Source organism: Erithacus rubecula, assembly GCF_903797595.1.
Source record: "Erithacus rubecula genome assembly, chromosome: 6".
Taxonomy (NCBI): Eukaryota; Metazoa; Chordata; class Aves; order Passeriformes; family Muscicapidae; genus Erithacus; species Erithacus rubecula.
Window position 1 is genome coordinate 24,465,331 of NC_136688.1, and position 281,190 is coordinate 24,746,520.

The 281,190-nt window shown below is 40.9% G+C and overlaps 4 protein-coding genes across 9 annotated transcripts in view; 2 read left to right on the forward strand and 2 right to left on the reverse strand.

The window, feature by feature from the left end:
* The first annotated feature begins 22,781 nt into the window (after positions 1-22,781).
* On the forward strand, positions 22,782-41,633 carry LOC306803738 (carbohydrate sulfotransferase 9-like). 2 transcript variants are annotated; one of them, XM_079309515.1, is made up of 5 exons: positions 22,782-22,845; positions 34,035-34,123; positions 35,372-35,479; positions 37,224-37,371; positions 37,797-41,633. In XM_079309515.1, the coding sequence occupies exons 4-5, from the start codon at positions 37,278-37,280 to the stop codon at positions 38,645-38,647; spliced, it is 945 nt and encodes a 314-aa protein (XP_079165641.1). In that variant the 5' UTR covers positions 22,782-22,845; positions 34,035-34,123; positions 35,372-35,479; positions 37,224-37,277; the 3' UTR covers positions 38,648-41,633. The 2 variants fall into 2 exon arrangements, with proteins under 2 accessions (XP_079165641.1, XP_079165642.1); XM_079309516.1 differs by lacking the exon at positions 22,782-22,845 and adding an exon at positions 27,402-27,598.
* An 11,658-nt stretch (positions 41,634-53,291) lies between these two features.
* Positions 53,292-94,721, forward strand: ITPKA (inositol-trisphosphate 3-kinase A). 2 transcript variants are annotated; one of them, XM_079309043.1, is made up of 8 exons: positions 53,292-54,086; positions 54,412-54,462; positions 76,686-76,782; positions 78,898-79,111; positions 80,651-80,855; positions 85,852-85,953; positions 86,968-87,039; positions 87,923-94,721. In XM_079309043.1, the coding sequence occupies exons 1-8, from the start codon at positions 53,583-53,585 to the stop codon at positions 88,124-88,126; spliced, it is 1,449 nt and encodes a 482-aa protein (XP_079165169.1). In that variant the 5' UTR covers positions 53,292-53,582; the 3' UTR covers positions 88,127-94,721. The 2 variants fall into 2 exon arrangements, with proteins under 2 accessions (XP_079165169.1, XP_079165170.1); XM_079309044.1 differs by lacking the exon at positions 54,412-54,462 and having other exon boundaries at positions 53,299-54,086.
* A 528-nt stretch (positions 94,722-95,249) lies between these two features.
* LTK (leukocyte receptor tyrosine kinase) lies at positions 95,250-184,449 on the reverse strand. The gene is made up of 29 exons (XM_079309042.1): positions 184,378-184,449; positions 145,644-145,757; positions 141,806-141,961; positions 140,952-141,174; positions 134,019-134,158; positions 132,162-132,299; positions 131,158-131,310; positions 130,014-130,114; positions 128,263-128,429; positions 123,220-123,314; positions 118,444-118,545; positions 116,707-116,884; positions 116,051-116,201; positions 113,817-113,948; positions 113,132-113,288; positions 112,075-112,257; positions 111,467-111,565; positions 110,811-110,963; positions 109,955-110,065; positions 109,136-109,322; positions 108,371-108,461; positions 107,214-107,278; positions 105,117-105,246; positions 103,857-103,954; positions 101,796-101,888; positions 101,099-101,200; positions 99,207-99,341; positions 98,767-98,857; positions 95,250-98,139 (listed from the first exon to the last, which is right to left on the reverse strand). Exons 1-29 carry the CDS (start codon positions 184,418-184,420, stop codon positions 97,366-97,368), a joined length of 4,362 nt encoding a protein of 1,453 aa, XP_079165168.1. The 5' UTR covers positions 184,421-184,449; the 3' UTR covers positions 95,250-97,365.
* A 59,368-nt stretch (positions 184,450-243,817) lies between these two features.
* Positions 243,818-281,190, reverse strand: part of RPAP1 (RNA polymerase II associated protein 1) — a 47,897-nt gene continuing 10,524 nt past the window's right edge. For 2 of the 4 annotated variants that reach the window (XM_079309164.1, XM_079309163.1), the window contains exons 2-25: positions 279,116-279,380; positions 278,093-278,241; positions 277,486-277,578; positions 275,992-276,169; positions 273,745-273,921; positions 270,746-270,952; positions 267,131-267,246; positions 266,619-266,717; positions 266,054-266,155; positions 265,135-265,302; positions 262,669-262,851; positions 260,817-260,951; positions 260,468-260,647; positions 258,348-258,505; positions 256,891-257,061; positions 255,953-256,154; positions 253,935-254,044; positions 251,986-252,181; positions 250,891-251,040; positions 250,336-250,478; positions 248,343-249,147; positions 247,439-247,615; positions 246,724-246,780; positions 243,818-245,979 (exon numbers count right to left, since the gene is read on the reverse strand). In XM_079309164.1, coding sequence (XP_079165290.1) covers positions 245,824-245,979; positions 246,724-246,780; positions 247,439-247,615; positions 248,343-249,147; positions 250,336-250,478; positions 250,891-251,040; positions 251,986-252,181; positions 253,935-254,044; positions 255,953-256,154; positions 256,891-257,061; positions 258,348-258,505; positions 260,468-260,647; positions 260,817-260,951; positions 262,669-262,851; positions 265,135-265,302; positions 266,054-266,155; positions 266,619-266,717; positions 267,131-267,246; positions 270,746-270,952; positions 273,745-273,921; positions 275,992-276,169; positions 277,486-277,578; positions 278,093-278,241; positions 279,116-279,314 — 4,311 coding nt within the window. In that variant the 5' untranslated portion in view covers positions 279,315-279,380 and the 3' untranslated portion in view covers positions 243,818-245,823. Of the gene's footprint in view, positions 245,980-246,723; positions 246,781-247,438; positions 247,616-248,342; positions 249,148-250,335; positions 250,479-250,890; positions 251,041-251,985; positions 252,182-253,934; positions 254,045-255,952; positions 256,155-256,890; positions 257,062-258,347; positions 258,506-260,467; positions 260,648-260,816; positions 260,952-262,668; positions 262,852-265,134; positions 265,303-266,053; positions 266,156-266,618; positions 266,718-267,130; positions 267,247-270,745; positions 270,953-273,744; positions 273,922-275,991; positions 276,170-277,485; positions 277,579-278,092; positions 278,242-279,115; positions 279,402-281,190 lie in introns of all 4 variants that reach the window. The other 2 variants (XM_079309162.1, XM_079309161.1) reach the window with 1 other exon arrangement.

Sequence of the window (281,190 nt, forward strand, 5' to 3'; positions counted from 1 at the left end):
AAGAAACACTGCACCCTAAGGAGGGTAAGAAAAAAGCATTCATAGCCTGAAAACACTGGGAGCCTCTGGTCCATGAGGAGAAATACTGTGCAAACTTAGACACAATATGTTGCTTTCTGATGGCTAGCCTTCCACTTCTGACAAATGTGGCACCAGGTTGCCACCAGGAATGAAGCACATTGTTTCCACCCACATTACAGAAAATTATCATGCAGAAAGTAATTTTCTAAAATTATTTTAAGAAACATTTAAGTTTCAAAATTGGTCAATTGGGTAATTAGTGGTTACTCATCCAAATGCTTGCAAGCAACATCCCTGACTTAACTGAATCTACATAAGTGATTGTGAATTCTGCACAAGTTTGTTTAGTTTTAGTAAATATATACAATTTTGCTCTCTGAGAGCTATGGTTTTTGAGTACTATTCTGGAGAAATTAGAGTAGGTCAGTACAGATACCCATGATCACAAAAAAAGAGAAAGGGAAGAAAGCTATTGAAAAAAACTTGCTGGAAGTCTCAGGTTCATGCCCTAAATCTCACATTAACATTCGAGTAAAAACTTTGTTTCCTCAGTCAGTTTTTATTGTTATTAAACCTCTGACAGCTTGTTCTGCAGAAAATAGGAGGGTGGATAGGGTAATAAATTACACAGATGAGTAGCTTTGTCAACTCATTAAAGACCATGTTAGACAAGATTCATAAATACAGCTTAATGCTAAGTGAGCATTGGAATGGAAGCAAACAATACAGGTTATTTTCTGGCATGACTATATATGTATGATGACCAAAAGACATCAAGTCTTTGGGGAGATTGAATTTGTGATTCAGTGGGCTGAAGGAGGGGGCAGTAGAGTAGAACATCAGATGTTGGGAGTGATCTGTCTTTGTAAATGGCATATACAAGATCACAATGCCTTGTTTCGCTGTGCCTGCTTCAGGAAAGAAATTCAAAATATCTTCACTTTAAGGCAGGAAGTGGAATATTTCAACCGCTGTAAAATGTGCCTTTAAATCAAACAAATAAATTTTTATTTGAAACTCGAGATGATTTGGACTTTGGGCTTTATTGAGAAACCGTTCTTCAATAATTTGTTGGTTTCCCTTCAAGATAAACCTGCAATTGTCTGATACTCTACCTGGCATGCAGGAATATTTGCATTGAGTGCAACAGTGTATGTGGCACCTACTTCAACCCTTTGTAATTCTTCCTGGTGGTGTATCTGTAACTTGAATCCCTTATTTTTCAAAGTGAAATTGCTGTGTGAAAGCTCAACTCCTGAAAGAAGCCACGTGGCAATTTTATTTTAATTTGCTGGAAGTGGTGGTGGAGTCCAGGCTGATGTGAGGAAGCAATTTGAGCACTGGTGGCTTGGCAGCTCTTGTGTGGCTGTTTTCAGATAGGCCAGTTCTAGTGAAGCCCTTGTTGCCTAACTGACTTTTTGAACTGATTATTACAGCAATTCGAGCAAAATTGTTGCTCATATCCCATGTGCTGTAGAAGGTTACTGTGTCAAATTACAGCTTTTCCCAAGGATGGTGCTAATGCAATGCTTTTTCTGGCTGCAGTTGGTGCAAGCACACGGTCAACAGTCAGTTTAATGTAATCTCTCTTGACTGGGGGGAAAAAACTGACCTGTGACTAGAAAAAGCAGATCATATACAGCATATATATTTAAAAGGGAAAAAATATAAACACTTGTTTCATGCTTTGCTCTTAAAGACTTTCAAGTTGTCGAAAAAACTAGAGTAAAACCAGCTGTCAAAAACTAATAGAGTAATTGTAAAAAACCACTAGAATAGCTACTTTTCCTGTAATAAAGCTCTCCCCCTGGAAATATAATGGACTATGGAGGCAAACTGGTTTTCCACTGTTGAAGTAAAATTAAACGTTTGCTCTCTTCATCTGAGAAAAAATAGAGGAATCTCAAACACAAAGCAGTTCCTTTCAATTTTGAACCAGGGATAGTTAATTATTAAATTCATTATTGATTTTTATTTCCATTGCAAGCTTTGGCAGTATTTTCTGAAATGATCAAAGATGGGAAGTTGAAGATAGCAGTAGTAAGATGGGCAAACTTCAGGTGAAATATAAGCTGAGTACCATTTTAGCATTTTGTAAAATTCCCTTCTAAGCTCTACTCCTGTTGAAGGATTTGCTATGAAGAGTTCTGCAATTTAGCTTAGCAACCAAAGTCTGGAAATGGGAATGAACTATTGTAACTGTATGAAGTATATGATCTTTAACAAAAACCTTCATTTTAGGCTAACATCCCTTTACTGATTAACAATGAAGAGTTTTTAATTTTAGAGCATTAATATTACAGAGTGTACTCTTGGGTTTCCTGTCACTGTGTTGCCTGTTTCAGCCAGCACAATCTGTTCACAGCAGCTAGTGCTCTTCCAGAGGCAGATAAAAGTACAGAGGGGAAAAAATATGTTCATAAATTATATCTTGAAACACTTTGGGGCTGAATGTTCAGAAGCCTGAAGATATACAATCCCAAATATTATATTATGGTCTATTTAGTCAGTGTTACAATGAAAGGGAAGACTCTGTGGGAGGCAGTGGGAACTGGATAGAGTCCTCATGGGGGATATTTTCACTCACACGTGACCCAAATTGCAAAGTCACAGGCAGGACTGTTCCTGTGGTGATTATTTTGTGTTATTTACTAAAAGTGAAGGCAGAGCTTGTTGTGGACTGCCACACACTAAAGTTTTGCCTTCTGGGCAGAAAAAGTCTAGGTAGTTCCTCAGGTCCTGTTGTCTTCAAAAAGTGATGCATAAAGAGATCCACTGTAATCTACCATAAAGTGACTCATCACTCATGACAAGTTTGTTGATGCCTGGTTACTAGTAATAACTACTAAAAATAGGAAACAATTAAATTCTGAAGGATTATTGCCCCTTTGTTTTTCTCCATTCCAGCTTATGAACTTCCACCTTGAATAAATTCTTCATTTTATCACACCTTGCATATTTATATGGTATATTAGTTCATTTGCTGCAGTCTCTTTTCAAAGGGAATAATAATGCTAACTTACCCTTGGAGGTAGAAGCTAAGTTGCATTCATTCCTGTAAGTTTTTAAGATAACCCATTTGCTGGGCTGTTTTAACCTTATGTCTCAGCTAACACTGTTCTTCAAAGTCCCTGGGTATTTTTGGCCTGGCTTCTTGGGGATGGAAGCAGATGGCCACAGCAGAGCAACAGATGTTTTTTCAGATGTTAAAGTAGGGCTGAATTCAAGTGGGAGTTTGGCAAAAATACAACACATGTGATCTGAACCCCAGCCTTGAGAGGAGGGGATGGCCAAGTGGGCTGTCACAGAGTGAGTGGTCCAGGCTGCATGAAAGTATTTCTAACTCTTGGTCTCTCAGCATGGCCCTTCTCAAACACCAAAGAAGTGATGCTGGAGCTGCAGTGCCTGGGAAGCAAAGAGAATGAAAGGCAGTGCCTCAAAGGCTGGCCAGTTCAAACCTGAGAACTGTGTTTCTGAAGCAGGGCCTGGCTCCATTTGTAGTTTCTTGGCTTGTCTTTCCAGTCCCTGAGCTCAGGGAGAAGGGAGGTGAGGTTGCTCCTGACCATGCTGAACAGCTCAGCAGCACCTCCTAAGCACCCTTCTCCAAATGCCTGCCCTGGCTTTTTGCCACAAGCTTGAAATAACACAGCTGTACCTGATTAGGTTCTGGAAAAAAACGTGTCTGTAGTTTGCTATTGCCTTTGGTTTCTTTATAAACTTCTATTCTAACTTATTACCAAGACTGGAAATAGATCCTGTGGAAAAACCAACATGGTATTGTAGAAAGTCATTCAGTATTAAAAAAAATTGACTTGTCAAGTTCAGGGAGGCAAAGCACCATTCAGCCATGGCAGGGAGCTATGGTAACAATCCATTTGGGCAAGCACATTCAGAAATTATACTTTTTGCAAGTGGAATGAGTGATAAGATTTGATCTATTTCCTTTTAATGGGTTAGGAGCCAGCTGTGTTACAATTCTAGGTGATTTTTTAGCTCTAGCATTGGGCAAGCACAGCAGAAGGTGAGTTTCCTGAGGGGTTTTTCTTGATGTGGAGACCTAAGACTGCAGTTTTTGAATGTCAATAAAATTATTTGGTTTGCAAGCCTGGTTGTGAAAGGAGCTAGTGCCTCACTGGCTGAACAGGCTGAGATGGTGCTCCAGCTTGCACCTGTCAAAATGTTTACAGGCTCTTTTTTGTCTCATTTATCCCAGACTTTATCTTCAGACATGAACAAAGCTAAGAGAAAATGCAGCTTGCTCAAGAAGTGGTACTTGCATTATAAAGAAAAAAGGAAGGAGTTCTTACTTGTCATGATAGAATACTTAGGTGAAATTTCTTGTTCCAGGTGATAGCAGCTCATGAGGCTGCAGAGCTACCTTGCATCAGATGTGAACACTGATGTTTCCAAGAATCAAAGAACACTCCTGAAGCTGGGAATCAGGCTGGAGAGAAAAGGGTTTTGCAGAATCTTTGTTGGTCTCTTTGTGGTCTTGAAATTGATTTGGGATTCATTTTAGAGCAGCAGAAACAGAATCACAGAATATGCTGATTTGGAAGGGACCCAAGATAATAATTGAATCTGACTCCTGGCCCTGCACTGGATCATCCCTTGTGAGGATCTCTCTGAAAAAGTAAAGACACCCTGCACAGGACAAGTATACAACTATAATAAGCTTTACTTTCTTGCTTATTTGACCAGGCTGTAAAAGATTGATTTCTCTCTTTTCTGTCAGGGGACTGAAAGCTTCACGATAAAATTGTGTGGTGAGGGAGAAATATAGTAGGTTTTCTGACAGGTTCCCAACAGAATGGTCTTATAAATACTGCAAACCTGTCCAGTGGAGAAACAAAAATGTGCTGGATGGGGAAGGGCTCCCACAAGGAGGCAGGTAGATTGTCACAAGTTTTGCCAGGGAATACTCCATTGCTTTTTCAGAGGGAGAAGCAGCATTCCTCTTCTGGGTGGGGAAGGGGCTGCCAGGCTGTCTGATCAAATGTCTCTTTGAGCCATTATCCTGTCTCAGACAACAGCCAGTGTGGGATGATTAGCACATGAACATAAGAAGCAGATCACAAAGAAACTGTTCTTTGAGAACATCTTAACATCCACAGTTCAGGGACATCCGAGCCAGAGGCAGTTTCGAAACTCTTACACTTGCTGGTAGCCATCAGAAGACCTACACTCTTTTCATTTGTTCACAATCTCTTTTGGAAACACAAGAAGACTAAAGTGCCAGAAAACACGACAATTTTACAGCCAATAGAAACTAAGAAACATGACGAGCCTCTGAGATTCACTGATCAAGAGATCTCTGGAGGAGGAACAAGGGTCAGGGAGAAGCTGTGATGGTTTTTTATGGAACCAAAATTTGCAGGGGAGTTGCAAACTGTGGGTGTGATTGTAGACTTTAAAAGTAGCTGCCTTGTTGCTAATGATCTTGGTTTTTTTTCTTATTTCAAGCAATGAATAGATGAAGAGGAGCTAAAAGAAAATGGAGGAAACAGTATTGTGGTGAGCAGGTGTCAGTGACATTTTTCTGTGACAAATGTGACAAATAAAAAGCCTCTGCTTTTTATTTGGATTCAGAGAACAAACTGCAACATGAGCAGTGTTAGGAGCAGAGTTCCTGCCCAACCATCATGCTTTTCAGCTGGCTGGCTTGCTGAGGTGTAAGCAGAACCAGTACAGGAGTTTTGCTGGTGTGGGGCAACAAGCATCATTCCCCTGGCAGGTACCTGTGTTCTCAATCTCCTTTGCTGTCAGGATTCAGATGTCTGAGCTGTGCTGCCCTGAGAAAAGGGAGAAATTGCTCTAGTGCTGTCACATGCCATCCACATGACTTTGCCATCTTTATAATTTGATGATGGGATCACCCTGCTTGGGACTTGTCCTAAGGTCTTACTTGATTGACAATATATAATCCACTCTCTTTATTTTATATGTAATTTCTGGGATATACTTTTCTAATTACATTGGACATTGGCTGGATGCCTTCATTTTTAAGGCTCTCTTCTATTTATCCCCACCCTACTAATTCTCTTTCATTGTTAATGAGGCACTGTCTCCTGTCTCTGATCTCTGTGGCTGACTTAAATACCTTGCAGACAAGTTCCTCCATGCTTCCTTACCATGCTGCCTCTCCAGTTTTGAGGCACTTTATGTAAATACTCTAAGGAGTATCCATTCATCCTTCTGTTTCCTTTACATACAGAGCCCCAGTTCCCCACCCTGGCTCCTCCAGCCATACCACCTTCTTTTGTATTTGCTTTCCAACCTTCTCCCCCAGCTCTTCCTTGGGCAGAGTACTACAGCCATCCAGCAGGGCAGCAGAGAACTTTTTCCCCCATTTTGTTTCTAATCTCACATTTAGTAGGAGGTGCCAGTGCAGCACCAGCTCCTGCAGTCTTATTGTGGGCTGCAAGTCACTGACAGAATTTTCCAACAGGTTGTTAAAAGGGAAATCATGTTCCAGGCTGAGGCCAGGCTACAGACTCACTGCCATTTGGTTTTTCATCCTGCCAGCTGGCAAAGCACTGCTGCTGAGCTGTCACTCCTGTTTGTTAATATCTGGTGCAGCTTTCCTTTAGTTTTCTGTTTTAGGTAAGCTCAGAAGAAGAGATTTTGCTGGGTGAATTTGCTAGGTGCACATTGCTCAAGTTCAGAAGAGAAGGTAAAAGTGAATAAAGCACAGACCTGTTTTAAAGAGCAGATCTGGGAGGAAAAGCAGAAAATGTAATCCTCTGTGACAAACCATGGTGTGTGTAAGGCAGAGAAGATTTTTTTTCAAACTTCTCAGTATCTTTTGATCCTTTAGAACCTATGGCACCACCATCACAACTATATGTAAAGGACTGAAAATTGAAAGAAAGCAGTTTTGACATCTCAAGAGTTTGTTTGCTAGAAGCTCATGTTCCCTTTCTGTGATCACTGTAACATTCACTACCATGTCAGAGGACTTGGGACAAGATGCCAAACAAGCTTTAGGCATGATGTGTGGAGTTCAAGGGTTACATCTCAAAGGAGAGAATATGGAATTAGTTACCCATGACTGACAACTTACAGCAGCTAAGTTCTGTGCAAATGCAGCAGGGTAAGAGAATCACAGACCACCTAGTTTGGAAAAGACCTCCAAGACAGAGTCCAACTCTTAACCCAGCACTGACATGTTCAGCACTAAACCATGTCCCTAAATGCCACATCCACATATTTGAATGTTCCCAGGGATGGTGATTTCAGCACTTCCCTAGCTATGCTGTTCCAATGATAGCCACCCTTTCAGTGAAGAAACTTCTGCTACTAGCCTGATCTCCCTTGGCACAACTTAAGAGCATTTCCACTGTTCTATCACTTTTACCTCCTTTCAGGAAGTTATAGAGAGTGATAAGGTCACTCCTGATCCTCCTTTACTCGAGGCTAAACACTCCCAGCTTCCTCAGCCACTGATGTAAGGATGTCTGAAAATTTAATTTTTTAATGAGAAGTAGGATAAATAAATATTTCCCCCCACCCTTTTTTTTTTTTTTTTTTTTAGATAGCATTTAAATAGTCTTGTCCTCTCTCCATATCACACATTTTTCCACTTCAGAATTATATGCAGCACCATTCTCTTTTCCCTTAGGAGTAAATAAATACTGAGATTAACTGATTAGAATGTTCTTTTTTTTCCCCCGAATCTCCGGATATTTTTAAAGGGAATACAAGGAAGTATAATCTCTAGATCTTATGATGATAAACTGAATTCATTTTTTAAATACCTCTCCAATAGGTAATGAACACACAGGTTAATTTTGAAGATACTGATCTCTTGTCTGCTAGTGACAATCCAGTTTGAAGCAAACAAATATTTACAATGTTGCTGACATTTTACCAGTACCACCAAGCCCACAGAGGAACTCTTGTAAAAAGTGTCAGATCAGTCACAGAAAGGGCAAAATGACTCGATTCCCTTACTCTGTTCAGCACTCAAGAATTTTTCCTGAGGTCTTTATCATCTGAATCAACAAAGCAAATGTCTTGTGTGACTGTATTTCATGCAACTCCAATGAATGAGTTGTTTGCTCTCATTAAAAATATTCATTCCAGTACTTCCTTGCATTAATCAGAGGACTTGAATGAAAACTTGTCTCTCAAAACATTGCATTTTTGGTGTTTGTGCCCACTTCCAGCATCCTGAACAGGCATTTTTGTGTGGGCAGAGGACACTGTCCAATGCAGTAACTTGCATTCTGTGGCCTTGGAAGACAATGCAGTCTGTTCAAACTCCAGGTGCTGTTTTTCATTATGAAAGAGTTAGGTCATCATGAAGTTATGATTAGAATTCAGAGATTGCTCCTGTAATGAAGAATGTGCTCATTGCTGGTTGTAGCTCCAGACTTTGTAGAGTGGTGGTTTGAAAAGACTCATACCAACAGAATTTGTAATTTACCTATTTTGACTGTTTTATTAAGCCAAAACCAAAACTCCTTTTGGATTAGCCAGACAATACTTGTCTTCAGTCTTTGTATGATCACAAAATCATAGAATGGTTGAGGTTAGAAGAAATGTCAGCCCCCATGCTCGAGCAGTGTCACTCGTTGCCCAAGACCACGTTCAGGTGCCTTTTTAATATATTAGTTTTTGATATAGAGATTCCACAACCTCTCTTTGACAACCTCTTCCAGTGCTCAGTAAAACATTTCATTATGCATTTTTTCTGGTTCCCCTACTCAGGACTATGGAGCACATCCTAGGCTCTCATTGGCTCACCATCCATCCACAGGCACAGCTCCATGCACACAAGCTCTTTTGTCACAAAGGACAACTCTTTCCTCTTCTTCTAAACCCGTCCTTCCTAAGAGCTTGCATCCCTCTGTTGGAGCTCTCCAGCCATGAGAGCCATTCCACCACGTCTCTGTGACTCCAAAAGATCATGGCCTGTGATGGCAGGCAGATCTCCTTGTGGTTATTCCTGATGCTGCATGCACGTGTGCAGGCACTCTGGTGTGCTGCTGGGTTTTCCCATCACAGTGCCCAGCAGGCACTCCTTGGTTCCTTGCAATTGCTTGCAAGCAATTAAGGTGACCTTCCTTAACCCTGTTTAGCTGATTTTGTGTTCCTCTTCACACACATTATCCTGAGTCTCTTGCTTGTAATGGTGTCTGTCATGTCCTCACAGGACTGCTGGTAACTCTCTTCTTTCCCCACCATAGTGCACATAACTTTCTGTTCCATCTAGATTAGTTCTGCAGAATTGCTTGTGCCTCCTGGAAAAACATGAACAAAACCAAGTCAGGATTATTTTAAGAATGTATGATAGGGACAGAAAATTCTAATCTGTCCTCAAATATTTATGCTCACTGGAGTTGCTGTTTCTTTTCATGCTCTATAGAAAAAACCTCACAATGTGTGCACTGGAGCTGAGTAAAGGTAGCTAGGAGGAATTGTCCTTTATCTCTGACAAAAACAAATGTTACAAAAGTCTCTTCCAAAAACCTGAACACACAATAAGCTTTCAGAGAAGAGAAATTGCTCACTATGTTCACAAGTTTATTCATATTTCTCAGTAAACTCAAAGGTCATACAGTTCTCAAGTGGTCAAACAATGGGTATACCACAATCACTGTTTCATCATATCTTTCCCTCTCTCTCTCCAAGCCTGAACATGCTTTCAGATTTACTTCATGGCCTAAATGAAGACATTAGTGTTAGAATTGAATAGTTCTGACACACAGAACTTTCACAGAAAACTGAGGAATGAAGAAAAATATTACTGTCCTCTACAGAAACCCATCCTTTTGGATTAAAAAAAGGCAGTTGTCCAGGCTCATGACAATAGAATTAAACCAGTGCATTTGATGCAGAATGAAGGACAACAGTACTACAGAAAGATTAAAATTTCACTCAAGAGGAGATGAAATCTCAGTATTATAATGCTACCACAATCTGATTTATTAATTTTTTGATCTGCAATACCTTAGCCCTTGTTTACTCTGGACAAACATGGTGCTGGTGAACACTGCTCATCTTGGAACCCTGCAGAGGAAAGTGCTTTGTCTATTCAGGGAGCACATGCTGTGCTCACACTGTTACTTCATCACCCTGCCACCATTGCACCACTGCCAGGCCCTCCAGCCTGCCCTGCCAAGAGGAAACCTTGGGAAAAGAGGCACAGAGACACTGGAGTGCCCAGCTGGGGAAGCTGAAAAAGGGCTGCTGATTCAGAGGCTAGATATCTGTCAAAAATAAGTTAAGAAAAGCCATTTGGGTACTGAAGAACATAGAATTTGCAGAAAGCAATAAAGTCCTTACAATAAAAATGAGTAAAAAGATGTTGGGAAGAGGCTACCTGATCCAAGGCCATCTTGCTATAAGATGTCAATACCCACAATTGAGGAAAATATAGTTAGAATTGCCCAATTTATACTTATTAAACAACAATCAAATGCACCAGGAAGCAATAGAAAACAAAAAATGCTTGAAGTGTTGGAAAGCAAAAAGCCTGTACTACTCTGGATGACATTAAACAAACTTCTGAAACAGCAACAATGCAAACAAGCATAGAAGAATGAAGGTTAAAAGATCCAAGGAGTCTGCAAAAGGCAGCACACACTGACAGGGAGCAGCATGCAGGACTGCACAAGGAAGGAACAGAGGCTGAAGTGACTCTCAGCATTTCTAAAATGACAATACAACTGTCATAGCAAAACTATTTCACAAAGCCCAAACACAAGGAGTGAAAATGCTTACCACGACTCCTAGTAAATGGATTTTGTGCAACATAAAATAATTATTTTGAAAACATTAAAGGAAGATTTATGTCAAGAGACTGGAACGTCTACCCAAAGGCTGAAATCTTAATACATATTTATCAGTCAGTGAGGTATTAATGTACATTAAGAAAAAAAATGAGAAAAATTTATTCTTGTTAAACATGACTCAGAATATACTGCACAGAAATAATTTCACAGGCATAAATAATTTAGGTGTAAAGATGGAAATGAATGAATGAATGTCCTGGAAATGAATAGCTTTCAATTGTTTTAGAAAAGAAAATATTTATTTCTTGCTTGTTAGGAGAATATGTACATTAGGTAGACATATATTCACAGGCAGGATGATCAATGTAGAAATGTCTTAGAATGTATTAGAAGGAAACTGCTGTAATACAAGATGTAGCTGTATTGCCAAAAACCTACATCACACCTACAAATGTTTCTTGAGTGCACCAGCAGAAAATAGAGAGGAACTTAATAAATAGAACAGTAAAGAAAAGTCAATCAAATTGCTTAATTCTGTGGTAATTATGGAAAATGAGGGTGTAAAAGTTTGTTTAGGTTTAGCTCCAGGGACTAATGCAAACATAAAAATGCCTAAAATTGTATGCTGATAATCTCAAAGGAATGAAGATTTAGAAATAAATCAAAGAATGGAAAATGTGAAAAAACTCAGGAATACCCAAGAAAATATTTGCAGAGATAACAGCAGAAACTTCAGATCTGCAGTTGAAAAATGGCCTCAATTTTCTTGCACATGCTAGAAATTCTCTTCCAGTCTGAATTATTTTCTCAATTTAGAGAAACAGTTCAAGTACTAAATATCTAATGTAATTTTCAAAAAAGCTATAATAAAATATCTAGTGTATCCAATGCCATGCTAAATGCAATAATTGCTTATAAATAGTACCCAATGTGATTAGCATATGTTCAAATGTTTTGCAAAATGATTCAACTGTACCCATTTTCCATTGAGTGTAGAATACCCACGATCCAATATTCCCATGGAAGAAAAAGTACAGATATTTTAAAACTAGCAAGTTAAACCCAAATTCTTAATTGGCATAGCTAAAAATATCAGGTAGTTTTCAATAAAAAATTGAGAACTGAACTTCTTTGAAATATAATTGATAAAATTCAAAATGTAAAGATTGTGATCTGTTACTTGCACAAACAAAAAATAAAACTGAACAAGTTCTAGAAAAAAGCAGACTTGAGACAGCAGCAAACAAGCTGGAAAAACTAGAGGCCTTTCTAAATTTTCATCAGGTAGGTGCAAAATTGTTATTGAACAATATTAGGTGCTTATAAGCAACAGTGAAAATATGAATTATTGCACAAAAGGAGGAAAGGGGAGAAAAGAGAAGCACCAGTTTTTAAATTAAAATACAGAACAGGCTGTTAAATTTTGACATCTTTGAGGAACAGGAGTCAGCCAATCACTGTAGAGATCAAATGGTGGGAGCTGTTCTGGAAATCATCAAATGACATTTGAAAATGCCTCATATGATCTTTTTTCTTATGGAAGAGAGGGTTGCTAAGATAATTGTTCCTTTCTGAAAGTGGCATGATCAACCCAGATCAGCTGTTGATGTGTGGAAGTGCAAGATGTACCAGATTTCTGCCAATTCTTCATTCTGTCCTTAGCTCCATGTTTACCCCTACAGTCTTTTAACTCTGTTAAAAATGCACCCTTCCTGTAAGTTTTGGATTCAGAGCAGAAGTTTTGGTGTGATAGATTAAAAAGTACAGTGTTTTATACAGAAAAATGAGGAAAACTAGAGTTTAAAATTGGACTGTAGTCCAATAAATCTAACTGGTGGATTAATTGTAGCAGCTTGGTGCATGTGTTATTTCTGGCTTAGTTACTCACACTCACCCATTTTTCAGCAGAACAGTGGGAGTGAGGAACTGAGCAAACAAGACCAGGAACAAAAAATAAAGATTTTAAACTTGAATTGCAAACTGAACATTTCAGAGGGCTGAGAGTCTGTTAGAAGCTAAATGTAAAGAAAATATGCAGTTATGGCACAGCAGTTTGATTATATCCATTCACTATTTATCTTACTTTCTCCAGCAAATGAGATTAAAGCTCCAGCAGCAGATATGAAATTTTGTGGGAAGGTTGCTTTTCAAAAATCATTAACTACCTGCACACAGGAGAGCAAGGACTCATGGGCATTCCATGGGAAACCAAAGCCCTGTGAGCCCCATCTGTGCAGTTGTGAAGGGGGAGCTGGCATGGAGAGCCATGGCATGGAGAGGAGAGGAGGCTGCTGCAGCCCCAGGGAAGAGTTCACCTGGGCTTGGAGGGGATTGTCCCAACAGAAGTGAGAAAATGCCCCAAGGATTCTTTTCAGCCACAGATTTATGGAAGCTGTGGCTCCCACAGTTGTGTGAAATCCTCCTGATGAGGGCAATCAGCTCAATCAAAGGAGTGAGTTTATGGAAATCTGCTGAAGAGTGTTTTTCTTTAGTCTCTAGTCACTGGTGCAAAGCCATGCTGTGACCAACATGCCAGCAGGTGAGCAGTGCATTAAGGAAACTCTGCTTCTCTCCCAGCCAGCTCACACCTTTGCCTTATGGTTGTGTTTTGTGGCACTTGAACCACCCTTGTGCTCTGCCTCTGGAAGGTAAAATCACAGAATATGCCAAACTGGAAGGGACCCACAAGGATCACTGGCTGCAGCTCCTGGCCCTGAGCAGGATCATCCCCAAGAGTCACACTATATGCCCAAGGGTATTGTCCAACAATACTCCTGAACTCTGTCAGGTTGGTGCTGACCACTTCCCTGGGGAGCCTGTTTCAGTGCCCACTCACCCTCTGGATGAAAAACCTTTTCCTAATATCTAATCTGAACTTCCTGACACAAATTCAGGCCATTCCCTTGGTCCTGCCACTGGTCATCACAGACAAGAGATAAATGTCTGCTCCTTCTTCTAATGTGGCTGTCTCTTAACTCCCTCCCTTCCCCTAGCTCTTTTTTGGCCCAGCCTAAAGAGATTGGTAAAATTAGTACATATACTGTATTATAAAGATGTAGATATTTTTCTCCTACTTCTTTTTTAACTGATGGGTTATTGATTTCCAAGACATTGCAGATAGATTCCTTTACCTGAAATTCTTCTCTTCCTTCTGTTAACAAGACATTTCTGCTCAGGTTATTTCTTGAAAACCATGGGGAAATGTCTGATAGCAGTGATCAGCAATACAAAGGCCCATTTAGAGTACAACAACTGCTTTTCTGATTCACTCTCCTGAAAATTCAGTGCCAAGCTCTGCATGATGAGAAAAACACACAAGAGTCACCATCCATTAGTCAGTTCCTACCCATATTTGTCCACCTGTTCAAATGTTTTATTTACAGTACAAAACCTTTTTAAATTAGGTATCTGTTTTCTTTATTGCAGATAATATGCAATTTTATGGAATAGCTAGACCAGGAGAAGTCAAAAACCTGCAGTTTCTGAATATGCATCACATTCAGAAGACAAGATGCCTGAAATTCCCACTTTTTATCTCCAGGCAGATACCAGAGTTAAGAGTCATGTAGGAGGAAGAAAAACTGGCAGAAGATCTAGGTATGAAGATTGCCTAGTTCTGTGAGTGAAGTGCATTCCTGAGTACAGGAAGATTCTCAGGTAACTTTCCACAGCTGATACTTTCTCAATAGGCACTTACAGTGTTTTGCTGCTTTAGGATTTTCCCTGGAGTGTGGAGGGCCAATGTTTAGTGCAGCTTCTTCTCTCATTGTTTCTGCATTTTTCATCTGCCTTCCCGAATCAATATTCAGCCAAATCCCTGCAAAGAGAGTCTGAAATCTTAATCAGACTCCCTGTAATTTTTTTTTCTGATTGAAAAATTTTAGGTGACTTAAGGAGGTAACTTTAAAAAGAAGGCAGGGATTAAAATCAGCAATGTCTAGCATAATTTACCTTTATTGTTGCTTTTGCAAAAAATGTTTGCAAAAATAGGATAAAGGAAGAAAGAACCAGCAGTTCTTGAAGACAAGTCTCTCTAATGCTTTCTTGCAAGCTGTAGGCAAAAGCCCAGGCTATTCTGTTTTATTATGAGATACTCAATTATTGGTGTTGAAAGACAATCTTTAAACAAGATCATTAAAAAATAATTTCTTCTTCCCCAATTAACTGTTGCTTATGTATTAGACTAGACAGTGCTTGCTCACTTTTTCCAATCATCTGCAAAGGCTGGAGTCTATTGTGTGGCAGAGAAAAAAATACTACTTTTGTAAAACTTTAGCTCATAGGAAGAAGAACTATTCTCTGCACTTCTTAGAAGGGATTCTTGTAGTCCTTTATCTCTAAAATATTCTGGCCTCTAGGGCAGTTCTGAGATGATACTCCAAAATATATTAGTCTTCCTTTTCCTTAAGACTAGCTTTCCCAGAGCCCTTCCATTTCTCCTCAGAAACTGTGAATTTTCAGTGCTGCTTAAGCACTGCTTAACATTATAAAATCACATCACTGCTGGCAGGATGTAGTTAAGACAAATAACTTCATCCAAATTTCTTTCCAAGTTATCACAAATCTGAGTAAATGTAAAAAATCTGTAAATGTATAGTGGAATCTGAGAACAAGTTGCACAATGACTGTATTTTGTGTCATTGTACTGAGATACCATCAGAAAGCTGGTGGTAAATTTACTCTTACCACAAAGAAAGGAATCAAGACACACTCTATGAAAGCCAGTCAGCACAGCTGGCTGTAAGTGCTGGCATTGCACAATGTAAATACAGTTTTATTTAACCCATCAGTTTGTTCTCAGCTGTACAGCAAGAGGTTATGGAAAGGGTCCCAGGAGAGTCAGATATGCAGATACTCTCCTGCCCCTGAAATGGACATCACCATGCTGATGCTAAGAAGATTGCAGAGACTTTCTGAGGAGATATCTCTAGAAAAATTCTGTGCTCTCATATGGGGGCAGGTGGAGGTGGTCAGGAGCCAAGGCGTTATCAGACATGGTATGGGTGCACTGCTTTCCCTGTGTATTAGGGTTATAAGAAAGACTTCATTTGATCAGATTCTGACCAGTCTGATCTAGTTGAACATGTTCTTGTTCATGGCATGAGGGCTGGGCCTGATGACTTTTAAAGATCTCTTCCAACCCAAAATATTTTATGGTTCATTAGGCACAATTCCTTCCTGAACTTGCCTGAGTTTAGTGAGTATGCATTTCTCAATAGGACAATTTATTCAGAGTGTCAGGGAAAACTTCCTGATAGCAGTTTCCAGATGCTCCAGTTGACAGCCAAACCTTTGATTTCACTCCCAACCCTACTATCCTATTTTCACAGCTAACACTTCTACTAGCAGTGAGACATCAGCAGTGACTCTTCATGAGACCTTAGCTCTTAATTTGGAGCATTTGTTTGGATGAAAACTTCACTGTGGAACAGAGAAAAAGAGCCATTTTTTAGTGTTGCTTAACTTAATACACCTTGTTGTTCATGTCAGATTTGTGTTAACTGATCCACGCTGCTCTGGGATTTTGTCAAAGCAATCATAAACATACCAATAATGGAAACTGTCACTCAGTCTGTATTGCAAAAGATAAACAAAGAGATTGTTTGCCTCAGATGTCTTCTTGCCCTTATATTATATTACAAGGCCTAGAGCATGGAAATGTGTGTGTTCAGAACAGTGTCCAAAGGGTTTTTTCTCCTCACTGTTGCTGTATCTCTGGGAAGTGCTTCCCAAGAGTGAGCACTGACAACCTGCAAGCTGTGGAAGGACCCTCCTACAGGACCTTCTACCTTCTTATGCTCCAGTTTCCCAATTCTTGACAAGTCTGTGGGTGATGTGGTTTGGTATTAGGGATTGTCCCACTTTGAGTGGGGGGTTGGACCAGGTGACTTTCAGAGAACCCTTCTGACATTTTTTTAAATTAAGCAGTCCTTGGCTTATTACCTATCAGCACAATGGCAGCACTTGAGCAGAGAATGTGATATTCCAAATAAAGCACACAGACTGTCAGGCAACTTTGGTCTCTGATTAGGAGATAAAAAATGTGGATGGAGTTGAGACAATGGGGAGACTAGTTTTTAAAAGAATGAACCAATTTGTGGGTAGATAAAGAATTGTGGTATGAAGTCTAGGATCCAAGAACTGCCACCTACACTATATCAGTACTGAATAAGAAAAATGAAGGAACAAAAGATTGCACTAACTTCTGACAGCCCCATTCTTGATTACTGCATTTCTGTTACAGTTAGACGAGCACTGTCAGATGCGTTCTAGAATTATTTTACTGACTGGTGCCAGCACTGTTTTAATTATTGCAGTTGAGTCACAGATGATTGAATTTTAAGAATTGAACTGCATCCATGCTTTTCTATAACAACTCTTCCTTTGCTCTGGTGGCTAGAAAATTTCAGACTGGTCTGATGTATTAGAACAAGAGAAACCACATTGTTCCATTTTATAACCTCACTGCAATGGACTCAGTCTTAAGCCTTCTGTGGAGTCTGACGGCAATTGCAGAATTTCTGTCCTTTTTTCCCTTGGCATTCATAACCTGTACATCCAAATTTTTCTGCCTAGCTGACAAATGCATTTTCTTCACCTCTTGCATAATACACACCTGGAGGTGTGTATTATGTAAGAGGTGAAGAAAATGTATTTGTCAACTAGAAAATTACATCCACATCTGTAGTGGTATGTGACAAGATAATCATCTTAGCATGCAAATAGGTGATCTTTGATGAAATCATGACCCTGACTTGACTGAGAAATGCTCATAAAACCAGGGAAATACTAAACCTTTCTTTTTCTGGGACCCTAATGTGTATGCTTTGGGCTTTTGGGAACACTCTTCCAGCAGTTGTTTCCATCAAGGAAGAAAGTCATTGTTCTTGTCTGTCTGTGGCCACTGATGTGCTCATTGTGTGGTACTAAGCAAGCATGAAAAGGCAGCAACCCCAGCATGTGTGTGGGTGTGTGCATACACTTTCCACAACAGAACAGAATTTTGGTCTCTGTTTTAGGTTACCAGGGCAGAACAAATCTTTAAGGGAGAAGGTAATGGTGGTGCTGCAGAGGCAGCTCTGCAGCTGCTGTACTGTGTGGCTGCACAGGCTGGGGCTAAGAACACCAAAAAAAGCCCTCTTTCTCCCTCATGAAAATGAAAACCAGGGCTGACCCTCTCATGCAGAGGGCTGGGTCTCATTATCTGTTGTCTTTCAGGAGGGGAAGCTTTGAGTACCAAGAAAACCATGTTGTGAGAATGACAGAGCAGTAGAGAAGGGAGGCATGTAGATCAGCCAGAAAAGCCCCAGCTGGCAGAGACTGCAGCCTATAGACAGCCTCTTGCTGGAGTTTAGCAACATTATCACTAAATATTTATTTCTAATATCTGACTGAACTTTCTCACTGTTGTACACACACATTATTTCTCATTCATTCCAAAGACAAGATATTATTTCCTTTTCTTTGCAAAGGTATTTTTACTTGAAGACTGTTACTGCACTTCTGACAAACACAGCAAAGGCATACAGGGTCTTCAGAGCACAGAAAAGCAATTGCTGTGTGATTGATTGAAATTAAGGATTGAAAGGAGATGTAGACAATGGATGTAAATGTCAGACTTCTGAATATAGTGATTACAGCAAGATAAGACTGCAGTTATTAGGGTCTGAGAAGAGCACTGTGAATAACTGGTGTGTAAATGGCAACAGTCTAATTATGAGTTTTATTTTTCTGAGCCATATTAACTGAGGGGCCATGGAGGTTTCTAGGCAAATTCTCCTTTCCTTTTTGTGTTCCTTATTGAATATGACTTTTTTTATGTGTAGCAAGTATATGTTACTCTCCTTTCTTTCTCCCACCAGGAGAGGAAAAAATTTGTCTTCCAAATTCAGATCACAGCATCAACAGTTTTGTTTTGGGGTTGTGTGAGTGTGTGTGTGTGTGTGGCTTCTTGGGTTGGTGATTCGGGTTCTTTTCAAGACTTTTGAAGAAGTTTGATTATAAAATAATGAGAAAACCTAAACCTAATTTTGCACTGGTTATTTAAGCAATCAAATTTAAACAGTTCTGAATTACAGAAAAGCCAGCTGGCATATCAACCATCCAAAGATTAAGAGAGCTTATGCAGAGAGTGCAGCCCAATCACTATTCCTGCTATCTGCTTCCAGAGGTCTGGCTGGTCTTTTATTAGGAAACCCTATCATCCAACTATTTGCCACCACACTCAAACATATCAGTAACATGTATGGGTATTATTGTAATTTTAATTTTTACATGGAAAATCTTATCCTTAAATCAAGTGCTGAAGATCACCCTGTTTGACTGTGACCAAGATCTTTCCCCACCAAGTGTTTGTTTGAGACACACCTGCACTTAGAAATTTATCTTCAGGAGATTTAAATATGTATCACCCATTTTCATCAGTTTACTTGGGACAAATAATACAGTGGTTTGCATGTAAGTGATATTACTATGTGGCTGAACAATCATGTAGGTATGTTAATATTTATCCATGTATGGAGGTAAAGGGCATATAGCTGCTCCTACATTAAACTTGTACAACTTTTTAATATTTTAACAATTTCTTTCTTATAATCTTTCCCAAATTTTGTTGTTCAGATTGAAAAAGTTCAAGTTTGATTTTCCCTTGTTACTTTTTTTGCAAAAACTAAAAAACCCCTAAGTTTATTTTATATTTTCAAAGCAAGACCAAGAGTAATATGTTGCAGGTCACTGTTTTAGAAGATGAAGGATAAGACTGTAAAGACTAATGCCTGATACAAGCCATCATATGACAAGAGAGCCTGCACCCAGCCCTCTAGGCTCCAGTGCATTATATTCTGGGAAAATACTGCATTTCAAATACTGACTTAATGAAACTGAAACTTTTCTCTGTGATACTGATACATGCTCTTTCCTGGCACCAGCTCCTGTACTTCTACTTGTACTTTATGGATGATATTGAAGATTGGGGAGGGTCATAAGAAAAACCAAAATAACTGAATAGTGTTTAACTAGAGTACATTTCAGAGTTACCAGCTGCTCTTTATTCTCCTTTATTCCTGTCTGTGTTCTACTTTGCAGAGCAAAGCTTGATGACAGAAGTTGGTTCAATCTGGCTGGAGAAATGTTTAACAAGAGTCCTGGGCTGGTGACTGAGTTTTCACAAATTCAAGCTGGGGAAAATGTGACAATTTTTATTAGGAAAGACTCAAGTGATGGTGAGTTAAGATGGAAGAACAGAGGATGGATTCCTTACCATTAAAAACATTTTAATCAGGATTGGGTGCTTTCTGGAGAAGTGTGTTTCAATCAAAATGAATGCATCTAGTTTCAAGTGGTAAGTAAATCAGATATGAGTTCTGCAAGAAACTAACCTGGAAAAGCAGAGTCCCTTGCCCCATTAGATCTAGGAATGTTTTCCCCAAACTAAAGCTTTCAATAATTCCTCTGAGAAGCTCTTACAAGTCTGTGATGTGAACCAGGAGGTAAAAATATTGTTCTGGGCACAGGTCTTATGATACTACATCTCTATTGGGTGCTTTATATCTCTCTAAAAGTCTACAAGTCAATGACAAGCAGGATTTTCTAAATTTGCTGAAGCTGTGTTCCCCTTTGCTATACCTTCTTTTCTCACCACAAGTAAACAGAAGTAAATTAAAAAAACCTCCACCAGAGAGTTGTTTTAAAAGACTGAGATAGAAAGAGTCTCTTCAGTTTGCACCATGTTATTCTGTAAAAATATCAACATTTGCTTATTTCCCCCACATCTGCAACATGATCTGCTTATTCTTTTCCTGTACCACAAACATGCTGCCCCATTCTTATAAAAATATGAGAGTAAGAACATCCCCCTTATTTCTCTAATACCAAAGTCACTTTTGCTGAAATGTTGGAAGCTTTTGCTTAGCCTCCCTAATAATGAGCACACTCCATCAAGGTTACTTTGTTCTGTCAGCAGCACTCCTTTGTAATTTAGGCCTTCTGCATAGAAATTGTGTTTCTGTTAGACAAGCAAAGGAGAAAAGTTGTATTCTGACTCTTCTCTAAGTCTTGCTCTGCTAAAAACAGCCATAACTGAAAATTATTGCCTGTATATCATACTTCTGTCACAGCTGCTTTTGTTGGTAGTTTGACTTCTAAAGACAATGTGTGACTGATGCACTTGTGATTTTATTTGATTTGGTGTTGTTCTGCCTCATGGTACAGTACAAAGATTATTTGCAAATTATTAAATCTTATTAATCTTATTAATTGTGATTAGCCAATATAATCAATAAAGTTCATCATTCACCAGAGGATTCATAAGCCACTGAAAACAAAGAAACACGCTGGGAGGCAACTTCCAGTGAACTTCTGTTGGTTTTCTTCTATTTTGCTTAAATGTACAGTAGATAGCATGGTGCTATACCTGCAGAAAGCATAAAATCAGCAAATTTATCAAGAAAGTAACTTGCACTTTCTTGTTTTTTAATTGCAACCATACCACTTTTAGGGTCTACAGAAATTGAAGAAATCAGGCTCATGCTGTGCACCTGGTTAGAGTGTTTCTCTTCTCTTTGGACAGGTGAGTACTAGTGATATATGTCCTTAGGCAGTCACTGTGGCCTCGTGATGTGGCCTGATTTTCTTCTTCCAAAACAAACACCTAACTCTATTGCAGACTCCAGAGTTCCAATTTTGAGGTACAAACAAGGGTGTGAAATGAACTGAATGATAAGCCTAGGCAAAGCTACAGATGCAGAGCTACAGGGCACTATTGTGACTCAAATTAGACTTAAAATTTAATGAGGTCAAGTTCCTGTTTGTTTCAGTTTACTGTTATTACTGTTAGGCTCAAAGTCCACCTTAGCTCTTGCAATCCCCTTCCTCACATGACAAAGGCACTGTCACCATTCATGGGTTGCTGTGCATAGCATAGGCCCATCTTCTGTTTATGTATTTGTTAGAGTTGAACTCCATATTTTCATAGAAACATAGAATGGTTTGGGTTGGAAGGGACCTCAGAGATCATCTAGTTCCAACCACCCTGCTATGGGCAGGGACACCTTCCATTAGACCAGGTTGCTCAAAGCCTCATCCAACCTGGTCTTGACCACATCCAGAGACAAGGTATCCACAAATTTTCTGGGCATCCTTTTCTAGTGTCTCACTACCCTCATAATAAAAATCACCTTCCTTATATCTAATCTGAATATGCCTTCTTTCAGTTAAAAGACATTGCCCCTTGTCCTTTTACTACAGGTCCTGTTGAAAAGTATGTCCTCATCTTTCTTATAAATCCTTTTTCCAGTGCCCCTTTAGTTACTGGAAAGTTGCAATTCAGTCTCCCTGTGGCCTTCTCTCCACACTGAACAAAGCCAACCCTCTCAGCCTGTCTGCACAGGAGAGATGCTCCAGCCCTCTGGTCATCTTTGTGGCCCTCCCCTGGTCCAATGGGTCCATGTCCATTGTGTGTTGGGGTGCCCAGTGTTGAACACAGCACTGCAGGTGGGCTATCACCAGAGCAGAGCAGAGCAGAGCAGAGCAGAGCAGAGCAGAGGGGCTGAGTCCCCTCCCTCACCCCTCTGGCCATGCTGCTTTTGATGCAGCCCAGGATGCCACTGGCTTTCTGGGCTGCAAACATACATTGCCAGCTCATGCCCAACTTCTCATCCACCAACAGCCCCAAGTCCTCCTCAGGGCTGCTCTCAGTCATTCCATATCAGGACTGAAATGTCTCAGACAGACTTCCCTGAGCTTTGAGTCAGATATTTTTTGAAGTAGAAATTGAAAAGTTGCATAGTGCAGGGGCAGGGCATGAATGAAGAGTGTTGTTTAAAATCGAGGACATTTTAAAAATAAAGGTAAAGATCACTCAGCCTAAATATTCTCTTTTTTAAAAAGTCAAATATTGCTAATAAAAAATTCAAACTTCCTTGCAAAAGAAAGACCAGAATGTGCCATGCTGAATGTATAGTATTCATGGATACACCTTCTTTTTATTTGAGCTAAGGCATTATGTAAACAGAAAGTGGTAAACTCAGCCAGAGTTGCACAAAGCTGTATCCAGCAGGAAGCTCCAGAGACAGAAAATGTTATAGAGGTACTTCTTTTATCTTTTTTTTTTTTTAGAAGAGTAGAAGGATTTTTTTTTTTTAAATCTTCTCACTAGTAAATTTAAACTTTTGTGTTTAGAAGATACTGAGTTCTGATTTAGGTTTAGTGATCTCAAGGGCAATTGGCTTTTCAACTGATTTATTCAGATGCAGAAATAATTTTGCTAACACTTTCATGTGGTTTGTTAGTTTTTTGTTATGTTGCCTTAGTTGCAGGGTTGGGGGGGTGTTGGAGGGAAATATATGAAGAATTTAGGCCAGATATCCAGGATTAAGTGGTATTACCTGGGAAATATTATGTAACTATCCATATAAAGGAGATAGACAAATCACATAAAAAGCTAAATGTTTTTTAGATAATATATTTAAAGTAGTAGCTTAAAGAAGGAATGTTGTTATTGTTTATAGACTGATTTGAACTTCACAGCTTATTACATTCTACATTTTCTGTATTTTTGTTCTATCTGCTTTGATCAAAAGCCAGAACACAATCTTATTTAACTTCTTCAGCTTCTTCTTTGATATTTAAAATTCTTAGCCTCAAAACCTTACAAAAGAGATTTCCTGCCCTTTAAAATCTCTGAATTTTTTATCTATCAATGTGATGTACAAACCTATTTTTTAACTAGTGTGAGGACTCCTATTCACAAAAGCATACAGAAAATACAAAAGTGCTCATGAGTTTCTTTTACTGTTATTTTATTTTTGAGATTATTTCTAGATTCTTACTTTTGAAACAAAAACAATTCCAAATTGTCAAAAAAGTCTATGCCACCTTCAAAAATGTCATTGATATCTTTAAGGGAACAGGATTTTCTCCTCATGCTAACCCATGCTTTGTGTACTGGAACTTGGCCCTTGGGACTCTGTTTATAAGTTTAACAGACTTTTCACTACATCTTAATTTCAATGGAACATGGGCTCAGAAGCACAGCTATTGGCACTTCCTTTATGACTCAGTCACTCATGCTTTTTGAGTTTAGATGGATGCTGTCATAGTTACTCAAACAAGAAACAGACATTGTTTTTAGATGTAAAATTTCCCCCAGATTTATAAAGTTTTTAAACTCTGATAGTATAAATGATTTAGTTCATTTGTTCTTTTCTTCTCAGCCTTATTTCAGGTGAAATACCTAGCCATCACCACAAGTTTACTTCAGCAAAATCTGAAAAGTTTACCTAGAGAAAAATCACAGGATAATGAATTCATGGAAAAAAAAATTGTTGTATGACTCCTCCAGTATTTTATTATAGGGCAATTATGAATTTCATGCTGTACTGGATATTACTCTGAGTTGAAAAGTATGTTTTGCAAAAACAGATTATCTTGTGTATTTTAGACAAATACAGAGTTCAATAGAAGTTCAGAAGGCCAGGAAGGAGTATCAAATGGATTTTTCCTGATTCAAATAGTTTATAAAATGTGAGGAATGCAATTTTTCTGCAAGATTAAAACTGCTTGAAGGAGATCTTTTTTTTCACCTGAACATGTGTCTATAAGTGAATTGCAGAGGCAATACAGGTACTGACCAACACTGTTATTTGCTGGAAATGGAGCCACATGTCCTTGGAGCTTCTGTAATACTGCAACAAACATCCCTCCATTGGAACTCCTTTGAGCTGGTCATCCATATGATACAGTCTTTGGCCAGGAATGTCTGTACTTTGGCAGAATTGGATCTTTGGTGGAAGGAAGGCAAAAGGAATTTCATCTTTTCTGCCAAGTGAGGATACTTTATTAAACTTGTGTGATCTGGAATTTTGATTGATACAAAGAATGAGCACATGAAAAAATTCTCATTTGAAGCAATCTGATTCTGCAGCCCACTAACAAAGTGTGTCTCCATATCTTCAGCCCACATTTCACTCAGTTATGTGTCTTTCATCTCTCATCATAGCAAGTGGCCCCTGAGGCAAACGAGTTCTGTGTCTTGTTAGAGTAGCTCACTACAAGGGCAGGCTTCAGCAGATAAGAAGACTTCTCTAGCAGACTCCATTGGAATCCTGAGGAAAGAATACATTTTTGCAGTTGAAATAGCAGTGTACAACCATCAAATATCAGGTACACTCCTTTCTGGAAGATAGCAGTCCTTTTGCCAAAACTATTCTACATTTCTTATGGGAACTAATGGGATTCACATTAGAGGAAAAATTGTGCCAGTCTGGGCCATGTTAAGCCCCATAGTGGCTTCATTCAGAGTCACTGTATTGAAATAACAATCTAGATTTGTATAATTTAGCATGAAAACTTTGATTAATGTGGTTTTTGTAGGGAGGTAAGATGGGGCATCCAAATTATACAACAGGATGAACCACAGACTTAAAAGAGACTGGAAAAGACCTCAAGACTCTATCTTGTGGGTTCTGAAGCTCCAAAAGAGAATCAACTGTACCCCAGAAATTATAAAGGATCTTACTGTCTTTATTGTTAATAAGATTTTCTTAAAATATAGCATAACCTTCAGTGACATTGTCATAGTTATCACTTTGTCCACTACAGATAAAAAATATAATCCCTCCTTACCTCCCTAGAGGTAACTTATGTACATGATAATTTTCATGTGTTTGCTTGTCCCTCTGTTCTTTAAACTGTGTAACCCCAGTTCTTTCAACCTCTCTTTCTTGTGGCTTTTCTTTTTTCCCAAGAGGACTGAGCACTTTCTCTGCTTTTCCCTGGACTCTTTCCAGCTGGTCTGCCTTCTCTTGGAAGAATTTTGCTTGAATAGGACACAGCTACTGGTTGCTGTGCTAGACAGAAATATAACAGGAGGTATTTCTTAATGTATCAACCAAACATACAATCAAAGCAGTTTCTGTTCCTAATGTGCAGTTTGCATTCCTGATATGATGGAAGACTACTTATTTGTGAATAAGTTGTGATTGACTGGTAGCCCTCATCCCTTTTTTGGCAGAATGGCTGCCACATTTTTGTGAACTATTATTCTCCCTTAGAACCTGACACTTGTAAACACAAGTGCATTGCAATTTGTTTTCTCCTACAGATAGTTTATCTTATTTGCCAAAAGAATTCTGAGTTTAATGTATCATGCAATGAGTTTACTGTTCACATGAGTTTATTGTTATCCAAATTACTAATAACCTGCACCATTACTCAGCCCAGAATGGACTCAGCTAGAATCTCTTTATGTTTTCTGAGTTTGATAGTGAATTATTAAAAACTAATCTTGGTTTGTGGTTTTGGGTTTTTTGCTTGATTTTGTTTTCCTTTTTTATTCTCTACACCCAGGTACTTTTTCACTCTTCCAGAAAAATTTTATGAGTCAATACTATAATACCAGTAACATTATTAAAACAAAAAAATACTGTGTGACCTACTGCTTTTCTATTTGTAGGACTTCTTGCCATGTTGCAGAAATTTATAGTTAACATGCCAAAAAATACAAAGCAACCAACCTTCTATGAATAATCAATATTTTCATTTTTTCTAGTATTTTCCACAATTTATCTCTTCTTCATTTCTTGACTTTATAAAGATGAGCATTGTGTTTATCACTTCACACATTTCTCACACAAGTTCTGAGAATTTTCTGACACAGGTAACAGATCTGACCTTGTTTCTCTCTGTTGCCAAAGGATTTTAACCTGCACTTCCTCAGGCTCAGGTGCCAGTAGGTATAGCATTAATTTCATCTCTTTAGCAGCCTATGAAGGAGCTATCTGTATCTGTGCAGGGATGTAAGTTCATATCAATTCAGGGACACTTGAGGTATTGACAACAATTAGAGAGCTCTCCTGGAGATATGCTGTAGTAGTATACTTGAGGATTATGTGAACTACAGTATATTAAAATTACTTTTGGTCTGTTCTTTTCCTATGTTAGATATATTATTTTTAAGTTTAATTATTATTCAGGTAATTACAGTTCACCCTTTTATGAAGAATGATGGAAAATGTATATCAGCCTTCTACAAGTAAACTATCACTAGGTTTTTCTTTTCCTTCCAGATTTTTCTTGTTATCTCCTATATCTGTTGCTTTTTGCAGTTAAATTTGTGCTTTATCCTTTATGACTTTGTTTCAGCATCTAGTGCTATTCTTTCTTGTCCTTAGAAGTTTGACCTGCTTTCCACTTTCTGTACATTTTCTTCTAGTGTTTCAGGTCATTGAAGCCCGTGCTGTTTAGCCAAGTAGCCAAGTTGATCTCTGGCTATACTTCCTATCCTCCTACAGTGTAGGACTGTTTGTGTTTGTACCCTAAAGATAGTTTCTTTAATGAGTGCCAACTTCACTGAATTCCTACTGCTTTAATCATATTTCCAGAGTTCATTGGAGTCTTCTTGTACAGAGTTCATTTGGTTTGAATTGATCTCGCCTCTTGTCCTCCATCTAAAAATAATACATATTATCCCAACGCAATTACTCTCGACCTAATTAATTACCTTTTCCCTCGTATTCCTGACCATCCCCTTTCTTGGTTGCTTAGCAGGCAGCCTCTTGGCAGGCTGCTTTGAAGCTGTTGGCAGCTCCAGCAGCTGCTGTAGACCCTGCAGGGGAGTGGTTAAACGCTGCTCATTGCACCTAGAGACAGAGACAGCACAGAGCTCTGTAATGTGCAACTGGGGATGCTCACCTAAACACACTCAGGGAAACACTGGCAACATTCAGCTGGGCAGTTAATCTAAACAGAGGCAAATACTGCCTGCACAGAGTGTTTCAAATGCTCTCCTATTAAAGCACCTGTGTGGATACAGAAGCACTTTGCCCAGCCTTAAAGATCAGGTAAGGAGAACACAAAATCTTTCCCCTGTTTCCTTTCCCTCCGTAGGGATGAAATTAAATCTCTCTGCACTGATCTTTCTTTGCATCTTTGTTGTTTGTTTAGCATTACTCAGAGGCATGGGAAATCTTTAGTGAGGCTGTCTGATTGGTGACTAAAATTGGATTGTCAGTGGCTTTTCATGTCCCCATGATTTTGTAAGTGTAGGCAAATCTCTGTGAGGAGAGATTTCTTTTTTCAGCGTTGGTTGGGTTTTTTATTTGTTTATATATTTAGAAATTGACATAAAATATTTTAAGGCATAAACTGAGACATTGTTTAGCTTTTGAAATCACACTGTGGTGAAATGTATCTACAGAGGAGGTTTTTTTTTTTTTGGCAGCCTATTGTTCATTGCTGTGGCTTTCCTCAGTAAAGAAGTTGATGTTACAGGGATTCTGGCGCCTGAAATGAAATGACAATGGCTTTCATTCACTTCTTGACTTTATTAAGGGTTGTATGAATCTTGACTCTTCTAATTTCAACTCAGTTTGCATCTAGATAGGATTTTGTCACATTTCAAGCATTTCAGCAGAAGTTTTTCAGGCTAGATATCCACTTCAGGATATTTCTTTAAACCCTTTGAGCAAAAATAATTTATTGATTTTTATAAGGGTGAATTGTGCTCTTTTTTCTTCTCTTTAATGATTCCAGGGACCTTTCCTCTAAGAAGTTCAGTGACATTGCAGATTTTGAAATAAGCATTTGGAAAATGAGTTTAAGAGGTTCCCCTTGTACATTCTCAGTGGAACCTCTTCTGCACAGGAGGGTTCATCCATTTTAAAGAACAAGGGAAGCATGAGCAAGGCTTCTAGGGAGAAATTGTTGGGGATTGCTGGCAAAATACATTCATGGAACAAAATCAGCAGGAAAATGTGCCTTGATGACTAGTGTGAAAATTGACGTGGGAGGGAAAGAAAAGTAAAATGTGTCAGTTTAGTTTGGGAGATACTAAAATAACTGTAGAAGCTGAAGTGTAGAGCCTGGAACTAGCTGAGAACAGAACTGAGAGTGAGAAGCAGTGGGACTGCGTGGGAATCTTGGAAGTAGAAGGAGAGACAGTTCTGATGAGCTGGGCTGGGAAGTGTGGTGGTTGGAGGGGGGGCTGTGAGGCTGACTGAGGAGACAAAGGGAGGAGTCTGGCAGGGGGAGCCAGAAAAGAGCAGGCTTGTGCATGAGGAAGGCTGAACAGCAGAATCAGAGTGAGACCTGATGGTGTTTGGGAAGCTGGAAAACTGAATTTGCTGAGTGACTGCCTGGGGATGACATGAGGAAAGCTTTTGGAGGTGAGAATTTGCTGGAGACTGGGTTAAAGTTTTGCTTGAGGAGTAGAAGCAGGGGCTGGGAAAGATGGGGTCATACCTGGGATGGGGGCTAAGGGAAAAACTGTGGTGCCCATGCAAATATGTGTTGAGCAGGAGTGTTGGAGTGTTGTTGGAGAGTGGAGTGCAAAGAGGTGAGGGCACCAGGAGGGGAAGACTCTGGGCAGGCCATGCTAAAGGTGGGAGCAGGAGAAGCAGGGACAAGCTGTGCTGTGGACCATTTTCCTTCAGTGCCAGGATGGCATCCCATATGGCCAAGCCTCACCATTTTGTTGCTGCCAGCAGGTGAGACTGATGAGTTTGGGACTTGTCACTCTTGATGCTGGGCTTGTTCAGAAGATAGCAATCTGCTGCCAGCAAGAGTATCCTGACACTGGTCAAGGGAGCTGATTCACCACTGACAATGATTTTTTTGCATGTTGTCATGATACTTCATGAGTACATTTTTCGGTACCTCTTCAATAGCTGGGTTTTAAAGAAACAAGATAATTCACACAGCATGTAGTTCATGTTGACTTGTTGACATGTTTGGTTCACAGGATGAACATTTTCTTGAGACACTCGAGGGCTCAGTAGGATCCCCACTATCTATGGCAGAGGAAGGAAGGTGTGCAGTGAACCAGGCAAGAATTTTTAGGAGGAGAGTTTTTGTTCTTTGTCTGCTATGATAATCCCATATGGTGTGGGGCACCCACCTTTTCAGAGACTCATTGACTGCCCATTCTCCATTTTCTGGATACTTGAACAAGTCTGGAAACCAGATTTGTGGATTCTTCTAGCATTTGTATCTGCAACTGAATCCACAGGACTATTTTGCACTTAAAGTACTGTAATGTCAAATGCTCTGAAATGACAAGTCTAGTTTCAAGACTGTTCTGCCAAAAACCAGCAGACACTTCATTTTATGCTTTCTATGATTTAACTTATCACTTTAATCCTACTGTCTCCAAACTTCTTAATTTTTGATACTGCATGTGTCATAGTATGCCATAAAATTATGTTTCATAGAAACAGACTTCACACATGACATTTCTGCTTAACAGCTTGCCCTGCAACACAGAGGAGAGCAGAAGGGAAAGAAAGAATAGGCCTAGATTCGTGTAGGAAAAGGGAAAGAGGTGTACATGCAGTTTGTCAGTAAGTGTCAGGGTGTTTCAGGCAAAGAGGTTATTTCTGTAAAAGAGCAGACACCAAATCACTGGTGTAAGGACTTGTACACAATTCCTGTAAACGAGTCTTTGAAGGAGTATAAAAAGAAAGAGTGGAGGGGAATGAGAGTAGAGGTGTGGTTTCAGACAAAATTAGTTTTGGATCCTGAAAATAAGTTCAAAATCTGGGCTAGAATGACAGGAGAAACTGGAGGAGAGAGGAGCAAAAAGAAAAACCATTTAAGCAGAAATGCTTTGTATTCACTGGAGTGTAAAGAGGGAAAGAGAGGTCATAGCTGTCATCAATTATGGTTAAGGGGTACTGGGGGTGGGGACACAAGGGTATAACAAGGTTAACAGCAAACAGGAGTTTGCCTGGGGGCAGTGTGCTAAATAACTGGGACTTCTGCAAACAGTTTTGACTGTGCTATTTGGTGTGCAATGGCAGGAATAAATGAATCAAGCTTGCACAGGGAGGTGAAAAACAGGAGGAGACAAGGTAGATCTGGGTCTGAAAAAAGGTGGGGAGACCCAAATGGCAAGGAAGCATTGCTATTAATGAAATTAATGAGAAGAGAAACATGGGAGTGGACAGTAAGACATATGCAAAGGCAGAGAGTTATATAAGTGACAAAGCAAAGGGATTTTGTGAGCCCATCTCCTATGAAACAAGCTTGGAAGGAGGCCATTCATTGCTACCCTGGCCAGGGTGCATTGTTCTAAACTTTTCTTCTGTACTTCCTTTTTTCTCCTTTTTCCTTCTTTCCAAGTTTTTTGGGCTTATCTAGATGCCCTAAAAGAAAGTAGTGACATTTGTTCTCCTGTGATTTGGTTTGCAGTGATTTAAATGGCAGTTGACAAGTGCATGGAATTTTGAATTAGGGTTTAGATAAAAGGCCCCACAGCCCATCACCAGATGTCAGACACCAAAAGCAGTAACAGGGCACTGTCCAGTCCCCAGGGGCTGCTCCCACTGCCCAGAGCCCAGGATCCCATGTCAGCCTCCTGAGGCCACCAGTCCCTGCCCCAGTGATGCTGCAGCAGAACTGGTCTCCAGCTTCTTGCAGCCAAGCTGAGCCCACCCACGAGCCAGGTGTCCCACTGAAACTATCTCTTCTTAGGAAATCAAAAGTCCTTGGCCTTTCTGGCTGCAGCTCCAGGAGGGAAAAGAGATACAAGTTTGAAAAAATAGCAAGGGTTCCAATGCAAGAGTGATTGCAGTGCATAGTCTCATTCCTTTTTAAACGTCTGTGGTAGTTTATTGGATAATTAACATACTGCTTTCTAAAACAATTTCCTTGAATTTGTTCTTCATCTTCACTGACTTGTACTTTGTGTCTTTTTCAGTCCAGTTCTCAGCCTCCCTTTTCCACAACATTGTTAGAGCAGGCTACAGGACCTTTCTATTTCCTTGGCCCTCATCTTGGCCATTTTTCCTTGGGTTTCTGCTTCCTGCCTCTCTCTGGGAGCTTTTCAGACTTGCTGCTGCCTTTCCCCATGTACCCTTTTTTTTCCTCTTCACTTTGGTCCTTTTCATCCCCAAATCTGCTCTTCCTTTCACTTGCTTTTTTGTGAGCTGGCTGGTAACACTTTTAGCACACTCATGTCATAATTGGTGTTGGCATCCCTGAAACAGAAAACTTTTAGGAATGATTTTAGGTGGAAATGTAATGGCTCCATAGGTGCTTCATAAATTCCATCCAAAAGCAGGGGCAGCAGAGGAGCAAGCAGGAACTGCTTCTTGTTATCAAGGGCTAATGGTGACAGGGGCTAACAATAGGATGGATCAGAAAGTGAAGCTGAGCTTTTAATACAGCACAAGAAATGATAGACAACAAAAAACTTTGGAAGATAAGACAAGTAGATGACATGGAATTAAGGAGAAGGAAAGAAATGGTGTAATGAGAATAATGAATGGATTAATGATGGCAGCAAGGAAGGGATCACTACAGCTGCTGAGACCAGAAAGAGCTCTGATGCAGTAATGGAGGGCTGAGGTGAGCATTGCACTGAACAAGGGTTTTAGATTGTGCTCATAATGGAAAATGTTGCTTTGTACCCATCTCAGTGCTGTGAAGTGTGTTGTTCTGTGGGACACCTTGCCAGCCTTTTCCTCAGTAGCTCCCAACCTAACCCCTATGTTGTGTCCCCCTGAGCTTCTACCCATTCTCACCTAACACCACTCAACCCTTGCTGCCAATGAGAAGGTGTCAGATGCTGTTTCTTGTTGGCAAAATGACCCAGATCAGACACTTTTCCCAGCCCTTGGCTGTCTGGAAATTGTGTGAGTTTCCTAACCCATTACTGATTTTCCACTCCATGGACAGGCCAGCCTGCCTGCTAAGGCTCTGTTTTCTGGAGTCTTTCTCCCTCCTGTCCACACATCACAAACTGTACAGAAGCACGGGTGCTGCAGATTGGGCTAACAAGGGTCTTGCTCTTGCAATTCACTGATAGAACAGCACATACAGAACTGCACCCAGAGCTTGGTTTTCCTGTCCAGGCTGTTCTTGGAGGTTTTCCCATCATTCCCTCCTCACCTTCTATGTACCCATGCACATATCAGTATGTATGTATTTGCAGTTGTCTTTTTGAAGGGATTAACAGGGCTTAAGTACAGAATGGGGTTCAGCAACTGAGAATGTTATCTGTTTTCAGAGATTTTTCCCTACCTTCCACTGAGCTGCCATACTGGTGCTTTCTTCTGGTTTCAAATGTATCAGGAACACAAATAAGTATTGTTGTAATTTCATTCTTTTAATCTGGAAAGTTCCACTTATCAAGTGGGTGCAGAGGATCACCCCACATGCTCGGCTCTGACCAAGGTCTGTATGTAAAAACTAGCTGGAGACATGCCTTTGTAAGTTTATTATCAGAAGACTTTAAATCATTATCAGCCTACTTTCTTAGCTTACTTGGAACAAATAACATGCCAGTGTAACTGATACTAATGTATTTTGGAACTATTCATGTGTGTACACATGTTTCTGTACTTGGGTAATAGGGGCCACACAAAAAGGCTTAACATTATTCATTATTTCCAGCCATAGTGCTTCTTATTGTTTGTGAAAGTATAAAAGTATTTTTAAGGGTTTTTTGGTTTGGTTTGGTTTTTTTGGGGTTTTTTGCTATATTTCTTTAAATACTGAAGATTTTTCAATTGCAATGGGTCAGAAGTTTTGGGAGAAGGATTAGGAAATACTGTATTAGGAATGATTGTTTCATCAGTTCAAGGACAGAGCAGTGTAAAGTGATACCTATGCCAGGCAGTGCAGCCTTTGGTGCTTGTTGTAGAAATAAATCTGCATGGCAGGAGGAAGAACTTCCATCCAAGTTCAATGTGTTAGGTTGTGTACTTGTGTGACTTCCACTAAAACATCTTTGACTGAGTTTTTCCTAATTGAAAGAGTGCTAAAGATTTTTGATCAGACTTTTTTTTGGTCAGGGGGAAAGTAACTCATTATAAACCCAAAGCTGGTGGTTGGATAAGTGTGAGTGCTTGTAGCTACACAAGCTCAGTTAAAGTCCAGACAGACCTAGGGGAAGATTGCAGAAGGTCTATTCCCACAAAACATAAAGCAAGCATGAGGCAAATGAACCAAAAAGAAGCAATTTAACAGAAAAAAAAAAATCTAATAACTCCAGCTTATGCCAACTTTTTAATGCCCCTGGAAAAGCACAATACAGAGATAGAGAGCTCTTCTGGGTCAGTCTTGCCTGCCATGCAGGGGATGTGCAAGTAGGCTGCCAGACACCTGCACACCCAGTGTACCCTGTAAAAGGGAGATGTTCAAAGTAATTAAAAGCAGGCAATTGTCAGAAATTTCTTGGAGTGAACAGAAGGATGGGAAGGACATTTTATGGTCAGCAAACATGACAGCAAAGACATGAACACCATGATACAATGTTTTTGGTTTTGTCATTTGCAGTGTGTTTATCAGGAAGAAAAGAGTCTTTAAAATGGAATTGTAGAGGGCCATGGGAGAATTATCAGCAGTGCAAAGAAGGATTGAATTCAGTAAGTATTTTTAATTTTGTGAGAGCTTCAGACCTTTTTTGCCATTTTGCATGCACATGAATCTCATGGCACAGTTTTCTTGAGTAATCTATTCCCCATTTGTTGCCACTCTTGGCTTGAACAATTGCTCTGGTTATTCTCATATAGAAACTTTGGCTTATGTTACAGAAAACAGATGCCACAAGACTGACTTACTGTTTTTGCTTGGCTTTGTTTGATTAAGGCAATAGCATTGATGTAGTGGATTAAGAACTGTATAAAGCATTTGATTTGAAAAGACAGCATGTTTTGGCTTAGAAACTAGAAAGACACCAAAACAACTGGACACACACTGAAGAAATTAAACACCAATTAATTGACAGGCCTCAAAAATCTCCTGACAGCAATCCTTCTGAAAGACTCCTGCAAGAAAGGATTCTATGAGGATAACTCTTGCTATTTAGTAATGACTGAAAGAGAGTCAGAAAATTGTTTTTGATGTAATTTTCAGAATCCAATAAGACATGCAGGTAATGAAAATATCAAGCCATTGCTATGTATAGTTAACTTATAATTACGTGATGTGAAGAACAAGGAAAAACCAACAGTGCACTGTAAGGCTGTTATCTGGAAGATTTTATGCTTCATTCAAAATAAAAAATAAAAAAAAATCCATCTCCTCTTCCCCTCCTGCTTCCCCCACTAAGTACAACAAGAACAGTGCAGATTAATGCCTTATATTTAATTTTTAGGATCTTCTTTTCTGGGAATATATAAGATCCAAAGAGACATTTAGATCCTTGTGTCCCTGCTTCCTGTTTTGTTACTTTTCAGTTGAAGAGGTTTCTGCTTTTTTTTTTTTTTTTTCCATGAGCCTTATGATGATATCTTTCCATCTTGCCTGGAGAGCCCTTTTCTGCCCTTTGGTTACAGTAGGACTAGTCTATTCAGTATGGACTTGTTAATACACTCACCACTCCTTGACTGAGGGATGCCTTGCAGTTATCTAAAATTACACCTAATTCCACATAGGATGAGGGGAAATGCAAAGAGAAGTATTAACTCATTACATCTTAAATAGCAAACACAATTGCAAGTACATGGAAAAGCCATAATAAATATGAGGAAAAGTGAATCTGATTTACTGACACTGACACCTACTGACAAAGGTGCTTCTCATTTTGTAATTTTTCACTCCATTTTAATTTCCAGGTGACCTATCTATCTTTGACAAAGTGGCCCTCAATTTGCTTTCCTCCTCTTCCTCAGGTTTCCCTTAGATGATTTTCATCACTGGAAGCCTTGCATTACACAGAACTCAGTACTGGGGTCTCACTGGAAAGGTCTTCTGAAGAAGGCTTTGGACTTCACCTTAAGGTAGCTTCATGCCATGTTGACCTCATTTGGTGAGGGCAGTGTCAACACTTACTGCCAGTCTGCTCTGTGAAGTTTTCTAAGGAGTCTAAAAGGATTTCATCTGTCATCATGGAGATTGTTCTATCCCTTCTTACAGTTTGATTGTTCTCCTGAATTTAATTAAAGATTCTTTTGCTTCCACAACTATGCATAAGTCTTAGAAGAGGAGTTGTCTCCTGTGTTTAACTAGCTGCTAAAGGGTTTCTTTCCCCCAGGGAAGCAAGCTCTTTTATTTCATTGTGATGACTCACTGACATGTTTCCACACAAAATACATCTTATAGCAGCCTTTATATTCTCTAGTGATAGTGTGATCAGTAAATATGCATGAAACAAGTACCTAAATAGGGTAAAATTCATCTAGTTAATTTTCTGATTTCTGAGACAGTATGACAAAAGTAGTTCTCTAAAGTGAATGAAGCCCAAAATCTTTCTACTAAGTATACTCTAACAAGGAGTCCTTGTACAGAATTACTTAGAGTAATATTGATTTCAATTAATACAGAGTGAAGTTGTGTCTCCAAACTGCTTCTGAAAAAGAATTAAAAGGGAACACTCAGCCTTGGCTCTCATGGGATCAGTGAGCAACCTGACTGACTTTAGCTGGCCTTGAAACATCCTCAGATGCATTAGGACTCAGGGATCACATAATAAAAAAACAAAACAGAGTAAGACAAATTGAAAAAAGAAAAAAAAAAATTTACATCCTCAAGTAATCCAGGCAATGATGTGCTTATTGCCAGCAGGTTCAGATTGAAAACTGGAGGAGTGGGAAGGGAAGACAGTGCTATTTGACTTTTTTGTTTGTGCAGACCTTATGGAAGAGGAAGAAAATGTTGTGTTTGCCAGAAGTTATTGTTTTATGCTTAATTTTGCAACTTCCAATAAAAGCATGCTGATGAGGAACTCTCTACTGGGGGAAACAGACTAAGATTGCACAGAGTATTTAGATAGGTCTCTCTCCATGAAGTGCAAGGAAACAATGAGTGAGCACAAGAGAAAAAATATGTTGTGTTAGACTGCCTTTTTTCCTTTTATCTGGGAACATGGAACAACTCCTTTTCTGTTGTTTCCTCTACCATTTCCGTACATTTCCTGTCCTACATTTTCAATTTGGGACTCTTCTGCTGCAGCAGCAAAGGTAGCAAACATATACCATGCAGTATCTTTGGAGAGGGAGAATGGGAGAATTCAAATTAGTGGTGTGGATTCCTTGAAGGAAGAGGGAACAGTTTCTCCTGCAGTGATTTATTTGTCCAAAGTGCAAAGCTTCAGGGCAATAAATAGAAATAAATTAATCCTGAATGTCTCATGGTCTTTGCAGATACATCCGTTACAGGTTATAGAGATCTTTGTGTTCCCAGATTCTAAAGGTTATAAAAAAATACAACTTTGTAATCCTAAATGAAGTTATTGTTCCCCAACAGCTATAAAAGACAAGGGGGGTGTATTTGCTCATAAGGAGTTAATTGTTCTGAGAAAAGGAGGAATTTTGGAATGGACATATATTATTTATCTATTTGGTTTAACAATACAATTGTGGTGAGTCTTTTCCAAAGAGAATTTTTACTTATTAGTAAAGCCTATTTTTATAGGGCTTGAAAGGTCTTTCTGCTGTCTAAATTAATGTTGGAGATTCATATATTATCTTTGTTATATCAGTCATACAAAATCTAACCTGAGTTATCTTTCCTTTCTGTTCACAGAAAGACAGATTTCCACTTTAGAGACCACATCATTTTCCTTCCTGTGAGAATAACATGAACCAGAAGCTGTTAGTTTTCCTTCTCCCAAATTTTTTATTTGGGATATTTCTTTTTGGGTTTTTCTATAAGAGGCAAGAAAACCTAACAGGTAAGTAAAAAAAAATTACAAACAAGATTTACTGTTTTATAGAAAGAGAGACACTTTCCCCAAGTGTTAGAAAGTAACTATGGAGCCCAAGATATAAACAATACCATGAAAATCTCTAAGGACTTGTTACTATGGTAGTTATCTCAGCAATATTTAAAAGGAGAGCACTATAAAAACATAATGTTGGAACATTGAACTTGCTTAGACTAATACTGCTAACATATTGAAAGTTTTCAACTTAATAAACGTTTCACAAGGCAGGGTAGTTTACTGCATGTTTGCCATAGTCTAGTCTGGTTACAGTAAAGAAAATTTATTTTAGCATCTTCATTAGATTTTGTATGCAGGGTGATAGATCAAGTGCCATGATTGTCACAGATAAAGATATTTCATTTTAATGGTTCAAATTTCTTCCTTGCTTACAGATGTTTTTCCCACTCCTACTGAAAATTGGCTGGCAATTCAAAACAGTCGGAAAAACACACTGGCTTCTGTCTGCCTGAAGAATAACCTTAACAAACCAAGAAGCAAATTGGATTCTCTTGTTGCAAACCAGCTCTTTGTGGAGCACAAGCACAAATTTATCTACTGTGAGGTGCCCAAGGTAGGCTGCTCCAACTGGAAGAGAACCATTTTTCTTCTTCAATCAGACTTCAATGCAGAGGCTTCTGATATTGGGCATGACAGCATCCACCATACATCACTAATCAAAAGGCTGGTGTCTTACCCCCCTGCCTTACAAAAGGAGTTTCTAAGCAATTACACCAAAGTGATGTTCACCAGGCATCCCTTGGAACGGCTGGTTTCAGCTTACAGAGACAAACTCCTGCACTCTGAGCCATTCTACAGCACCACTATTGCTAATGAGATTAAGGCAATGTTCAGGAAAAATAAAGGTTCTTCTGAAAAAGTGAGTTTCCAGGAGTTTGTCAGCTTCATTATAGCAAAACCACCACATACCCTTGACATCCACTGGAAACCAATGTTTCTGCTCTGTGATCCTTGCAACATTCACTATGATATTGTGGGTAAGTACGAAACTCTTGGGTTGGACTCTGAGCATGTTCTGAAGGACATTGGTGCCCCAGAGAGCCTGCAATACCCCAGCTTGAAGAGATACAGCTCAGAGAAAAGAACTGATGGTGACATCACCTTGGAGTATCTCAGACATTTGACCTCAGAACAAATTGAGAAGATAAAAAAATTGTATGAAATGGATTTTTTTTTATTCAACTATACTATGAAATATGAGGATTATTTTTCCCTGAATGACTAATGTAGGTTAAACAAAGAACAGTTTCCTTTGTACAAAATGGGAAGAACTTGTCCTTACAGGTCCTTGACAGGGAGTTTGATGACTGCTGCTGAGATTGTCCTCAAGTTTGTATATATGGTTTATTATCTTAAACACTCTTTTAAAAAATCCCTGCCATGACCTCTTGTACCATGCAGACCTTTACCTATTAAAATGATTGTCTTCCTACTGATCTTTAAGGGCATATGTTTGTTTTGTGAAAACTGTTCATAAATGATAGATTTTGGTTCATTGGTAAGACACGTGGGAAGAATGAAGAATGTTGTTTTTCACAATGAATATTTTAGAACACTATATTTATGTCATCTTTTAAAATAGTGAAAGACATAAGAAGCAATAAATAATCTGTGAGATTATTTATTATTATTATCATTATCTGTGAGAGTTAAACCACCCTGCAAGAGCCTTGATCATGAATACTGTAGGAAAGAGGCAAATAACTTCAGATTCTTGAAGCTGCATTACACAGAATGTAATGCCAGAACATCTTCCTCTCTAGCAATGCTCTCATCACAGCCCATCAGCCTCATGCCTCAAGCAGCACAGCTGCCAGCAATCAGACAAAGTTTCCATTATAGCTTTTAAAAATCTTCTGATGAACAGATCTGGTATTCATGGTGACTTTACAAACTCTTTTCACCACTTTAAAAAGTGTTACGGTCTGATTTTAGCAGAAGGTCTGAAAAATGCATTGGATTGTTTTAGAGAAGTAGTTAGAGGTACCTTCTAAACTATGCATCTGGGGTGGTGCATGAACTAAAGCCTCAGTGAAAAGGTGATTCTTATTTATTCCCAAAAGCACTTAACACCCAGCCAGTGGACAGGCCAGTCAGTACAGTGGGGACAATGCTGGGGCTTTCCCATTTGTACTGCTGGAATCCACAAGCCCCTGGGACTTACCTGATCCTGGCAGGTAAGGCTTGGGAGGAGCTGGGTAACCTTAGATAATACATTTGTTTTACCTGTTGCTTTCTCACCTTACAGGAGAATGAGTGCAAATAAATTGTGGAGTTATGGTGAAGGGAACAATGAAACATGGGAGAAGTAACTCAAACCATTGTCCACTTCTTATATTCCTAGGTGACTTTGGGTTTAGATCACTGAGGGGTCTATATCTGCTGGTATACTAAGCATGAGATTTGTCCTCTTTTTTAAAAAGAATCTATTATCTACTCACATTCAAATGTTAATTTATGACCATATTAATTGTAACAAGCTTTAGCAGCTGTGACTACTGGCACCACCTCTAGAGGATGTCAGTCTCTCAGCAGCTAACTTGAAAATCTCTCAAATGCACTTATTCCTCTCAGCTAAATCTGCAAATGTATAAAGGCTGGCAAGCTAGTCTTGGACTCAAAGTTGGCTCTCAGCTTCTCATCATACAGAAAAGGACAGATACAAAATAAGTCAGTCACAGAGTAGCCAGCAATCTGTACAGCCTTTGCTGCCAGCAGCATGGCCAAGGGAGAGGGAGAAGCAGGCTGTGAAAAATGGATACCATGGGGTTTAAGTTATGAGGGTTTGGAGTAGCCCTCCCAGTGCAGGAAGTGGGTTGCAGGAATTATCTGCTCCAGTGGGAAGATGCAGTGACATATGACATGGGGACAGTGATCAGGCCATAGTGACAGGACAGGGCCCAGAAAGGAGTGCTCTCCTTGACAAGAGATTGTACAGCCTGGACAGGCATTTGGTATGTCTGGCAGGTCATGCCTGGCTGACTATCTCATAAATGGGGCAGCTTTGGAACAAGGAGGATCCAAAGTGAGAACGCCAAGCAAGAACAGCAATACAATTTGGAGGGAAAAAAAAAGTTATTATTTAATGCAGAAGTTTTCATATTTCATATTCATATTTCTGGATGTTATCCTCATGGGTGTCCCCATAAGCCTACTCTCTCCTGACACTGGATTGTTCATACTGCCCTGGCAACTCTGTAATTCATGTACATTTTTCTTTTTTTTTATTTGTTAGTTTTCTTTGGTCAGAGGAAGCTGGAAATTACTCCCATGAAAGTTAAGGCTGTTCAGAAGGATGCAGTCTCTCTTTTTTTCCTGAATCAGAGCTACATGTTTCTCCAACATTCTTTGACAGATCATGAAGAGGCAGAAGAGAATAAATTTGCTTCATAACTCACTTCTACATGAAAGAACCCTCCAGAGCTATATCTGAAGCTGTAAGTGTATCTAAAAATACATGAGTACTCTGGCACCCTCATCCAGCCCAGGAAAGCTCTGAAGAAATGATCCTGACAGAGTTTGAGAGGTGTCTTTGCTGCCAGCACTCAGTGTTAACGCCCCCCTCCTGTTCCTCGCTGTTAGATGTGAGTGGCTTTCTATTCTTATTTCCTCTTTCACAGGGGTTCACATATTGTTCCTACAGTGGTGGCAGAAAAGTGATGGCTAATTCATCCATCACAAGCATTAGTCAGTAGCAGAAGGGTATCTATGAAAGCAGAAAAATCTCTAACTATTCACAGTAGAATTTGAGTTTTGCCACTTGCCTAGAGGGAACTGTATCACGTTGCCTCAATCTGTGGCTGCTGTGATGCTGTTTAGCTGGTGTGGTTCTGAGGAAAAAGAGCTGCAGAGGACACACGTGTGTATATGTGCCCAGATAACAACAGGAGTACTGTCTTCCCTACAAGTGCACTGTCCAGAACAAGGCTCTAAGCTGTGCTGGGCTCCCTCCTGATTTTTGCCCAGAAAATAATCCTCAGTGGAGTTCTTTCCTTTGGATGCCAACCCTTGGTGATATGTTCTTGGGAGGAAAATGGGTTCTTGCAATTGGGAGCAAAGGTGGAGGCAGTGTGGTGAGGCTCAGGCCCTGAGGAGGATTTGAATGAGGGAATGCCATAATTGACCTTCTGATTTGTTGTTTTATGCCTGTCATATAATTATTGAAATGTTCATTTGTGATTACCTTAATAAACTTAGAGAGTTAATACATTATTCTATTTATTCATCCTTCTCAATAACATCTGTTTACAAAACAAAACCACTTCAAAGTTGTTCTGTCAAATCAAAACAAAGGCCTCATGCTATCAGACAACAACCAATTCAAAGCTGCTTGCCTCTGCTTTTCTACATTATTTTGTCTGACTCACAGAAGTTTTAAAGAATTGAATGAATTAGCAAATACTAATGTGTGCTCCAGTTTGAATAAAAAATGCAAGTAAGTGGAAAAAGTAAGAGAAAGAAAAAAATCTTGCAAAGTCAAGCTTGCATCTTTCCCACACATCTATCCATCAGCAGTGAAAAAATAAGAGGTTTTTCCCATTCTCATGGAAATCCTCACACACATTCAGGATCAGTATCCACAAATCTGACATCATACTTCATGGAAGCATAACAGATAATCAGTGTATGTCAGCAATGGAGACCACACAACCAGTTGTTTCTTGAAGATGTTTTCTCCACTTTAAAAACAATTATTCTGCCTGCAAACATTCCTAATTTTTTACACAGTTTTGAACTTGAGTCTTGAAAGGTAAACTATGATTAGTGGTCTCTTGCTCAGAGAGCTTCTAAGAGCAGGAGAGCTGTGAACAGAATAAAAGGTGTGAGCAAGGAAACTTTAAGTGTTTGATGTTCCACAGAAGTGTCTCTGACTAACAGGAAGAAGAGGAAACACCATGCATTCAAGTGATTGCACATCAGACAAACTGCAGTGCTCACTGCTCACAGCTACAAGGAGATTCCATTTCTGTGTTTAGAGTGTTAATAAGTCATTAGCTTGATGATAACGAAGCTTTTTGGCTTGTCTGTCATAGAAGTAGAAAAAGAAAAGGAAACAGGAAAATAAAAAAGCACCTTTGGCTTGACATGATTTCTCTCTGTCACAGTAGTTCTTATCTCCCTTCCTTCCAGAATTATAATTTAGGGCATGCTTTAGTGTAAAACAAAAAGTTATTGAATCAGGTGATATACATAAATCGATGTAAACCAGATAAAATCAAAACAGACAGAGAACTTACCTTGTAGAAATGTCTGAAATTTCAGGAACTCCCTCTTGCAAGTTCTGAACATGTAGCAAATGTACAGAGGGGGCAGTTACAACACTGTTTCTAATAAGAACTATTTTTATAGAAAAAGCTCAATTGATCATAAATCTCAGCCAGTATACAGAGGCTGAAATTCCAAGTGAATCAGCAGAGCAAAAATGAGGGAAGCATAACAAGATCGGGTCTGTGAAAAGGAAATGGCTCCAGCATTCAGCACTACCCATGTACACCTCACCTTTGCTCACCACTACAATAACATTTCCTTTACATCTTCTTTTGGACAAGCTTAGCAAGATGAAAAGGCTTTCTCAGAAAGTCCCATTCCACCCTGTAAAGCCATAGTTAATAAGATCATGCAGCATTTATAGAGTCCCACCAAAGATGCAAAAATCCAGCCACAAGTGGGGCTCAGAGCAGAACTTAGCATGAGTACCCAAATCCATGTAGGCATACTCCAGCTTCTATTTCTATGTAGCAGAACTAGGGTAAAAGCTTTTTATGTACAAATCTACAGCTAATATTCAGACTCCTACCTCACTGCTCCATTTTTTGCCAGATCCCTTTTTCAGGATTCACCTGAACTACATGTATGGATTCCTGATGAATTCCCACTGTTGGGGGCCTCCAAACAGGTGCTGCAGATGGTGACTTATTTAGGCTGTTTGCAGGTGAATGTTGCTGGATGTACTGCAACTATTTGCAGAAGGCTTCTTGTGTGAGAAGGTTCTTCAAGCACCTGCTCCACCAGTGAGATATTATCTACTGCATGCTGAGAGGTAAATATAAAGTGAAGGGTGTTTTGAAGGCATTCCCCCTCATCTCACTTAAAAAGAAACTCATCTTCTAATCAGATAGGTTTAGTGGTTAAGGAAGAGACCTCTTTTTGGGATTCACATCAGGTCTCAGAGGCCTCTCTTAAACAGAACACTAAAAGCACCAGGAAACCCTCTGCCATGAGGGGTCATCATTCTCTGCAGGGTTAAGTTTTGTTTACCCTCAGAGATCTCTTAAGATTGTTCCTCAGGGATGCCTGCAGGGTTAAAGAGCCTTTTAAGATTTTTAGCTTGTAATAAGCATGAAAGAGAGTGATGAATTTAAAAGAGAATCCACCTGACACCTAAACATTAAAACATTGATTTTAGGCCATACTATCTCAGAAAGACAGCACAGGTAAGAAACAAACTTAAGGAAAAGGCAAACAAATTAATAAAAGCAGATTATTATCCTGAAGAAAACTTCTGGCTAGGAACTTTAACTGAGGACCCTGCCCACAATGCCAACTGCTGCCTGCAACTGGACAATAAAGCTTTTTGTCAGTTTAGCAAGCCCATTTTCAGGCTTTGCACGCTGGTAATGTTTAACTTCTGTTCATCTGTGCTGGCCTTTGAATTCTCTACAGTTCCAGGTGGCTTCCAGCTCTCCTGGAGCACCCAAAGGTGGATACAAACCTGTGACTTTACAAAGGCCACACAGATTGAAAATATGAAGCCAGGTATGTCACCTATTATTAAGTTCCTATTTGTACTGTCAGTTCAGTGTTAATTCAATGCTGATCCTTGTAGGAACAAGTCACTAACTGTGATTTAAAAATGGAACATGATACTCCATGAAAAACATCCCAGCACTTGAGACGTGTATCCTAATCCAAGCTCTTGTACCTGGACTGTTAAAACTCTCCAGCCTCATGAGGCCAGACTTTTGGACGTTTGGGTTTGTTTCTGTATCATTTTGTTTCCCTGTAGACAGCAAGGATCCTTGGAAATTAGGCACTGAAAGGCTCGAAATCCTTGAATCAATAATCAGTTTTCCTTTTACTTCCATATGGGGCCATCTGGTGGCGAAACGGGCTCAGCAGGGGAAGCTCGCCGGAGAGAGGTCCGTGATGGGTGATGTGTTTCAATTCTATATTTTTTCCTGAAGTCTTGTATCTCAAGACTGTCATGCCTGTTCTTTCTCTCCCTCTTCTCCCCCCTTCTCCCTTTGATTATCTCTGTCTTTCCCTGAAACAAGAAAATGTGGCACTATGGATTTGATTTATAATTAAGCTCTAACTGAACTTTATGGTTCAATTTTATATAAAATTATTTATTAAGACAGTAATCACTTAACTATAATTGTCTTGTACGTGCTGTGATTCACCTCTGTTATTGTTTCAGGAAGATGTTTATCCATTCAGACTCTCTGAATATCTCTTTAAGAGTTATATCCTCATTTGACAATCTGAAAAACAGGTATGGTATATGGTTATATATGAATATGTAACCTGTCCTTAGGCATTTTCTGTGTAAAGTGCAACTCAATACCTCCATTCTTGATTTCAGCCAAAGTTATGATGAACATGATGAAAGCTGAAATAACATTGTTTTCCAGGAATCCATGTGCATGTGTATCAAAGTGAAAATGTTTTCATGACAATTACAGAAAACTCTATGAGGGAAATGCAGTTTCTGGAATGAAATTGCAGTAAGTGTCCCTGTATCATCTCAGCCCAGTCTTTCCATTTCTGAAGGTGCTTATGCTCTCTGAAGCAATTTCTCAAGCTTTTTTGCAGGAACCTTGTTAACATTATATATATATTAATATTGATAGCCACATGTATTAGCTTTGTAAAGCAAAACCCAAAAACCGCTTCTTCAGTTTGTTAACAACCCCATTAGGGAAGCAGAGGCCTTCTGCTTGAATTTTTGAAGAGGATGTGTGTTTTTATTTGCTTCCTGTCTAGTCATCAGGGAGTCCTGCAAAATTGTACTTACCTGAGGCAATGATGCATTGGATGCATGAATAAAACACCTCTGACAATTTTTCTTCATTTTGCTGTATTTTTTCCCTTGATGTTAAATGCCATGTTAGTATCTTTTTATGTCAGTAAAAGCATAGAATATTTTTCCCCTGGTACTTTTGCAGAGCTACTTCGTTTATCACTGTTGACAAATTGTGCTACTAGTGGAAAAGAAAATACAGTGGAAAATACCTGTACTTCAGGAGGCTGGAGGAATGCTGTGCCATTTACTCTGTCAAAGGAATTAAAATAATTTGGTGAAAAATTGACCACTCCTGACTTTAGTAATGTAGCTCCTTACAAAGAAGAATCGTTGGTTTATCTGTATGGTCTTCAAAGTCTCTTTTCTTGCAATCTGTTCTCTGGGAAGGAGAAACAGATGGAAACTCAATCTAATGATCTACAATCCCAGTTTAGTTACTGAAGAGAACTCTGTGTGCTCTTAGCAATGGTGGAAGCAGCAGAGACAAAGACACCTTCTGACCAATTCTCCCAGTTTATCTATGGGGTATGATGTTCTGTGGGATGGAATATCTCTGATCAGTGTGGGTCAGCTGTCCTGGCAGTGTTTCACCCCTTCCCAGCTGCTTGTGCACCTCCTCACTGGGAGAACCTTGGAAATTGAGGAGTCCTTGGCTTAGCACAGCCAAAACAACAGTGTGTTGTCAACATTATCCTCATACTAAATCCAAAAACTCAGCACTGTACCAGGAAGAAAATCAACTCTGTCCCAGCCCAAACCAGGACACTGTTCAAGAACCTTATCAGACACTTCATAAAGGCATTATTAGCAGCAGCAGCGCTGGGGATTTCGAACGGGTGACAAACCGTGGGTTCCCTGTTTTGAAGACAGAACTGCTACCATAACTGAGCACGGACATAGGTTTGGGCTGGTTTCCAGCTCGGCCGTGGCTGTAAGCCCCGGCGCTGTCCGCGGTGCTGAACGGCCCGCACGGCGCCGGTGCTGCGGCGGGGCTGGCCATCCGCCTCCCTGCCCATCCCATTCTGGCGAATTTCATAGGCCACTCTTTTCCCTGGCATGTTTATGATCGATTAAGCCGTTACGGAATGCACTCCTTTGCAACGCTCTCTGCCTAAACAATTTCCAATACCTGTAGTGAACACCTTGAGGACAGTGATAACACGGACATACTAGTGCAAAATCAGTTCCTATGACTTCAAGTGAAGAAGGTACTTCTCACAGGCAAATAAGCATAAAGCATGCGGTATTTGATTTTATGAAACAGAAATGTCAAAAACCCCAGAGAAAAAGTTTCAAATTATTTTAATTTTTTATTCTCTCTTGCATTACTATTTTTATTCTATACTTTAGTTGATTCCAGAGACAAACAGCAAGTCTTGTGAATAAAAATATCTGTCAAGTTCTGTGTCATACTGTGGTCTAGTTCACAAAGCTGGGTAAATATGTGTGCCAACAGATGCTGAGAATACAGGGGGAAAAGTGATCTTTGTAAGAGACACATTGGCACTAATTTGGAATTAGGTCATGCCAAAGAGCACTTTTATATCATAAAAAACTCTCTACAAACCATATGGAGTCATTTTGCACAAGCATAGACCAGAACCTTACAATAAAAAAAGAACAAACCTGCTTGCTTGTTGCTTATAGTTACTCCTGCTTAGTTTTTCTTAAATACACACTCATGAGGCATCATTAATCTCACCAGGGTGTGTCTATGACTTTTCAAGAGTATTAGTGTACTAAGCTCCCCCATCCCTAGATTCCAGGAAGTCAAATGCCCAGTAAGAAGTTTCAAGAGTTTTCCAGAGATTTCCCTCTTACAAAGAGCAATAAAAGCTTGTGACTGTTGAGATACAAATTTTTTCACCGCATTTGTGTAGTAACGCCATTAAAAAGACTATTCAACTCAACTACCATGCCAGATTGTTGCAATAAATAATAGTAGTGATGATTTATGTGGAAAATATTATATTTAGCTTTAATCTTCATCAAAATCTAGTTATTTCAGAATTTCAAGGTTTGGTGGGGGCTTTTTTCCGTAATACTGAGGTTTTTATAACTGTATTAGGTTTGCATATGTGGGGGCTACAGGAGCAGCTTTCTTTGAGAAGGAAAAAAACGTTATTGTTCAAAAAGTACTCATGGACACAGTGAGAGAAACAAGTGCACAGACACCAAGGTCAGTGCAGAAGGAGGGGCAGGAGAGGAAGGAGTCTTTTCTTTGAGGAGGAAACAGCAGCAGAAACCACTTAAGGAACTGACCATAACCTCCATTCCTGTCTCCTTGCATCTCTGAAGGGGAGGAGTTATTGAGAATTCCGAATAAAATAAAGCCCAGGGAGAAGGAAGGGGTGAGAGAAAGTGTTTTTTAAGTTTTGTTTTACTTCTCATTGTCATAGTCCAATATTGATTAATAACAAAGTCAATTAATTTCTCCAAGTTGAGTCTGTTTTGCTTGTGATAATAATCAGTGAATGATCTCTCCCCATCTTTATCTCAACTCTTGAGTTTTCATTATATTTTCTCTTCCCCGTATAGCTGAGGAGGGGAGTGATAGAGTGGCCTTGGTGGGCACCTGGCATCCAGCCAGACCCAAATCACCACAACAGTTTATTCCTTTAAATGTCTCCAAAGTGGAACAGTGTTCAGCTAAAGATGTATTTTAATGATAGGGAAGAACCATTATTTGTTCTTTAAACATACCCACAGATTGCGGGACAAACAGCTGAAATTAAACTTCTTGAAATAGTCTATCTTTATTCACAATTATCCCTTTCTTCTTTACATCATTATAAAACAAGAGTAAGTCCATGAAAGTTGATGCAACTATCACCATAAATATAGGCAAATACTTCCCAATGTTACAAATGGCTAGTCAAAAATAACAACTATGCTTACTTGAAGTATCAAGCTAAGAACTGGCTTCACAGGAGTAATTATCTTTAAGTCAAGCCTTCATTTTGTAGTTCTCACCATCAGCTTACAGGGAACTAAGAGGAATATGTTTGTTAGGGAGTGTTACCTTTAATCATCTCAAACACAACATCAAGAATTCCTTTTATTTTGTTACAAAAATTTTGTGTGGATTTTCTGCTAAAATGCCAGCTATGGAAGATAAATCCCTTACTTAAGGCAAGAACAGGGAAAACATCAGCAGAAACCATGAAAGCATCCCAGATGCTCTTCTGTGGAGCTTCAGAAACTTTGAGGAGGGAGCGCTCAACTCACATGCCAGACCAACAAGCTGCAGCCAGTGATGCTGCTACCTGGTTGCTCCTTTCAGCACACTTCTGTCATGGAATACTATACCTGGGGCTCTTTCTCCTCACCCATTTCATTTTGTTCTCTGGATACTGTTGGCTCCCCAGGCCAGCCGTAAGACTATGAGGGATACAAGTAGTGAGAGGGAATAATGAAGAACAGCAATTGCCTGCAGCATGAAATGGTGCAGATGGGGGAGAAAAATGCGTTTTCTCCCAGGTTTTTCCTTCTCTGTCATGATCTTCACCTGCTCTTTCTTTCCAGAGTACTTCCCTACTCTTCCTTAGAGTAACCCTGTGCTCTATACAGCAGCATACATTTTGTTAGCAGGGGTGCTGTGCACACTCCTTCCTCCCCTGTGGCCTTATCCTTTGTGTCCTTTCTCACTGTCATAGCTATCACCTCATGATTCCAAACACTTGCACCCATTTTTCCAAGGGGGCAGTGGCATCTGACTGTGCCTGAGGTGTGCTGTCTCCCTCTCTCCATTTAAGTATGTGAGGCAGCTGAATAGTCAGAGCTACTTTGTGTAGTCGTGACTTGGAAATGTAATTTTTATTCCAGCCACGAGAGGACCTTCATAGTTTATTGTCTCTTTCCTGCAGGTTCGCCTGATTCATACTCTTAGACCAGTTACAGTTTTGCTTCTTCTTATGTAAAAAGACATTCTCGGGGTTTTTTTTCCCTTTTTAATATAGGTTTCATTTAAGCATCCAGAGTTTATATCAAGAATATATAAAATGTCTTGCATACAGAAATTTGGCGAGTAGCTTACAAAAATGAATCCCAAAAATGAAGAGCTCCCACTTATTGCAGCAAATGTTTTCACGTCATATGTCCTGTGTTTGGAGTCTCATTCTCCTCTTGCATGCAGCAGCTGTGCACTTGCATAATTTGGTCTGGCAGTGTTTGTATGACAAAACCAGGATGTGACTGTGACATGCACTAACTTGTTCACTTTGAGCAGCAAAGACAGAGCAATGAAACACGCTGGGGGCCAGGGGTCCCCAGCCCCTTTGGAGCTGGTGAGGAGCCACTGAGGCTGCCTGCTGTCCCTGCAGCTGCTCCTCTGCCAGCGCCACCGGGCTGGCCGTGCCACCCGCTGCTCTGCTCCCGCCTCCTCTGCACAGAGGAGCATCTCCCCCTGGCAGAGCTGCTCCTGACACCACTCCTGAGAGGCAGGCAGCCCACCCACTGCTTTCCCCCTTGGCTTCCCAGGAAGAGATCTCTCCTACCCACAGAGGGGAAACTCTGCCTCAGGCATGAATGGTTGTGGGAAAGTTGAGATCTTCCCTTAGGCACGGCCAGCATTTGGGCCGGTTCTGGAAAAAGGGCCTTTTTATATAAAAACACACTCAACTCCTTTTATCTCCAGCTATATCCTGAAAGAGATATGGTAACTACCAATAAATGCTTGTGTTCGTTGCATCCAAGAGAGCCTTGTGAATCACAGCTCTGAAGAACTTCTCAGGCGTTCCGAGGGAATGCCCAGCACAGAATTAAAGAAGGTGGCGTTTCTCAGACGTCATGCTCTAAGGTCTCTAAGAAATCTCATGTGGGCAGTGAAAAAATATGTATGTACCACAAATGATAAGTTAAACCCAAAGCTCCTCTCTAGATCATATTTAAACTGTTGTCTTCATGAAATCTTTCTAATCTACTTAGAAATGTCTGTCACATCTTTGCCTCTGTATGGTCGAGGCTTAGACACCCTATGGGAACACAAACTGAAAGGAAGTAGAAATAAGCAATATGTTAATGATAACAGTGTTTAGAAAGGGATTTCATGGGAATGAAATAGACTTTTATTTTTGCCAATATAAATAAAGGCAGAAAGCTGTTTTTGCAGCAGGCGTGTGTGAAATGTGAAACCCTGGCAGTGTGCAGCAGCTCCGATATGAGCCAGAATGACTGTGATAAGCAAAATGTTTCACCCCTGGAGGTGGGAATGTGATCTGGCAGTTAGAGCAGCACAGAGCTGTGACGCTCCCTGCTCCTGCCCTGACTAGCTGTATGTATATACAGTCACTACCTGTACATAGCCAACTCATGTACTGTCTATCAGTCCACCCATCTGTACAACAGGGACATTTTTATCTGTCTCTCATCAGAGCCAACTCTTGGCAAGCATCACCAGTGGATGCGGGCAGCCCTGTCCTGTCAGGAATGCGGGGTTCCAGAAGTGAAAAGTACAAGCCACTAGCACTTTGTCAGGACACAGAGTACCATTCCATTTGTTAAAACAGCTGTACACTTGCTACAAAATGTGGTGATACTGACTGAAGAATTTCTTTATTTTCTGGGTAGCTTTGAAACATTTTGAGTTAAATCTTATGCAAACTTCAGAGATCAATAGCTCTCTAGAACAGATGTGCTATAAATGGAGTCAAACCTACCTAACCTGATCCAAGCAATCATCACTAATCAATATTATAAAAGGACAATTTTTATACCTGTATTTATTAAAATAATAATGTATTGCATGTTTTTGTTTCCATCTTCATTAGCTGAAAGTAAAAACCTTTAAATTTTATTCTATAACTGAACTGAGCTGGTAGTGCCAGAACCGTTGCCAAGGTTAAGGTTTCCTAAATAAGGTTTCCTAATCATAGACCACACACAATCTTGTAATTGCAGAATCAGCAGACAGAGCAACTGCTAAAAGAGACTGGAAACTGAAATGTCCTTCCATATGTAGCAGGGCTTGCCTGAAGGGTTCCTGTTTGCCCTGTGAAAGCTCACACGTAACCCCTCTCCTGTGAATAAATATATTTTTCCAGCTTGCTTATCTACAGACAGAAGCTGCCACAGTGACATAAAAGAGTTACATGGGTCCAACGTGTGTGTGTGCACAATCTTGAATATCCATTTAAAACCACCCTCTGCATTTTCTGCTTTATCTATAAATTTATTACTGTATTCTTATAAAACTGTCAATTATAAAACCATGCTTTTGATTGAACTGTTATGACTCTAGGTATATATTAAGTCTAATCAATTTTCATGTTTTGAGACTGCCTTTCTGCTATGTGAAATTTGAAACTAATTGCAAAATTAATAATAAAAGCAGGGACTATCTTCTTTTAGGAAGAACGTAAAACCATCACAATCTACCATGAAGAAATACCCTTCTACAGGTGCTTTGGTGTTCTCACTGCTTGTTGCAAAAAAGTTGCACTGCCAACCATTTTACACTTTAAAAAGCACTTTACAGGTTGTGCTTTCACATAATTTGGTGGCAGCTGTCAGCCCTGCCTCCCCTGCCATATACACTTTAGGAGAACTCCCACAATGGCTTCTACACAAAACTAAGTCCACCACAAGGCTTCACCATTTAAGCTGAAAATTTGGACTGCCCAAATTCTGGATTCTAGGAACCAGTTAGTTCCAGAAAAGTGTCCAAAGATTGATTATTTATGAAGTTTCCCAGCTGCCCTTCTGTCTGCTCCTGAGTATTCACAAGCTGTGGGCCCTGTGAGAAGCACAGCAGCCTCCTCAGGAGAAGGCAGGCATGTTGTGTGCTGCCTTTTGGAGCAGGCTTTTTCAAAGGTAACCTGCAAGATCAAACTGTAAAATAAACAACTGCGGCCATATAATCTGACCGAATTACAAGACAAGTTAACAAACCATTTATAGCATCACCGGGGGGGAGGAGTCCTTGCCGTGGCCCGGGCTGGGACTGCGCTGAGTGTGGAGCTCCCAGCCCAAGCACCAGGCAAGAGAGAGCAGATGGTGAGAGACAGATGGGAGAGTACAAGGAAACAATGAGATAAATGAGCAAAAACTCAGCTGAAGACTTTAGCATTTGGTTCCAAAATTATTAATTTTAGTAATCATCTCAGCTGATGTAACCCTACGGGTAGAACGCCTTTTCTGCTCCAAAGGTCTTAATAGCTACAATTCCAACACATGCCGCATCCCAGCACGGGTTACATTTTAGGTAAAGAGTGGGAGTTAAGCAGGCAAGAAGTACCAAGGCAGGGGGTGTCGAACGCTGAAATTTGTTCGTAAAGGGGGCTGGGGTATCGCAGCAACCGGCGGCTTAAGGCAACCTGATGGAGCACTGCTCGGCAGGGAACGCGCTGACTGACAGACGGTTCGGGTTTCCCGGGAGGCCGGCGCTGCCCCACGCCCCCGCCCCAGGGCGCCCGCAGCCCGCCGAGGGGAGCGCCCCAGCCGCGGGCACCGCGCGGCCCCCCTCGCCCCGCCAGCCGGTCCCCGCGGGCTGGTGACAGCCCAGCCGCCCCGCCGCCCCCGCGGGGAGCGCCGAGCCACCCCGGGATGCCGAGGAGGCCCGGAGGTGCCCGAGGGGATGGTCACCACGGACCCCAGACCGCCGCGCACAGCCCTGAGCGGGCGGAGATGCCGGGGAGGGTCAAAGGGCAGCTCCCGCGTCCCCGGCGGGCCGGGCTGTGGGGCCGCGCTGCGCAGCCGCCGTGCCCGGGAGCCGCGGCCCGGCCGGGGGCGGCGGGCGGAGGTAAGGCGGGCACCGGGACACCCCCGGGCCGCTCCCCGGGGGCCGCCGCAGGGAAAGCGAAACCAAAAGGGGGTGGGGGTGGCGGCGGGAAGGGGCGGGCAGGGGCTCCCGCGGCGCGGCTGGGCTCGGCTCGCTCCTCCCCTCAGCGCCGAGGCGGAGCGGGGCGGCGGCGGCGGGCGGGCGATCGGGCGGGCTCGGCGCGCCCCCATGGCCCTGGCGCCGGGTCAGCGGGCACGGTAGCAGCCTCCGGCTGTCGCCGTGGGTGACTCAGAGCTGCCCGGGCAGGGCGGGCTGGAGATGCGCCTCTCCGCCGGGCTCCGGGCAGCCGCGGGAGACTGACGGAGCCACAAAGAAGTTTTCCCGGCGGCGGCGGTGGCGGCAGCGCGGCGCTCCCCCATGCGCGCCTCCGGCCGCCGGTCGTGGAGCGCGGCTCGGCAGGCGCCCGGCTCCGAGCGCGCCATGGAGCCCCGCGCGGGGCTGCACAGCAGCCCGGAGCTCAGCCGGGCCAAGCGGCTCACCGTGGGCGAGCTCTGCTCCCTCTTCGAGGCGCGCTGCGCCGCCGTCGCCGCCGCCGCCGCCCGTCAACTGCCCGACCGGCCGAAGCGGGGCTGCCGACCCCCGAACGGGGTTCTGCCGCCCGTCATCCCGCGGCTCACCGTCACCGCCGAGGAGAGCGAGGAGGCGCAGGGCAGCCCGCAGGCGCGGCCGCCGCGGCCCGAGGGCGGCGGGCTGAGGACGGGCAGCTCGCTGCACCTGCAGTCCCGCAGGCTGTCCAACTCCTCGGTCTCCTCCACCGGCTCCTCGTCCCTCCTGGAGGATTCGGAGGACGACGTGCTGAGCGACACGGAGTGTAGGAGCCAGGGCATCGTGCACTTGGAGCACGGCGAGGACACCAGCCAGGTAGGGGCGCGGGCGGAGCGGTTCGTCCGGGACGCGCTGCCCCTGCCCGGGCCATCCCGGGCGCCTCAGGGGCCGACAGATGCTCCCGCCTGGAGCGAGGTTTCCGTGACCAAACTCCGGGAAACTCCTGTCCTGGGCCGGCAGCAGTGCGCTGCCGTGCCCGGGCTGCTGCGCCTTTTGGAAAAGCGCCTCTGCACGTGGGCTCCTCAGAAACCCGGCCAGGTGTGCGCTGTTCCTTTCTGCTGTGGAATTGCACTTTGCGTCCCAAGAATACGGGGAGATGTTTTTTGATCCTCAGTGGGTTGTTTTTTTTCTTTTTTTCCAGTCTCCTGTGTCAGATGCTCAAAATAAAAAGATTTCAGGCATTTCCCAGCAGGTATTTTTTGTCTCTTTCAGTCCTGGAGTCTGTAGTTGTCAATTTTTGAGCTGCTTCTTGCTGTGAGCATGACAGGAGATGGGGAGGAGCTTGGAATGGATAGAATGCATGCTTTTGTCCATTCTGGCAGCAACACATTCTTCTCAGTAAATCCCCTCTGTAATTTGGCAGCTTTCATCCATGAAGTGCACTTTTAGTTGCTTTTTCATATTTTCTTTTATGTATATTTGCCTGGCTCCATATAGCGTGCTTCTCAAGCTTTTGTGCTTGAAAAATGTAGCTTTAGTGAATTCTCCCTCCCACCTTCGTCGATACCGCTGCTTAAATTGTTGTTCTGCTGCCAACTCATTGGTGCTGAATTGTTTTCAAGCAGAACATATGCTTTGATTAAAAAGGTATAAAGAGGAAGTAATGCGACTTGTAGGTGATACCTCCAGCTGGACTTTTCTCATGGTAATTGTGGGTTTACTACTTTAGAGGACACATGGTACAGGAACTAAAAAGCTGTGCACAGTGTTGGTTTTGTTTGCATCAACTTGTGGCCTGATTTTGGAAGAGAAAAACACAAAAGGGTTTTGTACTTTGTCATTTTGAATATCAAGGAACCTGTAATAATCATACTTAGTTTGTACTTTTGATTCTGGGATAGAGTCCGGTTTGCAGGGGAAAAAATTACTGTTGTTTTGCTTTCTTTTCTAAAACACCTGCTATGCAATTTTGTGAAAGTAGCAGAACAGAAATTAAAGATAATAAAGGGCCATAGGATCATTTGACTCAATGTCCCTACTATGGCAGTATGTGTGGTTAATGAGGAGCAAAAATTAAGTGGTGACGCTTCAGCAGTGAGAGAACTCTGAGGTGGCATTGTGGCAGCTGGCTAAACTCCCTGTGAATATAGACTGAAGCAAAACTGATTCTTCAGATGAGAAGCTGTGCTGCCTCAAAGATTATGCTTCTGCATCTTTGAAGTCATTGATACTGAATACAATATTGAAATCTAAATGACTGGGAGTGTATCCTTCTCTGTAGTCTGACATGCATGTATCGTGTGAGTGGTACTACTTTCTTTTAGGAAGTCTTTTTAGTCACTTTTTAATTGCAAGAAAATCTCTAACATTGATTTTTAGACAAACTAAAAATATCCATATTATAAGTCTTTTAAACTCTGGGAGTCTGTCCTGTTCATTTAGGTGAGTGGGAAAATGAGAACATTGATGGTATTGTAATAATTCAGTTCTTGAAAAAGCTTTTGCAGTGTTCCAAAGTTTAGTCAGCTGCAGGACTGTTTGTTGCCTACTTGGTAAAGTAAAGCAAGTATTACCTCAACTCAGGTAAAGTATGTGATGTTTTAAAAGGCAGAGTTGTGTTTCTATACCTGCAGTGTAGGGGAAGATGGGGAAAATTCTGCACCAGGAGCTTGCATGCTGGCTGATTTTATCTCATTATCCCTTCTGTGGCACGTTGTCAAACCAGAGCAGGGACTGGTGCCTAGGACTCTAAACCAGCAGAACTTCATGGCACTACCTAATAAATTAAAGTCACTTGCTCAGTGACTGCTTGCAGAGTTCATCCCTCCCTTCCTTGCTGCATTACCACCAAGAGCTCGAATCCCAGGAATCTGCTGTTTCTCCTGAGGTCAGGTGCACTGTCCCTCATCTCTGGTGGCCACACTTTTGGTGGTTTGCTTACCTGGAGGCATCCAGGACAGTTCTTGTGATGTCTTTTGGTACTGGACAATGCTGTCCAGCCTTGTTTCTTCAGCAAAGCAGTGACTTGACACCATGCCAAAGTTGGAGTCTGTGCTTTGTACCTCTGGGGGTTCAGCTTTACAGGGTGTGTCCTTTCAACTCAAATCTTGAGGAAGGATGAAGGTTTGTTTGGGAATGGAAGGCTTTGGGTTCAAGACAGGCATATGCAAGTGAAAATAACTACAAATTTTAGAAATGCTGATTTTAGGAACTACAAATTTTAGGAACCTATGGAATGCTTTTATATTTTGAAGATTTTTTTTAGAGGCAATTTGGAGCATTTTACTTATATTTATTGTTTTCAGTGTATTTTAATAGGTGAAGGCTTGGTCTAAGAGTGGAACACAAAGCATAGAGACTTTTCTGAGGGAGACTGAAATCGGAGGTGGACCAAAGTTACTGTTTTCTAATTCATGGGAAATTCTGACATTTAAAATTTTCCCTTGTGTTGGGGAATTCCCTGAGACTTTTCTCTGAAAATATTAGAAGTTAATTTGGAGTCTGGCACCTTATGGTTAAGCTCAGACCAGTGCTTGGAGAACTGCTGGGTTGTCAAGCCTACCAGGCTCCCCAGTGCCTACCAGGGACCTTGGAAACTTGCCCAGGTCTTCAACTGTGGGAGTGGAAGTTCTGATAATGTTCTTGTTATCAGAGCTTCAAGGCTTCCATCTGGAGACCCAGGAGCTTGAGACCTAAGCTGAGGAAGGCCCTCCCAGGTCTCTCTACTGTTAACCTGGAGATCAGGACCCAGCTGAGTCTGAAATGCTGTCGCTCTCAAGCTACCTGTGCAGGACTGTGTGTGAAATGGGGAGCTCAGGAGCCTCTGTGTCTGGGGCTTGCTGCCCTGGAGTTCCCAGGCCCTAAATCCCAGGATGGTATTCCTGGGAGTGCTGTCTCTGATGTGTTCATTGGAGGACAGTTCTCCTTGGTAGTTCACTTGGCAAGCAGCTTTCCAAGAGGAAGAGTGATTCAGTTAAGTGTTTCACAGAGCGTTTGGGGCTGGATGGATTGACACATCATGATGATGTTAGATTTTTGTTTCTGCTTGAGCACAGTACGTGGGCACGTCCCTGGAGTGTTGGAGCCCCTGTGGGGGCAGTGAATATCTTGGGGCTGTGGCTGATGACGACAGAGCAGTCCCAGCCCCACTCCACTGGGACAAAGTGCTGTTGCATCTGGGCAGGTCCACCTTTGAGAGGGAAGCTCAGTGGGTGGTGTTCCAGTTTCTCTGCATAAGTTTTTCATGTCATTTTGCAGTAATTAGCAGGGGCTTTGAAATTAGGCTCTCCTGGCTTTCCTGAAGGAAGATCCTTCCAACAGCAAAGGCATGGAAGTATGAGAGAAGCCTGTTCTCCTGCTGTCCTGTTTGTTCAACTTGGGGTTCAATGAAAAACAATTGTGCAAAGCTGTGCTAATGGAAACCACCTAATGCCATATTTGGAGCTTTGTAACTCTTGGCAGTTAACTTAAAAGAAGAAATATTGGTTATTTTTTAAGTAGCCAATTGACTGAATAGATTTTACCCTATGGCAAAAGCTAACATTCCTGCATTTAAATGGGAAACATACTTCTGTAGCCTTGCCTCATGCCATCTGGGATGTGCATATATACAGCTGAATCTTGCAGTGAAAACACCAGCGGTGCTTTTATAGTAATGGAGAGGATACAAGAGTTACATATTTTTGTCTTCATTCTGTGAATGAGCAGTTTTAAGAAGTACAAAGTCTGGTTAGCACCTTCTTTGTTGGGACAGAGACTTCAAAGAGTGGTTTTCACAGAGAATAAACACCATGCTAATGTAGAGCAGCCACTTGTCCTCTTTATAGGAGAATGTTATTTGTTAGATAGAAACATGCCAAATAAATCTAGTCATTTTCATAACTGTGACCTGTCATTCCAAATTCCCAGAACCGTAACCATGAGAACAGCTGACAGTTTGCTAGAGAAAAAGCAGTTCAGTTCTTGCACGCAGTGATGCCAGTCCAGAAACTTTGGAGGATATTCATTAGTGAAGTGCATTTGGTTTGGTTTCAGTGATGTTCTTGATGTTATTTTTCATAACATGAAGTACTTTAAAATGGACAAGTGTATAGAAAGGCACACATACTTAATAGGTAACTAACTAAATAAATTATTAAATATAGAATGAAAGTTTTCAACTACTTTGTCTCAGGGGTGGGTTACATAAGCTAATGCAGTAGAATGTAATTGTTATTTTTAAGTGAAGAATAGGAATGATGGGATGACATAAGGAAGACTGTTAATGGGATTTTAGCCTACTCTCCAAAGGAAAGAGAGCTTGTGTAATCACTCTATCAGTTCAATTGCAACTGCTTTAGTAGGTATGCCACTGCCAAATTTGGCTGAAAGACATCTCAAAGTTTCTTTAAGAGCTCTATAAAGTTTCACAAAGGTCAGACTGGTGGAAGAGAGGAAGCCAAAATAAGTGCATACTTCTCTGGGGGAGAAGGTGCCAGAGGAGATAAACAGCTGTCTCCTGTTTCTTTTGTTGACTGGCAAATTGTCATGTGCATACTGGCTAGTCCATAGGTGCTTCCATGCTGGATCCAGCTGCAGCAGGTAGTGTCTCCTCTCCTGAGAGTAATTAGGAGAAAGTATGGGAAGGGTCCTACAGTGCTGTGGGTTGGTGAGGTTAGGGATGTGGAAGATGCTAGTTGAGGCACAGGGGTGAAAGGAAGGAAGTTAGGAGGAGGTGTGGAAATGGGAGGGAGGTTGGAGGGCTTTTGGAGCAAGTTTATAGAGGACAGTGACAAGCTGTAGATACTTTGGTGAGGGTGCAAGACAGTAGATACCAGTCAGGGAGAAACTAATCTGCTCTAGTGTTCTGCTCACAAAATAGCTGCTTTTAATGGAATAATACATGTCATGCTGTTAAAAACATGCAGATTTATAATGACAGTCCCAAATATTGAAATCTTCCTACTGAACAAATGTGAGGCAAACAGCAGTAATGTTCCATATTTGCACAGTATTTGCAACAAAACTCTGAACTGAGAGCTCTCTCTCAGTTTGAGGATGAATTCTTACCACTGTACATTGCAGTGGTGGAGTATATCAAAACATCTGCAGTATCAGATCTAATGATGATTTTGTTGTTCAGCTGAGAGAGAGACAATTAAATGCCTTATCAGATAAGAGTCTCTAATCCTGGTTATATCTGAAATGATGACTTAGAGGTAACAAGGTGCTTCTGTTCTGAATCAATTTTGCTCTGATAGTTTTCATTTTTCATATGTTAAAGGACGTGTTGTTTGGGCATACAGTCTAAAGTTGAAAGAATTCTGATAACTTTTTCATTATGGACCTGCTGTTGGGTGTGTTGTAGAAGTTTCTCTGTATGTCCACTTTTATAGTTCAAACCTCCTCATAATGCTTGTTACAATTGGAAAGGTGGGAAAAAAGCTACTCCATCATGAGGTGAAACATATTTAAAGAGGTCATACCTAAGTGTGTTTTTCTCAAACTATCATTGACTCAGCAGATTCATTTGTGAAAACCCATGCCAGCCTTAAAAGGAATAAGGGTAGTGGCTGGAGCAATAGTTTGGAAATTTTGCATGTCTGTATATTTTTGGGTTCTGACACTATTACCCTGTTAGACTGGTTTGATTAGAGTGAATATTTTTACTGGTTAATTTGATTACACATGTAATTAGCATGGTAGTTAACATATTCAAAAATTACCTCAACTCACATCTAAAGTTTATTAGAAATGGATTGTGTTGAAGTTGATAGGTTTGATTAAATGCTCACAATGTGATGCCATTTAATGCTGGAAGCTGAGAATGCACATTATATTTATGTGGTAAATAGCAGTTTTGTTCAGAAGTGGCTGAAAAATACTAAGAATCATCATATGGCATTTTGTAGTGATTATCTATCAAATGTGGTGGCACAAAAAGTGATGTTAACCTTACACATCTTGGAAGGAAAAGGTGGTCTGATGTACTGCAGCAGTTGGGTCTGTCTCTTCTTTCACAGTCAGGGTAGTTCTTGCAGTGAAAGGGGGCTGAGGCAGAGAGTTGGTTTGTCAGTCCATGTTAATTTGGATATTGCATAGCGTAGGTTTAAATTGAATTTTTAAGTGCTCTTCTCTACCAACAGAGCTTCATCTCAAAAGCTCACAAATTGGGTAAGATTGCATTGTCTGTCCAAAGCATAGTGTACCTGTAGAAAAATATAAAAAAAGGAGGGGAGTGGGAGCAGATGTTACTCTCCATCAATCTTTCTGAACAAAAGTATAGGGAAGGGGAGAGGCTGCCTGTTCATCCAATGTCAGGCTAGCAGATACTTTTTCCAGTGCTTAACTGATTTGTTCCTGTTGGCAATAGGGAATGCTTTCTGGGATAACACATAACCAGCAGCATTTGAGTGGATTTTTGTACTGATGAGTGCTGAACTTCTCACAAGGGATGAAATCTTTTCCATTCCAAAACACGGAGGTGTGAGATTGATGCTATAGAAACCTACCCTGAACCCATCAGGCCTGGCTATTGTTGTTGCTTAACAAATCTATTCCTTGGTAAGCTCAAATTGACAGCTCGTTTGAAGCAGTGATCATAGACTTGACATGATCCAGATTTAGAGCTTGGGACAGACTCTCCAAGCCAGGTGGTGACTATAGCAAGCATGATACAGACTCTGCTTTATGGGGGTTTGGCATTAACCCAGAATCCAGGAGCACTCCATATTTACAGGCTGAAATATCCAAGTAATGTGACACAGTGATGCAAACACTTTAAACTGTTTACCTCAGCACACATTTATTTTACTCACATTCAACTTCAGTCTGTGGTTCTCATTCAGCCTTCTGACCTCATCTGTGTGTGAGCCACATTCTAACAGAGGTGTGGTTACAGGTGATATAGAATATGTATGGAAACATGTTGTGTCTGGGTGTCATTGGTACTGAAGTGTGTCTGATTCATCCAGAGGATTAACAGGAAGCTGGGATGTTGCAGAACTGTATGAGTTATAAATAGTGGGAATGGCACAGTTCACTTGGCATGTATCAGCAGAAACTGCTTCATAAAACTTTGTACATACTTCATACAACTTCCATGAGATAAGAATAATGACTCTTGATAAATTACATTGAACATTGCATAGAGAGAGGAGCTCTTTGTTTTCAGTGATGGTAGAAAATCATTATTCATTACCAATATAACTGATTTTGTCTCCTGGTCTCTGCCACAACCCAATATAAAGTGATCCAGTCTTAGTTATAGCTGCATTCACTACTCTGAGCTGCTACAGAGAACACAGCTTTCTTTGTGCCTCAGCTCTTTTCAAGCAGCTCCAGATAGTTGAGAACACTGCAGCAGTTCTTTCTACTGGTGTTCACTGAAGACAGCACTGCTTTTCTGTGCTCTACTTCATTTGCTTCCTGTGGTGGAGTAGTGAATCAAATACAGGCTTCTGCTTCTCACCTTTGAGGTGCTGGTGCCAGTCGAAGTCTGTGTGTTGTGGGCACACAAGAGATGGATGGAGCTCAGCTGTGAGGGATGTGTTCAGCCATCCCACTCCAGGCACAGGAGGTGAGCTTGATGGGGCTCAGCTGTGCACAAGGCAGCTGTGAATTGGGTTTTCCCATACAAAAAGGCATTTCTCACCAGCACCAGCCAGCCCTGGCTCACTCTGCAGCACATACTTTGGAAATGGATGGAACATCATTGCCATATGTCAACACCTTCCACTACTGGAACCTCTTCAGATGCTCTGAAATCACCACCTTTGCTGAAAATCTTCAAAGATCCTCTGAGCATGTGGCACAGATAGTGCTACTGTCTTAGGCTTTCAAATGACCAGCCTTGTGGGTTCACACATTGCAAAGGGTTGCTGCAAGGTTTTAATGCAGTCTACTCAAAGGCAAAACTTTGGAGAGGAGCGAGGCAAAAGGGTTGTGATATGTTCAGGTTATGTACAACCAGGCAGAAAGGGAGTGACTGACAGGGATTGGGAAGGCTACTGGAAATAGAAGGGACTAGAGAGAAGAACAAAACTTAATAGGCAAGCAGATTATTGCTTTAAAATTCGAGGAAAAATACATTCTCAAAAAAGGTAGAACATGTGACGACTATATTAAGATATCATCAGTCAAACGTTCCAAGTATATGTAATGAAAAAACTCACGTGCCTGCAGTGTGGGTATGTTAATGTTCTGCTGTCTTTCATTACAAGCAGGTGTAGCAATTGATGCACAGAATTCATGACTTTCAACTGTTCTGTATTTTCAGCCAACTCAAAGGATAAGTTACAGTTCCACAGTGACTGATGACACGTATTGCAGAACCTCTGTTTATTCACAGACAGCTCTGCAGCAGATCACAGGAAGGGAAAGGCTGACTTCCCAATTTAACGCTGCTGAATGATGTGGAGAACTGCTGCCTTTCACAGTTTCACAGTCCCTCTTTGCCTGGGAAGAGACTAGGGAAGTTATTTATGGAGACTTTCCCCATGGCCAATAACTGTATTATTTTCATTCTCCTTTGACTATCTTGAGAGCAGGCCTTACTAGCAGAAACACTGAACATTTGAACATGCAGCCAAAGTTAATGGGAGCTGTTCTACATCACTATTTTACAGTATTGTATAACACTGAATATTAGGAAAAAGTTGACATCTCAGTTTAAGTTTTCAAAATTAGTGTGTATTTTTCATGTTAACTTACCTTTCCTTCAGTATTTTTCCCTATAAGATATTAATAAAACACTTCTCTTAGTAGGTTATGAAAACAAATTCACTAAAATCTGGAAAGCAGCTTACTGCTGCTGTAATGGTTGTCTTTAAGTTTGTACCGAAAACTTCAACTCTGAAAATTTCTAACTTTTGAGTACTCAGTTTTGCATTTAGGCTATTATTAAATTTCCAGCACAAGTGTGACTCTGGATCTGAACGTGTTGCAGGAGCAGAAGGTGCTGACATGCAGTGCTGTTCCATGCTCCCTCCATTCCCAAAGCATGTGCTGTGGAACGAGGCAGCGCTGCCTGGCTGGGGTGAGGTGCCCATGCTAGAGAGGGCACATACAGCAGGGCTGCACTTGGAGAGGCTCTTCAGGCATCAGGAGAGATGCACTCTGGTGTAGGGGAAACCTGGTTCACAGCTGAGCCTCCTCAAGCTCTCCTCCTGTGTGTGGCTGAACACATCCCTCACAGCTGAGCCACACTGATCCCTTGTGTGTGCTGTGCCCAGCAGTCTCCACGGAAGGCGATTAAAGACTAATGAGACTCTACTGCAAATTAATTTGAGGTTCTTGCAATTTGCCAGGCTTTGTCAGGTTGGCCTCTGCTCCTTCCTTTGCTTACTCCTGCTTTGAAGGCATTCCTGTTTGATTTTGGGTTCCTTCCTCAAAATGTAAGTTTAAAAAGCTTTTCAGAGGATTCACTAGGAATATTTTTGTGGAGTCAACGTGAATCTTTTTCTAGCCTTGGAAACAGCTCAAGTTTTTGTTAGAGTTGTTCAATCTGAAGCAAACCAGACAGTTTTAGTTCTTTTTTGAGGTGGGTAACTTGGAGCAAATCACCAGAGAATGAAACACATATAAAGACCTCTTGTGCAGTGGTGCTTTGTTGGTTGTGCAGGAAATCTGGGTTTTGAGACCCTGATCTTCTGAAAGAGGCAGAGCTAGGGAAGTCTGTATGGCCTTTGTACTCTTCTCCATCATTATATGCTTATGTGATGCAGCAGAAAGGATAAAATCTGTGTGAGCAGTGTTTTTGCATGCAGATCAGCTGTTATCTTGTGCAGGGTTTGAGTGGGTTGTTGGCTAAGTGCACTTGACCTGAATATTCTAGTCATGATAAGCTCTGCTTGGTGTGGGCTCCCTCCTTTGCCACCCATGTAGGGTCTGTAGGAACAGCATTGCTGACCCTACAAAGGGTCAGCTTTGTTCAGGGGAAAATGTAATCTGAAGAAGCTGAGAAACCTTCCTACGCTTCAGCTCTCACTTCTCATAGTGCAAAATGCTGAGTATCAGAATTTTGAGCTAATAATTTGATACAGTTTGTATTGTCTTGCTCTGTGGCATTTTTTGCCTTCTTTGTACCAACCCAGAAAGAGTAAGCAGTTAAATCCTGAGGTACTAATTTCAGAACAGATCCTGTCATTCTGTTGAAAAATCTGTGAAAGGATTTTGAAGTGGAGACTCCTGACTTTCACGTCCTTTTACCTATCACTTGCTCATGATACCACTAGGGCTACCAAAGGCAGTCAGTAGAAAAAATAATGACACCATATTTTATATGTTAGGAAGAAGTAAGCCTCTAGACTTCTCTCTGGCTTAATGGTCTGCCTGGATTTGGGCACTCATCAGGCCCCTATAACAGTTTGATGAGTTGTTTTCCCAAAATTTATAGCCAGACCAAAGAAAATTACTTGTTTTCAGTGAAGACACTGAGAAAGGGAGCAAATCCTGAGCTCTCTAGCAGTCCAGTGACTGTTAATCACTATGCCAACAGTTGTCAAGTATTTTTCCAGCAGTAGAACTGGCTAACGTCCCGATTATGATTTCCCATTCCAATGTTAAAACTGGAGTGACAGATAACTAATCATCTGTCTTCTGTCCCTGTTTATCCATTGGGATTTTCCACATCATCTCTAGAAATATGTCCTCTGATATGGCTCTGTGTCTTGATCCTAGTATGCCTTTTCAGTCCTCTGATTTTACAGGCAACAATCCTGTCTGGGACTATAGGATAAATGTAGCCAAGTCGCCAATATTCTTTTTACATTGCATTCTTCAAGAAAAAGAGTAGATAGGCAGCAAAATCAGTCTTGGCTTGTGAAGTAACTTCTCTGTGTGGCCTGTTCCCCTGTGTCCAGTGTAGGTCATAATCCATCTGCAAATGACATTTCAAATGCCTGCCTTCTTTTTTGTGGAGCCCTGGCAAATTGATTGGTTTTGCTACCCATGTCCAATGTGGCACAGAAGTTGCTGCTTGCTCCATATTTCAGGAGGCTGGTGTAGGTGGTTGTGCAAGATAGGGGAGTGTGGCTTGCAGTTCTGTTGCTAGGAGCCAAGAGTATGAAGTTCTTTGAAGTTTTATGGGGGCTTTTTAATCTCTTTGATTTTATCTCCATGAGATAAAAATTTTGGTAGATAAATTATCTTTATAAACTGCACCCTGTTTATTTTACTTTATTTTTAGGTGAGTTTGCATCTCAATAGTTGGCAATTGATGTTTATGCTTCTACAAAGGTGGGATCTCCAGTATCATGATGGTGAACACACATTTACCTTCCGGGCAGAGGAAACATGCTCCATAAAACACATTTGCTATTGTTCAAACACCCACAACTCTTCAGGAAGACAGATGCCTTGTTTCAGTTTCAATCTTTGGTTGAGTCACTCGTGCTTATGTAAGGTTTGAATTTGATTCTCTTTCTTAAGGCTATATTATGGAAATTAAAATCTTAAATAACCCCTTTTCTCTGGGGCTAGCTGCTACTGATACAGAGGAGGAATTCAGCTCACTTCTGTTACATTGTTCTGTTAACAGAAAGTATCTTTTTGCTCAAGGGAGAAGTAATCTTTGCTCTGTTTTCCTTACATAGATCTTAGGGCTGACTTGGGGAAGGAGAAGTTTCTCTAGACTTAGGTTTGCTTCACAATCAGTCAACTACCTTGTAAGCCTCTTGCTCCAGTGGGGTAAGGTGAAGAGTCCTCATTTCCACAGAATCGTTGCTGCATTCCATTAATAGGAGTGTGGGTTTTTGTTTGGTTGGAGTTTTTTTGTTGTTGTTTGTTTGTTTCAAAATCCTTTCACCAGAGTGGTTTGGGATAATCTCAGAGTTACACTGGTGAAGTTGGGTTATTAAAGCGTTGAAGGATGTGGCTTTCCCCTAGGTAAACACCACACCCCGCTCAGTAGCAGCGCCCATCGCATGTTGACACTCGCATTCCATTGCAGGGGGTGGGCCCTGTTTGAACAGTGCAGGGCACCACAAGGGAAGCAGTAACTCCTTGTGCTTCTTTAGGGGCTAAGGCAAGAGGCAGTTCAGAGGAGACAGGGAAGGAAAGGTGGAGAACTGGACTTTGTCTTGTGATAGATGGAGGAGCGGTTGGCAAACTGCTACCAGTGAGTGTGGTCAGTTTTTACATGACATAGTTTTAGACTCTAATACTCCTTTTCACTAAACACTATACTACTGCTTATTTGAATACCTGACTCTCTTATTTGAGTGTCTCTAATTAGTTTACAAGCACTAATTACTTAAAATATTCAACAGTGTTCGGAAGTAGAGTTGTTATAACCTGCAGTTGTGGGAACTCGAGCAGAGAAAGGGCACATATCTGCACCTAGATTCCATACTGAAGCAATGAAATTTGCTCAGATCTTTTGCATGTGAGTATTTGGCAGTTTAAGATGTTAGAAGCTGAATTATCTTGGTAGGAAAGAAAAGTTATATAAAAACATTTTGAAAATCAATACCTCTCTATATGTATGATGTATACGTGAAGAAACCTTAATTCTGTCCTTGTGCTTCTTATCCTTTCCTATAGAAAAAATGAGTTACAGTACCATAGTCTTCAACTATTACTTTTCTTTCAGGCAGAGTCTCAGAGTTATATGGGGTGCAGCTTCTTGGGCCCTTACATGAGGATGTGTTGAAAGTAGGTTCAGCTTTCAAAATGTGTCCACTAACCCGAACTGTTGGGGATAGGAAGAGAGAGGTCTTTGACCAATTAGTAGAAAACAGTTTTGCAATTCCTGTTGGATGGTAGTGGTTTCGGGCAAATAGGAAAGAGTAAGAAAGGATAAGCATTAATATTTTCTTTATTTCTCTTTGTTCAGACTGGAGATTCTGCTGTGGCCTCTGAGTCCCAGGGATGTTAAAGTGGTGGTGAGCCCAGCCCTGGACTGCTGGGCAGGCAGCATAGAGCTGTGTCTCCAGGTAACAGACTGCACCACCATGCCAAATGAGATGAAGCACATGCTCAGTTTCCTTCCCAAGTTCACTCAGGGGAGATTAGCTGATTGAAGTTATTTCCTGGTTTCTTGCCAGAACACAGTCTCTCTTGATGTTTCGCAGGAAACACACCTGATTCAAACGGATTGGCACTTGTAGTATATTTGGATTTGAGGTCATGCACAGTTCACAAATGACACATTTGCACCTTAACAAGTTGTGATTATGTTTTAGGCTAAACCCATTTATTGGTCTGTGTACAGAGAAATGTGGGTCTGTTTGGGTTTTAAGTATTCCCAAATATTCATTATGTTTGGAGCTGATAATTCTGTGGCCTGCCTGATAGGGTGTTGGGCTTATTTTGTCACCTAAAGAGTGTTGTCTTTCTAGATGTTCCCTTCTCATGACTGGAGATGTCAGTCAGTGACCCACGAGATGTGGAAGACAGGCAGAGAATTATCAAATTGCTAGACTGTTTCTGAAGATTGGAACTGCAGTTGTTTTGGAGGTTAAGGAATATTTCTTTCCTTCTGCCACACCATCTGCCAAAGTGATGTTTGATTTACCATGTATCTGTTCTGGGTGATGGACAGCCTGAATAAATCTTGAATGTTTGGGCTCTGAGTCAGCTTTCCAATAGTGAGGAGCTTTGCATTTACTTCTTGGATAATTACATTTCGGTTTTTAGCCAGACTGATGTTCTGGCAGAACGCTGGTAGGGGCAGAATGTCATTGGTTCAGCTTTTCTGTGCTCTGTAGGGACAGGTGGCAGAACTCCATCCTGTTAGAGAACCAGTGTCTTTCAGAGCAGACCACAAGCTGTGAAAGTAGGGATAATGGCCATGTTTAATGCCTGCTATGGAAGGCAGACAGTTTAGTATCCCTTTGAACCGAAAATAACATATTCTTGTTGAAGTAAAAATCTCTTTCAGTCAACAGTATCAGCTTTTACAACATATCTGTGAGATAAATTAAGGAAACCCTTGTGACAATGCACCTTTGAAGCCATCTAATTACTTTATTGTCTTTTGGCCTGTAGATATTTCAATTGATAATAACCAGAAACAAAATGCTGACATAGATTCCTGCAGAATAGTCAGCGGACTGTAGTTCTTGATGCTTTTTGCAGGTAGGCCAGCAAAGCTTTTGCTTCTTTGTAATTCATTTTCATCTGATTTGGGGGGAAACTGCTCCTGGAGTGTTCAAGCAGAATCCAGCTATGGAGTGGGACATGGATTTTTGTGCTGCTAGTAATTGAGTCTGATATTGATGATCTATTTCTCTTACCTTCACTTTATTCCTTTAGTCCAGACATAATGAATGCCCAGCAAGCTTTCCAAGTATCCTAAAGAGTAGCATAACCAAATTATGTGTGCATCTCACTGCATAGTGAGGCACCACGGGGGAGAAAACACAGGAACCTGAGGCTTCTGACTTGCAGTGTTGTTTCTGCTTATTGAATTAAGTGTTTCTCATGACTCTGAAGATTTAGCCCAGCCCATCCTGAGTGCAGCACAAACAGGAAATGGAAACCCTGCAGTCAGAGGATCCACCTGCCAAATGAGGTTGAGCAGCTGTGGCCCTCACCCGTGGCTGAGTGCAAAGCCAGAAGCATCAGGGGTTAAGAACAGGCTGAGCACTGTTTCTTCTGTAAGGGTTGGAGGCTGGAGGGTGAAAGAGAGGGAGGGAGAGATGAAGGTGTGTTCACAGTTTGCCTGGCAGTCTGCTGAGAGGTGCTGATCAGGAGGCTGCTTGTGTAGCATGCAGACTGCTGCTCTTTAGGAGTGCATGTTCTCCCTTGCTGTTGATTATCAGTCTTGCAGCTCCAGCTGGCACTCCTACATCACGGGAAGACCAACTGTGTGACCAAGCAGGGAGTGTTAAGTTCCCTTGGGGTCTTGGATACAGGGACAGTCAGGGATCCAGCAGGTGGAGAGGGCTCAGGGATATCCTTGACCAGGGACATTGTTACACTGTTTCTGAATTACTGGTTGGGATTGACTGGCAGAGACCTCAGTGTGAAGAATGATGTGTGAAGCTGTTCATGTCAGGGCACAGACTTTCTAAAGCCAATGCTTGCAGCTCTGTCTCTGGACCAGGCTGTCCTGATGTCTGTCACCACAAGGCAACATTCTGGCCCCAGACAGCTTTGTGTCTACTCATAAACCCTGACTCCTGTGTGGATTAATGCTTGGTGCTTCTGGAGCCTGTTTCCTGCCCAGGACCAATAGAAGGTGAAGTGTGGTAATAATGGAGCTAAGTGAGTTGCTGTAGGAGCCTTACCCTACCTTGGGAGCTGAATTAAGTGTTGCACTCAGAAGCTCAGAGATACAGGTTTGTGCAAGGGTTCACTCACGTACATTTGGGGAGCATTCTCCTTTTTAACTTGCTCTTTCACCTCCCACCCATTGAGATCTTTGTCTCGATTTGTGATTCATGTCTGATTCAGCCAAGTGGGTAGTAGGCTTGGCAGCAAGAATCTCCTGAGCTTGAGGATTCCAGGAACCTTTAATAAGGGGCAAGAACACAGAAACTGCCTGCTGAAAGTATAAAGTGCCTTCTATGATAAATTCAGGGATTTGCTGCTGTTGTTGTTTGGGGCTTTTTTTTTTTTAGCTGTGGGAAAATCTTGCACCTTGCTTCCCTACACAGAAGCTTTGTAGATATTTCAGTTCTATTTCTCCCAGCAAATATGGTAAAAATGTCATGTATGCTTCACGTGCTCCATGTCTTGTTAGGTGTTCCAAGTTTCTTCAAATACCAGATGATCCCAAGCCTAGGAGTTGTTATAGTCTGTATAACTATTAAAACAAAGTAATGGAATTTTTGTCATCTGCAATCAAAGGCTTTTACTATCTGAGTTAGGTATTTTAAAAGCATGCATGAATGTGTATGTGCATATATGTATGTATTACTGGAAGAAACACTGAGAACAATTATGATTTGCTTACATTTGGCATAAAAATGTTAGCTGGTTCAGGACCTGGATCTGACTAAGATCTGCCTGCCTGTTTCAGATCTGCAAAGACAACTGCACTGAGCCTCAAACTGAAAGAACTCAAAACCAGAGTCCCTTGATAGGCAAATTTTGTGACTGTAACCGGAAAGATACTGTGTTGCTCAGCAACTCTCACTATCTTTTAATATTTTTTTTCTTATATAACATCACTCAAATCCTCAGTTCTCTCCATGAGGTGAAACCACATGGTGAGCTGTCCCAGAGCTGTACTCATTGAAAAAATGAAATCCCTAATGACCATTGAACCTGGCTTTTGGGAAGCTGCACCCATGGAGAAGTCTTTAGTTTGGGGAAAATTGTGCTGATAACAACTTGTCTCGGTAGAGTATTGTGATTTTGACAGAGCATTTGATACTTTGCTTAAGTGTTGTGTGATTATTCTTTTTAGGAGATTGTAATTATAGTACAGTTATTATTGGCTACATTCACACAGAGAAAGAAGCAGATGTAATTATACAGTAATTAAATTAGGCCAGTAATTTTCTTGGTTGTGATTTGCTCAGAATTATTTCTCATGGAAGCTTTTTATAGTAGTGGCAGGCATTGACTACGTTGAAACAGACAAAAACAAAGTTTTGTTTGGGCTAGGTTTAGTTCATTAAAATAATGTGGTTAATAGCTTTAGACCTAGATTTAAGGTCCAATATGTGAGGTCAAAGCCAATTCAAATAAAGTGGCAAACAGTAATGACAACAGAGAACAAATATATTATTTTAATTTTCTAAATTATTTGAATTAACTGAATAAAGTGGCATAAATAATTTGGAAATCAAATTAGCTTTCAAACTGATTTCAGTTTTAATAAACTGTGGTTAATACAACAGTCAAGGATTTTGTAGACAAAATTAACGCAGAGGTTTTAAAAAACATTTTAAGTAAGCATATATACTATGAGAAGTAAAACTGGAGGCCAAGAATGACCCTGCTTGAGCAGAGAGGTTGGACCAAATGACTCACTGTGGTCCCTTCCGACCTGACCCATTCTGTGAAGCAACAAAAAACCTGTAAAAGATACAGAGTTTAAAAGAAACAATTATGATCAGAAAGTGACCACCTGCTCACGCTGATCCTTAAGACACCTGTGTGAGGAATATTGTGGACCTCATGAGGATTTGTTGTGTTACTCAGAGTGATGTGGAAGGAAGAGAAGAGGGACAAAAAAGCCAACCCAGCAGAAAGATGAGCCACTGGAGAATGACTAATACTGTACCTGGAAAAGTCATAACTGATACTCAGTTTAGTAATTCTTAGTGTTATTTTTGGGCCTGCTCATAGAAGGCAGTTCCAGCCATTGACTGGTCTGACAAGTTCCCAGACACTCTTTACTTTTCCAGACACTGTTGCTGTGGTTGCTGTGCCCAAGAGGCCAATGCTCATCCCCTTCTCATGTGCCCACTGTGTTGGCCAAGATCCCTGGGCAAGGGGTTGCTCAGTGCTCCTGCCTTTTGAGCACATGGCTCTTACAGGATTGTTTTGAAATGCACAGAGTAACTTTTTGATTATTATAGTTTTCTGTACTCCTTACAAGTCCCTGTGAAGGAACTTTGTTCCTTCTAGGAGTTGGTGAGACACTGAGTAGGCAGTGGCAACCAGCATTACAGATTAGATTTCAGCCCCCAGGTCCCAGAGTGACAGAATTTAGCCTAAATGATGTAAAGACTTTAAGAGAACAGTAGATAATGATGGCTGACTATTAAGTACTCTTTCTTAAAGCCTTTTAGAAAAAAAAAAAAGGATTGCTAAAAAAATTTCTCATTATCCTTTTTTTTCTTGCTGTCATAATAGCTTTCTTGTGTAGGCTTTGCTCTAGAGCACAAAAAAAAAAAAAAAAAAAAAAAAAAAAAAGACAACAGGATCTTGGATAAAGAAACAGCTAAAATGTACCCGATAAAAGAATTTGAGGGTCATTGTTTACAATAGCCTAGCAGAATTTCCATGATGATATACAAGCTCAGGCAAGAAACTACACCTCCACTCTGCTGCTGATGGAATCATGGATGTTTTTAAAGATCCTGTTGATTTATATTGCGTTTTAGTTTCTTTTGTTCTTTAGCTCATTATAAATTCAAGTAATATGCTAGAATTATGAAAGCTAAATTACTTCATTTTTCTAAGAAAAGGTTTTTCTTATTCCCTCTACCCCCAACGCTTCCTAATTTAGATGTCACTGATGTTTTTAATTATTGTAGTTGCTGAAAAGTCCTAAGTGAAACAAATTCTTGGGTATGTTAACTGTTTGTCATTTCTTGCCTTATGGTAGTTACATGTGTTTCAGACATTCACAGAACTGAGATATTATTGTTTTCTTTTTACCCTTAAATAAGTGAGAGATTTTATTTATTTTTCCACAGAACAGCAGAGGAAGGTTCAAGCCCTTATCAGCTGTTGTCTTTAGGAGTTAGGGTCTCCTCTTCCTGAGGGATTCAATATAAGCTGAGAGAGATGCTAGTTGTTCTGTACTGCCTGTAAAACAACAACAGCAACTAAAAAATCTCATTTAATTCAAAGAGTTTGCACTAATCTCCTCAGTGAGCTTGACTTCTAGGATGTTACAGCCCTTGCCCTGAAGTGATGTGTGGGTTTCAGGAAAGCCTGGTATTTCCTGGAGATTTATTCTTGGGAAGAGTGAGGTCTGAGCTCAAACTCCTTGAACTGGGTGAAACGCCTCCCAGAGAGTTCAGTGGATTTTCATCATCACGGCTGTGCCTTGCATACTGGTTATGTGTCATGAGAAAAGGCCTGGATAAAGCTGTGCTCACACAAACCTGTGGTGCTCACTTACTGCTGCTCTTTGCTGTTCCTTAATGGATAGACACAATGGCAGCAGCCACCTTTATCCAGGTTGGGAATGCCTCACCTGGACAGCAGCATCTTGTGTGCAGAGCAGCTCTCCACATCTGCTGCTTTTCTTCAGAGCTGTGCTTCAGATTTAGGAAAGTGAGTCAAGAGAGTAACTCTGCTAGCAGATCAGATATCAAACCACAGTTCTTTTGCATGTACTGTGGCTGCATTGTGTGAATTGCTTCTCCCATTCTCTTCCCTGAAATGTTGTCCTTTTGCTGCCAGGGGCACCCTTGCCATGGCACAGACTGTCATGTGGCCTGCCCCATTGGCAGAAAGATTGCTTTTCCCTCTTTAGTGCCCCACACCTTTTATTGCTCAGGGGAGTGTGTCAGTTATAGTTCACATTGGGTAACTTACATGTTGAGTCTAAGAATGTTAATATTTTTCATGTTTGCTTCTAGACTCTTATGGAATGCCTTTCTTCTTACTGTTGGAAAACTCTTGAGCATATTGAGGCACATAAAACAGCATCAGTGATGTCAAGAGCATCTGATTCAGACAATCCTGAATGCAGATGCAATACAGAGATACCTGAATTTCCCCTGCAAATCTAGAAGAAGTGAGGCCTTGGAGGAACCCAGGCAGAGCAAAAAATCAAGGAAGACTGAGCAGGAATCTAGAAGAAACAGGGAGAAAGGGAGATAAGTCTGCAAATATGGATGGGCAGTGGTAGAAGCCCTCTTTGTCATTGCAGCATAAAGCAGATTTGAAAAGCACATAATGCCATTGCTAACAAAGAAGAAGAGATCTTGCTTTAGAAATAGAAGTGAGAATGATTCCTCCTACAGCAAGCACACAAAGTTTTCATCTTCCCACTCACACCACTGCTCTACCAGCATGCAGCCCTGCTTGCATCCTGGCAATTTGTACCCTGGGTTGAGTGAGCTGGGAAACTAGAAATTGAGGAAAGGAAAGTGAAGCTGCTGAACCCTTGCTGATGGCAACACTCCCCACAGGACAGGTGTGAGGGAAATCCTTTCCCTCCTAGCTTGAGCCTTCTGCTTTCCCTATCTTGAGGGGGAGGAGAGGTTTGTGAAGAGATTATTTAAAATTAAAAAGGGTAAATAAAAATTTCCAGTGTCTATTTATTGGATGAGTAACTTAAACATACTTATCCAAGGCAGCCATAACCTCAGCAGCCAAAGTCCACTTGAGCTGGGGATGAATTTGGCCCATTGTCTCTCCTTCACACCCACAGTACAAATAAAAGCTTCAGCTTCTTAGTGTTAGGTGGGAGGGAGGAGGCAGGAGAGCCACTGGAGTGTGGTGTTGCATTGACAGCTGATGTGCATTCGTTGAGAATCTGCTTCTCGTTACTGATGCGTGAAGCAGTGTGACAAGTCTTTGGGAGACAGGATGCAGGTTGTCAGGGGTGGAACATCATGATGTGTACAGGGTCTTTATGGCAGAGTTATGGGGCAGGGTTGACTTCTGATTAAGGGATGGGGGAAAAGCAGTGTTGCCCTGAAAACTGGTTGGGAGTCTTAAAAAATTAAATCTTTGGCAGGAGCTACATTCAAAGAGGTCATTTTACTTCACAGCGGTGTTTTTCAACTGATGTTTAAATAACTTGGGGCTCTGTCCTTCTGAAGTAGAAACAGCAGAGTAGACTGAAGAGCTTCTGCTGTCAGTGAAATCTGACAAACTATACAAAAATAATTTATTTGCTACTTGAAAAACGGTGTTTACATTGCACTGTCCTCCAGAAGGAGGCTATGGACATGTTTAAGTGGTGTACAAGAGTCTCTCTCATCCTCACAGAACTGAGTCTGCAGCAGCTGGGTCTGCAATAGACACAAGTCACTGTTCAGCACTGCAAGGCTTCAGTTTGGAACAGCTTAAGGCAAATTATAAGAAAGATGAAATCCAAAGAATACAGCCTATGAAACTTGTCAAAGGTAGTTATGAAATTGGAGTTTAGCTAGAGCTAGTAACATCTGTGGAGTTTTGGTAAGTGCAACTGAGTCTTTGTCATTCTCAAACATCCAGGATTTTCTCTGGATGCTTCTTCTCACTGGTATAGCATGTTTTCAAAAGTATCATTGCTGCATGGGGCACATATCTGACTAAGCCTGACTTAATTTCAGCTTGAGCTCCATTAAAAAGCAAAGTTAAATAGGTAGAGCAGTCTCATTTCAGAGTAAATACACTTGTATGGCAATTATATTGTTATGTCAGTTTTAATTAGAAGTGTAACTTAAAATTTTCTTGTGAAAGCAAGTCCTAAAAAAAAAAATCGCTTGTATCTGTGTGTTCATATATCCTCTTGATACATTCTAAGATAACTGCAGGATTTTACCCTCACACGGTGACCAGTGTTGCTGGAGGGTACTTTATAAGAATTGTGGTGTAAGGTAATTAGTTTGGGGGAGCCTGGTTGGGTCAGAGTGATGTGGAGAGCTACATTTTGCCTGTGTATCATTGCCTGGAATTTCACATTTTCAGTTTTTCACTTACAGTTTAGAAGACAATAAAAATTAGGTATCCTAAGCACCTAAATCTTCAGATCAATATCCATGCTAGAGAAGACACAGTTGTTTTGAATGTGTATTTTTCAGTTGATGAGCAAGCACCTAAACTTGTTTTAGGTTTGATGTTAATGCCTCCTTTTGATTTTGGTGATTTTCAGTTGGACCATTGATAAACACTTCTGTAAATGCAGCCTAATCCCCAGCTACACTTGATCTCAGCAAACCCCCTCAGCACTGAACTGTCCTGCCATGGGTATAATGCAGCTCCATTTTTCTTCTCCAGCAGGGTGTTGTGTTCTAGTGATGGAAGAACTGAACCTGCTCTCCTTGTTTGTACAGCACTTTGGGACCCCTCCAAGTGTGACATGAACACTGGGGAGCTGTGGTTCTCTCCCACCTGGGTTTCAGTTCCAGAGCATGAGACTTTTTCACTTTCTACTTTTTATTTTTTTTCCCCCTGCCTTTGTGACAGAGCACTCAGCTGCTCTTTGTGAGCAGCTGTTCTGTTTCCCTGTCTGCCTGCAGAGGTACCCAGACAGCTGCAGCCAAAGGTTGCCAGAGCAATGCCCTGCTTTGTTAAAAAGTAACAGGATTGGGAAAGAGGGGAGGGAGTAGGAAAATTCATGACCGGAGTAGATTCTACAGCATGCTGTCAATGGGTGCTGAGGGAGCTGGGCAAGGTCTGTGTCCAGCTAGAGATGTGCTTTCTGTGCATGTGTCACAGATTTACCTCCTGGCTTGGGGAGAGCTGTTAATCATGAGGTGATGCTGAAGTTCTCAGGGAAAGGAAGTGTTGCTGGCTGTGACAAGCAGCTTATGTGCATGTCTCATGGAAACTTAAACGTGCGTATGTGTGCATGTGTGTGTTCGTTCAGCATCTGCTGTCCACATACTGGGTGACTCACACCCAGAGGGCAAGGTGTGGCTAAGGGCAGGCCTGTGACGTGCAGTCTGACTTTTTTTTTTTCCCTCCCTATAGGTAGCTTTCTTGTGCATGGCAGGGCGTTATCTTTATTTGTACATTCTTGCCTTTGTGTGCATATTTTTCCAACAGTGATGATAGTGTTTGTTTTGTGGTTCCACCTTTGAGCACTTGCACATTAGTGAGGAACAATTCAATGTGCATGAAGCTGTATAATCCATTTGTGACATGTCAGGATTTCAGCTTTTGCCCAATTTAAAATTTCTTTTTTATTTTTTTTTTTTTTCCCAGAAAAAGGCATGGCACACAATTAAAACCATGGTTAACTTACCAGTCATCAGCCCCTTCAAGAAACGCTACTCATGGGTGCAGCTGGCTGGGCATACAGGTGAGAGGGGTGTCTTCAATGTGTTTATCTCTGGATAACTGCAGCAAGAAGAACAATCTTTATCTGTTTCCTTCCTTCAGGTGAAAAGGAAGCAGGCAATATCACACAAATCTCTGACCTAAAATGTATTTTAGTTGTGGTGTGGGTAGGTAAGTGGGAGTGATATACCTGAATTATGAGATGAGCAGGGAAGCAATGGTCAGACTCTGGAGAAGGGCCAGGCTTGTAAGATGATGTGTGTAAAATACTTGTTAGAGGGAAACAAGGGGTTGGGGAGCTAAAGCCTTAATCTGATGCTGTTGGTTGTGGTATGGGATCATTTTTCCTGTCTGAGTAGCCAGTAGCTAGTTCTCTAGGGGGAAGGATTACTGTCCACACCTCTATGTGCTTCAGTTCTGGAAAGGACAGTCTTTCTAATACCACTCCAAGCTCCTCATCTGAATGTAAGTCCTTGGGTGGAAAAGAAATGGGAAAATTGCCTTGCTGACCAGGTGTTTGCATTGTGAGTCTGTCATTGTTCACTGTACAAGTACAAGGAGCAGTTCAGTTGGTTAGTTCTAGTTGCGTGTCTGTAAAAATTGGTAGGTGTGTTCTTGATGTAGGCTTAGTTTCATTTGTAAGGCAAAAAAACAACAAAGAGAAGTCACCAGGTTTGTGTCTCGTGCTTGGTATAATTCCTGTGTGGTGCTGGTGGGAGTTTATTAGTACACATGTGGGCAGGCACCTACGCTGCATCGTGCTGTAATGCAGTCTGTGAAGCACCTCTGTGTAGGCTAATGCCCTGAAATGGTGCACTTCAAAGCTGTGCTGAGAAATTTACTGAGCCCTAGAAATTGAGTAGCTGCATTTTGCACAGTGGTGTTGGGTCTGATTTGTATCACAGGAGGTGCCACGATGACCCAGTCTTAATGCAGTTTTTGTCACAGATGTGTGTTGGAGTTAGCTTCATCTCTATGGAGTGATGCACTGGTCATGTAATCATAACCCTTCTAGAGACTCACATAGTAGGGTGCAGGAGGAGGGTTAAGAGTTTACTCGAGGCTGATTAGGAGAGATACTGTTCCAGTTTCCTTTTAGCAGTGTTCTGTGGTTGGGTTTACTCTTTCCTTTCTGCAGCTGTTTTTTTCTGATATGACAATTTTTTTTCCTGAATTAGAACCTGGGCTGTTACCAGCCTTGCCTTTTGCCAAGGCAGTGCCTGTTCTAGGATTTGTTAGAGAAAAAATGTTTGCAATGGCTGAAGAATCCCACTGTGGTAAAGGTTGGGTGTTACCCCCAGGATTAATGTCTCCTACTTTGGTGCCCAATTTGTTTTGTGTAAATTAAATGAAATGGGTACTTTCCTCAGATGCTGTTGGCAGGTTGCAGGACAGGAGAGCATTTGGAAACTCTGGACAGGTGGAGGCTGATTACTGCTAATTGTGGTTCTGCAGATGTCATTTGTCCTTGATACCATTCAGACACGGGGCTGTAAAAGCACCATTGCCCTCCAGACTGTACCTGCAGGGCATTAGCAGATTAGCAGGTTTCCAGAGGAGAGGCAGTACCTGCAGGCAGACACAGGCACATTCACAGTGTGTGTGTGTGTGTGTGTGTGAAGGGCAGTGCTTGGCTTCTGGCTGGTTCTGGCTGTTTCACTACCACTGATTGACTGTCTGTCTGTCCGTCTGTCCCGACACACTCAGCAGGTGTGTATGCCTTGTGTGAGGATTAGGGACAAAGCCAGTGCTGGCAGTGTTGTGCAGCTTTAAAATAGCCTGACAGGGGATTAATGAATTCTGGCTCGTGGCTTCTTCCTGTGCATTTTAGTAAGTGTAGTACTATTTAATAACCTAGCAGAGACTAGCATGGAAGAAACTTCAAACAGCCCAATGGCCTGAAGCAACTGCACTCCTTAAAGCTATAAATTCTGACATGGGAATGTATCCAAACAGACTTTCACTGCTAACAACTGTTTGTCCAGTGTGTTTTATTTTTTATGAAAATCATCTTTTCTCTTCAGGGGAAATCTTTAACTGCTGCCATGAGACTGAGATAGATGAAACTGGAATAGTGGGGGAATTTTCTTTTCTGCTTGTCAATCTTGTCAGCAAGTGTTTGATTTTCTTTTTTTAGGGAGTTTCAAGGCAGCTGATAGTGGGAAGATTCTCAAACGCTTCTCAGAGAATGAAAAGGAGTGTTTTGAGCGATTGATGAAAGACCCACTGCGCTCCTGCGTCCCTTGCTTCCATGGTGTGGTGGAGAGAGATGGCGAGAGCTACATCCAGCTCGATGACTTGCTTACTGATTTTGAAGGGCCAAGTGTGATGGACTGCAAGATGGGGATCAGGTGGGGTGAAGGAAAGAGAATGTGCTTTCTCTGCATTTGAAGGGAGGGGGAGATGTGGTCATGCTCACAGTCACCTTGGGCAGCATGTCCCATTATTGCCAGTTTGTGCATGGATTCTGGAAACTAACTCATCTATAGCCTCAAAAACTATCCACATCAAGAAATTTTCAGGGGTGATTTAAGACAAAGTTTCTCTGCAGTGGTCTGATAATACATGGGAAAAAAAGACATGATTTATTCACTGCCTGTTCATTGAATCTTTGTGATGCAGTGAATCAGAAAGCCTCACAAAGTAAAATTTCCATCCCCCGATGCAAATGACTGAATAGCAGTGTGAAAGCCCATTTCCAGTGCTTGAATGGTATTGATCTTTTTTTGCAAGAGTTGACTGTTAGCTCAGGACTGACCTGTGTTTTTCCCTACTCTGACATCTTGAGGTATTGCCCTCTTTTTGTTCTCCAGGTTCTTACTTTCTTTTCCATTCACTGTCTGTGATTAAGGTGAAAACATCAAAAATACTATGTAAGAATAACAAAGAGATAGGGTTTTGTTGAGATCCTGGAGTAAGGTAACAGCACAGAGAAGTATGAGCTGTCATAGTAATCTTTTGGGTGTCAGCTCAGATGCTCAAGAGTTATTGTCATAAATTAACTACTCTACTGTAGATACGCCTGCAGATACGCCTTTTCAAATAGATGCAAAATTTTAAATGAATTGGAAAGATATAGCACTGGTATGTTCGGAGGAAAGAGGAGAAGGATTTGCAACAGTACACATTTTGTTGAAAGTAGGTGGCATTCTGGCAGTGAGTGACATAATCTCCTAAATGCCATCCTGATTTGTTTTGCTGTGATGAGCAAAGTAAGCTTCAGGCACTTGACAAAGTGCAAGGCTTAGGAATTCAGTGCAATGTACAGTGCCTTTCTAATGGCTACCAGATTAACAGAATGAGTGATAAGAGCAAAATGAGGAAGTTTCGTGTCACTTCACCTCCCTATTCTTAGTTGCCTCTTCTGGTGTGGAACTACTCTGATAATCTGCTGAACTTTTTAGTTTTTTCTATATGAGGAGTGATTCTGTCTTTCACTGTGATGCATCAAGTAAAACTTAAACTTTCTGAGGCCTAAAAAAATTACCCATGATTGATGTTTTTTGAGGAGAGAGAATGCACCTATTTGGTTTTTTGATTTCATTATAAGTGACCTCTCCTACCTGTCCTCTGAAAATGCCGTTCTGTTTTATGACACAGTAGGAATTCAGCTTCCTCCTATTCTGTTACCAGGAAATAATCATAACTTGTAACAGTAAGTAAAGGTATGGTTGGAACAAGAAGTGAATTGGAATTCATGATTCTTGGAGCTGTTTCACTAAATATGCCTGCACAGTTATTGCTCTGTGTACTTTGGTTTCCCTGTGTGCAAAACTAGGGCAATGATAAGGCTTACATTCCTGGTTGATGTTTCTTGAGGCCAGTTTGTAAGCTGTAAAAAGAAATGTTGAGGAAATCCTTAAGGATGTGTTGGGATGTGATGTTTGCAGAACATACCTGGAGGAAGAGCTGGCAAAGGCACGAGAGAAACCAAAGCTGCGTAAGGACATGTACAAGAAGATGATTGAGGTGGATCCTCTTGCTCCCACAGCTGAGGAGAACGCCCAGCACGCTGTCACCAAACCCCGCTACATGCAGTGGAGAGAAACCATCAGCTCCAGTGCCAACCTGGGCTTCAGGATTGAGGGAATTAAGGTAATTGTTTCACCTCTCCTGGAGACTGAGCTTTGTTTGATGTGTTGGTCAATGAAAAAGCTTGTGCACATCAGTAGCCAGCTTTTCCAAAGGATTATGTGCAAATGCAGTAACTGAAACCACAGTGTTCACTCTATGGCAGTTTTAAACATTCGTTGTAATTGTCACAGAGACTGTCAATGAATGTAAGCTTCAAATGCATATCAGCCATACTTGAATCAGCTACAGAGGTCATACAGGGAGGATTCAAGGAGTTACACAGTGCAGATAGAATGAAAATGAGACTATTGTGAGGAGGAATTCAGAACAGAAGTATTAACTCCCTCTCTGCATGCAATTACTTTTTTTATCCAGGAACTATACATATTTATTCCAAATGAATCACAGTAAAGTGGTTTTGTTGCAGTTACATTTATTGGCAAAGCATGTTAAAAACATTTGCTTAGATACTCTTGGGATCAAGGAAACCACTTTTCCTTTTAAATACATGATGAGATCTAGTATAGATGTAGATGGAATAAAGCCAGAACAATCCAGAATGAATTTTTTCCATCAGCCAAGTCCACCTGCTGTTCTTGATGGGTAAGTTTATGCCCCTGTACCATTCCTAGGATGCTACCTTATAGCCCACTAGAACCTTGGCAATTTTCTTTGCTACCCTTTACTTACTTATCTTTTATAGAAAAATAGAATGGCCTGGGTTGGAATGGACCTTGAAGATCATGTACTTCCAACCCCTGTGCTGTGGGCATGAACACCTTCCACTAGACCAGGTTGCTCAGACTTCATCCAACCTGGTCTTAATTCCTGGGATGGGGCACCCACAACTTGTCTGGCCAACTGTTCCAGTGCTTCACCCTGCTTGCAGTGAAAATATTTTTCTAATACTTATTTAAACCTACTCCTACTTTTAAAAGATCCCTTGTCCCGTCACTGCTGCTCTTGTAAAAAACCCCTTTCCGTCTTTCTTGTGGGCTCCCTTCAGGTGCTGGAAAACCACAATTAGGTCACCCCAAAGCCTTTTCTTTTCCAGGCTGAAAAACACCAGTTCACTCAGTCTTTCCTCACAGGGGAGGTTTTCCATCCCTCTAATCAATTTAGTGGCCTCCTCTGGACACACTCCAACAGGTCCATGTCCATCCTGTGTTGGGGACCCCAGAGGAGTGGATGCATCACTGCAGGTGGGGTCCCATGAGAGAGGAATAGAGGGGCAGAATCCCCACCCCTTGCCCTGCTGGCCATGCTGCTTTGGATACAGCCCAGAAGACATTTGGCTTTCTGGGCTGTGAGAGCACATTGCTGGGTCATGTCCAGCCTCCTATTCACCAGCACTCCCAGGTCCTTTTTGGCAGGGCTGCTCTGGATCTGTTTGTCCCCCAACTTGGATTGATACTGGGGGCTGCCCTGACCCAGGTGCAGCACCTTGCACTTAAACTGCATGGGATTCCCATGGGCCTACCCTGGAGCCTGCCTGTGCTCCTCTGGATGGCATCCCATCCTTCAGGTGTGTCAACTGCACCACTCCAGAGCCTGGATTCATTTTGGTTCCATTTCACAATTCAAGCACGTAGAGATAAGGTATAAAAGGTGGTGGTGCTGATGAACAGAGGCTCTTTAAATACCTCGTTTTTCTCTCCTTCACTGTGTGTCTTTTCCCTTCCTTATTCACAGATTCTCTTGCTGTGGTACAGGAACTGGGGCTTCCAGCTCATGCAGTGCTGGCCCCCTGTGTGCTGTGCCACCCACTCCTGGCTGTTATACACAGGCATCCTGATGCAGGAATTGTCTGGGTGGTAGATGAGTAGATGATCTGGCTCCAGTACAGCCAAAACACAGGATCCTGTCTTGCCCTTTAGCCAACTAATGATGTTATCAAGATGTTTTATTCCTGTACAGCTTATGTCTTTGTATGTTCCCCTGTGTAAGGGAATCAGAAACCCAGATGATCTTGAACTTTCATGTATGTTCTTGGAAGGATAGTTGGTGAGTGAAGATTTTCAGATTTGAGTCCTGGAGGGTAACTGAGCTAAGGTAGAACAAGGGGAGCTTCAGAAAAACCTCCTGGCTTGGTTGTGGATTTGTTGGTTGTCAGAGATGGGAGCAGTAGGACACACAGACTGTGTAGTGTTTCCCTCTGTGGAAACACTGCAGTAACTGTACACAACATGAATACTTAATCCTTGGCTCAGCACAAGAAATACTTTGAAGCACATTCTCTCTGTCTCCCTGTGCTGTTATGAGGATTGTAGGTATAATTTTAATTTTTTTTTAGGAACTGAATTATTCAGACAATACAGATGGTCCGTATTCCTTACACTTTTCCACTGAAAGTGAACTCTAGATCCAGTTCTGTATTTTTGCAGAAAAGCAAAGCCTTTCTGCAGGGATCCCCATTTTGGTAGGAAAACCTGTAAGAGTCACTGGTGCCAGCTAGTGGTTGATGGGAATAAGGGGATGTTCTCCATGATAGAACTGATAACTCCTGGAGTTAGCTGATAAGGTAGGTTGGGTTTGGTCACCCCTGCCCTGTGGCTGCTGGAATAAGAAGCAAAAGCAAAGAAGGTGAGATCATATAAGCCCTTCTATGAACTGGCTGCTCTTAAAGGAGATCTGATTAACCTATGTGATCCTTGACACCCCTTGAAAGTGGGGTGCCTTTTCTCTTTGAGTTGATCCATTTCTTTTCCTTGCCTTGCTTCTCAATCTCTGAAATCAAGTTCATTTATGGAATTTGTTACTTTTCCTCCTATCAAAAATATTTTGAACCATTTGTTTTCCCAACAGTTGGAACCTGTTGCTCAGTATCTTGTACCTGCCTGATTCTAAATGCACATTTCCTCTCTGGCAGAGGCTGTCTGAAGGCCAGGCATTGCAAACATTTTCTGTACAATACTAAGTAATGCCTGGGGCTGAGAGTTTGGATTTCTGTCTTGCCATTCTGTCAGTGAATGTCTGTGCAGTTTAAAAAGTTATTTCTTCCTTTGGTACCATCCTTTTGCAGTAGATCAGGGATAGCCAATTTCCCAGGAGGATATCAGATTTGATTCATAAACCTCTGTGAATCCATTAAGTTAACCCAGAGCCTTTTAAGGAGAGTTTGCAGAGGGCTCTGAGCCCCAAGGTATAAGATGGATAGCAGTATTTTATGGAGCTGTGATACCTGCCCTCCGGTGAGCCATGTCACTGTCACATCTAATGAGAAGAGTTGCTGCTGGCCCATGAGCTGCACTGTGTGACAGTCTACTCTGCTGTGCAGGACTCTGTTGGAATCCTTAGCAAAGGTATGACTTCAAGGAGTGAGTCAGGCAAGTGCCTCCTGAGGATCAAGTATATCCAGAGCTGTTGCAGAGTCCTGGTTTAGAATACTGAGGTAGTGCCATTCAGGCTCAAGGATGTTGTTGACAGCAAGTAAAGCCAGGCAGTAATAATGTTTTCTGCCAGCTTCTGGAAAGGAGCAAAATCATAAAAGCATTTCTCAACTACAGGGAAGCAAGTAACTGGTTTGTCCAGACAGAAAAAGTTAGAAAGGGAACACCGAGCAGCTATTCCAGACACTGCTCTACAATCTGCAGCATAGGGAGAACTTATTTTTAAAACAGCCTTACTCCAGTGAAGAGGTACAAGATGAAGTTCCAGATTTCTATGTGCTGTTGAGTATTATCACACATCAGATCAGATGTCTTCTAACTTTCCCTGCCTACCTGCTGAACTGCTCTGGCATAACTTATACATCTCATCAGGCTGACATGCTGCACTTGTATCTGTCCAACAGCCTTGGAATAAAATTCTCTTGCATGAGAGATCTGGAGTTTTAGCATTATTGGATTTTTTTTATGTATACATTAGAAATCAAATTCAGCTGTGGAATAAGTAGTGTTTTACCTGCTGAGACTGGACTTGAATTTGTCATTTTGATGCAGTGACTTAACATGTAGGAGACAACGTATTTATTAACCTGCTGATGTACTGACAATGAAAATGAGGGATTGGACTGATACAATTGAGAAGAAAATAGTTTGATAATCCTGCAGGCTTTTAGTGGATTTTTGTTACCAGCTGTAATAATTGCTGTGTTTTACATATATATCCTAAAATCTCCTATTTGTGTCTCTTGAAATAACAGGGATGCTCTTGGACACGTTCATATTCATATGTTCCATGTTTACAGATATCTCCAATTCATGTGTTGCTCTTATTTACTTGTAGTTCCAGAAGCACATAAAAATACTTGTATTTTTCAGTAGCATGACACTTCTGTACTGAATCTCACCACTAGCACAAAAATACTCTGAATTTCTCCAGGACACACTTGGAACAAGTACGCCTGCACTGTCCTTTGCCAAAATTAACTTACCTGTTTTCTCACTGCTAACATTGTGAATCCCAGTTTGTTCCTGTCTGCAGCAGATTTCTCTTCTGTGAATTCTGGATCACGTTATATGTTCAAAGGTATATTTGGAGATGAATCTTAACTGTGATTCTTTGATTTTCCATTGGAAAACAGAAATCACAACAAAAAACAACAACAGAAAACCCAAATAACAACAAAAAATGCTCACCAAAACCTAAAGGAAACCCCTGAATTAAAAGGACTGGTAAAATTGGGTTTGGAAATGTTCCCTCACACCCTCAGCCAGGGTTTCACTAGCCAGACAAGAGTACAACCAAAGAGGTCTCTGTGGTTTGCCTCACTGAACTTTGCACTGCTAGTACTGATGTGAGAAAACACTCCTGCAAGCTGGTAGTATCATTAATTGTTTCTTTTTTTTCACTTGTACTCAACAGAGAATGAACTGCCAGTGTGATTTAAAGCTATCTAATTGGGTTTTGTATCTCTTCTCCTTGCTTGATTTATTTGCTCTCTTCCTGTTCAGCTACTTACTTTCATCTGGTTAGTGAGGGCTGAGCTGTTGCTGGTTCAAGAGGATTGAGAGATGAGGGGAATGATATGTGTGCAGTATAAATAATCTCTCTGTGTCTGTGTGGTTTTGTGCAGAAGGCGGATGGAACATGTAACACAAACTTCAAAACTACAAAGACACAGGAGCAAGTCCTACAGGTTTTTGTGGAATTCATTGAGGGCAACACAACTATTCTGGTGAGTCTGAGCTCTTCATGTGCACTGATCTTGGACCAGTGCTCTTGCTTCAGGGCCATGCTTTTTTGGTACAGGAAATAGGAATTAGAATGCCAGGGGGGTAAGATGGAGTGGACATGGGGGCTTGGTGGGTTTGTGAGAAGTTGACTGAGACCAGGTTTGTCAGCTTTTGCCATGAGTTGATCCCAAATGCCTTATGCTATCAAAGTGTCATTCAAACTAACTAACTTATGTCTTGCCATCAGCTTCAACCATGGGTGTTAATGCATTAGATGGGTGATATCTAAGCAAGAATTGTGTTGGCAGGAAAATCTGTGATTTGGGAATTCAGTCTGGAGAGGATAAAACCAGAGCGTGGAGGCAAGAAGTGCGATTGGTGACTAGCTGTTCTCCCATGTGTGAAACTCATCTCAAAGAGGAATTCCTGTGTGCTAATTCATGGGGAGCACAGCAGGCATGTGGTAGATGGCATAACACATCTCTTGTCTTTGGAACTTCAGAGGATGCTGTAATGTTTTGCTGCAGTGTGGAAGCCATTATGAAGGCAGATTAGCCCTTCAGGAGGAGTGTATTTGCTAGCTCAGGGCAGCATTAAAAATCTGATCCTTTTTATCCCCCCTCTGCCCCCACCAGAGCTCCCTGTCTCTCAACACTATTTCTTTCTTTTTACTTAGTGGAACTGGAAGGTTTTTAATTCTTTAAAACTTTTTATTAAGAAGAAAAAAAAAAAAAACAGTTGCAGAAAGCCTCATGACATCCAAGTCAAGACAGATAAATATGCTTGGTGTAAGACATGCAGCAGATGACTCCAGTCTGTTAATTCACTATGAAAGCTTGCAAAGTATTTTCAGACTGACTTTCTAATGATGAAATGTTGTTAGTTGTTAGAAATGTTTAGCCTAAAATTAATGTGATCTCTTAATTATATTGACTCTTGTAAACAGATTATCTTTATCCAGTTTTCAATGAAATGTTCATGGGTTGTTTTGGGTTTTTTCCCTCTTCTTCCTCCAGAAAAAATACCTCAAACGTCTGCAGGAAATTAATGTCATTCTTGAATCCTCAGACTTCTTCAAGCGACATGAGGTGAGCAGTGAGTGTAAAGCTGTGGAGGTGCATTGCTTGTTTGTTTGAGTGAAGTACACATTCAGGTGTACTTCAGAACAGCCTGAATGAGTAAAAGGGTTTTGTAGAAGAGAGCCAATACATGTTGACAACACAGAGTCTTCACCAAAATGATACAGAAGATAAAACTAGTTGAGGAATAATAAATCCTTCTGTCTTTATGACATCCCAGCACTTATAGCTCTGGGCCACTGCATGAAATAGCTTATTAGTACCAGTTTCTTATGGTTTCTCTAACCTGGATATGCTCCAGTGGGAATATTTACAGGGGAATGGCAACATGGAAGTTTGCATTTGGTACAGTAGCATTCAACTGTAGTTTGACAATGAAGGCTGTATTACTTATAATGGATTTATGTTGAAATACCATGTAATTCTGCTGTCTGTGTTCTGCTTTGCTGTGCAAAAGAAGGCATCATTAGCATTGTAACTTCTGCTTGTTAACAGCTCAAGATTTTGAGATTAGGCATTTTATTTTACCTTGTTGATGTTGTCTTATCAGTAGAGGTATTCTTGTTAATCATGGGTCATGATCTGTCTTTGAAAGGAGTCACAGGCCTTTGCTGAATTGTTCAAATTGAGACCTGATGCTAAGTAAGATGAAGAATTGCTTTTCTTCCTGTTTTCTACTGAGTCCCATTTCTTATCTACCCTTCCATTTGTACCTTACTGATTGATATGGTTATGCAAATGGGGCATCTAAATCATCAATGTATAAGTGCAGCCCAAAAGTCTGTTGGGTCACAGGTGAGCCAAGGAGATCATCTTCTTAGCAGAAAGTGTAAATTAGTGGGGGGATGCTGAAGATGTATTTTTAACTACATTGTCTCAATCTGCTTTCCAGGTCGTAGGAAGTTCACTACTTTTTGTACATGATGGCAGTGGGAATGCCAACGTGTGGCTGATCGATTTTGGAAAGACGACCCTTCTTCCTGATGGGCAGACACTGGATCACAGGATCCCCTGGCAAGAAGGCAACAGGGAGGATGGGTACTTGTTGGGATTGGACAATTTGATTGGCATCTTGGAAAGCATCACTGAAAGATGAGTTGAGAAAGGCACACAACTTGCAGGGCTTCTCTGTAACTTTCTGCTTTACTGAAGTAGAAGGAAACCTTTAAATCCAGACTCCTGAGGTCATCAGTGCAGAGGGAGCTGCATCCAGAACCCAGCAGTCAGTGATCAAAGTTACTTTGCATCAGCCCTCTGTGAACCTAAATGAAATCACTCCAGATTGGTCTCTATTGCACCAGATGAACTTGAGACTGGTCCTCAAAGAATGAGGATCTCCATACTCGGGAATCACACCAGCGTGAGTCAAGAGGTCTGTGTGGTAAACCAGAATGATTATGGTTTCTGGCAAAATGGGACTCCAAATTACTTCTTAGAGAACCAAGGCAAATGCTTGGGAACTCAGGGCAGGAAAAATCATTGTTCAGGGAACTGCATAGTTTTGAAACCAGATTTTTTTTTTCCTCTCCAATTCCGAGTCCTCTTGCTCCTGTGTACTCTATAGGTTGGACCAACAAATTATGCTACAATGTGAGCAAGGTGCAAATGGGTGATAATCAAGACAAACTGGGAGCAAAGAGAGACAGCAGTTTGTAGTGGTTTGATGTGGCTAACTGCTGTTGGTCATTTCTCTCCTTCCCTTCACCTTGCCTCTCTCCAAGTACGGCCTTGGCTTTTTCTGTAGCCGCTCAGGAGATTACAAATACTCTAGGGAGAGAATAGCAGCCTATTGTCTCCAAAAACATTTGACTTTCCAATGGGGTGGACTGATGGATATGTTACTAAGTTGGAGAGTTAGGCCTCTTGCAGCTGATCTGCAGCTCCAAAAATCACTAATGATCTTTCACAAACTGGTCAGGGAACTAAGTTTTTTTTCCAAGGCTTGTTTATTTTTGAAGATAAAACCACTATACACATGCACACACTAGTAGTCAGCAACCAGTGTGATCTCTGAAGATCATGGTTTGACTCTCCTAATGCACATGACTTCTTGGCCATGTTCTTGTTCTCAAATATGATGCTGCCACTTACATGTATAAAGTGGCACAGCAATCAGGGAGGTCATGTTTCTGCATTCACAGCATTACACAGTGATGAGATAATTCCCAGGCATCCTTCCTCCAAGGTATCAGCTGTAATCTCCAGGCAGTTTGGGTGAAGGAATGTCAATATATTATATCCTGTAATAATAATTCCCATCTGGAATCACAGGGTGATCTGTGCTTCATTCTTTTGCTTTGGTCCAGGCATAGCCACAGAAAATTTGTTTTCTTGCAATGGCCTCACATCCCTTCTCTGTTGGTTGCCTCTAGTCACTGGAACAGGTTTTTATATGCTGGCAGTATAAATACTATCATAAGTCACATGTTGATTCATGTTCCAGGTTTTAACATCAATAATGTGGTGATGCAGTTTTCACAATGCAGGTAAGAGTTACATTACCAGTTGGTGGTTCAAACCCTTTCAGCATCTAGAGGTAGTAATGCACGTTGATCAGAAATTCCTGTCTTTTGCTGATGTCCTGTGCTCAGGAAAGAGCCTGAGAACTTTGGATATATGAAGGTAACTCCAGTTTTGGGAAACTGCTAATAGTTGATAATAGTTGATATCATAAACAAAAAAAAACTCCTATAGAGTTCAGATCTGGAATAAAATCTGTTATATTTGTAATTAGTGTTGGACAGCCTATAATAATTTCTAAAAAAGTTACTTTATGTAACACACTACTGTACTAAAAGATCAGTCATATGTTATTACTATTTTTCAATTCTAAACAAAACAGGAGTATTGAAAATTGAAGCTCAGTTATGATGTAAAAGTTAGATGGTGTAGAGTAGGTATTCTATAGCCAGTAATGACATGTGGAAATATTTTATCTTAAACCAGAAGTTGTCTGAAACTGGTAATTATTTTTTCAGTTCACTGCAAATTCAGATGACTTCTGTGGCTTCCTTGAGTTTCTCTGTTTTATATTTATTGGTAGTATGTTAATGAATTTTTCACTTAGAAGTTTCAGAGTGCTTGCATTAGGTTTTCTTTGAAGTGACAGTGAGCTCAGGTTATATCATTCCAGATGCCTCCTAACTTTTGAACTGCTGTGAGATGACAAATGAATCTGAAGTGAATTCCATACTCCATATTTAATTCCATAGTTAAAAAAAATGTATTTCTCTTTTTCTCCAGCCAACAGGTAAGCAGTGTCTAAGGAGTATAGCAATGCTTAAGGATGATAGCAAGTAAATTGGTCTCACAGGCAGGACTTTAGTGACATTGCCTTTTTTATAAGACTGCAATTGCAAGCTGTCCTACCATAATTAAAGAGAATTATAAAAGTTAGAAATAAGATTAGGAGGTTAATCTTTGGAGTTAAATTTCTTTCTTCTTTACCACATATGTGAATCTTCTGCACCAATGTAACCTATTTTCTGGAGGGGAGGATCTAAACAGTAGAGGTTGGTGCTCAAGTGTCAGTTAAAAGTTTAAGAAAAACTTTTTGAATGACTGTCCAGTTCTGGACCATCTATAATGTGGTAGCAGTACTTCAAAGCAAACAACTCCTCGTTTCACCTGGCTGGTTTTGCAGTACATGATCCTTGGGGAAAACATGGAGAAGGTTTGTTCCACTGCAGTAGCTGGAAACTGGGAAAAAGGAAAATCTCTGCTACAGCAGACACTGATCTGGGAATTCATTCTAGATGATGTATAGTTCCAGGAAGTTAGTTTTGAAATGGCTCTTTGTCTTGCTAGGGGATTAGAAAGAAAGAAACACAATCAGATGTTGCTGTTATGGGAAAGAAGGGGGCAGCTTTTCATTGCAAACTGTGAGTAGGAGGACTTCAGCTGAGCACTGGAGCCCTAAGGAGCTGAGACTGTGAGCTCAGAAGCAAACTGCCCCAGGGTAAGTTTTAGATTCCTTGACTCTCATCAGGTGGCTCAGACCACCTGTCTGCTTGCTAGTGTGAGGAAGCAGCATGGCCTTCTTTCAGTATGGGGTCAGTTGTGTTGAGTAAGCTTTTATTTACCAGAGAGTCAGCATGGTGCATGTGCACAGGCATGTAACATGGGAGCTGATGCACGGTAACCACAGGATTTGTTCACAAGTCCAGAATGTTGCTCAATGAAACATCTGCTGAGCTAGTGCCTCGCTTTGGAGACACTGAGCACATGTGGTTGCACAGCAGGGTCAGAAATGCTGGCCTAGAGGCACTTTGGTGCTGAACAGATCACCTCTGACTTAGGTTCCCAGGTCTTTAAACTCACTGGTTAGATACAGCAGTAGCTGTAGCTGCTGCATTCCTTTGTGAATCGAGAAGTAGAATTAGGACTTCTCTCCCTCAGTTTCATCATTGAGTTGTTTTTTGGTTTTTTTCGCCTTGGACTACTCTCCTAGGCATTATTTTGTTCCAATCTTAACCTCGTGGGAATGGTGTGAGGCTGTCCTTCATTAGTGCCTGCAAGCTGCTGTGAGATTCTTTGGAGGAAGGTGCAATATAGAAAGAAATGCACAGAGATAGATCAGATAAGTTTAAAACTTATGGGTGTTGAGACCCAATATAGATACAAATTTGGCTGAAATTTAACCAAAGTGGGAAAACTTAAATCCCTCTAAATTTTGTACAGGGAGGTATTCACTTAAAGCCTCATCCAGTTCCTGTTAAAGGGAAAGATTTCAATAGGAGTTGGACCAAACCCTTATGTATCTCAGAGGGCTTTTGCTACTTTTTTTTATTGCTGTTGTTATTATTTGTTATTATTCTTAAGGTACTGAGATCAAATGGCCTGTATCATCCACATGCATCCGTTCTGAACACTACAATGCAATGCTGACATTGACTGTATTGGATGAGTGTTTGTTACTCTGAAGTGTGTATGCTACTAAATAAATGAGACTGAAGGAAAAAGACATCTGCTATGATTTCGTTGTGTGAGAATAATATCTGTTCTTGAAGAATTTCCTTAGGGAAGGGAGAAAAACAATGTATTTCAGTGTTTCTTTTGCCTTTAGGCTTTAGCATCTGGTACTTCCTAAAGCAAAACCAACTCTAAGACATCTAGAGCCAAATGGTGGAGCTTGGTTCCAAAACCTGTTGTAGATATTACCTTTAGAACTTGATTCACACAAAACTTGTCAGCTTCCTCCAAGGTAAGCTCTGTCTCAAAAATCTCAGTGAATAGCCTACAGCACATAACAAAAATGGGCAGCAAGAGGCATTTTCAGACTCAGAGCACCAAACTGTTCCCCTGGACAGTTTTGTGTGGACATGGGAAAGAAGCACTCAACACTCCAGGACTGGCAGCACTTCTCAGCAAGAGAGAGTATATTCTTACCACAGAGAATGTGCAAAGAGTACTTATAAGAGAGGGAAACAAATATCCACCATTAGTGTCTCTTTATTTTGTGTTGCAAATATAGAAGTATACACTTGTCTAGCTTTAAATTGCATAGAAGCAGGTGTGTCATCTACTTATGTACAGTAGTCACCCAGAAAGGTAAGTTGGCAGAAGTGCTGCCGTGGTCAGAGGTAATGACAAATCAAAACCTATTCACATGACTTTTCCATTTGTGTGGTGTGATGGGAAGATGTTAGGCTTGGTGTCACTAAGGTCTCTGCATTGGATTGAGGAGGGTGGACAGCCAGGAGGAGAGAGCACAGCCAGAGGGCTACAGGAGAAACTCTCACACAGCTCAAGGGTCAAAGGAGGTGTTGTCACTTTCTGACTCAGCTGTGGAGATGCAAATACAGCGGGGGGGGAAAGTATTCCCAGCAGCAGCATTTTCTTCTCTTTCAGGAAAGTAGGGAGAGTGTTTTTGGGGTGAAGTTAACACTTGCAAAAGCCCATAACTATTTTATCAGCCTTGGAAAGCTATCTTAGTGCACCCCGGCCCATGGGCAAGTTAACAGAGAACTTGAATCAGGAAAAGGGCTGATCTGAGGGGAGGGGATACCTTAAATCTGTGCAATTAAAAATTCTGTTTGTTTAAAGGAAAAAATGAAGATGCAAAGCATTTATATTGAGAAGAGCAAGGATCACAAAGAAACGAAAAGCAGGAATATCAACATATGTGAAAAAGCAGAGAAAGATAAATTGAAATTTCCATTATTGTTTCATCTTTTGCTAATCATTCTCTTCTTTAAAATGTAAGTGTGAAGTTGTGTGAAGCAACATAAAGCATTAATGCTAAACACAGTCAAAAAACAGCTATATACATACAGTCACAAAACCAATTTGGTAATGTTAAAAGACAGACACCTATCAGGAAAAGCAATTTATAACAACCCTATAAATGCGTAATTGTGCAGTAGGGAAGCTGTGGAAGACTTTTCACATGGATTATAGGACGGAATTAATCCCAGACCTCCAGCTCATGTCATTCCTCTAAGAAACAAAATTGGGTTTTGGCTTCCAGTTGTCAAATTAATCTAATTTTGACACTCTGGGTTTAACTCATTGGTGATGCACTAAAAATGTCTCCTTAAAAAGCAGTTTCACACAAGTTATATTTTGCAATGCTAGCAGTTGAGCACTATGAAACCTCTGATTGTATAAACAGTAAGTTTCAGCCTTAGAATTGAAGGAGTGAACATTGTGTCTATCACCACATTTCTTTTGAGATTAAATGGTTTGTACAGCATGTAGTATTCAACATGACAATAGGAGCAATATTAACATTATTTCCTGCAGGATATTAATAAAAAATTCATTATCTGTGAGGGTTTTTAAATGACATCTAAAAAAAGGTTGTTACAGGTCAAGATTGATGGCAATAGGCTGACAGAAGATCATTCCACTTAATTAGAGTTAAGACCTTTTACAAAACTGAGGTTGCTAATGCAGATTCTTTTACAATTCCCAGCTCTTCCTTTTAGTGTCCATTTGGTACCTGCATCTCCACCTCTTGTCTTGTTAGAATAGACTACATCTGGCTCAGTACAGCCCTGAGCTAAATGCTGTTGTAAACCATCAGAGTCTGTCTTGGAAATAAACACTAATACATGCATCCTCTGCCCTTACAGTTGCTCTTCAACACCACACTCTTGATCACTCTTAGAGGTAAGATCCTGGTCAGGATAAAATTCTGTGTGCAGCTTTGTCTATGTGCTCCCTGTAAATGAGTGCCTTGATGCAGCTCTTCAATAAAAACAGGTATTTGTCCAACATGCAGGACTTGCACTTTGTTTATAAAGTGAGGGCATAGCTGCAGCCAAGACTGCCTGTGGCACTGGTAATAGATCTGTGCTCTCCTCTCACTTCACTTTTCAATGGATTCCCTATTTTTATCACCAGTGGCCTTTCTGAGTTGGTGAAGTATGTTGAGGCAAGTGCTACTTGTTAAAACAGTGGTAGCTCCAGCTGGGTAACTATCTGGACAGTGGGGATTGTGCCTTCTTCTCACTGGAATCTTGTGGTATTGTGTAGACATTCAAAAATATGAAGAACTGTCTTGTGTCTGCTACTTCATTAAAAGTCTCTGGGAAGAGAAGGTTTACTTAGCTTCCCATGGCTTCTGAACAAGCCCATATTTCACTGCTATTGCCACCAGTTTCCAGCCCCTGATACTGGCTAAGGAGAATTGAAAGCAGAGTCATAATGGGCATAAAAGCATGGCCATGACCACCAGTGCTCTGTCCACTACAGCTGAACCAGGATCACTGCACTTTGCTGAGGCCTTACCTCATGTTCAGGGAGGAAGGCACCAAGTCACAACTGCTGGAAAGTTTGATAGATCACCTTTGGCAGACAAAAATCTACTAATGCATGAACCATAAAAGTAATACAATCTGAAAGGTAAGGGCAAACTGATGAAATTTCAATTAGCCAAAATTAATGTGTTTATTTTTGACTAGCATGGTCCAGAAGTAGCCAGTATGAAATATGACAAAAAATGTTAGCCTTTGCAAGAGGAAAGAATGAGAAAGTTTCCTGCTGAATTGGCTTTTCTGCCTCATCTAACTGAGCTGTAGCAACTCCTGGATATGACAGGACAGACAATGGACTAAATGTGAGAGAAGCTAGAGAGCTAAAGCAAAAGTGAAATGGGAAGAAGGGCATGAGGCAAGGTCATCCATCTCCTTTGGTCACTAAACTCATCAGTCCCCACACTTTGGAAATTTGCCCCACACAGGGACCCTTCTCTTCTGACCATCTGTTATTTCACAATGCAATGAATTTGGAATTATTTCCACACCATAAGGGTCTTTGCTGAACGGTGACCATCATCACCCTTTGTGTCTAGAAATCACAGAAGGATTGGTGTCAAAAGTGACCTTCAAAGATCATCTGGTCCAACCTCCCTCTTCAAGTAGGTTCTCTTACAGAAGGTTGCACATCATGTCTGGTTGGGTTTTGAGTGTCTCTGGAGCAGGAGACTACACAGCCTCTCTGTGCTACCTGTTTCAGTGCTCTGTCATCCTCAAAGTAAACACTTTTTTTCTCATACTCAGATGGAATGTGCTGTGTTTCAGTTTGTGCCTGTTGCCCCTTGTCCTGTTGCTGGGTACCACTGAAATGAGTCTGCTTCCATCCTCTTGACACCTGCTCTTAAGGTACTTGGATGCTCTGAAATGACATTATATAAAACTGTCCATTCTAAAGTCAAAGGCCTAAAACTATACAAAACATGGAACAGATATAAAGTCAGACCAATAAACCGCAAACCTGTGCTGAAGATGCCTTTCACTGAGGATGGAGTCAAACTCTTCACTCTGTGCTTTTCTTTACCACAGCTCAGTGTCCACCCTGACTGCTGTAAAGGACTGGAAGTCTGTGTGGTCAAAGCAAACCCTGGCCAGCTAGCCCACACCTTCAGACTGTACATGCAGCTGATCACTAAGCATACAGCATAGACCAGAGAACCTCTTGCCTCAGAAAGGAGCCAGAGAAGCCTGCAACTGGCATCTCACCACACAACTTGATTTCACAGAAATATGGCATATAATTTGCCACTGTAGGTTGGCAGTGTGACATTCAGGAGTGGTACAAGGACAGAATGCTTCCAAGACTGTTCAGACTTAATCCAAATTATTTGCCTTTTCAGTTTCTTATTTTGCAGCTTTAATCTGTAAACATCCGTTTAGATCCTAAACAACTAAAGAAAGCTTTATAAATGAGCTGTCTTGGAAACAAATGACTACCTTTATCAGCAAGTCTGCACTTGCAAGGCAAGGAACAATTACTACCTGCTCAGCTGTGTGAAGCCAAGTAGGGGTTTTAGCTTTCTCAAAGGGTTGAGCTATTCTACCTTCCTGTAAAAGAACACCCTAAGTGCAGTTTGCACTAGATTTCCCTTCACTATTTCTCCTCTTTAGTTTCTACCTCAGAGTATTAAAACCAAGAACTCCAGCATACCAAATACTAGATGGTTACCCAAAAACCTCAGCTTAGTGCTTACCAACACAGCACAGAGAATTAATGCTGAATATCAAAGTACTTACAAAAATGAAGTCCATTTTAAGTAAAGTTCATTGAAAGATAAAGACAGTCTATTTCTCACCAAGATGTACAGCTCACCCTTCCTTGAAAAACCACCTGCACCTTCAATGCCAGGAGCTGTGAGGAAAGCAACACCATGAGGCAAGAAGCACATTTCCTTCACTGCTCAAAGGAATACTGTCTGCTCCACCAGCTACTGCTTTTTTAATGGTAAATGTTTCCTCTTCATTGCTTGTTTACAAAGCACATGCTCAGAGGAGCTTGACATTTTTTTTCGTTCTTCCTACCAATTTGAGCAATAGCTTCCACAAGGTCTGCTAATAAAACAGATGTAAATGTAGCTGCTATTTTGTTTTTACTTCCCTTATGGTCCATAATCATTAGTAAATCATCAGGACAGTAAAAAGCTCCGGGGAGTGTAGCAGCCTTTGCAAGTTGGTTGCTGCTGGCTCAGCGCACGTTTTTGGATTCTTGGTTCAGAAAGAAGCACAACCTGTGTAGGTCATTATTTCCATCCAAACACTGCAGCTGGATGGTAGGTCCATTTCTTTTCACCTGAGCAGATTGAAAAGGAGTTCTTTCCTTAGGAGCTGTATTCTGAATCAGACAAACAATGCCGTTGTTCTCCACTTCTAAGCTGGTTCAGTGGAGCACATTTGAAAGACAGAGATAGAAATGCAAATGTCTGTAACAATCTGGGATCTGGCAGGTAGACAGAGGAAGCAGAACACTGCTGATGTTGAAACTTCACCCATCTGATGGAACTAAATTGGAGGAAGTAAGTGAAACAGGAAACAGTCCTTCCAGACACCCATTCCCTGATCTTTGGAAGAACCATTTCTACTATACTGGAGTAACACTCAGGTCATCTGACAAAGACAGACCAGAGTCTCTCTCTCTTGATGTTTTCTCTGTTTTACAAAATGGCTTTTCATTTCTGTGCATACTGGAGCTCCTTAGCACAGCTGCTCTGACCTCTGCCAAGGCTAATGGCTGGTGCTCAGCACTATAGCACAGGTCATCATAGGCATAATTTACATTGCCACAGGGGAAGGTCTGCAGTTTCACCAGTTCAATCCCACTGATATCCAGGTGAGGGCAGTTATTTCGACTTGGAGATGCTGGAGATGCCCGAGAGCTAGGAGAACTGCAATTCCCATCAAAGCCTGAATCTTCCCGCTCTGGATTTGCTTTGAGCTTGGAGCTGGGGCTGAACTGACAGATATTCTCTAGCACCCATGATCCATAGGTTGGGTTCCAGAGATTTTTTGTTTTGTTTTTAAGTCTGTGGGCCGATGGGTTGCTGAGCTCCAGCTTCTGGTTTGAGGTCTGCTGGAACCACGACCCACTGCTGAAATCACTGAGGCATGGCAGGCTGGGCCCTCGGGCAGTCCTGTTGCTCAGGTTCTCCACCAGTAGCTCTTGTGGACATGGTACAAGTTTGTGCCCAGCATGGTGGGGTTCCAGTGTCTTAGGTGTTGTCTGAGGAGTGAGAGAAGGGCTTACCAGCAGTGGCACTATCCCACTGGAAATGTTTGGGCGCATGACTGTACTCCCTTCATCCTCTGGTGCGGGGCTGCACTCCATGGGCAGCTCAGTGTTGATCACATCAGGGTCCTGAAAAAGAGAGGCAGGAATCTGTTACACCTTCAGGGTGACTGTCACAGGTTTGTGTCACACTCCTGCACATCACACAAGGTGCTATGTTCTGTTTGGGTATCACATGCTGTTGAGACTTATGTGGTTCCTTTGGGAAAAGTCTTCATTGAAATCAGTGACTAAGCTGGGAGTCTGTAGTATAAAATTTCTCTTTTGAGAGGCTGGATCCAGACCTGCAGCTGTTAAATGCTACTGGATAGTGAACTCACTGTGCCATTTCATTCCCCCCTCCACTCCATAACTATTCAGCTGTGGCTTTTGAGCAACATTAGACAAGGTCAGAATGTGGACCTTGAGAGAGATCTACGTATCTTTCCATCATAAAATGAAAGACAATTTGCAAATGAACAAGTGAAGAGCTAAAAGCATCCATTTGCACAGGAAGAGTTTATGCTCATTATGGCTGGGCAGAAGATGGGAGAGTGAGGATGGACACTGGAAAAGAGCCAGCACCACCACCACACTAGTAATGTAATTATATCAGTCTGTCAGGACCCTTCACTTGCTTTAGGGACTAAAGCTTAATGATTTTGGATGGTTGGCATTCAATGGATCATCATCCACCTGGCTACCAAAGACCAATACCTGTGTGCAATACTTGATCCTTTCCAGGATGATAGAGAAGTTTGGCCGATACTCTGGACTGTGCTGCCAGCATTGTGTCATGATCCGGTACCTTAAAGTTAAAAATAAAATTTAACAAATGATCAAGATTAAGATTGTTTTGTAAAAAAACCATTTCACCATCAGGTGTTCAGAGGTCCAAGGGACCACACTTGGTACATGGCTCAAAGGAGAAGTGCCAAAAGTGGATATATAATTTTTATATTCCTGGATCCTGGGAGCCACAATTTAAAGCAAATTTAGTAGAGCTCTAAGTTGTATACAAGAGGCAGTAGCTCAAGAGACATTTAGCAATACCTGCCTAACAGAAAGGGCAATCAGAATTACCTGAGTAGAAGTGTTTCTGTCCACATTTTTGTCACCTACTATACTTTGGCTTATGAGAGTAAGGAAATACTTACACTGGCCCAGGACAGTTTTTTGGTGGATCCATTCTTCCTCCACTGGTGACAAATTCCAGCACTTCCTGATTGGTTTTGCAAGGGTAGGGCATGTAGCCTAGAGAGAAAATCTCCCAAAGCAGCACTCCAAAAGACCTGTGTCAGAAACCAGGCAACAATACCAATCAGGTTTCATTTCTGCTCCACAATTTGTAGCTGTGTAGGCAACACCACAAAACCTTTCAAAACTGCAATCCAATCAATGTTTACATAAAAAGACACCCCAATCAATCAAAATCTTTGCTCAAGCTCCAAAACAAGTTTTGCAGAGGTTTCAAAATATTTAATAACTCTGAAGGAGTTCTTTCTGCTGCATTCATTATTAGTAGAGCAGGAAATGCCAGACTGCCCTTGGCTGTGCATGATCTGACTGAAAAGACCTGCTAGATCTGGCATGGATATTTCTTGCCTTACTTGGGAAAACTTGAGATATTTGTGTTGAGGAATACATTTGGTGCTGGTAGCTTGGCTGCAGGCTGAGCTCTGGGTGGCAGAAGCTCAAGGCAAAATGCAGGCTTGGCACTGACCCTCTGCAAAACAAATGGGACAAAGACCTGTGGCACTGCCAGGTGACTGGACACTCAGAGACACAGCAGGAACCAATGACTCCAGACTTTGGCACACTTAGGCTGCGAGGGTATAAAAACCCAGGGCTTCCTTTGGTTGGGGCTCCTCCTCAGAGGAAGGAGCTCAAGTGGTTATTTTGTTGTTCCATCTTGATTGGATTATTTTAAGGATCCTGAAGCCTGAGAGTCTGCTATAGGAAACCTGGGGCTGAGCTGGTATGGAAATCTGGTCTGACTGGGGTGGGGGGGAATAGCTGTGAGAGGGCCTCTACCCACCTTAAATGAAAAGCAGCAGCATTTCTGATATGAAATGTGATTTTTTACATCCACAGGTCAGATTGTCAGTGCCACTAGAAATTATGCATGACTTAGACACAAGGAAGGCAAGAGAATTCTGCCAGGATGTCAGCAGGGTCAGAATTTTCAGAGTCACTTATTGCTACAAAGGTCAATGTAATTTCCAGTGTATGCATGTTACTTATAATAGCCTATTACAGGAACTGTAGCACTTTCCTTCATAATATTTAGTGCTGGCTGCTCCCAGTTAGGCTGATAAGCAATCCCTTGTCTTCCGGCATCCTAACAACTTCAGGAAACTGGGTCAGTGTGGCATTTGAGGGAATGCCTCAGCACAGCACTGAAGGATGTGCTGCACAGAGAAAGAAGTGTTCTCAAGCAAACTGGAAAGCTTCCATTCCCAGCACCTGTGCTTGAATGTGCTACTGTTGAGGGGGTGCTTATTTTAAAGAAAGCTCAAGTTGCATGAGAAAGCAATATATAAATATTGTTTCCTCAGCAACCAGCAAGGACTTTTGGTTAAATCTGCTGTCACTTCGTATGCAGCAAGAAAAAAATATACAAGAGTAATGCTGGGTGGTATAGAGAGAGTAATTTACAAGGTATACAAGCAGACCTTGTCTCTGATGGAAACTAGAAGATTCCAAAGACTGAGAGAAGTATTTGATGATATTTGCCTGGATTTTTAACTGAGACTTCCTGAGAATCTAATATGCTTTTGCTTTTTCTTCTTGGTTGGCTTTATGTGATACTCTACATTTATGAATAGCAAATTTTTATTTCCTCTATTTACATTTGACTTTTAAATTCTTATTCTGGATTCTTTAGCCTTACTTCTCCTGAATGCAGTGGGAAGACTTCTCATACTTTTCTGGGAAATTCTGACTTTTTCTAAGATTCCTGCTGAGCACACTTTTTACTTTTTCTTAAGCAGTACATTCCTTGATGCTTTTCAGCGAATAGCAGAAGTGAACAAAAGAGAATTATTACCAGGTATCAGTCTTGGAGGTGAAAATGCCCTCTAGAAAAGCTTCTGGTGGCATCCACTTGACAGGAAGCATGGCTCTTCCTCCCTTGCGGTAGTAACTTGCTCTGGGGAAGATGAAATGCACAGAGAATATCACACAGCCTGAAAGGCTTTGATGCAGAAAAGATCCCATCACCACAGTAACAGCAGCTGGGATTGCATGTAACAGTGGGGGCCAAGTGAGAAAAAAGAAAAGTCATCAACACAAACAGTGCACTGGAGTAGGATTTTATATCCTCTTTGCAGCTGAGATGGAAATTGAGAATGTTCTTTTGCACAGCTAAAGACATCAAGCTTGCCAATGCTTTGCACAAGGTGTTGATGCAGCAAGTGCTCTTGGCATCATTAGGTGATAGTTATGGTTGCTGGGGTTTTTTAATTTTAATTTGAATTTAAGCTAATTTATGATCAAGTAGCTAATAAATTTGCCTATGCTTGGTTTAGTGTTCACAAGTATTTGTAGTTTCCTGGGGCCACAGTTGAAGTGGATTGGTTCATAAGCATAATTTACAGTCTATTAACACAACTGTTAACTGCTCATCAATTTCAGGCGCCTGATGGATGGTTCCACTGCTTCATATATTGTGAAACAGTTCAAACCTGTCAAAAATTATACAGATTACTGAGTTACTCACAGAATAGAAATTGCCCTTCACTTACCTGTAAATATCCCTGGCCATTCCAAAGTCACCAATTTTGGCAATTCGTCCTGCTCCAGTACAGGTCAAAAGGCAATTCCTTGCAGCTATATCTCTTAAAAAAATTTAAAAATTAAAAATCAATTCTAATTCTGAACTATTATGTAGTTAAAGGAATAAAGAAAAAGTATTAGACCCAGTCCTGCAAGTCTTTCTTAAGAAATGAGAAGAGCCCTGTTAAAATAAGAAAGAATTCCAGTTACATTATCATGTTTGTTAACCACAATTCTGAAACTGCATTTGAATTATATCTTCTACCCAGCATTTGCCAAACTTTCCCCATTCACACCTTCTTTCACTAAGGCAGAAAACAGCATCAGTATCAAAAGAGGAACAAACCCAACCTCTTTAGCTTCAATCACATTATGACAGATTTCTTTCTTGCTCTATTTATTTAGAGAGGGACATCTCAGCAGTGTCCCCATCGGCTACAGATGTGATGCTGTTGGACAGTCTTTCTAAACTGCTTGAAAAGTTATACAGAACCATATTTGGTAATCTGTTGCTTTGTTACTTCTGGATATCTCCCATGGAATCAATCAAAGCTCCATATGGAAGCAGCTGTTTGCTGGGTGCAAGTTTAGCTTGTGAGAAATGGAAGTAGTGCCTTCACAGCCAAGGCTAAAATATTTCTGTTCATTTTAAATATGCATTCTGAAAAGAAACTCATTAAAATCATAGCACTGTGGGGGTCCTGTTGACTGCCAAGAAAAATAAGCTCCTTGAACAACTCATGTTTCTTCCCGTTGCCAGCCTCGAAAAATCTTTGAGGGTTTTGAAGTCAGTTTCAACTTTCTCTTCTGTTACCAGATGTGACTCCTGGATGACAATTCCTGCCCTGTAGAGGCCTTTCTACAACCCCACTGCCCTACTTTTTACCCCTGGGATTCCTGATATCTGTAATGAAAGCCTTCTTGATTTCCCAACCCACTCTAAGTAATGCTGACATCACTAACAAATACTAAGACAAAACCTGAGGGAAATTCCTTGCGTTCAGATTTACTGAATTGTTGGCTAAGACAAAATGAATCCATTCCCAGTTTCCTTATAATAGAGATCCAACAGTGCAAAGATTGACCCAGAGATTTCTTTCAGTCATACACTGCTGTTACTCTTACAGCAAGGATTCTAAAAAATAATGTTGTAGTGATTAACTCAGAAGTTTCCAATTAGAATACTGATCCTTTCAAGCAGTTATTAAGATATCCAAGAGCCAAAACTTGCTGCACACTCTTACTGCTCTTTTGAAATGACAGAAATCTCCAAGCCCGTTCCACCACAACTTCCTTATTGTTGCAATACAAAGGAGTCTGAAAACTGTTTCAGATGTTCTAATCATAAAGCCATATAACATATTCCCTTATCTCAGCCTCCTGGCTTTTTGCTCCAACTGCTGCTTGCCATTGTTTCCCTGGATTTCTCCAGCCCCTGCCCTTGTTTCCCATCTCTGTGCTGTGCAGCCCCACACAGGTGTAGGTTTACAATTGCCTGCCTGCACATCTCCAGGCTGCACTTTGGTGTGGTCAGAGCCTGTGCCACCCTCTGCAAGGACTCTCCTCTCCTTTACACACAAGTGCTGAACACAGCAGGCACTTCACAGTAAGGAATCCAGCTGCCCACAATGCCAGGGAGATAGGGAAAGCATTTAAGTCAAGACAGGGGGATGAGAAAGGAAATAAATACCTTATTGTTTTATCAGCTAACACAGAGTGACACTACCATCTAGTGGACTACAGGGCTAATCTCAACTGTCTTTGCAATGCAGGCACCAGAAAATTAGTACTTAAACCCTCTCACTTGGAACAGAACATTGCTCTCCCTCCAGGACTGCAAAAAACAGTGCAGAGCCTAATTCCTAAAAAACCCCAGGGTGATCCATGGGGTCATCTAAGCACAAGCCTGTATTGGTAGAGAAAATAATCTGTCTCCCCTGTAGAGATTAGTCCTGTTTAATCCACTGCAAATACAAAGTGTATGAGCCTCATGCACCTTGAACACATCAGAAGAGACTGTTCCCCCTCACCTGTGGATGAAATGATTCTCTTCCAGATATTTACAGCCGCAGGCAATATCCCTAGCTATATTCAGCAGGTCCTGCATTGTTAGCGTGGATGGCTGATTCTGGAAAAGGACATTAAATGGTAAGGGAAGGATAGTGAAGTAGAAGAATATAATTTTTGCAGGGGGTAATTAGAGAAGGACAGAAAAAGGGAAAGGGAGAGACATGTACAGGATGGGGGAAGGGTTAAATGAGTCAGGAGCAAAGAAAAACATAAAGCAAATCAAAGCAAAGAGTTAGAAAATGAATAAACTCTTATTTAATCCCCAAAACTTTTGGGAGATTTCATCTTTCTTGAGCACCATACATGAGTGCAAGCTGGCAAGAGATTTATGGCCTGGTGTGAATAGCCTGTTAAAGGGGGTGGGAGAGAACTATTCCTACTGTGTTATGTGAAATCAAAAGACAAGCAGGTTTAAAAGGTGAGATAGACGAAGAAAATTAGCACTTGAACAAGAGGGAGAGACAGTAAAGATGCACAAGTGCCATTTTTACACCAACACCAGCATTCACCAGTTTATCTGTCCTGGTAGAAGAACAGTGATTACCTTCAGGAGCAGTATGCAAAAAAGGGATGCTTTACTACAGGACTGGTACTAGCCCTTCACTATCTGCACTTCCCTAAGAACAATAAAGAAGACTTTTTCCAGGAGCCCTGGTTATTTTTACCCCCTTACATAGTTCTCCATAGGGAAATTTTTGTCAGTTTTTCTCTAGGAACTTTTTTATTGCGCTCAGGAAGGGTGAGGAGAAATTACTACACTGCTAATCAAAGTCTGAGATACATGAAATAAATTAGGCTCAGCTCTTCAACTGGTACAAATTTGTGCCTCTCCATATGGTGCCAATGCACACCTGCTGAGGACTTAGTGCTACGAATTCTGATTATAACTTTTGCTCCTCATGTGCCATCACAGCACACTGAAAACAAAGCAGGTATAGAAAAAACAAAGACCAATTATTTATAGTATAACTGACAGAGAAGTCTAGAATGGCAGGATAGGATTTTACCTGCTCAGTTACTAATAGACTGGAGTTTTTGGCCCTGCTTCGATTCTGTCTCACTGACACCTGCTTCAAGCAAACAGACACAGATATCCCAAAGTCTGTGGGAGCTGGGACACACACAGAGCCTAGCTTGGCTCCAGAGCCTTTATCCAACAGATAAACATACAAGCAGTCATACTAAAACCAAGCAGAAGCCTGGCAGGGAGGTTCTCTCACCATCCTGGGTCGGTTCTGCCGGAGAAAGCTCTTCATGTCTCCTCCAGCCATGAGCTCCAGCAGAATGAAGCGAGGCAGCGTCTGCAGGCTGACACCGATGCACTGCACGATATTTTGGTGGTTGAACTTACTGAGAGCCAAGGTCACAGCACATGGAAGAGAAACACAGCATTAGTAACTGGTCAACATCCACCCATTCTCATTGTGCCTTGAGATCTGGCAATGTGGACTGAAACAACTCCTGATGTGGTTACCAAAAAAATCTTCAGCCATATCAAAATGCCTCTCTGGCAATGACAGCCCCAAGAACAGGGTTATGCCTGGCTTTGCCCATGAAAAGTCTCCAACAGAAGGTATGAAAAGCTAAAAGCAAAGCAAAGCCTTCTGTCTGTGAAGACAGAATTTAATGGACACACTGACTAAAAGATGAGAGTGACATGAGAGGGATAAGACAGATAAGAATGCAAATTTCATTGGCATTTGTAATACAAAGTCCTGGCTGGTAGGAATTTTAATTCAGCATTGGCTGTTTTAGACATAGAGCTATTTAGTTTGGGGGACTCAGTTTAGAGTTCAGTCTGCCAGAGGGACTCAGCTAATACCTACTGCAGCAGCTGCTTATGTGATTCTGCTTTTTACAAAAGGAAGCTGAGGCTGTCACGGAGCACAGTAAGACTCAGTCATCAGACAGCCGTGTCTTCCCTTAGATAATGATTACCTGGATAATAAAGGAACTAAAAATAGAGAGGAAGTTGGGGAAGAGAAAGTCATGCTACTAAGTGAATCAAGGCACTCCTTATTTGATTAAAATTGCTCTTTAAAAAAACATACATCAGTGTTACCTCCTGTTTAGCTATCAAATTTCTTGCAGACTGTAGGGAGTGGCACTATGTCATGAGATTCATGCTTTAATAGCAGAAAACCAGCATCTAAGTATGAGCTGGGCCAGACAATGAGAAGAGGAACTTCATATTGCACAAATTCAAAATATATGAAATCAAAATACTTAAAATCAACCTCAACTAGGCTACTATTTTAAAGTCACCCTTGATCCTACAATTGTTTTAAGATTATGGATTTCTGTTAATGAAGTAAATTCTAAGGCTGGAATAACTAAAGTACAGGTGGTAATAGAAGTGGCTGTCTTATCTTTTCCAAAAAGTTTTATAGATCTTGTAATTCACTGTCAGAGGGTCACGCACATAGGACCTTATAAAGGTTCTGTCAAGCAAAGACATCAAATCAAATGCAGAATATGTTTATACAAAAATGTTGTGCATTCTTACTCCTTTAAACAGGACCAGCAGAACCAATCAACAGAAGTTTTTGTTAAACTGTGAGGATTTTTGGGTGGGATGGAGTTAATTTTCCTCACAGTAGCTCATATGGTGCTATATTTTGTATTTGTGATCAAAACAGTGTTGATAACACATGGATATTTTCGCTGCTGCTGAGCAGTGCTTACACAGCATTAAGGTTTCTCACACACACTCCTCCTCCACACTGAGAAGGCTGTGAGGACAAGAGGTGGTGAGGGGACAGAGCCAGGACAGCTGGCTCCAAACGAACAGGGACATCCCATACTGTGTGGTGCCATGCTCAGCTACAAAAGCTGGGGAAAGAACAAGGAGGGAGGGAAAGGGTCAGTCAGAGTCTGGCATTTGTCTTCCCAAGTAGCTGCTGTGCTTGATGGAGTCCTGTTTTCCTGGGATGGCTGAACATGTGCCTGTTCATGGGAAGCAGGGAATGAATCTTTCAATGCTGCTTGGCTTGCTCAGAGATTTTGCATTACCTATTAAACTGTTTTTATCTTAACCATGAGCCTTCTTGTCCTCCTGTTTCTCTTCCCCATCCCTTTGCTTTGTGCAGCCAAGTTGCCTACAGGTGTCAAAGCACCAGAGACAGGCAACAAAAGAACCTCACTTTCCTTGTTTGAGATAAACAAGTAGTACCTTATATGCTACTAAAATGCCATCTGGTGCAAAATAAGACTGAACTTCTTTCCTGAACACAGGCAAAGGAATAAATGATTCAAAGTTTACCTGCATCACTCTTTTCCCCCTGCCCATCATCAGTTTAAAAACCCTTAAACTATACCTGATAATCAATGCTTCCATCAGGAAATCCATCTCGTCCTGCTCAGAGCAGACTTCTGGCAGGGTCTGTTGAGAGGTGAAGGCAGTGACGGCCATCCCACCAAAGAATTGAAAATATTTGTGTGACCACCAGAGAAAAAAGGAAAGAAAGAAAAGAAAAGAATGAGTATGCAACATGTAAATCACCTCAGGAACCTAAGAGTAGGGGCTTGTCCTTTCAGTGCCCAGTTTATTGCACTGCATGTGATCCATTTGATAGTTGAGGTCAGGGTCTTTAAAATAACAATTGCTATTTATTTTCCCCTTTCTTTGTGTCCACATTGCAGCACATGCTTGAATGTCATATGACACATACAGGCACTTGATTTAAATACTTGTGTCACACACCCTTGTAGCTTTCTTCCCTGCCAGCAGATTTGGACAACATCTTTGCTGATAGAGATGGATTACCACAGATGATATTCTTCTCTTTGCCACTGGTGCTTCTTCCAGTCTGGATAGTGAAACTAGGTTGGGCAGTTCCATCTGCTTGCTAGTGTCCTGGGTTTTCATCCACACTTGTACAGTGGCACAGGGAAGTTCATGATGTGAAAGACAGGATGACTAACTATAGAACTTTTTTTAATTTATGAAGGCTATGCTCTTGAGCTGAACTCATGGATTTGATTCTCTGAGTCACAAGCTTATAAAATAACAGAAGCAGACTATGAGCATCCTTAACTTCAAGGCTGAGTAATTGACAAATCCTGATGCAACAGCAGTAATTTCAGGGAAAACCAGCCTGTTTTCTCTTGCCATTAATGACAAAGAAATTAGTGTGAAAAATCAATATGGATTCACAACAGCATCTTTAACATTGTGCAATATCAAAAGACTACCTGAAAATTTCACATACAGTAGAAGAGCACTACTCTCAGTATAAAGGGAAGTCACTGAGAAACAGCACAGATTTTTAAATGCACCATGTAGAAAAACCCTTGAGAAAGTAATCAAATCAAAGCTGATAATGCCTGGATGCAGCAGTGTGTCAAGCCTGCATCACACATATGTACATGCCATTATATATGTGGCACTCATGCATTTCCAGCTGGAATAGTGATAAAATAATATGGCTCTTATGGGTAATTATTGCTATATAAGAAATTTGTGAGTACTGACCTTGATAGCCACTTGTAGAGGGTTGGGGTCCCCTGCAATGCCTACCACAGTTCCCTCATAAACCTCACCAAATGCACCATGTCCTAGTGCCCTGCAAGGAAAGAAGAGAGGGGACAAATGCTGTATGTCCTTGGATCCAGAGCTGGCCAAGCTCTTATTTTCATCCAGTCCAAGCCAAATTAAAGACAGAGTTTAGATTTCATTTTGAAGCTTCTGAAAATAGCTTATCAGTATTTTCTGTCACTAATAAGGGAGGTTGGATCCTTGATGGTTCTGAACAAAAAATAGGCCTGCTCAATCCTAGGGTCCACCACCAAGTATGGCAAAAGAAAGATGACAAAAATGGAGAAAAACGGAATAAGGTGGCCACAGACTGATGTCTTCAGGAGATTGTATAAGAGATAAGAATGATCAAATTCCTTCTAAAGCTTATATAACTTTGATCAGTATCATCTGGATGTTGAAGAACAGCTTAGCATGTATCTCTTTGTGACAGAAATGTCCTTGTGATAGGAAATTCAGAAACAGACATACTGCTGTGGATTTGGAAGGGAGCTACTGCCAGAAGGCAAGTGCATTAAAACCACAATTACAGTAGAGGTGAAATACTTATGTGTGGGAACATGGAACAGGAGACTCGTGACCTTACACTTCTGCTTGAGAACTTGATGGAAGTAAATTATCTTAGAGAGCACAGCAAGCATCCCATCGGTTGCATTTTGGGTGACTTGCAGCTAGCCAGGGGGGTGGCCCTTGTTTCCTCACCGAAGCAGGGAGATGTTCTTCCGTGGGATCTCCTTCAGCTCGCTCAGAGTGGCAGCCTTCCCTGCAAAGCAGTAGTTGGGGTTGTAGTCAGTCATGATGACAGACGTACGGATTTTGCTCAGCTTGTATTCCGGGCTCTGCAGTCGTGCTCTGGATCCTTCCAGCTGCTGCTTCTTCAGGTGATAAACTGGGGGTGGGGAGGTGAACAAAAATGCACAAACAAGATCTATAACTGAACAGAAAAGACAATGCACAGAACAGAATGGCACCAATCCCATAATTATAAATGGTCCAGAAATATCTCTGGCTTGCCAGTACTGTGCTCTTCTTCACAGTCTTCAGTGATTTAGTACTGGATATGCAAACAGTCTCATTCCTGCAGGCACCTGGGAAGAGCTTAGGTTTCCTGTGCTGCTTTGTGCATTAACTCAGGAAGAGTGCTCCACAAAACATATTGCTGACATCAAGTCCTAAAAATCAAACCATCTCCCTGAATGAATTATATATTTAATTACAGACTGTGATTTCATCCCATATTGCAGTGGCTGCTACAGAAACACCTGCTAAGAAGGCTTTCCTACCTCTTTTGTTCTGTGGCTAGTACCAGGGAAGAGCAGTCCTTGCCTTTGGGACTAAGCTTGCGCCTAATTGTGGATTTTCTATCACTTCTTTTTCTCTGTTCCTCCAATCCACTAGGGAGACCACAGCACTTTGGCTCCAAGTATTGAAAGCAGTGGCACATGGCCAGGTGGTCTCCTTTGTTCTAATTTAACTGGAAAAAGCCAGGTAAAAGGGGGATAAGAAGTAAATGTATCTTACTGATAGACAGGCTGCCACAAGTGAGGATCATTCCAAGCACCACAATCACAGACACCACAGCTAAAAGGAGGGGGAGAGGCAGCTGTCCCTCTGGTATAGGACCCTGGGGCACTGGAAGAATAAAAATAGAGGTGCATTAATCAGAAAAAAACAAGAGCTACTGTAAAGCATCTCTCTGAAAGTTGCTTATATTTCAGAAAACAGTACAGCGATTATCATCAGAGAATCTTATAAAAATTACAGCAAATTCCTCTATAGCCCTGAAGGTTGAAAAAGTACCTAAATAATTTTTAAATCATTGTAACATAAAACACAAACTGATAAACACAAATTTCTTATCCATTATTCAGTTTTCTATAAATGAGTAACATCACTACTCATGAGCTGAAAATTTCTGCAGTCTTGATGTTTTGGAGCTCCAAGAGACTGTGAAAGGAAATAACTGTGAGTACAAGGAATCAGCTGACAGGCACAGTGGGAAACTGCTGTGGAAGGAAGCAATTTGTGGCTTAAATAACTCAGCAGTAGGTGGTACGTTATCCTGGAGAGGTATTTATGCTTAAATTTCTGATACACTGAGCCCATTCAGGAAATTCACACCACGTCTCTTTACAGATATTTTACCTCCTGCCTAATCTGAATGTGAGCATTGTAGATGGTGCTAGAGACACAGCTCAGCATGTAAACAAAGGTCAGCAGGAATTTTCAGCCCTATGTTTGACTGACATATCTCACAACATCTCATCCACTGGAGCCACTGGCTGCAACTTGGGAATTGAACATCAAAAAAGCCAGAAGGAGATATGGCACAAAGAACAGAGATGTTATCCAATGAGGCTAAAACTTCTTAACTTACCAGTGCAGGTGACGTTGTCGTTGGCCAGCACTGCCCCCATCTCACACTGGCAGACTGGCAGGTTGGTGTCAGGGTCCCTCTTGCAGCTGTCTGAGTGGCAGTGGCTGCAGTTAAGGTAGATCTGAACCTCCACCTCACCATGACTCTCCACAGCTGAACAAGGAATCAGACACAACAGGAGGGCTTAGTTCAGTTTTTCCTATCTTGTTCTAGCGAGGTAAAAGAAAACCAAAACAACAAAACAAAACCCAGCAGGTACCTACAACTTCTCTCCTTCTTTGCAGGAGAGCAGATAGTCCAACACAGTGTGGACATGTCAGAAGCCTGATGGGGATCAGTAGGGAAGAAGATATTTGGTTCCTTAAGCAAACAGAGAGGCCTTGAGGTGAATTGACCTGGAAAAGCCAGGGACTGAGGATGTGCTGTTGAACCTGATGACTGGTGTCTCCCCTGGTTTAGAGATTGAGAAAAAAAAGGTCCCAGAGCACTATGGAAATATTTAAAGAAATGACCACAGCCAAAGATTTGACCTGCAGTGTGAAATAAGCTTTAATCAAATGAATAGAAAACAAAGATAGTATAGCAAGGAGGAGGAAAGAGGAAATAGAGAGGAAGAAGGAAAAAGGAGGAAGAAAAGAAAGAAGAACCATATTTACCTGCCAAGGGATGCAAGAAGATCTCTCCTATGGGGTTCACAAAAGAGATGCCATCCTGCCCACCAGCTGTGATGTCATCACTATCAGAGGCATGTCCCCCTGGGGAGAGAGGAGTATGGCTAGCTGATCAGTGCTGCAAGCTGCAAAAAAGTGATGTCTCTGGAGGGTTGATTCATTCCCATTATCACCTGGGGTCACTCTGCAACCTTCCTGTGATATTGGATTGTGTAATGTCAAACCCTCATTTGACCCAGCCAGTACCAAGCTGAAGAGACTTTATCTAACCATAGGTTTCTCAGTTCAGCAAGGTAAAAATGCATTTATTTTGAACAGAAATAATAAATTGAACACTTTTGTGGGTAACTTGGGGACAGATGAAGGGGTGATTCATCACACCTTCCAAATATTAAATTACATAGGAACACTTTTATAACCTTGATTTCCCCATTTACAGAGAGAGGGTGGAGGGCAGTGTGGGTTTCATACAGCTCAGCTTTAAGTATCTGTGCCTCACCTCCTGCAGCCTCTGCACTAGGAGCACTGTCCCTGGCCTGCAGGTGCTCTGAAGGGCACAGGATTAGTCCCCAGGATTGCCCCAGCAGGCTTACCTCTGTACCCTCCACCTCCTCCCCCAGAAGTACAAGCTCCTCCTCCTCCACCAAAACCTCCTGAGGTGGTCCACTGGAGCTTGGCTAGAGCCTGGGGACAAGCTTGACCTCCTTCTCCACCTTCCAGGAGAGATTTCCCAGCCTGAGGAAGCAGACTCTCATCTTGCCAGCCACCACCTCCACCTTCAGTCAGGGAGTGAGAAAAGAAAACAAGAACAGTGAGAGATGCACAAGCAGAGATGCTTTGCAGAGAGACAGAAATGAGCCCTTATTAATTTCTGAAGTACCTAGTCCAAGGTAAACCTCTCTTTAACTTAAAGAGAATATGCAGACAAGCTCCTTGCTGCCATGGGCAATAACAAACAGGAGATCTAATGTGCAGCCTGTAGTACATGCTGCATAAACCAGCACCTCAGCACCAATTTATTGTGGTGCTAAGAAAATAAGGAGCCTACCACTCCCCTTCAGGGTAACAGGTTAGGGCAGTCAGCCATGAAAGATGCTGAGTTCCCCAGGGAAATAAAAATGAATTGGATTTCCACATCTAACTTTAGTGACCCCTCTGTAAGCCTGCTACAACAGGAGATGGACAGCCACTGGATTTTTTTATCTCTTAGGAATAGATTCTAGGTACAGCCATCACAAGATTATAAATAAGCTTCCATTTCTGGTATAATTCCCATAATAGAATTGTTGTTGTTGGGGTTTAAAGGGAGTAAGATGAAAAAGTCTTCTCTTCAAAGGCCATTGTTACAGTGTGAAGGAGCGAGCTCCATCCCCCAAACATCATTTTCCCTGGTTCAGTTCACAGAAGAGAGGAGTCCTGCTATGGAATTGCCTCTGCTGGATCACTCATCATTTGTCCTGTGCATTCTCCTTTTATCTGGTGACACAACATATAAGAAGACATCCCTTACAGACCACCAGCATCTTTCTAAAAACTACTGCCACAGAAAAATTCCAGAAGACTGAAAAAGAAGCCCTTCACTTCATGCCTGCAGGACAATGAGTGTGTTCAGCCACCTGGTTCAGACCTGGTGTGGTTTCAGTGTCTCACCTGCTGCCCCAGTCCTCCCACTGACTCCAGGTACTGCAGTGCTGTTCTCAAATTGCTCCAGGGGTGCCTCATCCAGGGAGTTGTCCTGAGCCATCAGGTAGGCTTTTCCTCCTCCTCCTGCTGCGATGAGCAAAGGTTCGAAAATCCCATCCTTCTGCTGGAAAACCCCCCATCAAACATCAGAAAAACTTCACATCCCTTGGATATGTGAACTCACACAAACTTATCAAAGATCATGAAAGCATCCCAAAGAAGAGTGGCCTAAGGCCAAGGCAATGCTACTGCTTGTTTCATGGAATCATTACAAAAATATTTCACATCATGTTCCTGTGTACAAGAGTAACCATTTAACTGAACATCAAGGTTTTGTGATTCATTTTTTAGGACTGCTGCCAGCATTAAAGTGGGATCCTGGTGTAATTCCCACATCTGAGCTGTTAGGGACTGAGGACCCAGTTCAGCTAGCCTAGTGAGTGTGACAAATATGAACGAGGATATGAAAAGAGATAAACAACTAAAAAGACAAAAACCAAAGAGAGACAGAGGAGGAGGAGAGGCAGAAGAGGAAGATTCATTTTTCATAATCTTTTCTAAAAGAACTATGTATCATGTGCCATAACTGACAGTGAGAGCTGGTTGCTCTGCTGGACACTGCTCAGGCAGGATGCAAAGAGGAAATACTTACTCTAAAGATGTAGGTTGCTCCTCCTCCACCCCCACCTCCTCCAGCCCACTCCTTCAGGTCCCGTTTTTTTTTGTAATCTTCTTCAATGAGAGATGACTCCCCTAAGCAGATCTTCTGGGTTTCAGGATTGCCCTGAAAGGAGACAAGAAATGGAGTCAGATATCAGCAAAATGCAACTCTTGAGACTTGTCTGTGTATTTCAGTATAAAATTGCCATAATCCTTGTAATGCATATTGGACATATATAAACCAGCATGTAGATTATCTTTGTAGAAAGTGATGCTTTCTAGTAGGACTGACAGATGAGGGATAGATCTGTCTGTAACTTGTGATTTGCAAACTCACATGCAAATTAAATTTAAGATGCATACAGGAAAAAAATGTAATAACTCATTGTTAATTTCACATATTTAATACTTTGCATATTTAGAACTTCTTATAATAAAAAACATTTAATTATTTTTGATTATGGATTAATTCTGAGAACTTTCTTACTGACACATTTACTATTCATTTCTTAAGGAGATAAATGCATAAAGCAAAGGTGACGCACACATAATTGAGAATAATCTATTGATATATCTTAAAAGAGCTCTTTGGAGACCCAGTTTCCTATTCCTGCACCAGCCTTACTGCCTGTGTCCTCTCATTCATGCAGAATCACAGAATGGGGAAGGCTGGAAGTGACCACTGGAGGTCATCTAGCCAGTCCAACCTCCCTGCTCAAGCCTCCCTGGAGCACGAAACTCAGGATTGTGCCCAGATGGCTTTTGACCATCTCCAGAGAAGGAGACTCTACAATCTCTCTGGGAAACCTGTTCTAGTTCTCAGTCACCCTCACAGCAAAGAAGTTTTTCATCACATTCAGGTGCAATATGTTCCATTTTCTGCCCATTGCATCTCATCCCAAGACTGAGACTGAAATTGGCAGAGGGAGAGCTCTGTCTCAATTTTATTAGTGATGGTGCATGCCCTTTCTTAGTTGGTGAAGCAATTTGTCTGGCTAATTCAAACAGAACAAAAGATGACAAGGTAGATGAAGACCAGGAAAAAACAACTGGGGTAAATCTGAGGAGAGAAAAATCAATGTTTTGAGCTGCAGAACTTCTCCAGAAAAAGAAAAACAAACATTAGTCACCCAATATGCAGATTCACCGCGGTTTCCAAAGCCAAAGAAAGTTGGGCTTTGGAAGGGGGAAAAATTAACTGCAACTTTTTCCAGTAGCACTTGCCAAAGGGAGATAGTGCTGGGTTATAATTTACAATTTGGAGAACAAATTATGAAATGCAAAGGATTAATGGATAACTTTTCAGATTATGATCTAAGACAAGAGAGTGCACTGAAAAGGGAACTGCAGACACAAATGTATCTTTTATTTAAATAGATAATGATTCTTGTACTATATAAAGCGAAGAAAAGGTGGTTTAGAGTCTATTGCAGCATCTGGGTAAGATATAATATCCTGTGGGAAAAATGCCTACAGGAATAGTTTAAGCATCCCCAAACACACCAGTCTGTGGGAGAAAAACAGCTTTGTTCCTGGGCAGGGGTTAACAGCATCATGGAACAAGGCAGTACCAAAAACTGATGCTGAAAATAAGAAGTTTTTCAGCTTAAGTGACAAAAGGACTTTCAGATCATTTGTTTTAGGGGATACATATATAAGCCAGAATTGTCATCAGAATTTCCATTTGTGATGAGTATTTTTTTGTCATTGCAAAAACCTAGTCCAGGGGCTGCTGGAATTAGTGGGAAGATTCTCACTGGTTTGGGTAGGCTTTGGATTCAGACTTTAGTCTCTGAGCTTAGAGAATATGCAGCACAGTGCAGCCACAACACTGCTGGATGCTTCCATAAATAATAATAAATTTCCTGAAAAAACTGGCAGACAGAAAAAAACCTAAACTGGGGAAAAACAAGAGAGGGAGCACATCACTTGCCTATGAGCTTCCTGATAAAAATAAGCACAAGAGAGCTGATTAAGAACTTATTTCAAACACCAGGAGCTTAAAGCAAAGTTTCCGTGGGATTAGTATTTGTTTTTATTAGTGTTTGTTTTTATTTTCTTTATATGTTTTAAGATTATTTCTAACTTCCTTTATTGGTTCTATCCTGTCTCCTGACTGGATTTCATTGCTGGATCCTGAGATTTCTATCTTTTATCACAAAACCCAAGCCACCCACTGAATGGTATCTGCAAGGTCTCTGCCCACATGTGCTTCATGGCCCTCACCCCAGGGCAGGCATCCTCCCCCTGCTGCCCCACTAAGATGTACAGCAGCTCATCTTTCTCCAGGTGGAAGGTGGCTGAGATGAAGACCCCATGGGATCTCTTATTGTGGTTTTTGGCTCCCTTCCCCCCGGCTGCTCCATAGGCAGAAATCCTGCAAAACAAAGTAAATAAATGAAGAAACAACTCTCACATTTCTCATCCTCAAAGTAAATCAATCTGCAAGGTCTTCCCAGCCTTCACTTCCAAACAGAAGTATTTCTGGTATTTCTCCAGGGTAGGCTCCCCTGTTGCAGCAGCTTGTGGCTATTCCTTGTCTGAGACCCATGGAGGTAGGATGATCAAGAGGAGAGACCAACCCTCACCTGGGTACTGGAAACAGAGACTGCAGGAGCAAATAGCATGAGCTGGTACAGCCCACTCCAGAAGTCCAAGGCTACAGGACTGAGGTGATGGCAGAAGTTCTGACTGCATGCCCACCCTCACTCCTCTTCTGCTCACCCTTCCACACTTCACAGTAGCTCAGATAGACATCCTTATAGCTACTGCTCCTATTTATTCATGTCCTCTCCACCCACTTAGCACAGGTGGTCCCACACTTGTGCTTGCTGAAACAAAAGGCAGTTAGAGGTGGCTGCCCCCAGCACACCTGATCTCACCTGTATCTGTTGGTGGCTGGCACTCTCCAGACCTGCACTCCCCGGAGCCTGCCCTCCTTCTCCACTGTCACTGACACATTGCTGTTCTTGTAGGCACTGTCACACTGAGCTTGAGTTGGCCCATGAGGACCACTGGCACCACATGTTGAGAACCACCACAGAACAACAGTTGTGTCCCCTGTGACCAAAACAGCAAGAGTTGAGCTTCCCTGTATTTCTCAGTACTTACATTATACCCACTTTCTTCTAGTCATAGCACAGCTATTGCTTTGCTATGGTCACTATTTGCTTTTCTCCTCTCTCACCTTATTTCCTGCACACTATTTGATAAATCATGGGCTGAAGTTAAATTTTATCAATTGGGTGTAAGGGGAGAAAGGAAGAGGGACTAAACTTCTAAGAAGGGTTTTATCCAAGTGTCTCACAGACAAGATCAAATTCCCCTGCTCAGTGCCTGTCTGAAGCAAGATGTTCAATTTTCCAAATGAGAACTAAACCAAGTACACAGAGACAGGGATTGAAAACATCTGCCAGTACAACTAGTGATCAATTATGAAACACTGTGAAAGTTTTAAGGAACTTGTCTCAGGCTTGCACAAGAAGCCTGTGGCAGCAGAAACAGCCAGGGAACAGCCTCTTGCTAGCATCTGTAGGGACCCTTCTCCCCCAAGCAATTTCTTTCCTGGTTCTCATTGAGCATTATTATTTTGTTTCTACAACAGTGCAGCAGATAAGGATATGCTCCATTTCACAACCATTTTCTAAGACCCCCCCAAAAAAATCCATCTTCTCCACTGAATTAGATGAGGCCTAAGAATAAAACTTTCCAGTAATGTATCTAAAAACTGTGCTATGGTTTGTGCACAAAAGTCAGGGTAAAAAGTAGAACTGTTTAAGAGCTGAATGATTAAAATAGAGGTAAAATTTACAAATTTTTAAAAGAAAAACTCCAATCTTGTTCAAAGGAAAAGGCAAGCAAAACCATCCCCAGCAGACATCATCCTGTGAACATGCAGATGGGTCAGTGTGTGAATTTCAGCTGCATTACAGCATTCCCCTGAGCTAATGGGAACAGACAGCACTACAGACTGCCACATTCCGGGTGGACATGACCTTCAGGAGCTGGTACAGTCACACACTGGTATTTGTTGGCCACAAAGCAGCCTCAAGAAAACCTCTCCTCCTCCTTTAGAAAGCTCTTCTCACCCACACAATTCTTATCTGTCCTCCAGAGTGGCAATTTCTATCACTAAATTAGTCCCCAGTGTTCCCTGTTCTCCTACTTTTTCATCCAATTTTTCTCTTTAGTGGATTTCCTAATCCTTAGTTACTTCTCCCTGGATTTTCATCTTTACACCACTATTCTACACTCATTTTATTCAGCTCCAGTGCTCAGCACTCTTTCCTAGTCCCAACTTTCTGTACAGGTCTATACCTTTTATTCCTAAGCTGCCTTTCCATGCACGCTGTCTGAGTCGTGCAGATTCTGTTTTCACTTGAAGAGATTCTGCTTTTTTTTAGAGAGGACCTGCCACTTCAGGGCTGGTGAGCTGAGCTCCAGCAAACTGCTTCCCTATAGCCAAACAGAGACACAGTCTCCACAACTTTGGCATGGATTTGGATTTGGCATGGATATAGTTGTCTCATTGCTGTAGGGCAGGCAGGTCACACACAGGAGGACAGGAAGGGAGCCACCTTTCATAGCCAAGAGACAGGTTTCATTACTGAATCATGTACCTGGGAGGGAGGGCTCTTCCAGGGGTTTCAGAAGATGCTCAGCCAGGATACCAATCTCACGTGGGTACTGGTGTTTCCCACCAAAATGATTCATTTGTCTTCCTGTAACAGTTTGTAGAATAGAGGAAGGAGATGGGAGGGTGGTAGAAAAGAAGGATGGGAAATTTAAAGATTACATGAATGAATTAAGTACAACCATTTGGTTAAGACAAGTAAATATTACCCTGGGTAGAAAAGGTGTTTTGAACAACCATAATTTTGTATTATGTATTATTATATTGAGCCCATGTCTTAGGTTAGTTACTTGTATCTGTCCCAAAGGCAGTGGGTCTGCACATGAACACAGACCCTCCATGTTATCCCATGCAGGATAAGCTCCTTGGTCTTCAACTTCCTCTAGCTGGGATTACAAGAGATTTTAGGAAAAAAGGAGTGTGGGAGAACAGATACCAGGTATTGATGTTCTAGTGGTCAAACAGAGAGGTGACAATTCTGGACAGTCAAATTACTGGAGGTGTAAAGGAGAATGGTAAAAAAAATACTGTCTTTGGTTCTGAATAGTGTCTTGGCAAGTAACCCAGCTTAACAGATCACTCACGCCTTAGCAACCAACTCTGAGCACCTGAGAGCTCACTTAGAGAATAAAGAACTAAATAAAATTACATGCCTCACTAACATACACAGTTAAAAAATAGAAACACACCCTTGACACATACTATAAATCTTTGGACAAACCTTTTTGAAAACCACAGAGCAAAACCATACATTTCTGACTACTGAGATAAGCCTTTGAAAACCAGCCCTTTCTCAGGGAGGAGGAATTTCAAATCAATTACTGATCCAAAACATCTGAATGCATAAAGAACACCACAACACCAATGCTGCCTTACAACAGGAAAAAGTAATAATGAACCCTTCTCTCATAATCTGCAAGCATCTGTTTCAATATTTAAATTACCCATTTTTATGCAGATTTTTGATTGGAAAATCTCTAAGAAAAAGGACAAGCTTCCTTCCATTTTTTGAACCCTCAGTTAATTTAATACTGAACATTTTTCATCAGTTGAAAAACATTACAAATATTTCAATTTGTTCGAGTTGTAAGAATCTAACAGCTGTCTGATGCTCTACTGAAAAGACACTCACTCAGTTCCAGATGGACAATTATCTCTGCCACAAAGCCACTGCTCAAAATAGCAATAATTAACACCCTTGTTAGCTGTGTCAGAAAGGCCAAATAACTAATTGAAGCATGGAGACCTTGCTGAGCCTTTACTCCTGAGAATATTCCCCCCAGGTTTGACTGAAGGCACGTTGATGCATGCAAATAAAAGAAAGCTTTGTACTAACACACTCTGTTCATACTGAGATGGAGAACTTCAATGGATGAAGTTGTCAAGCCAGTGACAAATGAAATTAACCCAAAACAAATGAAATTAATCAAATGCAAGGAGGAAAACAGAATGAAAAATACAATGCATGGCCAGAAAAGATGCTCCCTGAGGCCTGCACTGAATTACAAATTCCAAAGGTCACAACAGTTTCAGATACTTAGTGATGTACAAGAAGTCTGGTTATGTTTGCCAGAGCAAAGGAATGTAAATCACTCTCTGAAACAGAGTTGATCTTGTGTCTGCAGGGATCTTTCTATGGCATCTCAACTGAGTATCCTAAGGCAAATGCCTTGTTTCCAAAGTCTTTCCTCCTTCTCCAAACTCTCTCAAACCCTTACTCTCCAGAAGAAACCTTCTGTCTCCTCTGGGCTAAGCTGCAGCACAGGCTGAGCATTGCCCTGTCCACATGAGCTGTGAATGCTTTAAAGGCTGATGTTTTGTGCATTGTCAGACACAAACCTGTAAGGTGGCATTTTCTAAAATCTCATGTAGCCCTGGCACCCAGAGGCTGGTGCTTCAGTCTATTCTAGCTTCCACTTCCTCTTCCAACAGCCAACATATTGACTGTAGACTGAATGGAAGGGAACAAGAATGAATTCATATTAAGGTGTATCTATACAAAGAAAAATGCAAAGAGCACAGACTTCCTTTCTCCAGGTTTTAGCTAACACTGATTTCCCCATGGAAAAGACAGGGAAGTGCAATGGAGAAAGAGAGGGCATCTTCTGCAGGTAGAGAGAGTTATTCACTCTTTCACTGCTTCAATGTCTCTGACTGTAACTATAATAGGGATAGAGATCTGGGGGCTGAGATTAATCAGAGTAAGATGGCTCACAGGATCCTCAGGGTGTGAATGGTCTCCTCAGAGATCCCACCTTACTAATGCTGGTTGCAGTACTCCAGGAACTCAGACTTTGCTGGGTCTAGAATGCTAAAATCAAGAGATAGAGATAATCTATACAAAAGCTCTCTTTGGGCAGTCTTGCCATTTATAAAGCAATCTTATGGGAAATTGCAAATTATGCACAGACTGAAAGGCAGTTTCCAGACCAGGGCAATAGAGTTTGATAGACCACAACAAGACAATACAAACAATGCAATGCTTAGAGCACCAAAAGATAATAATAAAGGCAGTGAGAAGGGCAACACAACTATCAGCATTCTATTTGCTGTGCCAGTTCACATTTTCACCTTCAGACCTCTCCCTATATAAGCACTAGCTCAGTGAAACAATGAAGTATCCTTATGCCTGACTGCCTGAAGTTCTCACAAAGACCCAGACATGCCATCCAGTCTGAGACACTGTCTTACACAAGGTGATTGTATAAGCCAAAATGTGGTTTTGCCTCACCTTTTCCACAGGAATAAACATCTGTCAATGCCCAGGAGCTGCCATCCTAAGAATGGTCTGTTTGGGTTTTGTCCTTATTGATGTCTCCTGACCTGCCCTCACTACTCTGTTGTTCTCTTAAATCTTACTGAACCTTTCCTCTCAATTTTGAGGTATATGGAAAACCTCACCTTCTTTCCCATCTTGCATACAAAAACATTAATTCAGCCCTGGGTTTTGTAGAGAGTTGAACTACAAGACTGAAAGAGGTGCAGAAAATAATATTTACATCCTAGCAAGCTGAAAATCCTTCCTTCCTGCCATACATCCTTCCTGCTGCCCTCATGAAAAGAATTCACTGCTTGGATTTTAATTGGCTCTGTCTCTGACATCTGAAACCTGTCCTTGCCAGGGAGAAGTAATTTCATTACAGAGCACAGCAGAGCTGCTGGGCTTCTCTGCAACCTAACTGAATTAAAGTCATGAGCAGACAAATACAAGGGGGCTGCTTTCAGAAGTGAGAAAACGTCAATTTTCCAAGAGGATTCAAAGAACAGGGGCAAGTGCAAGGCTTCCAGGAAACATTTCCTTTGTGATGTGCTTCTGCATGACTCACCCATCTCTGGGGCATGCCTTCAGATGGGGTGAGTGCAGCTGCTCCTGGACACCAGAGCAATTTCCCCCAATTGAAAATAAGGAGTAACTTGGACAGTCTAATGGACAAGCTCTGATGACATTGCTGCAGGGGCATTTACACCCCACCTGTCTGCCAAAGGATGTGCAGCTACACCACTCCCAGCAAATTCTGTGGGTAAACTGGAGGGTCTGTCTGCTCCTGTGAGGGCAGTGAACTCCAGCAGCTGGGTGCACACCAGCTGCCCCAAGAGCATCTGGAGTCACTCCCTTCAGTTTCCTCAAGATTTTGGGACAGAGGGCTGTTCAGGAGCTGGAGTGAAAAAATGAAATTACCATAAAGGATCAGCTTTTTCTCTTAATTTCAAGTGAACTTGTGCATACCCAGCATTTTATAAAAGAGTGATTTCAGTGCCTATAGAACAAAAGGACAAAGAACAGGACAGTGAACCAGAAAAGCATGGGAAGGAATAGTGGCTTCTGTTGATAAGCTTTTAGCACATCTATTTTGACATAAGCCTTCCCATATGTTATGTTAGGCTACAGCTAGCCACTGCAGGGATGTGCTATTACCCTAAATGCTGACATTCTGGATGTGGTGACACACAGAGTGGCACAGTGTCACCAATCCACATTTGGGCTGTCACCATTCAAGCGTTGCACATCTTCCAGGTCTTTGCAACAGAGCATGCCTTTTCCCCAGGGACAAATGAAGGCAGTTCCTAATATTTGCAAGTAGTTCAAGAACTTAACTTTGTTCCTGTTGTCTGCCAAGAAAATCCACTACAACATTGCTAACGTGTTTCAAAGGGTAGCACTGGCTCCATTTTTCTCTGGAATAGCTGTCAGTCATGTTCACAGTAATGAAGCAAAGGAAAGCTGTTATATATCTGGCAGTGATAGCTGATATACCTCCTTACAGACTGAAAAAACAAACTTGTTGGAGTAATCTAAATTTTATTGTCAGACAGTCAATTTACTCCTTAATTTAATTCCTTTTCTCCACAAAAATATGGCGACTTTTCCCTTTGATTTCAACAAATTTGTTTCAGCTATCAATTACCAGGGTGCATAGATCAACAGGGACTGTGGAAAAACTGTGATGTAATCCTTCCATTTAGGGCTGAGGAATAAGTCTGGGGTTTCTTGCCAAGACACACAGACAGGTCTTAACTACGTGATACAGAATATCCCATTTTAGGGGAAAAAAAAAGAAGCACTGGGAGACTCTGACACAGAGTAAAATTGCCTCTACTTGCAATCTTCAGTAGGTCTGAGATAAAATGGCATTGTGCTGAAAAAGCTGACACAAATGATCCATGTGCACTCTGTGGGGAGAACAGAGCATATCCTGGATCTGTGAGATGCTGATTACACTATCCAAATTTTGTGGGAGATTCTGCAGCATTTGTGGCTCACCTTCAGTGATGCAGTCCAGGCCAAATGTAATGTTGTCAATAGCAATGTCAGCTTGGGAATTCCAGCCCCAGGTTGCCAGGAGCTCCAGCTGAAACCTTTGCAATAAGACATGTTTTAGAGAAGACCAACAAAGGTCTAAGGAAAAGGAAAAACAAACAAATAGACAAACAACCTCCCTAAAAACACAATGTTCCCTTACAATGGAAAACAGATCATCACTATTTATAATTTTTCCTCTAGACATGTCCAACTGAGCAGCCAAAGGGTTTGCTATAAGTCTTAGACACCTATGAACCTCCCATAAGCACCATAAGACTCACACAATTTCAAATTTCATGGAGAAGAAGGAGTTCTCTACTTCCCCTGCTATCTGCACATGCATACAAGCAACTGTCCCCCACTAATTGTTGTACAAAAACAACCATCCATATTCAATTACCAGAAACAGTCAGGGAATTAGACTCAGGGAAAAACTATCTCCTTCTTTCCACCCCTGAAGAGATAGAGTAAAAACTGAACAAAATATCCAAATGTCTTGGGTCTGATTCTTAGCCAGAGTAACTCAGAAGGTGACAGGAGTTTATTTCAGAAGGGTAGAACTTTATAAATTTCAGCCATAATTCCTTGAAGAGTTAGTTCCCTCTGCTGTCCCATCTTTTTCCACCATGACCAGGTATTGCTTATCTAGGAGCTCTGTCACATCCCATGTGTATTGCTACCTTCAGAATTCACAAGGAAGAAAGAAATTGAGCTGAAGAATCTCCTTCTAATGGATAGGATTGAATTGTTTTTCATTACATTTCAGAAATAAACAGATGTCTGATGTCCAGTCCATTTAGAGCTTATTAAAAGCATATGTACAGGACCTCTATTGCTGTTTCTGGTAAAGCTCAATGATGATTTATGAGAGATCAAGCACTGACCTGCCTAACACATTAATCATTCAGTCTAGAAACACACTTGTCCCAAATTAGTGGCAATAAAATATGTGTGTGCATTCCACCCACCAACCAAATGTTGGTTGATATCCACAGTTACTTCCATAGCTGCATACAAACCTTGAGGGGAAAACTGCTTTTACCCCAACTCAAGAATGATCCCTTGTGCTTAAATGAAAGCATCCACACCTTGAGGATCTGAGCACTCTGGGAGTAAGGGCACCAAATGCAAATCAAGGATCTTTTGAATGACCTCTTAGCTGCAGTGTTGATGGGGGCATTTTTCATTAGATCCCCTTCCTACAGAAACCCTCCTCTTCAACAGTAGGCTTATCAAGGGCATTTTCAAACCTCATATATAAGTCCACTGACAAAGGTCAGTAATTCCCCATCTATGATGGAAGAGAGTCAGAGCACCCTGAGCCCAGAACCAGGGCACTCACAGGAACCACAGACACAACACCACACCCTACCCCTTACTTGAGGCACTCACATGGTATTATAGCCTTGGTCAGGCCAATCTGCTGTGCCTGGTCCCTGGCACTGCTCTACAAGGCAGGTTTCTGCTCCAGCCCAGTACAAGGGGGACCTGGAGGAATGACCTCCCCCCTCTTAGTGCATGAGGATTGACATTTCATAGCCTCTAGGCTCTGCATGCCTCCCCTTCCTCTTAACTTCAGAAAAAGGGGGGGAATTTGCCTTTTGAGCTCAGAGCTGTGTTAGCCAGAGGGCTTTCCAGTGTTCCTGCTCATTGATCTCATTTTGCCGACTCCAACAAATTATGTTCTCCAGCTCTCTGTTGTCTGGCCTTCTGTCTGTTTGGTTTTCTCCTGATAGCATTATTTTTCTTTGTGTGTGTGAACCAAGTAAGTGAATTTGCCAGCCAGCCACCAGAAGCAGTTTCTCAAGGTGCCCATCTGAGAGGCTGACCAACAAACTGTGTCTTCCTTCTCTCCTAAGAAATAACTTAATTGGATGAAGGTCTTGCTAAAAACTAAGTAGAGCCTTCATGTTCTCCTTGTACTTTTTGTTAAGGTTTCTCTATTTCTGGCCCCATCAAGCAGTTCATGGCCTGTAACTTCTTGTGTTTCAATTCATGTCTACTCTTCTTCTCTCTGTGATGTGTCCCCTTCCTATCCACTTTACTTCTGCCTACCATCCCTTAAGGAACCAGGAAAAAGTACAGCACTTTCCTATAGCAAGAGAAGGAAAAAAGTTTGCAGCAGTTTTGGGATACAGAAAAACAGCATGCCAGCTCAAAATTTGCACTAAAAAAATTACCCTAAGCATAGCACAGATAGAGCTTGCATTACCAAGAAAAGCTAACAACACCCATCAACACACAGAATAGTCATTCATGAAGTTTTATACCAAACTGTCATAAAATTGTACAGCTATGCTCATCATACACCTCTGTTTACAATTGTTTTCAACTTCATCAACATTAAAGCAATTTAGGCTGAACTTTTCTATTTTGGGTGATTTGATATGACTTTTCTAGCAGTCAAAACATTCTGTGAGTGCTGAGGATGAGGCAATGCATGGATTCATGATTCTGATCATGCTCAAAAACACTGGTAACTTTTTAAGCACTCTGTGCTACTTGGTATTGGAAGTGGAATCTGAAAATTGTGAGAAAGAGAGTCACATGGCAGGCATGAAGTTGGTTTTTCTCATGTAAATGAGAATCAATTAAAATTTTAAGAAAATATCTTCAACATTTTTAAATCCCTGACATTTTCTGGTATTTTTTTTAACCCTGCAGTTTCCTCTTCACTGGATATCTGAAAGTCTCAGGCAAAATGGTACTTTCCACACAGTGCTATTATGTACCATGTCAGGTCCTGTTTCAGCTACATGAGCTGAGAACTGCCCTTCCATATTAATGGATAAACATTTTATTCCCCAGTCTTTCTTTCTGTTGCTGATTCTGGCCAAATAGGAGAAAAAATAAGCTGCCTGAACTGAGTCCAGGTTGAACAAGGTGTCATCCTGGAGAGAGGCTGGGAGCTCACTGGGAATTTTACAGCAGAGGGGCTTGGACTTGATGTGCAGGGGGTTTGGGCCAAGATCTAGAGAGAGTTAAATAGCCACTCAAACAGGAATACTGAGAATAAACCTTTACTGTAGGTCTGGAATTATTGAAATGAAAGAGAGCTAGGAGGAGAAGGGAAGTGTAGCAAAAGGATTCAGACTTGATAATAAAAAAACCAAAACAACACACAGAGACAGCAGCTGCTGGAAAAAAATGGAAACAAGAAGCAGGGAGAAGTTCAGAAAGGAAAATTACAACCAGAGGAATGAGACAGATAAAATGGGCTCCCAAATGGGAGGCTAAAGCAAAAGAAGTATATGAAAACAAGGAGGAAAGGCACCAAGTGCCCACAGAGGCAGATAAGACAGGACAGAAGGAGCAGAGTATGGAAACAAGACAAGAGGAGTGGGATGGAGCCAGTGTCCTGGGAGCACAAAGACCAGGGTTTCCTCCCTTGGGTGAATAGCTGCAGCACCCTCTAGCAAAGTGTGTGCTGGTTCTGTGTCTTCTATAGATCAGTGTAGCAAAAGGCAACTTATTACTTCTGTCAGTCACCTGGCTAGCACAGGTGGTACAGATTTGCCTTCTAGATTGAACCCTTCCATCCTTACCCGCAGTGATCATCACTGTTGTGTCAGTTTTAAATTTGAAAATGTCATACAGAAAGGTTACATGAAGTAAAACAAGATAGAACTGCTTGAAGCAGACTGTAATAATAAACACATGCATGACCTACCTACATTTTATGTTTTGCCTAAGTGCTCAACTTTTTCAAACATTACAGAATTTGAACATTTGAATATAATTTTTTTTCCTGCCATTCTGGCTAGAGCTCAAAAAAGGTGTCTTGATGTCCATTCCCTCCTGCTACATAAGATCCATTTTGCTTCAGAATTAAGGGCCAATACAGAAATTGAATGCTGCAGGGAGCAAGCATAAGGGACTGTATATCAGAGGAGGAAAAAGGTCTTAAATTTCTCTGACGAGCCCCTTGGTCTCTGCTGCAGACAGGTCCACAGTAGAGTGCCCAGACAAAAGAGCTATTCTGCACTAATTCACTGGCCATACTTTCCATATCCATAACTGGACAGATGCTAATCCACAGGGCTTCAGACTGAGCCAGGCAAGAACATTAAATACAGTGCTAGCAGGCAGACCAATCTTACCCTAAAGGAATCATTCATGGCAAAGTTGTGTATGACAATACTGACACCAAAGGTACTCAGGAAATTAAACTAGAAAGAGGGTAGAGCAACATTTACAATATTCACTGTATAGACTTGGAGAGTCTTTTTCCTAAGTTTCATGTGAAACAGACCCTCCTCAGAAAAAAAAAAAAAATTGGAGAAATTGAAAAAAGAAAGTTTATGTTGTCAAAATAACCAGCTACCAACACCAGCTACATGGCTTGAGATTTAGTGACACTAGGTGAGGGAGGAGAAATGCCTGAATAAAATTGGATTGAAATTCCTTAAATCTTCAATATTTCACTCCATTTGAAAACCAATGTTGCATTGTATTTCCACACCTAAACCCATGAAAGCTTTGGTGCAAGGCTCATTTGGGCAACAGTCTTTTTCTGAAATCATTGCATCAGTAGTGTGGCAACGAAGGATCTCCACTGATAAAGATCCTAAACTGGACAGGAGTATTGGCTAAACTGTGGGATTACCACCCCTTTGACTCACCTGAATGTTTTTTTACTGTGGGAGTGTGAAGTGCAGCTATGCTAATGCAGCTGTTTCCCTGCTGGGAGCACTTTGCCCCTGTGAGTACACTGGCTTGCTCAGATTGCTGAAAGGTTTTTAGTGCAGATGCTGGCTGTTCCCAAAACCTAAGTACTGTTTGAAGCTGCACAGAAGTGCAGTCACATGGTGTGGGCTTGTGATGAGCTAAGCTGTGCATGTGCACAGAGATGTGCACTTGTGACAGAACACTTCCTGAGCAGGCAGAGCTGCTTGAAAACGGCCCTGAAAGAAGGAAGGAATGAAAGTGACACTTCACAATAAAGATAGTAACAATTTACTAATCCATAGAGATAACCCTGGCTGCTGACAGTGGAGCCCTTACCGGTTCTGAAGCACTGGCATTGGTAAGGTGATGAGAAACCAGTGGTCACTCCAGCTGCCTGCCCTTTCCCACATTGACAAGGTGATTGGAGCTCCCTTTATCTCTTCCCTGAGAGAGAAGGAGACTGTACCATTGTAGCTCCCAAAAACATGCACTGAAAATTGAATCTGTAACAGAGGAAGAAGAGGAAAAGAATGGTGATCTGTGACAAAAGGGAAAGGTAGTAATTTCTCCCTTCCCTGGAATTTGAGACACCAAACCTCCAAGTCTGGATCAAACTCTTTAATGACAGAAATCACAAAGCCCCCACTCCCTGATGGTATTTGACTCAGCACCATTACTAGCACAGGATTTTCTCAGGGAAGACCTGAAGTGACACTCCTGTTGGGCAGCTGTTCCCCAACCACTGATGACAACATCCACAGACACCCTCTGGGTAAGAGGACTGCTTTCCTTGCTGTTGCCTTCTCCAGGGGGAGAGCTGTCCTGCTTTGAATACCTTTGAATACCTGTGACTGTCTCTAGAGGCAGGAAACCTCAGTCCATCTACTGCTCCAACTCATAGGCACCACCTGAATTGTAATATCGCTTAGACAAGTGAACAACAAGATCACCAGGCCAAAGAAGGTTTTGAAGTAGGACTTGTCCCTCTTTCTTTGGAGCAACCATTTCCATTTTGCCACAGAGCAAGAGAAAGTTGCCATTTCTACCACTACTTTGAATACTCAGCTGCCGTTTATGTTACAGAGACCTCCAGTACCAGCAGCAAAGGAGCACACACGTTCTGCAATGAGCAAACACAGAAGTTCCTTGATCCTGCAATGTGGCCTCAAATCCTTGCCAGTGGATGAAATGGATCCAGATCTTCTGTAGCCTCTATGAAATAACCAACAGCTGCTTCTCCTCTCCTGGTTTTGTAAATCTGTCTCAAATCACATTTTATTTTGTTGTTTATGTTTTACCCAGCAAATTTTGGGTTTATAGATAAATATAAATGCCATAGTAACCTTTCTGGCACCAGAACTGTATTTATTTTCCCAGCTCTAATTAGGAGGCATCAAAGCTTTCTCTTTTTCCCCTAGCAAGATCGGACTCCAGCTCAAACTTGCAGCTTAATTTTCCTAAGTGTTATGACTATAATGTTATTTAATACTTTTTATTCCAGCATCTCACAGCTGCAAGGCAAATTGTGTGATTTTATCAAGGCCAGGTTGCATTAACCTTTTGAAATTCCTCAAGAATGTGATCAGAAGTTTATTATATTAATCTATTTCAGGAAATTCTAATGGTTTCTTACTTCACACTCCTGCTCTCAGTGAAGCTATCAGGTTTATTAACTCCTGCACAAGTACTGCAGAATTGATGAAGAAAAATCTCAGCAGTAGATATGCTAAAAGACTCAATGGCCCAGCCAGACAGCTCCCTTTTCTACAAGCCCTGGCTGCCTCACACAATTTATTTGTTGGGCACCTCGCAGAGCAGTAACTCTTCCTAACTGGTACAGTTAGTGCAGCTGGGGATTTTTCCACAAGGAGCAGCTGATTTGAAGCTTCTGCCTACACTTACTGGGGATGCACCACACATCTCCTTTCCAGTTCTGAGCAAGCAGCCAGCTAGGCAGTACAGCCAGCTCTTCTGCTCTCTAGGGCTGTGTAGAGTGTGCAGAGGGACAGGAGAACAGGCTAATTGTGCAAATAGTGCCTACAGCCTCATGATTTACCCCACAAAGGTGCGAAGACAGAGTAACACACCTGGTAGCCTTCAGTGGCAAGGCTGGCTGGCAAGCTGGTGCTGAAAGCCTTGGCCACACCACTTGTCTGAGTGCTGTGTGCTCGCAGGTAGAGGAAGTGCCCTGTGAACACAGAAGTGAAAAAGACAAAATGATCTCTTGTTCCTTTGTGTAATCTCTTGAAACAATTTAACATCATTAGTGCTACTGTAGGTATGCAAGCATATGTTGGTGTAAGCATGGCTTGAGAGCAGGTCTGTTGGTGAGGTTACAGTAAACACTGGTAGATTTCAGCAGCACAAAAGTCAACATCCCAAACCCTTTCTTGGAATGTGACTGGATAAACCTCAGACACCACTCAAGGTCTTCCCATGCAGAGGCACACACCAACCTACACCCCTGATTCCTATACCATTGGCATCAATGACTCTTGCTGGACAAACACTGGGCTGGAAGAGTTTATTTGCAGTCCTTGTTCCCAGGGAGAGCTTACACAAGCCCTCAGAAGACAAACAGGATGCTTGTATGGAAACCCTTCATTTTGGCAGGGACCTGTGAGGAAAGACTCATGTGTGCTAACACTTCTGACTTTCAGCCTGAACAGGTAAAGTCTGGCCTCCCCTCTTCTTATTTAGCAAGTTAACAGTTCTGCAGTTCAGGGAATCTTTTTTATTGTGGCATTTTATAGCACAGAATGTGTATGGTCACTTGGGATATTCTTGTGTGTGATGCTCTTCCTAACCCACTAGAGTCTGTCAAAGGTCTTCAAAAGTTTTGTTTTTACAAGCTGCCTAGTTCTGTTGGGCAATTTTTGCCTTGTGATGCAGCAGCTGTCATGTTGCTGCTGAAGTACTCTGCAACTGCATAGCTCAAAAGAGGAAGGAGGAGGGAAGAAGTATACATTACATGATTTTTTGAAGGTGAAGGAGAATCCTTGTCTCTGAGAGTTTTTTGTTAATTTTTTTGCACAACTTGTATAGTATGAAGTTTTGAGGAATGTTTAAAAGTTAATTTTAGCTACATTTGGATTTGTTATAGGTAATACTGATAATGAAGTTCATTTGGCAATGATGCCAAAATTTTTAAACCAATTTAAATAAACTTAAGTTCAAGACTATTGTGTACATGCATACACAGAGTGGGAGAGATAACAATGAAGAACCTACCACCAGTAGCTTGCAAAGCAGACCCTATAAATGAGTCCTCTTGAATCATTTCAGAAAAGCCCTGAATAGACCAAGGAGATGCTGCAGTTTCATTCAGGGTCCAGCCACACAGACCTTCTTCAAAAGAACAGTGTGAACCCTCTGGGAGACTGTCTAGAATTGAGAACAAGAAAAAGTAGGAGAACAGGAGCACCTTGATTATCAAAACTCACAAACAGTAACAAAAGTGTAAATCCATTGTGGTTGTCCAAGTTAGCCAAACTATGCTACACTGCCAAAATTGGTGTCACTTGTTTATTTCCAGAGTCACCATTAGAAAGCAAACACTTGCTTCTGGAAACATTTGAGACTTTTTTGTGCTGTCCTACTCTAAATATTGGGCAAAACTGCAGCTCCCATAACCTCCAGAATGGCAATTCACTGCCACACATTTGTAAAGGTCTTGCTACATATGAAATAGCAGGCATCACAAAGTTTTGTGTCCACTTAAGGGAAGGCAAATGAACAGATTTTTGTAACAGAACTAAACATTGCTTCTCAGCACTACATATGATGTTAGGGAGTTTCTTTGTCTTGATGTGCAAGAACTCTGAACTGGGAACTTGGAAGGACAGATTTATGACACTGTTGGTAACTAACACCTTTCCCTGCAGGGAAGGTTTAGATCTTGGGTCCAGAAGTAAATTCTCACCCAGCTGCAGACATGTAAATAAGGTTTTGCCTTTCTCTGAAGTAGTAGTAAATGTGAAGGGAAGCTCATTGAGCTTCTTACTGCAATACTTCAGAAACAAAGCCAATTTTAAAAAACCCCAACATTTTATTCTCTATAGGCTGAATTTTCAAAGAGAATCTTGGTATTCAATTAATGTAAATGGACCAAATTAATTCAGGAGGTAAAATAGTAAATTAATCTAAAGATGGAATCAATTTAACTTATTTTCCATTCTTAATTATTTCTTCTGACAGAATGAAGGTTCCCACGAAGTGTCATGCCACATACTCACCACACTTCACTCCCTCCTCTTCTTTGGTAGGACAATCACTGCTGAACTCACAGATCTGTAGGTGGCTGACACAGCCTCCATGAATGCAGGGGAAGGTTGAGCCTTTGTCATACACAAAAAGATCCTGTTTTTCTTTATCTTATGGGGAAGGAAAGAAAGAGAACTAAATCCAGAGGTGAGTTGACATGTGTATAAGTTTTCACATGTAGGACCTCATCCTTTGTACAATAAATCTCTGCTTTTTTCATGTAGGTTTCTATCCAGCATTAGATTCCTGGACCAAATTTAGTGCTTCTTTCTTTCTCTTGTACTGCTTTTGCAGTGTTTGTGCTATCTTTAGATAATTTGGGGGTTTTTAAATGAAGGGCCTTGCAGTTTCCTACCGTGATGTGTTCCTCAGCTCTGCACACATACTGTGCCCCTGCCAGGCAGCTGTGGCATGCTGCATGGCATCCTGCTGCTGGAGGCAGGGACACCCATTTATCTGCAGCCTCAGACACATTGCTATGCCCTGCTAAGGCTCAAGTTTACCCAGCACTTGGGCTGCTGACTCATTTCTGTGCTTCCAGCTGTTGGCATCCAGCCCATGAGGTAGCTGCTTCCCCAGCAAGTTGGCTTGGTGTACATGAATTTTATTCATGCACTCTAACTAGTCCAGTCAATTCTAGTCTGGGAGCATTTACTGACTGCACAGGTACCTATCAGCCAGGCTGAACATGATTTTTAATTCTGGTATTTCCCAAAAGCACCCAGGCTGTCCCATGGATGCATTCATGGCCTGCTATGGACCTGCTGCCCTTTAGCAAAGCTTTGCACAGAAGTTCCATTGGGATTACTACTCTGGAAAAAATCCAAAAGTTAGGGAACCAATTGCAGGAGAAAGACAGAAGAGCACCTCTGCAGCAATCTAGGTGCACACTCTGAAGTAGTACTTTTTCATGACACTGTTTTGTGCCAGATACATGCACCAGGTTATATAGAGACTGACAGCCCAGTGCTTCAGGCTGTATGCTTCCCCTCAAAACTCTAGGACTGTCAAAAAAAAATATTACATTAAAAATAGAGTATGTTAAATTAAAAGAATAATGACTACAATTAAATCTCTAATATGATCAAAACCATGCTCACAATAGTGTTTTCTTTTTACATTACATTCCAAGCTATTTCTACAGAGACTGCAAAATGGAAACAATAATATTATATGCACTAATGAAATTCAGGAACTGAAGATAATTATGTCCCCAACCTGAAGACTGCCTGTTCTGACAGACTCTTGCACTTCCAAGAAGCCTAAATGACATTAGCAAAGTTCTGCACTGCCACTGAGGATCATCTGCATGACATTCAGAACAAAACTGTAAGCTCCAGGTAAAACTCAGGTCTTAGCTGAGCACTCAGTACCTTAGAGAAAATAATTACATTCCAATTATTTTCATTTTAGATAGAAATTCTCAGCCTGGCAGTAGCAAACAGACCCCACTGGGTGCAGATAAATGTTTCTTTCCTTCATGGATTTATTACATAAAACCCAAGTATGGAAAAGGCTTTGGTTACACAGGGTAGACTCTTGTTCTTTATTATGTGAGAGAGAAGAATGCTAAATGCTGAAATAATCCTGGCAAAGACTTTTTTCACCCTTATTGTTGGATTCAAGTATAAGTCCAGTTGTTTTTGGTTTTTTTCCCCATACAAAGATATACCAAAGCAAATCTGGAAAGCAGAGAGGATCACTTAAATTAGTTCTGTAATTCTGAGTTACTCATCTTTCTTCTAAATCCTATCCTACCCCTCATCACCCTCATCCATTTTGGTGAGGATGCATTTGGTTATTCCAAACCTGTCTGTGTTGCAGCATACCATGAAAGCAGTTCCTGAGCTGCAAGGAGCTCACTGCCACTACTCCAGCCTCCTGTGCTCCACAGTTTGAATACACCAGGGTGATTTTGAAAGGTCTTTCTATTCGTCCAATCTGGGCCACCAGGTATTTCCATTTCATCCTAGAGGACAACAGAATGTTATCAGACATACACACAGCACACTGGAATCCATGGAGTCTCTGCCATTAAGATTCTGCATTCTACCAAAGAGAAGGAATAGCATCCATGTGGGAAATGGATCAGTGATTGCAAATAGCAAGACAACAAATGGGTGTTAAAATAAAACAAGTATTGTTCAGCCTAGCAAGCTCATGTAAGGTTGTCTTTGCTGCAGAGCTTATTGTTAATGATGAAGAGATCCAACCATTCCCAATGATTCTTAAAAGGGTCTTAAATTATCACCAGTTTTGGACACACTGCCCCAATATGTGCTTTCCATACACATGGCTGTGTTCTGTTTGCTCTTGGAAGTGCAGATCAACCCAGCAGCTGCACAAGTCTCTGGATCTCCTCGAGCCAACACAGACACTGTGTGTTCTGGAAGTAAATGTCTGACCCTGAATGTTTCTTGGCTGTGTCAAGAATGAAAACCTTTATCTGTGTGTTGTCTATCTGATTTTCCACCTTAGCAAACTGCAGTGCACCTACAAAGCAAGGGATAGAAGTGAAATGCTATTCCAGGAAATGCAGATTACTTGTACCATTTACATTTCCCTACAGAGCAAATGCCATAACCTGCAAATCTGGACTGCAAAGGTTTTGTGCAGCACTTCTGGCAGTTTGGAGAAAGACAAATGGTCCCATACACGCTAATTTTAAATATGGTTGTCAGACATCAAAAGCTAGAGACAGATACTAAAAGGAACTTTTTGAAGTATCTCACTCAAATTAAGTCTGATAGAAGTCAAGGTGTCCAGGTGTCACTTAAAAACTAAAGCAGAATTCTGAAAAATATTTTTATTTTATTTTTGTTTCCAAAAACTGTTCTTATATCATATGCTAACAAGACAGCAAAATAAATATATGTGTTATTATTTCGTAAAAGGATTGAAGCAAAACTAGTAAGAAAGGAATCCTTGCTCTAAGCTCTTTTCAGAAGATAGTATCAGACAGAGATAATTTTACCCACATTCTACACACTGCTGATGTTACTGGGGCTACTCTGGGCAAGTGACCTAAGCCAGGGCCAATGGAATAATAAGAAGGCCAGGCCACAGTCTTAAGACACGTTGATCAGCTCTGCTCCTAGTATTACTTTTTAATTTAGGAAATGCCTTCAGCTGCCATGAAGTGGCCATGTAGCCCTTGTCCTGCACCAGGAACACCTTAGGAGGCAACACCCAGATTGCAAACACATCTCTTCTGAGCTCAATACAAAAATCACAAAACCGTATATGCAAATTGCAAAACAATCCAAACCAAGTTTAAGTTTTTATCACCCTCTCTTGCATTCTTCCCTCCAAAAGCCAATTATATAACTTTGTCTGGATAATTTTTTATTATTCCTTCTATGGCATCCACCCACCTCACACTTTCACAATTGTACACACACATAAATACCCACAGATATCCTGAACTCATACGAAACTGAGCTCCTCTTACAAAGATGATCCTATTTCCTCTATTTCCTGTCCCATCATAATGTCTTCAATAGTTCATTATAATTTAATTCATCTTCAGAAAGGTCCAGCCCTGAATTGCAACAGCACCATCTCTGCTTCCCAGCATGACAGAACAACTACTTTGCTTTCATTTTGTATTACAGTGCAGCTTCAGGAACATCCAGCACCTATAAATATATCTCATCAATATTCTTATAAATATATCCCCCCTGCCATACTGTGGGACAACGTCCAAGACCATCCAGCTTTGACCCAGAACTGAGTCACTTCTGCTACATGACACAGCTTTGTTCATCACTCCACTGCATCCTGTTGAACCCAAGAATGAATGGGCCATAATTAGATTGGTCCAATGAGCCAATAAAGGTAAGGACAATCTTTAAATCTTTTGAATTTAACTATTAGGCTTACTAGACCTGTCAAGCACTGAGGCAGAGTTCTAGTAGCTCTGCCAAGTCACAACTCACCCTCCAGCTGAGACATCACAGTGTTAGCTCAACACTGAGTGCAGGAACCTGTGGCACACAGCCTCTGACTCACAGCCAGTGGTACATTTACCAGTAGCAACTAAAGAGCCCCACAGCTGAAAACAATGACTTGTTCAGCTGCTGCACCTTAATCCTATCTGCTTTATGAGCCTGACACTTTGGAAATAGCTGTTTATAGACCGGTATATCAAAATAAAGCTACTAATCATCTAATTCAGTAAACCAAACTCTGAAATGCCATGGCTTAGGAGGACACAGCGTCCATTCTGCCATCTCTTCTGGGAGAGCTGTGGTATCTGGTAGAAGAGCAAGGTCACCATCTTGAGTTGCTGCTTCTGTGAATTGGCAGCCCTTCTGAGTCAGAGGACTAAGGTCCCACAAATCAACCCAGTTCTGCACTGAAATATCTCTGGTACTGAAATTTTCTCCATTTATAACACCACAGAGAAAGCTGCCTACCACCCAAAGACTTCAAAAATGACAAGTGTCTTGCATCACATAGAGTGCTTTTGTGTATGAAGCCTCTCCATCATCAAGGTATTCCCTTCCAGAGAAAGCCTCACCCCTCGGTCCAGCAAGATTTCTAATGCTGTGAATAATTACAACTCCTTTGCTTGTCTCACCATTGAAACAGGAGCTAGCCAGGGCCAATGTAATTTTCTTAATGGAATCAGGAATGAAGCCCATTGTTGATCCAGCAGAAGATGGATCATTGCAGCAGGCTTCCAAATAAGCCAAGCTTGGCAATAAATTTACTATTGATTTTATGTCAAACTGGATCTCAAGTATTGAGGCAATAACACTCTTCTGAAAAGAGATGTTAAAATTCATCTGTATGCACGGAAGAACTATCAGGATCTGACATAATTTTGAGAAATTTGCATGGATAGAAAGTTTGGAGTTGCAATCTATCTAATGCTTAAGGCAAGAGAATTCAAGATTCACCCTGAAAACTTTTTATTCCAACTGGCTTTTTGTAGTGTTCACTTTGGGTTTTTAGCCTCTCAATCTTCTTTGCTGAGCAGATGTTTTTCACCCTTTTCTTAGCAATCCATTCTATGATGTGATTTTTCATATCCAACAAACTGATGATTAGTTTTTGGAAAGATTTTATGTAAAGAATAACAATTTCTTCATTAGGACCAAAAAATGCAATAAAGCAGAACATGAAAACTTAAACAATTTCTAAATTATGGGTACCCACTGCATGGGTTTCCACACAAAGCTGTGTATGCTAGATGCTTCTAAACTCAATCAGTGAACATAAAAATTAGAAGTTTTACATTACTTTTATACACACAGGAAGCTGTTGTCTGCAAGTCCTCACAAATATCCAGTGCTAAAAGACTTAAAAGGAAATAGAGAGAGCAAAATACCACTCCTGCCTTCACCAAACTTTTAGAGGTTATTCCTTCACAGATTTGACATATTTTTGGGTGCAATTTCAGGAGAGGCACAAGGGGCAAAAACTGAATGATACTCTCAATTTAGTGTTCAAAATTCATAGTCTTATATAGCAACTGGACAGCCTCACCCTTTCTAGATGTATTTTTTAATCAAAATGGCTCTGCTCATTGTTGTCAGCACACATTTAGACATTATCTGAGAACACTTACCAGGCTACTGCCTTGTCATCTGTACAGTATGAGAAGTTAAATAACTTTTATGGATAAAAACAACCACATTAATAGAATACAAGTGTCAAAGATGGCAAGTCTTTTCAAATGTCTCAGAAGATGGTAAAGCATTTTATCACCATCACCCTTCCAAAAAAAAGGGGGAAGACACAAAAAGCTAAGCAATAAACAGTTTTGTGAGGCTGGCTAACTGAAAACCAACGTGTGCACATGGTCATGAACTTTTTGTTTTCTGGTCTTCCAATACTACTATGGCCATCCAGAATGAAAACAGAACAAAATCAGCTAGAAATCAAAATCAGCTACAGAGCGTGAAAATATTATCCCTGTCCAAAATGATGCTTTTTGTATTTTCAGTGAAGTGTGAATTGAAAGAGTTGAAAGAAACTAGCTTCTTACTGAAACAGTTTTGGCTATGAGCCCTGAAATAATTGTGGTCCACAACGAACACAAGCATGTGAAAACACTCAAAACTGCACAGGACTCAAGAATTTTCAACTGTGGCTGAGTCTGGGTCTGTATGGTAAAGAGGAAAAGGTGGGATAAGCAAAATAGTAAAAACATTTAAGGAAGAAAAGTTTTTAAAAAAAGTAAAAACTATATTAGACGTGACCTGAATAAGCACTGCAACCATAACCCTGAGCAAGTGAAAACAGTTTTCTGAGTCAAGTGCCAGACCAAGATGGCTTGGCCTTCAAGCAAGGCTACAGGCTCCTGATGTTTGAACTTTACTGACATAATAAGAATAAAAATTTAAATATTTTTGTAAATACCTTGAATCTCAAACACCTCACTCCCTCAGCAGTTCTCCTTCTAATGGCAATAACTCAGAATACCCATGATCTATAGGTGTGGTATTTAAAAATAAACTTTGTGACTTTGCCCTACTTGTTCAGAGAACATGGTACTGAAAGTCCATCTGTTCCTATTTTCATTAAGCTTATATGTGAAAAAGTAGTGGCAGCTTCAATACTACCAATTTAATGATAAATCCTACTAGTTAGTGAGATGAACAGGACAGAAACTTTCTTTCATGTGACATATTTCTAAGCTTTTGGGAACTGTGTAGCTGATGGATCCTGAAGGAGAAAACACCATCAGGAGAATATTTCTAGGTCCAGAAAGAGGAGAGTTCACTGAAGTAATCTGATGCAGCTGAAGTTTATGATGAGGTATTAACTTGGTCATGGAATTGAGAGGTGACAAAAGGGACCAAAGCAGGATTTCCTGGAGTGCCTGATTATCTGAAAGAAGTGTCATCTAGCCTTTTTTCTATGTCCAAGTTTTCATTGTGATCTGAAGACAGTAATTTTCAGTGGTTACACTAGGTACTATACATAGACATCTATCTCAAGGTCTGCTCATTGTCTTCCTTATTCTGCTCTAAACTGTGCAGCAGTGTTTGGTTAACACAAAAAAGCTTAGAGAACTCCTACTGCCTGTGGAAAGTCCTTGTAAAGTAGGAACACTTCAAGGTGATCTCTCCTTAACAACCAATGTTGTTAAAATCTTAATCATGGAGAGAATGTTCATTTCAAGCTAACTGCATAGCAATAAGCAGGTCAATCACTGTGTTAGAAATAAATTCTCTTCTGCTTGCATGGTCAGGTTTCTTTTTAAATTGTACTGAGATTTTAAAGTTTCCCTGTAATGTGGGGGAAAAGGAAGGGTGTTTGATAGTTCATAACTTTATTTTCTCTCTTTTCTATCCTCCTTTCTACCTTGATTTCGAACAGGACTTGGTTTTCTCTCCTGTTTAAAATCTTAAGAGTAAACTCTCTGAGCTTACCAGTGCTTCATTTCATTCAATAAGAAAAAGTAATACCAGTGCCTGTGTCAACTTCCAGTAAAGCTAACTTCATTCTAATAAATGTAAATGCCATCATTTTAGAGAGATGATGATCTTGACTTCACATAGTATTGTTTTGAATTAAGCTATGATCCATTCCAGAGATGCTGCAGTGATTACCAGCAAAGCCTGGTCTGACCAGTAAGGTGTAGCAAAAGGATATTTTATGAGTTTACATATCAGAATGGAGCTGCAGCTGCAGAGGCTTGAGAAATACTCAAAAAGCAGCAAGGATAGCTTTGAATATGTAAGAAAAGGAAAATCAATCCCAGAAAATGCAACAGATTCCCAGTGAAATTGGCAAGAAGATGGGGAAGAAATAGCCAGGAAGGAACTGAGCAACAGCTGAAAATGAGAGAGATCTGAAAGGAAAAAAACATAAGTTTTTTTAGTCAAACTCTGCTGTCTTTGGCTGACAGGGACTCCTCACTGCAGATCTCCATGGCAGCCTGGGGAGTGCCAAAGAATTCAAAGAAAACAAGAACTGGGATCTATTGCTTAAGTTCTCCCTGGGAGTCAGTCAGGTGATGGAAATAAAAAACTCTGTTATGTGTCTGACCCAGGTTCTTACAAGCTGGACTGCAGCAAAGGAAAGGAAAAACAAGCACATGGAAAATGGCAAAATTAGACAACATGTGGATTTTTCTCTTTTTTTTCCTGTTGTGACTTGTTCCTTTCACCCATTTCTCTTTCTTACTGTAATTCTGCAGTATACAGGAATGAAAAAGTAAAACGTTGGCAGGATGAAAGGGAATACAGGACAAGATCTGGGGTTGTTACACCTTCTTTTGTTTTCCTTCACTTCTTCTTACCTCAGTTTTTTTCCTCCCTGAACTCTACAAATGGAGCAGAAGTTGATGCTACTGAACCTACTAGAACGGAGGAAATGATTAAAGAGGTAAAATTAATCCCACCTCAAAATGAGAACTGTGATTCTTGTGGCACTGATAGGACCCACTGGATGCACAGAGATATCAGTCATGCCACAAAGACAATTTTTGGACTGAAGGCATTTTACAGATGCAGTCCTACAATCAGTGAAAAAATTAATCACTCTTCACCCTTCTAAAGGTGGGGGAAGAAGAGTGAGATCTAAGCTAATGTGTTCTTTGCAAAGGAGGCACCCAAAACCTGTGTCTGCTACAGACATCCTGTCAGGAGGCTCTGTGCTCCAGTTCTGGCAGTCATACACTTATTTTCTGCTGTAATAGCAGCAGTGATCTCCAGAAGGCAAAAGACACTGATAAACAGCAGCCCAGAGGAACTCCACCCTGCCTTCAGTTCAAAGACTTAACAATTGAAAATTGATTGTCTTACCTGGCATTCTCCTCATGGCCAGCTCTCAGAGAAGTTATTGTATTTTTGTTTGTCTCCACATATTTGATTTCAACTGTGAATCTCTGGAGGAGAGGAACAGCATCCTGTGAACTTATGGCAAATTCCAGCAAGCAAGAATCCAAGCTCCCAGGCAGGATGGGGCTTTGCAGGCTGAACTCACATCTATCTGGGACTCTACTGGTGTTCAGGAGGAAAATGTCCCCTGTGAAGAGAAAGAAAACCACAACAAAACAAGAGACACACAGCATGGATGGAAGAGAGATAATAAGAGGAAAATGGAGGAGTTTGAAGAAAGGAGTCATGAGAATGAAGGAAGAACTATGCACAAAAAAAAAAAAAGAGAGAGAGAGAGAGTAAAATAAAATTAAGGGCTTAAGTAAAGAAATGATAGAAGAAATGAGAAGAGAATAAACCAAAAAAAAGCATGAAGACATGTCCAACAAAAAACAAAAAGTCAAAGACTTTGCCAGTCAGACAGCAGACATGTGGAGCCAGCTCTGGCTTGTATAGAATTGAGTTTCCCAAGAAAAATCCAGTCTCTGTAAGTAAAAGTAGGTTATCCCAAAATGGAGAGAGAGAAAATGAGTATATGAAGGGGCTGGCTGTTTAGAAGGTACATCCATACACAGCCAAGGCAGCACACATGAATTGCATGGTTCTTGCTGACTCTTGGGCACTGGCTGTGCCTTTGAAAGCTCTGCACCAGAACCAGCACAGGGTGGAACTTTCAGGGATTTGCACAGGGCGGAACTTTCAGGACCTGCTGACTCCTGGTACAGCCAGAGCTGGGTGAAAGCTGGTGTCCATTCCAGGGGAACTGCAGCTCTGCCTACCTGCAACATCTCCATGGGAGGAACTGCTCTCCAGAAGCATCTGCTGCCTCTCCTGGGATGCCAGGACACCAATGGAAGATAACACCCAGTCTGGTTTTCCAAAGCTGTCTGTGGATGTCACCCAGGAACAGCTTGAGCCGATGACACAAGAGGCTTCTGTTGTGGGAAACCAAAGGTTTCAGTGAGGTCTGTTCTGGCTCAAGGGGCACATGAGTGACGAAATGTACAGGGTATGGGGGTTAAATCTCCCAATAAATGGAAGAATTAAAGAGAAAAAAGAAAATTTGCCTTGGGCAATAGCAAGAGTATCTCTCCTGGAGCAGGTTGTGGAACATGTAAGAATGAAAATCTAACCTGCAAATTCTTGGCAGAATGTAAGTAAAACTCCTTCCACTGGTATGAACAATGAATTTATATCAGTGGAAGGTCTAGACCACAAGTACTCAAAGTCCCAAATGGGAATAATACCAATAATATCAACAGGGATATTGAAACTGTATGGGTTTAGCAGTTTGGCAGACAGAAAGAACTGATACTCTAAGGGCAACCCTCTCTTATCAATAGAAAACCTTGACAGGGTCTTAAGCAAAACAGATGAGCAATGCAAGCTTTACATAATTTTTAAAATCTTTTTAAGACTGTTTTGCTTTCCTCTAGCAGGATGGATAAGAATACCTTCTTAACAGACTCCAGAGTTTGCTCACAGTACTAAAAACACTAGATCATCTTGGCCAGAATTTTTCATAATCAGCATATTATAAACCAGACAAGAAGTAATTCACTGTGCTCTCATCAATCTAATATAAATTCTCTGAAGGGATGTTAGCTGCACAAAGCTCTCCCACAAAAAAAGTGAAGCCAAATAGAGCTGATATTAATTTGCATGATATTTATTTTCAGCAGTAATAATAATATTACAGTAATAACTGGAGTATCCCCAGGCCAAGGAAGAAATATTAAGAGACTAAACATACATATTTAGGATCCTGATGTTCAGAGGGTATTCAAACCTTACAAACATGAATGACACATATTTATCTATTTGGTAGTCTATTCCTGTGGAGCAGAACAGGCAGGTAGGAAGGACAGAATTAAGGTCAGGGATATACCAAGGAATGTAGCTGCACAGGTAGGGCAAAAATGAAAACATATGAGCCTCCAGGAGATTGCCTATATTTCAACAAAACTTTCAGACAAGGGAGAAATGGAAGCATCTTTTGAATGCAACAGCAAAAGCAGATTTTCTCCTGATTATTAAAGTGAATTCTAACTTCATTTTTATAAAACGACATGCAGCGAGCAGGGATAAGATAAACACAAATGTTACAGAGTTGCACATAACTTTGGGCTGGCACAGGCTCTGGTCTCCCACCCAAACACTTCTCCTCCCTCACTTTGGACACTCCCCAGCTCTTTCTGGCCTGCTCATCCTGGAGTTTCTGCTCTCTCACACTGACACCTGGGCCAACCACCCAAATATCTTCTCAGCCCATGCATGGAATGCATCCAGCTCAGGAAAGGCCAAGGCAGTGCCCAGCCCATTGTTTCACAGGGAAGCCACAAGCAGATGACTGGCAGTGTGTGTCTGTGTGTGCATGCCATGCCAGATGCCAGCAGCACGCAGGAATGAGGACACCAGCCACTCTCCTGGCCCTGCTGGATCCAGGGAAAAATGTCTGTGCACAGCTCTGGGCTATGGTTAGCTGATCCAATAAAACAGCTTTAGGGATCTCAATAGCTCAGAAACTCCATAACTGTGTGAGACAAAGCAGAGTCCTGATCCAGACCTGCTGTGCTGTTTCAAATTTATTGAGGTTTGACAGGTTAACTCAGTATCCATTGACTTATTGTCAGTAGGAGTAATATTTCTATCGGATAATTTTTTTAGTTGGTGGTACAACCCAGAAAGCAATTTCTCTCACAAAAGCATAAAAGAAAAAGACCCAAGTGAAAGCTCAGGAAAGAAAAATTTGCTTTTCCAAAACGACAATTACTTGAAACTATTGTTTATGACAAAATTATTTCATCAAAGCTTCCTAATACCTCAGCTTGCAGTGGCAAGGACTCTACCAATGCAGACTTAGTCCTTTGGGTGTGTCTCATGTGACAAAGAGGTTCACAGCTGAACCAGGTGAACACACTTTCCCCTTGAAAAACACCTAATTCCCAACTCTCTGGGCTTTATAAGGACTCTCTGCAACAACCTGAGGCCAAAGCAACCTGAATACCTAGAAGAGTGTGAAAGTTTTTCACATTCAGTAAAAAAAAAGAGTATTTTCTCTGGGAAGAGATTATATGTGTTGCATTGTGATGGATCAACAATAAGCTGGTTTTTAGCACAAATCACAGAATAAGAGAACTGGGTACACTTGTGGTCACAGTGAGAGAGCACTGAAAGCTGGAATCTCTAGTGCCACTATTTACCACATTACAAAGGTTTTATATCCAGCTTTGCTTATGAACCTGAAGAACCTCAAGTACAAGTCAGCAAAAAGAAAAAATATGACAAATTAAAAGAAAAAAAGATTTAATAGAGAAATATATCACATTGCTACAATCAGCAAAGAACATATTTTAAGATATTACAAAAATGCTCCAAAGAAGATTAGAAAAAAAAATAAAAGCTTGTGGACAGCCCAGGATATGTCAGAAAAGACTTTAAAGAATTAGATCCCATCTGGAAGATGTTACTATAAGAAACATTCCTCTGGCAGGAGGAATCTTGCCACCTCCTGGGAGGAATGTGTGGCTTTTCTAACACCCAGAGGCCTTTCTTTATTGTTTAGCATATTCATTAACAACCTGAACAAGGACCCTCAGCAAGTTCACAGAGGTCACAAAAGAGACTTTGGGAGTGTGGTGAACAACAAGCTGCCTGTGAGCAAGCAGTGCACCCTTACAACAAAGGCAGCAAGAGCTTCCTGGGCTGCACTAGGAGCAGCAAGGACAGTAGGTCTAGAGGGGTGATGATTCCTCTCTCTTCAGCACTGGTGAGACCACAGTTGGAGTTCTGTGCTCAGCTCTGGGCTCCTCAGTGCAAGAGACCTGCAGGAACAATTCCAGCTCCACGAGGATGAGGGAGGGACTGGAGCATCTTCCATGAGAGGAGAGGCTGGCACAGCTGGGGCTGTTCAGTCTGTAGAGGAGTAGGGTCAGGGGGATTTTATCAATGTGCACAAACACTTTGATGAGAAGGAAGGAAGACAAAGCTAGGGATTCTCAGTAGTGTCTACTGACAGGACAAGATGTTAATGTTAATAAACCTGTTAATAAACCTCACTGATCACTTATTTCACAATACCTTGAAAATAAAATTCCATTTGGAAAAAAAGCTTAATTCAGTATCAAAAAGACAGTTTGTTCTATAGTAGTGGGAAAGCAGCTCCACTAATTAGTTTTTTTATTTCAGGAACTCCCAACCCCAAATCTGGTGGATTTCAGTGTGCTGATGGAAATGATTTTATTTTTCTTTCCTTTTTCTTTCTTTTCCCTTTTCCTGCTGTGTTGTGGCTTTTTGATTTGTTTCATTTGTTTGGGTTTTTTAATTGTTTATTGTGGGGGGAGTCAATAAGTTTCTTTTGTGGAGGGTTGTTTGGGGTTCTTTGTGGTTTGGTTTGCTTGTCATGTTTTGGCTTTGGGATTTTTTTGTTGTTGTTTTTTAATACAGAATAAGGAATTCCCTAAAGTTTACACTGGCCTTTCTGAGTCATTGCTTCAGTTCCAGTCAGAAACAGAGTCACAGCTTTCTGGTAAGAGGTGCTGGTGACTGCCAGCATCTATCTGACACCCAGATTCTGAGGGAGAAATAACAGGGTGTAAGGAAGAGGACTTGTGGTACCTGTTTTAGAAGGCTGATGCAACGAAATCATCTTATTTTTCATCAGGGAGAGCTTCTGAGTTGGGTTTGGTGAAGAAGAGTTTTCTTCATGTGATCCAGAGCAGGAGACAATAGCTATAACAAAATAAAAAGAAGGGATGTGTTTGATGTTGCTATACAAAACTCTTCTGCCATATTATGAAGCATGAGCACACATATAACAAAGCCCTGGTACATCACTCTCACCTTTGTTGGTGCAGTGCCTCCTGATGTCTCCAGAACAATTCATACCAACAAGAGCTGTTTTATTTATTTAACCTGTGCATGTGAAAATACACAAGTCCCCAGCTATGCATGCAGTAGTTTGTGTCTAAGATTATCCCTGGTCTTTTCTAGAAGTCATAAACAAGTTGGCAAAAACAAACATATTTGCTGTCAAAAGGTCTTCACAGGCAGCAAGATGCAAAAGGAATTGCTTTCAAACCTTGGCCATTTGGCTTATGAGCTCAGCAATATAAAAACATCAAATCATGTCAGAGGAGACAGGAATTTCATTCACATGAATTGCAGTTGAGAAAAGGATATACAGACATGTCCTTGATAACTCTAAGATATTTTCAGCAGAGCTAATTTGAACAATAATATTAAAAAACGTGTATCAGTATCTATAAAAAGAAAAACCCCTCAAACTTGAACATTTGTTCATACTTCTCACTTACTATTGCATATAGTTTTCCAGCAATATCTGGTCTGATTTTGAATTGCTATAACAATTATCATTTTAGTACATATGACAATGTATCACACAGTGAGTAAAATGTTATTAAACATTTCCTAGCATGAAAATTCTGCACCCTTCCATCTTTTATTATGTTACTAAAGACAGTCATTCAAGGGGTTCCAAGGAAGTGTAATTTAGAAGAGAACAGCATCATGCTGCAGCAGATACATGCTGTATAATGATGACAGATTTGGGGTCTCCAAAGATTGATTGTCAAACACTATATTTTTTCCTGCCTCTGTTTCCAAATATTTGTTGATAGCAATATTGGAAGAGTTGATTTTGTACTGCATATAAGACATAGGTACTCCCTAATAAGCAAAGCATCTTCAATAACAGGATGAAATCTTCAAAAAGAATAGGAATTATGTGGCCAAAGTTTAGCCAGCCTTATGAAAGTGCTGCCTTATGAAAAATCCATACTAATAAACAATCATATATTGCATACAAATCTATTTCATTATATTAAAAGAAATTCTGCTATGTAAAGGGCCTTTGACAACTGAAGTCTGCTCCTCCCAACTTATGCTCTGTGTCTTTTGAGATATTGCTGAGTTCTCTACCTCCCAATCTTTGCTTAACACTGCTGCAGCTTCAATATTTACTTCCCTCAGGGTTTTCTGTAAAGTCTGTTCCACCCACTCATCTCCTCACACGCTCCAAGCTGCTTGTATACTTTGGAAATATCCTGAGTATCATGGGACCTACAAACATAGCACAGTCATAGCAGAAGTTCTGCTAGAGACATTTCTCCGGACATGAATAAAACTTACATAAAATATTTGCCGCAGTCACACCCCACCTGCATCCCCTACAAACACCTTTGGGATGTTCCTCTTGCTTTTCATTAACACAAGATCCAGTGGCAGACTACCAGCAACAGAGCCCTAAGCTACTGGAAACATGAATTTACTCTCTCAGTGTGGAAAATATCTCCATTGCCATTGGTGGTGGCTGAGACAAATAAGATACAAAACAACAGTAACACTATACTCAATTTTTTGGCAAAAAACTTTAAGAATTCATTCTAATGTATTCCCCTATCCTGGGAAGATGCCTGTTACCTAACTGGACATGTGAGAGAAGGAAGGGCAGTCATTACAGCTGAGTTCACTGACCAGTGTATACTTGGACATCAGACCCTCGACTCAGTGATGGACAAGGAACTTGTTCATATGCACCCACAGAAATAGGTCCCCATTCATTCCTTCATTTCATCAGAACAAAGAATTTCTGGCTATGGCAGAGCAGAAGACGATTCACAGTAGCAGCCTCTAATCCAGATTATGCTCTTACTTCATATCACAATTATTTTTCTTTATCATTTATTCATCTTCTTCAATTGAACAAAAAATCTAGTTCACATAGTCATTGAGATGCTTCTGATAATCCAGAGACACTTCTGATAATCCCACATTATATCCTCTCACACATATTTGCATGCAATTTTTGTATTGCATAAATATCAGCATGAAAAAAAATAAGAATGGCTATTACTTTTCACCTCCTTGATTTCTCTGTCTTGATCAGTAAAAGTTAATTATTTAAGTGAAAAGAAATACAAGATGAAGAGGAAGAAGATTCCTGATTTTACAATAAATCTGTAATTGAAGAACACAAAATGATCAGGAAGAAACAGTGTAGCATATTCAACTGACACAGGAAAAAGATGGGATCTTTTAACAGCACAACTCCATCTCTTTTTCAGTAAAATAAGACACCGCTGGCACTGAGAAGGCAATTCCATTTCTTTCACTATCTTACCGAAAAAAATCCCAAAACATTAAGATACCCACAGGGGTGAATTTACTCCTGAATCCTGTTGTTACCTTCTAGAAGAGAATTACAGAAAATACTTATAGAACTCATAATGGGAAATCCATTCCAGATCAGCCAAGACATCTTTCTGACAAAGCAGGAATTTCCTTTAGAGCACTTTCTAGTGGTATTCTCCTAATATCAAAAATAGCAATTCAATATTTCTTACTATTTCTCTGAGAAGATTAATGTATAGACTAACAGCTCTGTCAGGAAGTCACACTAAGCCTAAAGAAGACTCTTTTTCTGCTACCTATTCAAGTATTTTTCAATGATCCTTAACCTTCCACTTTCAGCTCAATAAATAACCTCTCTCATTCATGAGTATTTACAGCCTTAAGCTATTAACCTTGCTCTTGGAAAATATCAATGAGATCTCCTGCTGCTTGCTATTAAACTCTCTTATTCTTTGCTCATTGTTTGGTTCAACCCCAAGTCCCTTACTTACTTCATCACTCTTGTACTCTTTCTAGACAAATTGCAGGTAGTGGTCAAAAGGGGAGCAACACAACAAAATACAGTTTTTCCAAGGCTTACAAGGTGCTAGTTCAGGATCTTCTAGACCCCTCTCCAGTTTTTCAGTGAAGAAAGGCAGAAAGGCAGACATCAGTGCACACTAATGTCATGCTATGCAGAATGGCCATTCTCTCTCTCCTGAGATCTTCCTGTTAATCCATGCACCAGTCTCATTTTGGCCCAAAATAAATTAGTCAACTGTCTACCATGACATCAAGTGTCTCTGATATATTTCCTTCCAGAACATGTATTCCCACCCTCCACTGCATTAGTTCCCTTTTAGATACCTATTTCCATTGGTGAGTTGAACTCTGACATTTTTTCCCTGCCTTAATCTGTAAATTGCCCTCAGATCATCAGTACAGTTTCAATGTTGTCTCCTGACTTATTCCTGAACTCCTAAATAGAGCATTTACTTACCAGAGCATACATTTACTGGAAGCTTACAGGTAGAGTTAATTGACAATGATTCCTGTTCACATTTGCATTTTAAACCAAAATGTGGCACAGCAATTTGCACCAGGCATTCATTTAAGTACACAAGTAGAATTATCAATTTAGGAATGTGACTGAAGGTAAAATGTCCTAGAAGGCTTTTGTCACACTGGTAAACTCATTTGACAAACTGACACTGCAACAAGATATCTTTTCAAATAAACCCTTTAGATTAAGAAGCAATTATAAACCTTTTTCTAGCTGTTTGATCCTATATAAAATACTCTGGTATTTTTAATCAGAGTGATGTAAGGCAGCAATCATCATACCACCAAGCAGTTTCACATAGCAGGGGTAGAGCAGAGTAATTAATTACTATCATCCAGCTTACCTAATTTACCCTTTTTAAATACTAATGCAGCATTAACTTTCTTCCAGCTCTGCAGAATTTCCTCAGTGACCTGATACACTTACTGAAAATATCAACACACAGATGTCTTTCAAAGTTCCTTAACTAGTTCTTTCAAAATTCTTGAATGCAAGCCATCTCAACCAGTTGTTTTACAAAGTAGGCATTTTAACAACAGGCCTTTTCACAATATTTTTTGGTTGTTAAGACAGATATTGCATTATTTCAATGTGATAGTAAAAAGTCAATTTTTTGGATTTTTTTTCTAGAATACTAATATTTACTGAATATTTTTTTCTTTTTGTCTCTATTATTGACAAACCTACCACAGACATTTATGAAAACTCATATAATTGCTAAAATATTTTTGCAACTAGTGCACTTGGAAAATTTCCTTAGACTTCCTGCTGATTTCTTCTTAATTTTTTTTTGCTATTTTCATCCACAGATAAACTTTCAACTTTTCAACTTCCTTTTAGTGCAAGCAATGTAGTATTTTCCTTATTTTTTTATAACAGTATAGCATCCCCTCTCAGCTATAGGCCTGTAGATTTCTAACTGTTTACACAAGCAACTCAATTATTATCTGAATCTTTCTGCCCATGAACTTTCTTTCAACTCCTTTGGCACTATTTTAAATTCTGAGAGATTTACCTCTTCTGGAGCTACAAAGTTATAGCACTTTCAGATGCTATTTAGGCACAAAAGTCCATTTATTTGAATATCTCAGCTGGAGCACATATCAGACCACTTCAGATTTTTATTTTGTTTCCAAGAAAGGTATACTCAAGTCACAACCACTTCCACTTGTGGAACATCCAAGTTTTGTTCTGAGCCCAATTCTTATCTCAATTCTTTATCTGCTGAGAATGGATCCAAGATACTCTCCTAACAAGTGACAGGGGAATTTTCATTCTGACACTGTCATCTATTCAGTATCTGCAAATATGCTCCCATGCTAGCAGAATGAAACCTCCAACATGCCACTTTTGTTGAAGGCTTCACATACAAATACACAGGGGGATAAAACCCTTTTTTTCTCTCCCATTACACACAACATGCTAGTCATCATCTAGTCCAAATCTTTAGTTGGATTTGACAGTGTATAGCAGTCATCAGCAATCCCATTGACATTTATTTTAGGTACTAATTGACCTTCAAGATGATTTTGTTCAATGGCTTGGGAAGAGGCAGTGTCAGTTTAGCTATACAATGCTGTTCCAGACTTACTTCTGCCCTTTGATTTCAGTCACAGGAATTCTCCCTCCTTGTCAGAGAAATTCCAGTTTATCAGCACTGTAGGTTTAGAAGTCAGCAACTGCATTTCACTGCCACTTGCTTATTAGCCAGCCTCATCATGCTGGTCACAGGCAGCTGGAGAACTCTTTCAGTCCTTGGGGCCTTGTTTAATTTTATTCTCAATATCTTGCCTCTCTGCTAAGCAAGTGGTTTTTTTATTTTTGCTTTTCTATAATTTCCCTTGGCTGCTAATTTAACACCATGTGAAAAAGTATGTCCTAACAAGTCTGGAAGATTGCTTCCTCTCCAGTGAGCTGGAGACCAGTCAAACTGCACAGTCTCTCCTTGCTGGAGAACACAGACATGCATTTCATTGACCCAAGTCTCATACAACATATCTGACTTGAAGAATACTTACAGACTTTCACTTGTTTGGCTGGTTTCTAACTTCCTTCCTGCTTTGTATGCAGAGCATGAGTGGTACCTAAGAACATACCTTGTTCATCCTTCTTAAGCACCACTAAAAAATTTCTAAAAAATAGTTACATTCTGCAAAACTAAACCCAGTCATTTATGATATGGACTAATTTTTGTAGCTGTGTTGGTAGACATTTACTTCAGAGAACCTCCTCAGATATTGCAATCCCAGTTGGCATCCTATCCACAAGAGACAGAATGCCACCTCCTTGCCCACCTGCTGACAAGAATCTCCCTTGAAGGGTGGTAATGCATCAATCCAAAGGGATTTTCACAACCAGTGAGTCCCTGTTACAGTGTTCACTTGGATTGCCAAAGATCATTTGCAGTTTCCATGACATGCTGAACGACGAGACATTTACAGTTGTACAGAATTCCTGCAGTCCCCTCTCCTGCTGCTCACAGCAAGCTGCTTCCTGGCTGCCCCTAGATACACAGAATGCTGCTTTGTCTCACATTTCCTCACTTTCTTTATTCAGTCACTCAGTGGCCAGTTCCTTCCCTGGATAGTCTGTTTCCTGAATCATTTTGTGCAACCACTCTTTATTCTCCCCAATGCTTTGTAGATGCATCCTCATCCCTTCATGCATCAAATGCTTGTTTCTAATAAAATCACTGTGTCTCCCTTGAAAAGCAAAGACTTGTGAAGCTCTGGCACTAAGCACAGTACATTGCAGGTCTCCACCCCTGTGCTTCAGCTACTAGACAGAACTCACCCAGAAAATATTTTGCCCATGCCACCTGTACTTTTCTCACATCTATATTTTACCTCACCTGTTGAATAGGTTGCAAGGTGAAGTTTCTGGGTTCTCCTCTCAATACTACTTCCCTAACTTGGCATATTGCCTTTGAATAGCAACTTGATAATTTTTCAGTTTTCAGTGTACATCTACACCTACTGAAATAGATCTGAATTACTATTTTAATTACTATTGAGAAATAGCATGCCAAAACCACTTCTTGAAATCCCTCATCCTGCTGGTTGTGTGTTGTACACATGCACATACTTATGTGTGCACATATTGCCACATTAACTTGGAAAGATTTCTCTTTTTATAGCTGAGCTGCTCAATACTCACATGTCTATTTTTATAATACTAACTGTTCATTACTCACAGGTAATGAGGGCTGGGTTTTGCACTGTCTCACCTCTTTTTAGGCTGCCCAGAGTCAATCATATGCTGCACAACAGCACAAAGGTTTTCCAAGGACATCTGAGATGTAGTGTTTGGAAGAACTCCATTCTATTCCACCTTTTATTTTCTCTCCTCTGTTCAGGCTGAGGTGAGTGGTAGAAGAGGCACCTACTGCACTCCTGCTACCTGTGCACAGACTTGATCCTGACAGCTATCACAGGTATCAATGTCAGGTCTGAAAAGGAGGGATTATTTGTCCATATGACCTACAGCTTCACTGGCAATCAGCTCTTGTTCTTCTTGGTAGGATTCCATTTCAGACTTGCATCTGAAAGTTGGACATTGCTGGGATGACATCATGTAAAAGGCACACCTGTGACAGAGGTAGCAGAATTCCACATCCTGAACTCTTAATCTGGTACCTTTTCCTCCTTTCCTCCTGCACTCACATTAATGGGGGAAAAAAATTAAGTAATTTAAGAGATGCATAACTGTGTTTTCCCCATGAAGAATAAGGACCTTCCTGGGTTCTTGAAAACTGACCGAGAACAGAAGCAGGAAAAAGAAGAAAAGTATAAAGAAAAAAATCAAAAGGGTTAAATGAACCAAAAAAGTTAAATTCTTTGATTCTTCAATAACTTTTCTTCTCCTTTCAAACCTCAAAATACGTTTTCATTTTTCTGCCATAAAAATACCATCTATTCTTAAGTAAAAATTTCCTTTCTCATTGGATAAATGTTTCAGATTAACTTTTCAATATTTCATTCTTGTTCCCATCAGATCATGCTGTCTGTTGCCAAAATCAGAAGCACAACAAGCTGAGGAGAGAGGAAGGACTCAAGCCTTTCAATTTGGCTTTGTCATTTGAGAAAAGAGATATGAAATTGCACCCTCAGACACCTATTTTACAGCAAATTGCCAAAGAACCATCCCCCCAGAGGGAATGAAACTTGGATGACTGACTTACATTTGTTGTATTACTCTGAAATGAATAAAATTTTGGGGAACATGTCCAACTCTTAATGAAGGATTTCAAGCAGCTACAAAGAAACAAGAATACATGATGGAAATGCATTTGCCTTCCAAGGGAACAGCAGTTCCAAACTGATGTGCTCTTGCACATAAATGTAGAGAAAGAAATACAGTTGGTTTATTCCTTTAGAACAGCACTCACAGGGCTTTTCAATTGCAGCTTAAAAGGAGGTATGTGTGAATTCACACATGCAGGTGTGAAGGGAAGGTGAAGGAAGATGTGAAGCCCCTGGATTCAGAGACAAAAGCAGAAGGAAGGGATCCCTCACGAGGTTACCTGATGCCTCACTCTCTGCTGATAACAGTAAAAAGCTCTGCCCATTTTCTCGTGGAATGAGTTTGTATGGAAATGCCAGTTCCATTATTTAACAGGAAATACTAGTATCTTCCAAATAATCACACAAAATGTTACATCATTTTGATTATGTATATCATACATTAAACATGTCATCTTCACTCTGTAAGCTGCTCTGAGTTTAGAGTTTTTAACATTAATATGGTGAAATGATGTAACACCCAGCTAAAGGAAAATACTTTTTATGTTCTCAAAAAAAGGTTTCTAAAATCAGTTTTCCATGAAAGAGAGTATCCTGTTTTTAGCAAACTCATATCCTAACTTTAAAAAAAAAAAAAAAAAATTCTGCAAGTTACCCACAGTAACCAGCAAAATTAGGTGAGAGAGAAATGGGATACCTAATTGCTGGGCATCTGACCTTCAACAGATGCTCAGCTGCCAGCTTCAGGATGCCTCTGCATTTTGTAGCCTGTGACAGGAGCTTTGTCTCCCCATCCCTCAACTTGTGTAACAGCACTGCAACACTTCACAGAAAAAGAGGACTTGTGTGCCAGCAAGAAAGTGAAAGAAATATAATTTTCAGATCCAGGTCTTGATTAAATTATTATAATGAATGTGAAATTGATCCTGTAGAATTAAATTTAGTAAAATTAAAATTATTTTCAATTATTTGATTTCACATAACATAAGTGGAGAGGACAAAAGTGACTTTTATCTCTCCTTGAGCTCCACTGATCTTAAAGATTACTTAATGTCCCTTTCCACCCTTGTTTTACTAGTAAGAGCCTTAGGAATGCTTGAAATGTGTGCACTGCTTTAAGAATCCCTCAGGGGCTGCTTTGCTCACAGAGGCTATCCAAGCACAAAGACCTTTTTCCTGCATTTCTTTTCCTTGATCTACTTTTGACACAAGGATAACTGTCAAAAGCTCTTCATCATCTAAGGATTCCCCTTTGAGTACTTAACCCTTGCACAGTAGTGCAGGACAGCTACAAGGATGCCCATATATCATAAAAAGCAGATGTTTTTTAATACACTCCTTTGTCTGGTAACTCTTCCCAGACAGGAACAGAGGCTCTCAAGGTACAGCATTGTTGAGAAGACAATACTCAAGGAGAGGGCCTCCAATCCCATCCTGCTATTAATGCTCTGAGTCACTGTGTCAAATAATACAGATGATGGGATCATCCTCTTGGAGAAAGCACTTTTATCAAAACAAAGGAAGAGTGGGATGCAAAGACTTGGTTTCTGTTGCCTTATCAGCTCTCCTGGTTCACCTGAACAAGCACAGCCAACACTAATTTCCTTCTCCAGGTCTTTTGGCCAATAAAACCCACAAGATTTTCTCCAACATTCAACTTCTGATGAATCTCTTTGGAGTTTATTGAAAGATCAGAAATTAATTTGTACATAGCAGATAATTCCATCCACTTTTTATCAGAAACATCATCTTCTAGTTTCATTAAAGCTCACTAAAATCCACTAACTGCTGAAGAGCACGTGGCTGCCAGTGTATTCTGCAACACTGAGAGGGTATTGGGAACAGAAGAAAAATGCTTAAAACCTGTAAGCTCCTGGCTGCTTCCCATGTTAATAATGAAAGCCCATGCTGAAACTGCATGCCAAGTGCTTCTCAACTGTTTTACCTTGAGGAAGCCATGCACAGTTCTGCACTCTGCCTTCACACACAAATGTATATTCATATGCACAAATTCATTTGGACAAATCTGCTCAGCAGTGAAACAAGAAAAATAATTCACCTCAACTCTTTTTAATGAAGAGAATACACTGAGGTATTAAATTAAATACAGGATATATAAACCAACAAGCTCAACATATACAGTTGTTTCCAAAATGTGGCAGTTACAAATGTGGCCCCTTTAAGAAAGCATCAAATAACATATTTTAAGCTGGAAAAAAATAATGTTTAAGGAAAAAAAAAAAAAAAGAAAGAGAGACTAATATACATGATGCCATTTGTAAATACTACGTATGCATTTCATTTGACCATACCAATCTTTAAGAATACTGTTTGGTACTTTCCTGCTATTGGGCACACTGTATTTTCTCTTCTAAATTGCAAAATCCTCCGTGTGGAGGACCACATAACACTTAACTTTCTCTAACTCTTTTCTTTCAGCACCCTTACCAATGATTGACTGCTTTATTAAAAATCTAGGTTATGGTTGCCTTTACCTATTATTTTTAAAGTATCTCTCCTCTCAGCTTCTTTTAATAAGAAACAAAGAGGGAAGAAGAAAGCCTACAGAAAGACCAAAGATTCAGAGTGTGCTAATTAGTTGCTTCTACTCATGTTTATTTAACCATTCCAGAGGTTACCCCAGAGATGATGTTCATCTCAATCCAATGAGAAGCAAGGGATTAGGAAAGGTCTAAATAAACCTATCAAAAGTATAACTCATGAATATTGCAATCATCATTAAATAAATTAATTAATAAAACCCAAGAAACCCCCTCCCTCCCCAAAAGCAACTTAAAAAAAAAAAAAAACAAAACAGCCACCAACCCACCCACCCACTTACAATTTGAGCAGAGTAGTTAATAAATGGGGAGGAGATGCAGAGGTACCAGATGATTGATTTTTTTCCTAGGAGACTGTGGAAAATGCTGTTAAACTATCAGTTCTATAAGGACATTCACATGGTTACACCTAATGTGCTGGTACACAAAGAATTTTTGTAAAGAAGGCAGAAGTTCTTGCAACAGAAAAAGCCCCCAGCTACAATCCCCCTGACAATACTGAAATATAGTCTAATATCAGAAGCGTGGTGTGTGATTTAAAATACTGATCTGAGTATGAAAGTGTAAGAATGAGGCTCAGAACTCTTATCATAACATAACACAAATGCTCTTGATGAAAGAAAACATCCACAGGAGGAGTCAGCAGTAGGTACAGACCATGGAGTGTAGGATGAGAGGCATGCTAGAACCATGACATTATTGCTTGTCTTTGATCTGATTCTAATAGAGACATTCACTAAGAATGTCACTCAGTTCCCCAGGTAGCAGAAGTGAATTTCAGAATTCTCAAGACACAGTCAATAGCAAACTTTAAAGAGTAACAACTGTACAATAAAGATTAAAAGCAGGTGTCCAGAATTTTTAAGAGTTCGTTTGGCACCAAAAAAGCCAAAATAAACTCTAGGACAAACAGATTTAATTTTCTTGTAGCATCTAGAATGCTGAACACATTGTGATACTTGATGATCCAGACTGTCAATCAGTAGCTGCCAACAAAAACACTTGTCAGCCCCAGAAATAACCCCCAGCTGAGCTGGAGGGGTCAGGGGACAAGAAATTGTGTGAAACCAAAGTCCAAATAAGTTATTGGTGCAAATGGAGAATGAAGCAGACTCTTACAATCCTTTGCCAGATCACTTTCCTGACTTTCCTTCATTCTGCAAAGTACTGGTGTGTTATGAGTGAGAAGTTTTATGTGCATAGTTTGAAAAAAAAAAAAAAAAGAAAAATAGCAACAGTCAGTAAGATTAGTTGCCAGTCATCTCTTTTATCTAAAAGTTTGCTACGTAGCACCAGAATAAAAATTGGCTTTTCATCAACTCTTTCATGAGATTTCACCTTTATCTCAGCTAGATTCATTGGCAAGCTTCCTACTCTTCCCCACAACAGCATCAACGAGAGTTTGGACAGAACACCTGACTTCACAATATTTCACCAAGGTACAGCTGCAATGTTAAACTTGTTTTGCTAATATGGAGAAGCACACCAAAAAGGTAACATATCCTAGATAACAAATAAAGAATATATGGCATTGAAGTTCAGGGGAAGATGTGGGTAACAAGAAACTCATTATCCAAACACATGTGTTTCCATAACCAGGAGAGGAATGTGGAAAGCAACCAGTGTTACTGTTTTATTTACTTTTTCCCCTCTTTCCTCTTTGGTCACCCTTGTGTGAAAATCTCTCTGGCCTCTGTGACTTCAAAGGATAATATCTTGTACACAAGGAAAGATACCTTCACCATTTGACATGTAATTTAATATTATGATAATGTTTTCTTTTAATGAAAGAGCAGAGGTTGTTTATTTGAAAACTGGCTGCTGGCCACCTCTTTTTAAACTATATGAGACTGTGGTTTCTTAGAGCTGTATGAAACATCTGCTATGAAATTCAGGATGGGAAGAGAAATCCTTAAGACCTGAAGAACTGGGTCCCATTCTCAGCTCTTCCATGGATTATTAACAGTCTAGGCACAGGCAGAAGCTCTGACCAATAATACATTCCACAGAGATAACACAGGTAATTAGAAGCAGGCTCTATCTAATGTAGAGGAAGCCAAATTCCCAGCTCACACCTCGTAGTCTCAGATAAGTACTAATGAAGAAATAGCACTGCAAATAAATCTGCAAGGGGGAAAGAAGAATAAGTTCATATGAGAGAAGAGGCATACACACCAGAATTGCACTTAAATATAAAACATTTTTGTTTGTCTTTTGGTTTTGGGGGGTGGTTTTTTTTTTTTTTTTTTTTTTTTTTTTTGTGAGTAGTTTTTGTTGTTGTGTTCATTTGGGGTTGTTTTGTTTTGATTTTAAGAATCTGGAGAAATAAGTGCCCAATGTTTTGAGAATAAGTCACTGGAGTCCCAAAGTGAATAATCTCCAGCTGTCACAATCTGTGCCATCAATTCCCATTGTACCAAGCAGAAGATAAGGTACCTGCTGGAAATTACAAACATAACAGGAGTGTTAGTGCTAAGGTGTTCTAAAACTGACTGCAATATGGTAGCAAAGCTACATTCTCATTCACAAGCAGCCACTGGTCAGGTTCTCATTTTCAGGCAGCCAAAGGCTGTAGCTGCTAGACCCTGGAGAACCATGTAAAGAGTACAAGACTTCTGCATTTTTAGAGCAGCAGCATCTGCATTTTGCTATACAATACTGCCTTCCTCAGAATTATTTTGCTCAGAAGCTCCACCCACCACTCTTTATTAAACCCACTGATGAGGGGAAAATACAGCACACTGTGTTTATGGTGGGCTTCCACCATAAGGCAGTATCTGAGTGTGTATTGTTACTTGTAGTTCACACATTACTATAGCTTTTACCTGGAGGTATCCCTGAGCACACATGCAAATACACCTATGTGTGTGTCTGCACGTACTAGTGACTGAGATCCTACCCCTTCTGCTTTTGCAAAAGAGAAAGTAATGAAAACATGTAGTCTGGCAGAATCTCATTTTATTCATGTGATCGATTTTCTCTAACCTGTCTTGATGGTTTTTTGTATTCAACACATAAACCAAGACTGAATAAAGGTTCTTCTGCCATTCCCTGTACTATGGCTATTTGACACTGGGAAGGAAAGAGACAGATCAGTGAACATCCAATTGAACTTGAAGCTTGTAGGATGGGAGTCAGCAAAAAAAGCACATCTTTTTTGTTGTATTATGCCATTAGCAGAGACATTAATGGAAAATGTTGTTATTGGTATTAGATCCTAAGCCTGCTCTTTCTTCAGAAATCAGTCTAATAACTGAGTTACAGGGGAGCAAAGAATGATGACCCTAATTTCTTTATTATCTTAAAAATCAGGGCAGCAGGCATGCTGCACAGTTAGTACTTTTTTTCCCTGCTGGTAGGACTAGTATATAGAACAATTTGCTTGGAAAATTTTAAACCAGCCATTTTAGAAATTAAGCAAAGCAATCTCCTATCAGCATATTCCATTAAGCAGGAAGAATCTTAGCTCGTGGGATATTCTTACTTAAGCTGTTCAAAATTGGTTTCAGATGTCTAGAAAAATCAAACTAGTGAAAAGAACTCATGCTATTACTGTTTTTTTTGCTACTCCCACAATCAGAGCTCATGTCCTGTTACCCATTTTGACACTCCTGCAATACTACAGCAGTCTCTGTGACACAATTCAAACCAAATCACCATTTAATGAAGCAACTATTTTTTTCAGGTGGAATTCTGCAATTGGCACATGAAAATTAAATCAGATTTAATCCTTGGATCTGACACTTGGCCTGGGTCAGAAAGCCCATCAGGCAGCTCTGTCTGAATGTTTTGTGGTCCTTTGTCATGACAGGGCTGGATTTGTGCCTGGATCTGTGGCACCCAGTACCCAGTAACCCAAAGAATTCAGTGGGTCCTGTGGTCCTCTGGTTTTTTGCAGCTGGCTTGGCAGCTCAATAAAATCTGCTGTCAGTAAGTCACACACTCAGGGACTCCTTGCCTTGGCAGGCTACACCACCATTACATAAGTCCATGTAGTCTGGCATGAACAGCAAACCAGACAGAGCCATGAAGAAACCAGGCTGTAAGTTTTCTTCAGCATTAGTGACACAGCAACACTTTGCAATGTTCTGCATATTCTCCAGCAATAGACAGCTAAAGTGTCCTCCTAGACATATAACACATTCCCACTATCCTCCAAAACCAGTCTTCATCTGTAGGAGCCTTTCATCTCTCCACTGAAATCCTTAAGTCCCACAAATGGATGACATTTTTGTAGCTTTCTGTTCTGGCTCCTTTGCATTCACTTACAACCATCTCAGGATTGACTTTCACTGAAGAAGCCTGTTAAATATAAAAGCTTTTGACCTCCAACCAGGTCTCCAAATAAGTGAATTTGATGATTCATTTTGAGCATCATTATGATATTCCAGTGGAACTAAATGCTGGAATTTTAGATGCTATTTTCTTTAGCTAATTATATTTCTGCTAACTCAGTTCACAGTACAGTAAGGACTGGAGTTTATGGGTATGAACCAATGAATTTAAGAAATTTACTGGAATGAGTGACTGACAGTTTGTAGATAATTACCTGCTATTAGTTAATTTTGGATTTTATAATGAGCAAACTGCAACTTACAGGGTATTACTTCCCTGCTGCTTGAAATATTGTGCAATCTGAGGGAACAAAGGATTTAATTTAAAGAGAGTCATATCTTTCAAACACCAGAACTAAATTACTTTTTTTCCCTGAAGGCTCCTGGATTTTATAGAACAAATAATACACAAAACATAGATCTATGCACGCTGCAGATGTTTTCTCTCTAAAAATTAGTAAGGAAATATTAAGAACAAATCAAGACATTACTAGGCCAAAACTAGCTTAAATTCTCTAAATTAAAATCTAACTACAGCCAGGTCACAAAGAATATGGATCAATAAATCAAATAGGTTAATGGTGGTGTCTTAGATAATCAAATTCTGAAATCACTGAATGAATGCATCAGCTAATCAAATCCAATCACAAAGTTAACACACAGAATTGCTTTTCATCAATCCTCTGCCCGGAGATTGAAAGCGATGGCTGTTTTCCTTTGATCTGAAGCTGCACCTTGGTTCTGCTCTAGCACAGTGGGCATGGGGCAGCTGCTGAGGAACACAGCATTCCAAGATAGATTCAAACCCATAAACAAGTTTGAAGAGAGAGCAGAAAGCTTCTTTCTTCTATCACATTGCTGTTACACAGACTCTTACTCTACTAGTCTTATTTTTGATATTGTATACAAACCCTAAGCATCTAATGAAAGTCATTACAGAAACAGATCATTAGCTCACAGTACCACCTCTGAATAACAATTCTTCACCTCCTCACTGGTTTCCAGAAGTCCTACCCAGTCCCTATTTACATGCAGGGAACTATTAACAGCACTGTTTCCCACCACTTCAAGCATACTGACACTCCACATATTTCTGTAGGGGAATGAACAAGGAAGTTTCTATCCTTCAAGGTTAAAGAAGGAGAGAATGAGACTCAGGTTTGGAGGGTTTTTCTTTGCCATCTTAAGAGCTTTAATGCAGTTGACAGCAGTAACTGCTACCAAACAGAGCAGTAGCTTGTGATGAAAACAAAAACTAGAAGTAAAATGAAATCACTTTTCTCTAGATGGAGAAGTGTCCAAATCAGTCACCTGGTCTGTCTAGAGGCTCCCTGTACACACACTGGGCAGAGAACAGTACCTCTAAAAAGCAGCTCATTGCATGTCTGCCAGCTGTGGGTTAGTGACAGAACTGAATCCTCTCTGGACAGGCTAGGTGGCATGAATCTCACTGTTTCAGGACTGAACTGTTCCACTGATACAGCCAAGGGCAAGTGTCTTAACTTCCCAGCCAACAAAATTGAAATGGAGATATTTTTTTTCTGCTGATACAGGTAGTGAATAATGAAAAAGAGCTCTTAATAAGCATATTTTTTTCTTTGAATAATAAAAATAAATAAAAATTATCAGGACTGGTTTGGACTTCTACTTGCTAAGGGATTTAGGAACCTTGTTATATCAAATCCAGGGACAGATAAGTGACTTCTGCATCCTAGAAATAGTGATAACTCACAGCTGAACCACTGCTTTCCATTCCTCACCCAAATTCATACAGCCTACTAGCAGTTCTGAAAATAAATAAAACAACCTTCCCAAAACCTCATATGCATGTTCACACACCTCTTAACCACCAACCTATCACTGAACCTGAGAAAATGAGGGAAGCAGAGAAAGCCTCATCTGAATTAAGAGAGAATAACTTTTGCTCTCAACTTTTTCAGTGTGTCATTTAATTTATATAAATTAAAGTTTATCCAGATGCATTTGGATAGGAATTATTCCAATTCAGTTGCAAATAAGCTGGAGTAACAGCTAATAAAAAGAAACCTTTCCTGTTCCTTTCAAGTAGACTAACACCATTAGGAATTTAGTGTAGCTTCCTGAACTGGCTATGTACTTCTTAACCTTGATATTTACTTTCAACATCAACAGAACTGACACTGAAGAAATTGAGAAGTTTCTTCTTTTTCTCAGTAGTAAGCTGTATGCTGAAGCTAAGATATTTCTGATTGCATGCTATATTATATTTTCACATAATCATTTACTGTATACTGTCATTAAATATTCAGCAATTTAACACTGCTATGCACAATATATTTTTATGCTTGGAAGTATGGCCAGTTGCATAAAATACTCTCTTAAATGTATATATTAGATCATTTTGGTCACTTAATGCTGCCATTTTCTCCAGAAATGGGTACTGCTGTAAATAGCCTTCTCTCCAAGTCTTCTATTTAAACTTGTTCCCATCATTCAGATGCAGATTTATTTTGGGAGGGAGAGGCAGGCCTAAGGTTGAGAAGGACAGGATGGGGCACTCCTCATTACATGATTCTCCTGGAACCAGACATCAGCCCAATCAACCCCAAACTTCAAATTCAAGTTAACCCTTCCATTATGTAACAGCTTGTCTATTTTTAAGCATGCTTCTAAGAAAACCTATGATCTCTACTCTCAGCAAGTACTTTTGCAACATTATGTTTGTTTTCTGAAATGTAGATGCTGCTACAGTATCTGTAACACAGACTTTGAGTGTTTAGTGATTTCCACCCATAAACAAACATACATCACTTAGTCTCTGAAGTTTTCTTTCCTCAATCTGGTCACAACTATATTTTGCTATTGCCAATGTTAATGAATTTATCCTCATGAAGTCAGCAGTTAATACTCTATGTTCCATTCAATACTTTTCATTAATCTCAAAATTACCCCAATTTCACAGGTTTTATGAAAAATAATAAAATACCTTGCTTAATTTATTCTTTCATCAGCCACATCAAAGCTGTTGTGCTACCAGAACTTCTTTGTATATAATTTTGATTATGGTAACCTAAAAATGAATATGCTTAGATGTTAACATGTTCTGTGACATTGTCTTTTCCATTTAAAGTCTTGCTGCTGATTCACCTACTTCCAGGTAAACTGCATGCTTTTGCAATATTTCTGCTACAAAGTATAGCAGATGCTGTCTAACCATTCCTGGTCACTCAAAGATTTATTGGTGGCACATTGCAGCACAGAATTCAACATTCATCCTCTTCCCATCATTCTTCCCAGTCAAGAGTTAACATTCATTTCTGTATTGCACAGTTTGTTGTGATCAGACACCTAGTGTTTTGATGCCCTTAGTGCATTAATTCCAATATCTATGTGATCACATATACAACAGCTGTAAGTGCTATCTGACAAATCTACTAACATTTTTTCTAAACTCTTCACCCTTTTCTTTTGCTGATGCATGCACAAAACTTCCTTGACTGATTTTCAGAAGTCATGGTTGATGCTTTTATTCTCATATAACAGTGATATATATCAGATAACCACAAGGACATAGATGAGCAATAAAATAACCACAGCACAGAAATAAAAGAAGTGAATGCACGTTCTCTAATGCAGAAGAGAAAGAGAATCTGAGGTCATTCAACAAGGTCAGAAGTATCAAATTAGTAAAAGATATCCAGTGAACCAGCAACTGATGTATCTGTCCCTGTAATTAGCTCCTGGGTGCACACCTCTCCAGAACCCCTAAGATATTAGGGAAGCTGCTGTGGGAATATAAACCTGCATAGGAAGGGAAGGTTCTATTAGAGAGGAGATGAATCAGTGACACATTATGTGTGACACTGGTGCCTCAGATCTGGGAGATTTGAATGCACTTGGCTTCATATTAGGTAGCACTGGGCACAAGGTGGAGTAAAGACATGAATATTTACTACACAGAGATCATAAAATTCTCAATAATCATGATGAAAAGGCAAATTGCTCCATTAACAGAAGATTCTGTATTTATGAGAGGATAAAATCTCACAGTACATGAATGCCATAAAAGAATGTAAGTGCATCACCTCCTCAGGAATAAACAGCTTAAAAATCCAGAGCTTGAACTCAAAAGTTCTTAACAAACTGGCTGGTGGTGCTTCTGCCATGACACTCATTTTAGAAAGTCTCAAAATGCTGAAAATATTTCAGCATGCAAAGAAAGGGAACATTTGGCTGACATTTTAAAAAGGGTAAAAGGGGAACCAAATAATATGCCAGATCCTGATCAAAATCTTGAAGAAAATAATAAGAATATTGTATTAGGTTTGAATAATCAACAATAGAAATACAGATAAAACCACAATGTTTTCTGGAATAAAAATTTGTTTTAAACTCACCTTAATCTTTGGAGACTATAATGGTGTTGTTCACATGAACATTTCCTACAGATCCTAAACGCTTTGAGTCTTCCCATCCCCTAAAGTTTCACCAAGCCCACCAATTTAAAACCACAGCTGCAGCTGGTGATTTTAGGGGCATACTCCATCAGCTTTCCAAAACATGGCAAAGAAATTACTTCTGAGATCTTTTGGGGTAAATCTATATGAAAACACATTATTGATTACTTCATTATTTTTCTTTTTACTGGCATTTATTAGCTCACTTGTTGGTATTGCATTCTTTATGATCCACTGCCTGGTACAGATATTAAAGAACATGATAGGTCTCCAGGGAATAGACCAAGAAGTGTTAAGGTGGCAAGCTCCTGCCTCCCACAGTGATATTCAGAAGATTTTAATGTAATAGAAACAAATAATAAACTAATGTCCCTGACAGGGACCTTCCAGCTCTGTTAATGGACAGTGAGTTTCAGAAGCATATGAGCCTTGCATTTTCTGTTCCCTATTTTTTAAAGAGAATTCTTTGTCATCATATTAGAAACAAATTGATCTGATCACTGACATTTATGTACTCTTGTTTACACTCAGTGCCAGAAACAGGTTACTGATAGGTGTGCAATTGATTCTAATACCAGGGGAATGCTGCTCATATAACCTTATAAACAACTAATTTCCTACTAGTGCCCAATATATTTTCCCCAGTAACTTGCTCCATCCTACTTTTCCCTTACAACACAAGTATTTCAACTTTTAGCTCAACTTTCCAGTTAACATATCAGATTCATGCAGCTGTATAAGAGCTTATAGTCTTGTGGTTTTCCTTTATCAGAAAACACTTTATTTCTCAAATTATATTTTTGTAGGGGGACTCTGAATACAGGATTTTTTGCTGAACTTCATCTTGCAGTATGCCTACCACCAGTACCCTGGCAGCAGCTATGTGGAGCAGAATGGAAGATTCCATCCTTTATAATTTCTCTGCAATACCGCCAGGAAAATATGGAAGCACTGCCACAAGCCACCTCTCAGTATCTGCCAAATTCCTTTCCAGAAGGAGAGGTTCCAACTGCTCCATGCCAAAATTCAGTTTTCATAGGCATAAGTTGTTAAAAGGTGGGATGCACAAGAATACTGGTGAGAGATTAAACTATGCCTTACCATAAATTGTCCAGCAAATATATGAGTGGGATTTATAACTTCAGGTACCTAGTACTTGGGTGCTAACTCTAAGCTGGTTGACAGAGAAGACTGGCTTGAACTGCTCACTTCTGAATGGCCCAGGATGGCCCAAAGGACTCTGTTGCCAGTGCCATGCAGTGAATGGGTTTGTCACATGTTCACTGCCCACCTCTTACATGTGTTAAGACCTCTGACATGACAGTAAAAGGCATGTCTGAAACAGCCCTTTGGTGGCTAAGCTGGGTTGCAGGAAAGTACAAGACTAAAAACTGAATCTTCTGTCAATATCCATTGCATTCTTCATGACCAAGACCCAGATTAAATTCCCCAACACTCATTGCCTGAGTTTTTCTCCATTAGTGCCCAGACTACCATCTGTAAGAAGAGGGCAGACGAACTTTTAATCCTGCTCATCATTTGATGTCTCCTGTAAGTTCTTCAGGGTCACATCCTATTCTTTTACTCCTTGCATTCTCCTCCCCCACAAAAAAGAGCCAGGACGTCGAAAAGGGAGAGGATGTTTATATTATGCTGTGAAGAACTTTGGCATCAACTAGTAACTTTGAAGAATAATCCTGAAGATAAAAGATACAGATGAAGGACCAGACCCCATTCAGCAGTCATGTGACATAAAAAAGAATGGTTTACAAGGATCTCTAGGGAGTAATTTGAAGTTAAAAAAAGATTTCTACATGCAGCCTGGGGAAATACAGTTTTATCAGCACTGGCACAGTCCCCAGCAAAGGAATTAGCAAACGTGGAAGAAAAAGAGCTCACATAATGTCCACTCAACTGTGACTAGGCTAACTGCAGTGAAAAGTATTTCCACTTAATCTGCACTGACCCCTAACCATCCAATTCCTAGGACATTCCTGCTTATTGAATGGAGATAAGTGGACAGAAATCATGTCAAGGAGGAGACAAACCAGTGTCATGAAACCCAGTCATGACAATTAACAAAGAGACATAAAGAAGCAAATGTTAAGCACATGTGCATAAGCAGAAAATCAGAATCGAGTCAGAATAAAGACTCCATGGATCAGACTTCTCTTGATTTCTGAAGGAACACTGCAAGGTAGGCTATGACTAAACCCAAATATGTGAATTGAGAAGAAAGGTGTAAAGATATGATGAAATAAGATGAGAGGATATGTTTGAAGTTTAACAAGAATTACTAATTTTCCAATTTTATTTGTACAAAAAAGCATGTATTTAGCAAATGAAACTATGTAAGATATGCAAATAAATATACCTGTCAAACAAGTGGACAGTTCACAATTTTTAAATCCCAACACCTGGCAAAGTAAGAATGGATATTTTTTACTTTTTAATGACAGAAATAATCTTAGCACCATGGCCTGCTACTTCAGCACTCTCCAGAAGTGGACATGTTTACATGAATTATAATTAAGAAATTGGAGGAAAATTTTGCATAGTCTAGTACAACTAATGAAAAAAGCAACATGGATGATTTACAGACCACATCACACTAGTCTTAAGTGCCACAGATTGAACTGCAAGAGAACACTAGAAAAAGATGCTTGAAAGACAACAAATAACTAAAATCATCAGAAAGCAATGACCATAAGGCAAGAAGAGACATGAGGACGAGGATGAACTACCAGTTGGCAGTTTTGTATCATCACAATACATGCTTTCAGAAACAGAGAGCAGAAATCAGTGCACCCAAAGTATTTAGACAGCTCCACATGGTCATGGTGTGCTACAGCCCAGAGGGAAAAGAGATGAGCTGAGCAGAGTGTAAAACATGGAAGTGGCAGGGTACACAAGCAGCCTGAGGTCATGCTGCTGTGGCCTTGGACACAAGAGCACTGAATGCAGAGGAGCAGGTCTGTGCACAGCTACCAAAATCAGTGGCAAAAGGTGGCAACTACAGGAACACCAAGTTACAGGTGACCTCAGGCTCAGCAGGGCAGGCAAAGCTGAAGACAGTGACACAACTGGGGCAGGCAGACACTAGCTCCAGTCCAAGGAGGTCAAAAATTAAGGAGGTAAAGCAAAGGTCAAAGACAGAAGGAAGAATAGGTCAAGGAAGGACACCAGAGACCAAGAAGGCAATAGCAGCAGGACAAGAAGTACAAAGATGGGTTGGATGTCCTTTGTCAATGAGTGGCACAGCTAGAAAGCCTCTTTTTAGGGTGCAGTATATATGAGATTGGTGAAACATCTATTGCAAAGAAAAACTGTGAACTAGCAGGGACCTGGAGGAGATAAAATGGTAATACTGGAGTATTCATCAGGAAATCAATTTGTGCAGGCAGGGCTGGGATGCTAACGTGAATCTCAGCACCAGTATAAAGTCTTCTTAACAGTGAGACAGTTTAATAATCATGGAGTCCTGATGGTTTGCTGAACATTAGGTAGAGTTGTGGTTTCATTGTCCACTGCTTCAGAGAAGCATGAGAGCCAAGCCTTCTGACGAAGGTGAGTCTGGGCAGTTTCCTAAAATCTGTACAGCTCTCTTATGGAAAATATTAGGACTAAGCTCATTTACACCATTCAAAGCATTTACCATCTGAAAGATGACTCTCCAGTATGAATATCTTCACTCACAGCCAGTAAAATGAAAGAGGTGCAGGATCTTTTTTCAAACTGCAATTGAAATTACTGTTGTGAGCAATGAACTTTATGTAACAGAATTCAAGTGGGTGGGACTGCCCTGGAATTTGGAACTTACAGAAAGGACTAAAAGTCAGGGATGTTTTAGACTACCTTATTGCTTTTTGGCAAAATCTTTCCTTATTTTTAAAGATACTTTTGTCATTTGTGCCAAGACCTGAATGTTAGTTTTTGATCCAAAAAAATCACCCTTGTGTTGAAAAAATAAGAAAGATTTTGCTCATGGCCTAAAACAACTCAACCAAGATGTGTGAATTGTACCACTCTGTTTTTGGTAGGAAACTGACTTTGCAAACAGAAAAGCAATCACCTGCATTACAGTTTTATCATTTTTCCCCTAGTCAAGAAATGTAGAAGACAGCGGGGATGATAAATCAGATGCTTCCACTGTTCTCAGAACATATAAAACAGAAGACAGACAGTTGTGTTATAAAGACTGACTAGGAGTAAAAGGAACTCTGCATATCTTTACATTTCAGTTGATTTTATTTTTGGCTTCCAAGACAGTAAGCTGTGGTTTAGAGAGTGAAGTGTGGTTTAGAGATGAAATCTTTGTTCGACAATATCACACTCTGCTGGAAAACAGCTAAGCAGGGATGTTTCCTATAAAGGCTTTTATTTTACTTCTGACACAAAGTCCTTATATATAATGAGCTCCTCCTTCCTTTTAAATGACCCCTTCAGCATCAGTCCCAAAACAGAACCAGGGAAGGATGGAATGTCTATCCTGCCAAGGAAGAGTACCTCAGATTACTGCAAGGGTGAGATTAAGGGTTTGACAACTTTATGAATTACTCTGTAGGCTGGCACAGCCAGCAATATTGTGGCTATTCTGATACTTTTAACACCCATAAACTGCTTTGAAAATATCTTCCAGTTCTTATATTCAGATGGTTTCATGGAAGGGAATGAGCAGTAGAAAATCCAAATGGCTGATAGGTCATAGACCACATCAGCAGTGATCTGGTCTGTTTTAAGACAAGGGAGTCTCTGTCATTCATTCCTTTTAAAGATGTTTCAGTCTATCTCAAGCTTCATGATGGCTATGAGAATGTCACAAAAAAACAACCACCCCAGTGAGAAATCAGTGCAAGAATATCAGAACAAGAGAAACCAGAGTGGGTGTCTGCAAAGAAATAAAGATTCTTGGAAAAATTCCTGACTTCCTTTCAGACCACGGGTAATATAATTAGAAGCTAATGAAAAAAGTAGTGCCTGTAAGAAAATGATTGGGGACAGTCCTGAGCTATTTAATTTACAGGCAGTAAGGAAACATAATTGGATGCATTTCTGAATATATCTGGAAAGTGCTTATTTGCATGAGAAAAAAAATACTGGATACAAACAGAACACATAAATATTGAATTCTGTGGATATCTCATATCAAGCTCTTAGGTTTGTGCAAAATAAAACTATCTTCTATTAGAGTGAATCCATGAAACACTGTGGCTGCTGGAGGCCAGACCTATTTCCCCACCACTTACCTTGAGATGCACTAAGTTCTCTTGGAATCACAAGAAGAGCACTCAGTCTCTGGAGGTGATAGGAGAGGAAATAGTAGGAGGCCATCAGCTCTTTCCAGCTTTAGCTGGGCTTTTATCAGAGAATTATGGAAGATATTACATAGTCCAGTAGAGTGTCCCTAAAAATCAATGTCTGACTACTGCTGGCCTGGGGCTACAGTTTCTTCACTGCAAAGGGTCAGTCCAGACCTGTCCACACAAGGGAGAAAAATGAGATTTCTATTCTTCAGTCCTCAAATGAACAACATGAGAACAGCAGACAGCCTTCATTCTTTGCTCCCAGGACACCAGCCAGCACAATAAGGAAAACAAACAACATGAGGTCAAGAGTTTGTTCAGTTTTCTTCTCTGTTCATCCTCATTAAAAGCCTGAATCACAAATCCTAAAGCTAATCTGCTCCCAGTGCAATATATCAACATAGGATCCTTTACTCACAGAGGCATGTAGTTTATAACAGTTAACACAGACACTGCCTGAAAGGCTCTTTAATTCCATACAATTCCTACATTTCCAGTGCACACTCTTCTGATATCCAGAAAACCACTGCCAGACCAAGCATGGTTTCTTGGCTCATTATGCCCACTAAATGCAGCACACCTGCCAGTTTCTGTACATTTATGCCATTCATGGACTCCCCATCCAGCATATCATTTTACTTTTTGAGTTCTAAACAGCCTGAAATTGTAGCTGTAATTGGTAGATTATCATCCACAGGAAATACATAGAAATACATATTTGAGTAGTGCTGCTCTTTTCTGTGTGTGTTTGTCAAGTGTTCTCATTGCCCACTTGGTGTTTGACTAGATATCATCCCAACAGAGAAGAGAGTGTTCAACAGAACTCTCCCAGAATCACATAGTTCCAAACATCCTTTCTGTACCAGCTGCCCCTGAAAAGGCCTCAACCTCTCCAGGTCAGGAAGCTGCAAATGACATTGTAAATACCAGAAGTGCCCCAAGAACTTCCAAGAATTCCTGGTACCACAACAGCCAGCTACTGGTCAATGCAAGCTACTGCTTCTTTGCAAGGAGAGTATGAACCTCACCTAATTTTCAATAATGAGAAGGTGTGACAGAGCACAACACATGCACTCTGAGGGAACTGTATGGTCAACAGCATATTCTTTTGGAAGCACATGTTGAAGGATCTGACTACAAGGAGGACATTGGGATGCTGGGGCATGTCCAGAGAAGAGCAATGGAGCTGGTGAAGGCTCTAGAGCACAAGTCTGATAAGGAAAGGCTGAGGGAACTGGAGTTTTAGCCTGGAGGAGGCTGAGGGGAGACCTTATCCCTGTCTACAGCTACCTGAAAAGGGATTCTAGTCAGATGGGCATTGGCCTCCTCTGACAGATAAAAAGTGATGGGACAGGGAAAAATATCCTCAAGTTGCACCAGAGGAAGTTTAGATTGGACATCAGGAAAAGTTTTTTCACTGAAATGGTGGTCAGGCACTGCAATAGGCTGCCCAGGAGAAAGTGGTGGAATCACCTCCCATGAAAGTGTTCAAAATATGTGTAGATTTGGCACTTGGGGACATGGTTTAGTGGTGGGCTTAGCAGTGCTGGAGCAACAGCTGGACTCAAAGGTATTTTCCAACCTAAATAATTTTATCATTCTATTTGCATTGTCTTCAGTTGCAAATAAGTGCTTTGTGCTGTTTAAAGAATCAGAGTTAAATGTTTTGGCAAAAAGCAAGTTTTCATATGAATTTATAACTTCAACAGAGTTCAGTGGCAAGTTTCCCTCAATTACGTACCAAATGAATGAAACAAAAAAAGGAAAATCAAATCAGAATCAAAGGATATAAACACAAAAGATAAGGGTGCATAAGGGTTTAGCAGCAGTTAATCATTGACCAATTAAACAATTATAAAGTGATCAATTCAATAGGATTTAAAATATAGTAGTGACTGAATTTTAGATTTATACTAAAAACATTAATACATAATCAAGTCACACACACGCACAGAGGCAAAGAAATGTATACATCTACATCCACATGTGTTCCTCCACACAGGAAATAATTTCATCTTGTGTTAAAAAAAACTCCCACATACCCTGCCATAGTGTCTTAACCACATCTGAAAAATCCAAGCTAGAATCTGATACTGTGTGCTCCTATATCTCAGTATTCTTGGATGCCTGTGTAGAAGTAGTGTTTTTTTGGGACACTGAGTATCTGCTTCACTGTGTTCTGTGCTCAGAGCCTTCAGACTCATTGGCACAACCTTGTGAAGGAGCAGCCTGCAGCATGCAGGGCACAGGGAGAAGACAGCCATGGACACTGCTGTATCTGCCCTGCTGTACCAGCATGGTGAGGGCACACAGTGCCCAGGCTCGTGTGTCTGAGAAAGTGTGGTTGCTGTGGCCATGAAGATGGACAAACACCTACCCCTCCCATTTTCTCCCCAGCACAGCCTTGCAGCTCTGGAGTCAAACACTTACTTTTCAGACATCTTCCTCACAGCCTCAGCTAGAAATTGTTGCCAGCTTCCAAGGTAGGGAGCACAGCTTTGCCAGCAAGTGCTCCAGCAGTGTGTGGAGTCTGCCAGTGCCAGCTGAGACTCCCAAATGTGCTTCCTAGCAGCTGAGCTCTCAATGCCAGCTGGACTCCAGAGGGAGAAAGCAGTCAAACAAACACTCAGAGGAGGCTAAGAGTGTGGAATACAAAACTGAGCACAAGTTTAAGCAGTGTATTAAACAGTTTGTCAGCCAAGATTTCAAATGTCTTCCCTGCATCATGGCTAGCATCTTCTGCTCCTGTAAGTACCTCCAAAGCACACATAGCCAGAGTAACGTGTGCTTTATTTTTTGCATGCACTTATTCTTTCCTCTTTATGCATCTGGGAATCTGGGCTTTGAAAGTAAAACTATAGAGTCATGAGGTGATTGTTTTGCATTCTTTTAAAGCTCATGCCAGGTGCAAGTAAGAAAAGGAGATAAATAAACTGTGTACTTCTTAAAAGACCTAAAGATGCCAGTGCATCCTTCACTGAGCTCAGCATGCCAGGTACTCTTATCCACTCTGTGTAAGAGTTACCAAGACACATGCAAAAGAGCAAGGCAGGCAGCAGGGATGATAAAGTGCAGGGAATTGGGAATGGCTTTGCACAGCACACAAAATAGCCAGAAAGGTTCCAAAAGCCATAAAACTGAATTTGACTTCAGAAGACTGATGACAGAACATAGCTCTGTCAAAATGATAAGGCAGAGTGAGAAAGAGAAACTGGTTAGTGTATTTTAGTAGCATTTGCAAAATGCACTTCCTTCAAATTGCACAAGCATTTGGTTGCACCTAGAAAACAAACACCAGCAATGATGGTCATCTCCTTTCTTCTCCTTCTTCCTAAGATGAAACTATACTCTGAAAATTGACTCAGTGTCACAAATGACAGAGCTGGCATGAAGAATATCAATCAGGTGACCAGAGAAAAAAGAGGGAATTTTACATCTATGCATGAGTGCTGTGCCTTTTCAGGAGCAGATAAGGATATTTTATGGAAGAGTATAACAAATGCACACCTTCAAGGAAAACACTTTTGTTCCCTTTACCAGTGGAAAAGCCAATGCTGTTAGAAAACTTAATCAGTAACCCAACATTCAATGTGAAAGAGTAATTATTTTTCTAAGAAAATTTCTACTGAAATGGAGTTATAGATTATCCTTAATTATATTATATTATATTATAAAACAGAAAAAGAAATTCTTAATTCTGTGCCCTGGATCTATTTGAAGGAACTAGAACATATACTGTTTTATATCTCACCACATCTGAATAAGGGACATAAAATAGGTAAATTAGGATTACAGCACCAAGGGTAAGGAGTCTTCCTCAAATCATAGGGAAAACTTGAGGCTGAAAACTAGCCCTAGGAAATCTGGCTCTCCTTAGTATATTATAAGAAAGATAGGCAAAGAGAGCTGAAAGATTGCATTGCCTAACTTAAATACATGTTAAAAGAAAAAAGTTATTTATTTTGTACATTTCCTTGTAGTAGTATGTTAGGTTGATTGAAAGAATGACAAATGTCTCCAATGCTGCCAGTGCTTATAATTCTACTCTGAATTCAGTTCTCTACAGTGTTTTTCTTAAACATGCAGTTTCTGGAGCCATGTAATGACATGAAAATTACAGCAACAAAAATGACTTAATAGTTACCCAGGATAGCAAACACAAACTGGAAAGACTCAGAAACCAGATGGCTCATAAATATGTTTAATTTGATGATTTTTAACCCTATCTGTAAAACCTGAGCTTGGAGAATTTAAAAACCAGGAAAACAGTGCATGCTATAATTTTTCCTTTGCAAACCTCAGAAACTCAGGCAAAGGTACTTTGGCCAGCTTTATTTCTTACCCCTTCATGTATTTGTGTTACAAAGAATGAAAGGGCACATTGAAGAATATTCTTGTATGTAGCTTATGTTTCTTTAAATGCTCATGGGAGCATTTCTGTATATGCTAGAGAGTATAAAATATTTTGCGCATAAAATTTAAACCCGAGTTCAAAACTTTTTTTACTGTCTTCCTTTGAGATGATAAATGTAAGCCCCCACTCTCTACCTTCAGAACAGATTCAGTCCTACCTGTAAAGTTTTAAGAGCATCTCCTCTTAACAACACCCTGTATATATGGCATGGGTCAAAGTTGGAAACAGACGGCTTTGTCTGAAGGGTTAAAGGGGAGAATTGAACACCACACAATATCATGGTGTATCTCTTACTCCCAGCACCATAGCATCAGTGATAGGATTCAGACTATCAGCTCAAATTTGTCCTCCAAAGCTGTTACAAGTTCTGTTAACTGTATGCAAAAAAACTAACACATTCTAAAAATAAGAAGCTGTCAAAACCAGAAATAAATGACAGCTAAACCAAATATTTTTCTAGTTAGTAAAATGGGATTGTAGGTGTTTTCACAGTAGTACAAATTTATAAGGCAGTTGCCAGCTCAGTGACACGGAGCTGGCAAGGCTGGCGTTGAGCACTTGCTCCCTTGTAGGGATGGGAGAGCAGGCATCCCTAGGGTACATCAGGTGTATTCACATGGTCTGAATCTGGATGTCTAATCCTACAGGCTGGTTTGCTCCAGTGAGTATAGGGAGAGATTTAGAACAAACCCCAGCAGACTAAGAGATTCCCAGAACAATTCCCTCTGCCTCAGCCAGCCTTCCTTTTGACCCCCTGTGAGACTGGCCTCCTTCTTGTCCACCTTCAGCAATCACCATATCCTCTGCTGCACCTAACACAAGCTGTAAAGGGTCACATGGTAATTGAAGCATTAAAATCATGTACAAACCAAGAAAGCTAGCTTTTATCCTAGATCATCTCAAAGCACCCCTGCAGTACGACTGGCACAGCTGAGATGAGACCATGCTACCACCTGGGGATTGCCTAGAGAGGCTGAGATGGCCATGCAGCTGGAGACACAAGCTGAACATCACCCAGATGTTGACCTCTATGTTCTCTCTGTCTCAAGAGCCCTAAGAAATCAGCAGTAGAATCAGCACTTCTCTCTGTAATTCTGCATTTGCTTGTGTTTTGGCTGGGGCAGAGTTCATTTTCTTCACAGCAGCTGGTACATGGATGTATTTTGGATGGCTGCTAAACACAGGGTTGCTAATATGGAGATGGTTTTGGTTTTTGCTTAGCAGGGGTCACACATACCTGAAGCCTTTTCTGCTTTCCATGCTGCCATGGTGGTGAGGTGACTGGGAGTGCATGGGAAACTGGGAGGAGACACAGCCAGGGCAGGTGACCCCAGCTGACCAAAGGGACATTCCAGACCACATGGCATCATGCTCAGCGTATAAAATGGGAGGAAGAAAAAGTAAGTGGGAGAGGTTTGGAGTGATGATGTTTGTCTTCCCCCCTTGATGGGGCCCTGCTCTCCTGGAGATGGGTGAGCACCTGTCTGCCTATGGGAACCATTGCACAAATTCCTTGTTTTGTTTTTTTTGTGTGCACAGCTTTTATTTTCTCTGTCAAGCTGTCTTCATCCCAACCCATGACTTTTCTGACTTCCACCCTTCTGATTCTCTCCCCACTCCAGCTGGTGGGGGAGTGAGTGATTGGCTGCATGGGGTTTTTTGGTGGATGGGATTAACTACAACTTGATATACAAGTTATCCCTTACTTTTCTCAGTGGAAGAATATCAATAACAGCATTAATTGGGATGTTGTTTCTCATCAATTATTCTTTTTGCAGCCACAAAACAATTCCCTACCAGTAATAAAATAACTTCTCCAGTTTACATATACCTGAGTAAAAAAGTGACTGTAATTTCTTCTGATACTTAATTAAAAATTATTGGCTAGTTTTACCAAAGCTGTTTGCCTGTGAACTCACATGCAGCACAAATCCCTGGAAAATGGTAATCTCTATGTAAAATAGGTAATTAAAATGTTATCACATAAAATCACAAGCAACTCCTGAGTAGCATACCATTTTGGATAACTGCATCCACTGAGGGAAGACATGTTTAAAACAAAGGAGTTTTCCACATATTTTTCCTTTCATTAATTTACACACACACACATATATACAGAGGAAGGCACATAAGAGAGGAAAAAAATTGTGTGGGAATCAAAATAAGAAGGTAAGAAATAAAAACCCTATGCTTTGTCCAAAATTCAGCAAATAAAAAATGAAAATGGCTTTTGGAAGGGAAGCTAAACGCTTGTGTCTCATCTGACCAATCTAGCACAACCCTAAATGAGGTGAAAAGAGCTAGATCTGCACACATCTCCCAGTTTTTTATCTGAAACTATTTCTATCTAACCCTCTGAATAGCTGGAACACAAGCTCTTTTAACATGGCTAAATAAAATCCATCTTGGTTTACTCGCCTTGTTTTTCTCATAATTAATTCACAAGATTATTTTTTGCAAATTTTTACTGACTTTTGTCTCTAGGACTGCAACAGACTGACAAACACAATGTCAAACTCTGGGAAAGTCTAAACTCTTCTAGGAATATGATAGATCTTAAAGGGCCAGGAAGCATGTGGGGCTTCAGGAAAGTTGAAAAAATTTGCTAATAGTGAGGACTCTGCTATCAGGGCTTTAAAAATTCATCAAGTCCAGTGTCTCACTAAGCTCTAGGCTGAACTGCTTGCCTGCATGGGGTTAAAGAAAGCTTCCTTCAGAGGTTTTAAATACTATTTGGGTTCCTGCAGTGACTATAAACACAGAAAATGCTCCTGTTGTGAACTACATACTTTAAAAGTGTTACTCATGTAAAGAGATCTGAACTCCAGCACAGTACACATCAAAATGCCACAGAGAAAACTCCAAAAACTTGTTAAAAACCATGGAAATTTTAAGCAGTCATGCTTTTCTGTGATTCTATTTGCTGAAGTCAAAGTAATAAATAGGTCTTTAATCACTCAGAATTTGGTAGGAAAAAAATATGAACAGCAAATACTTGGAAAATTTAAACTGCAGTTAAATATAACAACAGAAAACAGAAAATTTAAAAAATCAAGACATCCAAGGTATTATAAGTGTCTAAGCATAATCATCTATGCTTCTTACATTATCTAAAATATTAGTCAAGGCACATGGGTCTGCAAAACCACCAAATTAATTATCCAGTGAAGAAAAACCATTTTTCAATTCTGTTCCAGAGTGAATTCAGTTTTGCCTGAGGTTGCTTGAGTTCAGGCTGACAGCTGCTAACCCTTCTTTTGGTAATCCAAAACCACACTGGCTGGGCTCCTCCTCTCCATTGGAACAGAATTCCTCCATCCTGCTTCACCACCCAGCCCTGGCCACCTCCTGTCCTCTCTGTGCATCTCCACAGTTTCCTCCTGCCTCCCTAAGGCCAGGAAAACAGAGCAGATATGGAAAGGCAGAGCTACAAGGGAAAGGCACGAGCAGAGTTCACTCTCAGCAGATAGAAAATGGTCTTGGTCACAGCTGCAGAGCCACTCAAAACATCCCTGCAGGGAACCTGGTGCTTCCAACAGCACCTCTGATGTGAAAATCGTGATTCCAAGAACTGTGAGTGAACCAGTAACCTGTCTGGTTCCATTCCCCTGAAGTTCCAACTTGATGGTCAGTTCTGCTGCAAGGCAGGAAAGAACTTGCAGTTGGGGTTTCAACTGACTCCTGAATAACACAAAAACTCTTCACTGCAACAATGAAGGAATAGATGATTCTCACCTCCTGTACTTAATTCTGTGCCACAGAACACCATCACATCCTTTCATGTCACTTACTACTGCCACTCTCAGTTACTATATCACTCATATATTTTTAATATATAAATATGTATCACCACAAACATAGACACAGAGGAGAGGTGTGGATGCTCTAACTCCAGAAAGTTTGGCTGTTTATGCCCTCAAACACATGCTGTGCTACAAACTGGGAAAAAAAACCAAACAACTGAGCAACTGAAATACATGAATAAATGCATCATTCTTGGCTGATAAGCCAAAGCTTATGGGATTTCAGTTACCAATTAGCTGAAAATCTGTGATGTCTTATTAAAAGACACGGTTCTCCCATTAGACAGGGCAAAAGTTCATCTGAATTGCAAGAATAAATCTGTGATTTGTGAAAAGGCTTCAGCATTTAATTCTATATGATAATTCTGTATTTCACTTTCATTCTTGACTAACTCTGATGAAGCTGCTGTTCCATAGGTTTTTAATATCAATCAGTGCTGATGTCAGGGATGTTTATACCCTCAGAGCATAGAATAGAATACCTCAGTTGGAAGGGATCTACAACAATCACATAGTCAAAATGCCTAAAATAAATATAAAACCAGCTGGAAATCTTAAGATGTTTTTCACCAACAAGTGGAGAATTTTGTAAAGTTTCATGTTTTACCAGCCAGCCTTGCATTAAGGAGAACACATAGAAAACCAACCTGAAATTCTCCCAAAAAGATAACATTTGGCCTGAGACAAAACATCTCACTGAAATTCTGAGCTCTTTATTACTCAGTACACATGGAAGAGTTGCTATTCCTAGGTGAGGAAGATTAGAATGTCACCTCTGTTTCCTTTTATGTCATTTCCCTCTGTTTCCATTTCTCTTGTGCTGCTATGACACAACTGGGAGAAGCCACAATGTGGAGGTAACACCACCTTGAGGAAAGCTCTCAGGAATTGCACCCCTGAGGGAAGCAGTGCTTCAGTGATACCCTGCCACCTGTCTGGAAGCTGTAATCCTTTCAGCACTGCAGAGATCTGGAGAGGTCCTGACACAGCATTTGCTGGATTGCAAAGGTTCTACACCTTGGCTTTGCTCTTGTGCATGCAGCACAAAAAGGCAGGAACCTGGCATTCCCCAGGCACAGGCTCTCCATAACCTAGTGCTGCTGAAAGAGTCTCAGCTTGAAACAAAAGCTCTACATGTTCCTCCTGCAGCACAGAGCACACCAATGTGCTCTGTCACCACTCCCAGAAGGGAGCTGCTCTCCCTGTGCACTCAGAGCTCATCTGTCAGCTACAAGTCACCTCTCACCAAACACCAAAATGCACCCCTTTTCCAAGCTGGCCTGCTCTCCTACCTGCCATGGGTTTCATCTTTGTGCATGTTGTTAGCAGGCTACATCAAAGCACTGGGCTTGTTACATGCCAGTAGAGGAGAGAAGCAGAGGAGCAATTATAATGGAATGGGAGGAAGAGGAATTGTAAGAGGAAGGACTGATGCTGAGAGGCAGGAAAAGACTATAAGCCTGATCCAATTAATTAACATAATTAATGTCATTATTTTCCTCCTCTGATTTAAGGATTCAATACAGGAATCATGCTTACTCGTATGAGTCTCAGATAAAAGTCTCCAGATACAGAAGGCAAGATGCTGCATGGCTGTAACTGTATTCCCATAGACATTCATCATTTTATGCTAACCATGAGCCCTGTGGGTTCCTCCTCTCCATTTATTTCTGCAAGGAGCTCACCTGCCTCTCCCCTCAGCTGCTGCTTTGTGTTTCTCCTCTTACTAAAGGTTTGCAAAAAGTTATTTTTGTTTCTTTTATTTCTGAGGAATTTGATCCAATACCAAGCTACAAACACTACCAGTCACTGTCTGCATTTAGAGTAATGAGCATTAGCCTAAGGGAAACCACCTGCATGCACAAATCTAAGTACAAACTGCAATGTGGCATTATAAAATAACTGGGCAGTTTTAACACGGGATTTTCCAAGTTACTGGCAAGCCCAAAGGAGTTTTAAAAAATCAAAACAAACAAAAAACCTGTCACAGGTCAATCTAAAAATCTTCTGGATCAAGAGCTTCGTAAAATTGCAAAGACCAACACATTTCAGGGAGTGTTGGACTAGAACAGTTCATGTCAAAACTAAACATATTATATTAAATAATGTTTTATGCTTTTGAATAAATATTTCTGAATACAAGTCTTTTCTGAACAAAAGTTGGATTTTTTTTTTTTTTTTTTAACTTGTAGATTTGCTTGAATGTCTGAGTATGAACTAACTGATACATACACAAAACAAATGATTGCTTCATGAAGCATCTGAACATCTGAGGTGTCACACATCAGCAGTTTCCACTAAAATTAATTCAAGATGAAAATTTCTATCCACTCTTGTCTCAGACATCACAGATGCTCTTCTACACACCAGCACAGCCAGCATGGACTCCTTCACTTATACCAGCAGGCTGAAGACAGGGACCCTCCTATGGATCCATTTGGGCTCTGGGGAGTAGGAGAATGCTTTTGAAACTTCACTGGAGTGAGGCATCCTTTCCTCCAAATTTGGACTCATGAACTAATTAGAAACGGTGCAGCTATGTAGCATGGATAGAAAGATGATTTCTTCTATGTCTGCTCATAAGACATTGACTTCAGCTCCAAAGTAACAGTATATGTTACTCAGTCTCACTACCTGATTTCTACCTCCTCTAACTTAGTCCTCCCTCCTGATGCAGTTTAGAAATCCCTGGTGTTTGTCTGCATGTGCTCCCTTACTGTGGGATTCCTATAATTTTATCATATCCTTTTCCATTGTATTTCAAAGAGCACTCAACTTTGCAATGTCTAGGACTTCAAAAGAACTGTCTTGTTTTCATTTCAAGGCATCCACCCAATATTTGACTTTCAGTGACAGCCATAGTGCCTTGAATTGGATATTCAGACTAGGCACAGTATATGGAGACATGTTGACATTTGCACAATAAAGGACTGTGGTTACAACTCAAAAGACAAATTTAAAGGATCATTCAATGTTCTTCTGGTTGGAACCATTTAAGTAAAATCACCACTATGCCTGTATGCTGCTTTAACTGAGCAGAGGGAGGCACAAGAATAGCAAAATAAGAGAGAAGTTCTCCAATGCAGAGACAAAAGAGAACACAGGGTCCCATCCCTTCCACACTTGACATGCTCTCCTCCAACTATGGGGAATATAAAGCACTAAAGGTTTTTAACAGGGAAATAGATGCACTGGTTTAAGTTGGCTTACAACAAAATAAGGTACCCCTATATCTTCCTCCACATGTGGACTGACTAAACTTCAGCCAAATTATACTCCTTCTATAAAACTCAGTCCTGAGAGACAGATAAATCCAGGGAAAGACAGAAAATGTTTGGGGCTTCTGAAAAATGTCTGTTAGACATCCAGGAATGGGGTGTTCACCATTGCCATGCTGATATACCATTCCATAAACAGACAAAAATCTGGCTGTCTTACTCCTAAACCTGCCATCAACCTTCCTGTGCATGTCTGCCTTAGAAAGGATTCAACAAAACCCCAAACCATAACTATTCACCAGGCTGAAATTAAACCTAAGTTATACTATTCTGTGACGGCTGCACTGCAAGAATTGGAAGGGATTTTGAAGAAATCCTGACAAAGTGCCTCTACTAATATTATCTCAGGGACTGTGGTTATACTCAATAGCTAAACTCTGAGCAATGACATAAACATGACCACACATTTGGAAAGGTGTTTGAGGTTTGCTCAGGATGTACACTGTGCTGTAATTTTGCAGATTGTTGGCTCTCCACATTCAAAGGCAAGAGTATGACATCTAGCCAAGCAGAGCCTGGTTTCTCACAGAAGAGAAAAGGACTGACCTACTCACTCCCTTACCAAGCTCAAGTAATCAAAAGAAAATAATCCAATATAAAGGCTCAAAGTAATACTGCTACTTAAAATAAAAAGAAAATTCTCCCAGACATTCATCTGGTGCCTTCTTCCTGACCACCTGCTGAGAACTGAGGCTACTGTGCAACCTCAGCCTCCAAAAGACTGTGAAGTTGCTTTGACAGTGAACAATGCATACCTGTGGACTGACTCCTTTCCTGGTTTTGTTACCTTTGCTTTGGTGGTTCTTTTTCAGAGGGTTTTTTCTCTACAATTTTCTCATGTGTCTTAGTTTTTGCACCAAGAGGAGTTGTGACATCCTCCAGCATTCCAATGTGCCAAAAATTCAGTGGATGGGAACTCTAAAATCATGCTTTTATGATGGAGCTCATTAGAAATATGTATGCCAGCTAGGAATATAAAAGAGAGAGAAGGCAACCTGCAAATTCCTTCATCACTTAGACCTAGGGCTTTCCAAATAAAGAAAGAAATGTAAAGCCACTCCAAGAATATGGTCCAGTAAAAATTGTGCAGTGGAAATACAAGAGGTTTTTAAACTAATTGACTATGGAGTCTGAGAGCTGACCACAATAGCCCCCATAGTGAGGAAAGCAACCCCCATGTGAAGACTGTGACAGCAGCTACAGAGTTAAATGCTCGTGCATTGAAGTCTCCCCTGGGTGATTGAGATTGTTTTTGGCAGAAGATTGAACAGAGATTGTAAAATGTAAGTTTATTTTCATTTAGCTCTTTACTTACTCTCTCTGTAACACACCCTGTTTTAATCTCTTTCCTGATACAGACATGCTTCATATCACAGACTTGGATACACAGCAAATGTAATTATTATTCCATACATTAACCTTACTTGTATGTTGCAAGCCACTCCACCAAAAACACTGGAAAGATACTTAGCAATTCCTGATGAAACCACATGCCATGGAAGCTGAGGCTTTAGGGACATACAGCTCTGATTGCATGAGGTACACTTGTCCTGGGACCCTTTGGCTGTAGAACAACCTCCTTCCTCCCAATAGAAATAAAATGCCAGAAAAAGCACGAAACCAAAAACTCTGTGCTGTGCCTTGGCATATAACTGTATAGAGAACCAAATTATAAAACCTGTTTAGAAATTGTCCCAGTGATTGATGTCCCAATGTGTCTTCATATAAAAGTATATATAAATATATATAATAGATATATACAAGCTCATCATTTAGCCAGAGCATGGAAGTGCACTGCCCTAGCAAGAGCTAACTGTGGTGCCCAAAAACTTGTGTGCCTTTCCTCCTTTGCCTGGAAGTTACATGATCTGCTACACTGAGAAGTACAGAGTGTCTCCTGATCCTGTCTGAGGGTCACGCTGTAGTCACTCTATCTACACTGGGGGTACCACTGTAACTGCAGCTCTCTGGGAAGTTCAGCATGTCCTGATAGAGGCTTTTCTTCCCTAACATTCGTAACAAATTTACTTGCCACTGTGCACGTATAGTAATGTGTCCCACTCCTACCTTTCTCTCCCATCATTGGCTGCATGCACGCTGCCACCTCCCAACTTCTTTCCTATTCCTGCAGCTTCCCTCCCAACATCTCTCTTCTCTGCTACTGTCACTTCTTTTCTTTTGCTGTACTTCAGAACCAAAGCTGACAGTGACAAACTGAGTAGCACAAAGATTCCTTTCAAAACTTAGCCTGAGAACCACTTTCTAGGTGGGAGCTCATTCTTTCATAGTCCCAATACTTACTTCCTCTCTTTAGCTGTGTCCCTCATCTCTCGGCTTAGACAAAGCATCCTCTCCAAACTACACCTTTTCCTGTAAGCAACCTTCACTACTCCTGGAGTTACCCCTCTCTCTAAAACAGCACCAAAGAAAACAATCCAGCACAGAGAAGCAAATATCCCAAGGTATAGCTGTTAGTTTCATGCCAAATCCTTGTACAAGGACTGCCGGCATCCAGCCTCAGAGCCCCGACAGCAGTTTTTCTAAAACTACAGATCTCCTATTCATTTCACCAAGCAAAATTTACTTACAAACAAGATTTATTTTCCCGCATGTCACCCACTTCGCATATGTTTCATGCCAGTACTTTCAATCCCCATCCCCCCGTTTTCCCCCTACTGTTCTGTAAATAATGCTTTTCTGGTTTTAAAGAAAAGGAAGGGGCGATGAAATAAGTATTACCCTGTGGGTGGAAGAGGAGAGGAGAGGGCAGAGAGAGAAGTAGCTTACCCGCTGCGGCGAGGCTCAGCAGGAGCGGTGGCAGCGGGCTCATGGCTCTGCGGGCTGCGCTGCCCCGCCCGGAGCGCGGCTGTGCCGGGGCGCCGGGCTCTGCCTGCGCTCCGCCGGAGCTCTGAGCCGGCTCGGCTCCTGCTGCCTCGCAGGAAAATTCCCACCTCCTGCTCGGCAAGGCTCGTATGGGTCCTAGAGCCACCCTCCCTTCCTTGCCTCCTCCTCCTCCCGTTTTGCATACCGCTCCTGCACCATCAGCAAATTCACAAGGCAGTTGCTTCAGACATGAGCAGATCCATCTATAAATTTTCAGGCATTAGTATTCACTAGGGCAAGATGAATTCATAATCTTACTGGGTTGTTCCTCTCTCTCAGCCTTCCCTTGCAGCTGGCCCAGTGATACACAGGAGATTCATGCAGCCCCTGGACTAAACTCAGCTCATATTTAAGATGACAGAGAGGATCCCCACGGACTGGAGGTGTGCTCACTGACTGCTCTGAAAGAGAAATTTGCCTATTTACAAAACCTCAATTCCCACCTTTCTTCCCTTATGAGTTGTCTTCCCTTGTAAATTATCACTTATAACCACTTATCTCCTGAGCAAGGCAGCCTCTGTTGGAGACAAACAGTGAGGAGCTGTGGATTCTCCACCTGAGAACCTGGACATTTGCTCTCTAAGCACTTTAAACTCTGTTTTCTTCTGGTCCATCAGCATTTCAATTGTTCTAGTTCATGCCACCTTCAATTTCTTTGCAAGGTGTGTCTTTCTTTCATGGGGAGTTTATTCTAAAATTGATGTTATTTTTATAATCAGAATGAATTCTTTATGACTAATTCTGCAGGTGAATGCTCTTACTCTGGATTAGGGGTGCTTTAGTCCAAATCAGCATAATTTGTTGTGGCTGTTGTGAATTTAACAGGTAATGAATACCCAAGTCTTGAGTATTAATACCATTTATAATGTAGGAACTGGAGAGATTTGGAGCTGACATGAATTAAAGCCCTTATATGTCTGGTGAGCCTGGCACTTTCAAGGCAGAATCCTGCATGTTTAGTTGTGGTTCATAAAATAGACTAAAATTTAATTAATTTACTTAGCCTTCTCTGAGTCTTCCACTGGTATCTATGCAGCACTCAAGGCTAGAGTTTATTTTTGTATCTTAATCATTTTTTTGGACCTACAAAATTGCTTTTGGTTCAGCAACACATTGCTACTTTCAGCAGATTTACAGAGGTATATTTTTTAACACAATCTGGATGATTTGGAAGTAAACATCATTCTGAGGCTTTCCTTTATGGCCACATCAATTACAAAAGTATGGTAGCAAGAAAAACAGACATTATTAGTTGCTTACTATTTAAATTTACATAAACTGTCTCACAAGCAAAGTAATAGACCAAGACCAGAAATAAAAAATAATAATGATTAAAAAAAAAAAGGTGCCAGCTTTCCATCACTTCATAAATAAATATCTTGGCTGAGGCTCTGGGATTGCAAAGCAGGTAATTTTTTAATCCCAACTGGTAAAAAGTACAGGTACCTCAGGAGATTTCCATACTTATGTAAACCCTCCCATGAATAGAAATGTAAACAATCTATATCTTCAAGGAACTGGTAGCAACAGCAGACACTCTTTCTGTTAGTATTCAGTTTTAAGAAAATCTGTATTTTGCATGGTAATGGAACTGGTTTTCATTTAGTATGGCAAAGACAGATGAATTCCGAGGCTCATTACAGAAATGTGAGGCATTCTATTAAAAAGAGATAGATGCATTTTAATGCTTTCAAGCAGAGGGTAAAAGCAGAAGATAAGGTGACTAGTCTCTGACCAAGTGCCTTACTAGACACTTTTGAGAGGTTGAGTCCTGGCTGAGCAAAGTAGACCTTGGTCTACTGGAAGGTCCATAATTAATCCTCAACAAGATAATCCACATACCTGTCAAGCAAAGGATTCACCCAAACCAGACAAAACCTGTTATTTTAAGGAATCAAAGATTTTAAAGACAAAGGACAGGACACAGAAGAACAAATGTTTCACAGTGAAACACACAAGAAGATACACAGAGTATGAAAACAGTAGAAGTCAGAACAATGCCCAGCATTTGGAAGTGGGTTAGGAATTAAAAGCAAGTGAAATTCACCAACAGTGTGCAAGTGATACAAGAGCATGCACAGAAAGGTGAAAAGCCCAACAACAACAAGAGAATGGCAGCAACACAGCTAATGCAGAGGAAACCTCTGTAGAAGAAAATAGGAGCAATGGACAGTGCTGCATCATCAGAGAGCTGAGCTGCCAGTCTGGAAGCAACTGGGACAATGACAAGCTTTTAAATTGGGCACTAGACCACTGCCAGAATCTGGACACTAGCAACAGAAAAAACCCACTGGTCTTAAATAATGATCCCATCTTTGGCTCAGCAACACAGGAACAACCTACTGGAGCCCAGGAGAGAGAAGCAGATAATGCTTATGGCATTCTTACATTTGGCTTGGAGCACCCATTATTGCAAACACAACACAGAAATCTAACTCGTCTCAAAAATATTTGGAACAGAGTTGCAAGACAAATTCCCACCATGCTACCAAGAAAATGCCTCAGAACTGAAGGGAGATGAGGCACTTAGGCAAGCAGAGCTTCAGCAGTGGAGGTCTAGTCAGTGACGTAAAAAGGGAGTTTTCACTTACATGTACACTCAGAGGACAAAAAATCATAAGCAGTAGGAAATATTTCCTACTTAAAAAAAGAAATTGGTGATTGGTGATTGTTCCAAAATGCAATTTTTCATGATACACCAAGCAAGGCAAATGTTCATGTAGATCCAGCACCACCTTTGAGAGACACTGCTCCCTCTTAGGCACCATGGTGCATGGAAATATACAGCACATTTTTGATAGTAGATCCAATACAAAAGTCTGTATCATGACATTTTGATTGAAGAAAAACACAAGAAAAATGCATTCAGAGATTTCATAAACTTTGCATGAGAAACAAGCAGTAAGGCAAAAGCTAAAAAATATTCCGTATGATGGAAATAATATCCAGCAGAGCAAGGTGAATGGGGTGATGTAGTACAGATTGGGCACACTAAGATGAAGGAGTTGAAACAAACACAAAATGTGTAAAGAAATTTGTGCTCAGTCAGCCTGCCTTAGCATCCTGAATTCTGGTCTACAAAACTCTTTTACAGACATAGGATTTGACTAATACAACGTCTGGAAACTTGAAGACATCAACCAAAGATGACTCAGTGACAGAGATGGTATCTAAGCACAAAACTAACTTGTCTTTGGATTCTTTTACTAAGAGTATTGATAATTTTTTAAAGTTGTATAGTCAGTCTTTAGACTAGTCACTTATCCATAAAATAAACTTGGTGTTAGCATACATAAATAAAGAAAGAAGATTTGGCTTTACTCCATAGCCATTAAAGCTTCACATCTTCATGCGTGGAAGAACTATGTGAGCTGAAACTGATCATAAAACTCTTTACAGCCTAAGGGAGCTGGAAATTCTCAGCCTAACCTTTCCCACAAACAAAAAAACTACAGCAGTATTTTGGTTTCAAATACATGATTTCAATGTTCCATAAAACCTAAGCAAGATCTGATGATGGTTAGACACGTGATCTCTGGAGTACTTTACAAAGGAACTATGAAGAAAATATATCCAGAACCAGAGTTTATATCTGTGGTGCACACAAGCTCTTAAAGAAAAAGTATCTATCTGTGGTCAGACAAAATGTGAATTTTGATTGCTACAGATATTGCTGAGGGCACACTCCTACAAAAAGCTACTGGGGCCTGTGCCACAGATAACATCAGTTGCTCCAAGTGGTGCTTAACAGCTAAAGTCAGACTTTATCTCTTAAGATGACAAAAGGTTAAAAAGGGTTAAATTTAATTGTTAAGCGTGACTTCATTACAATGCAAATTAAATACTCAGACATCAGGCAAAAAAAGTATTAAAAAAGACAGGCACAGAACCATTTACATATTTCAAATCTAAAAATTGGAGCAATGGTATTTTACACCTGCCTCAGATAAACAGCAGGTTTGAGGAAATTGTTGTTATGCTTGTTGCACAGGACAGAAAGAGAGATAAAGATGCAGGTGGATGGAAGGAGGGAAAAATATCCTGATGCCCTAGAGCAAAGGCAGCATAGATTTGTCACTGCTGCAGGGAGAAAACAAACTTATTTGTGTCCTAGATTATCAAATTCATTACTATGTAGAAGCAAATCTAAGTAATTTGTCCATGACAGTATTATCCTTGCTACATTTTGGAGTACCTGTGCTAGTAAAGCCTGAAAACAAGGCACCTTTAATGAATATGAGATTTAGCAGTTTGCAGCCAAGTATGTATGAGGCATGTCACTGTTAATCCCCATTATTTCCAGCACAACAGGTCGGTAGAAAGCAGTGTCAAAACAATAAAGCACCTGCTAATGAAAGATAATAGAGGCCATATTCAGCCCTGTTAAATCAGTGCATGGCACCAGCAAAGCATAGCCTGTCATTTGCTGACATTTCATTCCACGGAAAATTGGAAACCAGTGTGCCTGTGCTGCAGAGAATGGATGTGAAGAGCCCCTGGGGACTTGTAGCTATCTAAGGAGATAGATAAGGAAAGACAGCAATCCAAAACAACTTGAAGTACCTGGAGCCCATGCCATTTTCCCATGACAGAAAATTCAAACCTGTGAAAGCAAAACAGGGAAAGCAACAGAAGGGATGCCAAGGCAGTCCAAGAGTCATGGGAGTGTGTCACACAAGGAAGGTCACCCTGAGAGTCAACTGCTGTGTAACATTCCCAGGAAATTACATTTTCTGAAGAGCTTGCTGCATATATTTAGAATTACTGATGCCATCTGGCAATATATATGACCAGAAATTCCTAAGATCCTATGGATGCAAAAGCCTTCTTCTTTCAATAATAGCACCTTAAACTCATAGACACCTGAATGACCCAATTTCTTACTGAGATCCTGAGTTTAAATCACAAATCACGCCCCCACAGAGCAACTCTTCATCCATCTGTAAGGAGATTCAAAGAGTGGCATGGGAATCAATATGCAACTTTTTCTTTAACCAGGACACCACTTCACCTGGTTCTTTCACTACCTGCCTTGTTGGGTTTTTTTTTAAAGAAACTGTCAAGATGTGCTGCAAAACCACTAAAATTAGAAGATAGTGACTACACAGTGACTATAAACAACACTGGTATTTTAATAGCCACATTGGTCTTGTTGATTGATGGTGTGGATTAGGCAGGTTAAATGAGTTCAAAGAGATTGTGTGCTGCATTTTTATTTTTTATAATATAGTCACAACATTTTATTCAAATTCAGAGTAATTAATTTCTATAACCAGCCATACTACTTTTAAAATAATATACTTTCGACAGTTTCAGATGATGTGGTGCATTACTGTTAAAATAATATATTTTTGACAGTTTCAGATGATGTGGTGCCATCACCCTCCTAAATTAATAATTTATTAGTGTTTCATATTTCCAACATTCCAGAATGCTTATCTTTTGTTCCAGCTTTGGATACTCTTGAGTTGATACCATGTGTTACTACTTATGCAGGTAAGTGAATCATAGAATAACAAATGGAAGGGACCTCAAGGATCACCTGGCCCAAACTTTATTGGCAAATATGTTGACAAGACAGCCCAACATCCTGTCCAGACAAATCAAAAAATAGTTCAATGTTAGGGAATATATCCCTCTCCTGGGGAGATTATCCCAATGGCTGATTGTTTTTGTGAAAATTTTTCCTCTAGTGTCTAATAATACTCTCCCCTGGAATAATTTGTACAAATTATCCCTCATCTTCTCTGTGTGATGCCTTGTAAAAAGAGAGTCTCTCTTGAAAGAAGAGAGACTTCTTTTAGCCACCCCTTAAACACTGGAATATGGTGATAAGGTCTCCCTTAAGCCTTCTTTTTTCAAGACTGAACAAACTCATCTTTCTTAGCCTTTCCTCACACAGGAGGCTTCTTAGTCCTTTGATAATCTTTCTGGACCTTCTCCAGGCTCTATTCATCCTGTCCATATCTTTTTTTCATGGCAGAGACCAAAACTGAGTACAGTACTCTGTGTGTGGCCTTCCAGGCCCCTTTAATATCTTACTAAAGCCCATGGTTTTAATCTCAACATTCCTTTAGGTCTAAAAACACACACAAGATTCAGGTTGTATTGAAAAGCCCACAAAATTCTGCATTACAAGTGGATAGCACTGAAGAAGTCCAAGCAGTTGATCAAACCAAACTTGATCAGTTCTGACTTTCTCTGTGAGAATATCAATAGCAAAGTATCAGAAGTAATGCAGACATACAGTAGCTGTGCCTGAATTCAGAGTGCCATGGAAGACTGAATTATAAAAGCTCAGCTTGGAGGCAGAAAATAAAGCCTTTGCTCTCTCCATTTTCAATTATGAGTCCATCCTTCTGACTGCCTCTCCTGGTTGAAAAATACAATTATGAGTGTGACTAACATTTACACTTTGGAGTTCAAGGAAAAGCTCTTCTCACTTGCACCTAATGACTGGGGACCAAAAGACAGAAAAGGACTTGCAAAAGATGGCAAGGGAAAAGGGCAGGAAGAGAAAAAGGATTTTTTATACTTGTTGTTCTGAACAGATCATGTGGCTAAGTTGTGTGAAATTTTACTCTGTTCTAAGGAATCAAAACCAAAATTTTCTTGAAGAATCACTACAAATTTCTGTCATGTCTGAATTCCTCCAGGAATTCTCCTGGTATTTCATTTTTGGGCTATGAGTAGGTAACTAGCTGCTTCATTCTTAGGGATGTGGCTCAATATTTGTAGTTGAGTCATTAGCACTCAATCTGCTGCATCATCATCATGTGCAAGACTGTGCCAAGAGACAGATGTGACAGATGATCAGCATTCACAGTTTTCTTTGCTGAGGATCAACACAAAACCCAGCAGAAAGCAGGGAGGAAAAGGATTAGTTATGCACTTTCCTGCTCTTTGTCACTCCTCCCTCCTGAGCTAGAGCACATCTCCAAACATGATGCCTGCCTGTTACTACTGAGACTGTCAGGGGTGCCTTTCAGGTGACTCCTGGAGATCTCTAGAACACCCTGCCTCAAAGTTCCTTCAAAGGAACCACCTACATAGTTCCTTCAGTAACTTTGATAATATATGCACAAATATCTCAGCCCTTACCGTCTCTTTCCTCTAGAGGCTGTTAATGCATCTATTATTATATTAAGCTCCCATTGTAACAACAGTTTCTACTCAGACTACTCATTAGTCACCTCCTAATGATATCCTAAACCCATCTCTGCAAATTCCTTCAAAATATTTTGTTTTCTCCTGTGTTCCTTTTTCTTCTCATTCCATCAAGAGAAGGAATATTAATACTCCTCAAGAACTTAAGTGTTCTTATGTGTGGCAGGAAAGTGCTTATTGCTCTTTCTTAAAAGAAATAGAAACTTGAAGCACAAAGATATGAACAAGGAAGTGTTAAAGTCATTTAGATACCTAGGCAGACAGGTACACAACTGGTCCCTTTAATATCAATAGGATTTAAGCATTAGAAAAGGCAAGCAATGAAAATGGTCCCTGCAGAGTTTGCTACTGTCAGTTAATGGAAGAACTTCTAGATTTCTTTCAACTTCTGCCAGATCTTGAACTGAAAGGTGTTGGATTTATAGCCTGAGAGGGAGTAGCTCTGGAAATCCTGAAACAGGATTTACCCTCCTAGACATATTTGAACAACACTAGCATCTTACAGCTTTTGTGACATTCATGACAATAAGGCACAACTTTTAAGAGTGACTGGTGGTCTCTATATCCATCCAACCACTGTTCTCTCTCTCTGCCTGCTTTGTAAATCTGTTGTGTTTTGCATCATATTGAGTTGTTACCAGGGTTTTTAATCAGTCATAGACATATTTTATACTTTCCATCCTAAATGTAAGGCACAGCTCAGCAACCTGAAATTAAATAGAGGGAAATATGCATATTTAGGGGTTAGGAATAAACTCCTACCCAGCCAGTTCATCTTCTGATTCAGGTTAAAGGATAGAAAAATGTGAGTCTATTTGCACTGAGCAGACATCAGATGTCAATAGATTTCAATCAGTCCTCAAGTCAGTTCAAAGCCACCTTCTATATTAATCCTTTAAGTTGTTTGTGTTACCTCTGAGGGACACAGAGCTACAGAAAACACACTTCATCTGCTACAGAATTTCATTAAAATAGTATTCCAGACACAGGGCTATGTTTGCAGCCTGTGAGTGCAGCTTTACACTTGATTCTGGCAATGTCACCTTTTTTCTAGTGTACACTCTCACTTGCCTCTTGTAGCACTGAGTCACTTTTTGGTTCCTAAAGCATCAGCTATAAGTACACCAATCACAGATGGTCTCAGACCAGGGGTTCCTAGTGAACTCCACAGCTTGGTATCATCAGGAAAATGCTCTCATCCACACTCAGAGTTAATCCCTTGCAGAAATGGTCTTGGATCTTTCTGCCTGTGGTCTTGGCTTCCCAAGAACTCCTTGGGCCCAGCCATATATATAGACTATGTGAGCAGGTAAACAATAATGAATAAAATACATTTGCAGTGCTCAAAGGCTGGTTTCAATGTTTCTGATAGAAACATTAGATCTCAAAATATCACTGGATGAGATTAATCCAAATACCATTAACACAAACACAATGATCATCAGGAATGTAATCATAATGACTTACAGAGACTTTGATGATCCCATCCCAATACAGGGGCACATGCAACCCTGAATAGGATTCAAAAAGCAAACTAGACAGAATATTTTTTGTTAAAGTGTGAAGTGTAAAGTGTGAAGTGTTTAAGAACTGCAGAAAAAAACATAACACAGAGGCAAGCCCATTATGAATACTGCACTATATTAGCATAGAAGTGCACCTAGAAAATGGGATTAAAGAAACAATAAAATGATACAGGGTAGCCTGATAAATTCAAGCTAAGGAAGGCATCCAAAAGCAATAACAGCTGCCATCATTTTATCTGTCCATGTTCTATGCAGCACACAGGTAGGCTGAAACACTTTGGTTGTAGAGGTGCAAATGGGAAAGCCATCACCAAGCAATGCTGTGATAAATCAGGATGGTGCAGGGGTGGGGAAGAAAGGGAAAAAAACATCTAGGCTACAAAAATAAAGGCCTGAATGCTACACCACAGCTTGTAATTTATGCCCCCACTAAACTGAGTGGCAGGATTTCTGCTGGTTGGTTGTTTCAGAGCTGTCAATGTTGCATTAACATTACACTGAACCATGCAGAAATTCAGTCTGATGTGCAATAGATGTTTTCATAGCTACTGAGGACACTGGTTTTACCTCTGATGAGGAGCAACTTTATAGCATCACTCTTTGGAAATATAACAAGCAAACTACAGGCTGTATCACATGACTCCATACTAAATATGCTGAAAGAGCAAGACATTCTATTTCAAGACTGAAGTCCTGCATCTTTTCTCAGTTGATCCTTACTTCAGTGTTGTCAAAGCTCACCTAAAGCTTTGTGTTGGGTTAGAAATCTCCTCATGGCCCTATTATTCTGGTTGGCAGCAATGATCCTATGTAAGCATACAATCCCTGTGGATTCCAATTCTTGAGTTCAAGTGAGCTTAGCACAATGTAGATGCTCTTGAAAACAAAAATAGATATTGAAATGCAAAATAAACAACTGACAGTTGATGTATCTGGCACTATTTACACACAAAAATCATAGAGTGGCAAGTTTCAGGGGCCTACTTTCTTCTCCATGATTACTCTGTTCTGCAGCAACTTTCCAGTTTGCCAAAAGCTAATTACCACCCTCCTCTAAGTGGGCTGCAAACACTGACTGTGTTGTCCTCCATTGTAGGCCTCCAGTTTTCAGAGATAATAACATTGTCTGTATGTCTTTCCTAAACCAGAGGAGAAACCAGGAAATGCATTGAAAATCAGCTGTTACTGCAGATTATTGAAACATATCCTTAAGGTAAGTCATTACAGCAACCTGTCATCTCTCCTGAATTACAAGAGACACCAGTAATTACTCTAAGATTTCAAGAGCCTGGTGAACATAATGACATACATTTGTATTCTACATGCTTATTTTACCAAAATGAGATTCTCAAGCTCATTAAATAAATTCCAGAATTTTCTATCACACCAGGAAAAGACTTAAGTGTCAAAAAGAAAATGTAGCTGGCCATAAGGCCAACTTCTGTTATAACGTCTGTTTTTTCATGATTTTCTATTCTACTTCATTTTCAGATATATTGTACAAAATGAGTGCTAAGGCTGGTTTGTACTTTGCACAGAATAATCAGCCAGAGTCTTTCCCAAAAGCTGTGAATATAAAGCAAGAAATCATTTGGCCAAGCATCAAATACTCAACAGGTCCTTCTCCTCAAAGAGCAAGATGCCTTGCATAAGAAATGGCTTGGCACAGATTCTGGCTATAGCAAACAGAAATTATTTCTCAAATTTGAGTAACTCTGATTTTTTAGTAGGGTTACTGTGTGTTCTCTTTTGAGGATCATACACCACCACCCCACTGACTCCTTGGAATTCTCTCACAAAGCAAAGCCTGCTCCAACTCCAGCTTTTAAAAAGCGAGTTTCTGCATACTCACAGTCATTACAGGGGTCTGATATTGCAAGTGTGGTTACACTGGATTTAGGTGCACACTAATAATACTTGTTACATGACCACCTGGCCAGCAGGAAGCAGCAGACCATCAGTCCATGCAGAGGAAACAAAAACAGTAACTTTACCTCAAAAAATTATCAGGTGTAGGTAGCCAGGTGGGAAGCATGTGCATTAATAAGCAAGTGCAGTACTGTCTTCCACATCCTCAAATGCTAGGAAAAGCAACTGTGGTTGCAAAATGTCTTCGCAAAACTCCATCTGCTTAAATTATATTTGCTCTGAGTGCTATAATACCCTGGGTTAAGTGTTCCCTTAAATATTTGTGATGGTATTTTCTTCACATTTCAATCCAAAAGGCCATGCACTCAAGCCCTATAACCTGTTGATGACCTTGTCATGGCAGTGGTTTGGATACCATGTAGGTGCTAAAGTCAGAAGAAACTAGAGTGCACCATACTACAGGCCATTCAAGAAAATAATTCAACCTCATTTAGGCAATGTTACAAAGGCCAAACCTCCCTAAGCTTTAGTTTGTCCAGAAAACACTGCATCACACTGAATGCAGCAGATAAGGAAGACAGACAGCAAGGGAAAAGTGTTTTGTACAGAAAAGACATCTGTGGCCATGGCACTTGGATATGCAGCAAATCCACACCTCTCAAGCAGTGTCAAACCATCTCTTGTATGCCCAGATCCAAGTTAAAGCTACAACAGACTGAGGGGTCACAGCAGCTGCTGCTTGTGGACATGAGCCATTGAGGAACATCACCCAAGTCATCTCTGAGGAAGAAAGCTGCAGGAGCATCCTAAAGTGGCATTTGCTTGGTCAGGAAATAAAGATGATCAGAAAACAGTGCAGAAACTCCCAGGGTCTTTATACAGCAAAGCAGCCTTTGCTAGCAGCTGCCTGAAATGAGATGGCCAAGCTGAGCTTTCCTGATGCTGCCTGATCCAGGACTAACTGAACAAGAGTGAAACATCTCATCAGCTGCTCTGAAGGTATTAATGCTTCACTACATATGACAATAGAGATTTCTGCAATTCCCTTAAAATTTTCTGTGGAAGGATACCACAGTAGGTAACATTGACAGAACTACATGAGTTAATTATCTTATGTCTCATGCCAGAACCAATTTTCCTTGTTGTTGCAGACAAACAGTCCCTTTTAGCCAGGGGTTTAAATGCATGGTTAGGACAGATTGCATCTTGGTTTTTATGGACTACTCTTACTGTATACATTTATTCATATCAAAGACCTCTATTCTGGAACTGAATATCAACTGAATTTGGTGTAAGACTTCTGTCCCCATAAACCTAATTAGTATATGGTCCTAAAAAAATTTGCTTCAACAGCTGACCATGTTTTCAACCCAACTCCTACAGTTTCTGCATCTGTAAGCTTTTCTTTTCTCACATCTTTTTCAACAGCTCTTTCAGTAACACATGGAAATCTCACTTACCACTTAGAATGAAGCTCCAGAACTTTGAAATCCACTTTAGCCTCAGACTGATGACAAGTGTTGCATGTGTCTGCATCTGCAAGTAAATATACAAAAGAAGCCAAAAAAAGGTTATACCACAAGTTTATACAAATTCACATCATAGCTTTTACTCATCATGCCCCTGAGTTTCCTAAGGCCAGATTTCTTTCTGATTTCTCTACAGCTGACAAAAAAAATCCCACCAAAGTTGTATTAGAGCCACCTTCTTTTTCTTCTTGTCAGTGGGCTTTGTGGCAAGTAAAGGAAAGTAACTGTGAATTGCTGTCTTTCACATAGGAGAGGTAGAAGGGGAAAAGTTCTCTTGCAAGAGTACACAAAATGACTTGTGTAATTACAATGCACAGATGTTATTAAACTTCACATTTCATGGAAGCTTTTCACTATTAGAAAAATTAGGTGGGTACATGGTTTTAATGCACTTATATAGGCAGAAAGAAACCCACACAGAGATCTTAAGAAACTTTTCCCAGCTTAAATAACAGGTGACAGAAGGATAGTGAAGAGAACAAGAAATAGAGACTTGTTAAATCTCTCTCTAATTTAGTTAAGTCATGAGGATTTAGCCCAGTATTGCTGACTGGATTCCATGCAAAACTAGTGAAATGGGGAAGATGGGAAACCTCCTGTCATATTTTCAGTCTGTCATAATTTTCTAATAGGGAGTAAAATTCATACTTAAGAAAATTTGTTGGAGGTTGAGATTCATATTAGGAGTGAAAAGTTTATAAGCATTGTTTTTAGGTGATCTGGTGATCAGAAAAGGTGATATGGTAATTTATCTCTTGGTCCTTTTCCACCTAATACTCAAAATTATAAATTAATGTTCTAAATGTTTAGCATCTGACATTCTGGTTTAGCTGGACCAAATTAAGTGTTATCCAGTAACTAAGAAAAAAATATTGGTGGAGCTTTTTACTTCTCCATTCACTCCAGCTTTCTCTTAATTTCTCATCATTGACCAAGAAGAATACAATAGCTAATAATGCAATCATTAAGCTCATTGTTTAAGGAATGGTTACCAGTGGTAGGAACTTAGGTTGTTTATTCACCTAATTCCTAAATAAACAATTTGTAGCAGTTTTGATTAGTTCCGTTAATCTCCTCAAATAAGCTAATTTTATTTCTACATGCTTTTGCATTAAGAAGGAAAAAAAGCCAAAATTCTATCAGAAATGCTTTACTTGTTATTTTTTCTGCACCAATAAGTAGTGGATAGCTTTCTGGAAAACCTGGTCTTATGATCAGGTCTGTCAACTCCACATCAAAGAGATTCACTTGAGACAGATTTGCTTCCAATACCACTGGGTAATAACATGGCAGCAGCATGCAAGACAACTTTGTTGGCAAATGTTTCTCTTGCAACTGGGTTCTCAGGTGTAACAAGCCCACAAGTGCACCTTTCTGGCATATCAGGGCTCTCTCCATTGCTACAGCATTCAGATGCATCTCTGCATCCTCCCAGACTGCAGAAATATCTGGGTTTGGTGCATAGGGCTGGTCATCCAAATTTTGTTTGATGCAGAATAAAACATTTTTTTCTATTAGCTACAAAAGCATTTTGCTCTGATTTTAGGCCTCTCTTAACTCTGTGTGTGCTTTGTGTTATCTTCCATAATAGCCACAGAATCTCTGAGGAGGCAACAGCTTCTGTCCTCCTACTAGCAGTATCAGAAGAGCAATGAGAGAAACAAAGCCAAATATTATGTAATCTGGTTGTCAATACAATCCTGTGGGAAACAGTCACTCTTTCAAAGGCACATACAGGATTTGAACTTGGGTCCCCAATGCCTCAAAAGGGGGAGACAATATTACTTTCTCTAGCAACTATTTCTTCCTCCAGACTACCTGACTTAATATTTTATGACTGGTCCAACCCCCACCTTTTAATCTCTCTTTATAGACTAAAGATAATTAGGGAGCTAAGCTGCTATTTATGGAAACCTAAGACATATTCCCTGTTGAATAAAATACTTGCTAAAAATAAAATCACTCTAGCTAATTAAAAGAGAGGAAATGAACCATAGTCAATTTAAAAGAATGGGAGAAAGGGAAACAGGTCTGAGAAGGAATATGTAAAGCTTTCATCATTCAATACATTATTGATCAATATAATTAGAAGGTAGTTAACATTCTAGTGCCCAGTTCTGTATGGTTTTGTTAGTCCACAGAGAAAGCAAAACATGATAGTGCAGAGGCTGTCAAGAAATTTAAAAGAAAAAAAAAATCTTTTATATTCTTCACATCAGGCATACAGTGTTCTTCTCAAGGAGGGTGAAGACATTCAGAAAGGGCTGGTGTTAGAGCCAATCAATATGACAGGGAAGGGTCCCTTGACAGCATCTCCCTTCTCACCTCCAGATTCCCCCTCTGGAAAGTTCCAGGCACAGAGATGTGAAACTGTGCCACGGTTTCACAAAAACCTTTTTCCACTTTTAATTGCACTGAAAATAGGCATCAAAAATACTGTAGCATAATGGAAGGGCTGGGAAAATCTCTCTAGGAAGCGTTATCCTGGTTGTTCTCTCAGGTCTCAGATTTGTAAACACACCTGTTTACAAAGAGAGCTACACTGACAGCTTTAACTCCACAACACAAAGGCACTGGAGCTGTAACCCTTCCTGACACCCATAGTACAAACCCTAGAACACAGAGTCAAGTTTAGGACCATTTCTTTTAATGAAGTTCTGTAACAAACACAGGGTGAACCACTAGGACCATCTAACACTACCCTGAAATTATGTTTGATAACAGTCTCAAAGACAAACCTGAAAAAGGGGACTGTGGTTAGTACAGGTGATGAAGGATTTAACAGATCACTTTAGCATCAATAGGCACTGAAGAATATACTGGAAACACAAGCAGTTTTCCATCTTTGGGGACTTAAAATGCATAATTTTATAGATCTGAAAAAATTTACCAACCCTACAGCTCTTTTCCTAACTTCTTTCTTAATTTCAAATTGCATTTGAAGCCAAGACCTCAGTTATGGCCCTGGGGCCTGCAGTTAGAGCAGAATCCCAAAAAACTGTGTGTTTGGGCTCACCTAACAATTCCAAAAAGGAACATCCTGAATCCATGGGAAACCTACAGCATGCAAATATCCATGCATGGCATGCACTGGAGGGTACAGAGTTTCCAGAGTCAGACCTTGTTGGTTCTCCTGAAAAACTGAGAAGGGTGGATTGGAGATGTGGCTGCTGAAAGCAGCCTGTCATGAAACCCAGCAGAGCAGTGCAGGCTCCACACAAACACTGCTGAAATCAGCTACCAAGGAAGAGGTTGAGCTGACAGCAGCACTACATCCATCCCCCCTAGATGAGAGAAATCTCAGCCATGGGTGCTGTGTGGCAGACTGACAGACTGCAGCAGCCCTAAGGGGCAAGGCTCCAGGGTGGCAGGAGGGAAAACTGCTGGGCTCAAAGGGCTGGAAGACTGTGGATCAGACACAAGAGGCTGAGTGAGCCTCTGGGCACAGGTGGAGTTGACAGGTACCTCACTCACCTCCAGACAGACCTCCCTGTGCCAAGTGCACCTGCAGAGCCAGTGCCAGTTTTGGGGGAAAAAAAATAAGATAAAATAGCACCATCCTGAGATAAGTAGCCACCAGAGCCCTTGCTGACTGCAAAATCCATTTTAAGACCATGTAGACAAGAGAACTATAAAGGTTAGGCACTTGAATCAACCCCTCTGATCCAGGTTTGAAAATTTATCTTTCTTGCCTGTACTTTAGGTATCTGTTTCCTCTAAATGGGCTTTACAGAGATGAAGACACTTGCAGGTGAAAAACCTAGGACAAGCATTATCATTCACAATAAGCAGGAGCTAAGCAAAAATTCTATCCATCATTCTAAATAATCCCCAACCTTTTTCTTTTAATGCATACCTTTTCTGCTGTGGGATAGTATTTGTATGTGAAATGTGCAATTAGGAGCTCAGAAGGGACAAATGAAATCACCCACTTAACTTTGTGACAATTACATGGAAACGTAGCTCTCAAAAGTACATGTCCTCATGTAAGATATGTCCAGATTATCCAGCACATTAGAGACTGATTTTTATCATTGAACTTCATAAGTTTTTTACAGTTTTTAAAAATTCTATTAAATTGCATAGAATTTGTGTGATTTTTGTTATTGATGTTCCACAGGTCCTCCTTTTACTTGAAATCCATCTCTAAAGCAGAAATTATGCTGTTTCAGTTATGTCATTGCTCTGAAAAATAAAAAAACTTAATGGAATTTTAACAACGTACTGACATGGTTTCTCAAGCAAATAAATTCTCCTTTTTCACCCTAGTCTGCATTAAGTTGTAATTCCAAAAGCTTCATCTATGATTCATTTAAGTTATTGACACATTTGTACAACAAATCTCTCAGGGGAATACTTTGCAGGAAGTCTGTGCTCCAGAGACACACAGTTTTTCAGAGGAGTCAGGGACTGTGGATGTTCAACACCAAACTAAGTTATAAACCACGTTTGTGAGCTGAAAACAATGTTTCTACCTGATGACACATTTTTCAGCCACAGGTATCTTAGACACAATTGTAAATCCCGGGGACAAAAGCAGTCCTAATTAAATCAGATGTTTTCATTGGAACAACTGTAGGGAATTACGACTTAAATTCTATTTAATTCAAAATTCATTGTTATCTTCAGGACAACTGTTAATAGTGGCCAACACATTCACTTGGGTGAAGCTCGAAAATCAATACAACCTTACTGCTAACATTTAAAACTCCAGTTAACCACAATTAATCAAAGTGAGGTACAAACTGTCCTTTCTTTACAACAACAGCAACAAAGACCATCCAATTTTGAAATTATGGCATTGTTTCTGTTTTCTTAGTAAACGTTTGTGACCTGGTCTAATAATATTCTACATGGTTTGCAGCAACTTTAAAAAAAAAAAGATGCAATAAAAATGGAAGTTGCTATCACTCAAGTAAAATAAACAAAGTAACATCTATATATAATATATAAAATCTAAGGCTTTCCACAAGCTACCAAATTCCAATGTCAACTAAAATTAAAGCAGTTATGAAAAAATAATTCTCTGATACACAACAAAGTGATGAGCACAGTGCTGCTATTCCAGATACCAGAAACCAAAAATATATACAGCAGGAGAGGGAGTTCCACTAAATTATTTTCCAGTAGCAGGTGTGTCTGTAGAAGATGCTGAAACTCCAGACAGCTCAATAGCTTGCAGACATCAAATAAAGAACACACACAAATTGAACAAATACAATAACCAGCCCTCAAAAAGCCCAAAGCTCTTAAGGGTGTTCTGGCAGTGGAAGGCTGCCTGCAGAAAGAGACACTTCAGCTCTGATATTTCCCCTGTGCTCAGTAATATCAGTTCCTGAATTGGAAATGTTTTAGCCTGTACAAAGTGAAGTTCGACTCAGAGCAATGGGCACATTCAGGCAACACAGTTGGACATTTGTCCCAAAGGCACATTGAAAATTGGTGTCCAGAACACAAATAAATTAGGTCTTCCATCTTCTAAGCTGCTGCCCTGTCTAACTTGTTGATATTTACCCTCAGATGCTCATAACCTAACAATCAATCTTGGGATTCTCATCTGCCCATCCAAAACATGGGTTATCCACACAGCTACTTTTTAAGTAGCTTCTCATGCTGACCACAGCATCTTTTGCACAGTTTAAGTACAAGGTAGTTCTGTGAGCCTTTGGAAAAAAAAAAAACCAAAACCCTCTGATAAAAGTATTTATTATATATAGCAGAGATTTGCCATGAGGAGTGCATGTCTCAAATGTGTTTCCCAGAAGGAAAACTCTCCCACCCCTACATTCAGTGAAGAAGAATGTTTCTATCTGACTTGTTTATCATTTTGAGATTAAAGAAGGAAGCTCTGTGTGTTCCTGCTGCAATACTTGCTAAAACAGATATATTATCTTGTACACTAAGTATCATGCTTGATTTAACAGTTGAGCTGCATACAAAAATAAAAGACAAAAGCTACTCCCTAAAAGACCTCTCTTTAAAAAAGGGTTCTCCCTAAAAAAAAGTATATATAAGCTGATGCTGTGCTCAATTAGCTTGTTACCTGAAAGGCTATGCTTGCTGTTACTTTAACTCTTAATCATAAAAGATTGTCTTCTGTGGGTCTGAAATGTCAACTCTTTCTAGCAAATATTGAAATAGTATTTCTATACTCCTTAGCAAGGTTTAAAATTAACCAGTTACTGCACACTGCAGTTAAAATTGCCTTCAGAGAGGCACATTCTCATTGACATGTGTATGACTTCACCCTTTAGAAGACATTTCTGCTATTTGTCCAAATCCCTAGAGGCATCTTCATGACAAATAGAAGTCAGCAGTGACATTTCTCAGTGGTTTTATTCAATTAAAAATTCAAACATGGGGTTTATTTAATACAGGTTATATCAATTGTTAAATCCTTTATGGAGATCTTTAGCCCATTAAATAAAAGCCCAAAACAAACATAAATTACTTTTTTTTTTTTTCATTCAAGCACAACCCAGTTTCCATTGTTTTCTTGGCAACTAAACAATATTAGGAAACTGAAATGTGCAAAATTTAAAAACTGAAGCAAGTTCACACTACCCACTGACCCTCTTTCTGTCCATATAGACACCTCCTAATTGCAAAAAGCAATTAGCTAAAATCTGCCTTGAAATCACACAAAGAATCATAATTGAGCTTAGTGAATTAAAAGGAAATCACAGCATCTAATGAGCTTCAGAAAATAAAATTAAACAAAAATTAAAATTGATGTGACCTCTACAAAACTTTGTGAAAGGTCTTTTCTATCAAGGAATATTTCTGATGATCACATTACAGAAATATTGATTCTAAAGTTCAATGTTTGTGTCACTTGCAGATTTTAGCTTTTAATGTATACATGATTTTAAGAAGATTAGTATTCAATGCAATTGTCCAGTTGCATGCAATCAAAGCAATTAAGGCAGGAATGCTTTCCAAATATTCATCCAATGCTATGAGTTACAAAGTTGAACAGGGCAACCAGTGGCAAGAACTTTTAAGCAGCTGTGCATTAGAGAAGGCAGAGCATGGAATGAGAGGCATGAATTTGTCTCTCAGCCCAAACGTGGCCTCGGTGCCAGGAGAGGCAGATTCCTCTCCTGACTGAGAGCTGAGAGGGAGTGCAGGGAACATGACCACTCCACTGACATGAGAGGCCCAAGGCAGGAAGCAGACAGCTGAGAGCACATCACTGCAATCAGGGGACCATTTTCTGCACAGATGTAGAAACAGCTATTCTCTTGATTCCTTTCCCTGAAATTAATGCATCCAGGAAATATAAAAGAGAATGGTTTCCACTCTCCTTTCCACTGCTTCTGCATTTTCTGTGTTGTAGGAATCATATCTTGTAAAGAGCAATTCTTTTACTGGCCTTGAATCACACAAGCATCACTTGTTGCTCCTTCTCAAGAGCAAGAGGCTCAGTGAATGAAAAAGAACAGGCAGGGTGTCAAGGTAAACCTTTAGCACCTAATCCAAGCTGTAACAAGAACTGACAGAGAAGCTGGAGCCAGCACCTGAGGTGCAGAGCTGTGCCTTCCACATGCTGTGTCATTTCTCACTATCTTGATTTGAGAAATCAGCTGGATGTTGATGACCATCCAAATTAGCAAAGCTAATAGGGAGCTACTCTTCCTGATGTTTTCTTTTTTGCAGAACACCATCCTGTTTTGTCTTGTTTTCCCTACCATGCAGGTGAAAACATCTGGAAGAAAGCTTGCTCATAATAAACATATTTTAAACTAATTATTAGGATCAATAGTGCCAGTCTCTGACTCTAATGAAAGAGACTTTCTCAGCCTAAACTGAAATGGATGGTCACACACTGCCTCATTTACTTACAGTGACTAATCTTGCCTGATCAGCTTTTGCTATCAGCATTAATGGAAACTAAACCCCATTAAATTGCTGGACTTTTTGTGCAGAATTGTCCACATGTCAGCCTATGGGAAGAAAAGATGCACGTCCTGCATACACCACCATAGAAAAATGGCTAGACAGGACCAAAAAGCCAGTGAATTGATGGACTCTGATAGCCTGGGTGGTCCTTCTTGTGTCCAGGAAGTACAGAAATGCTCAAGCATGCAGTTTGTCCATCATCCTGACATCCCTACAGCCACCTCAATGCCAGCAGTACCCCAGCCATAGCTGGCACAGCCTCACAGTCTCAGTTAGTTTACACCAGCAGTGTGAGAGGTGAATTTATGATGCTGTTTGTACATAAGCAGGCCAAGGCCAAGCTGTGTCCCAAGAGACAGAAGTGTAGAAATGCTCAAATACAGGTGCCAGCTCCCACAGGGACTGCAGTAGTAGTGGTACAGCTAAAGATGTGTTTCTTTCTTTTTTTCCCCCCTTAATTTTATGGTGCTAAAACTGATCTGTCATTTCCCACGGAGATCTGAAACCATGGCTGCATATTTTCCTGCACTCAGGAGTAGATATGACAAACATTTAGCCTTCAGGATAATGTTTTAGGAAGCTGAGGAAGACCACAGATAAATATAAACCTCATTGTCAGCTAAAGGTTTCTGTCCCTGTTCCCATCAGAATTTTATCCTCTTGGAAGAAACCAAGACTAATGAAAATTTTGTGACTTCTCATCCTCATACTCCACAGAGTGGCCATAAAAAGAGAAGTCATCTAAAAATTCAGTAGCATATTTCAAGCTCCTTATTTATCCTTAACATCTCCATTAAAATGATAACTAATAAATAACACACAGGTAGAGGAGGTTGGGTTAAATCAACCATCTTCCCTGCTTTAGAGATGATATTTAGCAGCTGGGACATTTTCAACACACTACTGCTCCAAAGGACTCCACAGCTCAAAATAATGTCCTGCATGAAGAGATAAGGATGCCAAAACAAGGAGAGGTAAATCCCACAAAGCACTGCACGTTGCAATGGCCAGGCAATTCCCCCAAGTCTTCAGCTACATCACTTGCTTCATCCTCTTTTGGCTGTCCACAGATAAGAGGAGCAATAAGGTGTATACAGAACAGCCAGCTTGGCCCTCTCACTTTCTGTCTCACATTTTTGCTACTTCTATTCTATTAATCATTCTTTCTACCCTGTGTATGCACATGTGTGAGTGCTAAAAGCCCTCTCTTCTGCATTCTAAGAAACAGGTCTTTTACATCCACATTTCAGGATGATCAACCCATTCAGTGCTGATGACAGTGTGCAACCATTCCCTTCTATTCCTAACCTCTTCTTTTCATCATTCAAAGCCTTTATCTAAATCTGAAACTATTCCTGATTTAAACAATCCCTTTGACATAAACTAAACAACCTGAGCACAGTTAACTTCTGAAAACTGGATGAAATTTCCTAATCTTTTAACATTTACATTAACAAATTGTATGACTTTCCTCTCTTTAGACAAAGCAACAAATAGAAGGAAAATACAAAGACAATTGAAAGTCCTCTAATACACTCTCTAAGTTATAATCATCTTCAAGCTGTTGGGAAAAAATCTAGAAGCAATTAAGGTAAGTTACCCCATTTCACAAGTGTCTCTAGGATTCAAGGTTTTCCACACCTTAGCTCACCAGCAGCTGAGGACACAAAGTAAGAATAACCTGATTTAGAGAAAAGAATGTCTCTAAATTTCAGGCCATTGTCAGAATCCTGAAGAAGATTTTCCTATAGGATACAGAACAGTTTCTTCTACAGTTGGGATACAAGTTAACATTAAGTTATAGTGGCCAAAACATCGGAAGAATCTACACCAGCTCCAGCTCAGCCTGAAGCCATGTTCCACTCAATCCCAGTGCCAGCCCACAGCATCCATGCAGTCCTGGTATGCTCTTTTAGGTCATTGGAATTATTGAGGGAATTTTATTCCAAGATAATGGGAAGAAATATTGATTCTGTTATTAACAAAAACTAGTATAAGTAAAATACCTCAAGAAAAAAACACATGCTTTGCCTTTGAATAGAAAACTTCTAGGCTATCCTATGCTAAACATACAGAAAAAACAGCTAATGGTAGTAATAAAACAGCTGTTTAAGACTTTACACATGCCTGCCCTAATGGAAAGCAGGCTTTAGAAAAAGCCTTCTTTTTTTACTTTAATGGCATGAAAATGTTTCCCTGACATTCCTGACCATTCATTTAAGAGAACCAGAGATTTGTGACAAGGAATATAAAGCAGAAAAGGTGCATAAGAGGACAGAAGTTTTAATTCATCCCAAGCTAATAATGATAAAGTGTGTTAAATAGTTTTCAACTCTTTACTGACAGTTTTAATTAAACACTTCTGGCTGTAACTGTGTATTTTGCAGTATGAATGCCTTGTATTTCTTGTTGGTATAAATTGAACAGGATCATTGAGTTATGTGGCTGTATTTGGTGGATGAAATGATGGGTCAGACTGGATGGTGAGGACCCAAACTGCAGATGACATCTCCATTAAAATGATTCATGTTACCACAGGATTAGGTCACAATAGCAGGGCTGCAAATGCCACAGTGCTTGTCAGAATCATCTCTTGCTGCATCCTCTGTGAGTGGAGCCAGTGACACATTCAAGACTTGCTCTGTGATACTCCAAGTGTTTAAGGAGTAGAAAATGACACTTGGAATAAATGGACATCCCAGGGGACCATTAACAGGCTATCAGGCTTTCACTTTTCATTTTGAGCTGACATCCAGGATAGGTTAATGACAATCTAAAGCCCTTTCTATCTGGCCTTGGGGGAGCAGCACTGATGGGTTTCCCAAAGTACAGAAAGCCACAACACAAAAAAGACACTTTAAATGGGAACTACAGTAGAATCTAAATCCTAAATAAGCCAGTTCACGCTCCAGACTTTCAGCTATGAAAACTTGTGTCATGAGTTGTTTACTGCCAACTATAGGAGATTCTTAGGGATTCCAGGAACTACAGTTGCAGAAGTATCAGTCACCAAATGAGATCAAGTGGTCTGGTCCTGTGGTGGTGTCTGATTCATCCCTTGCACATGAGTTCTCATTACTCTTCAACTCTGATAGGAGGAAATTTCTGCTCACTAACAAAGCACAGGTCTGTCTCTAGGTTTATCCAATGCTTAGGGTAGATTTGTAGGGTCTTAGCTGCCATCTACAGGATGCTACCTGATGGATTAGTAGAGGTAAGAAGACAGCAAAAGAAGTCTCCATGAACCACCTTTTTCTTTTCTACCAACAATGTTAATGTCATCTGAATCCTTCCCTTACCCAGATGTACCATGAATCTGAACAATTTTCAAGGAATATGAATGAAAGTCAGAAAGAAGCACAGAGGTACTGAGTTTTGTCCCTTTCCTAGGGCCATATGCCTTGGAAGGAGAATCCTTCTTTTGCAGCCTTTACCCCACTGGCAATGCTACCATCATTTATTCAATCTAAGCATTATTTTGTGTAATTCTTAAAATCAGTTATACATTGCACCATGGATTTACACAGTGGTTTTAGATGCAGACATATTTTCTGCCTTGAATACAATTACAGACTGAAAAAAACACTCCAAGCAAACAAAACATAAATCCAAAGTAAAGTCATAAAAAATATTTATCAAGAAATTAATATCAAATTATTGGCGGAATGGGGAGCGTAATTTTAAGTTAAAATCAGTGGACAAGAGAAAACAGGTAAACAGAAATTATATGTTTCTAGAGCAGGGGAATCTGTGATGGGAGATGAAACTGATGGGAGATTGTGCAAAGCAGATATAGGCATGGAAGAATACATAATGGGATGAGAGGTTAAGGAAGGACTACTTCAGATGTTACATGAAAAAGATAAAACTGAAGAAAAGCTCAGTAAAAGAAATCTGCAAGCCAAACAGCAGTGTGGTTGTAAGCAATACAAAGTGACACATATATGCACTGGAAAACCAACCCAGAAAAATCCATAATTGCACAGCCACAATTCTCATTCACATACTCTCCTATGTGCATCACAAAAAAATTAAAAAAAAAAAATCAGGTAAAGACAGCCCTCAAAATCAGACACAGAATCACAGGAACATGACAGTCATCCACATTAACTGAGCAATCTATACATAACCTGGAAAAGAAAGAACCAGCAAAGTCATCTCTGGAGGATGAAGTTACTTGATCCCTGTGACCTGCAGCAGAAGCTGTTATTACATCTCCATAACACAAGCTGCTGGTGACAAGGTGAAACATCAATAATTCAGACAGTTTGCCCACACAAAGAAATTTAAAATCATTACATGACAGCTTTCTTCTGTTACTGTCTCTAGTGAGGAGCATGGGAATGTGCTCTTGCCCATACACCAGCACTTCACCTGGTCTAAGGAAGTTATTTCCTCTCTCCCTCAAATACTCTGCAATTGCATATACTTACATATGTAGTTATGCATCCTATGCATGATTGTTTATGAATTGCAGCCTCCATAATATGTCTAAATGTTTCATTTTCTACACATGGTTTCTCTCTGGAAATGGTTTATTATTCTGTCCATGCTTTGAAGCATCTGCAGAGCTCTCCTCTGAAGACAGGAAAGGTTCCTTGTTTCTCATTCAAGTGGTTTTAACAACCTGATATTTGGTATTGGGTCATCTTTTAGGGTATGCTGCCCCCTGACAAGATCTACTGGGAAGTCAAACAGCAACAGGAGGTGGCAAGGTATGAATAAATGATGCAAGAAAAGAAGGCACACCTTCCAGGGTATTTTCTTTGACTTTAGGTGCTCCTAAAGTCCAAGAGAATAAGAAGCAAACAGGACTAAAGCAAGGAACTGCAGAGAAATGGTGACAAGTAGATTTTGGTGTGGCTGCAGTGAGGCTGTATGGGAGGACTGTTTGTTTTTTAAAGTAGATTAGCAACTGCAGCATATTCCATCAATTTTCCTCAATCACTTACCATTATCATTCCTTTGATTTTACCTTAATTGAAGTCACTAGGGGAAATGTTCCTGATTGACTAATCTATAAGAAAGAGAAAGAGCAGCACAAAAGCAAGCCAGGGTACTGTGGCTTTAACCAGCCATTAGGATGGGCTCAGCAAGCCTCTTAACAGAACTGATCATATTTGAATAAAGGTGAGACTCACAAGAAAAATACAGCAATAGTAATTCAAGCAAACTTAAAAACACAGCACTGCTGACAGAGACAGGGAATGCAATTTAGAGTCCAGGTCCTGATCCAGAAGAGCAAGCTGAACTTTTTTCTTTTTCTCATGTTCTGAGAAAGTACCTGAAGAATTCAGATACACAAAATTGTCAAAGAATTGTCTGATACCCAATTATTTTATAACAACCCAAATAGGAAATAATTGGGTATCAGACAATTCTTTGACATATTAAGTTTATTTTCCACTGGCTTTTACTGTAATTATCTGGAAATAAAAATGCTTTGTTCTAAATGAAACATTAAACTGAAGTCAATATATTTCTAGTTCTAGTTTGGGAGGAGAAGAAGAAACAAAAATAGAAGTTACTGCAATATCGTATTATGCTTAATGAGACCTAGGATTTGGAAAAAGAGTAAATCAATAAGTCAATTTCTATACACCCCTTCTTAGAAAGTACAAGTTTATGTAGGTTTATCATTGAAGCACCACATACAGCCCTCTGCACTACAGAAATGATGAGCAGGGTACACTACACTGGCCTCTTGTGATCCTTGTAACTCACAAGTTATGAAGGCATCCATGAATAGAAGCCAACTAAGGGACCAAAAGTAACATAAGGGAAAAAAGATGTTCAATCTAGTATTTGTTCTGCTACTGCTGTAACCAAGCATTTTTAGGGCAGGGGTTACATTTCAATCAGCCTGCATATTCAGTGTCTCATTCAGTGCCCCACACACGTGTATTATTTATGGACTAATTGACAACGGGATGGGTAGTTGGTTCTACCCACCACATCTGCATTGTAAGTTGCCAAGAAGCAGAAAGCACTGACTGCTAACTTCTGCTTGTGACCCACTGGGGGCACAATAATCAGTCTTGGTTTCTGATAGTAGAAGCACTGTGTTTTAAGAAACCTCTGACAGGCAATCACAAAACAGCAGAAGCTGCTCTGTCATTGGTATGTCCAGCTGCCAGAAGCACAGCCACAAGAGCAGAGCTGTGATGGAAGCATCCTGCTGTGGCACAGCCAAGGACACAATCTGCCTGCATACAGGTGTCCCCAAGCTCCACAAAAGGCAGTGAAATTTGTAATGGTGTAAAAGAGCCCATAGGCCATCTGCAGCAATTCCAAGAAATTCGTAGTCGGTGGGTTTTTTGGTCCTGGTAAAAACATAATGGGTGAGGGGGTAAAAGAAGCACGAAAGCTCAGGAATGCACTGGTCCTTGGCATCAGCAGGATTTGGTTTCCACTCTGCTGCCACCTGGAATGAGGAAAAATTGCTTCCACTTCACCTCAGGATTTTCCATCAACAGGATACAATTATATACGAAACAGGGTAGAAGAAACAAAGGGAGTACTGATGGGGCTGTAAAGGGTTTTGTTAAAGCAGAGATCATGAGCTTAGCTACTAATGGCAAGCCACTGGAAACAAAATGTCAGCAGATTCGCACCTGTCCTTTGCTCTCCCATCCCATGTCTCTCCAGCCCCATCCCACTGAGGCACAGAGTCAGCAAAACTCACACAGGCACCGTGCTTAATTCCCCCAGGCAGCTGGGACCATGCACTTCCCAAGCCCTCCTCTGTCTGTGCCATTTTCTCGAGCAATGATCCCTCTGGTGAATGGCACACGCTTCCGCAGAGAGCAACTCTTCTCTGCTTGCTCTCCCAGGGCGAAAGGGAGAGCCTGAGCACTGAGAGCTGTCAGTTCCTATCTTTCTTTGCCACTCAGCTTATTTCCTGATTCCTAAAATGAAGCTGCAGCTGCACTGGATGGATGTGCTTAAATGCAAGCCTCCGGAGATGGGAAAGTGCTGACTGCTGAATTGCCCTCTTTCACCTTATTCTCCTGCCATTCTCCACTCTCTCAACTTTTCTCCCTGTCCCCACCCCCTCCCGCTCAAAGGGGAACCAGCAACCTGCCTCCTTTGAGTTTTTTGTACAAGTTGTCCTTGATGAATGCTCCCTTATATGCCCCTCCAAAATTATACCTACTCTAGTTTTTTCTAGCTTAAGGGATGTGAAAGTCCAAGAATTAAGGCCTTGTTAAGCAGTTAACTGTTCCCATCATTCCCACCCCACACCAAAGAAACACATACGTGTTTCATGTATTTTATTCATATTCTAATAATTTCATGTTACCCAGAGAAAGCCTTTGTACTGCAGCCATAGTCTTACAAAGCACCAGCCTGGAGACCAGACCCAGGCTCCTGGCTGTGTCCAAAGTACTAGAGAATTCCAGCCTGACATCAATCCTTGCAAGTCATATGACAGATTTTTTTGTCTGCAGTTTTATAATCATGCAGCAAAGTGAAAATATTAGGCAACTATTTTTAAACAAAACCTGAGCACTTTTCAAAGCTTGCTGGGAAATCTTTATAAAATTAGCTATGAAAAGGAGGCTTTTTTTTTTTTTTAACATAAGAGAAAAGGAAAAAAGAGAAATCCGATCAAATCTACAATCTTTAAATGAAGGCACATGAATGTTAGGGGCTTCACAAAACCTCCTCTCCTGCCACTTTCCTACATGATTAAAATCATACATTTAAACAATCTGTTCTTACTTCTTGCCTCTCCTCTGCCAGAAGATATAATTTAAAGATTTTGACTTCTGGCTGTCCAAACAAAATGTTACACAGCAACAGTCACCACTGCCATCACTGGAGCAAAATAGATCTGGGCCCTCAAATATCAAATTTGAATGTTTCCCAGTTTTCACATTGTATGGGTGAGAAATTAAGAGTACACAGGTCAGACACAGCTTTTGACTGTGATAGATACAGTAGCAATCTGGTAAAAGTGAGCCCAGTGATTTTGTGGATTCTAATGAGATCAACTCAGGCTGTTATTTATGTTATGCTTATGTTTCTGAAAGGTCTGTAGGTACCACAGGAAGAGTAATCTACCATCCTTCTCAAATAATAAATACATACTGCAAAATACAATTTACAGTTCCCCATCCTAGAAATCAATTCAGGTTCCAAAAAGCAAACCTGTCAAACCACAAAGTCATGTCTGACTGTACTTTTGCCTTGGAGCTGGGGGGTGCCAGTCTCTTCTCCTTAGAGCACAGAGGGACATTAATTAATTCTGTGAGTCACATTGGCAAATTTACGGCATCCTAAGCTCAAAAAAGAGAGGCTATTTCATGAAGAAAGAGGAAATAAGTGTGTGAGGGAAACACAGATGACAGTAAACCTGAGCCTTGTGCTCATGAGGCAGGGATGGGACAGAAGGGTGCTCCTGGCATTACACACTGTAAACCACTCAGCTGCAGAAGACACAACCCCCATGTCCTTCCTTCCTTGAGGGTTTGGAGCGTGCAAACCTCCCCACAAACATCCCAGAGCTCCTCTCTTTTCCCACCCATAGTTAAAATCTCCCATCCTGCTTCCAGCTGAATCAGCCCCCTGCCTCGTACTTACCTTCTTACTGCCTGTATAAGTTTGAAATTCTGAAAAAAAGTTAATTTACACATTCAAAATATCCTATGGTGAAGAAATAAAAAGCCATACTCATTCAAATTTTCTTCAGTTTTGGGTAACTTTATAATGAAACTGAAGACCCTGGCTTCACAGGTAAAATAAAACAGGTAGAAGAACTAAAGTATAAAAAATAAAAAAGCCTTACACTTCAAAATTCTTGTATAAGGCTTATATAAGAGGTGCAGCAGCTGATATGTAATATGTCCTAAATAGCCTTCTAGAAGAGAGACTACTGTACTGTACTGTAGGTACTTGTACTCAACAGAGAAAAACAAAATGGAAGAGGCTTCCCTTGGGAACCCAGTCTCTATTAAAACTTGATTGCATTAACTGATTCCAAATTCTCAAAAAGCCACTTTGAAGTCAGCATAACTGCTGGTAACACTGGAAAAATTACATGATTGTGCCTTCAAGTCAAAATTCAGAGAGATTGTTCCTCCAGCTCTTGTGCAAGCCAATACTAATCCCACTGTAGCAACACCAAGTGAGTATCTGACAAAAGCACTGTGATGACTACACAACCACTTTTAAGAAAACTAATGGGAAAATGTATTTGATTGCTACCAGTATGAATTGAACTTCTCAGAACTTCCAGTCACCTTACCAAGACATTGATAGAAAATATTGATGTGTCCAACCCTCATAATTGTGATCAGACTTCTCAAAAACACCAGACATTCCATATTCATATACTCAGCCATCAACGTGCAAGTACAGTTCGGAGCCAGAGGTTAAAGCCTAGGAATCTTATAGAATATACATAAAAACTCCCAGTGCATTGATATTTAGGAAGGAAAAACTGCTCTCAATGCTTGGAGAGCTCACTTTTTAGTTCTGTTAAGAAAATAGAAGTTTTAAAGTTACACTGATGGAAAATGAAACTGAATTCAATGTCTTGGGAAAAAAAAAAAGAAAAAGAAAAAATAAATAAAAATATAAAATGGGATCTTTGTACAATCAGACCCAACTCCAGATAAAGCAAAACTTCATAGAAACCACAATTGCAGGAACCTGGGACTGAAAGGAGTTTTGGGCGTAAACAGAGTTGTCATTCCAAGAGCCATGCCAGTATTAGGAGAGCTTAAAACACATTTAATGCCCAGGTAAGACCTAAAATTGCTTCAGAAGTAAGAGAAGTTTTCATTCTACACAGAATACATTTTATGGTTTATGTGACAGTGACAGGGAAAAAAAGATAGATACTGTAAACAGAAGCACAGACCAATTGACTTAAGAGGCCTCAGAGTCTGACCAAAGCAGGCCAAGCTGGTACTTACACCACACATTATCAGTAGGAAATTCTCTGAATCTCATTTCCGAGGCCTTTCTCCCAGAAAGTCATTAGGCTCTAATTAATGGCTCTGTGAGGTGGAGGGATCCGCTTTGGCATCCATTAGGATGGAGGCTCAAATGTCAGACCAGCAAAGGCATTAGGCAGAGTCTGGCATTCTGCCCAGTGCAGGATTAGCATTGACGCATTCAGCATCCTTTGAAATCTTCAACCCTGTAAGAAAATCTGCAGGTTTTCTCTCTGTCTGTGTGATGGATAACATCCCTAAGTAATCTGTTGGTCCATTACCAGAAAACACGTCTCCACCCCAAGTGAGCAGGAAGGAAAGGTTGGTGTGGTCCAGTTGTGGAGTCCCTCTCCAAAACAAAGTTAAAAACAGCCAGAACCTGAACCCTGGAGATGCCACAGGACTCAAAGAGTAAGATCTTTACAGGAAGCACTGCCTGCAGTTTTGGCAGTAAATGGCTTACAGAGCTGGGGTTGAAGTACTGCATTGTCAGTGGGCACCAGCTGAGAGAAGTTAAAAAGTGCCTGACTGCGAGAAAGGTAGGGAAGCACAGAGGAACCACAACCTTCATACTCCATCTGGAAGCAAGGAGGCTGTTTTAAAGGCACTGGCTATGAATCACCAATTTGATGTTAATTTTCTCTGAAACCTGACAGCCTGCCAGAAATCACTGCTAGGCAAGGTACTAAGCCAGACACCAGGATGTTGACAGCCTGCCCTTTTCCACACCAATCATGCTCCCTGACTTCCTAGCAGCCTTGGCCTCCAGCTCCTGTGATCCATCCTTCTTCCTAATTTGTAGAATGTCATTACTAAGTCACTCACTTCTAATGAGAGAGCCCATTCAGAGTTGCACATTGGACTAACCCAATTAAAAGGTTCACTTCTGCTCTCTTGAAAGCAAGCAATGGTGACGTGGATTGTACTTCAACCAAGACACATCACTAAGAGTCAGTCAAAATAACTTTTGTAACCTCTGTCCAACCATGTTTTGCTCCTGGGTCTGTCCCATCTCACTGCCAGTACAAGTAAGTATGAAGAAATAAGTAAGAAGAAACCAGTAAGTATTAAGAATTAAGTAGCACATCCAGGTTCTGGAGACAGAGAAAGGAAAGATGCTGAAACATCATACTACAGATTCAGCTGGATTGCTATTAACTAAACCCAACAGGAGTTCTATCCACTCATCCCTGGAGAGTGATAAAACAAAAACTAGCCCTTGTGAAAGCTAAAATGCACAACTTCACATCTTTCTCCCTTTGGTGTCTCTCTCCTTTCCATGATCCCAAAATACTCCCCAAAGACAATCACAATGCAATGCTGAAAAACCACAAAAATGCATGGTTACATGTAAGGCTTCTACATGGAATGAGTGGCAGATCTTTTTTCCAGGTAAAGAATGCAAGTAGTATTTCTAAAGCAAATTCTAGACAGAGTTGCATATATAAACCCTTTTCTCAATGATGATCAAAGCAGGAGCAGAACTCCCAGCTCCTGACCCCAAGTCTTAGTTTTTATGTCCTAAAATACCTCCAGACCATAAAAACAATGGAAACCTTTGAGAGTTTAGGAGTTTGTTTTTCTTTCAGGTTTCTGTCATGTGATCTCTGAGAGAAAACTCCCTTTATCCTTTTGTTTTCTTAGTTGTAAAATGTACCCTCACCTGTGCTTCAAAGGAAAAAGGACCTTTATTGAAATGTGAGGAATCATTGAGAGGGATGTCTATGGCAACAACTACCAACCTCTTCTAAACTAGTTTCTCCCTTGGAGAAGTTGAACTCCCAACTGTATCCATGATACAGTATTTGACAAATTCAAGGATTTGCTATCAGAAGGATAGAAAAAAATCTTCTCTTCACCATCAGCAGAAAATATCAGAGTAACTGCATAAACAGTTTTGAAATTCAGTTTGCTTTGTGAACCATAACAGAAGCAGAGATGTACAAAAAAATTTTTACCTAGCCATATATTTTGAAAAATATTTGCTATTGCCTTAATCAGCCTGTCCTCTTTGTGATACTATGTACATATTGACATGCAGAGGAGGAAAGCAGAATAATCAACAGCAGTGAGATGCAAAGCCAGAAAGAACACAATAAGTTGAACTGTATTTCAGTTGAACTAAAGGAATCAGCTTAAAAGGCAACAGCTAAACAAGCAGAACAAGAGCACAACGGGGGGCATGGGAGCAAAAGCTTTGTTGCACAGCTTTACAAAGAGGACACAGAGTGTGCATGACCTGTCAGAGGCTGCACAGGCAGCACAGGGCTGGGAACTCGTGTGTCTGCAGCAGACCCAGCATTGTGACAGCATCTCACCCCAGCATTCAGCACTTTTTACCTTTCCCACAGAAACTGGGCTCCAAACCTGAAGGAGCAAATGCAAGAGAAGCCACATTGGGAATCTGTGCTCTCAAGTTCCATCTTTTACACAGGGGCAGTGTTGCAACATTTCACTTTCAGTAGGCATTAAAAAAATTAAAAAGAAACCAACCCACCAAACCTATTCTAGCTGATTTCCAGAGTTGTTAACAATGCATTCTTTACCCAGAGTCTTAGAGAGAAGTTGTATTTTCTTATTGCAGCAATGCAAACAAGTGAATGCAATCAGCATTGCCACTGGAAGCTGTGTTCTGAGCTCTGTACAGAGTGGACAGGCACTTCAGGAGCTGAAGTTTTCCACAGGCTTGAGGCTGTGTAGTAAAGACTGACAGGCTGAACTGACTGACTGGTGTGTAACTAGCACTGAATTAGTGAATCCAATAGTGGATTCAGTTTCCTGCAATGAACACCTTCTACTTAAAGCCATTGTAAATGTGTCTTTAAGAGAGCAATCCTAAGGATTCTGCTACACTGGAAAACTGAACTGCCTTTAAGTAGCACAGGGCTTTGATTCTCAAACCTTCACTGATCTAGAGATCACTTGTGAGGATAAGTAATAATCTCGGGCTCCTATCCATGATTACCTTTCCCACAGGAGATTCCACAAAATGTTATCCCTCTTTTCTCAGTCGTGAGCAGATCAAGGGCAGCCCTGTTGAGAAATACTCAGCAGTGTTGATGAGGGGCTGAACAATTTACCTTGCAATGACCTGCTAACTTACACTTGCAGCCCAGAAAGCCAAACATGCTCTGGGCTCATCAAAGGCAGCATGGCCAGTGGGGCAGGGGAGGGGATTCTACTTCTCTACTGCTCCCTCATAACACCCCACCTGTAGTGCTGCATCCTCTGGGGTCCGCAGCCAGGAAGGACAGGGACCTGTTGGGACCCTCCTTTGGACTCACTCCAAAGGTGTTTAGAAGGATGGTACACCTCTCCTACAAGAAAAGACTGAGAGAAATTGAGTTGCTCATCCTGGAGAAGATAAGGCTTCAAGCTATCAATATTGCAGCCTTCCAGTACCTAAAAGGAGTCTACAAGAAAGATGATGAGAGACTTTTACAAGAACATACAGTGATAGGATGAGGGAGAAGGGCTTTAAACTGAAGGGTATGTTTAGATTAGATATTAGAATGAAATTTTTTACTGTGAGGGTAGTGAGGCTCTGGAACAGGTTGCTCAGAGAAGCTGTGGATGCCCCAATCCTGGAGGTGTTCAAAGCCAAACTGGATGGGGTTCTGAGCAATCTGGTTTAAGGAAAGGTAACCTGCCCAGGATAGGGCAGTTGGAACTAGGTGATCTATATAAGGTCCCTTTCCATCCAGTACACTCTACATTTCTATGATTCTAATCACTGCAGTTCACAGGTCAGCCATTGAAATTTAAAATTGAAGTCAACAACTTCCCACAGGCAAACAGTAGCAATGGTAACTGGGACACAGAGATTTGACAAACTTACTGGCAGGCAGTAGACCACAGCATGTGGTTAGGGAGACTGTAAGGGCAATGTCCTTCTCATAACTTTAAGCTCTTAAGATGGACAAAATCCCTCACTGGTTAATTCTTGTCTTTGTGTTGGATATTACACATAGTATTTGTGAAATCAATAAAGAGATGCTCATTGTTACCTGCAAAAACAATTCAAAGAGCCTTTCTGTAATTTCAAAAAGTCAGTCTGGATTGATTAGCAGTGCTAATGCTCATGTGAGATGCATGAGTGTGTCAGAATGAAGGAAACTGCAAGTTTTTGAAGATGGACCAGCAGACTACATAAATACACAGTCTTCTTACCTTTTCAATTGATGTTTAACTTCAATGTACATTGTACATGCCTCCTCCACTGTCCACATTTAACAGACATTTAGAGCAGCACAGCTAAAGAACAGTGAGGACTGACTTAGAGGTCAGACATTTGCTCAAGAAAATAAAGGACCCATGCATTGTTCCACTTGTTACAGCTTAATTCAATCTCACATAGAGAGCTGGAGCAGGAAGTATCACACAGAGGCAGACAAATCTGCAGTCAGCCAGAGAAAAGTATTGCTTGAACAAAAGTCATGCAGGGAGGTTACCATCAGCTCCCCTTCTCACAATGCACAATAAAGAAAAGATTTGAAATTCAGTCATATCCTGCTTAAAAAGGTCTTTGAGAATCTATAATTTGCCTTGAAGGAAAAAAGATAGGGGTGGGGAGAGGAAACTAGTGTGTGGCTGCATATGATAAGGCAAACACAGCTTTTCAGTGCTCCTGTGGGCCATGTTCTCTCTGCCTCAGTCTGCCTTTCCAGCCCCACTGTCCTTTCAGGCTGTGCAAATGCTGGGAGACAGCAGAGTTTATGAAGTGTCTCCTTTGCCCAGCCTATGTACCTAAGTGTGTAGTTCACTAACTGATGTGTTCATTCTAGTCTTCATGATGTTCATGTTGTTATCCAATACCTGAACTTCCCCAGGAAACCACAGTGGAGTTTCCCCAGTGGAAGCTGCAGTGGTGGCACAAGAAGGTGGCCATTCTGCACTGCCAGACAGTCACTCAGCTGCTCATTGTTCAGAACTTCAAAACCTTAAGCAACTGGACAACATGCTAGTAAACCTTAGTGGTTGTACATTGGTAAGAAGCCATGGGTCTGTCCAGGAAATCAGCCAGTTGCCACACCAGAGGCAGGCCAGGAGACCAGTGTGAGAATGCACAACACACAGGACACCAGGCAACTCGATTTCCTTTTTGAAAGAGCAAGAAAAGCTAGGATACTACTGGTTCAACTAGCTCCATGAAACAGCTTTTTAGAAACAAAAGCCATTTTCACAAATGTTTCAAGCCTCTCTATCTATAGGCTAAACACGAAGATCAGCCCATCACACATTTTGTCTCTTGACCTTGAAGCTATTCATACATTATCTCACTCTGACTCACGACACAGTCTACTGTGCCATATCCTGCTATAAATTTAATCTCTGTATTTACATTTGAATGGGAGACACTTAGCTGTCCACCAACACAGCAATATACATCTTCTTGTTCTGGGATCAGCTTCAAGTAATTAAATGGAAAAAGTTGCTGCAAAGTACAATGACTATCACAGAGTTGTCACAGTTGCCTGACCTGCAGGTACAAGCAAGTGAATGTCATCACATTTCCTGTACCTGCAAGTAGACATGCTGCATTCATAGTTCCCACTGCCATGCCTTCTCTAGAGTGGCATATCTTTTGAACAACTTCGAATTAATTTGAATATGCCTATTTTTATGCAAATATTGTATACAACTTCTGGATCGTGATATTTAGAGAATGCTTGTTGTAATTTCCTAATGGAGGAATACAAATACAATACAAAGGAGATAAACTCTCAGCATCTATTTATCTGTCTTTTGCTGTTCTATCAACCCCAAGCAAGATTAACATTTTCAGAAGTCCCAATTTATTCAGCAGTAGAAATTGTCAAAACCTTTCCCTTAAATTTTTTTGCAGCAAAAGCTTTGATAATCTTAGGCCATATAAAACAGATTCACAGATTAACTGAAGGTGAAATACAGTTCTGGAATCAACTCTTCCAGTTTCCTCAAAGCAGAAATAACTCTGAAGTTTAATAAAATTGCACAGGGCATTGCCCATATTATCTGAAGACCAGAAACACAAGACAGCCTCCCACAAGGAGTAGTGAGAATGCAAAGGTGAAGCTATACTACAGAGCAAAATGACAGATATTTCAATTTTTCATACATTCATTCCTACACACTATTCCCCATTACATCCCTGACTAGCAAAGATTCATTGAAGAACTTCCACCTAATACATTCCCTCACATGAAGTAGGACTGATATGCAAAAATCACCATAAACAGATTTTCATCTCACCAATACTTAAAACCTTCAGATTTCATAGGTTCTCAAGGTAGCTCTTCTGACAGTGCTATCTTCCTAAAGGTATGAACAGCTTTCCCTTAAAAACTAATCCTAAACTCTCCTTGCAAATAAAACTCAGCATATTCTTACCTTGTTAGTTACTGAGAATATCTAATCTTCACTGCAATAATCTGGCACATATTAACAATCATTATTAATATATATTTATTAATTATACTTATTACTATATTTTTCTATATTATGATGTGTCATTTATTATACTAAACATATTAAATGTTATATTTACCATATTATTTTGTTTTCCACACAGTTCCTGTCATCTTTCTACTCAGGCTATATTTTCTAGAACTCTGATCTCTCACATTTGTCTATCACTCTCAAAGCATGGTGCCAAAACTAGATACTTTTGTATTTGTATATTTGATTTTTCCTTTTTCTAACCATTTGTCTTCATTGAATTTCATCTCATTGGGTTTTACATAGTTTCTTCAGTCTACAAAGATCATTATGAATTTTAATTCAGCTCTCCAAAAGGCTGACAGTCCTTTTTGGCTTGGTATTATGTGTAAATCCCATAAGCATGCTTGTCCTCCCATTGTCAAAACAACAAATTAAAATATTGAATAGTTCTGGACCCAGGACAGATTTCTGATGACCACACTTGAATGTTCTCTCAGCTTGACAAGGAACTATTGATAGATTACTCAGTCTAGTTTTTCCACTGGTTGTGCCAATCTTGTGTGGGTTTTGCTTCCTGAGTTTGCGTACAAGAGTGCCACGGAGCACCGTGCCAAGCCTCACTTAAAATCAAGACATAGCAGCTGCCACGTCTACTTGTCCTGCAGGCTGACAGCATGAACACTGCTGGTTCAAGCTCTGGCAGTAATTAAGTTTGAGTATCAGGTTGATCAGCAGTGGTCAGTCACACAGGTACCCACGGGTTCAGCTGCTCAGCGTAATGCACTGCAACATTTCTGCCAGAATTTCAGCCTGTGCCTAGCAGGGAGGAGCCCTGGCTCAGACCTGTTTGCCTCCTCCCTGTGCTGGACACTCAGTAGCTGTTGGGGAAACCTCTGTGCTTCATCCCACATACTTCATTTTCCTAGTAATGGACACAACAGGCTCCCACTTTCAAAGTGGGGATTTGGAGTTGGGTGCCCGTGAAGCTCCCTAGCTGCAGCATCACTGAATATCATCTGCCTTGCAGGTGTAATTTCAACAAATGCTCACAGCACTCCACAAAGAGGAGCAGCTGAAACCAAAAGCATCTAGGGGGCTTCACAAATATAGCCCCTTTTGAAAGAAAAAAAGGGAAATTCCTTTCATTGTACATCTTGTACTTCACGTTGGAATAACCTTAAAATCATAACCTTAAGTACGACCCTTACATATACATTTGTATTTACCCACTTCACAGTCATATGAGGCACCAAGTACAGCTAAATGAAACTTCAGTGATTTCTAAATACAAAACCATATGCTCAACCTTTCTGACCTCTAGCAGATTCTCCCTGGCTTTTGCTTCAAAATAGTTTGAGGATACTATTTGCATGTAAATTATGGTACAACACCCTAAAATAGGACAGCATTGAAAACTGGGTCTAGGACTCTCCAGAGATTACTGAATTTTAAGTGAACATTCAGATGCACTTTACAGATGGCTTAAAAAAATGTCAAGTGTCTTAAACATATCAAGTAATATTTGCAGTTACACACCCTCAGTATCTGCTCTATTTGTGCTATTTCCTATTGCAATTCTGCAAACATGGCTGTAACCTGACATTTTTGTACTGTCAAGTTTAAACTGGCAGTTTAAATTGTAACGGAATACAAAGCCAGCTGAACTGGCTCAGGGTTCAAATTTCTCTGTAAATATTGCATGTGTCCAGCTATAGCTTAAGCCATGATGTGAGGACAGTCACGTGGCATCACCTGCTCATTGTCACCTGCACAGGTTCCCTGGGCAGAGCTGTGCCTGCCTTTTGTGTCTTATACTTGGTTCCCATGGAAACTGCTATAAAGCCACAGATTTTGAATAGAAATTTTTTTCCCTTGAATAGAAATTTTTTAATGGTGTGGTGCATCTCAAAACAGAAGAAAAATACAAGTGATAGATTTCATATAGACCATTATTTATTTTAATACTTTTTAAACTTTAAGCGTGGAAAAAATTAGTGATGGCATAATTTGAAAGAAATCAAAGATCTGAAACGATAAATAAAGAAGAACAAATCAAAGATCTAAAACAATAACTTAGCTGGATCTTAACTGGCAATTGTTGCCCTAGGATACTTTAGAACAGCAATTTGCCAGCACTGTGAAGTGACTAGTTCTTGGAACTGCAAGTTGTGAAAATCCTGTATTTACATCCTTGTCTAAATGTTTAGGTACTAAAGGACAGATAGAAACAATTACGACTGCAACAGGTGTTGATGTACTAATTAACATTACACTTGAAAATCACATTTGTGACCAAATCTAAGTGTACTAAATTTTTTTTATACAAGTATTAATCAGGGGTGAGAAAGCCTTTCAACAGAAAATTGTTAGTACATTAAAAAACCTGGCAAAAGCATCCAAGACTGAAATAAAGAACACTGATGTCAATGAATACAACTACCTATTTCTCAAAAAAAAAAGAAACAAAAGAAAAGTGTTCAGACTCCTACCCTGATACATCCAAACCTGTTCAGGAAACACCTTGGTTTCCAAGCACTAGACTTCCACATACAAAAATCTTCCCTGCCTGACTCTCCCCTAATCTCTTTCCTTAAACCCCTTTTCACTCATCTCTCTTTCACTCTTGTGTTTTCCAAGCCACCCTCCTAGAACTCCTCCATGCCTTTAGCTGTCTTACTCAGAGGTTGCTCCTTCTTTTCACCTCTTTGAACTTTGCAATGCATTCAAGTATCTGATTCTCAAAACTGGCTCACACCTGGGTGTTTCTCTACCTCATCCCTCACTAGCCTTGGAGTGTTTTCCAGTCTGCATGGACAAGACCTTCTCTTTGGACTTAAACCCTTCCTTCTGCCAATCTTCTACGTGCCATTGGCAGTCAGTGGTGTTTTTCACAGTTGGCATCAGCCAGTCAAACCCTCCTCATCCCCTTCTCTCCTACAGGCTCCTACCTGGAAAATGCTTAACTTTCCCATATGAGTTACACACCTTGAAAAAAAAATCACACACATACAAACACCTGACCACCTCCAAACCCAGGAACCTGAAATTAATGGACAGATAAAGGAAATATCAAAAAGAAGCCTTAAAAACTCTGCTGTATATGTAAGTAACAAAGCATTTATTAACTAAGGAGAAGGAGGGAAAGAAAGGATCCTCCAGCCTGGCTTGAGATGGAATGATGACAGACATCTGCAGCTTTTAAACTTTCTACTGATTGCAAGTGTGGCATTCTCACTCTTCATAAACCCCTATGAAAATGTTTCCACTTAGCCCAATGAAGCTTTCCATGCTTCCTCTTTACCCTTCAGCTGCTGCCTGGTATGGGAGCTGATGAGAAACCCTTTCCTGTGCACCTTATGGAGGAAGGCTTCAGCACCTAAAGCCATTGCACACAGATGCTCTGCTGGAGCTGCTTCCACAGGCCTTCCCAATCCCTCCTCTCTAAACCTCCTCAGAGGCACATTAAGGGTACATTACTCCCAAGCACACATCTAAAACACAGCTGAAGGGATTGTGGCAAGTCAGCTGCACTTATAGCTGACTATAAGTAAGGGGTCTTCATTTTTATGAGCCTTGCCTCTTCCTGGTAGGTACAGATCAGGAAAGAAGGCAGGTGAAGCTTTGTAAAATAGACCCAGGGAAGAACAGTAGAATTTTTGCTTGTTAATGCTCTAAGTCTCCTTTTGCAGCTCCAGAGAGAAATTAATTGGGAAATTACTCCATGGACATGACTGTGTTTGTTTGAAAACTCTCCCAGTGAGAGATAATTATTTCCACAGCCTGATAAAGGGAATGTAAATTAATCAGATATATCATTACTTAATCCTTAATAGATGCTACTGCAGGGGAAAGAGAAAAAAAATCAGAACTAAACAAAATCTCTTAACTCACAGTACTCAGTATACAAGATTACCGAAGTGCCCCGTACTGTAGCTGATTAAATATGGCACTGAATCAGTGCTAATGAATTTTATTTCTTCCTTCTTCCAAATGAAAATATGAAGTAAAACCAAGAAGCCAGGGGAGGGGAAAGAAGAGAGGGCTGGCAGGGGAAAAGATGAATTTACAGCTACTATTTACTCCTGTGGTGTATTCCTCCAATGCCAGGATAAAATTATTTATTACTCTTACTTACAATACTTTTCAGCAATGTCTTTAAATGCTTCTACATTTTTTAAGAAATGGGCATGTTGCAAGTTCAACTTGAGGACATTACAATCGAGCCAATAATTATTTTAAGCCCCAAATTTCATCTGTCCACACTGAAGAGTAGGACCTACATGGATCTGAAGTGACAGACACATGGTCCAATGTGAAACTCCTCTACAAATTGCTAACACAATTTGAATTCATCACACTAAAAATTATAACTGGAATTCTGACAGGAAACCTTTTGAACATGATCAAGATATTGATAAGATTTTTGACCTGGCCCCTCCTGTGCTCTGCAGATAGTCTTGAATGATCCATAAAAATGGGCTGGATCCAATAGCAGAAGACAGAAGTCAACACCAAGAATGCACTCCATATTATCTGTAAACTGTTCATTCAGATGGAGAACACCAGGCCAAAAGCAGATAGCTCATCCTGAGTCACAGGCAGACTAAAACCTTTCCTCTCAATTATAAGAGAAAAGGAGTTTCTTTTCATTAAGCCAGACCTTGCAATGATCAACATGAGCTAATAATTTACACACCCCCTTTTGTATAAGCAAATTAGGAGACAAGAAAAGCTGCTTCCTGGATAGACAATTACATCCTAGCAAATTATCTATGCTTGGGATTCATATTTTCCAATTTTTTTCCACCAAGATTCCATGCTTACTGCTGATCATCTGAGATCCTAATGAGAAACAGCAGTATTCCATCTTCTGGAAGAAAAAATTGGAGCTATAGCCCTGAAGAGAATTGTCATGCACAGCCATGTGTGAGTAATAATCAGGCCTGGAGAAAAAATGAAAGAGAATAAGAGAGTAAAGTTAAAATTCCTTAGGATTCTTCACTTAGGTTACTTGGACACTAGTGAGAATAATTCCAAATTTATGTTCCCTTTCTCCCTTTCCTTAATTCCATAGTACTGACCTAGCCTAATGACCCCTTCCAAGGCCTGAGTGTACCATCTCAATCCTGTCCCTCCTCCATTTTTTTTAATGGGAAAGTCTCAGTTCAAGCATGACAAAGATAACTGATGTGTCAGAGCCTCGTGAAGATAAGTGCCAGAAAATCCTGTTTTCCCCAGAGAAAGCAGGGCTTTGGCCAGCATCTGCATATGCCTTCAAATGGTGCTGTACAGGAAAACATAAGGTTTATGTTTGGGCAATCTTCAATTTCAGTCTACCACCATCAGTTTGGAACCAGAGGGGTTTTTTGTTTTCTTTCCCCTCCTTTTAGCACAAATGGGTCAGTGAACTTCACAGCTTGAAACCTTGACAGGACCATCTGTTCTTCATTAAAAGCCATTAATGACAACGATAATGGTGCTAATTAGGCTGCATGCAAACACACACTCACTTCAAGGGCTCCAGGGCTACAGGCAATCAAAGATCCAAATTGAACCAGCTGCTGTGCACTATTGATGAGAACTAGGAACCCCCACCCCATCTTGTCCCAAATACAGCCACGAGCAGCCAGCATCCCCCTGGACATGTGGGGAGAGTTATTCTGATACACACATGGGTCAGGGTCTTGTGCCTTTGTTCCCATTGTCCTTCCAGCATTTCCTCTTCACTGTGTGTTAAGAACAATTGGGAAACACCATCACAGCCTGGAAGTATCAGGTGGTGTTCTCCATCACCATCTGCCAGTTTTGGTTCTCTGTTGTGTAGAGATGTGTGTGCATGCAGTGCTTGAAGGACATCATTGTGCTACTCCTGCAAACCATTCCCAAGAAATCCTTGCTATTTCCTTCACACCTGACTTCTGGAAGTCACTTTGTTATTCCCTGCCTTGGTTTTTTAGTCTCTCAGAGTAGAGGCAGAACCACTGCACAGGCATCTCCTGTCCCAGCTGCATCAGAAAGGTCAAAGCTTTGATGTGAAATCCTTGATATGAACAACATCTAAGACTTGGAGCTCTACTAATAAGAGTTTCCTTTTAATGTAACAGCTCCATCACAACAATCAAATGATGTCCAGAAAACCTGATCTATAGAACCACCATCCATTGCAGCAAGGCCTGCTGGATCATGTACAAAACTGGAAATCTAGGCTTGTTTCTGCTCCCAGTTTCCTCTGTAACCACAGATAGGTCTTTTTCCTGCTTCTATCTTTGGGAATTGACGTCTGTAAAAGAGGGATGATGAAACTGACCCTCTGTGTAAAATACTTTGAATTACATTCAAAACCAGTGTTTTATAATAAAGGACCAATAACTGTAGTCCAGGGAAATACATCCAGGCACAGTCTCCTGACAGATGTATAGTGTTGTTCATGCATGTATCCTACAGGTGCAGGGTGAGTCGAGTGTTCAGGTAAGCACAGCAGCAAATGAGGAGCACACAGTGGCTGCATCACTCAGCACATTACACATTCAGAGCCAGTGCAGCTGCTGAGACCCTTCAGACAGCACCTACTGTGGATGCAGATCTGGCAGTGAGAACACACCACAGCAGTGCTGCTACACAACTGGTGGGAAACCTGCTATTTCCAACTGGCCTAAGCCCAGGCAATCAGCACAGGGTTTCAAAATGAGCTCAAAATGTGGAACAGTTGAGTGCCTTAATGAGGTTTAGAGCAAGAGCTGAGAGAAGAGAGACCACTCACTCTCCTGCAGCCTATCTTGCTCAGAGGTGACCATTTCAGACTTGGGTCTCTCATCTTTCCTAATAGAAACAGCCTGAGCAAGGTCCCAATACTTACAGTCCTCCGAGACAAACCAGGTTCCAGCCACTTTCTCATCTGTCATGAGAACAGCAGCACATTGTTCATAATGAACTAACAACTCAAAAGATGGGAATGGAAAGCAATGGCCAGGACATCCTAACTCCAGTGAATCTTTAGCATGAGGGACAAGGACTCCTTAGGTAAAAAAAAATTAAGATTCTGAGAATAAATCTCAAATATCTCTTGATAATGTCCCAGCTATGAAGACAGGAACAACCTAGGCTCTGTTTTAAAATATTAGAAAGGTTCTCCCACTTCTTATGTTACCACATTTATCTTACAGTCTGGGGATTAACATTTCACCTATACTATCTCTCTGACAGAGGCCAATTATTCAGCTTTTTTATTGCTGAGTCTATAGTTTCACAGTCTTGCACAACCTTTAAATTAATCCATTCCTATACTCTTGCATGATCATAACATCATGTCAGCAGGCTCACAAACCTCTCTTTTCAATTTCAGATGATTCATTATTGGATAAGAAATGGTTTCTTAATATTACAGTATCTGATAAGCAATGTTACAAAGCTGTAAAACACCACCAAGCTGGTTTGCAGAAATACCCAGTAATGAGATGTCTCTCCTGTAATAAGAGGCTGGTGCACAAAACCCACTAACTGTGAAAAACCTGCATTACTACAGAAAAAAAAGAAAAAAAAAAAAAAAGCAGCTATGCAATTTCAAAAGCAATACACAGCTACACTATTGCTGCTTCATAGAAAGTAAAGTTTTGGTATAACATTTGACTTTGTTTTAACACAAAGTGCATTATAAACCACCTGAAAACTCAGCATGCACTGACAAGTGCTCTTAGAGGACAGTACTGTTGGCATTTTTCTCACAGCTAAGCACAACATGTAGAATCATTCCTTGCTAAATATAAAACTCAAAACTGATAACTCAGTCTGAAAATCTTCATGTTCTGACCTCTGGGCAAAACAAAATAGATTTTTTTTTTCCTAAACAAATTATTTTAGGAATCAAAAGACAGGCAGTGTCACCATATCTATGTTTTAAGAGCTTGGGTTTCCCAAAATGTATCAGTATCATTTATTCCAGTGGTAATTTTGTGTGCCCTGTCCTTCTTTAAAGATACATCCATAAGCCTCCTGAATCTGTTCTCACCACACACCATTGCCCCTGCTCCCTCTCACCCTGCCCCAACCCTCAGCAATATTTCTTTATAGCTGGATGTTAATAAAAAGGTGTCCCTCTCTAGAAGCAGCTCATTACCCCAGCAGGTTGAAGGAGGTTATCAGGAGCTGGGTATGAGTGCACAGTGACCTGTGAAGGTTGTTGATCCCAGAGGAGCAGCCATGGGGAGCCAGTGCAGCTGCCTGGGGCAGAGCAGAGCCCTGCCACTCTGCAGCCTGTACCACTTTGGTATATTTTTATTCCTCAGTTCCCTTCCTACCCCTGGGCCTGTGAGGGTGTTTCCCAGCACACAGCAGCAGGGCACAAAAGGGCCAATTCCCCACAGGCAGCAAAGGGCAAGGTGCATGGCCAGAAAGACTGACAGCCCTGCTGATAACATCAGGGACACAGGAGAAGAAGGGAACATCTGTGTGCCAGGTGAGAGGGGCAAGCAAAGAGAGCTCTGTCAGCAGACCACAAACCACCATGACACCTTACAGGAGCTGACTAAAGGAACTAACCTCTGCTCTGTCCCTGTGGGGCTGGGGTGCCAGCTGGAAGGGGCCAGGCTGGCTTAGGAGGATGCTGGTGGGCTAAGATAGGATGCCTAAGGATGGTGGTTCTGGGGCTGGCACAGGACAGGCTACACAGAGATCAGAGAGATGAGCTTTCCCTCTGGGCCCTGAGCTCTGGCATTGAGAGCACAAACATAAAGAGCTGGGGAGCAGAACTTAATGTGTCCTAGGACAACTAAGCTAGCAGAGTGCTGAGGAACAGGCTCTCCATCTCATCACTGTAAGTTATTTGTGAATTTAGGGTTTTCAACAACAAATTAGTCAAAACCCATCAGAAAATTCAAACTGTTTAATGAAGATATTAAGAAAATTGCCTCTTTTTTTTTTTAATTGACTCATTATTCACAAAAAAATTCCACTCAGTTGAACTCAGGGCTTGGTTCCTCCCATTCTTTTCTTTGTTTGCCTAGAGCACAAGCACTTCAGAACAAAAGTTTTCCAAGCCTTCTTTGCAGTACTACATGCATTCAACACACTTAATCTGGAGAACTCCTGATTCTAACAAAAGTCTCCAGCCACCTCTCTAATCAAAGTATCTTTACCAAGCAGCAGAAATTAATGGAAACAAAATCATATCCATTAATCATGCAGAAGTTTGAACACACTGAAAGTATAGACCATAAGGATCAGAAGGTGTTAAAAGTCCTGTGGCAAAACAGACTCAGTGATAGCCTCTTACAATTTGAGTGTGAATTTAAGAATTAACAGGAAAAGTATGGATAGGAAGCACTGCAGAAGCATAGGATTCCTTTCAAGTGTGTAGGAAAGGGATACCCTGCAACTCTGGCCAGGGTTGCCATACGCTCAGGTGGTTTTTGGAAACAGCTCACCCAGGGGATGCCTCCACTGAGTACAGCTGTCAGATGTTGAGCTCATTTTCACCTGTACTTGGAGATATTCCAAAAATCTGGCAACTGCACTGGCATAGCTTTAAGCTTGAATTAAATGCCTTAATTCTGGCTTTTAATTCAGGTTTTGGCTGGGAATACAGGAAACCTGAGTTTTGGGTCCCTCCTAGCAGGTTAGCAGTGGCACAACAGCCAAATGCAGAATAGTGAAGTGGTGGGATATCACTCTGCTGGTTCACATCTCACACTGCTGAGACCCAGCAGGGTGAGAGACATAAACCACTTGAAGGGGAACCACAGATTCAGGCTCAGAGCTGGCTAAGAGAGACATAACTCATTCAGCTTAGAGCACATAGTGTGAGCTCATTTTAGTCTGAGCACTGTACAGATATTCCCCAAAGTAGTAAAATGTCTATCCTGCTTGTATTGGAAAACTTTCCTCCTCCTGGTGGGACAGTGTAGCCATCTATACAGAGTCTAATGAAACTAAGAGGGGAAGGCTCCTGGCAGGAGGAAGGATTCCAAAGCCTAATCTGCTGTAATGGATTTATGCTGCCCTAAAAAAAAACTCCCTGGGCTGAGCTTTCAAACATTTTCCCTTCAAATATCTAGGATAGTTTTGAAAAATGCATGTGCCATCATCAGTGAGAAATGGACAACTTCTTTCCATTCCTCTTCCATTTGCTGGGTAAACAGGCCAATGGCAGACTCAGCAGCCGTGGCAATTCCTGAATCAATATTTATCAAGCCCTTCTCCAACTGCTATTTCATGCCTCATTGGTCAGAGAGCATCCTCTCCAAGTCAGCCAGAAAATCCTGACCTTGCAAATGACAGGGGAGCTGCTTGAGGATTACAAAGTAGAGCAGCTCCTCTAGCTAAAAAACCAAAACAAACAAAAAAATAACCAACCCAAAACAATTCACATGAGCATCCTCTTGGAATTACACATTCTTCTTCTGCCCTTTTCCTTTCACCCTTCTTTCAGCAGCAGCCCTTGAGCTGAAGCTTCATTTAAGAGCCCTAAACAAACAGCCTGTTCATTAGCAAAAATCAAGCTACATGTAAATGACATTAAAAGCCACAGTTACCCTCCAGGGAATCTGGTTTGAATTGGGTTTTTTTTTTTGTCTGTGCTTTTAATGACACAAAAGATGGATTTCTTCCTGCCCCTCCCCTAGGCATAGTAAGTGAGTTTGCAATTATTCCATCAAACAAAACCAACTGCACCAATTAGGTGGAATAGACTGACAGAAAGGTGTTTGGGGCACAAGGATACAACCCCTGCATCCTGGCCCTGCAGAGCAGGCTACAGAGAACAGAGAGACCTGGGAGAGGCCAAGTACTGTAACATCACCTCTGGAAAAACAGAATCAACCAAAAGCCTGGAGACGTTTGAAAGGAAAGAAAGCACTGCCCTTCCTAGTCAGAGAAAACAACTTGTTAAGAAAACAAATATGTCCATGATCCTTTGAAGAGATGAAGTGGTGTTATTTACCAGCACAGCTTCTGAAGTGCATGGACTGCCTCCAGGAACCATTCAGGGAAATCAGCATGAGCTGTGCACTCCAGCCCAGAGAGGATTTGCAGTGCCACACAATCTGGTACCACAACATGTCCCTTTGCTGCAGCTTGACATGCCTGAGGTTTTCTGGGAAAATACATTTGTACCTGAACACCCCATCAAAATACACACTGAAGGGGAGGTACAGTTCCAGCCAGAAAAGAATGGAAACAAGCACAATCAAAGTGCAAATAAGAAGGATCCAAGAGGAGTCACTGCCCTTTAAGGTTTTTTTTTTTTCTTCTCAAGCAGAAGAGAAGAATACCTCCAAGCACATTTCACACAAGGAAATTGCATCTTGAAGTTTACTTCTATTCTCAAGCTAATCAGAGAACTTCTGATACTGTGACTACTATAGTGTAAGATGCCTTAGGCCTTCTCTGTACAAGTCCTTTATCCAAAACAAAAAAACAAAAATAGGGATTATTTCTGTGCACATTTTCCTCCCATTAATCCCCACTACTCTTCTGGGAACACTTCTCCTTAAACAGTTCCTGCCTTTACTATTTGTCCTCTTCTTTTGGTTTGTTCTTGTCAGTATTCCCAAACTGGTCTTCAGAGTTCTTCAGTCTCTCTGACTCTTTTCTGAACTCTACCCAAAGGACCACATCATCACATTTAAAATATTGCACTGGACTCTGTATTTGAAACTCCCTCTACTCGTTCAGAGAGCAATTTTGCTCAGGGGAGTTTTGTCACATGGAATGTCACTTGGATGGCAGCTGCAAATTGCATAAAATAACACATTTATTGGCACTTCAATCCCTGGGAAGAGACCACTGTGAACACACAAGCCCAACAGCTTCAGCTGGCACTTTGTTCTTAAGGAGGCCAAGCTGACCACTCTCACCCCCTTTTTCCACATTTTTTTTTGTTAAGCCATGTTTCATGTGATCTCCCCTATTTGAATCCTGTTGTATTGACTTCAGTCCAGATTTCAACATTTTAGCCTTTGTATTTATGTGTTATTCAACACCACTTTCCACATTAGCAGCATCAGTGAACTAATGGGCTATTTGTTGTTTCCCCAGTCATTAGTCAAGGCCTTGCACAGAACAAGCCCTTCAGCAGTTCTTGTGCCTGCCCAGGACTCTGCTCCTCAGCATCATTTTACCATTTCTCTACACAGACATCGTGGCCTTGGCAATTTCAGGCTCCCACACCTTTTCCTGTTTGATGGAGGGGCACAGCAGAAGAGCAGGATGCTCTGTGGCCAGTAGGATGTGTAACTGGCCAGCTGGCTCCAACCAGACTGAGCAGATAGGGCAGAAATGGCAGAGCTGTTCTCTCAGCAGAGACAAATAGATGTCCACTTTTACTCACTCCCCAGTTCCCATGGAACATACAGGCACTCCATACATTCACTTTCTGTTCTGTCACATGGTTTTACATTGACTGGATTGCAGGATTCCCCAGAACTCCTTCCTGAGGAACTGGTCCATCAGCATGCTTGAGCTGGAATGCACTTGTGTGCACTTGCAGCAGCAGTGACTTGGGGGTCAGTCATGGTGGCAGATGCACCTCATCAGGATCCTAAAGGCTGAGCAAGCACCTGCAGTTTGTGCTGTATTTTCTCACCAGTCAAGCAAGAGAAAGAAGCAAACCATTTCAAACAGGCATCAAGTTACTCAGTGCATTAGTGCTTATGGACTGCCTTGAGATCTACAGAGCTCAGGAGGAAACAAAAACTTGGGGAGGGGGGCAAGTCGAGAATCCAATTTTGAGGCATCAACTTTAAAGATGTTCTCAGGGTTCAGTTCCAGGCCTCCTTTTGTTCAATATATTTATCAAGAATGCGGATAAAGGAGTTGAATGCACCATTAGCTAGTTTGCTAAGGTACCAAACAGGAAAATGCTGCTGACTCTTGAAGGAGGAGGGCTTGCAGGGGAATATACATAGATACCCTGCTGGATATTGTGTGTAGTTCTGGGCTTCATTATTTAAGAAGGAGGTGAAAGTCCTTGAATGTGTCCAGGGCACAGCAGCAAAGTTGTTGAAGGGGCTGGAATGAGGAGTAGCTGAGGAGTTTTGGCTTATCTAGTTTGGTGAGGAAGAGGCTGAAGGGTGGCTGCGTTGCTCTCTACAGCTTCCCGGGGAAGGGACAGAGGGGAGGTGCTGAGCTCTTCTCCCTGGGATGCAGAGACAGGGACATGTGGGAATGCCTGAAAGCTGCACCAGAGGAGGTCTAGAGTGGACATTAGAAAGTTAATGTCCAGTCTAGATTTAAAAATCTAGAAAAAAAGATTTACCAAGAGAGTTTGGTCAAACCCTGGAACAGGCTTCCTGGAGAGGTGTTCAATTCCACAGCTTGACAATGTTCAAAAGGCCTTTGGACAACGCCCTTAATAACCTGCTTTATTTTGGTCAGCCTTGAATTGATATGGAAGTTGGGTTACTCTGTTCTGTTCTAAACAGCAGAATGCACAGGTCACAAAAGCTTGAAGCAAGCTTTTCAAGTTTGCTGTGCCACCTCAGCTCTGAGACAAGAAGTTTCCTCTAAATAAACAGGCCTGGCTGGCATAATTTCCCCAGATGATTCAGAAACTGTGACTAATGTACAATACCACAGTAATATTTTAATTTTGTGCACTTGGCTTCCTCCTCCACCCACCTCTTCAGAATGGACTGCTACATTTCACTATGGGCTCCTGTATCCCTTTTCACTGCTGGTGCCAACCAAGTTCCTCAAACAAGGCTGTTGCATTTGACCTTCAGAATCCATGAGTCAAACAGTACGGTGTGACCAACCCACAGTCTGCCATTCATGGGCACATCAGTGATGAGGTTACCCAGATTGCCAGCCAGCCACATAATTGCAGCATCCTAAATAGCTTCCAAATCAAATCAAGAGTTGTAATATATTGGTGACTCGAGAGAGAAAAGCCTTTTGTTTCTGAACAAATTTATTGCTCTCTGAAATTAAGACCTTCTGATTTCAATTTCACCTCCTCTGCTGCTGCTAAAATGAAGCTGCTAAAAGCAAAGATGATGCAGAGCAATGTCCTTTTTGGGCTAGGCAAAACTTAGATGGAAAAACTTTGTACAGCTCATTTGTTGGATGCTCTGAAATAGGAGAGCATTTCCTTCTGTCCATTTTCTCCCATCTCAGATAACATCTGGCACAGACACGTTTCCTTGCTGCAGGCCAAACAGGCTCTTGACAGGAACCACAGGAACACACACTTTTGTGTTATCAAGCAGCACTACAGCAAGTGTGCTTCTGAGGGCAATGTGGAAATGGTATGGGCACATGTAAAGGTGTATGGAAGAGGGTGGGAATCAGATGGACACACCATGTGAACAGTGAAGTCACAAGCTGGGTCCCAACTCTACCTCTGCTTAAAGGAAAGAACTGGCTAAGTTATACATAATATGCTAAGAATAGTTGGGAAGGAATGCTTCTTTAACCTCCTCACACGTCTTTTCAGAGTGCAGCTACTGTTCAGAAAGTTTTTGTTTATACAAGTACTAGAGGGCTTTTTAACATGAGTACAGAAGCACACACAAACCAGTTACCTGTGACACACTTAACGCAGGACAGGCATGGTCTACATATTCCTGCTACATTTACAGTTTGCTGTGGCTGCAGTTTTACAGTAAGGGGGAATGAGGGGCCTCACAGAGAGGTGGCCAGGTAGGCAGAAAGATGACCTTACCCAGGAAAAGTAATGAGAACTGGATACCCTTCTGAACAATGCAGAAATTAACTGATTTTCAGGCACAGGTCAGTAAGCAGTTCTGTGCACAGCACAGGAAATGACAGACATACAAACTGCAAAATATTATTTGCAGCCTCATTTTGGCCTGCCATGAAAAGGGAAAAACAAACCAAGACAATATTTCATAACAAAAACTTGTTAGAAACCTCCCCAGGCAAGGAACAGAGCAAGGACTAAAAGCTTTGACGGCATTTAAACTCCTGGCTACACAAATCTCTTCTAAAATAAAGCAATCTCCAGGACAGATAGTCAGATCAGACAGTGACAGATCAGTAGTTTTAAGTTCATGGTCTTTCAGATGAGACATAAAACCAGGTCCTGACCTTGTATGATCATTAAAGATCTCATAACGCTTTCTGCAAAAAGCGGGTTCTTAATCCCACTGGCCTGGAGACAATCCAATTTAGATAACTACCTAAATCAATCTTACAGATTTATCTAAATACAGCACTCTGTTCTCCAGGCTAAAATAGTTTGTGGCATTTCTGTGTGCTGTAATATACTAAAAGAGTCCTCCCTATCTCAGCATTAGGTGAAGTGATCTTTTTATATGCACTCACTGCCACTCCCACACAGGGAGTGAACATAACAGGGGTTCATAACAGGGGTTATGAACTTTAATATGCATTAAGGAACTTGGAAATGCAAAGTGCAGGGGTGTCCTAGTTTCAGTCAGGACAGGGTTAATTTTTTACAGCAGCCAGGAGTGTGGTTGTGGCCAGACCCTGATGTTAATTGTTCACACCTCACATCATTAGCAGGGTGGAGAAAGGACTCCAGAGTAGTAGGGAAGAGCCAGTTGGCATTTGTCTTTTTTTTTTTTTTGTCCTATACCTTTTGTTATTAATATTGCTGTTGCTCCTGTTTGTTTTCTTATCTCATGGCAGTTTCTAGCATTGCTCCTATCTCAAACCATGACCTTTGCCTTTTGTGTTTTCAATCAGAGTGGGGAGGAAGGGGAACAAGCAGCATCTGCTTTGGGAGAGTCTCAGCAGGAGCACTAAATGTTGGAATACCATTCCTAAACCACAACAAATGGAAAAGGCATTTATTACCATGTTCAGCTCGAGTCAGTTTCACCCCTTTTCACACTAGAGTAGCTAGAAATTAGGTGTTCCCAAATTCTGAGGGCCAACAAATGAAAAAAAAAAAGCAGAAGAGAGGAATGTTTATACCTGTGCCACTGAATAGCCTATGGAACAAGATTCAAAGAGAGATGGGGCAAGACTGGGACAGGTGGATATTGCCTGAATTATGGCCACTGAACACATCAATGGTCAGCAATTGAAACCATAGGAGGTCCAAACCACTAAGTTTTCAAAACATAAGGATAGGATTCTTTGATAGGCATTTAAGGGAAACACAACTCCTTGCCAAGCAGAGTTTCCAGCTTCTACCCAGGAGGATTTGCAACATGTCCTGTTTACAAAAGTTCTTCACAAGTAGCATCACAAGATGTCCCAAAACTCCTCAGAGCGCATTCCATATGGAAATCTGGATGAGAGAGCAGACAAAACCAAACACACACGTATCAACTGTGCTATTCAGTAGAGAGTTAGCCACCCAAAACAGTCAGTAATTATCTCTTAGAGGAATAAAGCAGCAATAAAATCCTGAAGGCACACAACTCAAGCTGCAGGAGACTTGAAATACGGATGTAGTAAAATAGTGTTGATTTTTACTGCAATAAAAACAGAAGAGGACAATCACACCTGTCACCAGAAAGGTTAAGCTTTGAGACACAGTGTCTTAACATGAGCACTCCTGCACACACAGAAGTCAAGGTTTATTTTGAATTGAGCTTTCTGTTCACACCTATCTCTCAAGGCAACTATGTTATTATTTTGCAAATGAAAAGGAAAGCTTGTTATCAATGCATCACTCAATTACAGTTACTTACAGCAGGTACCTTTCAGGATCCTTTGGTTTACCAAACAGAGGCTGCCATTCCATTCCCCCAAAGATCTAAGACTGGATTCCCTGGGGAAAAGAACTAGGCTTATATGCAGATGATTACAGAGATGTTCTCTCCTGCATCTTGTCCAAGGAAAACATCCAAGTTTTCTTCACCAGAAAAGCCAACTAGGTTACCATTTCTCTGATCTTCACTATCTATTTTCCTCAGCAGTCTGATTATGTAACAAAAAGCCAAATGCAACTTACGCAAAAGGATCCAGGAACAAGTAATTCTCACAGTGACACTTGCTTCTCTGATGAGCCTACAGAAGAGGAGCACACAACAGCTTTTTTTAATGCATGCAGTGTTTTTCTGGTAAAACATGGTGCACTGTAGCCAAGAGGACACAACCCTGATAGGACTCTCATGCTCACTCTTTCTTGTTCCTCTCACATTGGGGAAAAGCTCACAAGCCAAACAGGCACTGGTAAAGTTCAGCTTGCAAAGTGCAGTAATGTGACTGTGGGAATATTCTCCAGTTACTGATTTAGTACAGTTTGTTGGAAGAGTATGTGGTTAACAAAAAAGAAGCCTGAACTAAGCCACAAAATACATTTATCACACTCTGACAACACTTTTCCTATTACAATTAATTTTTCATAAACAGTGTGTTGAGAATGAAACAGAAAAATAAGAATTCAATTTTGGATACAATTTTGTCAGTGACATGAAAAGTGGAAACCTCAGAAAATCTGGAAAAACTTTCACATTAGAAGAGCTGTTAACACAGTAATTGGGGTTTCCCACATAATGAAAAATTACCTTAACCATAGGCTATTTGTCTTTCTGGAGTGTATAATATTTTCTCTATGACCATGCAGGCAATTCCTAGTCCATCCATCAGATCCATGTGTCTCCAGTTTAGAGAAAAGGATGTCATGTGGGGCAGTGTCAAATGCTTTGCACAAGTCCAGGTAGGTGATGTGGCTCTTCCCTTAATCCACCAATGCTGTAACCTCCACATTCATCAGGCACCATCTGCCCTTAGTGAAGAGGTGTTGGCTGTCACTAATCACCTCCTTACACCCCATGTACCTTAACATGGCTCCCAGGAGGATCTGTTCATGGCAAGGGTTTAGTCTGACTATGAAATTGCATTTTCTGTTTAAACAGAGACCAAGGATCCCATGCTAGCTGTAGACTTATTGCTTCTTTCTTCCATCTTCAGCTAGTATAGGAATCACCAAAATAAGTAACTACAGAAAGCAGTAAGCAAAAGTTACTTGTTCAAAGGGAAAGTGAAGTTGTAAAATCGAGAAGTTTCATGATCACACTAGTATCTTGGTAGCAGAAGAGACTCATAAAAGACGACAATCTATTGTCCCTAAAATAATGTTGGCAATAATATACTAACTCTAGAGGAGTTCTGCAAAATGCAGGTGGGCACCTGCTAACTTTTCCAACAATGCAGTGGTTGCACACTGAGAATGAAAACCCCTGACTTGCAGTGCAGGAGCAGTCATTTAGTCACTGCTGAATACAAATTCCCCAAGTTCTGCATCCTAATTTTAACTTGCAAATTCTACTGCTACAAAAAATATAAGCCCAGAGAAGGCTATAAAACATAAAATTTGCTGATAAGAGCTCATTGCAAGGAAGCATGGTCAGCAAGCCCACACTCTCCTCCATAAATATTTTAAGTGTTAATAAAACAGTACCAAAGAGAGAGAGGGACACTAAAAAGTATATCTTACATCCCCTTTCCTCCCACTTCTTTTAACAGTGGACAGACAGGAGGAGAGCAATGGCAGCTCCTGCCCAAATAATTTCATCAATCCAAACATGATCAATCTTACAGCAGACAAGAGGAACAAAAACAAGCCACCATCTGTGGTGTCTTCTGGGTGGCAGCACAACTAGCATTTTCTGATTGAGCTGACACTCATGTCAGAGACAAGAGATGCATGATGGTTTTAAGAAACTTTTGTATCATTCTAAATTTGTTTTTTATAATCTATATTGAAAGATACATTGACGCCAGGAGTAGCAAGCTGCTTTTTTGTGAAAGATGCTAACAACATACCTTCACAGTGGCTGTCATTGTATAGTCACGGTGTGTTACACCCCTCTGAAACTACAATTCACTGCCAGCAATGTGATACCTGAATTTAATTCAGAGCTCTTTGCACTTCCTGCTACTAGGAATATATGAAAGACCCTCCCTGAACATGCATTGTGCTGAAAGCTGCTAAGGAAAAGTCCATGTGCACTGAGGAAACCTGGAATACTGTTTTGGAGATACTCATTTTTTGAGGCAAAAGTTTACTGTGGTTGAAGCAGTAATAGTAAATACAAGTGTCAAGTCTCCCTTTCAGAAGACAGATCCAATACATTAATTGCTAAAGTGTCATCAAATATTTGACAGATCAGACCCAAATGGTGTGGTGTACTTACACCAGATGGCAATCTGAGTCTTAAAAGTAAAGTTACAGACTTCTTTGCTGTAAGGTTTCCAAATGGGCATGTTGTGCATGTTATTTATGGACATCTGCCCAGACCTTTACATGAACAACTCAAGAGATGTGAGCTTCCACCTCAAACTCAGTAACAACATCTCAGTTCTCCAGTTTAACTGATGAATTACTGATTGTTTCTGCAAACAGCCAAAGGAGTGAGAAAAGCCAAGAGAAGTTACTATAATCATGCTAAATTAAAAATAAAAAGGCAAACAGAGGGAAGGAGAGTCTTGTGAAGGACAAGAAAGACACAGAACACAGAGAGTATTGAAGGAAAGGGACACTGAGGAGAGGAACCACAAAACTCCTCTCAACCTGAGAGACCCAGCAGCAAAAGCTGAGCCACCCTCCAAGCCACCAGCTCACTCAATCCATCTCTTTGTCCTTTCCCAAAGCTTCAGACTGGTCACTATGGTCAGGGAACAAGGCTGTGTGTGGCAGGACCTCCAGCACCCGCCCTCCTGCTCTGCTGTCCTCTCAGTTACCACAGGGACTGGGCTTCTCCTGTTTCCACAGCAAACAGTCCTGTCAGAGCCCCCTGCCTGCACCCAGGGCCCCACAAACCACCCCAAGGAGAGCCCTTGCTGAGGGCAGGACGGCCACGAGCCTCCGGACCCAGCCAGCCCTCCCTCCTTCCCTGGGGGAAACGTGAGGCAGAGCTGGCAGCACAGACCCCAAAATCAACAACCACATCAGCCCCAGCACAAGACACTCATAGTTTATCACACATAGTTCAGCTTTACCAACCTGATCTGTGCCCTCCACAGCCCTTAGCCAGGCACCCACACTCCAGGGAAGCAGATAAAAGGCACAGAACACTGTTCCTACCTCCCCTGGCTGCTGCTGCTGCCCCTCCCTGCTCCATGAGGGCTGTGTGGGCCCAGGTATTCCCTGTTAGCTGCCCAGCCCCACAGCTCCTGAGGGGCTCCCAGCACCCAGATTGCCCCACAAAACTTTCCTCCAGCCTCAGTGATCAATCAATACCTCCATTTCAGCATACTCTGTCATGTATGTGGCTTTGCTTTGACATCAGTGGTACTTTTACATCACACAACCCTGTTTTTGCTGTGGCCAGGACAGGCTGCAGCTTTGTAATGAGCAGTAACACCACTGGTCTGGTTTGTCGTGCATGTTGGATTAGGGCAGGGGGATGCAGAGGGTGGGTGCTTTGAGCCTTCCCCCACACCTTAGACTTGGTTCCAATGCCCACACACAGAACTTCCTGGGAATATTCATCGCCCTGCCTGGCCTTATGAGCTGGTTGCTCAACAGGCAACAACGTTCTGCAGAGAAGTTGCCCAGACACAGACTGAAGGACACTCATCTGCTCTCTGGAGCTGCAGGTGCCTGCTGGTACCTGCAGACAGCCACCTACAAATAAAGAACTGGACCCAAAGATGGGCCAGGTCTTGCTTGTCTGAAATGACTCTGCTCATTTAACCTGCACACAACTATTTTGCTCTTTGCTGGGGCCAGGAGGGGCTGGAGGCTCACAATGCAGCCGGTGCAGGGCCTGCTCCTTCAGCACTGCCCTCAGGCTGAGCTGGAGCTCTCTGTGCTGCAGCTGGCCAGAAATCTGAGCACAGCATTGTTGAGCTGGTTTGAGACTCAAGATTATCACAATAAAGACAGGGAGGAGAGCATGCTGTGGCAAACTTATCTCTGCTTACAACCACACTTACCATGCAGAACAGCAGCTCTGTGAGCAGGGCTTCCCTGCACATTCTCCATTCAAACGGAGAGGGGAAGCCAGTTTTTAAAAACTAGGGCAAAGGCCAATAAATTACCACAAACTTATTTAAACAAGGAACACCAAAAAGCCAGCTTTGTGAATGTAAAGCTTATATGAACTTTACTCTGTAAGCCAAGGGGAATAAACAGTTTTTGCCTTCCAAATATGATCATCAGCTGGAGGCAGCACCTCTTCATCAATGAGAAATTCCCAAGAATTTTCAGAACCAGGAAGAAGCAAAAGCAATGATTAACATGCCATTCTGGTCTACTTTATGTCTGACACCAAAAGAAATGTGTTTGTCTGACCCTCAGTGTATTTTATACATCCACATCTTATGTCTTCCTCTGCCCATGACTTCATCAGCAAAAGGTGTTTAGGGTTTGCCTGGCATTAAGTGTCCAGACAGAATGCATTAGTCTAGAAATGGATTATTAAATTCCACTGTCAAACTGAAGTAGTCAATAAATACAGTGGAATGAAAGTCCTTCAGTTATGTAATGCTTTATGTGTACTGTTAAAAAGTACCCAGAGTATGGTTTCAGTCCTGTTTTGATCTCCTCTTTGCCTAACCCTTTACTTCCTTCAGGCCTTGTCCCACCTCAGTGTGTAGTACTGCCAGCTACTCAGTTGCTTACATCTTTTTGGGAACCATCCCTACTCAGCAAAGTGAGCCAAATCACCACATATGGATTCAACTCCAGGACTTCAAAACACTCACACAGTTGAAGGATCACAAATCAACTTCCATTTCTTCTAGGCAGAAAAGGACATGCTTCCAAGCTGATGGGAGAACTCCCTCTTCCCTTTCAAAACGCCAAGGAAAATTCAATCGGATGCCATTAACTTGTTAGGATGCAAATCTGTGATAGCCCCACCCTCTCATCTGCTTACTCAACAAAAATGCTAAAAGGATTATCTTCCAACTCATCTTCAGTCCAATCAACCATTTGTTTTTAAAACCACATTGTTGCTGCCTTCCAGCACAGCCCATGCTAAATTTGTACCAATAGAGATTCCACTGTTATCCACATTGGACATCATTAGTCCCACCCCAGAAAAAGGGGTGCCCTTTTTTATTAAGGCAGGAATTTTTATGGTTGTTGCTGATTTTGTTGACTTCTGATTAGAGTTACCAGACAACATATCTTCTTCTGAGTTAGAACCACTTCAACACCAGAAACCTATTTGTGTGTTCTATTTCAGCAGAATTATTTTCTTCTCAAAGAAATCTTAAGCTTTCAGTAAGGAGTCAGGAAGTCACATCCATTTTTCTGGACAGTTTTAATTTTCTTTATCTCCTCAATTACCCCAACCAGGAATTAAGTAATTAAGACCAGGATTAAATTGGGTTAACAGAATGGGCATGCTTTGGTCCTGCCCCAGACTGCAATCAGCCTAAGTTTAAACTTTACATTCAGTGTACCGTGATTTTTCAAAAATGCTTCTGCCAGCAAAGCACTGTATGGCTCTTAGCAACCCATCACATTAAATATTTAGTTCTCCACACTTGTTCCAAAAGTATATGGAAAAATAAAAAATGAAAAAAATTCAAACCATGTATTTTTTTTCAAGTCCCAACAGCACTGAGGCTGAGAAATCTTACATTTAAACTAGATAAAGCAATGCCCTCTAGTGTTCTGTGGAGAAATCCCATACAAGATTGCCAAAAGCCTTAAAAAATTAATGTACCATCTCAAATGACAGTCAAGGTTTTGAAAGTTTACAGCTCATATGCAGCATCCTTGGAGTCTTCTGTGTATGACTGTGGCCTGCAGAACTATTTGGGATCCATACTTTTCCTTCTCTCCACTGCTGACACCTGCATCATAACTTCAAATACCATCTGTGGACAGTCTTCCCACCTGGGGCATGTGTCAAATCACATCCTATCACTTTGCACCTTCCCCAAGTACACACAGCATTTGGTACCCTGTGCTACCAACCCATAACAAAAGCAGGATGCAATTTTTGGCTTGAGGTGCTTTCTTACAGAGCTCCAGAGTTTAGCAGAATTCTTTAAGGCAGCAGCTGTCCCAAGATATTGATAAGCTGCAAACAGAATTGCTGTTTTAATTCAAGAAAGACTCAAACAAAGTATTCTCATAGTTAAAAAAAACTCCTGCAGAGCTATCAAAATATTTATTTACATCCTGTACACATTACAAAACTCAACTTTGCATCCCACAAAGGACTGGAAGAGATTTTATAACTGAAGGTCTGAAAAGCAAAAGGTGAAATCCATGATGAAAGCTGCTCTTAAACGGGCAGCTAGGAGTCCTTAAATTTTACCATCCACAGCTCTGAAAGACAACTGCTGGCTCTCCCCATCTAGGCAGATTAAAACTTGAATGACTTTGATTAAACCTTTAATTATATCAAATACTTTTAAAATAGTTAAGAAGAATTAAAAAATCTTGTTAGACCACTGTGCTTTTATTTTACATGACACTGATCTGCTGCAGATAGAAACCACAGATCAAAAGCAAAGGTGAAAAAAACAAAGAGATTGGAAACAAACACCAGCTCTGCCCATTTCCTCTTTGAAATATGGGGGAAAAAAAAGATGAAACTGGCTATTTTCTGGCAACCTAAGGAAGGGGAGTGGTGCACTTAGAAAACTACCAATACAAAGACAGCATCAGTCACTAAAACCCTAAGCCCTATTTGATTATGCAAGCATTTGAGGGGGCAGCAACACTTGAATGTCAGGTGAAAGAGAGATACTGCATTATGGTTGGACACAATGTCTTTTCCTTTCCAAACTCAATGATTGTTTGATTCTATAAAGCTGGAATTTGTTTCTTGTAGGAACAATTTCAGTCGTGACAAGTGGGCCTATTAACAGTGATTCACACTCCAGTTGGGACATTCACTGGAGTGGGGTTAATTACAGGCATGGTTTCTTCAGAGGGAAACTAGCTCAGCCTCTTTTGACAGGTGAAGACAGAGGCTGAGCTCTTCAGACCAGGCATCACCCTGCACATTCCAGAGGAATTTATTCATAAGAACAAAACATTAGAAAGTTCTGCTCATAAAAGTCAAGTTCCCCAAACAAACGCCTGCCAGAGTGACCCAGTGACTCACCAGAGTGATAAAGAGAACACCCAGTAGGATCAAATACCTAGAGTAAATTCTGGACTATGTGGCACTTGGGATGAGCCTTTTAGGGCTCTATATCTGCAATCCTTGTGTCTGAGGCTGCAATTCACAATTTGGATGTAGAAGTGGGATCAAATTAGACATTTTTAAAATTAGGTTTAAGGTAGGAAACTCCACTTCAAAATTTAAATTGCATTCTCCTCAGAGGGCAACCAATACATATTCTAACTAACAAGCAGATACTTTTTTTTTTTTCCTTTCTTTAATGAGGGGTGGTTACTGCCAAGCATTCTGGCCTGCAAAGAAATTATTTTTGATCTTGTTATACATGTAACCAAATTAAGGGAGAAAAGAAAGCAGTTTAGAGAGCATCCAAAAGACAGTCAAGGGAGGATATTCACTGTTTGTACCACTGCACTAGGAACTTGTATTTCTTAGGAGGTCTGACACAATATATGTGTATGCACAAAACACTACCTTGGAGAAACTGCTTGTATGTATATATGTTAAAAAAAAAAAAAAAGCTCTCAGGATCAGATTCTTTCCTGTCACACTGTTATTCTGTTTGCAAGGTATAGTGTGAGGAAAGGACCATTCAAAATCCAAGGTACAAGAAAAGCAATGGAAGGATCTGGGGAAAACAGACATTATGTTGAGAACCTGGTTTCCAGCCTGACTGTGCAAAACAGCTTTTCCAGATCCTTCAGTTTACTCAACAGCCCAGGGCCTTTCAGACACATTCTCACCTCCTCTGGGAATAAGCAGATCATCTTGAAGGAGAATGGAGGAAAATGCTCTGACATCCATCACAGAGAGGGCACACACACACACATGCTGTCATATCTTGATAGCATGTATGTTGTTCTGCAGGGCTGAGAGCATTCTACTAATGTTTCACTAGATAAAGATGCCAAGAGTGACCAGGTAAGACACTAAAACCATCTGAACTGAAAGTAGTTTCATCAGTGAAGTATAAACTGAGCTTTTCCATTCTTTGCTTTGGCCCTGTTCTTTTAAAAGTGCTTTGCTATGAGTCTAGAGCTGATACATTCTCTGTAATTTCCTTCTGTGTCACTATCTGCAGGTACTTCAGTCGCATGGGAGGGAGCTGCTCATAAAGGTCAAATCCCAAAGGACTCTCTGCATTCAGCAGTCTGTAGTACAGCAGGTGCTTTTTCAAGTTCTGAAAAAAGAAACAGAAAGGTATCTAATCTTTTCCACCATCTCCAACACAATACAGCAAATCTGCAAATAGTACAATTCCATCACGCCCAAGATACTTAATTACATTTTCAATAGAAGAGCTATAAAAGGCAAGTTTCTTCCAATAAAATCCACTTCTTTTTGCATGAGAATTCCTCTTTTAAACACAACTCCACTGTCTCCTCAACAGCCCCCACAATGACTTCTTGCCAGAAACCCAAGTGGATTTTTGAGTGTGATCTAGTAATTTACCCTGGACACAAATCACAGAGGGCCAAATGACACTGCTCTGTCCCACAAAGGATAGATTTTGGTAAGCTCCTTGAAAAAAAGAAACTTTATATCTGTCCTTTTCAGGGGAAGCATCCAGCTAAGAGTTAAGAAAGATCACTGCTGGCCACCTATTAATAACTGTGCTACAATCATTCCTCTAACATCTCTAGCTACCCAGACATAATGCTGCTTGTACAAGAGGCATGGAAATACAGTACAGGAGATTCATTTAGGCTGAGCCAATAGGCTCAGTGTTTTGAGGTCAATTACTACAAGAACTGGTTAAGCGTATTTACAGATATTGTAGGCCAAAATCTTGCTGCTAATCTCCTCTCATTCTCAAATTAGCAAGGTAATTAAACACGAAATTAAAAAACCAAATACAAGTCTTTAAGAATATCATGCATGGAAAAAATTCCCAGAGGCACAAGCTGAATCTTCCAAATCCTACCTCATCCACCAACAGCCACGTCTTCCGCAGCATGCTTTTCCGAGCAGCATCTATCTCCTGGGAACAAAACACACACTACCCTTAATACCTCTCAGGAATACCTTTGCCCAGGGGCCTACAGCACTCCAGGATGATTTGTTCATTATAATGATGAGCAGCTTGTTCCAGCAGAAAATGCCTGAGATGTCTCATCACTTAAATCCTGCCTCTCTGCTCCTTCCCCTGATCCGAATCTCAGATGACTTCTCAACCTTCAGGTAGAACTGCAGATCAGATGTGAAGTGCTGTTAGCACTATTCACTTACAGAGGCCTCAAGGCCGTAGGAGGGCTTCTGCTTGGTTACTTAAGCAAAATCAAAGAAAAGACTACTTTGCACCTTAAGATTGCTAAGACAGAGGCCAAATTTATTACAAGCTCTTTCTCTCTGATCACTTTCCTTATTCTTTCTGCTTATTCCTTCCCCCACACTACAGAACACGTAATTGCTGACCTCAAGGACTTAGGAAGGACTGGATACCATTAGGGTCTAATGAACAAAAGCTGCTGCCTTGTATGTAGATTCTCAAGCAGCTGACCAGTCCTCAACACATTTGCTTACTATCTTTGTTTTCAAGTCCCAAAGGTCAGTGATTCACAAGGCACACTGGACTCACAGGGAGTGCAGATGCAAAACCTAAAGACTGCAGCCCTGAAGCTCTGCTATCCATTACCCACCTGTGTCGTGCTTTCTTGGGAGAAAATAAAACTGTTCAGATGAGCCACGGCCACCACGTACAGAACAGGGCACCAGGTGTGGCGCAGCGCACCCGTGACCAGCGTTCGGAAGTAGAGTCGCAGGAGGTTCAGGTTGTCCTCAGGAGGGGAAGTGTAGCGCTCAAGAGGCACAGGAAACTGCAACAAACCCATCCAGAGGCAACATGACAATTTTTGTTAGGGTCTAAGTAGTGAGAGGAAGTTCATGACTTCTAGAATGCCCTTCCTTGTGCATACTCTCCTATAACGTGATGTACCCCAGCAGCATGGCCCCCATTTGCAGCAGAGCTGCTACAGCCCACCCTGACTGATGTGACGTGCCTTGACAAAGTGCTGTCAAGACCTCTTCAGCTTTATGGAGAGATCTTTTACTGGTCCTATCACTGTACAGATGAGTACTTAAAAGTAAGAAGACAGTATTCTTGACAGGACTGCTAAATTCTATCTCTTGTGCTCTGCTTGCTCAGAAGACACGCAGTCCTATGCTTGACAGACCAAATTTTCATGCTGCTACTCAGCAGAGCACAACTCCTGAATATATGTAGAAAGATTGAGAGGGAAAATGACTATTTGTCTGTGCATGGGCAAAGAAAAAGTTGTCATCAAGGTGTGAAAACAATTATTTAAGGCAAAGGCAATTGCTAGCAGAACACAGAGTTTGGCCAGCCTTCATACCTACAACCTATAAATTAGAAGGTTCTCAATGGTTAAACCAAGCAAGGTTTGGGACAGTTTTCAGTGAAGACTGAGCAATTTCTCAGCTCCTGCCCTCCACATACAGACACAAATCAAGGTTGGAGAATCACAGGAAAGAGCCCAGTAAGCCAGAATACAGTGACAGGCAATTACCATAAGCCAGGATTACCTGCTGCAATGGCACTCCCAGCGCCCGCAGGGTATTTGTGTGCTCCCCAAAAACTGAGAGACGCAGGTGAACACTGAAACGCCTCTGTAGAGGTAGAAGAACAAAGACTCCAAAGAGTGGATCTCCAAAGGAGACGCCCTCAAATTGCTCCAGGAGATTTATGTAGAGATCATGGAAGGATGCCAAACCAGGGAGAGGAGCATCCAAGTTCAGGGAGTCCAGAGCCTTGGGTTGGCAATACACAGAGAGAAGGGCAGCTGTGTAGCGGTGGATTGGTGCTTCTAGAAAGAGGTCACTGCCAGTGAGGAAGACACACATAAGCCGTGCAAGTTTGGCAGCAGTTGGGATGCTCTGAAGGATTTTAGAACGCCAGGTTTCCAGCAACAAGACCCACTGCAGGTTCCAGGTCACAGTGTTGATGAGATCAAGTGGGAGAGAGTTCAGTACAGCCCCACATGTCTCTGCATTAGTCACTTTGTTGTAGAGGCTGATAAGTGGAAAGAATGGCCAGTCTGAAGGCAGGATGGGCCCTCTGACCTCAGGAAGCAGCATTGACTGGATGAGGTAATTCCGCCCCTGATAGAACGCCTGAGAACGTTTAAGGGTGGGCTGCAAGTGGACAAAGTGGGAGAGGTAGCAGGAACGAATGGAAGGCAGATTCTGGTACGATTCTCTCAGCAGGGCACCACGAGTAACCCTTGGAAGTAATGCTGCTGCAGAGCCAGGCTGTGCCAGTTTGGCACTGGTGCCCAGATGCAGAATATCAGAGAAGTCAGCTGCTTCTGGCCCACCAGCTTTCCCTTCACTGTAAGGTAAAGACCAACAACAGTTTAAGAAACAAACAAAAAAAAATCTGAAATGTCAAACAAACAACACATCACATAAATTCGTCTCTACAGTCTTCCTGGAACAGGAAGAGTAGTATATGCAGAGCACCCAACACTTTCTACATCATTGAGCTAGTCTAATACAGATGGCCTGTAAAGCATCAGCCACTTTGGTATTTAGAAGGAATTCACAGAAACACATTTGGAATCAGCAACACTGAGGCTGTGCCATAAAAAACCTCCACACAATGCCAGTCTAGTGTGGAGCCTGAAACCTGTTGTTCAGAGAGGCAGCTTACTTACCAGCACACACATGAAACTGCTGAGATGAAATACTGCATATCAGACAAGGCCTACACAAACCAGTAAGACAATTCTCAAAACAGAAGCTTTTGCAGCTGGCAGTGGCAAGGTCAGGGGAACCATACAGACTGATAGAAACTGTGGCTGTGGAGGCTGTTTGTCAAATCCATATGCCACAATCTCAGACCAAATACTCACCATTTTGTTGACCCAACAAAAAAACCAAAATACCACTACACAAACAAATCCACTAACAAATTTTCCTTCTTTTTGAAAAAGCACAGTACCTCTCTGCAGCACCTCAATTTAACGTCCAACAGGAATATACCAGGGCTAATTTCAAACAGATTGAGATGAACAAGATAAACTGCTACCATCTTCTTGCCCAGATATGAGAGGATTCATATTTGAGATGCTCATTATTTCTTCCAATGTAAAGTGGAAGACATGGCATTTATCAAATCAGCAGACTTGATTAAGGGCTTGAGGAAGATTCATTGAGCTTTTCAGCCTATGTCAAATTCTTATTTATTTTCTAGACTCCCTACTCTCAGGATGGAAGATGCTAGGCCTGAGGGAGGATCAGTTGTATCAGGAATCACGAAAGCCTTGTCCCAGAGGAAATCAAAAGAAACTGGTCACACTTCTCAACAGTGGTACATCAGAGAAAAATTTACAATCACCTTGGCTGTGATTAGAAGGCTCTGTGACAGGAGAATACACCAATGAGTAAGTAAAATTCAACCACAGGCCCTGTTAAAGGCCAAAAATCATGACAAAATTGCAGTGCCAACATGTTTTTTCCATTTTCCCCATGTTTCCCCAAGTACCAGACTAGAGAAAGGAAAAAATGCAAAGCTTACGGAAGAAACTCTGGATTAAAGGCAAGATCCAGTAGGACCTCGTGAGCCAGATGCTCACTCCCTGGCAACAGGCGGCTCAGCAATGCCATGGCAACACAGTGATGGAGTGAGGAATGCTGGGTGTAATCCGGACAAGTGCCTGCCTGCACAGGAAACAAAACAACAGACAAAAGCACATTCGTCAACAAGACAATCCACAAGGACGGGAGGGCCAAACAAGACACAGATCTTGCTGCGAAGTGAAAGACTGAGGCAGACTGCAAGAGCTGCCAGCATTCATACCAAGAGATATTTCTGCTTTCCCTGACTGACTTAGATAGTCAGATTTTTTTTTTAGCAACACAGTTGAAAACTTTGTTCTTACTCTATCCCAAAGAAACGAAAAAATGTAGTTTTCTCCCAAATTATTTCGGAACTAAATTCCCATATCAGAAACTGGAAAGATTTTATTTGGTAATGGGTCATAAAAGTCAGCAGAAGACCAGAGACATAAAGACCAGCTGCCAGTGAAGTCAGTTCCTTGGGGGAAAGAAATGGAAGGACTAATAACGATACCATTCTCTGAGCCAACGCCAACACGAAGTACTGCAGGTGATATTCATGGCGTAGGATCCACGCAGATGAGGGAGTCACAGAGGGAGGTCCAGTCTGCCAACTTTGATGCAGATAATCCTTCAAGCCTCTGAAGCCCAGCACAGAGCTGTACTATAAAGAAATCACAAGTGGAGACAAATAATATTAAGACAGTTTGTGTTTGGATGAAAGCAAAACACAGCCCTCTCCAAGGCCCATCCCCTACTTTCTTCCACATGACAATTCCTGTTAGCTAGTCCAAAAGCCATATTTAAGAATAACCTCATAAATATCTGCCTTTATTTCTCAGGGTTCACCTGCATCCATCATGACCATCCCCATCACAGATAACCAACAGTCCCTGCCTACATTTTCCATAGTGTTCTGTAAGGCAGAAATCTGGCCAGTGGCTTAAAATGTTTTTCCCTCATCTGGCCAGATATTTCCATTAGTAGCCAATCAGCTAATTCAACCTAAGGCGATACAGGAAGGCTTTGAGAAAGCTTATGCTAGGTATTCCATCTTTCTAGGACTCAAACATTTATTCTTTATAGAGACTGCAATCTTCCATTCATTTTAAATGATATTTTATACTCAGTCATTCTAAAAATTCAGAACAAACCAAAGTAGGAAGGACCATATTCAGCAGAACCGTAGCACTCATTCTCTTCTTTAGTACTACCTTATTTTTCTTTGCTATATATCCTTCCACCATGCTTTTCCTCCACTGACAGTCAAGTTTTATATTTTGCTTAGAACAAACAACAGTTATACAACTCTTCACAACATTCTTTATAAATCCATCCTTTAAGTATCACCTGGCTCTGCAATTCCAGCTTCCTGGTGTCAACTGAATATTGGAATTCAAAGACAGTATTTTTTTGATCCTCATCCCACTTGTTCTGAAAGTCAGGCTCTTTCTCTCTATAATACTTTAATATTTTTTTAAATAAAAATGCACAACAATTTGCTTTTAACAGTCCTTCTAGCAACTCTTTTATGCCTGAGAAGGTACAAATAGTAACCTCCATCACAAGTATATCACCATTCATCTAGAATTTACAGGTTTATTCTCACCTTGCTGGTCAGGCCCTTGTGAATGTGAGTGATGTTATTGATGAGAAATAAGAGGGCAGTGAGGAAGGGAAAAGGCGACTTGGAGCCAACCAGGCTTAAAGGAGGTTTGCCCCCAGTGCAACTCAGAGATGCAATGCTGCCGACAGATTCTGGTGCTGGGGAACAAGACAGAGGGTTGCACAAAGCAGAACATGGCCTGTGTGGACAAATAAAGAGAGAGGGGTTAGGTCAAAAGCATTCATAGTGCTGAGGAACTCTCTTGTTGAAATGTTACTATCTATCTGAACTGTACCACACACTGCAGGAAAATGGAAATCCTGAAGAAAGTGAAAGTGAAAAGCCAGTGTCTCAGCTAGTACACCAAGCACTACTGCCATACAAGCTGATGCCAGTGAGCTGTCAGGAACCAACAGCTAAATTGGTCATGATGAGCAGAAGTACTGATGCAGTGACACATCTCTGATGTCAAATACTTGAAAGTGTTGGACCTTTGATTTAAAAAAAACGCGCCGTTCCCCACATACATACGCACACCAGGCTAACAAGGCTATCCACCCACTCAAGACATTTTGATAATAAACTTGTAGGCAAAAACCAAAAAGCCAGATTATATCTAAAATTGACATTGCAAAAATGCTGCCCTTTATGTACTAATGAAAGGCACATTTTCAAATTGTATTCAGAAAGAATATAGCTTGAAGGTACATGAACATGACAGTGCAGACCACCCTTGGAGTGTGTTTTCTCTACAGGTGAAACTACAAATTCCCACAACAGCAGTGCTTTTGGGGCCCAGAGTAAATACATCATGTCTGTATAGGTAAGACCACCACAAAGAAGAGTGACCAAGCTGCTCAAGGATAATGGAGTAATAGGGCAAACTCTGTCAAAGATCCACATCACTACTCTATGGCAGAAAACTAATTGCTTAAATGCACTGCTCTTTCTACCACTGGTATTACATGTAGGAGATGCATAAATACATGTGGGGTTCACAAAGTACCCTGAACTCCTAGACATAAACTCCCCAGAAAGTTTAGACAAAATAGTAAAAATACTAGGGCCGGGATCAGCTGACTCTTGATTTTTACCAGCCAGTGTTAAGAACAGCGAGAATTCTTACAGATGAGCTTTTATAGCCTGACCAAATGCATTGTCTTCAGACAAGGACATGCAAAAAAGGGTCTAATGAGTGCTCTTGTGTTGGAAGCTTTGGTGCCAAGATCTTCAGATCTCAGTTTCAGTCATGAAAGAACATGGACCAAACTGATGACCATTAAAACACCACTTGAAAACAAAAGTTTCAGGTGCCCTTTATATCAGATGTTCTCAGAGGTGGATGGATGCCTGCCTCTCTGACTGAAAGTCAGGCCTTCTGGATTCCCCACTCCAGAAGATTAATCACAGCCTAGTAAGGAGGCTCCCTCTACAGCAGAAAGACAGAATATCTGCAGTGCTTAACTGTTCCTAAAGCCAGAGCTTATGTTATCCAAATGTCTGGAAGAACAGTTTGGTATTTGTTCTTGAACTTATCTGCAGGAGTTTTCAAAGCCCTAGTGAAGCTCTGCAGGAGCTTAAAGATGTGAATCTAGTCAAATTATTTTTTATAAGCAGCACCACACAGAGCACACAAATGGTACATGAACACACACACTCACCTCATCATGTAAGAGGGACTCAACTAATGCTACTTGTACTATTTTTTTTTTTCAGACCAGTGAAACCAAAGAAGAACCAATGCCAAGACTGATTAAAATAATCTGAAATTGATATGAAAAACCCGGCTATAGGGCAAAGCAGAGATGCAGGTATTCTCATACCTGAGGCATATTGCACAGGGAAAAGAGGAGAGAGGGAGGAGAGGGGAGGAGAGCTGACACACAGTACAGTATAGATATGAGGCTCCCTTAGCTTCTGACAACGGCATCTTAGCAGTGGAATAGTTTTACCTGAGCAAGTCCCACATGCTGTCTATGGCTGGCTGGCTGAGAAGGGGCTGCAGCATCTCTGATGTCAAACGTTCCAGTTCCTCTAAGCAGTCAACTGGATTGACTGATGGCTGCAGAAGACATGAAGAGTGACAGGAAGAGAGTGAATGACAATAGCCTCCAGTGATAGCAAAAAGACTGATTTACACTTCCTCTGTGTTTATCTTTTTGCCAGACCCCATCACCTAGTGGTACTGCTCTAGGTTAGAGCTGGCCTCACTGCTCATAGTGTGGAAGATGAGAGCTGGCACCTCAAGGTGCTCTCACTCTCAAGTATTAAAGTGCATCCCAGAGTTTCTTAATTGGCTGGAAACAAGATATGGGATTCTTGTAATCAAGATTCCCAAAATGAAAACTTGGCTAGGACCCCCCACCCCCTACCATCTACTTGTTTTTATTTAAATTGAAGATGACCAGATTGAAGGTGATCAGAACTACCTTGAGAAATCTGAATGGCACCATAAGGGTCTCCAAAAGAAGAAAACAAAACAAAAAAATCAGCTGCATAAAGTGTGATTGACCTACCCATCAAAGCATGACTGTGGAAGAACACTGCACAGAGGAGGAACTGTGGCTTTTAGAGAATCATCCAAATTCTTCTGACCCTAGTAAGCAATATTCCAGGTTGAAGGAACATGCTGGAGAATTTTAACACTTTTTATCTTCATTAGAATGCTGCCTTGGGTTACAGAAATACTAATTTCCATTACATAAAATCTGATTTTCCCCCAGGTGAAATCCACCTCTAGAAATCAGTAAAACTTTTGTGAAGATGTTAACCTTAGTTTTTAATAGTCTAACAAAAATATTCCAAGAAGGTCTCAGTATACACTAATCAAATTAATATACAAGTTGATTTTTTTGCACTAATCTATTCAATGTATGCTACGTACAATTTTTTTTTTTTAATCAGCTAACTACAGGTAGATGACCGAACTTTTTAAGTGGAATTTCAAAAAATCCAGCACAATTCAAGGACTTAGGAAATTGTTTCCTCAGTCACTCTTCTGGGATATCTGTAAAGGTTAAAAAGGAGCATTAACTCTTGGCTGTCCTGGTTCTCTAATGCCCAGGACATATTCACAGTCTGTGAAAGGTATTCCAACCTTTGGGGCCCTGAAGACACCTTAGAGAGATCCCGGCAGTTTCCACCCCAGCCATAACTAATAAACTCAGTTGCTTTTGGCAAGTTTCAGAGGAGCTGCACAAGTGTGACTAACTACAGCCATTAAATTACCCCCACACCTTCAACACAGCTCTCCCAAGTTGGAACTCAGACATGTCAGTTGGGCAGTAAAGAGGAAAATTGCATTTATCTTTATAACATGAAGCTTTAAGGCAGCTAAAGTGTAAGACATTATTCTTTAACAGCATCCCACTACATTCCACCTTCAGAAAACTCACTTAAAAGATGATCATATACTACAACTGTGTGTGACAGACTTTGACCTTGAATGCCAGTGGGTCAACAAATAAATCTATCTTGATTATTTCCTACCCAAAGTTCATACAGCATGACCCTTAATGCTCAATCTTCCACCCAGATGACTGCAGTGTAGGTGTCCACATCTAAGCTCACATCCCAATGCAAATGCTAAAATGCACGACTTGATTTATCTCACTAGGAAAAATGACTGCCAAATAAAATGATGTTGCATTTGCTTCATGATTTGGAGCTCTGCAGTAAATCAGAACAATAATAGCACTACCACATACCTTGATTGAGACTCTGATCCCAAGGGATGAAAGGACAAAAAATGAAGACAGATATTTGGCACTGCTAACACATAGGGTTAGCAGATTTAAGTGACCCTGAATGTCATGAAGCCTAGATATGAGCTGTGGTAACAAAATCAGTGCTCAGCTAGATGCCTTAATATCTGTCTCTTTCAGTACTGCCAGTAAGCTCCAGTTTTCACAGGTAATGCCCAAGGTGATGCTGGTGAGATGAGATGACAGCCTGCATTGTCAGGCCTTACCTGTTGGCTGTAAGCACTGTAATAAACTCCCAAAAAGATCACACAAGTTGTGGTCAGAGGCTGGAAAGTTTGCCAAGTTTCTGTCTGGGATATCTGCTGAAGGATTTTTTTCAGACTTGTCTCAAGGAAGGGCTGTAAGCCTGACACTTGATTCCAGGCTACTGGAGGAGGTGGAATCAGTTCACTGTCTTCTGAGTTATTGCTGAAACACAATGGGAGAATGACACAGGATAGCAAATAAATATCAAACAACTGTTTCTCCAAATCATCAATTTTAATAAAAAGATGGGGTCTAGAAAGTTATATCCAACAGCATAATTAGAGGGAAAGTCTTTGCATAGTCCCACAACCCAGACCAAATAATTTAGGCAGAAAGAATAAATGCAGAATGTACTTAAAAAAGCTGAAGTTTCTTCTCCTGCACTACTCTGCCCCTGAGCTATGCTCTAACTTTACCAGAAATGCTATCTCAGTACTCAGCTTTACTTAAAGAGTTTCTTGCTTTCCACCAGAAAAAGCAACTGTGTCTGCAGCAAATCCAACTGCTTTGATGTCTATCAAAACCAACCACCTTAACCCTGACTCATCTTGGTTTCTGCAGAGAGGTTCTTTCCTCCAAACCTCAAGACATTTACTTTCTTTACTCCCAAGAGAAGTTCAAAGCAGCTTCCTAGCTTCTTTCAGCAGGGCATTTGTCCTTTATGCCCTCTAGGTTAAAGTAGATTTTGATTCCTGCCTCTGGCCATGGTAGCAGGCATACAGCTGTCAGACCAGACACTACTTCTGATCTGGTGTCACCCCACCATGCGGGGGTTCACATGTGGGACAGTAAACAATTGAAAATGAGGGGGGGAAAAAGAGGTGTCAGCCAGAAGATGGGAAGATGGGATGCCAACTATTTACTGAGATGTAACAGAATGGTTACTTAGAGAGCCTACCTGCTCAACTTGGCCTGCAGCTCTGCTGTGTATCCTGCTGTTTGTGTCACATGTGTCAACACAGTAACCACCGCTGCAGCTCGCTGCACAGCCAACTCAATCACAGGGCTCTTCCCACTGAGCAACTCAGGCAGGGACTGCAGTATCCTCACCAGCACAGGGTAGAGATCACTGTAGTATGAATTACAGAATAGATATGGTTGGAAAGGGTCCTGGAGATCATTTATATTTCAACTCCCTGTTCAAGACAGGCCAGCAAAAGCAAGGTTGCACAGGGATATGTTCAGTCACATTTTGAGTATCTTCAAGACTGGAGAGTTCAGTATCTTGCTGTGCAACAATACCCCAATGTTTCATCACCTTTACAGTAAAGTCAGTAAGATTACAGTAAAAATACTTCAGTGGAATTTCCTGTATTTCAATTTGGGCCCATTTGCTCTTCACTTTCTACTGGAAGAATCTGGCTTTATCTTCTTTACACTCTCAAATAATTTATTTATAAAGATTGCTAAAATGTGATTATGAGAACCACCACTACAATAACAAAATAAACTGACATAGAAAAATGATAACACAGGAAGATTACTGATACTCCAATTTCATCTGAATCGGATCTACCTAACAGTCTGCCTCCAAGCACTCTGATTAGCTCTTGAAAAAACTACTTTGATTTTATTCTTGCTGGGGATTAGTTCTCAGATTCTCAGCCACACTTACAATCTTGCAACTTTAAGGAATCTGCTCTCTTTTTCCTCAACATTATTTACAGTGCTAAAATAGCATACACAGTTTTTACTATTTTAATCATGCACCAGGTTGTGCCAAAGAACACAAAATGCTGTTATGGATGAGAATCTCCCTTCTGGAACTCAATACTGGTTTCCCCTTTATTCCAGTTCAGAGCAACTCCATGCTATCTCTCTTCTTCCAATTCAATGCAACTACAGGGAGAAGATTTAATGCTTGAGGTAGGTGAGATGTACACCAGGTGCAGACCTTGGCAGTCGAGCACAAGAACTTGTCCTGACCTGGAAGTCGATGCATTGTGCAGTTTGTCTGCACCACTCTGCCCCACTGAGTGTGGTGACTGCCGCCCACAGACTGCCCCTAGTTCAACCAGATTCAGTCCTGGGTGCACTGCAAACCACATGTTTTGGTGCCATACAAGCACAGATTATACATCCCTTCAAGGGGAGAAAGACGCAGCCCTAAAAAGCTACAGTGGTCTCCCACTGTAGAAGAGAAACAACAAAACAGTGTTTAAACACAGGAGCTAGTGAACAAACAGAAAAGGGCAATTCACAGCACGAATACCCTCATTAACTGAGCTTTACTGCAGGAGGCAGAGAAAGCGAGGTAAGACACTGAAGGGCCCGGCGGCTGAGCCTGGAGAGCCCCCTGTCGGCCCCGTTGGGTGCCCAAGGTGCTCTCAGGCGTGTCTGCAGCCGCAGCTGTACCTGTAGAGGTCGCAGGCCTGCCCGCAGGCAGCAGCCACAGCCCAGAGCCGCAGCGCCTCGGTGCTCAGCCGCAGCGCCTCCTCCCGGGGCAGAGGCACGTCCGCAGGCTCCTCGGCGACAAAGCGGCTCAGGCGACTCCTCATCTCCAGCGTGCTGAGCTGCGAACCAAACCCAGCGAAAAGGAAAGCATGAAGAATAAAAAAGACAAGGGGATAGGGGCATCAGCTGCATGCAGCATTACCTCATTGCTCTGACACACACAAAGAGCTGCAGATTTCAGCTCAGCTCGTTCTGAACTCTCCCTGCACTGCTCAAATCTGCTTTTATTTTGTGCAATCTTGAGGAGCAGACTACAAAGGTCAGTGGCTATTAAGTGAGAAGGAAGGGATGCCTAGGAGTTCCTAATCCATTCCTAACATAAACCAACTACACTTAAATAATTTCTGATGGAGGTTTGTCTGCCCCACACACACACTCCTGTTTTGGACGCTCTGTGCGGCATTGAATTGATTTTTTAAAAATACATATAATTATTCTTCTTTAGATAGTCATAAATGCAACTCTCTTAGTCAAGCTAACATGTAAAGATACAGTGTGTAAAAAAAGATGTCTACAAAAGTACTGAACTGACGCTGACATTCTTTAGGGGAGGTCACACTAGATGGGCTTCAGAGGTTCTACAACCTAAGTCTTTCCATATTTCAGTGTTTATTTTATGTAAAGGGTACTCCTGCCTATTACTTTCATAAGGTTATAGAATTTTGATGCCTTGCAAATGTTCTGAGGTTATTTTGGTATTGAATTAAGCATGACATGACTCATTTGCAGTTGTCTAGAAATAATTTTTATCCTCCCCTACATCTGGGTATTTTTACTTAACTATAAAAAAGAGCTTCTCTTTCCTTCTCCCACACATACAAAAGCTTCTATGTGCCCTGTCTAAACAAATGAGGTAACAATGTCTTTTTCACAGCACAAGGATATATTATAGATAATTTAAATTTAAAATGCTTTAGAAACATCTTGTAGGGAAATCAATGCACACCAGCAAGAAAGCAAAGGAGCTGATGAGTCAAAACTATAAATTCTGACACCTCTCCTATAGAATAGAGGACAAAGTCAAATTTACTTCCAGGAGGAAGATGGAGGAACTTTGCTGTTAGCTAAAATAAATTCCTACATTGATGGTTTTGATTTAGGTTTTTTTTTGTTATTTTCCACTCCCACATTTAGGTGCATGTAACAGAACATATGAGAATGTAACAGTGGCAAAGCCTGAGTGTTTGGAACCTTCTAAGCAATTTTTGCATGCCTTGAAATACCTGGAGTACATGAAGTCTGAAGTAGAAAAATATCTGAATTTTACTCTGTTATGTTCCTAGTACCACTTACAGTCATTAAATATCCCACTATCCATCATTATTCTCTATATTTTACAGTACAGTCTGGTGTTCTGTTGACAGTAACAATTTCCTGGGTAGCAATTTGTTAGGTGCTGTTAACAATAGTGAAACAAAAAGCCTAAGAAGTGTTCTTTGCTCTGTAATGGGTGCTGCTCTTGGTAGATTTCATGCATTTATAGCACTACCATGATAAGCTATACCAGGGAAAGCAATTATCTCTGAAGTGGAAAGCCTGTCTAGAAGTTAATAGGAGTTGAAAACACTGATGAATTATCACAGAGTTATTAAGGCAAATTAATGGCAGAAAAGTTCAACCAGAGTTGTAAAACACAAGGATAGTGATTATTTCTCTGGTTTATAGAGTCTTATGCTGCCTATTCCTAAAACATGAGTGTGTACAGAGCATCACACATCAATGCATGCTCTAAATACCTGCTCCTGGTCAGTATCATCCTGCTGGGCTTTGTGACTTTCACATGAGTGCATGACACAAACCATTACAAAGTAGAGTAAAGCTTGAAACAGCTCATTATACAGGAGAATCATCATTATTATAATGCTGTCAACAATTCCTTCCAAACACACTAGTGCACCTTCCTCATCCTGGTTTCTTCAGCTTCAGCTCAGTCACCTCCAGTTAGCCTTCTCTCTCTAGGAAGAAAGTCATTGAGAACAAAGGCCTTTGCAATCAGAAAAGCTCTTCCAGGAACCACTCACCAGCCTGGCTGTTGCATTTCGGCCTCCAGTTGCCAACACCCTGATGAACTTCATAGCACTGGCACAAGCAACTCCGTGGAGACTGGTAAGTAAAAACCCTGGTTCAGCCACTTTGGGATCCCACTGAGTAGGGAGAAACTCCCTGACAATGGTCTCGATCAATCGAGGGCAGTCAAGCAGCTGCAGAGGAATAGCAGAGAGCACATATAAATAAAGGTATGCAGTCATGCAGAAGACATGCAAAACAGAGGAGTTTGTCTGATCTCCTTGCCACAATTTCCTGATATTTCCTCCTTTTTCCAAACTTTTCTCCATCATTCCCAAGCTGTTCATACAATGTGAGATTTACCTGGCTGCATGCTTCAGAGGAATGCCTTGCTATATGGGTGAGGATGTGCAGTATATCCAGGACAACTACTGGAACAGGTCGCACCACCTCTAGGATGTACCTCAGCCGGTGCTGGATCCTCGTCTTCAAAAGGCCCTGAAAGGTGTTAAAAAAAAATTTAAAATCTGTTAGGGTCTAAACAAATGCTTTCTGTACTTCAACTGCTGGAAGCCAAAAGAAGATTACATCTTCTCCAGAGACTGTTTTAAAATTAGCAGTCATGAAACAAGTAAGCTTCTGTGTATTTGCAAGTAGGCTGGCAAATGAGTAAGGGTTATCTGAACAGAGCACAAACAACTTTAGCTCTGTTCTCAGTCAGACCACTGGTGGAGTTTGGTGTCTTCCAGAGTACAAAACTCTAAGTGCCAGGGAAATAACCTTCCCTATAAGAGATTGTTAAAACCTACTGCTGGTGAAGAAGGTCCTTGCATAATTTTGGCTAGACACCACCTCCAGCTAATGCAGCATTCTGTCTGAGAGTACTTGTCACGTCAGAGAAAGCTGACAGAAACAGAACAAACACAAATTCCTATTTCGCAGTAAGAAAAGAGAGGCATAGGGATGATGTGATTATTTCTTATGATCAGTGGCAGTGCCAGGAAACGAGTCATCAGTTTACACATAACAGTGTGATGCATTCCTGGTTCTGGGAAAAGGCAAATCCATAATACGAATCCATAACTTGAATTCATATTACTGATACTTCTAAAAATTTGTAGCCAAGCAAGTTGTAGCTCTAGGCCTGACCAAATTCAGCAGCTAGTTTAAATATTCCTTTTCCAACTGTGTTGAAACAGTTGGAATTGGGTTGTAACAGCCAATAAGCAAGTGTGAAATGGAACTGCACAGCAATGGGAAGAGAGGGGAATTTTATCCCAAATACCTTCTGAGTTCAGGCCACTCAGAACAAAGCTGAACTACACTGAACCATGACACCATCTACAGAATTACAAACTGATCTCTTATCTATCTACCACTCTTTTGTTATGTTTTTTAAACAGTGCCACACACCTAGCAGAACACCTCTGAAATCATGAGACTTCTAAACAAGACTGAATGCCCAAGTACAGTAACTCATCTACTCAATGATGCTTTTAGACCGAGGGCTGTTCAAACACAAGCTCAAGGATTAAGTGATGTGATCACAGGTTTTAATAATTACAGCAGGCAAGAAGGGCACATTGGCTCCACCAAGGCTGAGTTTGAGATAACAAAGTTTGCTATTTTTAGATCTTCTATCAAAAATACAGGATTAGGTTTAAAATGTGGGAGGAATTCCTTCTGAACGCTGTAAAAATCTTAATCTGAAAAATGCAAATATGACATTTGGAAAAATGGTAAATTGCCACCTGATGTCAAATAAAGAGTATCATTGTACAAATCTACTAGTTCTGAACTATCTAGATGTAATCTTCTCGTTTAACTTTTAAAAAGTGCACATAGACATTTTAATAATGGCTGGAACCTCCTCGTTTTTAATTCAAGTAAGTGAGCCTGAAAGTCATGTCTGTATGTAGTCTTTCAGGAAATCTTATCAGGTCATCAGTGTGTTTGTTGTTGAATTCCCCAGAGGAAGTTAAGAGATATTAATGATACTGAAATCACACAAGTCAAGTCTCAATACTTTTAGAGACCAACACAATTATTTTCCTGGTAATATATGACAGAAACACAACAGCCAGAAAAGAGTTCTAATTATTGTTCAGAATGTTCTTGTCCAGCATGCACAGGAGGGTGGATGTTTCAACATCACACACAGCACTGTGCTGAGCTTATTTTCCTGAAAAGATTCTGGGTCTAACTATGTGCTTACCTTTACAACATCATATCGGGCCACATCTGGGTCTGGCTTGTTTTCATCCTTTAATTTTTTATCTTGAGATTTCTCTGTTCCATTTAACTCTTCCTCTTCATCCTCTTCTTCCTCCTCATTGTTAGGGACAAAGGGGAATGCAGCCATCCCTTGGTACCATGAGAAAGTCCAATCGAGATATTTCTATAAGGAGTGTTAAAGCATATAGAATAAAATGCTCATAAAGAAAGACAAAAACACAAAAACTTCTCAGGGATGCTTTTGAATATGGAATGCTTTGTTTATTTTTATATAATCCTGAGAAGATGTGAAGACAATAAAACAATAAAAGCTATTCTAAATATATACAAGTAGAATTCAGTGCTTTTTCAGGGAAATTATTCTGGCCTGACACACACACAGACTTGGCAAACCATTAAAAAGAATTACTGTGATGTGAATTAAAGTCACTACCCAGCTAACAGAAATTTAGTTTAACTGGAAAAAAATTAGAATTATAAATAATAAATAAATAAATAAAACAACCACCAAGGCTTTGGCATTAAATGGAAATTTGGTATTTATTGTCTTTCTGTTCTTGGACCTGTGTAGAACTTAGGTCAAATTACAAATAACACAGAAATATCAAGCAAAAACTGATATGATAAAATGAAGACTGCTTGGTCTATTTGTTCATGTTTGCTTCCCTCTGTTTGAACATCTCTCAGATTAAGCAAATAGGAAAACCTCTTTTTTTATTCACAGCTGATGAGTGTCATGTACTCTCAACTTCTAGGGTAATAGCCCAATTAGGGTAATAGTTTCAATTCTTCAGAGAGGGGATTGTTCCCATAACAGACTTACTTCCCCCAAAATGTTTTAGAATATGAAAGAAAGCCAAATCAAATGCTTGCTCTGTTTAATAACTGCTACAATTTTCCTTTTCCTGCACCCACAGTCAGAAGCAAACACCACATCAGTCAGAAAAGTAGTGGTAGACTTCAAATGCCAAGTACCAGGGAAGCACAAGCTATTATCAGACATTAAAACCCCCCAATGCCATATGAACTAAAGATGGTGAGTGATGGTCTGAAGAGGCCTGACTTGAGGGGATGAAGCCATGAGTCCATCTTGAATATAGAGTTTGGGACTATAGACTTCTTTCCACTAAGAGAAGGAAAAGCATTAACACAAGGTAGCTGGGTCATCAATGGAAACAAAAAGAAAGTTGCTTCCTTCCCATAGCCATTGAAGGATGAACAAAACCTTCAGACAGCATGATTTGTATGTGTGCTGGTCTTCTGTGTTTATAGTGCATATAATCCTACTTGTCTTACAAATCCTGGAGCAGAAGGCCAGGCTTCCAAACCTGTCCCTTTCTCAGAGACCTTTTGAAAGTCAGCAACATGAGACTCTAGGAAGGACTCTCTGGGTTAGAAAATATTCTGACACAGCATTCACAGTGCTGCTTCTGGCAGCAAGAGTCAGCAATCTCTGCTTATGCAAGACATCACATCATAAGCACTGATCTGAAAAATCAGAGCATTGCAGACACTTACAAACCAGAGTAACACCAGAAGAGAGAAAAAGTACATTAACAAGCTGATTCATAATACTAATTACCTACAATTGGTGGGCAGGACTCATCTAGTAAAACTCTATTAGACTCATAGAGAAAAAAGTAGCAAAATGTGGAGAAAGCTACCTAGTCCTTCATTTATCTTGCCTCCCACCCTGTAGAGGGACAGCTCCACAGGCCTGGCAGAAGTTGCAGGGGACTTCTTCTCTTCTAGCATCAGCCCCTTTGGAGTCAAACTGAAAAGCAGCTCTCAAGGAAGGAATTTGTAACAGTCTACAGCATGCTCTGACTAAGACTGCTTCTGTCCAACCAGGAGTAAATCTTAATCTGGCTGCCTAGTAGCCCTGAAAATCTAAAAGAAGCCTCAACCTTCTAACAGGGGAAAAAGCATCAATGAGAAAATTAACACATGAACAGGAAAAATTAGATGGGTATCAGTGTTACACATGGGAACAGTAGAAAAGTGACAATTAGAGAAAATGAACACAGCATTATTATGAGGCATAATGGAAAGTACAGAGAATATGTAATCTGTTAAGAAGCACAAAAACTATAAAATAAGAAAATAACATAAGAGGACATATTAAAAAATTAATTCTTCATATAATTAGTAGTGGCCTGATGTAGGTTGCAAAGATATCAAAAGAAGAAGAAACTCAGCAGCATGCACTGAATTTAGTCATAGGGCAGAGCTAATTCAAAATGGAGGAAAAAAAGACACCTGAATCTCTCAAACTGGGATAGCACACTTCATCATTTGTCTCAAAGCACAGTAATTCCATTCTATTCACCATTAAGCTAACACATCCAGGAAACCTTTGTTCAAGGTATTTACCATGTCCGCTCATTCTGATCCCTGTAAGCAGCTCAGCATGAAATCCAACCCAGGCTCTCCATGATTATCTTACCTCATCATCAAGTGACACCAGCAGAGCCCGGAGAGCACCAACAGATGCTGCCATGACATTTTCCACTGCATCATCCAGCGAGAAGCGCAGCAGGAAGAGAAAGCCAGCATCCAGCAGCAGCCGCAGAACGCTGCCCTTCAGTGAGGAAACAAACTCTCCAGCCTTGGCCTGCAAAGTGCCAGACAGAGCCAGGTTAAGGCTGCCTCATCTCTGCTGCTAAACTGTGTGGAGGTTTTTCTTCCTTTATTTTATCCTCCATCCATTCTACAGAACACAACTACAGTTCCTTCGTGTAAGAAACCCTTCTTTCTAGAGTCTGTACGCATCTTTTGACTTCACCTGTTCTACCCTATCACCCTTCTCAAAACCACCATGTTTCTTCTTCTCTGTTCCAGTGCCATTAGGGGGAATGTTACCACTTTCCTCAAAGGTTAGGTGCAAATGTGCACAGAAGAATTAATTTTGCTTTCTCCTCTTGGCACATTGCTCCATGAGTAGGCTTGGCTCTTTCTCACCTCCTACAGAAAATGCACATCATGAAGCTGGCTCAGACAACAGGAGTGAAAGGGTCAATGCCAAGAATAGGTTTGCCACAAAAGTAACATAAAAAAAAAAAAAAATCAACTTGCATCCAAATTAACAAGAGAACTGAAATTGCACCACTGCCACTGAACAGCACTTGAAACAACCTGCTGGAAGAATAACACTCTGGAACCATCCAGAGAAACCTCATCTCAGTTTGTTACATCCCAACACTTGGCTTATGTAACAGTAAGGATCCTCATTGGAACAGAATGCTCTGCTGGTGACTTTCTCATCTTCACTGAACAGCAGAAAACAAACAACTAGTACCAGAGAATCTGGGCCCTGATCCACCAGCAACTTGAATTATGGGGAGAAATTCCTTAAAGTGACTTACTCTTTGAACAATACGACCTAAGACCTGCAGAGCCAGTGTCCTCTGCTGTGTAACTTGGCTGCGAGACAGATGGAAGAGCTCTTGCAGAGAATAACCGGCTCTCTAAATGGCAGGGGGAAACAAAACAAAGAAACCATAAACATCCTCAGCTACAGCTAAAAACAGGTCACTTAAAATAAGATTACCTGTAACATACTGTGTAACAGAAGATAAATTGCAAGCCAATGTTGTTTGCCACTTTGTGGCAATTGCAGAAGAGATTCTAATCTTAGATGTCACAAGAGAAAATTGAACTTCTTAAGCAAAGGAAGTACATGCACTTTTTTCCAACACCACAGAACTTTAATAGCATTAAAGAGAAAAAGCATCAACAGTTTTCTGGAAGTAATGCAGTTTTATGCATTAGACAACTTGTCTTCAGGAGTTTGATTCTAATGAAAAATTACTGCACTTTTTTTTAAAGAGATTTTTTGTCACTAAAAAGTTTGACACAAAAGGAATTTATCAAATCAAACATGGAAAACAGAAATGCGTGTACCTTTTGCATTATATTTCACCCACCTACCTCTGCCTCTTCTCCATGGTGGTGCAAGCCTAGATGTGTTGGCAAATCAGCATCTGCAGGAATCAATTCTCCTTTTAAACTGAATCGAGCTTGCATTCCCTACAGCAAAAGGGTGGAGAGAGAAAACTATTATTTCTATTGCTGTCCACTCATTTCATCTCTTAAAATAACACCTTTACATCACCTGCTGAAAGATGACAGTTCAAAAACTCCCTCAAGCCTCAAATTCTTTGAAAAAAAGAATTTTTTATCTTTCCTTTTTTCTCAGTTTTACATCTATTTCATCCCAGATTACAATGGCTTGACTCTCACTTCCTACCTCTTTGAGTGCTACAGACTGAACTGATCCTGGATCACCCCATCCTGTGAAAGAAAATGGGGTATCCTCCAAACTGATGGAATCCCACAGACTGAGTAGCCAGGGGACTCATTTTTGAAGCCTTCAAAGCTGTTACTGCTGAGAAATATGATCCAGACACAAACATGCAAAGTATCAGTTTCTGCTTTCAAACCTTTTTGGTTTTCTTCTGCCGAGGTGAGGTCAAATCTTTCATCCATTTCAGCTTCTCAAACTCTACATTGTCCATGTGAATCCACTCCTTCCTGGGCTTGACAGGGAGATCATCATCTGTGTGTGGGGAGAAAGAAATGTCAGCCTTACCTTCCAAGGTAGAGATGAAGGAAATACTACTCCTTCTTTGCCAAGCTACTCAGCTTAAAGACTGTATCAAATATAAGATTATGTAAAATAAAAAGAAAACAATTTTCAAACTGACTGCTGTGTGATGCATAAACATCAAAGGTTTAAAGCTATTTTCATCTTTCGTGAGAGCAAGAATAGGAAGTAAACAGCACTGTAATTAAATTCAGACAAGACTAATTTAGGAGAAGTTGAACAGAAGTCAGGACACAAATAAGGCAAAATTATCAGGACACGAGTAAGGCAAAATTGTCAGAACTAGTGCAGAAAAAATAGTATCAGGTCTACTTTTGAGAAAGCAAACTAATATCATCAAGGAAGAGAGTGTTAGGAGGGGACATGAAATTGAAAAGTATTAATGCAGAGTCCCAGTAAATTATTGGAACCCAGTAGGATTTTAGCCTAGATACACTGAAGGCAGCACAGTATTTGTGCTTTGGTTGCATTTGTGATGCTGCTCTTCAGTATCCCTCCCTAAAGGCTTGGGAAGAAAAGATCAAAACAGCTGAAAATTTGCACACCTTACCAGAGCTAGCTCGGTGGGGAAACTGGACAGCTGAACAGGAATTTCAAAGGTGCAAGTACAAAAGGAAGAAGTTACTAATTTAACTTTATAAAGAGCTTTGACTACAAGAACTTGAGAAATAAGACATTTGTGCCTGACATCACAAGAGTTGCCCTAGGAAAGAGACAGATCAGCATGTGGAAAAATCTCACAAGCAAAGAGACCAGAGAGATATAACCAGGAAAGGTAAGGCTTTGCTACTCGGGCACTACCCCAAACCAGAATAAGAAGAGATGAGCTAAGAAGTCTTTGCATCTCAAAGGAAAGCACATATAAGGACAGTAATAGGCAGTCTCCAGGCATGGAAAGCATTAGCACCACTCCTGCTGGAGCAGCCCAGAAATCATCTGCATTGCAGCTATTAATCCTAGTACTCTGCTCTTCCCTTGCAAGGAACAAGTCCCACTGAGATGCTCTCCTTTCATCAGATCTTTTCCTGCTGGTAACTGGCCTGAAACCTAACCTTTTACTTTCTTCCAATTAGCAGATAAACTTTCAAGAAGGGCACTCATCCTCTCCAGAATGAAACTTCACACTTATGATCAATGTGGTATTGAATCAGGCAAGGAACCAAGCACAGGGTTATCTTCCTCAGCCAGAAAGCTGTTCCACAGAATTTCAGCCAAAGGCTCAGCATGCATTTTAATTGAAGCAAAGGCAAAAGCATCTGAAATGTACGAAAGTGGAATGTTCGTGGGTGGTAGATGCAACATGAGAGGAAATAAAACCAGCAGAAAAACAAAATATATCGACATTTTTAATTTAACAAAATGTTTTCTCTATTAATCACTAAATTGACAGGGTTGAGCTAATCATTCTGTGAATAAGATTATGCATGTTATTAGCAGCCCTTAGTACAATGATCTTGTCAACAAGAAAAGATGGTTATATATTTCAAGCCATCAGCAGACTGTTACTGAGAAATGCCTTTACAGAAGCACAAGCTGGCAGTGTGAATGCAACATTTGCACTCAACTTTTCCAGATTTAGGTTAAAGTAAAGGCTACCACTCAACCTCTTCACTTTTTACTTTGCTTCCCATTTTCTCTCAGTGATAGAATTAGCTTTTCCATTTGATAAGGTTATAAGTTGCTGGATAAAGGTTTCACCATCTTGTTTCTAATAAACAGTAGACTTTTAGGTCATTAGAGAGGCAGGTTTGACTTTTGAGCAAACTATTGATTTGTGTTGCCACCAGAAATTAAGTGTGATCATTTCTGCTGGGCTATTCATGATTCAGTTACTTCTGAGTATAAACAGATGCTAAAATTCCAACAATAAGCGCTAATGTCTAATTAATTTTAACATTTCCTGTTGGTTAGATGTTGCAGGCATAAACTGAGGTACTGGAAAAGCTTCCCTTGCTTTTTAAACTGTGTTTCAGCTCAACCTTTTTTTTGTTGTTTCAAATATCCTGGGAAATCTCTTCTTTTCTGTGCTGTCTTCTATAGGAGGCAAAAAATGTCAGGACACAATGTTTTAAACACTGAGCTATTCCCAAGAGCATTACTATTATTACCATTACAGGCTGAACAACATGCATCTATTGCTCCCAGAAGATGAAAAGATCTCACTTGACCTGGTGCTACTTGTGCACTCGGTTGTTCTGGGACTAAAAATAACTAAAAATAGCCCCTTTGATTAGAATGGATTTGTGGAAAAGTAAAACTTTGGGAGAAACTGCAAAAGGACTGTGCAGTGAAGCCTCTTCCTCAAATAGAGGCTGAGCTTTACTTCTCCTGCACATGCACACACACACACATATACACTGACAGATTCATCCCTCCCAGCAAGAAAATGGTAAATGCTTGTTATCTCTTGCAAACATCAAGCTGAAATCCCAAAGTGATTCAGAGACTTCTTTAATCAGTCTGCAGGTTATACTGGAACACAAAGGATGCATTTTAAGAGAGGATCAAGAGATGGAGAAAGGCAAAAATTGACAAGAAATTGTGGGACAAGCATGTTAGGAATAAAAGTGTGGGGAAAATGACAATAGGAGCTTAAAAATCACAACAGAGAAAATGAAATTGCTAAAGAGAATATGCAGCAAGGAAAGCAACAATAAGTGCAGAAGCCTAAAGAGAAAACTCTTCTTTCCTCTGCCATGAGAATATATGGGGCTGCTCTAGCTACTGGAGATAAAGCAGCTTTCTCCTTATACAGACATACATTGAGCATTAGAGGATTCCGTCATAAGAGGCAATAGCTCTGTAGCACTCTACAAAAAGCAGGACATTCTACACCTTAATACTTCCCACTTCATCCAAAGCACAAAGAAAATAACTCTATCTTGAGGAAATCACTGAGTGGCTTCTGAGATACAAGACACAGAGTGGGGCCACCAGGAGCAGTGTCATGCTTACACATACATCCTCTATATGAGCAATTTCCCTGGCGAGAGTGATTGTCATTTCTATGTTATCCAGTGAACAAATTGTTAACTGTTACCTCCCCAACACTCTCTTGCCCCCAACCAGTACCAATTAAAAAATTATTCAGGCATCAGCTGAATCTCACTACTACACTCCTCTGTTTCTTTATCCATGTGACTTAATAGAAGAGCAATGATGCCTAGTTTAACACATATTTTCCTTTCAGAGGCCTTAGAACAAATTTCAAAAAGCAAGACCTCCCAATGAACAGGTCATTTCCATTACATTGTGTACCACCTTTCTGATCTGTGGAGCCCAACTAGAGGTTCTTTTTTAAACCTGAAACACGTATTTTTAAAATATCATGATAAAATTCAGATTTGGATCACTAAAAAGTACCACAACAATCCAATGTAGATTGATGTAAACACCATACAAATCTGACATTTCTGTTCAGAAAATAAACAATATGCACTTTGTTTCTTACCCATGATTTCTACCTTCATATTTTCTTCCTTCCTTACAGGTTCTTCCAGACCTGACTCTTGCATGGAAAGAGATGATCTTACACCATGCTGAGCCACAGGCGGAGATTCCACAAACTCCTCCGGTCTGTTCAGTTCCATTTTTAATTCCTTCTTCTGGCCTTCATTGTTACCACGTTGTGATTTCAAGAAAGCAACTAAACTGGGATCTGTAAGTATTGACAAAGAGACAGACAGAGATGTGACAAAGTCTCAAAATACTTCATATGCCTATAGTTCCTGCTATTTATGTTTCAGTCTTTTCTACTTGTCCTCTTTCTCTCATCGGCTGTCACTTCTCTTCAAACTGAGGCACTCCACTGCTTTATGACCTCTTAGGCACATAAGGTAGGTGTAACTGACTGGTGAGGAGACACCAGAGAAAGAACTGACAAATGCCTTCCAGGGTAAAGCAACTGCAAAAATTCCATTTTCCCAGCTTATGAACGAATAAAGATAATTGCTTCTTTTCCCCTCACTGCCAGTCAAATGGGACATCTAAACAAGACTATTAACTGTGGAGAGAATTCTGGTCTGCGTGCCCTGTGGACCACTCAGTGGCATCAATCTAAACACTAGAAGAATACACAGGACAGACACCACAAAAAGAATTACCTGATCTTTACTGAATTGCAATAGAACTGCAAGTCATAGCTCAGATATTATGTTACAAGGTGACCTTTGTTCGTTCTTAACTGACTCCCCATTCCAATTATGGTCTGACAACATCCAGAAAAAAGACACAGCCATTCTCTTCATACTTTGAAGAGAAACATTTGGGAGATAGGTGTATATCGAAGAACAGTTTATGTTCATATGGCCCTAAGATCATCATTTTACTTTCAGAACTGCTACACATATCCCACATCACTTTGGATGGAGTGCACTGTCTCTGAATACTCTTCTCTAGACGATGGTGCTGGGATGATTATACCAGAGGTGAACAGTGAGAGATTGTGCATTGTGCCTCAACAAGGTACAGAAATACTCCAGTAAGCAGTGTCAGAGATACATAAAGAAGAACATAACACCTACAGTGGTTATTATTCTTTGGAGGACAAAGGACAAGCAGTTGAGAAATGCTCTGTACCTGAGATAAGTCATCTCAAAAATGACTCCCACGTCTCTGAAACATCTATCCCACACACACAATTGCTGCACATTCCCCTCAATGATGCAGTTTAAACTGTCCTTGGTGAAGGACAGGCACTCAGCCCAGTCTCATTAAAGTATTCCTACTTTTTCTGAATGCAAGCACAGCTCTCACTTTCTTACACTTCAATGTATACAGCAAGGAAGTACTGTAATCATTATTTCATAGTTCCACACATTGACAAAAAAGTCATTGATGTCAATCCATGAATACTATGTCAGAAACCAAGCCCACTTCTGCCCAGAGTCTCCATGAGCAAAACCAGCACAGTGCCAACTGCCCAACATAGAACTGTGTGCTCATTCTCATACATCACACCACAGAGTATCATCTGCTTCATAACTAAGAAGTTAATTCAGGGACTGGACAGCATTTAACACAAATCATTCACAATCACGAATATGGAGAAAAAGCCTCCTTAATTCACAGCTCTGTGCCTGTCCAGTTCCTAAATCCATCTGTAAGTCAGCAATTTAGTTTAGGAGTTGCTTCATGTATAATTCTCTACCCACAGATATTCTCAGAATTCCAAAATTACTTCCAGTTTCTTTAAGGCCTCAAAAGACTAAAATATCTACAATTGTAATCTACAAGACATATAAAAATACATTGCTTCAGAAAATATTGTTCAGAAATACTTAAAATACATGCCATAAGTATTCACTTCTCTAATATCCCAAACAATGGAGTGGTGGGGACAAATCACTCACAAGAAGCAAGTACATAATCACTATGTGAAAAATACACGTGTGAAAAATACACGTGCCATTGTTATAAGCAGTGAAGCCAAATAAAATACCCATGTCTCTGAAAGAAGGATGTACCTAAACAATCTGGCTGCAACTATTTTGTGTAGTTCCTTTGCCACTTTACTAGTTATACATGTTGCTTGCAATAAAGTCAAGATAATTAATGTGACCTTTAAGCTGAACCCACAAGAAACTTAGGCATCTAAAATGCCACTCACATCTAAATTTGATGCTAGAGGACCTGAAATCATGAGAATTAAAAAAATACTTGTCTGCCACCTACATCTGTACATCTGCTCTTCCTGAGCATATAAATTTATCAAACCAATGCCAGCAAGTGTTGCAGTGCCCCACATCACAGAAGTCTTACCAAATATACCATCTTCAGTGTTCTCTTCTACCTCCTCTACTCATCAGCTGCCAGGGGTAGGCATTCCCAGAGCACCACTGTGGACAGGGCTCCAAACCAGAGACCAGACCCCTGCCAGAATATGCCTGTACCCAACAGCCTGATAATTAAAACACTTCTTCAAAAAGTCAAGGTTAACTGCAAGTTTTTCTGCTCTACAAGTATAGGTTTGAACTGAAATCTCCCACATGCCCATATGTTCTCCCTATCCAGGTACTGACAGTTCTGGCCCGAGTTTTAGGCATTTTGGAGGGGAAGACCAAGAGTTCTCTCTCATCTCAGCTATGACTGTTGTGACATTGCTTTCTTATCAGCTTCAGAGAATCACATTTTAGGATCTTTATGTGCAACTGTTGTATTTGGAGTGCAAGGCAATAAAGTACACGAATCATCTTAACCCACAGCAGAGCGGAGATGAGAAAGACTTAAGCCAAACCAACCCTCACTGAAAAAGAAACACTCTTTAATATTTTTCACACTTCGTTCTTACTCATAAACTACTAACATGACATGGAAGCAAGATTATCCACATATGGAATGAGTAGGAATTCCAAGTTCCCATCACTGACCTGTCAATTTGTTAAGACTTCAGGACACCTACACATTCAATAAATTGCCTCAACTCTAGAGCTGATCCTGGGAAGCACATACCCAGCTGAGCCAGAAGCCTTGCCTGCTCCTGCAGGATCTCTTCCTCAGACATGGACTGCAGCTTCTCCAAGTTCTCTTTGTGAATAGCTTGAGCTTCCTCCTCACTCTTTTGGCTTCCAAGACCCTCTCCCGTTATGAGACAAGGACGCTGAGAGGTTAAAAAGTCACCATCTTTATCTATAAGAAGCAGCAGAGAAAGCAGATAGTGATCTGTGTCTACAGCACCACGAATAAATCTCAATTCTGTCATTAGCAGAATTGCATAATTTCTCCTTTTGTTTTTTAATTTTACTTTGGCGGTAAAGTTATAATAGGAATAAAGAAGTTTTCTTTAGTTTCAAACAAAACAAAAACATTTGTACTTTCATCCCATGTCACAACAAACATGTTGACATAATTTCCAGCTTGTTTCTTTGGGAGTTTGAGGAGGGATGGCAGGGGAAAGGAATTATGTTTCTTTAATGAAAAGCAACAGCACGAAAAAGTAAACTAGAGCATAATTCACAACTGATGCATCAGATGCATTCACTTCCAAGCTAGTGAATACTAGATTCTTTCTCTGCCCAAGAATGCCTAAATCCACATTCAAAAGTCAGCTGAACTATGACCTAGTAAATATCTGCTGTATAAGACAGAAAATTAGATTAGGTAAACCAGCTTCCAGAGTGATACAGGATCAATTCTCAACACAGGCATGTTTGCTTTGAACAATGTCCTGTACTCACCTCCAAGGGTTAAATATATCAGAAGTTACAGCAAGGGGCATTCTTCCTACTATGAAGAAAACGGAGTCCCCTTTATCACCTGATATAAATCCCTTTTAAATGTTCATTTCATTTAACCATAGCACCAGGTAACATGTTCTTTTGATCAGTGTGAGACCCTCCAGCTCTCCTGTAACCCAGCATACGAGGACCTGACTTTATGACTTTGTTGCTTATGTGTTATTCATATCCTCCATATACTGACTTTAACTATCCCTACACCCCTAAACCAGCCAGCTCTGAAAGCATCAAATCCCTGTTCAAACAGCAGCAATGACTCTCATCACCAGGAAAATCTGATGTCATTTCTAGAGCTGTTTTGCATATTGAGCAGAAAGAGAGAAGACAGGGTGACTGGGCAAAAGCTTCAGTAAGCTTCCCATCATCAGCAATTAAATTAACAGCTACAATGGAGAAACACCTTGTTACTACAAGAAATTAAGCTGCCCCTCCTCTCTTGCTTCTAGAGACCCTGCCACAACAGTCTGGCTGAAGAGGCCAAGCCATTTTGTAATCACTCTGTCATGATATTACATTTTAGAAGCATTCATATTCAAGATGATGACAGCCCTAAGACTGCTCTATTTCCCTTTGAGCTTTTCTCAGACTGAATTATACATGTCCAATTGTAATAGGACACACAGTGAGCACAGTATAGTGACCTGGATGGTGGATATGTGCATACACAGCACAGCACATCTGGTAGTTCTCTTACCAATTCTCTGACAGAGTGCAGGGCTGATACAAATCTTAGCCAAATGGTGATGGTCTTCAAATGACATCTGGCCTCTATTTCAATGTGAAAATGACAGTATCAGGGTAAAACCCTGACACAGGGTGGCCCCAAGCAAACTGGACTGTCCCAGACAATACAAATAAAAAAAAAAAATCTGGAGATGCTGCTAACAGTTGAACTGGCTTCCTCTTTCCTTGCCACGTTGCTGTCAGACAGCAAGTAACTGCTGGAGGTGGCACTGACTCATCAGCACTGCCTCACAGCATTCCTTATGGAGCAAAGCCAGTGTCTCATGGCAGCAGATCTGGTGACGGAAATCTGAGCTTTCAAACATTTCAGTAGGAGTGAGAACCCACATCACAGTGGTCTCAAGCACTTTCAACACAGAACCACCCTCTTCCTAAAATTGTGGAAATTGGTGATGAAACAAGAAAAACTTTACCTGTAACAAAGAGAAAAGAAAAAGAGGAGAAAAACCTTGAAAAATAAATCTACTTCCCTGTGAAGCAAAAGGGAAACCAGTGAGAAAGCTAACACAATTTTAGACTGCATCTCAGAATTTTCTCCTTAGAACTTTTAGTTTGCATCTCAAACTCTTTCAAATCATTGTCCCAATACAGGCATTCCAACTGACCTTGAGATTCCTAAACTGAGAAGAACCTAATCTAAAATATGGTGCACTGATGTTATGGTTACTAAGGCTATGTAAACACTGTCAGCTGGATAAGCAGAACCTTCTCCACTTACCACCCCTGCTGGTGGGAAGAGGTGCCTCTCCCGCGGATCCCACAGGATCCACGGCACCCGGAGCTGATCTTACTTGCACGCACTCAGCAGCAGAGGGAGCTGCCGCTGCCTTTTCAGCAGCTCTTTTCGCTTCCATCTTCTGTGCAAAGATGCTTTTTCTTCCAGGTCCCAGCTGCACCTGCAAACGGGGAAGACATGTGTCCACTCTTCTCTCCAGAGTCTCCCTGCACATCTGCCACTAACAAATGCATCGATCTGATCCTAAAGACACTCTCAGATTAGACTATGGGACATGGTACAGGGAGGCCATTGGAAGTCACCTACCCTTTACTGTGCATGCATGACTCTTTTCTAACACACTGCTATGACAGAGAGACAAAGGCATGGATGTTTTTGGCACCTAGAGAAGGAAGATGATTAACTATATTCAAGCAAGGAAAATACACCTAAAATATCATCAAACACAATAGTTCCCACTTTCCTGCTGTTTGGAAGCTTTGCATAGCTGAATACCTTGGATTTCTGAGTATAAATGGGGCTTTACATCACTGTGCTCACCACATGCTTGGAACAGACTTCTTATAAGGTGATTAATGAGCAGCAGGGTGAAGAGATTTGCACAGTAAGAAGTGGGCAAGTAGTGCTAATTTAATCCTGGCTAAATTACTGTGTTGCTTGCCTAGGTAATGGAAGGGCATGGCTCTGAACAGCCTTGCACAAGTGATGCAAGGGAAATCCAAAGGAGACAAAGCAAAAATCTCTTGCATGTCCCCAGTCCAAAGAAGAAGCTTAAAAGGCAGTCTGAACATTTGGTAGCTGCTCTGTGCACTGCTGCATCAGATAAAACCGGTAGTTTAAAAAGTATTACTCTTGTCTTTCAAAAAAGCAGTCCTTCAAAATAAGCTCCCTCCTCAAAGCAATCACAGCTATCAATCACATATCAATTCCCAGCATCTGACTCCCACTCAGCTAGCAGTCCTTGCTACTACAGCAACAACTGATAATAGCAACCATGGCTTCCAGTTTTACAGCTTCAGAAAAAAATTACGTCAAAATCAAAAAAGCTGCAAAAGATAACCCAAGCAACCACACTCAAATGCTATGCCAGGAGAAATCAGGTGCAACTTCAGTTAAAAGGTGGTAGACAAATTAACAGAGATAGCTCCTCAGAGAAAACTAAGCAGAACAGGATCAATTGTACTACAGCTCTGCAGATTTGATCCACCTTAGTGAACTTAGCTGAAGAAGGCTAAACCAAGAAGGTTCCAATGTTACTTAACTGCAGAGTATGGAGTAGCTACGTGATGGTAGCTTGGTAGAACTCTTTCCTTCACTCAAGTGGCAACACCATAGACATGTTGAGCTAGTTCATAATCTCCAGCATGATAAGTTGGTTATATTGAGTCCTACCAAGTCCCACTAAGCATTAGGCTTTAATGGGAGAAAGTTTAATTGTTAATGAAGGTAGCACAAAACATCTGCTCCTAGTCTCACCTCACTTTTTATCTCAGAGCGGTGAAATACCCTTGGAAATGGGTCTCCCGTGGGCACTGGCAGGGTCACTGCTACTGCACTTGTGTCTCGTTCCTGAAGAAAAAAATTCAAACCTGTAAAAGCATTGCAACAGCCAGACATGCTTGTATCATTTAACTGAGAGCAGGTTCAAAATCTGTCAGCTCACATTGTCATCAGGCTCAGAATACCATTTTTGTTTAGAGACAGAGTGAGGCTATTTTCCAAAAGACTGGGTTGCTAAACTCCATGCATCACTCAAAGAATCAGATAAAAGAAAGATTAGGCCAGTGAAAAGCAAGGAGAACATTCCCAGCAGAGTCCAGAAACTCACCCAAATCAACACTACAGCACATGCCTGCATGCAATCAGTGTGACCTGCTGGAAGGCAGATCTGAATCTATATATAACTGAGAGCAAAAATACACCCAAATAGCTTTTTTCTTTCAAGGTGCTCCAGGACACTGGTCTACAGTGCTGCTTTACTACACTGTAAAAATAAAAAGCAGCCACAGAGCCCTTCATCCCTGCTTAGTTCACAGTATTCAAATTAAAAAACACTATATCATCACACAAAAAATAGACATACAATAATTTTGCTGAAAACTGCTGTAATGTGTCGATCATGACTTTCCAATCTTTCCTCTGGATCTTCATCCTCAAAATGGACACTAGCACTTTTGATCTTGGACTTCTTTGGAGGAGCTGGAGTAAGAGGTGGGAGAGTATCAGGAAAACCTGAGCAGGGGAAGCAATAATAAGAAAAAAAAAGCAGTCAAGTTATTGCTGTATAACCACTGTGCAATAGGTACCTAACCAAGGCCTCCTAATAGCACCTTTTATTAAGATAAGAAAGCAATAAGACAATTAAGAGTCCCCTGTCTCTAACCTGAAATATATAGTGGGGAAAAACATGCTTGAAGTTTCTATTTATGTATTGGCACAAGGTCTTTCCAAAGAGCTCCATACGCAGGAAAAGGTACTGAGGTCTGACTGCAAGTATTAAGGGAAGAAGTAAGGCTGTACAGAAAAAGTATTGTTCTTGCAGGTTGTGTTGAGCCACAAAAAAAGCACATTTCTGCTGCAAACTGTCAAATGTAAGGGATTTGTACGATCACAAACAAACTCCTTTCCCCCTGCTATAAACAGATCATATTTCCTCTACCTGGAACAAAGTACTGGAAGATTCATAGTGTTGCTTTTAAAAATGCACCCTGTGCTTCTGAGATCAAGCACATGACAAAAGTGTTACAGCTACTATTGATGGAGAAAACAAAAGTAAGCCACACCTGCTGGCTGAAAATGGAGCTGCTAGGAGAGGTAAATCTCAAAGATACTAGGTCTGGATAGTTGGCAAAATAAGCAGTGAGTGTCCAAACAGTACAAATTACACAAAGCATCTCTTGCTGGCAAGGTACCACAGACAACTGATAAATGTGGACTAAGGGACCAAAAACGTGGTTCTACTGGATGCTAGTAACATTGGACAAGACAATTGCCAAGGCTAAAGAATAAATAACACTGCAAGGAGGGCACATATGCAAGAGAAAAGCAACACTGGGGGGTTGAGAGACAGACAATCTTAGTAATTCAAAGAAACAAATGAATTTACCATCCAACATGACTACATCCTTGCTGTCCTCTAGCGGGGGTGTCTCAGCATCTTCAGCATCTGTGCTCCCTTCCTTCCCTTTCCTCTTGTCTGCTTTCTTCACAATCTTCACTGCAGGTGAAGCTCTGGCTGCCAGGAACTGGTTCTGAAAGTGCAGCAGGTCTGCCTCGGACTCCCCAGGCTTAGGTCTCGACAACATCCTGCCCTCTTGCTCTTGCAGCCCAGCCACAGGTGCTTTTCACATAGGACTTGAACACATGGAAAACTGGAAACAGAACCGGATTACCTGGAGATGGGACAGGCACAGCATGGGAAAACTATTCATTTTTGACCCACTCTTATGTTTCTGTACATAGTACAGATCCCCTGCTCCAGGATCACCCAAACACAAACAAAACCCTGCTCTTCATCGCTGGACAAAAGACTACTCAACAAGAAACCAATTTCCATGCATCCTCATGCATGCTGTTTCCAAGGATCTTCATTCAGTGCCCAGGCCAGTTTGGGGTTTACAAACAAGGGTGAGATTATACACACTTTTACCTCTCTGCACATGACAACTCACCAGGAAGGCAACTACACCACCTCCCATCTACCAGGCAAGAAAACATTGGTGACTACTGATTCCCAGAGGCTGGGACTAGCAAACCATTTCTTACAGGCAGCAAGTAAACTGTTTGCAAATACATTTCATTGTACTCCTAGCATAAGCACACACCTACTTGATGTTTATTTATGGAGCTTGCTGCCACAACAGGGCTCCCACAGCCAGACTTCACTTGCTCAGACCCTCTCTGATATCCATAAGGAGCAGAACATGCATCCCAAACCGAGCCTTCCCTGCCCTGCCACCACAGGCTTCACAGCCCACAAGAGGAGGATGCCTGCTCCAACAGCCACAAAACACACAGTTGGAAGCTAAGGGAGCCAAGGCTGCTGCTTAGCTCTCTGCAAGAAGCCTCCTCCACACAGGGCTCTACATGAACCTGTCCAAGTCTCTCCCTACCAAAACAAGTAATCAAGAAATACAGCACATCTTCAAACCACCTTTGTTTCTCTGGGAAACTGTCAGCACAGGGAGACAACTAAGCAGCCATTGTTAATGGGATTGGATCTTCTTTCAGAAACCCTTTCCTCAAAGCTTTTGTTTCAGTACACATGGGACCCGCAGACAGAAGCAATGTAGGGAAAACACACTTTGCTTTCCTCTCAGGGCACCTTTTCCCATGTCCCATGGAAGCCAATGCAGCCCATTAGCAACACCCCCTTGGCTGTCAGGAATCATCATTCCTGCCCAGAGCTCAGAGAAAACATTCAGGACACATAACAAACTCCTGAGGATCAGCACTAACCCCAGCACCCTGCAGCCTGCTTACCTCCAGCCTTGCAATGGCTACTTAAAAGCCCACCAAACACCATCTGTGTGCCCAGAGGGACCACCAGCCAGCCAGCATAAGCCACACACTGAGACATTGTCCTAGAACACAGCTGAGGGATCAGAAACGCTGTCCAAGGACTATGAGCACCTTTGCATTCCACAACATAGTGATTGCTGTGTGGACACACTACCATCTTACTTGATAAAATCCAACAGTAGTTGGCATTTTCATTTCTTCTGTTTCATCTGCATTTACAGTGCATTTTTCTTCTACAGCAACAGAGCCCAACATGCAAAAGAGGACAGTAACATCTATGAACCTGACATGGTCAGAAAAGATGTATATGTTGAAGCAAAAAAATAATCTCTGACTGCTACTGACATTTGTGAACCCTGGGGAAGGCCTTTTTACCCATTCTCAAGTCTACAACTTTTCATTATTTTGATAAAGTTATCAGATTTGGGCAAAAGTGGAATACAAGGTCCCGGTGTCACAATTAGTGCCTCAAATTAACCTCTTTCTTCAGATCTTGTTGGTTGTGTTAAGAATTTAAAAGGAGAAGCAGAGAGACAAATCTCAGTCTCTCCTGAGCAGCCCAGCAATTTCCCCACTTGAGATCAGCAGGTAACAAAAGCCTCACTCAAGATTATTGGCTCCTTTGCAAAAATGCGATGTGCATTCTCTGCTCTGTCACAG

Coding starts and splice junctions, on each gene's coding strand:
- LOC306803738 (XM_079309515.1), top strand. CDS start 37,278: ATGAACCAGAAGCTGTTAGTTTTCCTTCTCCCAAATTTTTTATTTGGG. Junction 37,372..37,796: donor GAGGCAAGAAAACCTAACAG/GTAAGTAAAAAA, acceptor CCTTGCTTACAG/ATGTTTTTCCCACTCCTACT.
- ITPKA (XM_079309043.1), top strand. CDS start 53,583: ATGCGCGCCTCCGGCCGCCGGTCGTGGAGCGCGGCTCGGCAGGCGCCC. Junction 80,856..85,851: donor TCAGGATTGAGGGAATTAAG/GTAATTGTTTCA, acceptor GGTTTTGTGCAG/AAGGCGGATGGAACATGTAA. Junction 87,040..87,922: donor ACTTCTTCAAGCGACATGAG/GTGAGCAGTGAG, acceptor TCTGCTTTCCAG/GTCGTAGGAAGTTCACTACT.
- LTK (XM_079309042.1), bottom strand. CDS start 184,420: ATGAGCCCGCTGCCACCGCTCCTGCTGAGCCTCGCCGCAGCGG. Junction 105,247..107,213: donor ATGGAAGCATTGATTATCAG/GTATAGTTTAAG, acceptor CTTGGCTCTCAG/TAAGTTCAACCACCAAAATA. Junction 99,342..101,098: donor ACCTCCAAGACTGATACCTG/GTAATAATTCTC, acceptor TTTCTGACACAG/GTCTTTTGGAGTGCTGCTTT.